General features: G+C 40.2%; 2 protein-coding genes across 12 annotated transcripts; both read left to right on the top strand.

The window, feature by feature from the left end:
• The first annotated feature begins 23,558 nt into the window (after window positions 1-23,558).
• PALM2AKAP2 (PALM2 and AKAP2 fusion) lies at window positions 23,559-236,202 on the top strand. Of its 11 annotated transcripts, none has more exons than XM_072154845.1 (12): window positions 23,598-23,868; window positions 65,695-65,775; window positions 73,878-74,008; window positions 112,262-112,376; window positions 113,628-113,649; window positions 116,434-116,538; window positions 124,031-124,732; window positions 144,808-144,869; window positions 209,611-211,960; window positions 218,967-219,113; window positions 223,352-223,390; window positions 229,702-229,787. In XM_072154845.1, the coding sequence occupies exons 1-11, from the start codon at window positions 23,824-23,826 to the stop codon at window positions 223,360-223,362; spliced, it is 3,771 nt and encodes a 1,256-aa protein (XP_072010946.1). In that variant the 5' UTR covers window positions 23,598-23,823; the 3' UTR covers window positions 223,363-223,390; window positions 229,702-229,787. The 11 variants fall into 11 exon arrangements, with proteins under 11 accessions (XP_072010974.1, XP_072010946.1, XP_072010949.1 ...); XM_072154829.1 differs by having other exon boundaries at window positions 23,601-23,868; window positions 218,967-219,145; window positions 229,702-236,202; XM_072154832.1 differs by having other exon boundaries at window positions 23,602-23,868; window positions 116,437-116,538; window positions 218,967-219,145; window positions 229,702-236,202.
• A 7,985-nt stretch (window positions 236,203-244,187) lies between these two features.
• LOC140089142 (solute carrier family 46 member 2-like) lies at window positions 244,188-251,792 on the top strand. The gene is made up of 4 exons (XM_072126541.1): window positions 244,188-245,541; window positions 246,410-246,493; window positions 247,941-248,097; window positions 251,399-251,792. The coding sequence occupies exons 1-4, from the start codon at window positions 244,515-244,517 to the stop codon at window positions 251,445-251,447; spliced, it is 1,317 nt and encodes a 438-aa protein (XP_071982642.1). The 5' UTR covers window positions 244,188-244,514; the 3' UTR covers window positions 251,448-251,792.
• Window positions 251,793-252,460: the final 668 nt, after the last annotated feature.

The raw sequence follows: 252,460 nt of genomic DNA, 5'->3' as shown, positions 1-252,460 counted from the left end.
AGCTTGTATAATGGTCCAGGTATTTTTGAGGGGATGGAATAAAAATAATTTAATAAAAAAAAATACTGCTGCTTGAACCAGACATAAGCTGCCATCATGTATATAAAGTACAAAGTCAGTTGGACTGCAGAGAAGCATTTTCCGAATAACAGACAAGGGGGATTACCCAGAATTGGTTAATGAAGAGATAAAGTTGCATGCAGGTATGAGTGTGATAGATACTTAATATTTAAAAACAAAAACTGCCAGGTCCATAAAGTGGTTGGCTAGGAATAACTATGCATGGTCTATCCTGAGGATATACTATGAATAGTTGAAGGGGTGGGACAAAAACCACCCCCACACAGATCACATGTTCAAAACCATGTAAACACATAAACAAGGGGCTGCAAGCTGTTGGTCCATGTCTCAGTAGTGCCAGCCCCATCACTGCAGCTCTGTTTGAAAGTTAGGTAACAGCTTCTAGCCAAAACAAGAATTTGGATCCAACTTCTTCTGGCTCCTGCATTTACATAGTACTAACCAACTGATCAGTCTGTGTGTGTGTGGATCGTAAGTAGGTCCTTTACCTATCAATTATTGATGTCCTATCCTAAAGTTAAGCAATCAGCAGTTATTCCTGGACATTATTTAAGGATTATCATAACTATAAATTATTATAAAACAAACTGCTCTGCAAAATGCCTGATCAACTAAATATATATCAACTAAACTAAATATATACAACATACTGAGGAATAAATAAGAAATATGGAGGGAGAGGTTGATGTACTGGTTTCTCCCTGGGGCAAACCCTGGGTGTCTGTAGGATGAGTCCCTGGGTAATGGATGGGGGTGCCCATGGTGGTAAGCAGCCATATCCAGGGATCAGACGGAGGCAACGTTGTACAAATCAACTTACAGTTCTTTATTGAACCTCAAACAGCAGGCAATGGCCCCGAAAATGATTAACATCAGATTCTGGTTACAGGAGTGGTCATGGAGAGTGGTAAGCAGGAATGATGCACCAGCCTGATAGTAGATGCAAGCTGGGATAGTTGAGGTGGAAGATGCAGCTCTGGGTTAGAGTCTCCTGACTCAGTTCCTGTGATTGGTATCCTTGGCAGCACTGAAGGTGTGCTGCACACACTGGGGGTCATTTACTAAGGACCCGAATCGCGTTTTTACGTCAGGTTACCCGAATTGTACCATTTTGCGCTGAATTTTTTGCCTGAATTGCCCCTGGATTGTGGCGCATCGACCCCGGCATGCACGCAACGGAAATCGGGGGGCATGGCCGTCGGAAAACCCATCGGATTCGGAGAAACCGCCATATTTTTTTCAAAAAATGTGTAGTTTGACACGCACTTACCTGCACCCACGATAGCTTGGTGAACTTCAATGAACTCCGACGGAATTCAGCGCAGCAGCGACACCTAGTGGACATCGGGGGGAACTACCTTAGTGAATCGCCGGAAGACCCGAATCCTCCACAGAGAACGCGCCGCTGGATCGCGAATGGATCGGGTAAGTAAATTTGCCCCACTGTCTCTCTTCACTCTGACTCTGGACCACGTGCTCCCACTGCACCGGGGTTTTATACTTCCCCTTTTCAGGTGGTAGCACCTCTCCAATCACACTCCAGCTGACAATACAGTCACATAATTGGATAATTATTGCACCAATTTAACTGTTGCCTACAGCTGCAATTACACTATATTCTCCCAGCATTATCCTTTGGATGATATGCACAGGCTCACCAGATAGATCCTGACATGGAGAGGGCACTATTCCCAACTACCACCTTGCCTGTACGATGGCAGGGGTGTTGCAAATACATGTGCAAGCAGTTTGCACTAGAAAAGAAGTGCAAAGTCTGACAGAAAACTGCAGCAGGATCTTTAGTAAATGTGGCCCACTGTCTACAAACTGTAGAGTAGTGGTGCACAACATATCCTAAAAATGGAATCATTGTTACAACACCTTGTATTAGAGACCCTTAGCATGTCAGCTGCATACTTTTACAACAGGCATTCGCAAGCTGCACCTATAAATAGATACAGAGGTTTGGCTTGATCCCATTTGAGACATAAGCATGTTACCATGTGAACCCAAATATGGATACTGAAGAAACGCTGTTCCTACACATTCTTATGCCATCTACTAAAGCAATAGGAAAAAAGTAGCTACTTTTAGATAACAAGATAATAGCATAAGAAAAGGCTCCTTGTAAATCATTGCACCAGTTAAGAAATCACAACAGCTCACATGTAAAATAAGCATGAAGCAGGGTAGCTTTGTTAGGCAACAAAATATGTCTCAAGGGGCTGCAAGGGGCTCCGGTTGTATCCCAGCTATTACAGGGGTTATGCATCTTATGTATATGCTCCACTATTTTCCCTTAGACTGAACTGGAGATTTGGCCTTGCTATTTGAAGGGGGCTAGTGGATCCCCATTCTTCAAATAGGTGTAGGTCCCAGAGGCCCAATGCTGTAAAAAGTAAGTATGAAACCTTAAGGGGAACCTGTCACCAAACTAACCCCCCAAGCCAACCAACAGTACTTTCTTCTGTAACATGTATGTCCTCTGGAGGGGACATATCTCTAGGTTGCTGCATGAATTAAAAATCATATTTTATTCTTTTATAGGATGCAGTCAAGCAACCCTGCCTCCTGCAGTAAGCCTTGCCTCCTAGATCTTCAGATAGTCGTAGGATGACGTCACAATTCTGGGACACCAGATGAATGGAGTGAGCAGAGCGGACTGACTGCAATAGGCGGGTTTACCTGACTGCAATAGGCGGGTTTACCTGACTGCAATAGGCGGGGTTACCTGACTGCCTGACTGCATCATACAAAAGAATAAAAGATGATTTTTCATTCATGGAAAATTAATGAAGTTTCAAACTGGAAATATACTAAAAAGACCACCAGGAAAGTATTACAGAAGAAGGTACTGTTAGTGGGCCTGTAATTTATGGTTTCTTTCTTCAATATTGCAACTTATGCATGATTAGTGAAGCATAATATACTTGCTTCAAAATTCTGATTTATTGGAATCAACCAGTTGAGATACATTGACTTGACATATAGAAAATTCACTAGATGCAAAATCAAGCATGTAGCAACTGAAAGCTCATGTTCATTTTGCTGTTCGTTGTCCTAGCTCAAATTAGTGTAAAATATATTATATAGCTTATTACATTGAACAAATATATTGAGAAAGAGTTTTCTATTAGTAGACATTATTAATCCTTTGTATGTGGATCACGTAGACTCAGAAAAAGATTATTTATAAAAATGGCTTTTTCATAAATCAGTTTATGATGAAAAGTACTGGCCATGTTCTCTACAAATGGCACACACATCCGTAAACTTTAAACCACCATTTGAGATCATTTTAAATAATGTGGTAGTGGTGGTGAGGGGAGTGTAGTCAGCATTTTACTAATATATTGTATTAACAAATTTAGCTTTGTGTGTAAAAAATGATGTTCCTTGTAGAAATCCATATTCCAGCCTGTATAATTTGTGTCTATGGAGGCTGACTATAAACTTGCATCTCCTCTCCCTGTGTTTGTTTACATAGCTTTGGGGAGGTTCGCCAATGGTGGGGGAATAGTGGGACTGCAATCACAGCCCTGGTCCAACAAAGGTGGGATCCAGCCAGGAAGAACTCAGGTCCCAGACCAGATCCCACATCTTAGTTTAGCAGTATACCAGAGGAGCTTTTAGTTCTCTGCTCTACACCCACATTGGCGGCATTGTGAGATGGAGAATCTGCTCAAGGCAGTTTCTAGATACTGGTACTTGTACAGGGTGAATCACAAAAAATGCCCTCACTCCACGGTCATTAAAATATGTACAATGCATCCTGATTTTAGCATAGACAGCCCGCCACCAAATTAAAAATATTAGAGACATGCATTTATGCATGGATTAAAGTGTATGCAGCACAATCCCACTAAGTTAGACATTGCTCCTCACAAATTAATTCTAACATATACTGTGCCCCCCTTTAATTAAAATATAAAGTGTTTTTTCAAATTAGAGGCGGTCCCCTAATTAAAGACACCCAACTTACAGACTTTCCCTGTTAAAGTTAAAGACGGACCACTCTGCCTACTGTGACTTCTGGTGAAGCTCTCTGGATGCTTTACTATAGTCCCAGGCTGCAATGATCAGCTGTAAGGTGTCTGTAATGAAGATTTATTGATAATCCTTGGTCCAACTAAAGCAAAAAATTTTGGAACTCCAATTGTCACTGGGGGAAAAAAATTTTTGTTTCGTTCTACAATTATAAAGTATACAGTTTCGACTTACATACAAATTCAACTTAACAACAAACCTATGGAACCTATCCTGTACGTAACCCCTGCCTGTATAATATTGTGCCTGAATTATTATAATATCCTTTTACATATATATTCATCAGAAGAAACCATAGTATATAAATACACCAACAGTCCCTATATACATATAAACAGTATACCAAATGATTTTATATACACTCACCGGCCACTTTATTAGGTACACCATGCTAGTAACGGGTTGGACCCCCTTTTGCCTTCAGAACTGCCTCAATTCTTTGTGGCATAGATTGAACAAGGTGCTGGAAGCATTCCTCAGAGATTTTGGTCCATATTGACATGATGACATCACACAGTTGCCGCAGATTTGTCGGCTGCACATCCATGATGCGAATCTCCCGTTCCACCACATCCCAAAGATGCTCTATTGGATTGAGGCCATTTTAGTACAGTGAACTCATTGTCATGTTCAAGAAACCAGTCTGAGATGATTCCAGCTTTATGACATGGCACATTATCCTGCTGAAAGTAGCCATCAGATGTCGGGTACATTGTGGTCATAAAGGGATGGACATGGTCAGCAACAATACTCAGGTAGGCTGTGGCATTGCAGCTATGCTCAATTGGTACCAAGGGGCCCAAAGAGTGCCAAGAAAATATTCCCCACACCATGATACCACCACCACCAGCCTGAACCGTTGATACAAGGCAGGATGGATCCATGCTTTCATGTTGTTGACGCCAAATTCTGACCCTACCATCCGAATGTCGCAGCAGAAATCGAGACTCGTCAAACCAGGCAACGTTTTTCCAATCTACTACTGTCCAATTTCGATGAGCTTGTGCAAACTGCAGCCACAGTTTCCTGTTCTTAGCTGAAGGGAGTGGCACCCGCTGTGGTCTTCTGCTGCTGTAGCCCATCTGCCTCAAATTTCGACGTACTGTGCGTTCAGAGATGCTCTTCTGCCTACCTTGGTTGTAACGGGTGGCGATTTGAGTCACTGTTGCCTTTCTATCAGCTCGAACCAGTCTGCCCATTCTCCTCTGGCATCAACAAGGCATTTCCGCCCACAGAACTGCCGCTCACTGGATGTTTTTTCTTTTTGGGACCATTCTCTGTAAACCCTAGAGATGGTTGTGCGTGAAAATCCCAGTAGATCAGCAGTTTCTGAAATACTCAGACCAGCCCTTCTGGCACCAACAACCATGCCTCGTTCAAAGGCACTCAAATCACCTTTCTTCCCCATACTGATGCTCGGTTTGAACTGCAGGAGATTGTCTTGACCATGTCTACATGCCTAAATGCACTGAGTTGCCGCCATGTGATTGGCTGATTAGAAATTAAGTGTTAACGAGCAGTTGGACAGGTGTACCTAATAAAGTGACCGGTGTGTATATATATATATATATATATATATACATATATACACATTATATATATATATATATATATATATATATATATATATTATATACATGTATATATATATATATATCCAGCACTCTTTCTCCAGTATATATATATATCCAGCACACTGCCCCCCAGTATATATTATCCAGCACACTGCCTTCAGTATATATGTAACCAGCACACTGCCTCACAGTATATATATATGCATCAAATGCACTGCCCCAAGTATATATGTATCTATCACACTGCCCCCAGTATATAGGTATCGAGCACACTGCTCCCCCCCCAATGGATAGGAAGCCAGCACACTCCTCCCTCCAGTATATATAGACGTCCATTACACTACGCTTAGTGTATAGATAGCCAGCACACTGCTCCTCTCAGTATACAAGCAGCTAGCACCCTGTCCTCCCCCACCATATAGGTAGCGAGCACACTGCTCTCATCTAGTAAATAGCTAGTCCCAGCACACTGCAGCCCCCATTATATAGGTAGCAAGCACATTGCTGCCCCCAATATATACATAGCGAAAGCACACTGCACCCTCCTGGTATAAAGGAGCTGTGCCATAGTGTGTGGGGGCAGAGCACATGTAGTTGGCTCTGCACGTACTATTGTTGAAGAAGAAGTGGGGCGCAGGGTAAAAATGTTGGCACCCCCGTTTCCTTGTTGTCGTGTGATGATGGTTCTCCTTGCGCCGATTGGTGTAAGGCCTATGGTTGGACACATCCTCACTGGTCACCTTCACCGAAGCTCATACATGCTCCAGAAAGGGACCATTAAAAAGAGGAGAAGAAATTAGGTGAGTATTGATTTTTTACTTTTGAGGAGAAAGGGGTGATTATATTAAACAAGGAGGGCACTTTATATTGGCTAATATGTGGGGGCAGCCTGTGATTTGGCTACTATGTGGGGGAGCACAGTGACTTGGCTACTATTTTGGAGAGCACAGTGTCTTGGCTACTATGAGGGAGGGCACTTTGACTTGGCCACTATTGGGGGGCTGTGACCCGGTTACTATGTGGGCGGTGGAGGGGAAATGTGATTTGGCTACTGTGGCCTGTATATATGTTGTAATTTTTGTTCTGATCTGGTATTTCCATAGTAAACTTGATTCCAGTGATGCTTCTATGTAGTTATCTGGGTTATCAGATCATTTAAAAAATCTAGACCATTGGGGAGGCCACAATTTCTTTACAGCCCAGGGTCTGTGCTAGTCTTAAACTTAAAATACTTTTATACCACATCACAAACATAAAGGGTCCACAAAATTTGCCATGCAGGAGCCTTGAAATTCCTTATAATGCCAAATGAGTTTGGCGTTTGAAAATAATGCTTGTAGTATACTATAGCTGGGGAGAAAGCAAAAAGTGTTACATTCTCTGCTCAGAGTTGTTTAAACAAACATAGAAGGGAAGAGAGGAAGTCCTGTTTTCAGCATGGTTCAACCTTGACAACAGAGAAGTAACACTGGTACTAAGGTGCACTTTGCAGCGTGTTTTTTTTATAAACTGAGCAGAATTTCTTAATGAAGTATCTTCAAAATTGGTCACAACAATACCCACGCACAATATTATAAATTATCCCAAATGACAGTTAATCTTTAAAGGGGTTATCCGGGTTTAAATTTTTTTTTTATGTCCGGGCTGGGGAAGGCTAGTTAAACATAATAAACATGAACTTACCTCCTCCGGCGCCGCCGATGTCCCGCGCCGCGGTCCCTTCGATCCGTGCCCCTGTTTGTTTACAGGGGCATGGAAGCCGCGCACAGGGAGCTTCCGGTCCACGATGTGGACGGCTCCTCTCATGCGTCCCTATCTCTCAGCGTTGTAAGCGCTGAGAGATGGTGCGCATGGGAGCTTCCGGCCGGCCGGAAGCTCCCTGTGCGCCGGTGTAATGAAACGCACAGAGAAGACGGGCCGCGGCGCGGGACATCGGCAGCACCGGAGGAGGTAAGTACATGTTTATTGTGTTTAACTAGCCCTCCCCAGCCCGGACATAAAAAATAATTTAAACCCGGATAACCCCTTTAATGGGTCTACCATAAAAATGCATGTTTCTTGATGCATGTTTCTGCTCCACATTTATTGTTGTTATTTAAACTAATGTGTAAACAAGTTTTGACTTGGATATACACATGAGCAGAATCTTTTATTAATTTTTTTATTAATTGCATAATTTTTATTATACAGCTTTTTAATTAGTCAAACAATACTGTATAAAACAATCAGAAAGTCACACAAGGTAGAGATTTGCTTCAACCTATTTTCACCCTGGGGAAAGTAAGGTAAACTTCTATACATTTTACCAGGACCTACAGTAACAACCTAGTCCAGTTCCACTGACAAGTTTCTTTTTTACACAAGGTGTAAAGGGGTACCACGGGTGGTCCCGCGACCCATATCGTGAGTCGCAGGCTCACACATGCCCCTCTCTCATCGCCAGCGCATCGCACGCACAACTTACCAGCCCTGGCTCCTGCTCCGTCCTCCTTGGCCGTGGGCACACGTGCGCCGGCTTCAAAAGATTTAAAGGACCAGCGCGCCACTAAATGGCACTGGACATTTTCAGGTGATCTTTGTGCCTATGCATGAGAGAAAGCTCCCCAGCAATATTCCTGCATTCCTGCTCCTGTTTTCATGTGTTCCTGTCTGTGCCTGCTCCTGAGTTCCCGTGTCTTGCGTTCCTGTATTCCTGCATTCCTGTGTTTCTGCGTTCCTCAATTCCTGCATTCCTGTGTTCTTGCGGTCCTGTGTTCCTGTGTCCCATGTGCCTGGACCTCCCATTGCTGACCCCGGATTGAACTTGACCTTGCATCTCTGCCGCCTGCCCTGACCCTGTGCCTGAACCTGACCACGAGATTGTCTCCTGCTAAGGTACCTTGACCATGACTGCCATTGAGGGCTAGTCCCACCTGTGGAACAACCTGGTGGTACCCCGCCGCAGCAAGACTATCCCACTTTGCAGCTGGCTCTGGTGAAGACCAAGTGTCATTTGGACTCCGTTCCCAGGTGTTGGCTAGTACCATCTCTGTGGTGGTCCAGAGGATCCACTCATCCCAAATCCTGACAAGGGGTACTCTCCACTTCATTGTTTATGAAACTTCCCCAGTATATGTCATACATGCTTGACAGAGGAAAGTGTACACTTGGCTATTTTCGTCACTGGAGTGGATTTGCAGCATTTGCATGAGGTTTGTATATATTTCATTGACTATGCTGCTAGGCTGCTAATGTAAATTTTTGTGGGTAAGCTAAACTGCAGCTATTCTGCAACATGTATAATGCTGCCTCATGCTAGCATGATTATTATTATTATTAGAGATTGGTGAATCGATTCTAATGATTCTAACTTCGGTTAGAATTTCAGGAAAAATTTGATTCGCCACGAAGCCAAAGTTTATGCTGATTCGCGGGAACAAAGTTTTTTTTTCCCCCTCATGTTTCTGCTAAATGGGCCGAGAACAACGTGTTACATGGGGCAGAGAACTCTAGGAAGGAGAAAGGAACACCCCCGATGACATCTGCAGACCTGTAGCCAATCAGCGACCGGCAGGCTTATGTGATGTCACACAGCCCTATAAAACCCAGCCATTTTCTATCTCAGCACTTCACACTTCATGTTGTAGTGTCCAGCTGCTGCTATTCTACTGTGCGATTCTTGCTGCAATCCCTCGCTCTTCTCTGAGGGGGTTCTATATACCCCAAATAGCAGTTCTATTCTAGTTCTATTCTAGTGACAAAATCGAATAGGAAGAAATCTGTTTGACTTTCATGCATCTGCAGTAGCGATTGGTGGACCAATCCCTGGTTGTTCTTTAAGGGGGATCTGTATACCCCAAATAGCAGTTCTATTTAGTGACAAAATCGAATAGAAAGAAATCTGTTTGACATTCATGCATCTGCAGTAGTGAGCTGTCAGTTGTGGGTTATCTGTATAACGCACATTTCCATACCTTTTGGGGGCTCTAGTTTACAGCCAGATTTACTTTTGAAATCCACATAGTTTATACAGTGATTTTCGCTGAAATTACACTGTCAGTTGTGGGGTATCTGTATAACGCACATTGCAATTCCTTTTGGGGGCTCTAGTTTACAGCCAGATTCACGTGTCAAATCCACGTAGTTTATACAATGATTTTCGCTGAAATTACACTGTCACTTGTGGGGTATCTGTATAACGCACATTGCAATACCTTTTGGGGGCTCTAGTTTACAGCCAGATTTACGTGTCAAATCCACATAGTTTATACAGTGATTTTCACTGAAATTACACTGTCAGTTGTGGGGTATCTGTATAACGCACATTGCAATACCTTTTGGGGGCTCTAGTTTACAGCCAGATTTACGTGTCAAATCCACGTAGTTTATAAATCACTATGTCAGAAAGGTGGCAGGTGGAGCAGGCAGAGGTGGCAGCACAGTAAGGGGATGTCGCAGCAGGGGTGACTCTGTGAGGCCAGAACTGCCGTTGTCATCTATTGGCAGTGTGTTGATCAACAACCCAAAGGTTGTTGAATGGTTGACTAGGTCATCCAATTCCTCAAATATAACATCTGACAACCCCAGCCAAGAGTCCGTAGGTTCCTCTGATACAACAATAAGGTGGCATGGCCCAGGAGCAGGTCAGTGGCCCTCACCTGTCCTCAACCAGGCTCTGTCCTGTTCCTTTCCCACAGCCAGAGAGCTACTAGGTGGTCTGGGCTCCGCGCCACTATTCAGCGAGGACGAAGTGTTTGAGGACAGTCAGCAGCTGCTTTGCAGTGAAGAGGTGGGGCAGACTTCCGCTGCTTCCTGCAGTAGGCAGGCTGTGCGACTGACACCGGTGAGGAGAGTAGCAGTGACCGGGAAACGCAAATCGACGATGATGTTGCCGATGGCACTTAGGAGCCGTGTGTATCAGGGGATTCATCATCGTCGGGCGAAGAGAGTGTCAGATTGCAGAGCAGGCAGCAAGTCGCTACTGTGGCTGTGAGTCAGCAGGGTGGCAGCAGTGCGAGGACGGGAGCCAAACGTCCACGGGGTACAAATCCCATATTCGCAGGCCCAAATAAGCAGTGGCACAGGGGCTCAGCGAGACAGCGGCGGTAGTAGTCGCTCAGTGCAGAGTGTTGGCGGTAAAATTACCACCTCAGCAGTGTGGCAGTTTTTTGTAAAGACACTAGAGGAGCCGAGCGTGGGTATATGTCGTATCTGCAGGCAGAAAGTGAAGCGTGGCCAGGGAGCTAACCTTGGCACCACGGCCCTGCGCCAGCACATGCAGCGTCACCATCCAATGGCCTGAGAGAAACGGGTGTCAGATGCGGTCCATCCTGCAGGCGCAGCAACAGCAGCTCCTGCTCCTCGCTACGCATGGCGCCAGCAGTCGTTGAGCGAGGCGATTACAAAAAGACAACTCTATGCGTCCAGCCATCCTAATGTGCAGAAGCTGACCGTGCTCTTGTCGAAGTTGTTGGTACTGCCGTCTCTCCCTTTCCAAGTCGTGGACTCTGCACCCTTCAGAGAACTAATGGCTTGTGCCGAACCGAGGTGGAGAGTTCCAAGCCGCAATTTTTTTTTTTTCCAAAAAGGCTGTGCCAGCCCTTCACCAATATGTACAGAAGGTGGGCCAGTCCTTGAGCTTATCTGTTTCTTCCAAGGTGCATGGCAGTGCAGACGTGTGGAGCTGTAATTATGGTCAGGGCCAGTATATGTCCTTTACAGCCCACTGGGTGAATGTGCTTCCCGCCCAGCCACACCAACAACTTCCACAAGAGATGGCGCTTTCTCCTCCACGTTGTCAAACTGCTGCTCCTCCTCCTTCTCCACCACCACCTCAGCCTCTACAAGTGCTGCTCCATCATACCACATGTGCAGGGCACAGTGGTGTCACGCAGTTCTACACCTGGTTTGCCTGGGCGAACAAAGTCACACAGGGGAGGAACTGTTCCGCGTCATGCAAGAAGAAATCAATGTGTGACTTTCTCCGTGACAACTAAAAATCGGAACCATGGTGACAGACAATGGGAGGAACATGGGGTCCGCGCTGGACAGAGGAGGGATGGTCCATGCGCCCTGCATGATGCACATGTTCAATCTGGTAGTCAACAAGTTCCTGAAGTCTTACACCCATCTGCAAGACATTCTATAAATGGCCAGGACACTGTGCACGCACTTCAGCCATTCTTACAAAGCCAAGCACACCCTCCTCGAGTTGCAGCGCCAGAACGGCCTACCCCAACATAGTCTGATATGTGATGTTTCCCCTTTTGGAATTCCAGCCTCCATATGTTAGACCGCCTGTATGAACAGAGAAAAGCCATTAATGATTTTTTGATGATGCAAGTGGACCGTAGTACTCCCCTGTGTAACTTTGATGTCAGCCACTGGCAGCTCATGCGTGACACCTGCCGATTGCTCAGGCCTTTTGAAGAGGCCACGTTAATTGTCAGTCACCAGGACTGCGGGATGAAAAACGTCATTCCACTGCTTCATGTCCTGGAACTCACGTTGCAAAATCTGTCTGGTCAGGGCACTGGAGAAGTGGAGACTACATCTCATGGCCGCATGAGTCCGGTGGGGGTTGAACTGGAGGAGGAGGACATTGGAGCACAAGCAGAGTCTGGTGCAATTTGTGGTTTTTCTACTCAGGTGACAGGAGAGGAGGAGCAGGAGCCGGAGGAGGTAGAAGACGAGGCAGATGACCCAGAAGCACCGTGGCAGTATACTGTGGATATGGAGACCGGGAGTCCCTCAGAGTCACTTGCGCAGATGGCCCGCAGCATGCTGCTTTGCCTAACTAGTGACAGCCGAATAGTCAACATCTAGCATAGGGATGACTTTTGCCTCTCCACCCTCTTGGACCCTCGCTACTGGTCCAAAGTGGGTGACTTTTTTCCTGCTGCTGAGAGGAAGGAACAACTGGCATACTATAGAGAAATACTGAGCACACAGTTGGCCGCTGCCTATGTGCGCCATTGTCCATCCTCTGTCAGGTCTGACTGGGGGGATTCCTGGCAGTCATTGCTCACGTACTACTACCACGGCTGCTGTGGGGATAGGAGCAGTAGCAGTTCCATCAACAGTCGCTTAAGTCTGGATTCATTAATGAGCAATTTCCTTCACCCGCCTAGTGAGGAGGGTAGCAGCCACCAGCAGCAGCAGGACATGAAGCAGACTCTGCACCAGCAGGTGGTGGCCTACTTGGACAGCACTTTACCACCTGAGGTAGAGGATCCCATGGACTACTGGGCAGCCAAACTTGATGCGTGGCCTCAACTTGCAGAGTTTGCAGTAGAGAAGTTGTCGGCCAGTAGTGTGGCATCAGAGCGGGTGTTCAGTGCGGCGGGGGCCATCGTTACCCCCAGGAGAACCCGTAATGTGGAGAGACTGAACTTTGTCAAGATGAATCAGGCTTGGATCGGCCAGGATTTCAACTCACCAATGCCTAATGCATCAGATTAGATCAGCCATGACGCCTCCTCCAAACGATGAGAAATGAGTTGCGGTTCTAACTACCTGCCTCAGCTACTATTCTGATGCTGCCACCCGCCTGATAACACACATCTACTGCTAGTTGCACCATCTGCCTCCTACCATCTTTACCAGGGACTGGAATTGTCCACCTCCTTCACACTATATCATTGTGCCACTCTGCGAGCTCCTGCTGCTGCTGCTTCTAATGCCGCCTTAACACTATATCATTGTGCCACTCTGCGTGCTCCTGCTGCTGCTGCTACTGATGCTGCCTTCACACTATATGATTGTGCCACTCTGCAGGCTCCTGCTGCTGCTGCTTCTGATGCCGCCTTCACACTATATGATTGTGCCACTCTGCGGGCACCTGCTGCTGCTGCTTCTGATGCCACCTTCACACTATATGATTGTGCCACTCTGTGGGCTCCCGCTGCTTCTGATGCTACCAACACACTATATCATTGTGCCACTCTGCCGCTCTTGCTGCTGCTGCTTCTGATGCCGCCTTCACACTATATGATTGTGCCACTCTGCGGGCACCTGCTGCTGCTGCTACTGATGCCACCTTCACACTATGTCATTGTGCCACTCTGCGGGCTTCTGTTGCTGCTGCTGCTTCTGATGCCACCAAAACACTATATGATTGTGCCACTCTGCGGGCACCTGCTGCTTCTGATGCCGCCTTCACACTATATGATTGTGCCACTCTGCGGGCTCCTGCTGCTGCTTCTGATGCCACCAACACGCTATATCATTGTGCCACTCTGCCGCTCTTGCTGCTTCTGATGCCACCTTCACACTATATCATTGTGCCACTCTGCGGGCTCCTGCTGCTTCTGATGCCACCAACACACTATATCATTGTGCCACTCTGTGGGCTCCTCCTACTGCTGCTGCTTCTGATGCCACCTTCACACTATATCATTGCGCCACTCTGCGGGCTGCTGCTGCTTCTGATACCGCCTTCACACTATATCATTGTGCCACTCTGCGGGCTCCTGCTCCTGCTGCTTCTGATGCCACCTTCACACTATATCATTGTGCCACTCTGCGGGCTCCTGCTGCTTCTGATGCCACCAACACACTATATAATTGTGCCACTCTGTGGGCTCCTCCTGCTGCTGATGCTACTGATGCCACCTTCACACTACACATTGTGCCACTCTGTGGGCTCCTGCTGCTGCTTCTGATGCCACCTTCACACTATATGATTTTGCCACTCTGCAGGCTCCTGCTGCTGCTGCTTCTGATGCCGCCTTCACACTATATCATGGTGCCACTCTGCGGGCTCCTGTTGCTGCTGCTTCTGATGCCACCAACACACTATATCATTGTGCCACTCTGCCACTCTTGCTTATTCTGATGCCACCTTCACACTATATCATTGTGCCACTCTGCAGGCTCCTGCTGCTTCTGATGCCACCAACACACTATATCATTGTGCCACTCTGTGGGCTCCTCCTGCTCCTACTGCTACTGAGGCCACCTTCACACTATATCATTGTGCCACTCAGCGGGCTCCTGCTGCTGCTACTGATGCCACCAATGCACTATATCATTGTGCCACTCTGCAGGCTCCTGCTGCTTCTGATGCCACCTTCACACTATATCATTGTGCCACTCTGCAGGCTCCTGCTGCTTCTGATGCCACATTCACACTATATCATTGTGCCCCTCTGCAGGCTCCAGCTGCTTCTAATGCCACCTTCACACTATATCATTGTGCCGCTCTGCAGGCACCTGCTGCTTCTGATGCCACCTTCACACTAAATCATTGTGCCACTCTGTGGCTTTCCCTGCTGCTGCCACCATGTTGCTGCCACCTGTGTACTCCTGCTGCTGCTTCTTCTGTCGCCACCTCCACACTCTTATCATTGTGCCACTTTGTGGCCTCCTGTTGCTCTTGCTGCTGCTGATGCCACCTCCACACTATATAATTGTGCCACTCTGTGGCTTTCCCTGTTACTGCCACCATGTTGCTGCCACCTGTGGGATCCTGCTGCTGATGCCACCTCCACACTAAATCATTGTGCCACTCTTTGGCTATCCCTGTTGCTGCCACCATGTTGCTGCCACCTGTTTGGTTTTCCCCTTCATCTGTCAGAAGGATGAAAATCAGGATTGATAGCCAAAAGCAGGAGTGGATACAGAACACAGAGGACATGCAAGTATCCCATTTGCTGCTCATCTCTATTCTGGATCAACTCCTGTTTGTTTTTGGCTTTAGTAATACTGATGGATTATTGAATCCGATTGAAAGAGGACACTGACGCGTGAAAAGAAGGGCAAAATGATCAGTGATGTCAATGCAAAATTACTGCCGACATCCTCTGAACTCTTTTGGGGGGCTTTCCACATGTATCCGTGTTTAACAGAACAGGTTCTGTCATAAATCTATGGAATCATCTGATGTCAGTGTAAAAAGAGTGCACTCTTTGATGTTATAGTGGGATCTTTCGAGCTGGCACAGACATTACCTTGTCAGGCTGCACATGGTGCACATGGAAGTGAAGAGTGAAGCGATTCTAAGAGCCGCGGCTGTCACGTGCGTGTCATACTAAAACACAGCATTGTTTGAAGACCAAACCACGCTCCCTATGCATATTTAAGCATGGCACAACGTTCTACAACACCCTACAGGCTCTCTGCAGCCAGAAAATGCCTGTTTTTTAACGTGATTCGTTTTGATTCGATTCGGGTCGAATCTAATTTTTTCGAAAGATTCAGCGAATCGGGACAAAACGAATTTTAACAAATTCGCCCATCTCTAATTATTATATTATATGTGTAATTGTAGTATGTAATAACTGCCATGACTTCAGACTACAGAATGTTGTAAGAGGAAAATGCTGCCCCATTATTTTAAAAGATTATGTAATGGAGTTAACAAAATTACATTCTTTTGAAAGCTGGTTAAGCTCTGACACTCTTTAAAAAAATTGGCAAAAAACACCAATGGCTGGAAATTCCTGGCACAATGACGTACATTGCAGAGAATTGACACATTTCTTTGCAAGAGACAATTGGGTGTATTCAGAAAGGGAAGTTGGGTCCATTTAAAGATGCATGCATTTTGATGTAGATGTGGTTTTTATGGGTGAAACTATATTAACCCCTTAAGGACGCAGCCATTTTGTAGCTTAAGGTTCAGTCCCATGTTAGATGCCTTGGTCGCGCTGAACGGGGCATTTAACAGGTTATGCACCTGCAATCGGAGCACACTCCAAGCGCGGGTGTTACACTGGGGTGCCGGCTATATGTCACAGCCGGCACCACATGTTTGCCGATGCCGGTTTGGCTCCGATCCAGAGCTGAGCCGGCATCATCTCAGCGGCGGATATATCCACCGCTGAGCGGGAAGGGGTTAAAACTGCATTGTTTTTCGTGATTATGTAAATAAATTATATGGCTGTGCATACAAGGGGCAAGATATAAATGGGTTGTATGAATTCTACCCACAGGCTTAAACTTAAATTTGAAGCTCATAGTGGCATCTGCTATCTGTTTTAAAGGAAACCTACCACTTGAAGTGGTAGGTTTCCGATGGCAATACCGGGCGTTATCGCGGTTTAAAACACTTTTTAAACTTTATAGCCGGCGCAGACAGGTACGCGCTCGGCGCTTACCATGCGCGCGGCTCTCATTCACTTCCTATGTAGCCGCGCGCACGGTAAGCGCCGAGCGCGTACCTGCCTGCGCCGGCTATAAAGTTCAACAAGTGTTTTAAACCGCGATACCGCGGTTTAAAACACTAACTAAAATAAGCTCCGGCACCAGCTCACCCTGAGCTGGTGCCCGGTATTGCCATCGGAAACCTGCCACTACAAGTGGTAGGTTTCCTTTAAGGCCAAAAGCACACAGTGTCCGACATTTTTTAAAGTGCCAGTTTTTTGGTTGACTTTGCACATTCTTTTTTGGTGCAAACTGCTTGCACATGCATTTATAAAGTCTCTTTATATACCCTTCTATATCTGAACACAAAATTCTGCACTGAAAGCGGTGTTTGATGCACAGTGGGACTGGGTGACTTGTTTATCACGCAATGTTCAACAGAATTGTGTTGCATGCCCTATGTTAAGGGTGCACCAAAAAAAGGGACGGAGCTTTGCAGGAAGCGCCAGATTCATGACGAATGTGCACCACCATTCACAGCCACAGTTTGTGAGTCAGGGACTTTTACCACAACTCATGTCAAGTGCCAAGGTCTTCTACAACTCCACATTTACTTTTCATAATTAAAGTAGCATAGTGGTTATGTTTTGACAAAAAAATGTCAAAATCTGTAATGTTAGTTTAAGCAGTGGAATCCTTGTTTATATGCCCCATTAGGACATCGTTGGGGAGGGTGCATGTAAAAATAAGGGATGTTGGGCTGTACTACAGTACTGTACTGTACTACATTTTGTGGTATTTCAGCGGTCCAAAGGTCTCTTCTCATGGGGTAGAAATGGATTGGACATTCCTTTTTTGTTGTGAAACGTCAAATAAAAATCAGATACTCAACCAGTATGCAGGGAAAAAGAGTGAGGGGCTGAAAGCAGAGCATCTACAGAGAAACAGCTGCAATAAGGTAATGAACATATATTTGAAAAATGTTAGTTTTCAGGTATTGCAGCTATGGGAAAAACTTTATAAATTTTATAATTATGCTTCAAAAAGGTTATCCGGGGACAAGAGTTCCCAGGTGTAACAACCAGCGCTATACTCACTCCTACTGTTGTAGTCATTCACATGACACCATAGCTAGGACCCATATTAACCCTTTAGGTACTTAGGGCTCTAAATGTCTTTGATTTATAGAAAAAACAAACAGGAACTCCAAGATTTCACTGGTGTTCACTTTACTCAGAGAAGTACCACTATTAGATGAAGCAAGCAGTCTGAGAGTAACTGCAGACTAAGGAGTCCACATGTCTGCTTAGTCACTAACCATTGCCAGTCTCCTCTGTGCTGAACCATCTGTATGAGTGAGCTACTGATGCCAAGGTACTATGGTGACACCACATAGGAGGAGCGACAACAGTGGAAGATTCCAGGAAGCATATGCCTGGTTTGTGTGACAGCAGCAGAGGGATGGGAGGCATTAAGGCATCGCTCTAGTCACTGTGAGCCAGACAAATGAGGGAGACACTCTATGGAGACTCAGCATTCCATCCATAGCTACTGTAGCTGAATGGAAGAAGTGCAAACCCTGATTACTCTCTCCTCAGACAGGCTGTAGTACCACATCTAGGGTTATAGCTGGGGATGCCCATCATTTGGCCATGCGTATAATACATGCACAGGTCACACAGATAGTCACTTTGGCTGATAGAGGGGTTACCCTAATGGGATACATCAATAGAATCTTATGTGGTGTCCGGTTGGGGTTATCATAAGTATGCAATCCCTGAAAAACGGTATGTTTTCCCTTTTGTGCAATGAATATAGTGCTGGAGTATAATTGCAGAACCATAAAAATATCACAATTATGCGTCACTGTGCAGATTAGGTGATCTTCTGCAGATCCTATTACTTTGTGTCTTGAAATCATGTCATAGCATCAATAATGCAGGCCAAAAAAGTGCAAACAAAAAGTCACACAATTACAGTCTTGTAGAAACATGATACGTCAGAAAATGCTAACAGAATGGGTCATTGTTTCTGTCAGAGCTGTGCCATGACAGCCATCAAAGACATGTGCTCAGACCTCAGCCATTGCAGATCTGCTTGTATGTAAACAACTTTATTGTAAAAAAAAATATGTCGAAGCTGTATTAGTATTCCTAGTACTCACGAGCTACCCTTAAACAACAACTTTTTAATACCTATTGGTGGGAATCTAATATTAATTTTAATAAGGATAATAAAATAGTATGAAAATTGTAGTTAGCAACACAAGGAGGATTTACTTTTAAACTCTGATCCATATATGGTACCTTTTAATTTCAGCAAACCCAAAACAGTTTAATGTAAATTGCGAAACCAAAGCTACTCCTTCCTTATGGGAAAAGGGAAGGTGAGAAAGGCCAAGCAGGATATCATGAATCAGTCAAACTCTCCATTTGCAAATCATTTTGAGTTTCATGTTCGTCATTTCATAGAGGGAGTTCTGTACAGCCTCAAGTGGAGCAATAATAATGATATGACTTTTGAGTTTCAAGTCGTGGTTCTTGGAAAAAGGATCATCCTTAGGCCCCACACACACAGGCCATGTAGGGTGGGTTTAAAAATGCACCAAAAACAGACCAAGAGCTGACCAAGAACTCACCATGTGACAGCACTAAAGTGTATTTTTGCTACGTATAGTTACATCACACGCCGGGTGCGGGTATTGGAAAGAACTCATGGACTGAGCCCTCTCCATACCTGGTGAGTGCTTGCTGCATATTGCAGCAAACACCCAGCGGTAACACTCGTGATTGGTGCTAGCATGGGCTTTGATTCATTGGGGAGCGATAATCTGTTTCCATAATAACCTCAGATCTTTGTAAGACCTGAGGCTGTATGATTTCTGGGCACTTTTTACAATGTGCCAGTGAGTAAATGAGTAGTAAAATCCCCATATACTGCCATACTCTACCGTTAACTGCTTTTAAAAATGACATTTTGGGGGGCTAAAAGGAGATTTTCTTGTAGATTAACACTTTCACAGTCTTATGTTCATAAATACCGTGAAACGCCTGTAGGGTAAAACCTTCCACTTTATCCCTTGATGTATTCCTTGAGGGGTGTAGTTTCCAAAATGGGGTCACTTTTGGGGGTTCATCACTGTTACAGAACTCCAGGAGCTATTCAAATATGACACGACATGCCCCTACAGCTATTTACAACCACATATGGGGTATTGCCATATTCAGAAGAAATTGTGTGATAAATTTTGGGGTGCTTTTCTACCATTAACTGCTTTTAAAAATGACATTTTGGGGACTAAAACTAGATTTTCTTGAAAAAATTGTACATTTTCATTTTCACAGTCTTATGTTAATAAATTCTGTGAAACACCTTTAGGGTCAAACCATCCACTATACCCCTTAATATATTCCTTGAGGGGTGTAGTTTCCAAAATGGGTCATTTCTACTGTTCTGACACCTAAGGGGATCTACAAAAATAACATGGCACCTGAATACTTTTTCATAAAATGCTGCTCTTCAAAAGCCCAGTGACCCTCCTTCTGTTTTGTGCCCTGCCATGTGCCCAAAAACCAGGTCACATCTACATGTGGGATATTTTCTTACTCAGGAGAAATCATATAACATAATTTAGGATGCATTTACTCTTTTACTCTCTTTAAATTTAATTTTTTTTTAACTAATCAAACCTGTTATAGAAAAAAATAATTTTTAAACTTTACTTCTTCTTTATTTGTATTTCTGTGAGATGCTTAAAGGGTTAACAGACATCCATAAACCTGCTTTGAGTAGTTGGAGAGGTGCAATTTATAAATGGGGTTAATTATGGGGGTTTCTAATGTATATGCCTTTAAAAAAACACTTAGATATGTACTGGTCCCAAAAAAACTTGGTTTTGGAAACTTTCTCTTATTTTGGAAAATTGCTGTTATTTTTAAGCCTTCTCAAATCCTAAAAAAGTAAATGAACTCTTTCAAAATGATGTAAACATAAATTAGACATATGGTAAATGTTGGATATAAACTTTTTTTGTGAAGTAAAATGATTTATCTGAAAAGCAAAAAATTTCAAACTATGAAAATTGAAAATTTTTCAATATTTTTACCAAATGTTTTTTTTTTTAACAAAAACTACAATATACACTCACCGGCCACTTTATTAGGTACACCTGTCCAACTGCTCGTTAACACTTAATTTCTAATCAGCCAATCACATGGTGCCAACTCAGTGCATTTAGGCATGTAGACATGGTCAAGACAATCTCCTGCAGTTCAAACCGAGCATCAGTATGGGGAAGAAAGGTGATTTGAGTGGCTTTGAATGTGTCATGGTTGTTGGTGCCAGAATGGCTGGTCTGAGTATTTCAGAAACTGCTGATCTACTGGGATTTTCACGCACAACCATCTCTAGGGTTTACAGAGAATGGTCCGAAAAAGAAAAAACATCCAGTGAGCAGCAGTTCTGTGGGCAGAAATGCCTTGTTGATGCCAGAGGTCAGAGGAGAATGGGCTGACTGGTTCGAGCTGATAGAAAGGCAACAGTGACTCAAATCGCCACCTGTTACAACCAAGGTAGGCAGAAGAGCATCTCTGAACGCACGTCGAACTTTGAGGCAGATGGGCTACAGCAGCAGAAGACCACACCGGGTACCACTCATTTCAGCTAAGAACAGGAAACTGAGGCTACAATTTGCACAAGCTCATCAAAATTGGACAGTAGAAGATTGGAAAAACATTGCCTGGTCTGATGAGTCTCGATTTCTGCTGCAACATTCGGATGGTAGGGTCAGAATTTGGCATCAACAACATGAAAGCATGGATCCATCCTGCCTTGTATCAACAGTATAGGCTGGTGGTGGTGGTGTCATGGTGTGGGGAATATTTTCTTGGCACTCTTTGGGCCCCTTGGTACCAATTGAGCATCGTTGCAACGCCACAGCCTACCTGAGTATTGTTGCTGACCATGTCCATCCCTTTATGACCACAATGTACCCAACATCTGATGGCTACTTTCAGCAGGATAATGCGCCATGTCATAAAGCTGGAATCATCTCAGACTGGTTTCTTGAACATGACAATGAGTTCACTGTACTCAAATGGCCTCCACAGTCACCAGATCTCAATCCAATAGAGCATCTTTGGGATGTGGTGGAACGGGAGATTCGCATCATGGATGTGCAGCCGACAAATCTGTGACAACTGTGTGATGCCATCATGTCAATATGGACAAAATCTCTGAGGAATGCTTCCAGCACCTTGTTGAATCAATGGCACGAAGAATTGAGGCAGTTCTGAAGGCAAAAGGGGGTCCAACCCGTTACTAGCATGGTGTACCTAATAAAGTGGCCGGTGAGTGTATATTGGCAGATATACAACACTAACATGATGTACAATATGTCACAGGAAAATAATCACCTAGATAAGTTGAAGTGTTCCAATTTTATAACCATATAAACTGTCACATGTCACATTTGAAAAATGGGGTCCAGTAGGGGTTAATAGAGAATAGTGGTATTTATATTGACAAGATTTTGAGACTATTTGTCACAAGAGATACTAGTGAATGGTAAGTATGACCCTGGAAGAGTGGCTTCTTGCAATTATTAACGTCAATAGCCCATGTTTCAGGAATTGCAACAGTAGCACACTTCCTCAGCTCCAGAGGTCGCCAGTATTAGGCTCACAGTGACTTCATTCCTCCAGGGGCATGGCGAAGGGGTAGCCGTGTGCGCCCACATATGCCAAGTTGCTCCTTGGCTGGAGACGGTTGTCCTCAAATTTAGATTTGAAATTGAGACAGATTCTCTACCATTTCTTGATGTAGTGATAAGGAAAGGTCCTATGGAACTGTGGAAACCAGAATGCTGGATGGCTAGGAGCAGATATTTATTGGGAGGGAGGACATCAACTGTCAAGCCCTAACACCCCATAGTTGGCTCACACACTTATAAAGGCAGTCTCAAGACTGCATCAGATAAATGTCCCCCACACAGCCCTGACATGTATTTGTTCGTCACCAAAATGAGGGGAAGAAGCACTGGGTCCGACTTGGTGTACCAAATGAACAAATCCGTAGTTACACACTTGTAGAGGGGAGATGGAGTACTATTCTACAGTGTGGCTGGTGAGCCATGTTGATTCCCAGTGTTGTAATCAGCTGACCAGCTTGTCCTTTCTTTTCAAAATAGACAACAATATGGGGCATATTTATCAGGACCTCTGCACACCACCAGTGGCGCAGAGGCCCTGAAATAATCACAAATGCTAGCTTATTGCTAGCATTACAGTCCCCACGCCTGCGCACTCGCTGCTGCCGCCGACTTTTCATACGTGAAAAGTTGCCGGCTGCGTTTTTTTCTACGCCAGCGTATGATAAATATCCCCCTATGAGTCTATGCTTGAATGTTTTTTTTACATGGTTTTCCCTATCCACGAATCATCTAAGTGTACAACCTGTGTACATCGTTTTTATAGAGTCCCTATCCTGCGCCACTGCATTAACCCCTCGTGCCACAATCTACCATCCCAGTGATAATAATAGCACAATATGTGTGTGACTAAAACAACGACGCTGTGCAATAATGGTTAAATGCCTCACATAGTCACTCATTTCTGTGCAAATCTAATATACGTTTAACTGAGATGTCTGTACGTCCTTCTAAGGTGGCAGAAGGTACCAGCAGAGTTAATACTCCAGGATGAAGGGAGGAGGGAGAGATGGAGGATGTGTGCTCCACTCCAGTATGAAAGTTTCCAGCAGAGTCAGAATCCTGGACAAAGACAGAAAACCTCTCCGGCAGGATAAGTAGTGAGATGCCAGGCTACCAGTGCCCTGGCATGCTAGGAGGTAGTGTGCAGAACACGTGCCGGGGGCGGAGACGTACAAGTACTGCAGTGGATGCTTCCAGTGAGGCTTGTGTGACAGCAGCAGCAGAGGGATGGGAGGCAGCAAGGCACCGCTCCAGTCACTGTGAACCAGACCAGTGAGGGAGACACTCTACGGAGTACGCGAGCAGATACAGGCTCCTTTTTACTAAATCTTGTAACGTTACCTAAGGATGGCGGAGGCAGAGCTGCACAGGGAGCGCCTGCAAGCTATAGCAGTAAGTATGTACGTGTGCTGGAGTCTTGTGTCAGGGGGTTTCCTCTCAGGAGACCGAGCATTCCTACATAGTAACGGTTGCTGAATGGAGGCAGCACAGTCCCCACTGGCGACAGGCTGCGGTACCTCATCTCCTGTGATAGCTGATATAATGTATGCAATTGAGCTGCTTTTCCGGATTCAGAATAGGCTGCCACATACGCACATCTCCCCCTTCATATTTGGAGGTGGCACACATGGCACTAGAAAAGTTTACTATATGTATAATGGCATGCCTCTCAGTAAGGAGGGATTAGTCTGATGAATGTGCTCCATATTGTGGAAAAAAGATTGAACTGCCTTTCTGGATAGCACTGATTGGGTCTATATGTGTAAACGCTGCCACATGTAAAGATTATTTCTTACTCTGGATAGTGAGGCAAAAATAACTCCTGCATTTTTGGCTAATTTTAGCAGTATACTAGCACTATCAGACCTGGTGGTATGCTTGTGTTAGAGGGGTCGGAGCCTGGATGATAGAGGGGTTCCCTGAATGGTGTACATCAATATAATCTTATAGGGTATGTAGTTGGGATTATCATAAATATGCAATCCCTGACAAATTACATGTTACCCCTGTTGTGTGTTGCGGTATAACTGCAGTCAAAACTTTGCAACAATGTTATTCAGTGTGTTCAATGTGTATTTGTTGACTGATTCTCTTATTGTTACAATGTACATGCTTTTAATAGGTTTACATGTGTCACTGTGCAGGTTAGGAGGCGCAGATCCTATTACTTTGTGTCTTGAAATCAAGTCATAGCATCAATAATGCAGGCCAAAAAAGTGCAAACAAAAAGTCACACAATTACAGTCTTGTAGAAACGTGATACGTCAGAAAATGCTAACAGAATGGGTCATTGTTTCTGTCAGAGCTGTGCCATGACAGCCATCAAAGACATGTGCTCAGACATTTCAGCTCTTACAAACTTTTTTTTCAGTATATAAATCAGTTTGTTGCATATCTTGACACTGTATTTGTAATCTAATTTGTAAAGGGGCAAAGTGTGTTTAAAAGAATAGAGAATTGGAATGTTCCACTGTGGAATTGCCATCTGTAATGGATACTTGTTTGGTTCTACAATATAATAATAATATTTATTTATATAGTGCAATCAAATTCTGTATCGCTTTACAGATTCTGGGTAACATATACAAATAAAATAAAACATAACAGAGTGAAAACACTCATATGAAACAATAGGAATGAGGGCCTGCTCACAAGAGCTTACAGTCTATGAGACAATGGGGCACATTTACTTACCCGTCCCGTTGCGTCCGCCGATCCGGAACGTCCGCCGCGGATTCGGAGCTGCTGCGATTCACTAAGATCCCCGCGTCCAATTTCCTGCATGTGTCACTTCCCCGCTCAGGTCCGCCGGAGTTCACCATCTTCTTCCTGGTGCATGTAAGTGCGACACAATTTTGAAAGTTAAATTCCTTGGTTTGTTCGAATCAGCCAGATTGTCCGACGGCTACACCCCTGATTTGTGTCCGCTCGCGTGCGACAAAAACCCCTGCGATTAAGGGCAAATCAGAAATGCGTCCGATCGACCCTTAATAAATATGCCCCAATGTCTACTCTCTTTAATATCTTCCATATCTACATGTAGTGTGGACATAACTTATGGGATAGGGGCATTGGCAGTTTAAGCCAAAAATACATCACATGTATTTTACAGAGAGATCAGTCTTATATGTGGGGGGTTTCTTTACGATGTTTGGCTGGGATTTCAACATACTTTTTCTTTTGTTCTTCATAAGTTTTACTAAGGCATTCCCCATACTCAACATTTAGAATGCATGCATGGTTGTCTATGAAAGTGCACATGTGTGTAAGGGGGATTAAGATAGTCCTAAAGAGGTTTTTCCACCTCAAGGGGCTGTCCCCAATCCACAGGTTAGGGGACAACTTCCCTATCAATGAGGGTTGAACAGAAGGGAACTCCTACAGCAATTAGGAGAACAGGGATCCCATTATTATTAATGGATGGGGAGGCAGGCCGAACATGCCTTGCCACTCCATTATGTTCTATTGGAGCAGCCAGAAGAAGCTGAGCTCTGTGGTTGGGACAACCTCTTTACTGTACAAATAAAAAGTTCAGCAGGGGCAAAAAGGTGTGTCATGTTCTGGTGTGTCACAGTAGTGTAATAGTAGTAGTATAGAATTGGGGAAAACAATTGATTGAAAGTGATTTATGTATGTATAGTGGTTAGCATTTTTTGTGGTGCACGAGGGTGTGCTTCATTTATCAATTGTGACATTACAAATGCTGGATCATAAATTGGGGCAAATGCCCACCTCCTCCTCCAATGCTTTCAGAAAACAGACATTTTCAATACTTGTGTGACTTATTGGGTGACATTTTGGTAAAATGTTGTGCAGATCCTTTAAATGCCTTGAATGTTGTCTTATTATGGGTTGGTTTTTACTGTGTACCACATTTTTTAAGAAGCATGCAACCTTCTGCTATATTTGTCACAGATTCCAAGCCAGCACTTAAAGGGATAAATGTGACTCCAAAAGCACAAGTAGTGATAAATCATCCTAAATGACGTGTAATAAGTACATTGAAAGTAATCGCATTTTAATGTGCGCAGCCTCAGTAAATCATGTATCTAACCAGGGGGTTTACCTTCTATTCACTTTTTGGGCAGGTTAAACGTTTTCCTGCACCTGTATGGCTATAGGGGTCACATGGCTGTCTTATGTACCTAGAGGCAAGGCTGTTTATCAGTACTCATGTTCCGAAAAGCACGTATTACCTGTAAATTATTGTATTTCTTTCATTGTGGGTGTAGTTGCCGATCACGCTCCAGCAGGGGTTATACGCTTTTTTTTATTAAAAAAAGATTAGAGTTTTTTTTCCTGCAATGATTTATTTTTTACTTTTGCTTAATCCTGTATTGTGTACTGTTAAAAGGCTCCGCTTTCACAGCATATTAGATGCAGATGTAGATTTTATTTCACCCACGCCTTATAATTTCTTTAGAGCTCCATTGACACAGTGGGGGACAATGCAGAGGCATTGCTATGGTAACAAATTATAGGTTTGCTTGCCTTTTCTAACCCTTACTAAGACAGATGGACTCTGGTTGGTTGCCATGGGCAACGCTTATTCTTTGCCCTTGACCACCAAATGTCTCCAATATCATGTGTATGAAGAATCTACTATCGACTATCATACCAGTTATTACACTACATATTGCTACTTATAGGGTAAATGATTGCCACAAACTCCTGTGCATGAACCCATGATTAGATGTTATCTAGATTAGATTAGATGTTTAAATGTATGCACTCCAGCCTAGTGGTCCCACCTATCTGAGCACTGGGGAAAGGGGGTCAGGGCCGCTAGCGCTACAGGGGAGGGAGTGCATAAATTAAAATACAAGTCTCCCTGAGGCGCTCAGGTAATGTAGCCTGAGCACCCCAGGGTGATTTGCATAACTTTTATAACTCTATATTTCTGTATATCCGCAATCGGGGCATATAGAGTTATAATAAAAGAAGTCCTGTGGAATGATTTACCCCAGGAACTTCTTGTTCGGACACATCTACTATCAGTAAACTGATGTTAGATGTCCTTTAAAGCTTCGTCCCCATCCTCCTGGCATTTAACTGCTCACAAATGGTTGTGAGATGGCAGCACTGGTTGTCAATTATACCACCGCCTTCCTCAGTACTCTCCAGCTATTTGTTGTAGCGGAATCTTGGAATCTTTTTAAATTTATTTGCCTCTATACAAACTACAGTCAAACCCTTTGTGCTCATATCCTGCAGTGATCTTCCCTACCTCTTAATCATCAGCGAAATGCATGTAATGAAGATGTGGAGGATATATGGATGCATATATACCTGTAGGATCAGGATACAGTTTAGCTTCAACTGTTCAGAAAGTTGTTATATTTTAGTTGCAAAGATATAAATTGCCTTTTAGTGAATTAGTTTAATTGTTTATGAATTAAAACTACATTTAAAGGGGTTGGCCACTTTAATGTAAATTTCACCTATGGCTTGGGGGCAGGCTGATGGTCAAATGTCCTACTTACCTTCATTTCGAATTCTACATTGTTGTCCCAATCCTTCCTTGCTGTACTTCGGTCCATGTTCCGTCTTCTTTCTTCTCTCTTCTCCTGGCTATCCGTGGCACCTCACTCCTTGGAAGAGCACGTGATCCTCCTTCCTAACTGTCGTTCACGGACCTGCTATGTAGCCGTCCGCTGCCTGTGTCTCATTGATGAGGACGTCAGGCTGTGATGCGCTTCCTCTCTGTGATGTGCGTCACAAATTTCCTTTACAATGGAATATGGTATATCATACAATCCTAGCACCCCTAGATTGGGGCACAATCAAAAATTCACATTCAATAACCAAAACTTTAATAATAATTTGACAGAAGAAACATTTTATTTCAGAAGAAAAGTTTAATAAAATCTTGTTGTGTGAAGAACATAGTAAATAACATTTTAAAGTTAGAAAGAGTTGTAATATGCCTCGCTATTTAGGAAACTTTCTGAGATCTTTAGTTATACATCCTGTAGACTGACTTAGTTCTACTGTATCCTGTTTTACTTCAAATGTTCCATTAGCACAAGTATGGTAGAAAGCCAGAACTATAAAAATTGTTAGGGGAGAGTCTGCTTGGCTTATAGAAATATATACCAGTATTCATGTGAGTGTATAGGGTTCAAAGCCACAATTCTGGATGTGTTCCTGTTCCGTAGTTAAAATGCCACGGACTTACATAAATGGATATCAATTTATGTCTCAGTTTCTATGAGCTATAAACATTTAAATGTGCGACAGTCTATATTGGATTCCATGCTGCATTTTATATTTAACTAGGATGTTTATTTCACCCAGTATTTTGTGCACATTAGGGAAAATACTTTTTTACTCTGTCTGGTCTGGTCAATTAAATTTGGGGTTTAATAATCAGACTTCATGTGCAATCGGTTGTTTCAACATAAAGCACCCTATTCATTTCTAGTGGCTCATACCCATGGCTGTGTATCCCACAGCCCTGTCCATGAGCTGAGTGCCCAAGCCACAAATGATAGAGTAGTTCATATTCCTTCCCATGTATATGGCTTTGGCAGCCTTTTTCCATTGCCATTGGCCCATGAGCGTCTCTCATCTGCCCGTGACAGTTGGGCTGCTAACAATGCTCTTAGGGATTTAATTTTTGCCTTGATTTCAATATACGATAGTCATTTGAACCAACATAAAGTAATTTCAATAAGTTTATGTCATCTATGTTGGAACTTTTAGGATATTCCCATATAGGAAATTCTCACAGCAGAGACTTGATGCAATGTACAGGATTAACACTGTGTGTGGTCTCCTACACATGAAAGTTGATTTTGTCTGTGTGTAAACCATTAATACAACAGACAAATGTATTTATATGGGCTCACGTATACTACATGTGTACTGTTTGCAGCCTGACAGAGGATGTGTTTGTGTATAGGTAGAGTAACAGACCTGTACATGATGTAAAAAATACTTACCCTTTTTGCAAAAAGCCAAGGCATGATCTGCAGAACCACATTTCTGAGACATCAGCGTGGAACATTTAGTACATGGATGTACTATTAATAAATAAGAAAACATAGATCGGAGTTTTGTAGATAACTCTGCTGCAGGAGGATACATGTGCTGTATTAACCATTGTTATAGAGAAGAATGTTGAGTTCAGCACTAGGAGAGATTTCAATGTTCACTGGTATAAGTTTCAACCACAAAAAGGATTTCATGCTTGAGTCTAGAAGGGATGTATGTATTCTTCTGATAATTTAGTGAAGGAATGGAAGATAATTAGAAAAATATTTTAATACAACATTTTATGTAATGTTGTAAATTATACAGTGTAAATTTCTTCAGGCAACCACACAAACTTGAAATGGAATATATTTTGTCAGTATTTACTTATGATAAGTTTATTATGTACAGTAACTGTGATTTGCCTGATTAAATCAAGTCCATAAGTGTATAGCCTGCCATCCCCCTTTAGTATATAGCCAGCCATCCCCCTGTAGTATATAGCTAGCCCCCTTTAGTATATAGACAGCCAGCCCCCTTTAGTATATATCCAGCCCCCTGTAGTATATAGCCAGCCAGCCCCCTGTAGTACATAGCCAGCGCCCTGTGGTATATAGCCATCCCCCTTTAGTATATAGCCAGTCCCCTGTAGTATATGGCCAGCCCCCTGTAATATATGGCCAGCCATTCCCCTTTAGTATATAGCCAGCCCCTATAGTATATAGCCAGCCACCCCCCTTTAGTATATAGCCAGTATAGCCAGTCATCCCCCTTTAAAATATAACCAGCCACCCCCTTTAGTAAATAGCCAGGCAATCCTCTTTAGCATATAATCAGCCAGCCCCCTATAGCATATAGTCAGCCAGCCAGCCTCTTTTAGTATATAGCCACCATTCCCCTTTAGTACATAGCCAGCCAGACCCCTTTACTTCATAGCCAGCCAGCCCCCTTTAGTACATAACCAGCCAGTCCCTTTTAGTACATAGCCAGCCAGCCCACAGTTTGCAAAGCACAAAAAAAAAAAATAAGCTAAGTACTCACCTTTCCGAGGCCCCGGACAGGTCCTATTCTTGATTCAGCTCCAGCTCAGTACGGGGCCACTATACATGGCCCAGCGGGCGCACGTTATGATGTCAGTGGCAGCTGACGTCATACATGTGCGCCCCCTGTGTATGGACCTGCCGCTGCTGACGGAGGAAGAGAGGAATTGCAGGGGGCACCGGAAAGGGGAGTTTTGAATTTATTTTTTTTACTCAAATATAACCTGAGTTTGAGTTTATCAGCACATTTTGGTGCTGAAAAACAACACTTATACTCAAGTATATACAGTATTAAAATCATCTTCCCTCACTCAGTTTTAGCTCTGCAATGTTACTCATTCTTGAAGCATTATTGTCTTGTCACTGGCAAGTTGTGAAGGGAATGTGGGTGAATGCTTATTTTCAGTGTCCACAAATTATGATGTGTTTTTGTGGTTTGAACTATGACTTGATCCCTTCAATAAAATAACATGCCTTTTTTCTGGGGTGGTTTAGAGAACTTTTCTCGAAAATTGTTGTTTTCTTGCATCACAAATATGGTTGACATCTACATGTCCCTTGCAATCTAAGTCATATAAATGTGTAACTTCTAAAGGTTTTTAGGTTTCTTGTGGCCTCTTTAACTATTGTCCTTCTTGTACAGATCTGTAATAGCTTTTATGGAAAATAAGCTCTAGTCAGGTCCAATGGCAGCAAAGATTATTTCCTCAGAGACAAGTGGTCAATACTCATACAGGCTATGCAATTCCAATGTGTTTTTTCTCTCTTCACAAATGTTGCCACTCGTGAAACAAAATTGCTTCACCCAGTAGCTAAGGTCATGGGTAAAACAGGCCTTCAAAAAAAAAACAAAAGCAGAAATGCCAAACTTCAAGCCAGACTTACCTTTTTATGTTTTTTTATGGAGATATTCCTACCAATAATAATATTTATAATAGTAGTTCTTCGTTAATAATGAGAGGGATTTACATCACATTATATTGTTTTGTTTTCTCTTTGGTATGTACAAGAAATGTTTTCTGTAGAGAAGTAAGAAGTGCCAAAAAGCCTTTTGATTCAATGTAATTACACAAAGAAGCATTAAAAAACCCAGGGGAAAGCTCGATTTGTTGGCACCCTTCATCACTTCACTGTATGACATATGTCGTAGAGAAAATAAATATCTCTAGTGTTGAAGTCCTCCAAGTGTATATATATACCGTATATTCCGGCGTATAAGACGACCTGGTGTATAAGACGACCCCCCTACTTTCCTGTTTAAAATATAGAGTTTAAGATATATTCGCCGTATAAGACTACCCCTTTTCCAACGCATACAGTAGTATACAGCACAGCCCCCAGTAGTATACAGCACAGCCCCCAGTAGTATACAGCACAGCCCCCAGTAGTATACAGCATTGCCCCCAGTAGTATACAGCACTGCCCCCAGTAGTATACAGCACTGCCCCCAGTAGTATACAGCACTGCCCCCCGTAGTATACAGCACAGCCTCCAGTAGTATACAGCACAGCCCCCAGTAGTATACAGCACAGCCCCCAGTAGTATACAGCACAGCCCCCAGTAGTATACAGCACTGCCCCCAGTAGTATACAGCACTGCCCCCAGTAGTATACAGCACAGCCCCCAGTAGTATACAGCACAGCCCCCAGTAGTATACAGCACTGCCCCCAGTAGTATACAGCACTGCCCCCAGTAGTATACAGCCCAGCCCAGCATTAAAAAAAAAAAAAAAAAACTTATATACTCACCCCGATGCTCCCCCGATGTCCGCGCCGTCTTCTTTCTTCTGCCGGGCGCCGCCATTGATCTTCCCCGGCAGGCGCCTAGTATGACGCGCCGCTGCTGACGTCATACTAGGCGCCGACCCGGGGGAAGGACATGGCGGCGCCCAGCAGAAGACGGCGCGGAAGACTGAAGACAGCACAGCGCGGACATCGGGGCCAACGGAGGGTGAGTATGCACCCCGATGCCTTTTTGAGGCTGCCGGCAGCTTTTTGAGGCTGCCGGCAGCTTTTTGAGGCTGCCGGCAGCCATCGCTGTGCAAACACCCGCGATTGGTGCTAGCACCGATCGCGGGTGTTACCGGTAAGCCTTTGCTGCAATATGCAGCAAAGACTTACCGGCTATGGAGAGGGCTCAGCCCGTGAGCCCTCTCCATGCACCGGGACCCGCCGTATAAGACGATTACCGGCGTATAAGACGACCCCAGAGAAGACAGAAGATTTTTCTGTCTTCAAAAGTCGTCTTATACGCCGGTATATACGGTATATATAATTTGTGTTTATTTTATTTATATATATATAGCACCAGTGATATTGTATTGGGGGTTCAGTTTGCATATCATCCTCTGCTTGAAATTTTGAAATGTGGTTTAGTTGTGATTTACCATACTGACTGCGGTGGCTGCTAAGCCTTTCTATAACTCTAGGAATCCCTGTTATGCAGTTCAGTTGATGTGATGACCTCATATTATCTTAATTTTTTTTTTTACACAGACTTACCACATAGTGTTAGCTGTCATTCTGGAGCCACAGAATCACAGACAGATTAGCAGCACTAGGGCCAGACATCTTAACACTCCAAGGGACATCTGTGTTCTACACACTGGTGGTATCTGATTCCAGGGCTGCCGCACTCCGCACATGCTTCAATTCTGTGTCTCTGTACATGATTTTCTAAGCAACTGTGGACTTAATTTTGTGTAGTTAAAGTGTAATAAAGTACATAATATAAATATAAATGTAATATAGTACTATATTTGACGTCGTATGAAAACTCATAGGCAAAAGCTAGATTATTTTATTTGGGCACATTTCACATTTGCTGTGAAAGAATTTACATTTAATCTGTCTAATATCTATCTTGAAAAGGTTTTACAGCAGGTTTTAGTCATATATTACAAACCACTGTATGTTTTGGTTGTCTGCAGCCAGGACCTGTGAAAATGCTGCCTGACAGCCTGTAGAACAAAAGAGGGGTTCTGACTGTGAGGTGAGGGGGGAGAGGGATATATAGCTTTGAAGGGGGGGTAACTAAATGAGGGGAGAAGGAGAACATAAGAGGGGCTCACTTAATGAAAGTGGGGGACATGAGCGGGGCTCACTGAATTAAGAGGAGAACACGGGGGGCATGAGGAGGGGAAAAAAACATGAGGGGCGGTAACTGAATAAATAGATGGAGAACTTGAGGGGGGCTAAGTGAGTTAGTTGTACCTGTGACTCAATATTTAAATAATTCTCCCATATGGTGAACATTGTAGCAGAAACAAAAGTCTGATTCTCCACTTTTTCACCTTTTTGCCACTAATTTACTAATGGATAAAAAGTGATTATAATGTTGTGTATAGTCCCCAGAATGGTAGGAATAAAAAATGTCAGACCTAAGAATAAAGGTGTTATCTGGACAGTGCAAAAGCAAGAATGTGTTTTTTGTGAATACTATTGCATGTTTCTCCAGCTTCCCAGTAAATGCAATTGAATATTAAATGGTGCCATTAGAGAACACAACTTGTCCTGCAGATAACATGCCTCATATAGCTCTAGAAATTGCAAAATAAAAATGTTATGGTCGTTGAAAGTTGAGGAATAAAAAACACAAAGAACACTTAAATTGTGGTCAATTGTATCCCAAATGAATGGAGGGGAAGGACGGGCATGAGTGTTATCGCTCCATTCACTGTCTATGGCACTGATGGAGATAGCCTAGTCCAGTGTTGAACTATCTCTCCCTGCACCATAGAGAAAAATAAACCAGCAGGATTTTGAATACTAGATGATTTAATACAGAAAATTAAACTTTACATTGTGGCATAAGTAAAATTTTAGCACATGAGTTTCTATGACAGCAATTGCCCAAGTAGTATTCTATAAGAGGCAAGCAGGAGAAGAACCATGGTAAACCATGACAAAATCTTAAATCATGGCATTACAAAGAATCTTCTAACATGCTCAGTACTCATTTGTTCTTCAATAAGGTTTTGGAAGCTAACACAATGTAAATGTGTAGTACTTGGGAAGGCTGTAATTCTTTCATTCATGAAAGAAACTTTATGAAAATCAGAACTCATCCAACATATGCCTCCACCTTCCTCAGTATTTCCAGCCAGACCAATGTTCATTGGTATATATTGGTATACTAGCATGTGTTACTGCTGTAAATAACAATTCAACTGAAGCTGGGAAAAAGCAAACAATAATGTTTTATCGTCTCAGTAGATGTCACCACTGAATAATGTAAGTATATAATCATTATAAGTGTTGGCATTTATTGCTGCTTTTTCTCCTTTTTTATACAGTCAGTAGAAGTCTGACCTGACTAGCTATTGACTTGTTTTCAAGAAGCTTGTGTGATGACCTGAGCTTGTATACAGGCCACAGATGGAAACCTCCTGATCCTTCACTAGTACAGCCAGGAAATGTTGGGGCTGATACAATGCACAGCCAGCAAGCTGATGTGTTTACACAGATGCCTTTCATTTTAAACCCTCTGATGTATGCCAGCTTTATTTATCATCTCTTGGATGGAGCACTCAAAAGGGTGGAGTAACAGTCTGGTCTGAGTAAGTCTAAATATAGACATAGCTGCCATTTCCCAGACAATGCCAGGGATTTAACTGGGAGGAGCTGGAAGAAACCTAGCTGATGATAGCGCTCAAGTTACTTGTATGTGTACTGTTGCAGCTGGCATCTCTATTTATTTACATGTGATTAGATGGACTTGTTGCACATTATAATTATTTATCATTGTATATTTATAATCGTAAATATGTTTTATTACCTTTAGGTTTTAACTAAACAGCAGCATGAAACAGCAGTAAAAATCAGTTACACAAATATTTTTCTCATTGAGTGTGTAGCCTACTGGCCAGCACAATTATGTCTTAATTCTAGAAACAATCGTGCCCAAAAAATCCCAGGGCAAAGCTGCATTGCAATGGTTTAAAATCAATGAGTATGCACAGTATTTTTTTTTAATAAAATCCCAAACTCTACACTGCAACTGTTTATAAATTCACTACAAAGCAAAGGATGAAATCAGGGCCAACCACATAGATATTGTGCCTAAACACCACATTGAAAGCCAACCGCTTTTGTAGCTTTTAAAAACTTTTTATAGTGAGCTATTAACATAAAACGACTGTAAGCTACAATCATACAGAGTTTTAGACATTGCTAAGCTAGCTTCACAAATTACAGAAGGCTTCAACAATAATAATATTAACTTAATATTAACTATATCAGACGCTGAGCACAGTGAATTAGCGCTCAGTTTCCGATATATCGGCTTTTGGTAGGGTGACGAGTGTAAGGGGCGGGTGGAATGCAAGGCGACACCCACCCGCTGACATCACATGACCAATTTGATTGGTCAGTCAATTTGAAACTGGCCAGTCAATGCAGAGTTGCTGATCTCAGTCATGATAGAATGGGGCTCATTTACTAAGGGTCCGCATAGCGCATTTTCGCCAGGTTTCCGACGATTTCCGTTTTGCGCCGCAGCTAACAGGGGTTTTTGGCGCACGCAATTGGATTTTGGTGCATTGGCGCCGGCTTGCATGCAGCACAAATCGGGGGGGCGGCCGTCAGTCAACCCGACGGATTCGGACTACGCGCGGGATTTAACATTTCGAATTGTGTCGCAAGACACTCACTTACAAGCAACGGGAAGAAGAAGGTGAACTCTGGTGGACCTCGGCGTGGAAGCGGCGGATGCAGAAACTTGGGTGCACGAGCTACGTGAATCACACCGGACTTCATCTTCGCCAGACCATCCAAATCAGGGATCGCGACAGGACCAGGTAAGTAAATTTGCCCCAATGTGTCATGACTGATCTATGTCATGACATATCGTGTCATGACTGATCTATGTCATAACAGATCATGCCATGACATATCATGTCATGACATATGTAAGTCAGAACAGATCTGCCACCCTCCAATGCCACCATTCTGCATTTGGTGGTCTTGAAGAGATACATGTGATCTTTCCTGTAGGTACTGTTCAGCCTCCCAATTGCAACAGGTACTGTTCAGTCACTATTGCAACCTCCCAATTGTCCGTTTTTACCTTGAGTTATTCCCAGCACCATCCATTTCTCCTTGCGTTATGCCCCCTATTGTCCGTTTCTCTTCCCCCCAAGCACACTTGTAAGTGCGTTGTGATAGTAGAAGTAGGAGCAGTGCACTCTGTGTGTGGTGATGGTAGTAGTGCACGCCATGTGTGGAGAATGTACTAGTGCACGCGTGTTTGGAGGAGGTAGCGGTGCACGCAATTTGAGAACTTGCTACTTAAACTATAAACCTTCTAAAATTTGTAAAAAAAAAATAAGCAAACGTAAATAAAAATTATGAAAGTAAAAAGAAAATAAATGGCAAAAGTTTTAACCCAAAAAATATTAGTGGAATGACTTTTTGTCATAAAAATACAACATTTGAAAGCTAGAAAATTGTAATTTTTCAATTTTTTTTAAAAATGTAGAATTTTTACCCCCAAAAAAACCTGACCAACAGCAAAATTATTGTCACGGGTGGTCCGTGACAATATCCTGGACCTTGATCTCCTGCAGAGATTCCTACGGCCAAAGAAGAGGGGGAGGCCAAAGGGGGGTACTGTCACAGGTGCTCACCTGTGCCCCTTCCTCCTCACTAGCAAAGCGCCCTCGCCGTTTACCTGTACCCGCTCCATTGGCTGGGCACGCGCATTCCCGGCTCCTAGGGCGTGCACACGCCGGATACATAAGATTTATACGGCCAGCATACGATCCATACGTTAATTGGAGCACTGGATAGGGTCTAACTTTTGTTCATGGGAAAACCCCTTTAAGGGTTCCTATTGGGACACTATAGCAGGAATGTTAGTGGGGCAGTGTGACTGAAATGTGAGGCGGGGCAGGGGACAGTGTGATATCCTGCTAAATTCTGTAATTATGTTTTCTGTGCTAAGCTAGCCAAATGCATTTTTCGAAATAAGCCCTATAAATCATTTACATTTACTATGGGGTTAAAGTGAACTTGTTACTAGGAATGTCATTTTTAGCTGGTCACTGGTTACAATAACCTGTGCTGATTATAAAAATGCATTTGTCAACATTCTGAATCATTTCAGTGCTTTATAAAACTTTATTTTACATTACCTGGCTCCCTGTCAGCAGCATGTGGTGAGTGCTGGGGAAGGGTGGGGCAGTTGCAGCCTGTGTGAGCCTGTGTCTCAGTCTCATCATGTATTCTTCCTCTCCTCCACACAATCCCCATCCTCAACTGCCTGCTCAATGCACATGACAGGAAGTGTGGAGGGGCAGAGGGAGCGATAAGTGTTGAGATTAGAAGACTGAGACAAAGGCACACAGGCTGCTGCAGCTGAAAACGTAGCTGAAAAAAAAGTAGTGATAGCAAAGCAGAAACAAGTTTCTAATAGCACAAACTTTTGTAACTTCTGTAGTGTGCAATTTTATGATGAAGATGAATCTATACATAGAGCATAAACTTGCTGTAGCTCAATGCAGTCTGGATTATAGTGTACACCCTCAGATCCCTGAAGAATTTTTCCCTAAAATCTCTTCACCAATAGAATTCTGTTGCTCTATGTAAGACATGATAATGACCATTCTTCTTCTCTGCCCTTCTAGCTGTTTAGTATGTATATACAGTTAGTCCCCAAAGGAAGGACACCCAACTTGCAGACAACTTCTAGTTACAGACAGACCTCTCTGCACACTGGATTCTGTTAAAGGAAACCTACCACTTGTAGTGGCAGGTTTCTGATGAAAATACCGGGCACCAGCTCAGGGTGAGCTGGTGCCGGAGCTTATTTTCGTTAGTGTTTTAAACCGCGGTATCGCGGTTTAAAACACTTTTTAAACTTTATAGCCGGCGCAGGCAGGTACGCGCTCGGCGCTTACCATGCGCGCGGCTCTCATTCACTTCCTATGTACTTTGACAAAGTACTGCATGGGGCAGGTAATACTTATTATTATGTAATTTTGGAATACCTAAAGGGAAGTATATAATGAAACTAAGAAGTGAACATTTTGTGCTTACTAGAGACTGTAATCTAACATAAAGGTTCACTTTCATTTAAAGGAAACCTACCATTTTGAAATGGTGGTATCACGAGACTTTGGCAAGTAGACCGCCGAAGTCTTGCCGCCATCATCACGAGACTTCGGCGATAGTAGGCGCGGCCGCCATGTGAGCCGGCAATGTGCATGCTCTTAGGCTCCTGAGGGCTCGACGTCACCGGCTCTCAGGAGCGAAGAAGGGAGGGTGGGGGGAGGCGGGGATGGCTCTCTGCATACCTGGTCCACAGGAGAACCTGACTCCTCTGTTCCAATACAGTGCTTGTGTTCCATTGCCAATTTCTGCTGCTCCTGTTTGGCTGTGGTCAAATTATTTGCTGTTCTATGCGGAAACCTCTACACATAAAGCATGCCCATTCTTAGAACAGTCAGTGACATCCTGTGTGCTCAGTGAGGCCAGTGATTGGTTGTTGCAGTGACTTGCCCTTGAGTAGGAACATTGTCTAGCCCATGCCAAAAAGGAGCTGCACCAAGCCACTCATCATTTGACAACAACCGAATGACTCACTGACACATATATACAAAATTATATTTATAAATTGTGTTATATTTACTATACATTTATTATTTATCAAAATTTATAATGAAAAATAAATGAAAAGGAATGTATAATTTATGTGAACCCCCAGAATAAATTTTTACGTCTATACTAAAGCTTAGTGTAATAGTTGGTTGGAACTAGGTAAAGAATCCTTTCTTTTATTGCTCAGAGAGGTTTTCTGTTATCAAGTCTGACAAAAGCCTTTCATATTTCCATAGCAACACATAATATTTGCTTTGTCCCCGTCAGTGACATCTGCATACCTTGGTGATAGTGTACAGGCCTAAGTTGATTTACTTTAAATCAGAAATACAAAGAGAAAATAGGATATTGTAATACAAGTGTTATTGGTAATAAACACAGAATACAAGCACTTCATTTCAGGTATAAACCTCTTACTCAAGTTAGGCCTGAAATATGCACATAACATATGACGATGCATAATTTTCAGCTTACTGTAGCCTTCTTTGCTACGTAATTCATTTAAATTTACTATACTATACAGATGTGCTGTAGCCTGAATGTATAGCTTTGTTACATCTTACAGACACCTATGACTCAATAGTGCTATATTTTGCACAGCCAATGCTTTTCGGGGATCGTGCCGGGGATTGTGTCGCATGCAATCATTTTGTGTTGGCTTTCACGCGACACAATTAGGGGGGCGGGGCGGGGCGTCAGACGATCTGACGGATTCAGACTAAGCGCAGGATTTAACATTTAAATTTGTGTTGTAAGCCATGCACTTACATGCACCAGGTAAAGAAGGAGATCGGACAGTCCGGTCCGGCAGGGACCGGGGAAAGTCAATGTGAGCCAGTGTGTGGTCATTTATACCCGGTTACCGCACGTCTTTGGATTTAGGGGCCAAGCACATTTGTGTGTTTTAGCCTTAAGGCCTAGTTCATGCACAACAAAAATAAAATATGGAAGGTGAATGGTAAGTCTTCAGTTCACATTCCATTGCCATTAGAATTCAATTTAAGGAGGAGTAGCTTTCATCACATTTCTATTATTTTATAATCCAAAAAATTATCGGGCTGCTGTGGAAAAATAAGTCCAGATTTCCTTGTTAAATGCACATTGTAAACAATTATAAAGCTTCAAGCATTAGAGGGATATGGAGATATTAGTGCAGTAACAGCTGCCTGAATGAGCTGCATAAACATTGACCTGAAATTATAATGTGATGGTGTGTTATTAGCCATTGTATTAATGGAACAGTCCAGCCAAAGCTTATTCATTCAATTATACCGTGTGCTGGGCCTGAATAGTGGATGATGATTCCAGGTTCTAGAACGGTTTTAGGAATTTCCTTTGCTGCACTGATTAGAAGCAATGACCTCAAAATAACACTGTCAACAGTGCACTGCCTTTCGCACTTTTCCTAAAAGAGATATACATTATTACCCCCATATAACAACAGTTTTTTACATAGATTTCTCCAGAATTTTCATTAGTAAATGCCTCGGTGTACTAGAAAAATAACGCTAGGGCGACATGCACACAACCAAATTTTCAGGTGGCATGCTAGCTGTACTGCAAATACACTCACCGGCCACTTTATTAGGTACACCATGCTAGTAACGGGTTGGACCCCCTTTTGCCTCAATTCTTCCTGGCATAGATTCAACAAGGTGCTGGAAGCATTCCTCAGAGATTTTGGTCCATATTGACATGATGGCATCACACAGTTGCCGCAGATTTTTTGGCTGCACATCCATGATGCGAATCTCCCGTTCCACCACATCCCAAAGATGCTCTATTGGATTGAGATCTGGTGACTGTGGAGGCCATTTGAGTACAGTGAACTCATTGTCATGTTCAAGAAACCAGTCTGAGATGATTCCAGCTTTATGACATGGCGCATTATCCTGCTGAAAGTAGCCATCAGATGTTGGGTACATTGTGGTCATAAAGGGATGGACATGGTCAGCAACAATACTCAGGTAGGCTGTGGGGTTGCAACGATGCTCAATTGGTACCAAGGGGCCCAAAGAGTGCCAAGAAAATATTCCCCACACCATGACACCACCACCACCAGCCTGAACCGTTGATACAAGGCAGGATGGATCCATGCTTTCATGTTGTTGATGCCAAATTCTGACCCTACCATCCAAATGTCGCAGCAGAAATCAAGACTCATCAGACCAGGCAACGTTTTTCCAATCTTCTACTGTCCAATTTCGATGAGCTTGTGTAAATTGTAGCCTCAGTTTCCTGTTTTTAGCTGAAAGGAGTGGCACCCGGTGTGGTCTTCTGCTGCTGTAGCCCATCTGCCTCAAAGTTCGACGTACTGTGCATTCAGAGATGCTCTTCTGCCTACCTTGGTTGTAACGGGTGGCGATTTGAGTCACTGTTGCCTTTCTATCAGCTCGAACCAGTCTGCCCATTCTCCTCTGACCTCTGGCATCAACAAGGCATTTCCGCCCACAGAACTGCCGCTCACTGGATGTTTTTTCTTTTTCGGACCATTCTCTGTAAACCCTAGAGATGGTTGTGCGTGAAAATCCCAGTAGATCAGAAGTTTCTGAAATACTCAGACCAGCCCTTCTGGCACCAACAACCATGCCACGTTCAAAGGCACTCAAATCACCTTTCTTCCCCATACTGATGCTCGGTTTGAACTGCAGGAGATTGTCTTGACCATGTCTACATGCCTAAATGCACTGAGTTGCCGCCATGTGATTGGCTGATTAGAAATTAAGTGTGAACGAGCAGTTGGACAGGTGTACCTAATAAAGTGGCCGGTAAGTGTATGTTCACAGGTAGCACATAGCCCCATTATTTTAAATGGAGAATAGGGTCATTAATTTGATTCACTGCATGTCCGCCTGAACCGTAATTTGGCCTGGTAGCCTTGCCGCAAAATATATTACATGCAGCCGCTCGTCTTTCAGTGGAGACAGGGATGGGGTGTGGAATTTTCATTCCCCCTCCTTTTCCACTTAGCCATGTACTATCCAGAGGATGTAGTCTCGGTGAGCACGCGGCCGTGTGCATAAAGCCCAGCCAAACTTACCTGGAGTCCAAAGGAGCTGCTCATCCTTGCCCAGGTAAGAAGTGTTACAAGACTGAGATGGGCCACTCGTGAACCACTGCACAAAGTTCAGTAATACAGATATTTTAGAATACATATGTTAAATTGTGGTATCCAACTTCAGTCAATTGAACTTAGTGCAGATCCTACAGTCTTTAACATAATGGGGCAAATATACTAACCCGGTCACTGGAGTTCACAGAAAGTGCATTTGTCTGTCTATAATGCTGTGTGTGGCGATTCACTAAGATTGTGCGCCTGAAATCATGAATGTGTAACTTCCCCACTCAGGTCCGAAAGAGTTCACCATCTTTTTTGTGGTGCATTTTAAAATGGGGCTTGCAACACAATTTAAATGTTAAATACGACACTCTGTCCGAATCAGTCGGACCGTCTGATGACTTGTCCCCTAATTTGTGTAGCATGAAAGCCAGCGCACCTGCACCACAAAAAGGGTGGCATGCACCACAATCCCAGCACACACACTTCTTAAATGCCTGTGCAAGCTGTTTTAGCCCTGAAAAAAAGGTGCACAGTCTGACAAAAGTGCACACTGCGACCCTTAGTAAATGAGGCCCACAGTATTTCCTTTACCACACAGTTTGACCCCCATGAAGACATGAATGCAGCAGGAAGGATTATTCCCAATCTATTATTATTTATTGTTATTTTTTCTATCTGTTTTGGTTGTTATTGTTACACTCTTTATTTCAGCTGTCTTGTAGGGTTAACATAATTTAACTTGGGAAAAGACTTTATGGTTCAGGGATTTTTTAATGAATTTCAGTACGTAGTGGTTTAAGGGCCATAACTTTGTTATTTTGGTGCATTACCTTGTAGCCTTATCTTATACACAATGTTACAATGTTACTTTATTGATACCCTGGAGGAATAGGCATACAGATATAGTTACATGCAGTTACAAACATTTTACACAGTTATTTAAAGAAAAATAACGAAACTGTAACGTAAAAATGTAATTGTTTATATTACGTGTTCAATGTAACGTGTGTTCATTTCGTGTTCAATTTAACTACAGGACACAATGATGACCAATGACTCTTCACATTATTGTCTATCCCAGTAAATAAGTCAATGATCTTACCATAATACTTTTTAGTTACAAAAAACAGATGTCCTTTTCTTGATGCGTGGGTGAAGTACTTTGGAATTTGAAATACATTCACTTACTGTTGATAGACTAATTTAAAGGGCTATTTTAAAATCTGATCTGTATAGGACAGGAACTCTACGTAAGAAGCCAACATGGATATCATGACCTGCATTCAAAAGTTCACATGTATAAATACATTGAATTAAGCTGCAAAGATTAAACAGAAGCCAAGGAGATTGATATATCACTTCCTGAGTCTCGTCCTAATGTGCACATTCATTTTCATGGAATTTAGCCACAACAGATTCACTTCATTATTACCATCAAAAAGATGTTGTCCAGACTAAGTAGTAGACACAAGCGCCTAAATGTTGCCATCAAATATAGGTTGTCAAAAATAATCAAAAGTCTTTTTATTCAGCCAGTATTTTTAATGATTGTGCATTAAAGCTATAGTGGGCATGGAAAGTATTTAGAATGCTTTAAATTTTTCACTCTTTGTTTCATTGCAGCCAATAGATCAACATTTTTTTTTTGCTTATTAATGTACACTCTGCACTGCATCTAGACAGAAAAAAAAGAAATGTAGATATTTTTTGTTAATTTATTAAACAAGAAAAACTGAAATATCATATGGTCATTAGTAGTCCGACCCTTTGCTGTGACACTCATATTTAACTCACATGCTGCCCATTTCCTTCTGATCCTCATTGAGATGGTTATACTCCTTCACTGGAGTCCAGATTTGTTTAAAGAAAAGGCCCACACGTGTCTATATAAGACCTTACAGCTCACAGTGCATGTCAGAGCACATGAGAATCATGAGGTCTAAGGAACTTCCCAAGGAGCTTAGAGAACAAATTATGGCAAGCCACAGATCTGGCCAAGGTTACAAAAGAAGGATTTTGGGATGACCACAACTCTTCCTACCTGTCCGTCCAGTCAAACTATGCAATCATGGGAGAAGAGCTTTGGTGAAGGGAGAGGTAAAGTTGTACCCCAAGATCACTATGGATGAGCTACAGATGGAAGAAAGTTCAACTATCACTGCAGCCCTTCATCAGTCAGGGCTTTATGGCAGAGTGTGCCAATGGAGGCTTCTCTTCAGTGCAAGACTTATGAAAGCTCACGTACAGTTGCAAAAAACACATGAAAGACTGATGAGATGAAGATTGAAATTTTTGGTGTTAATTCTAAGCAGTATATGTGGAGAAAACCAGGGACTGCTGATCAACTATTAAAAACAATCCAAACAGTAAAACATGGTGGTGGCAGCATCATGCTAGGAGGGCATTTTTCAACTGCAGGGACAGGACGAGTGGTTGCAATCGAAGGAAAGATGAATACAGCCAAGTACAAAGATATCCTGGATGAAAACCTCTTCCAGAGTGCTCTGGACCTCAGACTGGGCTGAAGTTTCACCTTCCAACAAGACAACACAGCTAAAATAACAAAGCACAACTTCAGAACAACTCTGTGACCATTCTTTTGTTTTCTATAATTGCTTTATTGACACATGAATGAAACAGAACAACATCATAAAACAAGGAACATTAGTTGAACATTAGTTGAGGTACATGAGAAATAACAACGTACATCATAATAATGTAATCATTCGCCATTCGTGGAGAATTCTGCATAAAAGCGACAACCTTAAAACTCCCTTCCCAACTTATACATATAACAATAACCATCCTGGCCGAGTGGTATCATGGGAGCAATACAGTTAAAGTAAAAGTAGCAACTAGGGTTAGGCAACACAGTACTAAGCCGTGTTTCCCCTGTAAATTGAGATATCCCTCCTTTCAGCAATATGCTGGGTTGTAAAGCAAGAGTGTCCGTTACTCAGTTACCATTATATTGTATCAATTTATAAGTATTATAGTACCCTCATTGAAAAGGGATGAGAGACTCTCTGAGACTACAGTTCTGTGACCATTCTTGACTGGTCCAGCCAGAGTCCTGACCTAAACCAATTGTAACCCTTCTGGATAGACTTTAAAATGGCTGATCACTAATGTTCACCCTCCAACCTGAGGGAACTGGGGAGGATCTTCACGGAAGAATGACAGAGCATCCCCACATTCTGGTGTTAAAGACTTGCATCATTCCCAAGTAGACTCAATGCTGTACTAGCTCTTGTTTAATAAATTAGCAAAAAATTTCAGTTTTTTTCTGTCAGAATGTGGTGCAGAGTATACATTATTGAGCAAAAAATAAAGAACGTTTTTGATCTTACCAACTGACTACATTTCAGGCTTCAAACATAATCATATAAAATTGTAATTTTTGTGAAAGAATCAACAACAAGTGGGACACAAATGTGAAGCGGTACAAAATGTATTGGATATTTTAAATTGTTGTAAAAAATATTAAACTGAAAAATGGGCTGTGCAATGTTATTCAGCCCCTTTACTTTCATTGCAGTAAACTCACTCCTGAAGTTCAGTGAGGATCTCTGAATGATCCAATGTTGTCCTAAATGACTGATGATAAATATAATCCACCCGTGTGTAATCAGGTCTCCGTATATATACATCGTGTCAGGGTTCTGCATCATGAAGACCAATGACCACTCCAGGCAGGTCCGTGATAATGTTGTGGAGAAGTTTAAAGCTGGATTTGGATACAAAAAGATTTCATAAACTTTAAACATCCCAAGGAGCACTGTGCAAGTGATCATATTGAAATGGAAGGAGTATCAGACTACTGAAAATCTACCAAGACCCGGCCTTCATTCCAAACTTTTATCTCAAAGACTGAGAAGACTTATCAGAGATGCAGCTAAGAGGCCCATGATCACTCTGGATGAACTGCAGAGATCTACATTTTAGGTGGGAGAGTCTATCCATAGGACACCAATCAATCGTACACTGCACAAATCTGGTCTTTGTGGAAGAGTGGCAAGAAGAGCATTTCTCATGGAAATCCATAAAAAATTGTGTTTATAGTTTGCCAAAAACCACCTGGGAGACACCAAACATGTAGAAGAAGGTACTCTGGTTAGATGAAACCAAAATTAAATATTCATGAGCACTGTTAAAATGAAAGCTGAGCTGTAATGGGTTGCCATGGGCAACTAAGAACATTCATACTTGTAGACACCTCGATAAATCTGCCCAAATGATCCCAAACTTAATAGAATGGTTCACAAATAAACATATCCAGGTGTTAGAATGGCCAAGTCAAAGTCCAGACCTGAATCCAATCGAGAATCTGTAAAGAGCTGAAAACTTCTGATCACAAACGCTCTCCATCCAACCTCACTATCCAACCTCACTGAGCTCAAGCTGTTTTCCAAGGAAGAATGGGCAAGAATTTCAGTCTCTCGACTGCACAACTGATAGAGACATACCCAAGCGACTTGCAGTTGTAATCACAGCAAAAGGTGGGGCTACAAAGGATTAATTTAATAATATAATATTATTATAATATAATAATAATAATAATATTGCAAGGCCCACTTTTCAGTTTATACAAAAGTTTAAAATTTCCAATAAATTTCATTCCACTTCACAATTTTGTTCCACTTTTTGATTCTTTACCAAAAATGTCTCTGACGCATTAAGGGGCAGTTTTACTCCTAGAAAATACGCTGATGTGTAAAAATCAACATCTCAAACCTCTCTTTCTGGGCTGCAGCCTCTTCATGTCACTGCTGTAGCTCCTGACCAGATAGGTTATGTGATCCCAGTTACTCCATATAGGCTCCGGTCACATGAATGTAGTGTGTGTTTGCTTTAACTGTACTATGGTTGGAGTTAACCCCCCCCCCCCCTCATTGCATAATGCCCATCCGCACTCGCACTGTATAATGCCTATCCCCCAACACTGTATATTGTAGTCCCGGTACGGCGGGCACAAGTTCATCCGAATGCAGCCCTATACTGAATATTTTCCTACACAACAGTATATCAATGTGCTTAGCTCCTCCTGCTCTATAAAATTCTGCCTGCACTGACACTCTTCTCTTACTCCTCTTGCTCTATAACAAGCTGCTCCCAAAATGCACTGCATTTTTTATGTAAGCATTTAGATTCATGGGCTTATTATTATTACGAAGGTTATTCATAACTGAGTATTTAATATATTGTACTTGATTTTGTAATTCCTCACCATTTGTAAAAATAACTGCTTTCTACGCAGATAATGCAAGACTTAACACCAGTGTTATTGGTGTTATGGAGGAGAATGGAAAGAAAATAATAATGTTAAATGGAAGCTCCTCAGATTATTAGTTAGAATTGATTTGCATGTATGCTGTATTTTGCTCTCCTCCTCCAAGATGGAGAACTGCTTGCATCAAAACATCTTGAAGTGTCTGTTTTATTCAGTGTAAATGCTCCACTGCCCCCCTTTGGATTTTAAACCTTGCATATCCCAAAATGGAGCAGTTTTCTTAGTTTTTAGCAGAATTGGGTTATTGATACAGGTACTTCCCTGCTTTTACTCTGTAAATTACATGTCAATTATGCAGATTTTTTTTAACATGTGGATGACATATGTTTACATCTCTTTGTTGCATACATTCCTTGAAGTACCCTAAGTCTCCCCACGGTTTCAATGGAATGTCCTATAGGGAATTTTATCTTGAAGAGGGTCTTTCTTTAACACAGTTTCATATTTTCTCCAAGGTGTTGGTTTTAAAATATTAAAACCTACCCCAAATTTCTTACAACCTTCCAATTTGCCCACCACCATTAACACCTCTTAGATGCGCAAACATTTTATTGCAATAAAAGCCTCATCTCCTGACTCCATTTCCTCTTCTGAGATTTTTATATTATAACATTTTAAATTGATATCCTTTTCAGTTTTGCAGGATATGGGTGTTCCTTGTCACTCCTTTTACTGTAATGTTAAAAAAACTGGCACAGTTTTGAAGGATATTGCTTTTCAACCTACTAGAATAATGTAGGAACCTTTTGAATCAATCTTTCCCCATATCTGATTATTGAATTGTAAACCAAACGAACAGCATTTTATAATATTTTAACTTTTTTAGTATTTCCATTGTTTGGCAGTAGATATGTTTGTGCAGATTTAAATTCTTCATAACCCTCTTAACCCCTTAAGGACGCAGCCTGTTTGCAGGTTAAGGCTCGCAACTTTTTTTTGAAATTTGACCTGCGTCTCTTTATATGGTTATAACTTTTGAACACTGTTACTTATCAAAGCGATTCTGATATTGTTTTTTCCCCACATGTTGTACTTCATTTTAGTGGTAAATTTTGGCTGATACGTTTTGCGTTTATTTACAAAAAAAAGAAAAAAATGATGAATTTTTAGAAAAATTTGCCATTTTCGAAATTCAAAACCACCGCGTTTTCAGGCAGATAGATTTAACACCTAAATAACTTGCAGAATAACATTTCCCATTTGTCTACTTTACATTTTCATAATTTTTGAAATATTTGGATAATTTATTTTGACGTCACGCGGCCTACAAATCGAATAGCGATTTTCCGTATTTTCGGAATTGACTATTTTGGGGATAAATACTGTTTGAAATCAAATTTTACATATTTAGCAACAAAACCCCCTATATAACCAACCCATTTTCAAATCTGCACCCCTCAAACTATCAGAAACAGCATTTACAAAGATTGTTAACCCCTTGAGATCTTCATAGTAATTGAATCAAAATGGCGGTGAAATTTAGAATGGTCAAATTTTGTCGGTTATACGTTCATCTAGCCCTAAAATTTACACATTTCCAAAAGATAAAAAGAGAAAACTCACCATAAAATTTGTTCTACAATTTCTCCTGAGTGCAGCGACCCCCCACATGTGGACATTACTTGTGTTATGGGGGCTCAGCAAGGCGCAGAAGGGAAGGAGCACCCTGCAGCTGCCAGGATTTTAGTTTTCTGGTTGCCCCCTTTTGAAGGCTATAACATTTTCGCTTTTCCGTTATTTGGGCCATGTGACAGCATTTTTTTTGCGGGACGAGATGCTTTTTCCAGTGTTACCATTTTGGGGTTGGTATCACCTATTGTTGAAAATTTTGGAACTTTTTTTGAGGTCATGAGTAGAAAAGCATCAATTCTGTACTGGATTTTTTACTTTTTTTTTTTTTATCTTTATTGTCTTTATTGTTATCTTTATTCTATGGGTCGATACGATTACGGGGATACCAGACATGAATATTTTTTCCTATGTTTTACTAAATTTGCCAAATAAAACCCTAATGTGGGGAAAAATCTATCATTTTTGCATCGCCGTCTTCCAAGTGGCATAACATTGTTACGTTTTTGGCTACAGAGCTGGTTGATGGCTTGTTTTTTGCGGGACATGTTGTTCTTTGCAACAATATCATTCTGGAGTACATATGTTTTGTTGATCACTTTTTATTGCATTTTTAGTGGGATATAATAGGTAAAAATCATAATTTTTGGCGGGTTTTTAACTTTTTTTTTTACGGCGTTCATCATATGGGTTTAATAGTTATTTAGTTTTATTCTATGGATTGTTACGGACGCGATGATACTATATATGTGGGGTTTGTGTTATGATTTAGACTTTTTTGAGTGTTATATGTCTCTTTATATGTTTTGGGGCTTATGGGCATTTTTAGTGATTTATAAAGTAATTTTTTATTGAAAAACATTTTTTTTTAAATTTTTTACATGATCCACCATGGGATATGAACAAGCAATCATCTGATTGCTTGTTCTTGATAATACTCTGCAATACTAATGTATTGCAGGGTATTATCAGTGCCAGCCTATGCAGATGCATAGGCTGACACTTTGCCTTTAAGATGACGTCACAGACGCCATCTTAAAGGTAAACCCTCCAGACTTCTCTGGGGTCCCGATCGGACCCCAGAGGTGCCAAAACAGCAATCGGCCCCCCCGAAAACGGTGCGGGGGGGCCGATTGTGATGTAAAGACCCCCAGAAGGCATGTTAAATGCCGCGGTCGCGTTGACCGCGGCATTTAACGGGTTAAACACCCGCGATCGGAGCCCACTCCGACCGCGGGTGTTAGCCGGGGATGTCAACGGTAGATTACCGTTGAAATCCCGCGGCTAACGATGCCGGTTCGGCTGCTATACAGCGCTGAACCGGCATCGTCTCTGCGCAGTAGCTGTACTGCGCTGAGCGCTATTCGCGGGACTCAGCGCAGTACAGCTACGGCGCAGAGCGCTAAGGGGTTAAATAAATATTTCACTTTGTTTGTTGGACAGTTGTTTGTGTTATATGCTTCATTATTACTATAAAACCTAGAGAAGCAGCTTGTATAGTTTATGTACAGTCCACTGCTTACATACTGTATACAGGCGGTCCCCTACTTAAGAACACTCGACTTACATACGACCCCTAGTTACAAACGGAGCTCTGGATATTGGTAATGTAATGAAGCTTTAGTGTTAATCCTGACAACCCAACATTTTTAAAATCCAATTGTCACAGAGACCAAAAAGGTTCTGTCTGGGATTACAATGATAAAATATACAGTTCCGACTTGCATACAAATTCAATTTAAGAACAAACCTACAGATCCTATCTTGTATGTAACCTGGTGGCTGCCTGTACTTTATAGTTGTACAGTAGCCATGTGTATTTAATACTATTTACACTGAACTGCAGTGATAGATACAGACACATATTAACCTTCTATATGTAGCATAAAGAATTACTGGAGCCATATCCAGACATAATTATTTTGACCAGAAGATGACAAAATTCTGATGTTGAAATGTATTGTCTTATTCTTTACACAAAAACCAGAAGGACACATGGGGGGGATTTATTAACGCATTTGCACCGCAATTCTGGAGGTTTTGCGCCATAAACAGTGTCTAGAATGCCTTGCACCCTAGCTTTTAAGGTTTTAGACAGTTTTTTGGCAGTTTCCCACCTTGACTGATGGGTGTGACATCACAAGAAAGGGGTGTGGCTTGTGAGAAATGTCTGTGCACACTGTTTAGACAAACTAAAAGTTAGTCTAAAGTAGGAACCAACAGACAGTCTTATACTGATTCAAGGAAAGGCACATAAACTCAATAATTGAAGTTGGCAACATGGCGTCTGATGGGTACTTGTGAGACCTAGTTATGGTTTAATTTTTTCAGATTCCTTATGGTTGTGATAAGGTATTTACCTATGGTATTTACCTATGTATATCAGTGATATGTAATAATCATTTTGCATCTGGGTTTAGAGTCTAAGTATTCTTACTGATTATAGCCAGTGGTGACTAGAAACCATTTTTTGGTTGCCTTCTAAGTATTTGTCCGTTTAGTTGTTACCTGTTTTTAATGTTTCTTTTAATGGTGCTTTTTAATCAGATGTATTTATGTGATGAACTGTGTAAAAATTTTCTTGTAATAAAGATTTGATATATTCAGTTATTGAGTTTGTTATGTGCGCTCTTTTCATGGATGTTTAATTGGAGCAATTTACTTGCTAAGAGGTAATATGGCAGCAACAGAAATGGCATGTTTAAGGATGATTCAGGTAGCCTGTAGAGTATTACCATTGGATGTGAGAATTTTGATGCTGTAATGCTTTTACATGTAAGCATGGCATTCCTTCCCAGAACATTGAGGTACTTGGCAAGTTTCCTCAGATATGAAAATCTACTGGGTCATTCGGAATTCCTCCACATCATAACAGTGCGTTATTGAATTTCATTCTGTCTGGGGCACTGGCTTAGGTGAATGCAGTGCAGCTGGAATCCAGCTGTGTTTAATTTGAAACAGAAAAACAGGGCCCCTTTGTCTCCATTACCACTAGCCATTGCTCCGGTGAAATTGTAGTCTGCTTGTGCAAAGGGACTGTCTGTCTGGAGCACGTTACCCATTAATAGGGTATTTACTTTTACAGTCATTAAACAGTACAAGGGACAAATGAACCTCTTTTAAATGAACGGAGAATGTGGCCATTTTTGGAAATAATGATTTGATGACATAATTTCTGCAGCAGCTTGTAAGCTGCACGGGGTACTCATAGAAAATCACTTCCTCCGTCATATGAAAAACAGACAAAGGGAAATGGCTTCACAGAATGCGCTCCGCTAGGTTTTTGTGCTTTTCTTAATAATTTCTCCAGACCTATTCTCTAAAGGACTGAAAATGTCTACATCAAAAGTCACCACAAAAGACAGAAAGCAAAAATAATCACAAAACTATGACAATTTTGCATATTTCACAGGGTAACTTTGGGCTGTGCTCACATGAAGTGTTTAAATTGCTATTTGAAATGCATTCAAGCCCATTGGGAGTAACATATATGAAATGACACCTGAAATCCTTTGGTATGTAGCAATACATGTTTTGTTTTGATACTTATTGAATGTAAGTGTTGGGGTCTAAACACATTTGCATTTGGGGAGAAGTTATTCCCGATGCACCCTTAGACAGGCAGTCAGAATATCTGATTTATTGCTCCTGGTTGTATGATCAACCTGGTGCGCAGAATAGTCACATTGTAAAACACTTCTCTTTCATAGTAGATTTGTGTCAGGCATAGATACATAACAGATTTCTTCAGTGGGGTAGATCTACTAAAGATTCCATTTAATTAATTTATTGAAATGTAATCGGTATACCTAAATGTCATATGACAAAGAGTGACAGTAAAGTAATAATTTGCAAGCTGATTTTTGAAGAACCCTAATGAAAAATAAAAAAGCCAACATGGGATGTATTCTCTTCTGCATTGCAAAGGTTCAATTCTACAACATGAATTAGTAGGGATAATTTACTTACTGCAGATTCTAAATCGGCATAGGAAATCAGTTTTTTTCTGTTAGGATGGGGAAAGGATCTATGTATATTCATTGCAGGTAAACTAACCAACAGTGATTATGGTCCATTTGTACCCAGTCTTTGACAGGTTTGATTGGCTACACTTGATCTGACACATTGAAAGATGGCAGAGTGACATTACCCACAATTGCCTTCTGTATCTACTAGATAGGGTTTACATTACATTACCTTTCAGAAGGCAGTCCACCCTTTTCAGTTTTGTGTGTGATTGACTGATCAGAGCCTTCCTAATCTCTCATGTCTACACTCATTTCACAGCTGCTTCTTATTGGTAGGGCTAAAAATACAAATGAAGGCATTTGAGAAATAACTCAGAATACAAGGCCACTTAAATGTCACTGTGTTTGTACAGGAATTAGTGGTGGGTGGATGATATCCTTGAAGAGGAAGATAATTTTAATATAATCCATGGAACCTGGTATCAGAAGGAAAGTTCCATGCATCTACATTCTTTCCATTGTCTACTTTGTTAACATTGAGAATGAAATTATACATTTCCAATAATACAATCGATTTTTTAGAGTAAGGACATACATTCAGGTTTTATTTTTTTAGTTTAGGAAGCAAAACACAGGATTGGACTAAAAATAGAAAGAGTAAGGATAAAATTAAACATGTGCATGCCTTGAACATGACCTAAGGAGCAGGGCTTCTGATGCAGATGCCTACCTTTAAGGTTTTTTGGCTTGTTTGGCTTTTTTTTCTAGTTTTCTCTTCCTGGCTTCAGTGATTAATGCCCTACTGAACCACTTTTTTCAATGGGCTTTTTGGTTCTGAAATGACCGCTGATCACTGGCATCAGTGAAAAATCACTAATGTGAAAAAAAGTCCACCAATAAGGAAATCTACCATCAAAATCAAGCATGATAAACCAGATACAGGCACTGTGGCTTACTCATAGATCCAGGCACTGTGGCTGTGGTAATCTTCTTATATTTCTTATACATGGCCTCCTTCCTTTTAAAATTATGCTAGGGCTAACCCTGCCCCTTTGTGATCTGGATTTACAGACTGTTACACTGCTTCACCCTTCCCCTGCTTCCTCAGCACTGAGATTACAGCAGGAAGTGCTTACTGCACAAGAGCTGAGGAAGCAGGGAGAGTGAGACAGTGTAACAGCCTGTAAAGTCAGATCACAGAGGGGCTAGGATCTTTCTGCCTCAGGAAAACATTTTTTAAAAGAAACTGTTTAATTCTAGGAAAAGAATCTAAGCCATGAAGGATGTATTTTTTCAGAACATTGCATTAAATGCTTTAAAAGTGCTATTGTCCATTGCGGAGGGGGGGGGGGGTGTCGATTGCGGGGATGCCATACATGAATATTTTTTCTTACTTTTTACTATATTTGTCAGATAAAACCCTAATGTGGGTAAAATCTATCAATTTTACATTGTCGTCTTCCAAGAGGAAAATCATTTTTTAATTTTTGGGCTATGGAGCTGGTTGATGGCTTGTTTTTTCCGGGACATGTTGTACTTTGCAACAGTCACATTCTGGAGTACATATGTTTTTTGATAATTTTTTAATTGCATTTTTTGTGGGATTGAATAGGTAAAAATCATAATTATTGGTGGGTTTTTAACAGTTTTTATTTAATTATTTTTTTTTATTCTACGGGTTGTTAACGGACGCGGTGATACTATATATGTGGGGTTTGTGTTATGATTTAGACTTTTTTGGGGGTTATATGTCTTTTTATATGTTATGGAGCTTATGGGCATTTTTATTGATTTATTATTTTATTTTCTATTGAATAACATTTTTTTTTTACTTTTTTGCTATTTCCTTCATGGGACATGAACAAGCAATCATCGGATTGCTTGTTCATGATAATACTCTTCAATACTGATGTATTGCAGGGTATTAGCAGTGGCAGCCTATGCACATGCATAGGCTGACACTGTGCCTTTAAGATGACGTCAGACGCCATCTTTCAGGCAGTGCCAACAGGCAGCTCTGGGGTCCTGAACGGACCTCAGGGCTGCCACAGCAATGACCGGTGCCCCCCGAAAACGGCATGGGGGGGTGATCATGGGGGAAAGACCCCACCCTCAAAGGCAGGTTAAATGCCGCGGTCGCACTGACCGCGGCATTTAATTGGTTAAACACCCGCGATCGGAGCCCACTCCGACTGCTGGTGTTATATAGGGGTGTCGGCTATTAGTTACAACCGGCACCCCATGTATCCCAAAGCCGGTTGGCTATATATCGGGCGCTGAGCGCTAAGTCACTGCACTCAGCATCCAATTTATTGGACACAGAGCGAGTAGGGGTTAACATAGGGCGTGCAACACAATTTACAAGTTAAATGTGGTGCTTGGTCTGAATCAGTCGGACCAACGGCATGCCCCCTAATTTGTGTTGCATGGAAACCAGCGCAGCTGCACCACAAAAGGGTCAGACACTTCTTAAATATCTGTGCACCATTTTAGCCTGGCATAGACTGACAGATATTAGTCTCCTCCAATTCCATTACTTTGGAAAGAAAAGGACAAGCAGCACAAAGTAGGCATCGTTCTGTTTGTTTTCAAAGGGGGAATCACATATAATAATTTGGTAAAATCACTATAGCTTTACAGTTACACTTTAAGGGTTTAATCCTAACCTCACTTTGCATTCTACCCTACCACAACAGTAAAGCAATATTTATAGGATGCAGAAATTTCATCTGATTGAGGCGTGCAGTTATCCATGGTCATGCTGCTTTAACCCATTTATATGTATGGAAAAATTTTTTGTAAATAGAATCTTAGAGTATCCAGTGAAATACTTTCCTCTTTACAAATTTACAAATTGTCTACATATTGCACTGTTACCTTTTCTTGCTCAAGGGTTAATGTTATTTATTGCTCCTAAAGGAACAATATTATTGAAGTTACATTGTTTTCTATGGCAGTCGGTCAGGTTCAGCACATTTACATTGTTTAGTCTATTCCATACTGTGTGCCTTTTCCTTAGGCCTGTAATTTCCTATGGTTAAACACATTCTTCTTGTACACCGCATGCCTAACTTGAGTTGTGAGAAAGATTGCTAAGTTCTTTTTCAAGATAAATAGTATTTCATCCTCTTGTTAAAGCAGGGGTGCACAACTTTTATAAGTCTGAGGGCCACATTGTCATACTGTTCAACTTCAAGGGGTTGCAATAATAACCAAAACCCTAGATTTGACAAAGAACAGCACAAATGACACTCCAGACACCAAAAACACATTTGTACAATAAATTGACCCCGGAGCCGACTACAAATACATTGCACAAACCAGATATTGGAAGCCTATAATACATGAGGCCCCCAGAGCAGTCTATAATGCTGGAAATCCCCAGAGAGACCAATAGACCTATAACACTGGAGAAGCCTGTAGCAGAAGGTATAATACTGGAGGCCCCCAGAGCAGACATATAATAGTAGAGAGACTCAGAGGAGACGTATAATACTGTAAATCCCCGCATCAGACCTAAAATAGTGGGGAACCCCAGAGCATACGTATAATAGTGGAGACCCCTGGAACAGACATACAATATTGGGGACCCCAGAGCACATGTCTAATACTAGTGACTCTCAGAGCAAACATACAATGGTGGAGACCCCTGGAACAGACATATAATCCTGGATACCCCCAGAGCAAACCTGTAATACTGTAAACCCCTGGAACAGACCTATAACAGTGGACACCTCCAGAGCAGACCTTTAGTAGTGAAGATCCCCACAGTAGACAGCTGCAATGGCTTCTTAAGCTGGCTGTATGTGCCGGTGTTAGGACCCAGGGCAGTGCAGTACAGAACAGAATAGCTGACATGCATTCACTGCTCGAGTCTACTCTTGCTCCAAGGGACGCAGGTTGTGCATCCCTGTGTTAAAGTGAATATAGTCCTGGATTTGGGATTTATTTTATTTATTAAGTATCATATTAAATACGCTTTTAAAATTGATTGATTTCCGTCATGATAAATCATTTAATGATATTAACATTATGAGATATTTTTATCCAATCCAGCAGGCAGCTTCTCTGTATGTGCTTCATACAGCTCCATACTGTTTGTGAGCCACAACTGTGTTGCGGTTGCCTTTTGTCTGACACATTTTAATACTGTGCAGCTAAAGGGGCATCATGGTATTGTGTGTTGCTAGTTTACGACACATTACCCAGGGTAGATTAACTAAGAACAATGCACACTGTGTGCAGTTTGCCTGTTTAGTCTTCATGAATCTGGCGCCCCCTACACTGCTATGACGGAGTGCACCAAATTTTTTTGGTCCACCTTTAACATGGGGCATGCAACACGTTTCTGTTTGACTTTGCATGATAAATGTGACACATGAGAATTTTGTGTTGCATCGGGTATAATGCAGCATACGCCACAATTGCGTTCCAAGTGCCAGAACTCTCAGACACTTCTTAAATACATGTGCAAGCAGTTTTCACTGAAAGTGTACATGCTTTAGTAAATGTGGACCAATTTGTTGCAACTTGCATAAAGAAAGTGCAAACAAAAACTATGAACTTTGCACCAGTTTTTATGTATCTGGAACAGTGTCCTTAATCTCAAAATGGAGCTTATATAGGATGCTTTTATGATTCACAACATTTTATAGGCTTTCTTAAGTAAGCAGAGCTATCTCAAAGACAGCTGAAATGGGATACTACAACTCCCATGAGCCCTCAGTTCTCAGTAATAACTCCTCCCTCTCATGCTCTGCTTTTAGTGATCTCTGGGATGGATCTGAAAGATTGTCCTGCTTTGTTACCACATTAATGACATTAATTAGCGCCTGCACAGTCGCGCTGTGAAACCAGAGTGCTACACCCCAGCTTCACTGTGCATGCACTGTGGGTATGTTGCTTGCACAATGAAGATGAGGTGTACTGCTCTGCATTGAATTACTGAACAGGTGCAGGTGTTCTATAAATGTTTTTTTTTTCTATAGCGGGCACAGAGGGCCTATCTAAAATGCTATTTGGGACATTAAACCACCTGTAGGTGGTTTAGTGTCCCAAATCACCCTGACAGGTCCTATCTGCCAATTGGCATGCATGCTTTCTTTTACAAACAGGGCTACACCTGACTAGTGTTTGCTGGTATTGCTGCTTAGCTGTAGAAGGTAGCTGAGCTGCAATACCATGTATTATTCATTTAGGGAAGGCAGCAGATATGTTTGTCAAATCTGAAGCAACCCACCAACAAATTTTAAAACAATTCACCAACCCAACATACAGTGCTGCGTAAAAGGGACTCCCTGAATTCTTGCAACATAGTCCCTTTTAAATGCATGTCTCCTGCCTCTCAGCCTCCTAACATGCAGTCTCTTGTAAATGCACCCCTCCTGTCCCACCAGCCTTATGCTGCAGTGCCATGTAACTACATCTCTCCAGCCCCATGTACATACACCCCTCTTGTGTATACAGCCCCTATAAATGACAACACTTTTGTCCATTCCTTCTACACATTCAGTCCTGTTCTGCCACACACCTTCACTTCTGACTCCTGCCTCACACACCTTTACTTCTCTCCTATATGCACTGACCTGTCTGTACAGATATATAACAGAGCTGGTAAATGTAACTTAGTTGTGTTATCTCATGATGATGCTCAGATGTTCATGGTGACTGCATGGATTGTACCACACAGACTCTCCACAGAGGGGAGCAGAGGTGGGATCTGAATGGCTTTCACCAGGGGTGGATCAAGACTGCCATGGGCCCTGGGCTGTGTGAGTATTATAGCCCCTACAAGACTGGAATGAGGCTTGGACCCTACATATGGTACTAGTATCGAGCCTTTTGGGGAATGATACGTGCCTTCTGCCTGCTTTCATTCAGGGGGTTCAGGATCTTTGGAGATACTTGAAAGTTTCTGAAATGGCTCTTGTGTACATATGTATTATGAGCAGGAACATCTGTACAGGGATTTTATAGATGAAGGTTATTCTCAGTATGAAATTTGGTGGTGGTGGTGGTGGGGGGGGTTGGATGGCCACGGTATGGATGCACTGTAACTATATTGACAAATGTCAGGACATTGTTACTATATTTGTATACTGTTGGGGTGAAGCAAGACAGTTGCTGGCGCTGTGACTATTTTGGCTGCTGTGTGGTAGCACTTTTACTTTTTTGACTAAAGTGGTAGCACTGTCACTATATTGACTACAGTATATTGCAACTGTTACTATATTGGCTACTGTGTTCTAGGGGAACAACATAACAGTATTACATTTTTTGATAAGAATGTAGGGGAGTTAAGGATGAAATGAGGAATTACATTTTTTGTTGCTAAATCTGAAGGGACAAGTCATGACTGAAACAGTAGAAAAGGAAAATGAAAACTCCAATCATGTGTGAGTTGCCAAATTAAAGTGCTGGTATTACCAATGTCCTCACAATTTCCATTTAATATTTGTACACTGAGTGTGGAACAGTTTGTATGTACTTAGCTGGGTTTTGGTGCTGTATTTTTTCTATTGATCTCGGTTCTGGTACTGTTTTTGGTACTGAGATTGGTTCTGGTCTGTAAATATGTATAATCTTAGTGTTGGTGCTGTATTTACTGTATACTAGGTTTGGTTCGGGCACTGTATTTGTATATAGAACTTGCTTCTGCTGCTGTTTTTATGGTATGATTTTGGCTCTGGTATTTAACTTGGTTCTGGTGTTGTATGTGTTCTACCTTCTGGATCTATGCAGTTAAGAAAAGAGTTTTGTATTTATGGGACGTTAAAGGGGCGTTTATTCAAAGCTAGATAAATGTTTATATTAAATTGTAGGCTAGTTTAAAAAGGTTAATAGAATTGTTTGAGAAACATTATGATTGATTTAAATATATTGTTCTAAAGTGCATTTTAAATATTGTAATTATTTATTATAGTAGGTATATGTCACGGGTGCTCCCGCGATCCCTGTCTCGGATCGTGGGCGCATCCATGCTCCCCCGTGTGCCCCCGCTGCAGCCCGGTCTCCTCACTCATCTCTCTCGGCTCCTGCGCTTCCCCAGACTGCCGTGCCCGCGTCCCCGCCTCCTAGGGTGCGCGCGGCTCCTGACGTAAATTCAAAGGGCCAGCGCACTGCTAATTGGTGCACTGGCTGAACACATCACCTTTAAGAATCCTGCCTCTTCCTGTGTCCCCTGCCGGATCTTTGTGCCTCATAGCCTTAGAGAAAGCTTCCAAGCGAGTATTCCTGCGTTCCTGTGTATTCCTGCGTTCCTGTGTGTTCCCGCTCCTGAGTCCTGTGTTGCCGTGTTACCCGAGTTCCTTGGTGTTGCTGTGTTCCGTGTGCCTGTGTTCCCGTTCCCACCTGCCTGGACCTCCTGTTGCTGACCCGGACTTGGACTTGACGTTGCATCTCTGCTGTCTGCCCTGACCCTGTACCTGGACCTTACTACGAGATTGTCATCCGTTAAGGTACCTCGACCTCGGTTGCCACTGAGGGCTAGACGCACCTGGGAACGACCTGGTGGTATCCTGCCACAGCAAGTCCAACCCGCTTTGCGGTGGGCTCTGGTGAAATCTCCCGCGGTGGTCCAGAGGATCCACTGATCCTAACAGTATAATGTTCCTTATGCCGAGCTACAGATTTCTTTTGTAGGGAGCCTGTTGTTAAACATTTGAATCCCACCCCTAGAGAGCATATACTCCAATTATAATCTTAAAACTTTAAAAAGATACAAAGTGAAGTATTGACAAAATGTTCCCCAATCAGACAGAGATGGTACTGTAGTTTCTAGCTGCCCATGTGATACAGTATTAAGAAAATATTAGAGGAATAACAGACAGCAACTAAAATCTAGTCAAGATGCCATTTGAAATTAAAATTTCTGATATCTATCTATCTTGCAGAAAGCAGGCAGCACTCCAGTATTTATAGTAGAACAAAGTGGCTTTATTCACCCAGGCAGCTGCATTTTGGCTGATCCATCTATCTATATATCACTCTTTATTGGAGAAAAGGGACTAAGTCCTAACTTCGAAAAACAGCCCCTTATAATAATAATTCTCCACCACATTTGTAGCTGTGGTTACAATTACATATATGTTAGGACGCTTCTGGTGTTACATCTGCAATGTTTTTAATGTGGTCGACAACTGCATATTTATCATTTATATAGAAAATTTAGCATTGCTGTTTTCTATATTGAGATTAGCACTCCTCCATTTACATAATTCCATACAACATAATAATGCTTTGCTTTTACAGGAAGTGGAGAAACAATCATAGCTTTCACATTATTTTTATCAAAAGCATCACTATTCTTGCCTTTCTTCTATTTAAAGCTGTCTCGCCACTAGTATTTGCCAAGTAGCTTGGTGTTATCATTAGGACCTTTGATCAGTGTTTTGGAAGCGTATCCAAGTATATTTTCAGCACTTACTTTCGGTGGTCTATTTATTACAGCAGTGGTTAGGCCCTACATTTCAAGTTTTTTTTTTACACAGATTTAACAAAGTAATATAATCATTTCTCCATATTTACTCTGATCCATGTTGATACGTTAGCATTACCTAGAACAGTGATGGCCAACCTATGACACGCGTGTCAGTGCTGACACGCATAGCCATTTTCAGTGACACGCGGCTGTCGGAGAGTTAAGTTTCATCCTCGGCTCCTACACGGCCAGGTGCAGTAGCCGGGAGGCTGAGAGATTGTCCAGCACTTTGTAATAAATAGATGATGTGGAAAATCCCCATATACTGCCATACTGTAGTATGGAAGTACATGGTGGGATCAATCACACAACCTAGGATTAAAGTACCCTAGAAGTTAAATAATTATACATATGTTATTTAAACTATAAATATCACAAAATTATGGGTTTTTTTGTCAAGGTGACACACCACCCAAGTTATGCTTGGCTTTTTGGCGAATTTTGACACACCAAGCTCAAAAGGTTGCCCATCACTGACCTAGAAGTTTCTGTTGATGTTGATTGAAAATCTATGCTATGGCTTTTTAAATCTACCATAGTTATATGTAAATTAAGAGTTGGTACCCATAGAGTTCATTAAAACATGTAATTCATTTTGGTGCAGACCAACTACTAGATGGTGCAAAGTAAGACTGGACAGTGTTATCAAAACAGTGATAAATCTGGTGCAGCAGAAGACTAGTCTTGTCTAACTAACTAGGTGAACCCTGTGACACATTGAGGCACATTTACTAAGACCATTGCAAACTGCACTATGTGCAATTTGCCTGTGCATAATGCTGGATGAATCTGGTGCCCCCTGCACCGCCCCAATAGAGTGCACCTTTAACATAGGGCGTGCAACACACTTCTGTCGGACTTTGCATATTAACCCCTTCCCGACATTTGACGTAATAGTACTGCATGGCGGGAGGTGCGTTCCCGCAAAATGCAGTACTATTACGTCAAGCTTCTGGCCCCGGCTCCTGAACGGATCCGGGGCCAGAAGCTGCGGGTGTCGGCTATATATTATAGCCGACACCCACCTCTAACACCCACGATCTGAGATTTCTCCGTTCGCGGGGGTTAACCCTGACCGCAGCGTTTTAGGGGCATTTCACAAGAAGCGGACACCCCCTACCCCGCTGCGCTTACCGGGGGGGTCCGCTGCTCTGATCGCGGCCCCGGGACTGCCAGTGCCCAGGGCTGCGCGATCCTCCTCCGTGAGCCGGGTCCGTGCCTTCTGGCAGTGTGTTACATTACACAGTGTAATACATCTGTATTACACTGTGTAAGGTGAAGAATAGCTTGAACAAGCGATCAAGCTTACCTGTAAAAGTGATAAAAAACTGTTAAAAACATTTAATAAAAACATTTTTAAATAAAAAGAATTAATTAAATAAAGTTAAAGTCCCCTAAACACAAATATTCCCTATACACATGCAAAAAAGTGAAAACAACACAAAATCGACAAAAAAACCACATATTTGGTATTGCCGTGTCCGTAAAAATTCGTACAATAACTCAGAAACATCATTGGGCCTGCTCGGTGAACTCTGTAAAAACAAAACCCGAAAAACTCTCAAAAAATGGAAATTTTTCATAAAATCTATTCACAAAAATGTTCTAAAATGTGATCAACAAAAGTTATGTGCGCCAAAATGGTACCAATTAAAAAATAAGCCCTAAACTAGCTCTGTCAACAAAAACATATTAAAGTTACGTCTCCGAAAAGATGGCGATGCAAAAACAAATGAGATTTCCTCTATATTAGTTTTTTTCCAGTAAAATTGTAAAAATAAATGAAAAACTATATAAATGAGATGTCACCGTAATCGTAGTGACCTATAGAATAAAGATAATATAGTATAGTGTACGGTGTACGACCCCCAAAAAATACGAAAAGAAAGTAAACCAAAATTGATAATTTTCTTTTCACCCATACATTCAAGAGTTAATAAAATCTCATCAATAAGCTGATGACCCACTAAAATGAAGTATTTGTAAAGTGCATCTCATGTCATAAAAAATAAGCCCTTATATGTCCAAATTGCCAAAAAAATAAAGATTGTATAGCCAATAAAAAGTGACAATGCATAATCTGCATTGAATGGTGCAGCTTCCCTTCCCTGGTGTGTGCCCATGTATATTGTTATACACGGGAGGGATTGGGTACCAAATTTTGTGGAGCGTTTTGATATTTTATCCACTGAGAATTTGTACATTTTTTGAAAAACACATTAATTTAGGCAAAAAAAATGTACTTTCAAAATTGTATCCAATTTTGTTTTAACCCCTGTAAAACAATTAAAGGGTTAACAAACTTCATAAAAGTTGTTTTAAAGAGTATGCATAAAAAACCATGTCCACATAAATTAGACATTCGGTGACTGTTAGTTATTAAGTTTTTTTGCTGTTATGATTGTGTGGAAAAAGTAGAACATTTTGAAGTTCGAAAATCGAGAATTTTTCCAAATTTTCACCAAATATCGGATTTTCTCATAAATAAATGCAAAACTTACCACCAAAATTTTTCAACTAACATGAAGTACAATGTGTCACAAGGTTAAATCTGGTGCACCATCCGACTGAGCACCGGAACGCCCCCTAATTTGTGTTGCATGAAACATAGTGCACCTGCACAACAGAAGGGCCGCGTGCGACCAATTTGTGGTGCAGACACTTCTTAAATAGCTGTGCAAGCAGTTTATACTAGAAAGAACGTGCCAAGTCCAACAGCAAACTGGCGCACAGCACTTAGTGCCTCATTGATGCTATTCCCTCATTGAGGTTTTCTCACTTCAGGATGATACAGGAATGTGGCTAGTATGATCAACATTGAGTCGGGAAGTAAGAGTTCTCCTTACGGAGACTTAAGTTCAACTTACAGCCACTGGGGGATTCTGTAAAATATCCAAATATGTTTTCCAGGATATTGAAAGCATTGACTGTTTACAAAGTAGCCAAAAGAGGCAATATTTTTCTTATGCTTGTTACATTATGTCTTGATCAATCCTACAATTTTGATATCCTGAGGCATCAATATGTAATTTTAAGTGTTTTTAATGCCAGTTCACATCAGCAAATTATTTCTGTTTTGCTGATCTATTCTTGGAGAGCTTTACTGTGTTTTACTGAAGCTGAGCGGAAGGTCTTCCGTTCAATTTTCTTTCCCCATGGGGTTACATGTACAGAAGGCTCCCTTGTGTCATGTTTTCCTTGATTAGTACAGCAAAAATGATGTGGGCTGTAGTGGTATTTTTAATGTTATAAATAACAGATGATGAAATGTCAATAATGTTCATGTGAACTTAGCCTTAGTAAGGTGCACTTAATTCCATCTCTTATTTATGGTGAGTGACTACTGTAGGTAATGTAACACCAGGAAATGGACATCCTTTTACGGCACCCAACCTTACTGGGACTAGAAGGCTACTGGGCACCTCATGAAAGGAGAAATATGTAATCAGCTGAATGGCTGATACCAATGGCATTAAACTTACCTGTTGTATGTATTGCTATGCTGCTACACTGACCATGTTTTTGGAACCCATAGGAAATAACATGACCACTATCCCGATTTATCTCTGTCTCCATCCAAGCTCAGTTGAAGAGATGCAGGTGGGCAGATCTTTTGGGGGTCATACCTTTTATCTAGCAAGACATACTAAATGTGGAGTAAAGCATATGGAGCAAGGAAACCTGTTGTAGAAGGATCCAAAATTGTTATTTCTTTATCACTGCATGCTGCCACATCTGAATTGATCATTACTGTAAACATTTTTATAGTTGAAGAAAAAAGGTAAATGACCTCTGGAGACTATCTGCACATCAGCAGTTTGAAAACACAAATTCTTTTTATATCAACAAAATTATTTTTATATCCATATATTTATGTTATTATGTTTTCATAATGTTGTCATTGTGGTTGCTTAAATGCATCTTTAAAAAGGAACAAAAACACTTTTTTATTGTATCAAGGACTTAAAAGATGTTTGTGTGATCAAAGAAATATTCTTTTATCAGAGTGAGGGACATGAAATATGAATGTCCCTTTAAATTGGGAGTGTAGCAGCTATCACTGAGAGGGAGCTGGTGGCTTCCTTTCTATGTCAGTGCATATCAGTTAGTCCTCTTCATAGCATGTTATATCCCTCAGCACTCAGGAAGAGCAGAGCTAGCACATGCTAGCAGCTGGTGGTAGGCAACCAGAGCTGCACAATCTCTCATCTCTGTCTTTTCTTTCCTTCTCTTCCAAAGGAAAAAAGAAAACGCCAGGCTGCAATTGAGGACAAAAGACAACAGCTTGAAGACCAAATTCTGCAACTGCAGCACCTAAAGGTAAGAGCTGACAGCATAAATGAGGCACTTTCCACATACCATCCATGCTATACATGAAGCAAACATGTGTTTCTCGAATGCAGCATTCTACACAAGCCTCACAATGGAGGGAAGGAGGCTCCTGCCTTAGGAGGATTGCAAATGATTTAACATGAACACTGTCATATGTGTGAGCCATCGATCTGGCATCAAAAGAAACGCTATTTAGGAGGGATCCGAAATATAAACATGATGTAAGATATCCGGGTCTTCATTTTAGTGATGTGTGGGTGTACAGTGTACATTTACTATAATAATAATCTTTATTTATGTAGCACCATCATATTCCTCAGCGCTTGTGAACACTATCAATTTCAGGAGATAATTTAACCACATATATAACTATAACTTTTCCATGGCCTGGGCATCTAAATGTATGGGTGTTACCATAAGACATGATATCGTTACTATAGACTACAAAGTGAGCATCACATTATCCAGGAGGACCAGGATGCAGAATAATGGAGATATGAAAAATGCTTTCATCTAGAAGCAAGGGTGGGTGGAACATCTGTTTTACTGGTGGCCTTTGGGTAGAGCAAAAAGGGGAATACACACACCAGTAGCTTTAATGTTATAGCAATTTATGGATATTTGCTTTAAATAAGTATAGGTGGGGCCTATTGCAATAAATGTACCTGATGGCAGTGACAGTAACCTAGGTGTGACAAAAACCATGGGCTCATCTTAAATTCCCACTAGTTTAAGAATGTAGAAATCTCTATACCACTTCACCTTGAGTCTGTGTTTTGCTACAACCAGTAGCAAATACAGCAGTATAAAGCATGGAGAAGAGGCAGAACAGCTGAATCCCATACGATGTGCTCAGACTGACTCAGGATTTATTTTCATTGTGGCTAAACTGCTTTAACTGATCATAGTTGTGTCAAAATACAGTTAAAAGCAGCCGAACAGCCAACTCTGCAAGCAACAAAAAGGATACATGTATTTAACCCCATAGCGCAATAAGACGTACCCTTACGTCTTACTGCGCATGGGGGAGTATGAAGAGGGCTCACAGGCTGAGCCCTCTTCATACTCACCGGGCGTTTGCTTCATAATGAAGCAAACGCCCGTCGCTAACACCCGCGATCGGTGCTTGCACCGATCGCGGGTGTTAACCCTTTGATTGCCGCCGGCAAAGCTGCCGGCGGCATTAAAGAGCCGGCGGCGCGTGGGCGCCGCCATCTTGGCTCCGATCGTCACTCCCCGTGACGTCACCGGGGAGCGGCGATCCGTTGCCATGACAGCCTGGGATCACACAAAGATCCCAGGCTGTCATGATCGGGGCTATCTATTATAATGTGCGATCTGCACATTATAATAGATGGTATGCAAAATCCCCATATACTGCCATACTGTAGTATGGCAGTATATGGTAGGATCAATCAGACAACCTAGGGTTAAAGTACCCTAGGGAGTCTGTAAAATAGTAAAAAAAATAAATAAAAAAAAGTAAAAAAAAAAAAATTATATTAAAAAAACATAAAAATTCAAATCACCCCCCTTTCCCTAGAACTGATATAAATATAAATAAACAGTAAAAATCATAAACACAATAGGTATCGCCGTGTCCGAAAATGCCCGATCTATCAAAATATAATAACCGTTTTTCACTGCGTTAAACCCCGTAGCGGAAAATAGCGCCCGAAGTCGCAAATGGCATTTTTTTGCCATTTTGAAAAATAGAAAAAATTCTATAAAAAGTGATCAAAATGTCGAACAGTCCTAAAAATGGAAGCATTGAAAACATCATCAGAAGTCGCAAAAAATGACACCACCCACAGCTCCATACACCAAAGTATGAAAAAGTTATTAGCGCAAGAACACTGCAAAATGAAGAATTTTTTTTCTGTACAGGAGGTTTTAATTTTTGTAAATGTATGAAAACATTATAAAACCTATACAAATTTGGTATCCCCGTGTTCGTATTGACCCAATGAATGAAATAGACATGTCATTTGGGGTGCACAGTGAAAGCTGTAAAAACCAAGCCCACAAGAAATGGCGCAAATGTGTTTTTTCATCATTTTCACTGCATTTAGAATTTTTTTCCCGCTTCCCAGTGCACGGCATGGAATATTTAATACCATCACTACGAAGTGCAATTTGTTACGCAGAAAATAAGCCATCACACAGTTCTGTACATGGAAAAATAAAAAAGTTATAGATTTTTGAAGGTGGGGAGTGAAAAATAAAAACGCAAAAACGAAAAAGGGCCTGGTCCTTAAGGGGTTAACAATGATAATACTTGTCTGTTATTTAAGATCTAAAATAAATAATTAAAGATCCAAAATAAATAAAAGTCCAGCTTTATGCACTATTTAAACGAAAATATCTTCAAAACTTAAAAAAAATACTTAAAACTAAGATTTCAGAAATCTGTGATTGGTGCACATTGTATAGAGATTACAGGGATAACAATACAGTGCTGTCACCATACAGGAATAAATCACACAGGGATGTCACAAAACATGATAATGTCCCATATACAATGTCATTACAATACAGGAATGATGTAGCCAGTGATGCCAGCATACAGAGAAAATGCCCACAGTAAAGGGATAAAGTACAAAGCATAGTCTTGTCACAGCAATGCATACTATTGTGATATCACAGTACAGGGATAATGTACAATAAACAGTTAGACACAATATGGGAAAAATGGAGACAGTGATCTCCCAGTAATGGGATGTTCTACAATTTATACAAACCTTTTACTACAGAGATAATGTATAATGGGGAAAATTAACCATGCTCTCTGTGCCAGAATTCATAAGTAATTTGTGCCAGAAATGCTTTGCGCCACATATATTAAGGGTTTAACTTAGTTTTTAGGCACATTTCAACTAGTATGTAAAGGGGCATAAGCTGGGGAAATGGGGCATGGTAATAATAATAAATCTTTATATAGCAAAATCATATTCTTCAGCACTTTTGAGATCATGGGTTATATATACAAATAAGACAACTTATTATAACATAGTCAGTTGAAACAATAGAAATGAGGGCCCAGTTCAGAACAGAACAGAGTTTTAGCAAACGTCAGTGCGCCAAAAAATTCAGGGCAAATGTGAGCTGAGAAAATCTCAGTGAATTAGACCAACTAATTAAAGGATTTGACTTAAAGGGTTTGACCACTTTCAATAAATCTCATTAGACATGTATATGTACCTGTGTCTTTGCCTCGTGAGAGAGCTTAAGCCTCTCCATGTTCTCCCCATGCTGCCCTCTGCATGTATACACAACTTCCTGTTTCTCACTCCTTCAGTCTGTCCTTATGGCAGCCTCCAGTGTGTTTTTTTTTCTCTCAGTCTGTCTCAATGACAGGGAGATTGGAGGGGGGAGGAGGATGATCCATAATCTCCTGCTGCAGGTCCCTCCTATTTATCAGTGTTCAGTTGAGTTGTTGAATGTCAGCTCTCTTGTCTGTAAATAGATTTTTTTCTCTATAATATAACTATCTATATATTATAACTCATATAGCTATCTGAGAGCTCAAGACCTACAGGGCCCTAAATGCAAACAAGTTTTGTTTTGGGGCATGTGCTAGCCGTTGTTTCACTGTCTACCACACATCCCCATGTATTTCGGCAGGCCTGTGTATGAGCTGACTGCCAGAGTTGCATAATGTAACCATTGCATAATGGCTCAGAAACATTAAGAATACTGCAAAAACACTGACTACTAAAACGGACTGGACAGCAGTGGTTTGTGAACAGATAAAGCAAATATTTGTGTACAGGTAGCCTGACTGCAATTGGTGCTAACAGCATTAGACTGCACAGATACCAACTCCCTTGATAAGGGGGAATTGTAACACCAAATTATCAATTTATTGAAAATATTCTTAGCGAATGGCACAGCATAAAGAAGGGAAATTTAATGGTTGGCTTTATGGAGATGACGGAGATGTATAACTGCAATTTTGTCTACACAATCTATTGCCCTGTAAATGTAGGAAAAGTTCACAGATTACCATATATACTCCAGTATAAGCCTAGTTTTTCAGTACAAAAAATGTGCTTAAAAAATCAAACTCGGGTTATACTCAAGTAAAAAAAACAAAGGTTTTACCAGGTTTTTGTGGTAAAATTAGAGGCCTCGGCTTATACTTGGGTCGGCTTATACTCGAGTATGGTATGTGCTTGGTAATTAGTTACTAATGAAATAGCATATAACTTTAAAATAGCCTGCCCTTCCCACCATGTGTGTATGAATGGGATGTGGCCACTGATCTAAAATCAATTTAACAAAAATCTCTGGAGACCAAAGTAAAACAGTGTAATCCATATATCGATCGCAAAATGCTACAACACACCAGGAGCCTAACACTATCGCCATCACCAAAGAAGTGCATAAAAATGAGAAACTGTTCCAAAGATTGGCATTAGAAATAGAATGTAAATACACATAAACGCATGTACATATAGTCCATCTCAAAAAGGAGAACAAAAAATAGGAAAGTACCATGTAGGTGTAAAACATGTGCTGACTTATTATGTACAGAGCTCGATGTTCTCTCCATCCTGCAGGTCGTGCCAGATTCAGCACATGTCAATGGGGTTGGATCAATTAGAATAACTCTTGAACTTGCTTCAGGAACTGGTCCACGCTCTGGCCATTACGGTCCACTCCAACCCCCCAATGTGATGAGGAGGAGGCATGAGTGGGGAAAAAGTCATAATTCATGGCCTTATGCCTTCATAGTGTGAAAAATATATATAACAAAGATGGAAGCAAGAAATCAGTAAAAGTTGGAATTTTTTTTTCCATTTTATTCACTACCATGGGTATGTTGGTTTTACTGAACAAAAAAGTCCTGTGTGACCTTCTCTTCTGGGATTTTGATGGAATCTGCAATATACACAGCCTGAGCTCACAAATTTTAATATAATATAAATTTTCCTTTCCAAACAGCAAAAGGTTAACAGTCAAAGCTGAATTCCTGTGTAGTGTTGCCATGGTAACTTACATTCACTCTTTTGTTTTCAAGCTTAAACGGCTGTAATTAAGACAGTAAACAGAAAAATTCTAAAATAGTTGTCACAAATGCTACACTTTAAGGGGGAATATATTGTGAATTTTACTTTCTAGATAACACAATCTGTGTCTTAAAATACCAATTTTGCATTGAAGAAAACATTCAGAAATATAGGTATAAAAAATAGCAAAACCACTGTTTTTATGATGCAAGTGCCCCTCTTCCCACCAGTTGTTTTAGCAGTGCTCCTCCTGAATAGTTGCAGCAGTATCCCTAATCAGAGGAGGTAGATGTAGTAGATCCCCAGAGTAGGTTATCTCAGCAAATGAGAGCTATGTATTTCTTCTCTTTTTATTTTTCTACAATTTTACTGACTTTGGAATTTTTTCCCACTTGCCAGTACACAGAATGATATATATATATTTTTTCCTTTATTAATATTTTCTCAATAAAAATATACAATAAACAGTCACATACAAACGATGAAATCATATACAATTGAGATCACCACCACATATATATCAATGTTTATGGTCCCCAATTACCCTACCCCGCTCCCTTTCCACCCCAGCCCAACTACACCCCTAGAGAGAGATGATGGAATGACAACATTATGGGGAAGGGGTGGAGGATAATATTCTATACTTTACAACTTCTTTTTTTTCTTTTCTTTTTTTCTTTTCCCTTTTTTTAATGTACACAAAAAGGTATTACAAATTACAAACAATCAAATATACATTCTTAAATCAATTAAATAAAAAAGCCATAATACACTAATACACATAGTTACAGCATAGAAATTTCCCCCCCAAGTCCCCACCCCACACCCCCTTTGATTACATTACTGGTTTTAATTTGTCCAAACCCTACGAAAATGACATTCCCACCTTACATACCACATATCCAAACCCAGGACAAAAGAAAAAAAATTAATTTAAAATTTTCCTCCTCTTTTCCATCCTCTGCTCCCCCTCGCCTCCCGTACTGCCCATGACTACCTCTATTTCAAAACTACCCCATAAGCATTTTCTCTTCTGGTGAGAAAAACAGCTCAATCCATTATTTTCTATATTTATAATTATATTTCCCCCCAGAACTGCTTCTACTATTCTCAAAGCCTTCGGCCAAGATTGTCTTATTCGTGATATGTTTCCAGAATGCTACTGAAGGAGGGATCGGGGAAATCCAATTTTTTATAGTGCAAAACCTTGCCAAAAATAACAATTTTTTGACTATGTAATTCCCTTTTTCCCGGCCAAAATACCCTTCCCAAATGTATTTCTTCTCTTTACCTCTTAACAATATGTGGCACACTACTATGTCATTGTGTTGTTAATGATGCATTACACATGGTGTAATAGAGCAGTATTTCACAATATTCTCCAATACTGATATACTGCAGTCAACTGATTGAGCAATGAGACCATGAAGCATTTAGACAACCTTAGGGAAGTTTTAATAAAAACAAGGGAAGAAAAGTAAATATTCGACTCACATCCCATTTTGTTAGAACGCATCTATAAATAAAGAAAGACAAATGCAACATCCCCCACTGGGGCTTAACCTTTTCTTGTGGCCTGGAGGCAGCCGGGGCCCAGAATACTGCAGTGGCTGGCTAGTGCAGCCTTCAACACGCTATGGTCACGGTGCTTGGTATTGGGACCGGAGGACGGGCCCACAGCCTGGCAGGTCTTCAGCAGGTGGTGTGTGAAAGAAATATGGAGGAAGAGGCTGAGGCAATGGTTTCTCCCTGGGGCAACCACTGAGGTGTATTTAGGATGAATCCCCGGGTGATGGATGGGTAGCCTGTGATGGGGATACAGCTTGATCCAAGGATTATACTGAGGCAGTGTTGTGAAAATCAACATTCAACTTTAAACAGCAGGCAACAGCCAAATGGTAGCAGCAGATTCAGCAAGCTGGTGAGCTGGTGGGAGATAGCTGGTCCGCAGATGGTGGATCTCAGCTCTGGGGCTTAAGTCTCTTGACTTGCCCTTATGTGTTAGGCAACTTGCCTTGACACTTCTGCTTCCTGGTATTCAGACACTGGCTCCTGCAGCTCAGCAGGACCTGCACTCTCCTCTGGTTGCTTTGCTGATATGTGCTCCAAGATGGAATCTCTCACTCTCCTGCACAGACTGAGTCTGCAGACTGCATACTCCCTTGGTCAGGTGGTAGCACTTTCCAATCAGCTTGCTTTATAATACCACAAGAAATATCATTGGACAATAACATATGGCATTCTTAACTCTTGTCTTACCAGGCAGTGGCTACAGCTGGAATTACAAAGTTCTCCAGTACTTAGATACCTCCTAGAGAGGTGATCAGTCTCCCTAACAGCTCCTAACATGGAGGGGACACTATTCTCAACTACCGCCTTGCCTACGCGTTGGCAGGGGTGTTGCACAAACATATTCTGAAAAGACCCAATCTATTAAAATATACAAAATGGACCATAGCGTGAACACTGTAACAGAAACCACCCTGAAATATTAGAATAATTAAAAAGTTGTAAATTTGCCCAAATGGTATCATTAAAAAATTACCCACATACGCAAGTATAATAATGTTATGGGTGTTATAATATGAAGATACTGATAATTTTTTTCCAAAGTTTTATCAAAGGTATTAAGATAAATCAACAACTATATAAATGTGTCATATCTTTGATACTGAAAGATCACAGATTTGGATCACACAGGAAGTACATTTTGTCCCACAGAAAACAAGACCTCATATGGCTTTGTTAACAGAAAGTAAAAAAGTTATGGCTTTTGTAATGTCGGGTAAGTTTTAACTGGATTGAGTTGTCCATTTTGTATCCTATTTAACTGATCTGTTTGTACTCCCCATACAACCCTCTACCATGTACTCCTCTACCATGGACAGACTCTTATACTCAATTTGTAAGTTAATAAACAGCAATATACACTAGTGAGAGTACACTTACAGAGCGTACATAGGACATTTTTTGCAACTACCAGAGACTATGCAGAGCCACACAAATGTGACTCTTCTTTTACTACTGTTTCTAATTTTTTTTTTATGGTCAATATCTAACGTGCCATCCTTGTTACAGTCTAAATCTGTCAGAGAGAAATGGCTTATGCAAGGAGCACCGGCTGGCTCAGTGGAAGAGGAAGAGGCTAGAAAGAGACAATGTGAGGAGGATGAAAAGAAATTAAAGTTACTTGAAGAAAATGTCCAAAGGCAAGTGATGCAATTTATTAGTTGTTTTAATAATCTCTTCCTGTGTTAACATGTCATTAAATGTGAATTTTTTTTTTATTATTGACTTTATTTACTAAAAAATATTAAAAATGTATGCTTTATCTGATTGAGTCTGAGTTACAAAGAAAGGCAGATGATGACCATCTATGTTCGTGCTGTAATATAATGCTATATTAAAATTAGCAACAGTCAGATCTTCAGTTGACAATTTGGGTGCCTGCCATTTAAAAAAATGGCATGTTCATCACCCAAATGGCCTCTGCCACTGTTGCGGCAGACAGAGCAAGCATCCCCTGTATGAATCAGAGCATGCATGCTTCTGTCATCAGCATAACAGACAGAAGATCCTGCACCTGAGCCTTTGGAGCATCCTCATGCTGCGACTTTTCTGGAAGACATTTCTCAGTTTTCTGCAGTTGGCAGATGCTTCACATCATTGCCACTGATAGAAAAATAAAATGAAGGGGAGCAAGAAATGGGGCAATAAAGCTGATGTTACAGTATCATTGGTGATATTGTCCTTTACATGGTGGCCTTTGCACAATTACTATGATGCCAATCACTGGAGAGAGGCAATATTAATCACTGCATTACATTAATATTAATTACTGGCAAAGAACACTGTAAACTTCAGAAGACCTTATAGGCATAAATTGGGACAATGTTCTCAAAGACAAAAGCTACCCCCAAAAAAGGGACTTTTTCACAAATATTCTAAAAAAGGCCTGTAAGAAACACATACCATATGGGAAAAAGAGGAACAAGAAAAAGCCAACTGGTCTTGTAAGGAGAGCAATAGGCGAGAAGGATAAGTCATTTAAGGTGCTAAAACAGGAGGGAAGCAATGAGGCAGTTAAAGGCCGCAAAAATAGAGACTGAGAGAAAAATTGCCAGGGAGAGCAAAAATAATCCCAAATTACTTTTTAAGTATATAATGATAAGCAACTAAAAACCAAGAGTGTGGGCCCTCTGAGGAATAACATGGGGGTCATGGTGGAAGGAGATGAGGAAAGGGCCAATCTACTGAATGTCGCCTTCTCGACTGTCTTTACCCAGGGAAATCCCCTGATGGAAGACACGATGAGGAATGATGTAAATTCTCTTTGGAATGTCGACAGTTTAACACAGGGAAAGGTTCAGCGGGATGTATCACTGGTCAGACCACACATGGAATATTGTGTACAGTTTTGGGCACCAGTGTATAAAAAGGATATAGGAGAGCTGGAACGGGTGCAGAGGAGAGCAACCAAGATTATTAGGGGATTGTGGGGACTAGAATATAATGACAGATTGGGATTATTCAGTTTAAAAAAAAGACGACTGAGGGGAGACCTCATTACAATGTACAAATACCTGAACGGACAGTACAAGGATCTCTCCAAAGATCTTTTTATACCTAGGTCTATGACCGGGATAGAGGAGAGGTGATTCTACCATCGATCAGACCACACATGGAATATTGGGGCACACTTAATTACCTGTCATTTTGACGCCGCCGATCCGGAATGTGTGACAAGGATTTGCGTCTGCTTCGATTCACTAAGATTGTGCTTCCAATTTCATGCATGTGTCGCTTCCCCCGCTGATGTCCACCGGAGTTCACCTTCTTCTTCAGTGCATGTGAGTGCTGATCTTACGACACAATTTGCTTTTTAAATTCCGCAAAATGGAAAAAAATCGCGAAACCCAATGGAAATGCGACTTTCGGACCCTTAGTAAATGTGCCCCATTGTGTACAGTTTTGGGCAACAGTGTATAAAAATGATATAGTAGAGCTGGAATGGGTGCAGAGGAGAGCAATCAAAATTATTAGGGGATTGGGGGGACTAGAATATAATAACAGATTACAAAATTTGGGATTATTCAGTTTAAACTAAATATCACAGGTTATGGGGAAAACACATTTGCTTAAAGGTTGGACTTGATGGACTTTTTTTTTCCAGACGTATACTATGTGATACTGTATGTGTTAATATTAATTACTGTTTTGCAGTAATATTATTTTTCTGATTTCTATGTTATACTCATCATGCAGTTAGTCTAACTGGCCAAAATGGTTGCTAACTAACATTAACCATATGTCTGCTTTATGATGACATAATTTTTTATATGATAATTTATTTTATTAGGCCGTTATGAGGCTTACATTTCGAACAACGAAAGTAAATTTCAAATGCAATATTTTTAGGGGACAATTCATCTTTGTGAGGGTTTTAGGTTGCAGTTTTTGCACTCAATCTCTCAGGGCGCGTTCACACGTTCCGCTAGCGCCGCTTTCATAACGCGCCGCTAGCGCACAGGGGGCGGAGTTTGGGGCGATCGCATATGCATTTCCAGAGAAACGCATGCGATCGGGTTATTAATCGCATGCGTTTCCCGGGAAACGCATATTCAATCGGCCCAAGCCCAGTCCACTGTGCGCTAGCATCACGTTATAAACGCGATGATAGCGGAACGTGTGAACGCGCCCTAAAAGGTTCACCATCACTGTCCTATAGTGACCTCAGTAGTGATGTGTTATTTGTGAACAGGTCACTGCTGAGGTTGCAGCAGTGACCTGAGCACAAATAAACATCATTGCCACTGCAAAAGGCTGAGAGGGGGGGGAATCTGAAAAGTGATAAACTTACATTTTTGTTATGAATCATATCCCACGTACTTTACTATGTTTTCAGGGTACTCAGATAACAAGACATGTTGACGTCACTTCTCTTTGAGGGTGCGGTCACACGTTGCCTTTACCACATGCGTTTAAAAACGCATTGGAACAGCTGAAGAGTGATTTACCTAACTAAACAGCTGTTAACACTTGTGTTTACAAAATGTAAATGTTACCGCTTGTGTTAACATTGTGTCAACAAATGCTATGTTAACACACGCGTTAATGGTAGCGAATTGTAAACACATGTGTTAACAGCTGTTTAATTAGGCAAATCACTCTTCAGCTATTCCAATGCGTTTTTAAAAGCATGCGGTAAACGCAACGTGTGACCGCACCCTTAAAGTCCTTTTCTCATGATTCCAGAGGAGCAAGAGCAGGATTTTACCCCTACCCAATTTTGACATCACCCTTCAAATAGTAGAAATCATGTGTTCTGTGTGGTACACAGATGTTGCTCCTTTTAATGGTAAATATAAAAAATAAAAACCTAAATTAATGAGCATTCAATTGATTAAAATTCTTTTTTATTTTTTTGCAACACAGTTTCTTTATGTACAGTTACTAAATTACATATAACGTCAATGTACTGAACTGCATTTTAATGTGGCAGTGAACAGATGAACAGATTGTTGCCAATTCTGTCAAAATAAGTTCACCTGACTTGTGAATATGGATGACCCTCAATTCCTCCAATAGCAGGTGTTTAGGGAAATAACAGCTGTTCAAGTTAGGTCTCAGCATGTAAGATTCTTTTTATCTCAACCTAGATAAGCCATCACCTAATGTATTAGGCAGTGACTTGCATCATCCTCTTTACGGAGAACACATCATACTTGGGCAAGTAAAGAAGTCCTTAAGAACCTCACTAAACTGACATGTGTACAGGGTCTTATAATTATGTTTTTTGTATAGTTATTCAAAATGGGGACAAAGTCTCCTTACTGAAGTTCTGTAAAAGTCGGTGGACTTTAAAGTGTTCTGCCATTAACCGCTTCCCGCCAAAGCCCTTTTTCGTTTCTGCGTTCTCATTTTTCACTCCCCACCTTCAAAAAACTTTTTTATTTTTCCATGTAAATAGCAGTGTGAAGGATTGTTTTCTGTGTAACAATTGCATAGTGACAGTACTTAATATTACTCCTGAGGAAGTCACATTGGTGATGAAACATGTGGGGTCTGTCTCCCCGCACCCTACCTTTTACCATTGCTTGATGCAGCCTTGATATCTACCATGGTTGGCCATTCCACTTCATTTTCTCCTGTTCATCAGGTTAATTTTTTCTTATTGGTTTGATAGATAACATTCATTATTATTTTTGGGGCCTGTGCAATATTTTGTCTCACGTGATTGATGATATATTACCCATATGTGGGTTTATTAATTATGCTCATTTAGGTGGGGTGTAGGGGAGTATCTCTGAAACCCTACTTCGTACTCATAGGTGTCCAGATGTGATGTAACTTTGGTTTACGTCCTTTTAAGTGTTTTTATTTTTGGTGTGTGTAATGTTTGATATAATAAAGATTTTGTTTGTACTTATGTTTGGCCGTTTGATGCATCTTCTTGTTCTCAATATGGTTATAGATTCATCTATTCATGCATGACTGCTTTATTGATGAGGTGCCCACCTCTTTCCAATTGTTTTGCAAGCACTGTATATTCTATGAAATGTAATGGAAAGCGGGAAAAAATCTCAAATGCAGTGAAAATGGTGAAAAGCGCATTTGCACTGTATTTTTGTGGGCTTGGATTTTACGGCTTTTACTATGTGCCCCAATTGACATGTCTACTTAATTCTTTGAGTCGGTGCATTTACAAATATTAAAACCTCCTGTACAAAAAAAAAAAAAAATCTTCATTTTGTCATCTTCTGGGGCTAATAACTTTTTTATATTATGCTACCATTTTTAGGACTTTTTGATAACTTTTTTATTGAATTTTTATATTTTTCAAAATGACCAAAAATGTGGCTATTTTCTGTTACAGGGTTAAATGCCGGAAATAACCGTTATTATATTTTGATAGATTGGACATTTTGGGATGCGATACCTAACATGTTTATGATTTTCACTGTTTCTTTATATTTATATCAGTTCTAAGGAAAGTGGGTTGATTAGAATTTTTAGTTTTTTTTTTTTTTAAAGTGAAACTTTTTTTTTTTTACTATTTTTCAGACCCACTAGGGTACTTTAACTCTAGGTTGTCTGATTGATCCTAACATTTACTGCCATACTACTGCATGGCAGTATATGGGGATTTTCCTCATCATTCATTACGATGTGCATATATATTCTGGTGATTTTGCGCCTAAAACACTGTTTAAAATCCTTGTGCCACATTTATCAAGGCTTTTAGACCTGTTTTAGCCATTTTACGACTTGTCCGACTGAGGGGGCGTGACCTTTGGCAAAGGGGACGTAGCCTTTTTGCATGTTCCGTGCGCCAAAAAATTGTGGCACAGAGTTTAGACCACTTTAAAATAGGTCTAAACTGGAAACCGACCGTCTTATCCTGCACCAGATTAATTAACACAGTGATAAATCTGGCACAGAAAATAACTAGGGTTTTTCTCCACTAAACTGACGGAACCTGGGACACATTGAGATATCCCCCCAATGAGCGGAAAGTGATCGCTGCTCATCCATAAGAAAATTAGTGGCCTGTCTGTTTAATTTTTGTATTGAAATTAGCGTCTGATTTAGCAGTGCACGATTTGTTGAGCCACGGTAACAGAGCACAATAGAAGTCTATGGGCATTGTGTGCATGAGGCCCCAACTGAGATTTAAGGTATCTTAGACTTTATTTTTTTGTTATTTACCAAGTGGTCAACTATAGATTGTCTTCACTATAGACATCTGCAACATCAACATCTGCACATACGGTATGCTATAGGTATGTTCAGATGCAGTAAGTTTTCTATAGAATTATACAGTGCAGTATGAGAAAAATCCTTCAGAGAAATTAACCTGTTCGCGATCGCCGCCGTGTATTCACGGCGGAGGTCGGGTCGCGCTGCATGGAGAGGGCTCTCGGGCTGAGCCCTCTCCATAGCCGGTAAGTCTTTGCTGCATATTGCAGCAAAGGCTTACAGGTAACACCCGCGATCGGTGCTAGCTTTGCCGGTAGCCTCAAAATGATAGCGGCGCCTGGGCACCGCCATCTTACCTGGGATCGCCGCTCCCTGTGATGTCATCGGGGAGCGGCGATCCATCTCCATGGTAGCCTCGGGTCTTCCGAAGACCCGAGGCTATTTCGTTTTAACCCCTTCATTAGAATGTGCTGATAGCACATTGTAATGAATGAGGAGGAAAATCCCCATATACTGCCATACTGTAGTATGGCAGTATATGATAGGATCGATCAGACAACCTAGGGTTAAAGTACCCTAGGGAGTATGAAAGATAGTAAAAATAAAAAAAAGTAAAAAAAAAAAAATTATAATAAAAAAACCTAAAATTTCAAATCACCCCCCTTTCCCTAGAACTGACATAAATATAAATAAACAGTAAAAATCATAAACACATTAGGTATCGACGCGTCCGAAAAGGCCCGATCTATCAAAATATATTAACAGTTTTTCAATGCGTTTAACCCCGTAACAGAAAATCGCGCCCAAAGTCAAAAATGGCACTTTTTTGCCATTTTGAAAAATATAAAAAAATATATAAAAAGTGATCAAAAGGTTGTACAGTCCTAAAAATGATATCATTGAAAATATTATCAAATTTCGCAAAAAATGACACCACCCACAGCTCCGTACACCAAAGTATAAAAAAGTTATTAGCGCCAGAATTTGGCAAAATAAAAAAAAATATTTTTGTACAGGATGTTTTCATTTTTGTAAAGGTATGAAAACATTATAAAACCTATACAAATTTGGCATCCCCTTAATCGTACTGACCCAAAGAACAAAGTAGACATGTCATTTGGGGCGCTCAGTGAAATATCCAAGCCCACAAGAAAATGGCGCAAATGCATTTTTTCACCATTTTCACTGCATTTGGAATTTTTTTCCCACTTCCGAGTACATGGCATGGAATATTTAATACGATCACTATGAAGTGCAATTTGTTACTCAGAAAACAAGCCATCACACAGCTCTTTACGTGTAAAAATAAAAAAGTTATAGATTTTTGAAGGTGGGGAGTGAAAAATGGACATGAAAAAACAGGAAAGCGCCCTGTCCTTAACCAGTTAAAGGATGATCTAGAATTTTTTATCTGCTTATTTCTATTCAGAAAACCTATATTTGCACTGCAAATTTCTGTTACATGTGTAAAATGTTACAGTATAAAAGGTGAAATTAGTGAAAGATTGGCAGTAAGGAAATATTCTGCTGTATATGGACATACATTTATGTGTTTTCTTAAAATTCCCATCTTTACAATCCACTTCTGGTGCTCTCTGAATCTGGTCTCACAGATAAAGAACAGTTAAAGCATTTGTTTTTTTTGTGCCTTTTCAGTTTGGTATTTTTTTGCCACTTATTTCTATGAAATGAAGGAGTTACTAGGATTTGTATTTCCACTTGTATGGAAAAAAGCTGCCTACAGATCCAGAGCTGGAATTAATTACTGCCATCGGATGCTTGTGCTCACCATATGACTGTCTGCTACATTGTGAAGTGCATCAGTGAATATAACAGCCTGCCTACATTACACTGCCCACGCCAGCAAGCGCATTCTGCAAACAGTTTAATCTCTCACACAGCCTGCTACTCCTCATCGTATTCAGTAGTAACCTACTTCATCTGTCATATGTGAGATGAAAGGATATCTACCATGACAGAGAAGTATGATAAACTTATAGATCCAGGTACCATGACTGTATTGATCTTTTTATATGTGTTATCCATGGCATTTTTCTTTCTAAAATCAACTGTAAAATTATGCTAATGAGTCAGAAGGGTTCTCTGTGCTATAGCTGCATAGGCAGATTGTCTTATCCTCTCCCTGTTCCTACTGCAACTCCCCCTTCCCTATGACTCGTGTAATCTTGACAGCAGTCAGCATTGACTTGAGGGAGCAGAGGGGGGGGGGGGTGAAACAGTCTATTAGCCTGTTAAGCTACAGCATGGAGGGCTCTGGTAACACCCTCCAGAGCCCTTCTATCTCATTAGCATCATTTTCAGTGCTGATTTTAGAAGGAAGATGGCCATGGATGACAAAAAATATAAGTAGATTACCACAGCCACAGTACCTGGATCTATGAGTAAGTGTCCCTGGTTTATTATGCTTGATCTTGATGGCAGATTGCAAATACAGTGCTCATGTTTTTAGATGGATAGGCATACATTACACAATACCTATGCTATGTTTAGTATAAAAATCTAACACCTCAGTATGCTCCAAGTGCAGCTATAGCCCTGGAATAAAAATGTGCCACTGACAACACACGCAATGGTATGGTCCCATAGATCTCCAGTGCTGATACCTAACTCTGTCTGTACCTTTATATGGTCAAAACTGCTGCCAGATTCACTTTAAGTAGAGTGATATATTAAAAAAATATACATTAGCATATCTCCACCTACCTTGGCTAAAAAGGCTTCCTAGATTGTATTTCGTAATAGATCCTCATGGGAAGCTGAACTAACATCAATTTTGCTTTCTACCACCCACACAGAACTATAAAATATCAGGATAAATACTATCATGCGCTAGATTTCTAATATATACATAGTTATTAACTGTTTCTATTCATTACTGGTTTTTCAATTTTAATAATAAGTAACAAAATGTTAGGGCAGCAGCAGAGTTAAAGCAGATGCAAGAAATGGCATGACCTATGACCTATGCAAGGCAGTAAAATGAGGTTAGACCTTGTTACCAACTCATTAAAATGGAGAGCTAAAACAGCAGATGTGAGGAAATGACATGAGCCTAGCAACACAGCAGGTGGGCCTAGATATAGTTAGTATGTGTTGTTCTCCATAACTATAGTAGTATTAAGAATTAAGTACAGCCCAACAATTACGGAGAACATGATTGTTAATTGTAAAGTTACTAATAAAGCTTCATTCACACGTCAGATTCATTGTCAGATTTGTTGTACGTACAAATCTTTACGACAGTTGTATTTAGTTAGTTTGTAAACTGTCCTACAGACACATTAGGGGAGATTTATCAGATGTATCTTAGAGCAAAAGTGTTCTAGTTGCTAATGGCAACTAATCAGAGCTCAAAAGAAAAAGTGTTTTTGTGATGCACACTATCCCCTATAGGAGCTGCCAAACAGTCACAGATGGATTCCACATCTAGCAATTAGCAAAAATAAAACAGTCTGACCGGAGCTCCTTGTGTGTCCTTTTATATATCCTTTGATAAATCGACGATTTCACTCCTTTCCCAACTATGTTCCAAATTCTTCAGTACACTTCCACACAAACGGTATTTGGATGGGAATAGATTGCTATTCAGACAGTTTTAAGCTGCGTTTTCTTGCATCCTGTAGCCAAATAGTGTACAGCTACTATAGAAGAGATTAAGCAGCAGAAAGGGTACTATGTTCAAATATATGGAATTTATTTTATTAAAACATACTCACAAAATAGAATAAAATCATGCGCATATAAAATCCACCATGTGGACGCCAGACTCGCTAGTTCGCCCTACTAATCAGAGCTCAGTTTTCATTTTCCCAAAGCAGTTTTTAAATTGAAAGCTGAGCCCTGATTGGTTCCCATAAGCAACTGGAACATTTTTGCTCTAAGATACTTCTAATAAATCTCCCCCGTTATGCATATATAAGGGTACATTTACATGATAGGATTTGAATCGGATTTCCTATTGGCTTTCTAACACAGATTTTGACTGAAATGCACAATTTTTTTCAGCTGTGTTTGCCCGGATTCCGCCTGGAATATTGTGTTATGGAAGTTGTATAGCCAGTGTAAGGAAGTCTATTACTGTCACGGGTGGTCCCGCGATCCCCGTCACGGATCGCGGGCTCACCCGTGCCGTCGGTTCCCCGCCAGCGCACCGCAAGCGCTACTCACGGGTCCCGGCTCCTGCCCCTCCGGTGTCGGCTCCGTCCGCAGCTTCCTCGTCCCCTTCGGCTGTGCGCGCGCGTCCCCGACAGCTAGGGCGCGCGCGCGGCAAGTTCTGTAAATTTAAAGGGCCAGCGCGCCACTAATTGGCGCTGGCCTTTTCCCTTTAATTATTTAACCCTGCCTCTTCCTGTTACCCTTGCCGGATCTTTGTGCCTTGCGCCCTAGAGAAAGCTGTATTCTGATGCCTTGTGCTGTTCTTGAGATTTCCTGTTGTGACCCCAGTTCCGTTTCTGACTACGCTCCTTTGCCGCCTGTCCTGACCTGTTGCTACGACTCTGACTACGAACCTGTGCTGCCCGTCCTGACCTCCTGCCTGACCCCGACTACGAGATTGCCTGCCGATTCTGTACCTCGACCTTGGCTGCCACTGCGGACAAGTCACGCCTGTGGAACGACCTGGTGGTACCACGCCGCAGCAAGTCCAACCCGCTTTGCGGCGGGCTCTGGTGAAAACCGGGTGCCACTTAGACTCCGGTCCCAGGTAGTGGCTTGTGCCATCGTCCGCAGTGGTTCAGAGGATCCACAACCTCTAAGCCTGACAGTAAGATCCGGCCATGGATCCCGCTGAGGTGCCGCTTCCTACTCGGCCGACTCTGGCTGCCATCGTGGGTCAACAATCCCGAGAGATTGTCGCTCAACGCCAACAGCTGGAACAGGTTACCGCCATGCTGCAGCAGCTGCTGGCCACCCAGCAGCAACAACAGGTTCCTGAGGCCGCTCCAGTGGCTCCCGCTATCCCGGCTTCTCTTCCTGCTGCTGAACCGAGGCTACGGCTGTCTATGCCCGGGAAGTATGATGGTGATCCCAAGTCTTGCAGGGGCTTCATAACCCAGTGCTCCCTGCATTTTGAATTGATGCCGTCTCAATTCTCCACGGAACGATCCAAGGTGGCCTTCATCGTCAGCCTTCTCTCTGGTAAGGCCCTGGCCTGGGCTACTCCTCTCTGGGACAGAGACGACCCGGTCACAGACAATCTCACTGCATTTCTGGCGGAGTTCCGGTCCGTTTTTGAGGAACCTGCACGGGCCTCTTCTGCCGAGACTGCGCTGTTGAATCTCCGCCAGGGGGGCTCATCCGTGGGAGAATATGCGGTCCAGTTCCGTACCTTGGCCACGGAACTTTCCTGGAACGATGCGGCCCTGTCCGCAACCTTTAAGAAGGGACTTGCCCCTCATATTAAAGACGCTCTGGCCGCTCGGGATCTGCCGTCTACCCTGGGTGGTCTTATCACCTTAGCCACCCGGATTGATGTGCGATTTAGAGAACGTGCTGAGGAATTACGCCTAGAGCAACCGCAAGTTCGCCCACGACGATTTCCTCGCCTGGCTCCAGCTTTTCAAAGACCGCTCCAGCCCCCTGATGTACCACCCGTGGAGGAGCCTATGGAGGTGGACAGGCTCAGACTCTCTCCCCAGGAGCGTATCAGAAGGCGTCAGGGAAACCTCTGCTTCTACTGTGCCAGTCCTGGACACTTCCTGGGGTCTTGCCCAATCCGTCCCCAACCTTCGGGAAACGCCAGCACCTAGGGTTCTTGGGAGAAGCGTCCCTAGGTGTGAGCAAAGCTTCTCCACGTTTGATGATACCGGTGCTTCTCAGCGTGGGCACCGGCACCCAGATCCAGGTCTCTGCCTTCTTGGACTCAGGCTCCGCGGGGAACTTCGTGGATGCCGCCTTGGTCTCCCGGCATCACCTTCCTGTGGTCCGTCTTGAAAGGCCGTTGGTCATCTCCTCCGTCAGTGGACAAATCCTTTCTGACCCGGTCCACTACCGCACCAAGCCACTGTCTATGCAAGTCGGTGTGCTGCACAAGGAGAACCTGTCCTTTTATGTGCTTCCACGTTCCACATCCTCCATCCTTTTGGGTCTACCATGGTTGCAGTTCCACGCACCCGTTCTTGACTGGAAGACGGGGGAGATCCTTCGGTGGGGATCCGACTGCCAATCTCGTTGTGTGGATTTGCCTCGTCCAGTGCCAGTTCAGGTCTCTTCTGTGTCCCTTAAGGCCCTGGAGGGTCTTCCGGCATGTTATAAGGACTTTCGTGATGTCTTCTCAAAGAAGCAAGCTGAGACGTTGCCACCTCACCGTCCCTACGATTGTCCTGTGGATCTCTTGCCGGGCACTTCTCCCCCACGGGGTCGTGTGTATCCGCTTTCTGTACCAGAAACCTCAGCCATGTCGGATTATATCCGAGAAAATCTGCAGAGGGGATTTATACGCAAGTCTTCCTCCCCGGCTGGTGCAGGTTTTTTCTTTGTGACCAAAAAGGACGGGTCACTCCGACCATGCATAGACTATCGCGGTCTTAACAAAATCACGGTTAAGAACCGTTATCCGTTGCCATTGGTCACTGAGTTGTTTGACCGCCTTCGTGGAGCCAAGATCTTCTCCAAGTTGGATCTTCGTGGGGCTTACAACCTCATTCGTATCCGCCAAGGGGATGAATGGAAGACCGCTTTTAATACCCGAGATGGACACTTCGAATATCTGGTGATGCCGTTCGGACTCTGTAATGCACCAGCCGTCTTTCAGGAGTTCGTGAATGACATCTTTAGAGACTTGCTTTATGTCTGTGTGGTGGTCTATCTGGACGATATCCTCGTGTTTTCTCCGGACCTTGAGACCCACCAAGTCCAAGTACGGCAAGTACTCAGTCGATTAAGGACCAATCGTCTCTATGCCAAGCTGGAAAAGTGTCTGTTCCATCAGCAGAGTATTCCATTTCTCGGCTATGTCATCTCGGACAAAGGCCTTCGTATGGATCCTGCCAAGCTGTCGGCGGTTCTTCAGTGGCCTCGCCCAGTGGGACTGCGCGCTATACAGCGATTTCTGGGCTTTGCGAATTATTACCGCCAGTTCATTCCACGTTTTTCCTCTCTGGTGTCTCCTATTGTGGCACTTACCAAGAAGGGTGCCAATCCCCGACTCTGGCCTTCGGCAGCTGAGGAGGCCTTTAAGAACTTAAAATCTTTGTTTGCCTCGGCTCCAGTCCTGGTGCGTCCCGACGTTGAAAAGCCTTTTCATCTGGAAGTGGATGCCTCCTCTGTAGGGGCCGGAGCAGTGCTCACGCAGAAGGGTCCCAAAGGCCGCACAGTCACCTGTGGATTCTTCTCCAAGTCTTTTTCCTCCGCGGAGAGGAATTACGGGATAGGAGATCGAGAATTATTGGCGATCAAGCTTGCCCTAGAAGAGTGGCGTTATCTCCTGGAGGGAGCTCGGTTTCCGGTCAACATCTACACAGACCACAAAAACCTCCTCTATCTCCAGACTGCTCAGCGACTCAACCCACGCCAAGCTCGTTGGTCACTCTTCTTCGCCCGGTTCGATTTTCTCATTCATTTTCGTCCGGCCGAGAAGAACATCAAGGCAGACGCCCTTTCTCGTGCTTCGGATGTCGTTGGGGAAGAACCGGTTCCTCGTCATGTTATCTCTCCTGACCGACTTGTACTGGCCGCGCCAGTGGATCTTCGTCTATTACCTCCTGGCAAGACATACGTACGACCTGCGCTACGGAGGAGAATTCTGTCTTGGGGTCATTGCTCCCGTGTGGCTGGGCATCCTGGGGTGCAGCGTTCTATCGCCCTCATTACCCGATTCTACTGGTGGCCAGACCTGGCCAGAGATGTCCGGGAGTTTGTGGGTGCCTGTACTTCCTGTGCCCGGAATAAGCCTTCACGTCTTAAGCCTGCTGGTCTTCTTCTGCCGTTGCCAATACCCAGCTGTCCATGGACTCATATTGCTATGGATTTCATCACGGATCTACCATCTTCTTCAGGCAATACTGTCATCTGGGTGGTGACTGACCGGTTCTCTAAGATGGCCCATTTTATCCCTCTACCAGGTTTGCCAGCTGCTCCATGTCTTGCCGAACAGTTCTTTCACCACATCTTCCGACTCCATGGACTTCCACGACACATAGTCTCTGACCGTGGAGTACAGTTTGTCTCGAAATTTTGGCGTTCTCTCTGTAACCAACTACAGGTGAAGTTGGACTTCTCTTCTGCCTATCATCCCCAGTCGAACGGGCAGGTGGAGAGAGTTAACCAGACTTTGGGCTGCTATCTACGCCACTTTGTTTCTGCCCGTCAGGACGATTGGTCCCAATTGTTGCCTTGGGCGGAGTTCTCCTATAACTCCTTGGACTCTGCATCAGCGGGTTCTGCTCCATTTTTTGTCAACTATGGACTCCATCCTCGCCCGCCTCTACCTCTACCCGTGGCTTCTGATGTTCCGGCAGTTGAGGAGTTGGTACAGGACTTAAAAACCATCTGGGAGCAGACCCGCCTTTCCTTATTACAGGCTTCAACGCAAACTAAGATTCAAGCCGATAAAAGACGCAGACCTTCCCCCGTCTTCTCTCCTGGTGACAAGGTTTGGCTGTCCTCCAAATACGTCCGGCTTAAAATTCCTGGCTACAAGCTCGGTCCTCGTTTCCTGGGTCCCTTCGAGGTGATGCATCGCATCAATCCAGTCTCATATAAGCTGCGCCTTCCTCCTACCATGCGCATCCCGAACTCCTTCCATGTATCCCTGCTCAAGCCTGTCATCTTGAACCGCTTCTCCCGACAGCTGTCTCCTCCTGCTCCAGTGGCCGACTCCTCTGACATCTATGAGGTAAAGGAGATCCTTGATGCTAAGACTGTAAGAGGTAAGCGGTTCTTCTTGGTTGACTGGAAGGGGTTCGGGCCTGAGGAGAGATCTTGGGAGCCCGAGGACAATATCCTGGACCAGGATCTCCTGCAGAGATTCCTCCAGCCCAGAAAGAGGGGGAGGCCGAAGGGGGGGGGTACTGTCACGGGTGGTCCCGCGATCCCCGTCACGGATCGCGGGCTCACCCGTGCCGTCGGTTCCCCGCCAGCGCACCGCAAGCGCTACTCACGGGTCCCGGCTCCTGCCCCTCCGGTGTCGGCTCCGTCCGCAGCTTCCTCGTCCCCTTCGGCTGTGCGCGCGCGTCCCCGACAGCTAGGGCGCGCGCGCGGCAAGTTCTGTAAATTTAAAGGGCCAGCGCGCCACTAATTGGCGCTGGCCTTTTCCCTTTAATTATTTAACCCTGCCTCTTCCTGTTACCCTTGCCGGATCTTTGTGCCTTGCGCCCTAGAGAAAGCTGTATTCTGATGCCTTGTGCTGTTCTTGAGATTTCCTGTTGTGACCCCAGTTCCGTTTCTGACTACGCTCCTTTGCCGCCTGTCCTGACCTGTTGCTACGACTCTGACTACGAACCTGTGCTGCCCGTCCTGACCTCCTGCCTGACCCCGACTACGAGATTGCCTGCCGATTCTGTACCTCGACCTTGGCTGCCACTGCGGACAAGTCACGCCTGTGGAACGACCTGGTGGTACCACGCCGCAGCAAGTCCAACCCGCTTTGCGGCGGGCTCTGGTGAAAACCGGGTGCCACTTAGACTCCGGTCCCAGGTAGTGGCTTGTGCCATCGTCCGCAGTGGTTCAGAGGATCCACAACCTCTAAGCCTGACAATTACTAGCACTTGCAGTGAGTATTGCTACTATATCCTCAGTCAAAAGCATCAACAAGGTCTACAGTCTAGTCTGAGCTATATGGCTGCAAACTAGGCCTGTGTGTTGACCATGTTTTCCTGTAAAAATACTGAACACTGGCTTATGAAGTCATGTCATTATTACTCAGCAATACATTTCAAATATGGGCCACAATTGTAGTGCAGCCATGGTCGACCATATTAACTTGTTGATATTGAAGTGTATTGACCTGTATTCATGTCATTAACGACCTAAGGTAAGGCAGGAACTACAGTTGCAGCTCTCATAGAGATGAATTAGAAAAGCACCTGCACTTATTCAACCTGGCTGATATACAACAGACTGAGCTGTCTCCTTCCTGCTCCATCAAGAGTGTACTAGCTCAACAGTAATTGGTGGACATGCTAGGTGTTGCACCCCTACTGATAAACTGCTGATGGCCTATCCTAGATAAGGTGACTAGGAAACCCTTTTAACACATAGTTTAGATATTTACTTTACATATTAAAGAAAATCTACCACTTGCTAGACAGCATTTTAAACCTGACATTATTTAAGATTGCTGTAGGTATGCTAAAGCAGGATCATTTCTTGTTTGGGTATAAAACAAGACACTTTTAAAATTATTCTAATGAGGCCTGGGTGCATCTATTCATATGACACAAAGTGCTTGACGCTGTCCTATTTACTTAATCATACACGCCTCCAGCGTGCATTTAAAAATATGTCCTGCCCTCCCATTCCCATTCCCATTCCTTCTCTGGTTTAAAATGCTGTCTTCCAAGTGGTTCCTAAATTTCCTATAGAATTACTTCTGAAATAATCCCATTGTTTACATTTTGCTATGTTTTCTTAGTTATTTTCTTTTAATTAAAAATAGAGAAACATTTTTTTATCAAAATATCTTTTCACTCCCTTTAGGAGTTGAGCTCTTGTGAGTAACTGAATTAAAAACTTAGGCTTGCTTTGGTTTGGCATGGTGGTCCAGCATGATATCATCTCCATTAATGTTGCCCTTACTGGGAGGATTTTCCCTGACTGCAGATAATAACAGCTTATGTCTAATTAAAACTGATCTCATAATCCTGCTTCTGTTAACATCTGAGCTGCTGGTGGCACACTACTGGGTTATATTTATTATAATTTATTATAATGTTCTATTTTATTTAGGTATTGACACAATCGGTCTGATCTGGTTTAGCACATATCCGGTCTAGTTTGCTTTCTAAGCAGGAACAATGTAGCATACAATTTTATGAGTTTTTGCCAAGTTTCACATACATTATTAACATGAATAGAAATGTATGTTTCCTGGGGGCTGCTTCAAAGAGTACCGGTCATTATGACAGGCGTCTCTCAGTGATATCATCAGTGTGATGTACTAATGGAGCTCTGCTAGTAAATGTAATTTAATCCACTGAACAGCTTTCCAAAGAGCTAAATGAAGGTGGAGGGGGAAGCAAAAAAGAAAAAAAAAACAATCCACTAAACAGAAAATGCATACACACATGCAAACTATTTCAGCACCAGCCACACTGCACTCTCACACAGCCAAACCAGTTCCCTTTGCTGTACTAAGGAAACCCAACCAGGTGAAAACAGTGCTGTCTACAGTTGGGAGTCTGTTCCTTCTGGAATAGATATACTGGTTTGGCTTTAATCCCACTTCATGTCAGGCCTCTTGTAGGTCATGCTTGATATGAAGGGGGCTGCCTTACAAGGTCGCTAAAAGAGGTGTGGTTTTCCTTATCCCATCCTGGAAAACTTTGCATATTTTCCCACAATAGTGTTAAATGACATGCCCAGAAATAGGCACAGCACCGAGTTATGTGCTGGAGAATATAGCTTTTTCTGTTTATGCTTTTTAATAACCGTGTCCCTTTGTACCTCTTATTCCATAACAACATTGTACAGACAAGTTCATTTGTTTACACAATTAATAAATCGCATCCTGGAGCCCCTAAAATTCTTTCCTTTAAAAACTATTTTTGCTATTACACAGGAGATCACCTCTAACACCTTATACCTTAGGTTTATCATTTTACTGTATAGATATATTTTTTTCTATTCAGTCTACTGGGACACATTACCAATGGTGTGGCCACCTTTACAATTAGTATTCTAAAGTAAGGATTTTATAGAAGAGTTATGAGCCATATTTCTCTTGGTAAATAGCAATCCTCGAAAATATTTCTTAGGAATGTGTATTGTTTTTTATTCTCTTATCCTTGAAGGTATGTCTAACTCTATGTATGGATAATAACTATTGACAAGGGAAAATTGACAACTTGTTTTCTACTTATTCCTAAATTTCTCAGAGGTAAAACTCAAAGATTGAACCTTGTGCAGATTTTTTAGGATATGAGTTTAGATCAGTCAGATCTCCAGATACCTTACTTAGCCAGGGATTCCTTGATACAATTTTGTCTTTCTGCAGCTGCCACTAAAGGGAGTTTGTTAGTAGTGTAGCCATGGAGAGCAGAAGAAGAGTGAAGAAATCAGGCGATACCTTTTTGAGGCTAACTGAGTATATTTGATGGTGAGCTTTCGAGAATACTAGTTCTCTTCATCAGACATGATGTAACTAAAGGGTGTTTGGCAGCTTTCTACTTAAAGTTTTTAGGATTGTGGTTAATATATGTCTATTAAGTAAATTCTTAACAGACAAATATTATGTAAGATATGTGCCCATTCAGAGATATAAACAATATAAATTAATTTATATTAAGTTTTAAAATAACGGGACAGAATTTTGTGCTGATGCAAATGCACAAAATTCTTACATGCAAAAATAAGCCAGTACAGTGTACCAGATAATCACAGCAGTTTTTGGTAAACATGTCTAAGCTCATAAGTTTATTTCACAGTGTCGACTGACTTTAGGAACTATCCCCCATTGGGTCTGGAATGCACAGCTGAGGATAGGACTGCTTCAGCTTTGAAGTGAGTGACAGACACAACATGACCAATATTTTGTATGTTGTGCTGTAGCAGTGCCATCTACATACAGATGTTTTGTTCACCTATTTATGGGTTGTACCGTATAAGATATCAGTGCCACTCATATCATCTGCCTCTAAAACTTCAGCCTGGCACCATGCAATAGATGGGTTATCCAGAAATATGTAAAAAAAAATGAAAACTGTTATGCTACAATAGAAATTGCTTAACAAAATTCTACCAAAACCTTTGAATCTGTTGAAGCTATTGACATTCTGATTGTTTTGACTAAATATTCAGTTTCAGTCTCAAAGTACAGTTGCCCTATTCATTACCTACCTTATGTCATATATATCCAACTGCAGACCATTTTTTTGGCTGAAGTATAGTACCAGTTAACCCATGGATCTTTATGATCATGATTATTATTAGCAGACCATTTTGTAGTCTCACAAAACCAAACAACTTTAGGGTTTGCAGAAAAAATGATTGCACCCATGATCTCCTCATATTAGCAAAAGACACCTTACAAAATCCTCTAAGGCCCTCAACTTGTAAGCTATCTTTTCCTAATATGAGGAGATGAACATTCCAAATGATAAAGTATAAAGTATGTGCTGCCTGATACAGATATTGCATTGTGGTCCAGCAGCTTAAAGGGGTATTCCGGGAATGTGAACTTCTGAAAAATCCATAATATACTTGCAATTATAAATAAATGAATACAACAAAGCTCGGTGTCATGAATCACAAAATGTAGCTTTAATAGTTTGCTTTTATGATTCGCAAAATGTTATGGACTTCTAAAGTAGGCAGACTTCATATGGCCACCATCTATAACTACAACTCCAGTTATCCTTCAGTTCTCAGTAACCCCTCCTTCCTCTCAATCTCTGCTCCCAGTGATGATGAAACAGACTGTCCTGCTCTGTTACCATAGTAATGATGTGTGCAACTGCCATCACTGCACATTACCTCACTGAAAACGTTCTCACCTCAGCACTGGCCAAACTGGATGCAGTGTAAGCAACCGACCACAGTGAGGATTGCATGACCTGGTGCAGGACATGTGATGTGACCATTTGACCAGCGGCCATCTTCTGTCCTGTGTCTCCTCCACAGGGACAAAGTCAATGGATTGATTAAAGGACCAGTAGTATTTTAATTCTCACTCATAGTCCACAGCATTTTCTGCTAAGGGAAGCACAGTTTTAAATAACAGCTGATTACATATTAGCTTATATTTTAATTACCCATTTGATTATTCCTGGAACACCCCTTAAAAATTAGGTATCTGTGTAAAATCTCCATTATTTTCATTTTTTCCCCTTTCAAATTCATACAGCACCTTTGTCTACAGAAAATCTTAAAGGGGTATTCGGGGAATATGAACGTCTGATACAAAAACCTATGATGCTATAAATAAATGAATATTACAAAACTCAATGTCATAAGTCACCAAATGGAGCTTAAATAGTTTAATTTTATGATTTACTAAATTTATGGTTTCTCTAAAGTATGCAGTGTTATCACCAATATGGCTGCCACTTAAAACTACAAGTCCCAAGATCCTTTAGTTCTCAATAACTCCTCCTACCTCTTATGCTCTGCTCCCAGTGATGATCTAACAGACTTTTTTGCTCTGTTACCATAGTAATGATGTGTGTTACAGCCATCGCGGCACATCACCACAACACAGGCCTTACTGGATTCACTGCAACCAACCGACTACAGAAAAATATAGTGGTGATCACATGACCTGCCCAGGCAGGTGCAGGACATGTGATGTGGACATGTGACCATCGGGCACAGAAAATCAATTAAAGGGCCATTAGCATTTTAATTCTTCATTGTAGTCTATGTCAACAGCATTTTTCTGCTTAGGGGAGCAACATCTTAAATAACGACTTAAATATTGGCTTTTATTTTAAGGACCCATTTGTATATGAATTATGTTTGTTCCTGGAATACACCTTTAAAAATTTCTAAGATAAAGCCATAGACAGTAGATTTTGAAGAACTTCCATGTACAGGATTTGAAAAAACGGCTGCTTTCTTCCAGAAAATGTGCCACTTCTATGGTTTATGCTGATAATTGCAGCTCAGCTGCATAGAAAGGAATGGGCCTGAATTAAGGACCTTAAAGGGGTTGGCCACTTTTGAATAAATCTCTTCCATTAGACATATCTCTGCTTGTATATGTACCTGTTACTTTGCCTCTTGTGAGAGCCTCAGCCTTTCTCTGTTCTCCCTATGATGCACTCTACATACACACAAAACTTCATGTTTCTTACTCCTTCAGTCCTTCTGACATACACAAGGAGATGGGAGGGGGGGTCAGGATAATCTCCTGCAGGTCCCTCCTATTTATCATTGTGTAAACATCCTACAGAGTGCACATAGCACTAAAGGAAGCATCAGGGATGGTGAATCAATTGGTGAACATTCAGAAATTATTATTAATACTAAGCACATGGTCAATTTATGTTAAAGAGTGGCTAACCCCTTTAAGGTGCAGCACTGTTCTTGGAAGAAAGGGGCCATGATTTTAGTTTGTGCCGTGTCTCAAATTTGTCAAGGATTTTAGACATTATTTAAAACACTTTTAAAACAAAAGGGTCATGATCTCTGTGGAGAGAATTGTGTGCACCAAAATTTATGAAGATTCACCAACATTTCTCTGAGTTAAAGTAAGCGTAGTAACAGGAGGTGCAAAGTTAAACTTTCAAGTCTTATACTACACCAGATTTCTTATCCAGTAGCAAACACTTCGGGTGCAGTAAAAGACTGTCCATCTTTGTTTTACTATTATACACTTTTGATAAATCCATTCCAGATGTGTTGATTGTCTGGCTGTGTTTAAGCCTGTAATGAAAAGGTTAATTTGAATAATTTTTTCCCAGGACTTATTAATTAGCAGACCTTTGGGTGCATATTTTCCAGCGTGGAAGCTGGATTTTGTGACACTGTGCTATTCATGTGCTGATGATGTCATCACTGAACTGTGCCCTATTACGCCTGCAGTCCATTTTCAGGATTGGTTGCTTAGGTTTTCATTGAATGTCAAGCACTTAGCACAAAATATGATTCATACATTTATTTGTATATTTTTTGGACAAATTTTATAGATTGCCTGGGAAATCCACTTTTTTAGTGCTTTTTATTCTACTCCTTTTCCAGAGCAGAATGTGGGCTCAAATTCTTCTGTAGATTTAAGATAAAAATCACATAGAATAGAATTTTTTTTTATATACAGGCGGTCCCCTACTTAAGAACACTCGACTTACATACGACCCCTAGTTACAAACGGAGCTCTGGATATTGGCAATTTACTGTACTTTAGCCCTAGGCTACAATAATCAGCTGTAACAGTTATCAGAGGTGTCTGTAATAAAGCTTTAGTGTTAATCCTGGTTCTTATGACAATCCAACATTTTTAAAATCCAATTGTCACAGAGACCAATAAAGTTCTGGCTGGGATTACAATGATAAAATATACAGTTCCGACTTACATACAAACTCATCTTAAGAACAAATCTACAGACCCTATCTTGTATGTAACCCGGGGACTGCCTGTATTATATGACTATGTGTTTGAGACCTAAGATGTCTCCATTGTCTACACCAATGTTCACTTTAGTGTCTCCTGTACAATGATAGTTGCAGATTACCATTTGCTTCTGCTATAGGAAGGGGTACTGAGCTTCATTCATTCTCTGTACAACAAGGGAAGGATGTATGAGTATCTTTGATGCAACACCTATGTGCTTAGTGCAGTGTAATATGTCCACAAACATGGACTGAGATCAATACAAATAACTAAATAATGCAATATTTAGTGACATTGATGGATTTACACCCATTAAAAAACTGCAGTTAATACTGTGGCCACCAGGTGTCCTGCAACACTAAGAATCTGCGTGTTCAGCATGCTCACAGAGGCATTGTACATTGTAACTTATAATGCTTGTTCATGTTCATTATCACCCAGTCTATGTGGTTACAAGCTCTGTGTTACTATGAGCTTATTGCTTATTCACTTGTTTTACTTCTTCTGGTGTGTGATAGAATTGTGGCTATAATCACTGTTTAGCCCCAGCCGATGGGTAATGGTACATATATAAAGGGCAAGTACACATGATATTTTGGTTTTTTTTTTTTTTTTTTTTTTTTTATAAACCACTGGTTTTGGCATTTGCAAACCACAACAAAAGCTAGACATTGTGTCCTCTCCCTCAAATGAAATCTTAGCGTTAATGTAAACTACTTGGACTACACAAAATGATGAGTGATATTTTTCATTCAATTGGGAAGATTCCTGAAATGAAAGGAGGAAGTGGTAAAATAATTCCTCCTACAATCCTTTTTCTTGATGAGAAACAACTCAGACATCTAAGACTAATCCCACATATCGTTAATTCCCCATGAAACAAACACAGATTTAGCATGTCCTTTTATAGTATGCCTGCTCTGTCTTACTAACACAACCTCCTTCACTAATGTCTTTACAGATACATTGGAAAAAGCACTGTGTCCACACAAAAGGACTTACAGCACATACTGTACACCACAAGATGTAAAAAAAACCTTTCAGCTGTTTGGGAAAAAAAATCAGGAATGTCCAAAGGGAGTTTTTGCCATTCCTTAGACTCCCCCTAACATTTTATGCAGTGATGATCTGAACAGCTGAAACCAGATCTTTATTTCAGTTTATTACTTCTAGAGTGGTAAAAAGCCACAGAACAGGACCACCAGGAGTGGCCTCTATGGATCCCTTGAAGAATTTATTTATATTGTCATATGATAATATTACATGTGATGCTTGAATTGTGATTGCACAGCGCAGTTTTTGTGGTTTTCCTTTATAACCAAAGGGCTAAGCATACGGACATCATAGAGTCGCTCTCATGTTTCAGATTCCTTTCTATATGCTGATGCAGAATGGTTTGGCAAGCTAATGTGTATATATACAGGCGGTCCCCTACTTAAGAACACCCAACTTACAGACAACCCCTAGTTACAAACGGACCTTTTAAATTCAACTTAAGAACAAACCTACAGAACCTACCTTGTACGTAACTGTCATAATTAGAAATCCCTTATGAATCATTTTCAAATCTGCACACCTCAATCTATTAGAATTTTTACAAAGCTTGTTAGCCCTTTGAGAGCTTCATAGTATCTAAAACAAACTTGAGGTCAAATTTAGAATGCTATTTAGATACTATTTTGGGGTGACTACACCCTATTGATTCATTAACTTTTTTTATGGGGGCGATAGGAAAAACATCAATTGTGTATTTGATTTTTAGTGTTCAGGAATAGCCTAATAGACATGTTACCTTTATTCTATGGGTCACTACGATTTTGGCGATGCTATAGTTTTATACTTTTTCTTACCTTTAACAATTTTGCAGAATAATGTGGGGAAAAATCTATAGTTTTTGCATCCCCGTTTTAGTTTACGTAGCTGATTTCGGGCTCATTTTTTGGTGGGATATTCTCTACCATTCTGGAGTAGACGTGTTTTATTTTATCCCTTTTAATTACATTTTCTGTGGGACAAAAACTTAAAATCATCAATTTTTGGTGTTTTTTCATTGTGCGGGTTTTAGTAATGATACTGTTTTATTGTACAAGTTGTTAAATATGCAGCAATATTATATGTGTAGGGTTTATTATATGTGTATGGTGATTTTTCCATTATACAGTATGTAACTTTAAAAATTTAATGTAGGCTTTTGGGTATTTTTATTCATTTATTGTTTTATTTTTATTTAAAAACTCACTCTCACCGCAGATGTTACACTGGGATGTCAGCTGTTACTTACAATGGGTACAGAAAGTATTCAGACCCCTTTAAATGTTTCACTCTTTTTTTGATTTTACCAATTGACTGCAATGAAACAAAGAGTGAAAATTTTAAAGGCATCTGAATACTTTCCGTACCCACTGTATGTGCTTAGCCATGAATATAGCCATCATGGAGCGAGAAGGGGTTAAAAGAATTTTATAACGAAAACATAGTTAATTATTCTCTGTGGGCGCAAAGGACATACTCAAATAAAAATTTCTCTATAAAAAAAAATAAGCAGACACCTGGACTGAGGAGGAACCTAGTACGAGTTCAAAACAGGCGCTCTTTTGTTTTATAAAGAATTTTATATATTCTTTATGTCCTATGGTGCCCATAGGCAACCCCTAACTATGTTTTAGTAATAAAACTCTTTTAACTGACCCGCACCTGGAAATGATTACTTTTTTCGAGCTGAGAGTCCTCCTAGTGATAACGGTGGTGGATTTTAACATTTTAATCTACAACAGGGGTGTCAAATACCGGATTTAGCCTGCCGCAATTGTGGTATTAGGCTCAATTCTGGCTTCCTGTCCCTGTGATGTGCTCGATGGGAGAGAGGGGTTTGGGGGATGAGTGGCACTGTGGCTGCTGGGGAAGGGGGGGGGGAGATGTGGGGCACTGTGGCTGCTGGGGGGAGGTGTGGGGCACTGTGGCAGTTGGGGGTAACTGTGGGGCACTGTGGTTGCTGGGGGTAGGTGTGGGACACTGTGGCTACTGCTGGGTGGGTAGGTGAGGGGAACCATGGCTGCTGGAGGGGGAGAGGTGTGGGGAACTGTGACAGTTTTTTTTGGGGGGGGCACTGTGACTGCTTGGTGGGGCCTTCTGGCTGTTGTGGGACTCTGGCTATTGGTTGCTGTGGGGACACATCCTGGCCATGTCAATGTCTGAGGCTGCATTCACACGTGGCTATTGTGTTGTGGTTGCTTTTTATAACACACAGGCTCTTCCTGCAATCGCCTATTGATATAAGGTTGTGTTTGCATCGTGTTTAGTAAATGCAGGAGGAGTCTGTGTGTTTTGAGATGCAACGCAACAAAATCACCATGTGTGAACGCAGCATCAGTTTTTTGCTATCTAATAATATGCTCAGCTTCGTGGTTGCCCTCATAGGGCTGTTTATAATGGTAATTCTTTATAAATTACAATTATACAGTAATAAAATGACATTTGGCTCCTTTAAGGCAAACACAAGGCTGATATGGCCCCTGCTTCTTCAACAAATGGGTGACAAAATACAGTGCTTTCTATAAAGTCAGGTTTTATTTATCACCAAATTTTCAACAGCCACTCCCTGTGATGCCTTTTTACCCCACACTTTCCAAAACACACTTATTAAACACCATAAATGGGAGCCATTGTCTGCAAACAATCACAGCTCAACTTTTAATTAATATGAGCTCTGAGCTCATTCTTTAATCTGTAACTACATTACCTGAATCTGACTGTTTTTATACAGATTGGTTTCAACTGTTTTCCAGCACTTATAATATATAATATACAAAACGTGACATGATACTCAATATAGAGAGATCCATCATTATCTAGAATCATCTACTATTTAAGCCAGTATTTTCTTCTGTATGTTTTTCATCACATGATGGAAATCAAGATCCATTTTCCTTTAAAGTGTGGAATGCAGTAGAAAGACTCCCTCGGGAATGCCTTTCCAATTCCTAAGTCTTGCTTGGCAGAAGTCAGAGTGACAGATGAAAAGGGCAGAGCTTGAGTGCCCAGATTCTGACAATGTAGCCACACACTGGTGGATATTACCTCAAACAATAACAGGAAACCAACGAGGGTGGATACTAGAAGACCAACACATCCCACAATGCATGAAGCTTCCTGCTTAGGTTGACTTTCCCAGAGTCACTTAATCTAACCTTGAATCTGTCCCTCAGGAATGCCACATCCCTGTACTTCTGACTGAGCACAGCAACTCTCCATATTTTCTTGTATTTCACAGTTACAACAACACCCTAGTGATAGTCTACACAGTTTATTACTCTGCATGCATTCACATTTCACAAGGCTTGCTGTAAATATCTCTTTTGTTACACATACGACTATGTTTGTTCAAATGCAGATTTTATTATCTGATTCATACTTTAGAAAGTAGCATCGCTAACTGAATCCTCTTTGCAGCCTGATGTAGGATCTGATGTAGGATCTTTTTATGGTCTCCTTTTCCTAAAAGAGATGTTTAAGAAATACGCTTCTAGGACATCTACCATCAGGATGAAGGATTCTAGACCAAGCACACTGACATACTGATGTGTGCCTCCTCTGGGCAGGATACGCTTTTCTCTTACCTTCTTAAGCACAGGTATTTTAAAAAAAAAAATGGTTTAAGCCTGGAGACCCTCAGGTCCTTTTGCATAATTTTTAAAACCTTTTATTCATAAAAAAGCTTAAGAAGCTAAGAGAAGAGCGGATCCTGCCTAAGGGGGAACACACCTGCATGTAAGTGTGCTTGGTTTACAATCCTTTATGCCGGTGGTAGATGTCCCTTAATGTTACCCTGTCCCCATAGAGAATAGTGTACACATTGCCAAAGAGTTTTTATAGTAAAACTGGCTTTTTCAGAAAAATTTAGATCAAAGTTTTCATCATAAGTTAGATCATACTTTTCTGTGTTCAGAGCTGTGTCCCTAGTCCCATGGGAGTGGGCAGTGAGGAGTGGATTCTTCCAAACCCATGAGAAACCGCTCCATCATGCATCAATTTCAAATTAAATAAAACCTCCCATGTCCCCCATATCTATCCCCCCACCCACCCCCGTCATACACGTCTGCCTCACTGACCACGCCCATGGGACAAGGGACACTGCTATGCATGCAGAAAGTAAACTTTGATCCAACTATCTGTTTTTTGGGAAAAAGACAGTTTTACTATAAAAACTGTTTGGCAATGTATACACTATTCTCTATTGGGAGAAAAATGGCTCCTGATGACAGCTTCCCTTTTCTAAGAACAGGGGAACATATAAAACTAGTACAAGGCCATATCCTGCATCAGGGTGCAAAGTGGATTTAATCAGTGACGCTGCTTTATAAGGTATTAATCAATATGATGGCTTTTTTTGTACTTTCTTTTTATGTTACTACAACTTTAATTTATATAATAACTTTGTTTTCTGTAGTCAAATAACATCATGAAATTAGTCAGTATTGACCTATTAACTCCCAGACATTAAATCATGACTGACAAAGTAAGCTAATCATATCACGTGTCTGTCACATACTTAAAATGTTTTTTTATCACTTCTTGGTCCCTACATGCTTTATCATAGTGTGGTTATTGGTTAGCTATGTGTAATACATTTAGGCCTCACACAGGTTATTTTGTCTTGCAAGTTTGTTAACAATGTTTGTTAACAAAGAGTTAATACAATTTTCACATCAGGTCAACAAGTATTAAACAGCTCCAAAGAAGGTGGGGTGGGACATGCCTGGGACATAAGTATCAATGGTCAAGGTCCAACAAGGCCAGTGAGTCACTTGTTCTATGTAAGTGTTCTACTACTGTTTGTCTGTAGCAGGGGAGGTGAGCATCAACACTTTGGGCCCAGCCAGCCATGTCTGGAATGAGGGGGCTCAAGAAGGGTAAGTACAGTTAATTCTTTTCCCCACATGATTGAATAAAGGGACAGCAAAGGTAGAGACTGCAGTATGGCTAATCGCTAATCGCAGTCAATATCGCAGGAAATTGTAAAGCCACTTTCTGCTGTGGGTGGGGAGGGTATTGCTGAGTGTGGTTACCCACACCACAATCATCTTATTCAGCCTTAACCTGATTTTTTCATAGGATTGAAATGAGTGTTTCTATGGCTGTCAATTGACACTCTTTAATAAAAGAGTGTTAGGCTATAATAAAAGAGCTGTATATTCACATTAAACTACAATACAGTTTTATGGCAGTACAGTGCGTGAAAGATCAGATCCCAAGTGTTCAAATACCTTAGCGGACTTAGTGAATATAGTGAATAAAAAAAAATGAAAATGAGATAATTAATAAAACAGTAAATATGGTGGGTGTTAATGGGAGGGCATATCCGGTACTCTGCCTCCATAGGGGGATGAGGCAGGGATGCCCTCTCTATCCCCTGTTGTTTGCTATTGTTTTGGACCCTTATGCCTCTGTCATAAATCTAGTACTCAGATAAGGGTTTTTTTGAGGTCGCAAGGTAGATAATATTCTTCTGTACACTACTGATCTGCTTCTTTGTTGAAGAACACATGGTTTAGTCAATAATTTGTTTGATTGAGCTGTATGGCAAATTTTCAGGTCTAAAAATAAATTTGTCTAAATTTTCATGTATTATGGTGGATGTAGTAGAGGGAATTGAATACTGTCTGCGGCAGCTACCACTGGTTGATAGTTTTAAATATTAAATATATTATATATGATTTTGTTGTTTTTGTATTGAAATCTTCAAAAATGAAAAAAGTTAAAAAAAATCACCTCTCTTTCCATAGGATGTAAATAAAGATACCTAAACAAATAAAACTATAAACATGTCAGGAATTGCAGCATCCCAAAGTCCCAATCTAACAAAAAATAATAACTGTTATTTCCTGCCAAACACAAAATAGTGGCCAAATGTCCAAATTACCACTTTTCGTCTATTTTTTTAAATAAAAAGTTGTACACAGCTTTGTAATTAAAAGTTATGGATATCTAAAGACGGGGGTGAAAAATGGAAATGCAAAAAATTTAAATGGCCATGTGTCATAAATAGATGATAAAAGTGGCTCTCACTTCTGGGACCCACACCTTTCGTGGGAACAGGGGTTTGCTACCCCACTTCACACAGTAGGTTGAAAAAGAGAGTATACTGCCCATGTGTAGTCAATTTACATTCAACTCTATAGGACCACCATCAATATCAAGGCTATATACTGGTTAGTCTCAAAGAGGTAAATGCAGCCGGACTGCGGGAAGAAAGAAGGTCAGCAGACCTCCAATCCTGAGATAGCGGCGGTTTCCAAAGTTAGGACCCACATCTATTACCTATTTATGACACATCTTTTGGATATGTCATAATAGTGTAGATGGAAAAACGTCTTTATGTAGGATTGTGACTGAAAGATTTCACATCAGAATAAGAAGTGAACTTACATGGTTCTCATGCTGGCAAATAGAGAAAGGAAAGCAAAGGGTCTGTTATAACATAATAGTTTCCATCCAGCTTTCTGTTTCCTTTATCATGCCCACCCTGTATGGAGACTCCCTATGTAGATTACAAAGTTGTCATCCTTAATTACATCATTGATTGCTTCCTCTGGGAAACAGCTCAACCCACTTATCATTACAAGGCTTTGACTAATGTGACAATTTGGTACTTAATGGGAATCAAAGTTATCATACATTGAAGGAAAAACCATGCAGGGTAAACTAAACAAACTTCTTACTAGAGAAAGAAAATGACTAATGATCCTGCTGAACAATAGATCATGTGATTCATTCTCTAAATACATTATCAGTAAGGAATATTATAGAATAAATACTTGCTGGACTGTTTAATCTTTTAAATGGCTGCTGTTTTTGGTTAAAAGGCCTTAAGAAGTATAATTAATGACCCAAATGCACCAAAAATATCAAATATATCAATAAATCAAAGCTGTTTACAATGTAAACAGGCCAATTTACTACAGGGGAACCCCAATGACTCTGATCAAAGAACAGAAGCCAAAAACCTCAGAATTATTGCCCATTACCATGGCAATGGTGCTCAAGAAGCAAAACAGATATTATAGAAACATTGGCATATACTCTGTATGGATATTGATATAAATGATATTGTCAAAAACCCAAGTACATGGATTGAAAAGAAGGTTAAAGGTTGCTATCGAAGTGATGGATGCATGCATGCCATTGCCCACATCGTCAAACAGACAAAACGTTAAGTAATGTCACAGGAAAATCCTTTGCCATCAGGGACTACATCAGTTGTAAAAGTTGTGGCGTAACTTATAAGGCCATGTGCAAATGAAGAAATATAGGGAGCTTTGGAGAAGTATTGGGGTGACATCACCTACAATAGAAACAAACCCCTCTCGAAACATGTTGTCACTCACCATAGGGGGTGACAGTTCATGTTTGAAAGACATGGAGATTGACCTTATATCATACCCAGAACTATGGGGGAATTGAGATAAAATTATCCTCTAATGGGAGACAAGGTGGATTTAAACCCTCAATACCATTTTTCCAAATGATCTGAATGACCAGTTGCACTTTACCCCTTTTCTATAAGCCCCCTTTTATGCTCTATATTTGATGCTGCAGTATGGTGAATTAATGCCCATAACTGTCACATGGATACATTCTTTACATTGCAGTTGAGAGTTGGGTTTCGGTAACTGTACACACAGCATGTACAATACAACATAATGCTCCTCTGATAAAATATCTGTTTGACCTCATTCTAACTTTATAGGCACTAAGCGAGAAAGATAAGTGCCTGTACAAATACATTAAATGGAGTGATATTTTTGTGTAGTTACGTAAGGTATATAGTGTTAACATCTGGAGTCTGAATTGTGACTGACACGTGATATATGAAAAGAGATTGATGCTTTTATTTAGATCAATATGAGTTACATGGAACTAGAACTAACTGTGCCTTGCCGGATGTATATAATAGCCAACATAGGGTGCAAGATTGTAAGTGGATGACCAGCACCTACAGTTAGAACCATTGGTGCCTGCATTTATCTGTCTTTTGAACCTGCACAGCATAGAAATGGTCGTTTAGAGCCTGCACACAGGCGGGTCCCTAGCGTCTCTTTGGAAACGCTTCTATAGTGCATAGCCCAAGCGCGCATGCACACTCACATGGCAAGCCATCAATGAGGACACTATGTGGGTGGTCTAACAGCACCTCACTGCATGGAGACAGGTACCACTGAGACTGTTACTACTTCTGTTTCCCTCATCTTTTGGCAGCACCAGTAATCCCTCTGAAGTGTTTTGGGGGGCCTACACAGTTCAGGGTCATGGTAGTCATGGTACTGCCCTTGTAAGGGTGGGAGACATATGGAACACTGAAACACCCATAGTCCAAATCCACGCCCATCTATCTGCATATTCTTCTGAATCACAGTAAGACTAAACAGTCTCCTTTGTTAGCATTCATCCGGTAAGATCAGTATGATTATAATCTAAAGTTTTAGCTGTAAATATTTCTGCACAGCGTACCGGGTGTTACCGGGCCCAGACACTTTTATCACCTAGACAATTTTTATGATGATTTTTTTAGCAAAATTATTAAAACTTAATGGGGGTCATTTACTAAGGGCCCGATTTGCATTTTCCCGACGTGCTACCCGAATATTTCCAATTTGCACCGATTTCCCCTGAATTGCCCCGGGATTTTGGCGCACGCGACCGGATTGTGGCGCATCGGGGGGCATGGCCAAACGAAAACCCGACGGATTCAGAAAAAACGCCGTATTTAAAAAAAAAAATCTGTCGCGGAGCTTGCATTTACCTTCACTCAGCCTGGCTCGGTGTATTCCAGTGCGTTCTGGGGTACTTCAGCGCAGCAGCGCCACGTGGTGGACGTTGGAGGAACTACCTTAATGAATCCCGGCCGGACCCGAATCCACAGCAGAGAACGCGCCGCTGGATCGCGAATGGACCAGGTAAGTAAATCTGCCCCATTAACTTTATGTACCACTCTAGAGGTCTATTTGCTTTGCCTGTTGGATATTTTGAGTGAGCTATATATCATAACTTTGGACCTTTTTAAGCTATTTCAGTTTCTTCACAGAAAAACCAGTTGCGTGTTAGGTGGTTTTTTCAGAAAGCAAAAAATAGAAAGCAGAACACCACAAGGACTATTTGGCTAGTTACCATATATGGCAGCAGGATCTGAGCTCAGTTGTATAATTCTTGTCATGATTCCAAACAAAATTCAGCCTGAAAAAAGGAAATCGTTGAATCGTCTCCTACACGTGCCAAAATATAATTCTGATATAAGAAAACAAGGTATTCTTGTTTGAATAAAAAGGAAGTTCATTTCATGGTAAATTCAACAACTTACAGTACTGTGTCAAAACAAAGCTTTTTAACTTATATAGCATTATCAGGAAATTGTGAATATTATGTATTCTCTCATTTAAAAGAGCCCTCAACCTATTAATGAGCAGTCCATTTTTTTGCATTTTCATTTATTGCCCATAACTTTTTTATTTTCCCATATAAGGATCTGGATGAGAGCTTGTTTTCTGCGTAACAAATTGCACTTCATAGTGATGGTATTTAATATTCCATGCCGTGTACTTGGAAGCAATAAAAAAATTTGAAATCTAGCGAAATTGGTGAAAAATCGTATTTGCACTATTTTCATGTGGGCTTGGATTTTACAGCTCTCACTGAGCACCCCAAATTTATTTTTTGGTTCAGTGCGATCACTGGGATCCCAAACTTTAGCGCTAATAACTTTTTCATACTTCAGTGTGGGGAACTGTGGGTGGTGTCCTTTTTTTTGCAAATTTTGATGATGTTTTCAACGCTACAATTTTCAGGAATGTACAGCCTTTTGATCGCTTCTTATTGAATTTTTTAGATTTTGCAAAATGGCAAAAAAAAGTGGCGTATTCGACTTTGGGGCGCTATTTTCCGTAAAAAGGTTAACCGTTGGGAATAACCGTTATTATATTTTGATAGATCGGACATTTTGGGACACAGTGATATCTAACTTTTTTTGCGAATTTTACAATTTTTTGACGTGTATGGAGAGGGCTTGGTCCGTGAACCCTCTGCATATACCCTTTCACATCCAGTTGACATAATTTTATGTTGACTGGTTGTGAAAGGGATGGTAAAACAGAATTTGGTCTTCTGACTGTATTTTTGTCAATAGCTGTAATCTATAACTAAGAGCACAAAACCAGAAAAAATTAATTGTAAAAAAAAAAGTTTTTTTCTTTGATGTTACCCATATCACATCTTAAGCTACAAATTATATTCAAATTCCAGTCAAGATCTAAAACATACCGTACATTAAATTTGGGTCAAAATAATCTGGCAACTGACCTTAGATTGGTCATAAGAAATTTATTATGGGTCATTCAGTCAATATTTCTTTTTCTCTTCTACACCTTCTTATTGTCCTGTTCTTGCATGCATTAGGAGCAAAGAACTAAAATGCCCCAGAAGTGTATGACTGTTTGTCTGCAAATTAATCTGAATGGCTCAGGGGGCTTTACTGGAGCCCCTCAGGGTTCCGGCATCACCCCCCTGCAGCCCTTCTAACTGCCCATTGCCTCTCCTGGGCCTCCCCTCCAGATAACATCAGCCGGCTCTTGATGCAGACGGCAGTAAAGGGGGTTCAGGAGGCAGAGGGTGGGCTAGAAGGGCTGCGAGGGGCATGATACCCCTGGATTCATTCAGCCTAATTTACATACAGGATAAAAGTATTTTTCAAAAGGAACCAGCTTCCGATTATTGATAATAACCTCAACAAAGTACTGGTGGTGATGTTAAAGGAAACCTACCACTGCCCGCATGATGAAATCATGCGAGCAGACCACCCGGTAGGCTACTTTTTTTTTCCAACTTACATTTTTATTTTTCAAAAAAAGGAAAAGGAGTTACAAACAATTATGCTCAAGCAATAAAACATAGTCTTACCAGATTGGTATAAGCATATACCGCACATTAGTACATAAAATAATAGTTAGGTCACGCAGGACCTCACGTAGGCGGTGTAACAATCGAACAAAATAGGCAACTGTACATGGCTAAGTAGATAGCAGGTGAGTAAGGAGCAAAGTCCAATTCTTATGGGAAAAAAAAAATAAAGTCTTTCATTCGAACTCAATCTCTCTTGTTACATTACTTTATGCAAGATGAATATAAAAAAAAGAAATAAAAAGGGACCAAAGGTCCAACCTATAAACATATTAAATGTCAACACAAAACAGAACATATCATATCCATGGATCACATTCCTAAATGGGGAATCTAATAGTTAAAACATAGGTAGGTTGTCTCCGACAGTATCCCAAGGGGACCAGATTTTGAGGAACTTGTCTGAATTTTCATGCAGCGAGGCAGTCATATGTTCTAGTGTTCGTATATGCCTAATGCGGGAATAGAGATCCAACATTGAAGGTGGTGCAGAACGTCTCCAGTGCAACGAGATCAGGGTCTTTGCAGCACACAAAATATGGAGGAGCAGTTTTGACTGCAATTTACCCAGCTCCGGGGGAGGAAGCCCTAACAAAAACACGATTGGATCTCTGCCCAAACTTATCTCTAGCACCCTTTCTATTACTAATCGCACCTTCTCCCAAAAAGGTTGGATAGCCCCACATTCCCAAAAGATGTGATATAGGGTGGCCTCTGGAGCTTTACACCTCCAACAGATATCCGGGATGTTTGGATCCATTTTGTGTAGAAGCGCCGGGGTATGGTACCAATGCATCACAATTTTATACTGGTTTTCTTTGTATATAGTGGATAAAGAACCTTTCGGGGCCCTATCCCATATCTTTTTCCAATCCAATATCGAAAGTGTCCTACCCAGCCAGTCTTCCCATTTAGTCATGTACCCATGTTTATCAGAATCTGGATAGGTCTGGGCCATGAGCAAGACATATAAATCTGAAATAAGTCCTCTAGACGCCGAACCCCTGAGACAGATCCGCTCAAATTCCGTAAGATCCGGTATCATGGGAGATTGTAGTATAGACATACAGTATTGGTAGATCTGTGGGTACGTACTTGCGGCGGGGGCGAACTGATCAGATGCACTACTGAGATCTGATAGTTTAAGGAGGTTCTTGGTAGTTGGATGTGTCAGGTCCTTAATCTGAAAAATTTTCATCGGCCTCCAAAAACTCACAAAGTCAGGTTTGAGACTTTGGGGTAATCCTGGTGTATATAGAAACGGGGTGAGAGGTGACTTCAAAGTAGCGAGAGAATATCGCATGCGACATCTTCTCCAGACCTCTCTGGTAAACGCTATGGGACCTAATAGGGAGTGTGTAGGAATTTCCAATGGTGGCCCCCATATCAATGCTGCGGGATGAGCGGGAGCTAACCAGAGCTTCTCAATTTCTGTCCACTTGTTGAAGGCCTCCAATGAAGTCCAGGATACTATGTGTCTTAGATGAGTAGCATAGTAATACACCGCTATATCGGGTAGTCCCAGACCCCCTCGTGATTTAGGTGCTGTTAAGACTGTTTTTGAAATCCTATGTCTCTTGGAGTTCCATGTAAAATCCAAGAACAGTGATTGAATTTGCCTCAGAGTGCTAACTGGGACCCTCACTGGAAGCGTTTCAAAAAGATATAAAAATCTGGGGAGTATTGACATTTTTATAGCCGCTATTTTACCTAGCATAGAGAGGTTTAGAGTACGCCAGCTTTGTAACTGCCTCCTCACATCCTGAATTAAGGAGGGGAAGTTTTCTTTGTATAGCGAGTTATATGATGCGGTAAGTTTTATCCCCAGGTATTTTATGGAGGTCAAGTTCCAAGTATAGTGAAAGTTGTCCTCCAAAGAGCTTAACAATGTGGGAGATAAATGTACTGGCAATGCTTCCGACTTAGTCTGGTTAATTTTGTATCCATAGATGTTACTATATTCCTCAAGTTCAGTGTTCAGGTTCGGGAGTGATATGAGGGGGTCAGTGATAGTGAGAAGCACATCATCCGCAAACAGAGCTATTTTGAACTGTTTGTCCCGCACCTCGATACCCTTAATGTCTGGGTTGTTTCTGATGCGTGCTGCCAAGGGCTCAACGCTTAAAACATATAATAAAGGGGATAGAGGGCAGCCTTGACGGGTACCATTATTAATTGTCAAAGATTTTGAGTGGGCATGTGGTAGTCTAATTTGCGCTGTAGGGGAAGAATAGAGATTGGACAAGGCATTCAGAAATGGTCCGCGGAAACCAAAGTGTGTTAATGTCCGGAACATATAATGCCAATTTAATCGGTCAAATGCTTTTTCAGCATCTAGACTCAACACCAAGGCTTCTGACTTGGTTTTCTGCACCAGATCTATCAGATCAATGGTACGTCGAGTGTTATCGCCTGCCTGTCTATACCGGACAAACCCCACTTGGTCCTTATGTATCAGGTGCGGGAGCCATTCACTTAATCTGTTAGCCAAAAGCTTAGTAAAGATCTTAAGATCTGTATTTAACAAACTAATGGGCCTGTAGCTAGAGCATTCTGAGGGGTCTTTTCCCTGCTTAGGGATAACTGTAATATGCGACGTCAACATTGTTTGGGGGATCGCCTCGCCTTTAAGAAATTTGTTGAATAGTTCCACCATGTGAGGCAGAAGAAGTGGCAGAAAAGTTTTGTAATAGAGGTACGTAAATCCGTCCGCGCCTGGGGCCTTATTTCCCGGCAATTCTCCTACCACTTCCTCTATCTCCTCCGGCGTCACCACTCCGTTTAGTTGGGTCAGGGCCTCTGTAGTTAGACGGGGTAGAGAACACTGAGAGAGATATTGGTCTAGTTTTATTCGCCGTTCAGGGGATGCAGAGGGGAGAGTAGATGGCAATGAATAGAGGTTAGAGTAATAAGAATGAAAAAGCTCAGCAATCTTAGCGGGATGATAGTGTAGGGTTCCGTCCCTATCCTTAATATGATAGGGTGTCTGGTTAACCATCTTATTTCGCAACTGGCGAGCCAGCATCGTGTGTGCTTTATTCCCAAATTCGTAGAACCTACGTTTGGAGAATATGAGCATACGCTCGACATCTAACAAGTCTAGCTCTCTTATTCTCGATCGGAGCACTAAGATTTTCCTAAGTAGAGAATGTGTGGGGTGAGATGTGTACTCCTGCTCCGCTTGGCCTAATTGCTGTTTGAACTTAGAATAATTCAAAAGTCTGTCTCTCTTTAATTTGGAAGCTAATGATATTGCCTCTCCTCTAAAGACCGTCTTATGTGCTTCCCATAGAATCGGGACCGAAGGTGCTGTTGGGGTGTTCTCTTTAAAATAATTAACCAAGACTGTCCGCAAAGTTTCCCTAGAAGGCACTGATGTTAAAAGTGCATCATTTAGCCGCCAATGCGTTGTTTTAGAGAGGGCATCCTCTAATTGCATATCTATGACAACCGGGGCGTGATCAGACCATGTAATGTGGCCTATGGTTGCCAAATGCATGGCTTTTAGGGCAGGGTAATTACCAAAAAAATAATCAATCCTGGAATGAGTTCTATGGGGCTGGGAATAGAAGGTGTATTCTTTGGCAGTAGGGTTATTTACCCGCCATAGGTCGTACAGGGAATGCTTACGAATTAATTGACGGAAGCGTATTGCGAGTGATTTCACACTCTGCGGTGTGGGACGTGCAGGAAGGGTCAGGCGATCCGCAGTGTCTGAAAAAATAGCATTGAAATCACCCCCTAGCAAAAGTACTTCATTCTGGGTCGAGTATAATTTGGAGAGAACCTTAGTGAGGAAAGGCATCTGGCGATTATTGGGGGCATAAACATTGCATAAGGTTACATTGACATCATATATAGTACCCCTAAGAATAATGAAGCGACCTTGGGGGTCAACCTCACTATCTATTATTTGGATGGGACAATGGCTGGATATTCCGGTAGGCTACTTAATGCTGATGCCGGCACATAGTTTTGTTAGGCTCGGCAAACTTTACTTTAGCTAAAAAAACTATTTTCTTACATATTTAAATGAGCCCTCCGGTGCTACCCTGCGCCATCTTCGGGCTGGCGGTGGCTTCCGATGTTTAATTATTCCTCCTTCAGGTGCCAAGAGCCGTGACGTCACCAAGCTCTCGGCACCTATCGCCGGCTGGCTGTGCGAGACTTAGTGTCTGCGCATGCGCAATAGGTGCTGAGAGCTTGGTGACGTCACGGCTCTCGGCACCTGAAGGAGGAATAATTAAACATCGGAAGCCACCGCCAGCCCGAAGATGGCGCAGGGTAGCACCGGAGGGCTCATTTAAATATGTAAGAAAATAGTTTTTTTAGCTAAAGTAAAGTTTGCAGAGCCTAACAAAACTATGTGCCGGCATCAGCATTAAGTAGCCTACCGTGTGGTCTGCTCGCATGATTTCAGGTGGTAGATTTTCCTTAACAAATTGTCTATTCCATTCTCATTAATTATAGAATATTGTTTTAAATACTTGTCTATCTACTTTGCCAGCAAAGAGCGATTTCTTTGGTAGTTTTCCTCTTTATAATCGCCTAGATATATCATATTCATTTATTATTATATTGTGTCTTACAGATTGGAACAGGACATTGAGCAACTAGAAAGTGAAGAATCTCTAATATCTGCCAAAGAACAAATACTGAGAGAGAAACTAAAAGAAACTGAAATTTCATTTGTAGATTTGCAAAAGGTAAGGGAAATAACCAAAAACATACTGGTAGGTTGATTAGATTGTGAGCCCCATTGGGGACAGGGACCGATTTGGCAAGCTTTGTGTAGCGCTGCATAATCTGTGTGCGCTATAGAAATAAAGTAATTATTATTATTTCATATGGACAATTATGTTACTTCATGGATTAAATGCTTTTTTGGTTTTTTTTTCAAGAAGTTATCTTGAAAGTATAGATGTAAACTTTCTATTTTCAATTACCAAAAACATCAAATAGACATTTATGCTAGATAAACATAACGTTAGAACCTTAAACAGCATAATTATTTTGTCTGCATGCTTCTCTGCATGCTTTTTATACATTGTAGAAAGTCTGGATAACCCTCTATGCATATTTAAAATGGTACTACATCTTTAAACTTCTCTGTTTTTGTTGGAGTCATGAATGAACAATTATCATACATTTCGTAATCGATTCCTACAGATCACTTTGGCGTATAGTAGTATAATTTCCCTTAATTATACTTGTGCATAGGGGATAACAATCTCATGAGTAGGGGTTCCAACAGTTCTGATCACAAGAATGGGCCTCGCAGTTCACATGAATGAGGGTCTTATTCTCATGAAATGATGAAGCAGCAGGTTGAGCATGCATCATGACTCTCCCTTCAGTGTTTATGAGCACTGGAAATTACTGAGTACAGCATTCAGTTATAAACATTGGGGCACAATTACTTACAAAGTCACTCGAGTTCACTAAAAGTGCATTGTGTAAAATGCTGCATGTGGCGATTCACTAAGATTGTGCAGAAATCATGAATGTGACCACGGCATGCACCCTAGTTCGTGTTACATGGAAGCCAACGCAGCTGCACCACAAAAGGGTCGAGTGCGACACAATAGCTTCTGCGACACAAAACACTTCTGAAATACCTGTGCAAGCCGTTTTAGTCATGATTTTCCCACTGTGGCTACTTATCCCATGTGTACAGGGGTGCAGTTTCACAAGTGACTCTAGTTGTCCCCATCTATGAAACAGTAGTGTGCATTCTCTGCCACTGTTCCATTTTCTTTGGAGACTTCCAAGCTGTCACTCTGGCAATCCAAACAAAGTGAATGGTAGGCTGAAAAAGAATATGCACTAATGTTCCAATAACATTGGGCACAGGGGCTCCTATTGATTGGGAAAAATGTCATCAATAAAACTTTTTTATTGAAAGAAATTTGAACATTTGTAATACATTCTAAATTATATTTTTTCTTTTCTTATAGAGCTTGTCAAATCAGGAAAAAGGTAAGATTTATAAATTTTAAATTTGCAATTTTCCTATTGTTTGGTTAAAGATAAACATATTTAGACCTTAGGCTGGGTGCGTACGAATGTGTTCAGCCTGTGAAAATGGACCCATATGTTGGTCCAATCACATTTAACGAACACATTGCAATGGACGGAAGTTCAGTCAGCAGACAGGGAGTCCTTGCATCATATTTCTGTATGATGCTAGGACCCCTGTGTTTAGTCTGTGGAATCAGAACAATATACAGGTCCATTTCCACTAGTTGAACACGTTCCTCTGTAGCCACCTAACTTTCCACATTTGTAAAACAACTCATGGTGCACTATTTTTTAATCAATTTCCTGTATTTATCTAACAAATCCAGGTATTTAGACTCAAGTTAGTTGGATTTGCCATATGCGACTTTTTAAAAAGTCACAGAAAATTGTGCAAATGTTCACCTGGTCTCAGATGGCGAACTTGGCAGGAAGAAGCCGGACAACCAAATTTGTGACGGTTTTAAGCAAATAATTTGCGACTTTTATAATACAATCTTGCATCATCCACTCCAGGCAGCAATCGTAGATTAACAGGCACAGGTGCAATTTAAAGGAAATCTACCATCAGAATCAAGCAGATAAACCATGGACACTTAGGCCCCTTCCACACTTGCGTTGCAGATCACGTTAGAGTCTGATCAGGGTGCAATCAGGGTGAGATCAGGTTTCGGTCAGTGAAAAACTGACATTTTTCATCAGAGTTCAATCAGTTTTCAGTCAGAGTTTGTTCAGTGTCTCAGTTTTTCTTGCGCGTTTTCAATGCATTTTCATTGTAATTGCGATGTGTTTTTCACACGCAGATAACGTGAATGCTGAAATGGACTCAGGACTGAGCTCTATCTTTTCTATGGCAATTGATGCGTGAAAAACGCATTGCACTTGCATTGGACTTGCATGTGTCTCAGAGTGCAATGCGTTTTTGATGCATCTCCATAGACTTGTATAGTCCGTTTTTCATGCGTGTGACTTGCCAAAGTAGAGCATGCTGAGATTTAAAAGCGCGTTAAAAAAACAGTCCTGTGTGCGTGAAAAAAAATGCAAGTCTCAAAAAGACCATTGATTACCATGGGTCAGAGTGCAATGCAAGTTCTGCACGTCAAAAGCATGCACAGAACACGCGCATATAAAAAGCCAGTGTAAAAGGGGCCTTACTCATAGATCTATTCATTGTGAGGGCGCATTCACACGATGCGTTGCGTCGCGTTGTGCGTTGCGTTTTTGACACATTCCACTGGCTTCAGCCTTAACTACATGATAAGGTTACATTGCGTTTTAACAGATGCAGTGGAAACGCAAAGTAACCTTAGCATGTAATCAAAGCTGAAGCCAGTGGAATGCGTCAAAAACGCAACGCACAACAAGACGCAATGCATCATGTGAATGATCCCTGAATGTGGTAATCTTCTTATATTTGTTATCTATGGCCTCCTTCTTTCTAAAATCACGAGGGGCTCTGGTGGGTGTTTTCATAGCCCCTCACTACTGCAGATTCACAGGCTGTGCAGATGAGCAGAACAGGTTTCACCCTCCCATTGCTTTCTTTACAAGTTGATTTTAGAAGGTAGGAGCCCATGGATAACAAATATAAAAAGATTACCATAGTGCCTGGATCTATGCCTAAGTGTCCCTGGACACAACAAAAAAAACCCCATCTAATATAAGGTAGACTAAGAAGCAAAACACAAAAGGAACTAGGCTGACGGAAAAACTAGGAAGACAAAGATAAATCCCCCTTAGTATTTTGCTTTGCATTCAATGAAGCAACAGTAACCGACCGATCTGTCCTTTTTACAGTTAAATGAAAAAATAATTACTTAGCAATCACAGTAACAACAACAGTAATAAACGCTGCAAGGATAAATATGCACAGAAATTATCAAACAAAATACTTAAAATCTGCATTTAGCAATTTTCCTGATCACTCAAGGGATCTAAAGCAGAATGTGATTATGTTCTGCTATTTTTAGCAGTAATCCAATTTAAAATGAATCTCCTAAGTATATGTGTATATGTTTTCAATGCATTTAATATATCTACATTCTAACAGATTAGTAGTAGACATTTGTGTCTAGAAGCCTTGAGGTTCCTTATAAACAGGATTCTTTTGAACAGAAATAAAAAGGGATTATTTGTCATATTATTGTATGGTATACCATTTATTAAAGTGTTTGCACTAAAAAGTGCACCTAGAGGCATGGTAGTGCTTAGACGGACCGTTCAAACCTCACATAGTCCTACATGCAAATATAAAAAAGTTATGGATTTATAAAGGTGGGCAGTGAAAAATGGCAATGCAAAAACAAAAAAAGGGCCTGGTCGTTAAGGGGTTAATACAAATTTGGTTATTGTGTACTCTCTTTATGAAGGTAACGTTGGTTTGCTTACTTTTTTATTTGTTTTTCCCTACTCTGCATCGCATATCTTGTACTATTAGATACTATTTGATTTTTTTTTTATTGAATCACAGTTCAGGATTCTTTTATACATCCAGAAATTCTCCAAAACTTTATAAACCATTGCAAAGTTTGAGGGACCTGGATGTGTTCCCTCCTGCCTCAGCTAGTCTATTGAACTCCAATCACAAGGCAATGAATGTGCACTTTGTGTGCTGTGATCCAGCTGTTCAGTAGAATGCTCTGATGTCCATTGTGCTGGATGATAAGTTAACTCTCTGCTGCTGTCGAAGCACAGCTCCGGGCTCCACAATGCTGCTAACCTAACCTTGTTTGCTCTCTCTTCAAGCAGATGCAGTAAACTATATCTACTCCCAGATCCCTGACATCACAAACCTATACTCACATCAATCAGAAATATCTCACGTTTGTGACGGAACCACACGGACACCTGGTAAGTATATTAACCTCTATGGGAATAAACACTTTAAATGACAATAGGAAATTGAATATCAAGGAATTTTATCTTATTGATTCCATTAATAGGTTGAACATTGAGATTTTTAATGTCTCTTATGCCCATAAAAAGCATAATACTTCATAATGCATGAAAAGTTATACATTCTGCTTTAAACTTTTGACAGTGTCTTTCACATTCACCCAAGACAAAAAATATTGCAGGATTAATAGGATGATATTTTTAATCAATCAAACTTTGCAGTGTGGATTTAAGAGAAAAATGGATATTGGCAGCTGCTGCTGCAGGGGTTTCACTATGATATATAAATATTCACACAATCATTTTTGTGTGTGACTTGCAACATCAATGTATAACCATCATATTAAGGTCAGTAAAAACCATCGACAAGAAGTGTCTGAAACACGTAATGGATTTGGCACACAGCACTACCTACTAGTTCCTACTAGTACAAAAATCTGACGAACTAACAAAAAAAGTAATGTTCAATTTATGGGATGAAATATGCAATATGAATGCTTCTTTCCAACAAAAAGAGTGTATTGAAGGTTTTGGCGAATTTTTAAAAAAAAATAATTTAAGCCAGCACTGTCAAAACAAATTATTACATGGTTTAAAATTTTTAAAAAGAAAGGATGGCTGTTCTCTATTTGAATTTCCCATTTAGTTATCTGCGTTCTCATTCATCTGCCAGATTATTGCCTACAAGCTATCTTTAACCTACACGTCATGTTTTTTTAGTTTATTTTTCCCTCTCCACCTTCAAAAATCTATAACTTTTTTCATTGTTTTTTTTTCCGTATACAGAGCTGTGTGAGGGCATTTTTTCTGTGAAACAAATTTTACTTCTCAGTGACATTATTTTTTATTCCATGCCGTGTACTGGGAAGCTGGAAAAAAATTCTAAATGTGGTGAAATTGGCAAAAAAACTAATTTGCGCCACTTTCTTGTGGGCTCAGTTTTTATGACTTTCACTGTGTGCTCCAAATAATACATTCTTCGGTTCGGTGATACCAAATTTATATTGTTTTATTGTGTTTTAATACATTTGCACAAATTAAAATAATGTGTACAAAAAAAATAGTTACGCCATCTTCTGAAACTAATAACTTTTTCATACATCAGTGTACAGAGCTGTGCATGATGTTAATTTTTGTGAGATGAGTTTATGTTTTCAATACTACCAGTTAGAAGACCTGTGCGACCTTTTGATCACTTTTTATTACATTTTCGGACATTTGGGAGCTATTTTTCGCTGTGGGATTTATCACTGTGAATAACTGTTTTTATATTTTGATAGATCAGGCATTTCGGTACGCGGCAATACCAAACATGTTTGTGATTTTTATTGTTTATTTCATTTTATATCAGTTCTAGGGAATAGGGGGGATTTGAATTTTTAGTTTTTTTTTTTTACGAACTGTAACGAATCTCCAGAAGACAAACAGCACTGGTCTGACCGGAGGTTGTCATGGCAACCAATCGGTGCTCCCCGATGACTTCACTGGGATCTGCGATCTCTACAATAATGTCTCAACAAAGAGAATAATACTCGCGATCGGTGGCAAGTATTAGTGGTGGGTACCCCTGAGGAAGCCACATTGTGGCGGAACGCATCTGGATCCTACCCCATCGGGACCTGGGGATATCTATTTTCTTACTCTATCTATGGACTTTATTTAATCCATTTGTTGCTGTTTATATAATGTGAGGCACTGACCATATATTGAAAGTTTATTTACTGCACTAAGATCAGGCCACTTTATACACATTAATTTAACTACAGCCAGCGTTTTCACTTTACTGATACATACCCAGTCCGGGTCGAATAGATACCATAGGGCGTAGGCAGTGTTTGCATGGTATATTACCCTAGTTATCATGCATATTGATGTGCACATGAAGACCGAGGCTTTCATGGTGACAGATCGCCGCCTCCCGATGATGTCACAGGGAGCTACAATCGTCACCAAGATGGCGGTGCATGGGCCGCTTTTTTTTTTCTAAGCCGCCAGCAGCTTTGCCTGCAGTGTTTGCAGGTTAACATCCGCGATCGGGTTGTTACCGGTAAGCCTTTGCTGCAATATGCTGCAAACACTTACCGGCTATGGAGAGGGCTCAGCCCGTGAGCACTCGACGCGTGATGACTATCACGTCACATGTCTGGAAGGGGTTAAACTTATATAAAGTTTGAAATGATTCAGAATGCTGAGAAATGCATTTTTAAAATCAGCATAGCATACACTTTTGGAAACTGTCACCAGCTAAAAATGAAAATCCTGGTGAAAGGTTCATTTATAGGGGTTGTCCACCTTCAGCAAATAATGGATATATTTTTGTTATACAATTCTCCAATATTTTCTGTATCAATTACTCGTGGTTCTCTAAATCTTTGTTTGCTGACATTTTACAGGAAGCTTCTTTGTTTACTCACTGTGGATAAAATCCTGGTCCATGGTCATGTGATGTCACACAGATGCACACAGAGAGTATTTAGAGCTGTGTGTTATAACAAGCCGTACTCCTGTGTAACATCACATGACCATGGATAATTTTTTTATCCACAGGAAGTAAACACTGAAACTTTCTACGGAATGACAACAAGCAGAGATCTAGGAAACAGTGAGTTGTAATGTTTCATTAAACAAATAAAATTGTATAACAATTCATTTTACAAACAGTATCATTTTTTTGCTAAAAGTGGACAACCTCTTTATGGAAAACAGCTTCTCTGTCAGTTTTTAACTAATTTGTTTCCTGAAATAGTAACTGCTTCTGAAATGCTCTTCAACTCTATACACAGCAGATAAAAAAGGGGGCTAAAAATGAACTCCTAAAAATATTTATCCTTGATAATTCTGCTCTAGTGTAATCAGAAAATTTACCTTCTTATCTATGACCTGTCAATGTGGTCAGATAAGCTGATTTAGACATACTGCTGAATGCTGGAAGGAAGGCAGAAAAAAAGGAGTGATATCAAATATCAAATTTTTCTTTAATCAAGATTATTACAAAGTTTATCTATCATCTGCACTATTGATTTATACAGTTTGGTTAAACATTTATCAACTGCTTTTATGATGCATGTTTTGTTAAAATACATTAAACATAAACTTAAACATACATCAAAAATACTTAAAAATACATTAAACATAAACTTAAGAGACACACCAACATGCAATTTAAACAACAGACGCAATCTATACTGTAATGATTTAGCAAATATTTTCTCCTTTTCTCCAAATCGCCTTTCTGTTTCTATCTGTGAAATCAAACAACATCACTTTCTGTTTCAGTTTTGATGGGCACAGAAAATGCTTTAGATAATGAGTAGCTTTTGCAGTGCCATAAGACTTTAAAGTTTGTTTTAATTTTTCCTCAAGAAATCAGTAGTCCTGTACTTCCAGTGAGTACTTGAAGAGATTCTGTTTTGGGGATCATGTGACTTGTGGTCTTCATTTTCAGCAGAGCCCAGCTATGCAGTCTTGAGTGTGAGCTTGCAGTGCTTACATACCTTTGGCAAAAAAGAGCTTAGTTTATGCGCTGCTCCAAAATAAAAGCATCTTACATTGTTGGGCCCTAAAGTCAGATGATAGCCGTATGACATAAGAATTTGAACTGTCCCTGTCTTGATCAGTCAAATTCCTCCATGAAGAGCAAAAGATTTGCGAAGTGCAAAGTTTTTTCGTAACAGGAAAGAGGTGATTAAGAGGGTTTGTCTTTTATGTTGCTGGTCCTATTGTTAAAACATGCAACCCACCATTCTCACTATGCTAAGATCCGATGTTTCTTCTGTGTAAATGTTCACGAAGTATTGAATGTAAATGATTTCATTTTTCCGGTGTGAAGGATGTCCGATACACACCTTTGCTGTATTGAATACAGTGAAGACTGTTAGTGAATACACAGAACAGGTAGTGTCTATACCTAGAGATAACGTCAAAAATGCCTGGAGAGGGGGACTCGAGGAAACCCCGAGCTACCCCGTAAAGATAGGGAACACAAGGAGAAGCGCAACCTCGTGTGATACAGTATGACCACTAAAATATGTGTACAAGGATGTCAGTAGACTCTCACCTGGTGACCGACTTAACAAGGCATGTCACAAATGTAGATTGGAGCAGCCGGTCCTGAGAGACCACGCTTCACTGTGCAGGACTAGGATCCCGGAGGCGTATAAACCGTAGAGCTAGATGGGTCCTGAGGGATAACAGAATTGTGGACCGGCGCTTTCTTCGTATTAGTTCACACAACAAAGTGTGTTAACCAGAAAGGTTTCTTTATTGATAAAAAATTATTGCGACGCGTTTCTGTTCCGCACCGGAGCTTTCGTCAGGCATAACATAAAAGGTAGTGACAGAGCTTTAAATACATTACCATAATACCGGGACCCCGGAAGTGACGTGATTATAGTCACGTGATGGAGGTCAGGGTTCAGGTCCATTACAAATGTAAAAGAATTTTCATCATAATAAAATAATAATAAACAGTCCGCAATATAATGTCGAATGGCTGAAGCGCTAAAGGTTATTAAAATGAGAAATACGCTATCTCAGAGGTATAGAGCACAAAGATCCAGCAAGGATCGAAGTAAGGGGCGGGCTACTTACCAGGTCATACAGTGGGAGCACCAATTAGCGGCGCACGGCCCATTTAAATATCGCAGAGCCAGCGCACATACACTAGGAGGCGGAGAGCTGTGGCCAGGCAAACATACGTCTGTGTGAAACAAGTGACCAGGCACATGTCTAATTTAACACAAGGAAAATCCACCTAAGACAAATTGGACTAAGAAACAAGATAAATAAGGAATTAGACTGAAAGGAAACTAGAAAGAGAATACAGGCAGTCCCCGGGTAACATACAAGATCGGGTCTGTAGGTTTGTTCTTAAGTTGAATTTGTATGTAAGTCGGAACTGTATGTTTTATCATTGTAATCCCAGCCAGAACTTTTTTGGTCTCTGTGCCAATTGAATTTTAAAAATGTTGGGTTGTCATAAGAATAAGGATTAACACTAAAGCTTCATTACAGACTCCTGTGATTGTATTGTAGCCTAGGACTAAAGTACAATAAATTACCAATATCCAGAGGTCCGTTTGTAACTAGGGGTCGTATGTAAGTCGAGTGTTCTTAAGTAGGGGACCGCCTGTACATAAATCTCCCCCATGGTTCTTAGAAAAATAGCAACACAAAATTTTACAATTTCTGCAAAAAAGGATTTGTAAAAGTCATAACACATAAAAAACTACATATTTGGTATCAAAATAATCATAGCTACATGTAGAATAAATATAAAGGGTTATTAAATGTGCATGGTGAATTTTACAAAATTTAAAACAAAATATATGGTTGGTATTGCAGTATTTTGTCTATCCTCCTACAGAAAGGGTTAATAAAAGTTATTTAAGAAGATTTATGTGCTACAAATATGAAGTTATTCAAAAACAGAACTGTTCATGCAAAAAACAACCGTGGTCATAAAGGTGAAAATTAGGCTCAGCATCAATGGGTTACATGTTACACTTGTATGGTTTTATATAATAGTATAATATATATAACATTATGGTATTGGACACACTTTGTGCAGTAATTTATTTGATACAGGTGTCACAGGGTATAAGAATTGGTGTATCTCTGATATATATATATCATATATTGCAATGAAAGTTGTAAGAAGTGATGCCTAGTAGATGCAGGTAACGGGGAAACATCATATGAATTCCTTTCAGTGGCTGCAATCTGTGGTGATATAAGAAATCTCTTTCCTGTTCATAGTTCATATGGGAAATAATTGTCCCTCTCCATGTGTACCGCTCATGAAGTACATTTTATTTTTAATTTCTATAGCCTCCCAGGCTTGGTTCATTTTCTGACCTCAAATTCTTGGTCTGACTTTTGGTTATCTCCATATAATGTTTATATTTGTGCTTTTGCTCCAGACAATAGATGTCAGATACTTTTATCATCACGATGTGTCTTTTCTCCAAAATGTCTGTCTTTTAAAAACCTAAACACTCAGAATGCATTAAGGGTTAGTGAACTGAACTGAAACCCCTCTCAGTATGAATGAAGCCTGTGACAATATAAGCCACTTAAGTCATATTTGCTCTGTCCTTTCCTTTATAAGATCCCTTGTAACAAACAGCCAGTTCCCTCTTCCAAGCATACACATGCCAAGCATAGTATAAAAAGAAAGAATGCCATAACTTTAAGCAAGGCCAATACCAAGGCTTACAAGTAATCAATATGTTACATTTTCTCTTGTAAAATGTTCACATCTTTTAATTAAGGCAAGTCAGCTATTGATAATTTAGAAAAGCTTCAAGGATTTACATCAAGAGAGCTAGATAGTTAAAGATGGTAGACATATCAACACAAAAATTATGATCAGTTATTGGTAGAAAAAAATAGCACAAACGATAAATTAATAAAACATAAATTGAAATAGATTATTAAAATTATTTAAGAATAATATTTGTTATTTTTTAAAGTTTAAGCACCAAGGGCAATTCTTATAACTGATTTTTCAAGTCAGCACTTAGAATTGGCTTAACTACTGTGACAATAAAGGATCAGGGATGTTATCATTCTACCTGAACAATCTTATTGTGTGTTCACATGTTCACTTATTCAGATGCAGTTTTGGAAGCAAAAATCAGATGTGGATGGTAATGCGTGCAAACTTATCGTGTAGAATAGTTACTTTTCCTCCTTATTTTAAATCCACTCCTGGTTTGCACATCAAAAAATGCATCTGAAAAAGCGACCATGTGAACGCACCCTGAGAAGTCAACACACAACGATATGAATACAATACTGCAAATACAATTTTCTGCTGTCAGTCTTTCTATTTTTCTAAGAAGTGTTTTTTTTCACAGCCTTGTCACTATTACTAACATCACTGAATAGAAATATCATTTATAACAACACCAACAGATTTTCTATGATTATTGACAGACTGTAAGGAAAGAGTAAGTTGCCACATTTGTGTAGAGGGTTGTATCATGAAAACCAGTTATTATCCCAAGAGGAGTCAACACCAGATAAATGAAAAATTCCCATCATTTTATGTTAAACCAAGAAATGAATTGAAGCTTAGGATTCTATGTAAATGGCTGAGTGAAGCACCCATTGCTATGGTATGGTCATAATTCTGCATTCGGCCAACAATTGCATGTCTCAAAATTCTGCAGTGTTGCATGTCATGTGGCAATATCACATTGCTTCCCATTTCCTATAAATGTAAGAAGTCAAAGTTATGTTATTTTTCTATCAATGTGTCTGTCTAATGTGTGCTCACATATAATAATATTAGGTTGAACTACCTACTTGTCAAGTAGACTTTTAACATATTGTGCTTTCTTTGTAAAGATGTTGCACACACATTACAGTGTATGTTTGCCTATTAACCATTCACTTGCTTTATGTGTTGTAACATACACCTCCTTTCTTGTTTCTGTTTAAGCATTGTACGCCATGGAAATAAATGTGGAAAAAGACAGAAAGACAGGAGAGACCAAGATTCTCTCTACAGCTGCAATTGACCCAGAGATGGTTCAACAGAGAGGAGTAAAGGTCTATGATGATGGTAACAAAGTAGTGTATGAGCTCCACCATTCAGGTGCTGTGGTAGAAAATGGCATCCATAGCCTAAGTACAAGGGATGTAGATGAACTTATACATAAATCTACACAATCAAAGATAGTAGCAGGGCAAAGCACTTTACCTGAGAGAACTCTGATCCCTGAAGGAATCACTAGTAACTTGAAGGAGCAATTACATTTTAAAGAAGCAAAATTAGAAATGGTGCACAAGTCAAGCAAAGGGCTTCCCTTAAAACCTGGACAGCAGCAAGTGAGAAGTAGTGGAAGCAATGTGGCTGATGCCACATTAGAACAACCAGTGACTATGATCTTCATGGGCTACCAGAACATTGATGATGAGGAAGAGACTAAAAAAGTATTAGGCTATGATGACACTATGAAAGCTGAGCTTGTGCTCATTGATGAAGATGATGAGAAGTCATTGCGAGAGAAGACAGTTACTGATATCTCCACTATGGATGGCAATGCTGCTGAACTGGTCTCAGGCAAGCTTCTCACTGAGACCACAGAACCCTCCTCTCCGGATGGTAAAGAGGAGAGTCTAGTCACAGAACCAATAACAGGTACAGATAAGAAAGCACGCTGCAAATGCTGTGTAGTAATGTGATTATGCCTCTCTTTTTATTCTAAACAGCACAGACACTGCCAACTGTGTATCACGTACCTTTGTGTAAGCTGTACTATAATGTGAACTGGGATTGCAAACCTACAGTGCATTGCAGAAGTTTAGTTTTTTTTCACACACACACACACACTTAAATATATGGCATATTTGAAGAAACAACCTTGTTGACTAAGCTTATTGGCACCAAGGGAAACAGAGTAATTTTATCAAGCCTGTTTTATGAAAAATATTAAACTACTGAATAGCTTTAAAGTTATATTATGCCAAATACAGTGACACATGATGTACATGAAAATGTTGTAGAGGTTGATACACTTGGCTTAAAGTAAAAGTCCATCTCTGCAACAAATGATTATTACCATTATTATTCTCTCCATGTCATTGGTTGTTTTCTGTTTCCGCTTCCAGTGCAGACCGATGTGTCTCACTTATTACTGGCAACAAACAAATCCTTTGTTTCCGAATCCTTCAGTCATTTTTAAGTTCATTCCATTTATCCCCCTTGTACTGTATGTGGGTTGGCAAAAATATGAGGAAAGTCAAAAGACAATACCAAACTGTAGGATCAGACTACAAGCATTCGTAATCATAGTGGGCAGAAAAATGGCAAATAATCCAGAATAATAATAATAATCCCATAGTGCTTTATTGCAGATGCTTCTGTGCACTTTAGCAATAACAGTGCTGCAAAGGTGAACCTAAACTTAAATTCTATGACTTTACAGAATTGTTCAGGTATGGAACACAAGTTGCCTTCCATTTCCCCTAATTGTACAAATGAAGACCTATAGTACACAAACTAATATGACAAACTGTGTGACTGTCAGGGCCATACAATTAAAAATACAATTTTTAACATGAAATTAGAATTTTCTTCAAAGATGACCTGTCCCCACCCCCACTAACTTTGCATTATCAAAAAGGTGCCACTCCAAAGATGATGTTGTAGTTTATCCTGATAAGTGCCAATAGTTTAAACACCCAGCACTCTAATCTGAACTTCTGTTGTTAAGAGGGCATTCCTAGACTAAAGAAGAATAACTAAGAATGCCCACCTGATAGTAGAACCCCTAATTAACATATTGTATGCAAGAATTAACAGGAAGGGACTAAATAATCATTATAAGAATCTGGGTTTGATGTAGGTGGTGAAAGGTCCTCCTTAAGCAGTTACTGTTTAGTTTTTACATAATTTAATTTTCCTATTTATAATTTCCTATTTATAATTTGCTTAATGCGATATGAGAAGTAGTAGTTTGAACCAGAATAAGGTATAGTACAGATTTTCACAGTTGCCATGTGATTATTTGGCCTTTTTTGAGCATCATAATTCCATGTTTTTCAGTTGTGTCTATGATGATGTAGTTTCTCCATACAATGACATTTGATTATTTCTACATACAGCAGATAAATATAAATTTTTGTATTTTTTAGTATGCATGCTAATATATCACATGAAATTAAACACATGGTGCTCACAGAAGTGTCTTTATAGTTTCTGGATATAAATGAGATCTAAAGCAAAACTTCATTTTCTGGTGGTAAATTAAGAAAGCATTGATATACTTGAAGTTAGCAATAGTTCTAAGACTCATGCCCATTAATGTGAATAATATTATACATTATCTTATTATAGATTTTAGTGAACACAAGTCTTAATAAATCACAACTGTTATGTATTGGAGTTATTTTAGTACATACGCTGAAATTCCACTTGAAAATTTGACAAATTAATGCCAAATCACAAGTGTTTTTTTGTGATAAAGCACAATTTTCTCTTCAGTAAGTGTGGAATGCATTGTTTTTATTAGATTTTTTTATATATTTGCCCTCATATTGATCTTGTTACTTTTTGTCTCTATCACAGGCATTTAGTCTCTGTGTTTTTGTAATGTTCCACAAGTTCTAGTTTTCCATGATGTAATTTACTATTCCATTGCATAAGAAACACTCCGACAAGAATAGACCACTAGTGCATTTTCTTCCCTCAACTCCACCATTCAGCACAGTAGATCGCTAGGAAATAGTAGACGCACAAAATAGTGTAGTATGTTCTTGAAATAAGAATTTATTTTAAAAGTTATACTCACAAAAGTAGTATTAAAATGTGCATATAAAATGATCAGTGGGACGCCAGTTTCACATGCTCGCCCGACCCTGGGTTTCACCAACTTCAGCTTCTTCCAGGGCGTCTGAATAGTGTTTTTTTATCTCTATTTTTTATCTCTATTTTTTGTGCTTATTTTGGGATTTTTCTGGATCAGTCCCTGACCATCTGAGGCTCTCTATATGTGAAGTGTGCTACACATTATTCGATATTTTATAGTCACACAAAATAGCTGGTAACAACCACAAATATCAGATTTTGGTATTTGGAGACATAAATAGCTTGCTCTCCTCAAGGACTCCAGGACCGCAATTACAGGCAAGGGGCGTTCTGATGTTGGGTGGAACAGCTTGATACCAGCCTCCATGACTGTACAACCATTTTGAATCTCACTACAAAGTTGATATTCTGGATGATACTGGATACCGCTATTTAACCCAATAACAGGAACAGGACCCGGAAGTTGTTAATTTGCTTAATTGGGGATTGGTAGTGGTTAAATTGGTAAGTTAAGTGAGAGATTTCCTTAAAGTTAAAGTTTAATTTTAATGGTCATAAGGTCAGTACATTACAACTAAGTCTTTAGAAATCTTTCATCCAGAATTTGCATAGACCTACAAAAAAGGTAACTTCAGGAAACGCTTCCAGCATTGGTGACCATTTGTGAATTGATAAATGTGAATTGTTTTCTTGGTGGTCCTTGAGGGAGTAGTTTTTATATAGTTGTGTTTTACGGTTTACAGTGTAGGAGAGTATAAGGCTTATTTATTTTACCACACTGCAGTACACTAGAATAAATGACTGACACTTACAAAACTGATGTAAGGTGTTGGCAATGTCCACACAACTTGCAAATTGTTGGACCACATTTCCAGTCATGGTAGGTGTTGATACATATATTTTAACAGTAAAGTTTCATTAAAAAAAAACCTGTGAACTGTCAGCAAAGGTGGTATCAACAACCTTGAAAGAAATCCCTGTTACCATTTTACTGCTTTACCTATCACTGTTTGATCAAACACATCTAAGACCTGCCTCATTTACATGGAAAACATCTTTCAGAATCTCACCCAGAAGGAGAATACCAATGAATTATTTAACATGCCTTTAATATTCCTGCAGGTTGCTCATAGCAGAACAGTCAAAACAACTGTTTATGCTGTATTTTGTATCTGAATAGGAAATCCATACTGGTGGAGTTTAGAAACTCATACACAATATGTATGTATTTAAAGAAATTAAATATCTATATATTTATGTATTTATTTATTTATGTATTTACTTTGTATCTTTTTACTTGTTATGTTGTCATTTGTATAATGAATAGATATACAATTTCCCAATACACTTTCTGTATCAGTTCCTCCTCATTGTTTTCTAGATCTCTGCTTGCTGTCATTCTATAGGAATCTTCATTGTTTATTTCCAGTGGATAGAAATCTGACCATGGTCACACAGGTGCACGGCTCGTTATATCACACAGCTCTGATTACTCTCTGCGACACTATCTGTGCACCTGTGTGACCATGGTCCGATTTTTGTCCACTGGAAGTAAAAAAATAAGTTTTCAACAGAATGACAGCAACCTGAGATCTAGAAAACAATGAGGAATTGATACAGAAAGTATAGTGGAAAAATGTATAACTTTTTATTATACAAACAACAACATTAATTAGCCAAATCATGTTTGCAGCTAATTCAAACAGAGGACCCTACAACGTAACCAGTAACTTAGATTGATTATAAATGCATTTATGTTATGGGGATAGTAAAGCTTTAAACTCTAAAAAGAGAACATTGCTAACTAACTGTTTTCTTCATATGAACAAACAATAAGCCATTGAATGGAGAATTAAGCATTCTTAGCCTATGCTGTCACAGCTGGCATTGAGTTAGGAAACCCCAAGTAAATGTAAATTAGTCATAGGATTTGGCACCACCCTGATTTGTTTATTTGGCTCTTCTGTTTGTTTCAAGTGAACAAAAGTGCCCTTTCTCATTTTAGAAAAACTTTGTAAGGAACTAATGTAACATTAATGCCAAATCCAACCTTCCTATCAAATGCTACTTGTAGCTTTATTTTTAGAATGTATTTCTAGTTCACCTCTTCGGCTGATAATTTTACCTCTGTCACACACTTTTACATGTTAATGCTTATTTTAACAGGGAGACGGGTATGACCTGTTACCAGATCCTTCTCTGTCATTATGTTATGTGTAAGGCCAGCATTACTGAAGAGTTATGTGGCTATTATCATGTTAACGGGATCCTCTAAAGTTGGTGATGTACATAAGCTTAATACCTTTGATTTCAGAAGGACAATTGGAGGGTAGTCAAATATACATAAAAATACATGAATTTCCTAAAACTGTTATACCCCAACCCACATAACTGTGACTGCACACAGTAGGGGGATTATATGGATACAAATTCTGTTATTCTATGTCCACCTAGAGAAGCACCACGCTAACAACTATTGATAGCATTTTAAATGGAAAGTACGTCTGTGGTTTTAATAAAATCCTTTTTCTATAGGAGTTACCCTATAATCTAATCACAAATATCTCCCATGACGCACAAATATAGTCAGGACTGTTTCTCACTGCTTTCAAGTCAAGTAATGAACACTGGTTGACAGCTCTACCACATTAGAGGGAGATTTAGCTGGTAGCACAGTATGTCTAATATTACTCCTTAAATAATGTCCCATAACAGTAAATCTAGGGTTCCCAAATACTTGATTCTCACTGATATAACACTGGCATCAATCAAGACAATAAATGATCCATATACAGCAGCCATAGTGATCAATTATGTTTTATTTTTTGCCATAAAAGCGGATTATCAGGGCGTGCAGCACAGATTTATTATGTATGAGTTTCAAAATCTGCAACAAATACAACATATCTTTATTAAACATTTTATTATGGTGAAAATAGTAGATAAAGTTTTTAGTTCTGAAAATATTTTGATATAGCCTGTATGATTTAGGCATATTTTTCTATTTTGTTATATGATGTGATTACACTTAATTTATCTTTTATCATTTGTTACTGAATGAACTGTTTTTCAGCATTTTTAGGTATGATAGTTCTCTTTTCTTTTCAAGTCTAAACAGATATATATATATATAGTTTACTAACACCTATGTGTGGATGATATGTGGTACGTGTTTGCATATTAGATTTTTACTGTTTCAATTAGAGGAAATAATTATTACAACCTATTTTATACTATATACTCAAGCATTGTTTATTTTCCTGTATCTTTCAATGCTTTTTCTGTTTTTCCAAATTCTGTACAAGCACAACATTCTCTTTGAAGCCTCACTGCCCTAAAACTGACATGAAAGTGTATTATTCAAGGGAGAAGAGCATATGTTCAAATCAGGATACATTGGGGCAAATGTACCTTTGTTTTGGCTTGACTTTTTTTTTATTTGTGACTTTTTTTGTGCCTACCACAACCCCTCTATAAAGTTTGCCAATTTCCAGTTTCCTGCAGTGATCCTGAAGTCATCATCTTATGCCACATTTTAGAGATGCAACTTTTTGCAAAAAGTAGCAAAATCACTAAAGACCTTAACTTAAATGTATTAAAGAAGGTCTAAGACGCTTTTGACCAGCAGAAATAAAAGGCTAGGGGCTCAAAGCCTAAATAAAGGTACATGTGCCCCATTGATTGATACAGATTTTTCAGGTAATAAAAAAGGCATGAAATGTGCTAAAGTGAATGTATGAGTCCATACTGAATGATTACACAGGTGTAGCTTGATGTTGAAATCTTAAAACCTTTAGTTTAGGATGTAGGATCGGTACAATAATGAAAAATTATGTCAGGAAAGTTGGTAGAGTCACCATTAAATTAAAATGTGATGAATATTCAGATAGCCCTTTAAATCTATCTTTCACAATATATTTACAGTAAAATGAAAATGAAATATATTAAAAGGAATCCATGACCATGATTTCCCTACTCCAAACTAACTGCTATGTTATGTAGGGCTATGCCCACACCTGTCACCCATATTGTATATGTTATATTTCTAAAGTTAACTTTGTCATGGGAGAATGAGACAAGAGATGTGACAATACTATTCTTCTCTCACCCCTATTTACTTGAATATGGCTATGAAGAGTGGAAAGGAATCTTATTATTTAGAAGTAAGCTGGTATATGCATCTTATTGTGCATCATTGCTTGTAAATAAACTAGCATGCTTTGTGCCTTATTATTCAGATATTGTATATTAATATGTAGAACCGATCACAATGGCACTTTTAAACAAAAATCACACTTTGTCCTTAATTCATTGCCATAGAATGCCTTTTTTACTCACTGCCTGTTTATCCTAATCCCTTCTGCATAAATTTACTAGAGATGGTTTATTGAAATACTTCTTAAACTGATTGTTAAAAATAACTTCAAAACTAAAAAAAATGACTTCAAAAATAAATTCATGAACAAGTATTTCTGAGTTATCTCATGCTTCTGGATCAGTGCAAAATTTTGGTAAGCGAAAATCTCCCAATTCATGCCAATGGTTATCTTTAGGGGCTTCTGATATTAGGCCTATCTCAGGTTGTTCTAATCTCCCTTCCCTCCAGGGAATGTCCCTCTACAAGGTAAAAGGTCCACTGTGCCTTCTATCTCAGAATGTCCCTAAACTGGGGCTTGTTTTCATATTTTTTAAGGACTATTATGTTTTACACAGATGCCTCTTATTCACTCAGTGCTTGCTGACTTTCATTATTTAGCATGTGCCTTTGCACCTATCTAGTAATGAACGCAAATAACACAATTTTAGTCAATGCAAAAAACTATGTAGTTATTCTTCTTTTTACTCAAGTCAACACATTACAGAACATAGGGGGGAATTCATTAAGACTAGTGTTTTTAATGGCAGTTCTGTGACAGTCTCCATCTTCTTTCGGAAGCAAACTACTCCAGTTTGGATCTGTAGACAAGATTTGAACTAGCAGAGTTTTTTTATTATAGTCTCTGCCTGTTTTACAGGAGGAGTGCGGGTCATAAAAACAGAAAAAAAGTGGCAGGACAGGGAGATTCATATGATTTCTCCAACAGAAAACTGGCAGAGAAGACATTAATTTCCCCCATAGAGCGTTAATTCTCTTATGCATAAACTATATAGTTTCCCATATACGTGATAAATAGATATTGATACAATTGAATAGTAACATAAAATAACACTGGGTGTAATATCCGTGACAACACATACCGTATTTTCCGGACTATAAGGCGCACTTAAAAGCCTTGGATTTCCTTGGAAATCCAAAGTGCGCCCTATAGTCCGGTGCGCCCTATGTATGGCACAGGGCAGCGGACCATACTTACATAGGTCCCCGCTACCGGAGACCGGAGACAGCAGATCTCCAGCGGGAACTGCAGACCACGCGGCACGAACAACTTCTGCCGCGTGGTCTGCAGTTCCCGCTGGAGATCTGCTGTCTCCGGTAGCGGGGACCTATGTAAGTATGGTCCGCTGCCCTCCTCCACCTCCCCCTCACCTTCCCCACTCACCTTCCCCGCGTCGCCACGTCTCGTCGGGTCTCGTCTTTGGGTCGCGTCGCGTCTCTTCTCGTCGGGTCTCCGCTCCGCCCCCGGACCTCCGACACGCCCCCGGACCCTGCGCCTTATAGTCCGATGCGCCTTATATATGGAATTATTACATATATAAGGCGCATCGGACTAATGCGCCTTATATTCCTGTGCGCCTAATGGCCCGGAAAATACGGTAATATAAGTCATATCTAACTTTAATTCATCATCTGGTATCGCACTGACATGTTAACTGAATAAGTTGAGAACTTTCCTTCCCTGCCAATGGTTATACATACCAACTTTCCTGGTTAAATTGGCCAAACTCCCATACCCAGCTGAATTCTACAGCAACCACTAAACTTCTATTATTTTCAAGGTGACATGGGCACTTTATGTTAAGGTCCTTATAAAGGAACTACCCTTCAAAAGCGGGTATGGGACTGACCGTCAAAATTTGTGGTTTATCAGGACCTCCCATCAATTTTGTCAGGTATGCCTAAGTTTACAATGTTGTGCCCGGATCATCTTAAATGAAAGCGTATGTGGTCTAATTGTGAGTTGTAAGTCTCCATCACATGAGAATCCATTTAGAAATCCAGCAGGTTTAGATGTCTGGTAATTGCATTGTCTCATTTGCCCAAACTTTCAGGTCACAACACGAACACATTCACTGTCATAAGCTGGAATGCATCTCTATGATCTATGCCTGATCAACTTGTCACATCTACAGTTCTATGAATATTCCCTCATTACTTCTATTGATATGTCACATAATCATAATTATAATATTTTATGAGCTAAACAATGCTCATGACCCATTTAGGTGCCAGAGATGAAACAAAGCAATGATGGCTAAACCAGAGAGGTGAAGTGCAAATAAGTAGGGGAGGATTTGTAAATGGAAGTGGTAAGCAATAAAGCTTAGATCTGTAAATACAGTACAGGACAGACAGAAGAGTTGTACACTATATGTCATACAACTTTATACATAATGAAAAAGGTTATGATAAGATGCCAATTACTGTATAATCTTACAGTTTACACATTTTTACATTGGAGTGTAATAACCCTATGTTTTTACAGCACAATTACCCGTCAAAGAGTGAGATATACCAAAAAGACATGAAACTATTGAGGGCTATTGCATTCTATGCAGCACACAGATGAGCTTACACTATAGATGTAAACCTCCTAGAACCTCTATAAAAAGAGAGCTACGATGTGCTGGTTTTTTATGAGGCCAAAGACAATGTTGTGTGTTTTATCACTGCTGTGTAGTGATTGTACATCATGGATGAGAACTATGTACTGAGACATTTAATCTGTGTGTGACTACATGTATGTACACTAGTGAAGTGCTATCCTGTTATTTTACATACTGGACCTGCTGGATTATCTTATAATATCTGATGTCATTTGTACTATAAAGTCATTTGGAAATGTAATGTTAAATTCACATGTAAAAAGAAAAAACACTGCCAACAGCACACTGTGCTGTAATTGTGGCTTATCTATTTTCTCTGTATAGTATTATTATAGGAAATAAACTTGCTTTTCACTGCTATTGTCTCTTTTCTGCTTTTCTTCTCTTTACTACGCACTCCATAACTGCCATGAATGAACTTCCAGGTCTACTCTTTTCTCATGACTATGCACCCTGGTACTAACACTATGTATAAGTGAATGATCACTATCTTTCTTCTGCGAGCACACTTATTATTTTGTAGGTTTTCTACTTGTAACAGGTTACGAAACAGACCTAGTCGTAGGGCTTCAGGAAAAAAATGTGAACAAAAAGAAGCCAGAGATACATTATAATATTATTACAGTTCAGAACACCTAAAATAGTAAAGTGTTATTTATCTTTAAAGGGGTTCACACAAAGCACATGGCATGCACACAAAGGCTGTACTGTGATAAATTTCGGTTACTGGTTGTCAATGCAGGAAGTATTTTTTCCCCCTATTCTGCTCAAATGTAGAAATCACTATATGGACAATATCTTTGGACATATGTCCAAAATTTTGTCTATTGCCACAACTGTGAACACAGAGAACATTTCCTTTTAAAGTGTTTGTTCTCAAAAATTCTCCTTCCCCAACTAAATAAAACTGTTGTCTCATATAGTACTGAATGTACAATGTACATAATTTAGGGATTACGCACCACCACCACCATAATTGTACTCCAGCGCAGCCGGCCGCATGATATATCAGGAGGGCGGGGCAGAGATCAGATTTTCGTAAGGTGTTAGTAGCTAGTCTGAGCCCTTTCTGTAGCCCTTAAAGTTTATTAACACCTATGTCTTAAGTTGATAAAAAAAGCATGAGTTTAACTAATACAGCAGTTTATTGGCTGAAATTTTAATAAGGAATCAACAAACTGTGTAACAGTTGCTGGTTCATGAATTATCTTTAGGTCCAGCCATGAAATAAATCAATAATGCTGAATTAAACATTCACCAGCAACTGATATTTACAGAAACAATGGTGTATCAGTCTGTAGAGTAACCTGTTATCAAGTGATAAAGGATTACATAGATGGGGGGAGAAATCAGTGGAGATTACAGTAAAGAGAGTGATGTTCGCTTTGCCCTTTAAAGCCCTTTAATTTGAACCACCCATTCATATCTCCAGGACTTCTCCTGAGATGCACCAATTCCCTGGAAAGTCCTACCTCGAAATATTGAACTAATAATCAAATACCAAAGTTTTAAGCATGCCTTAAGACAATTCTTTCAAGCAGATGTAATCTTGCAGCAATGGAGGAAGTTTCAGCACACAGTGGGAAGTGCTCCTGTGCAGTGTAACAGCCTGTGAAACTACAGCACAGAGGAGCTAGGGTAGCCATTCTGACTCATTAGCATAATTATACATGTTGATTTTAGAAGGAAGGAGGCCATTTTGATGGTAGATTTCCTTTAGGAGTAGAACACATGAATGAAGAGTTTCCTTGCTTAGATGAATGTTTCTTAGAAGTTGATTTTAGAATGAAGGAGTTCATGGATAACAAATGTAAGAAGATTACCACAGTCACAATTCCTGGATCTGTGTACAGCTATGTATAATTTGTGGCCTTAAGGATTAATTGCATGAGTCTTAGATAAAAGTGCAGATATTTAAAAAGAAGAATCCAACAAGAGTATTAGTGGAAGTCTATGACCCACATTTATTAAAGTGTGTACGTAAGAAGTTTGCACCAGTTTTGTGACACAGCTGCACTGTGTCCAAGTAAGAAAAATGTGCACCAAAAGGAGCATATCGGTGCACAGTTGGATCATTTGAAACAATTCTGTCCGACATGTGCCACAATTGTGCAGAATGCGTTCAGGGGGCGCACGATTCATTAAGAATGTGTGACAAATTTCATGAATCTGTCACACACTGTAAAGTACATAGGCAAACTGTAGTATCTTGCTCTGCGTGCTCACACATGCACAACTTCTCAAAAGTGTGAAAACTCAAGGCTATGCATATGCAAAACTGGTGCAGAAACTTAAATACATACATGTGCAAGAGGTTTGAATGTTCTTTTCCATACAAACTCAGACAGAAAACTGGCGCAAACACTTTAATAACTATGGGCCATTTGAGACCCCCCAGGAAAATAAAGGTGCACATTTCCTGTTAACGGTCTGGATAACTGTCCACAATTGAAAATCTACGCTGTAAATTTATTGTCACAGCCCTTTTTCCATTAGGCACACAAAAAGCTATGAAATAAAAGAGGCAGGAGTGTTCTTGTACACAGAAATACAGAGAAAGGAGTAGTGGGAACATAGGACATGAATGAGAATGTACTCTTATTAAGACTGCTGGTGTTTGTTATGATTCTAATAAGAGATCTGTGATCACATTGCTAGAGATTTGGAAGGCAGGTCTGTTTGCACTTCATAGAAAAGGATGGTAAAGTAAATCGCATGACTTTAATATTGCTGGCACCAGCACTTATATTATCTAAATAAGAAGCAACTCTTCACGTTAGAAGAACAAGTGGAGAAAGAGTAAAAGATAATGGACATATCTGCAGATAATATCATCATACTAAACCCCTGGAAATATCCGCTTTTCTGAAGGACTCAACTAATAAATAGTTTGTCAGCTTGTGATCCTTAAATATCATTTAAATGTCATTTCCTTCAGAAAATGTTTTCAGTATCTGCTCAGAAAACAATTGGAAAGACATTTAAACAGGACCAGATGTTAATCGTGACCTTTCTTTCCATGTGGAATATCAACATATATTTCATGGCTAGAGATATAAAAAGAAGCTACAACAAAAGGAGTAGGCTTGCCAACAGAGCTGCAGGATACATTAAGTATGTAATCTTTTTTAGTATTGTTTAGGTCTACTCAGGGTCATAATACAAGTGCACAAGTTAGTATTAGACCTATACCGATAGATATAACTCTTGGCCCCCTCATACACACATATGCCTGGATATGTATATGTGAACTATAGCTAGCATGTCTGATCTGAACTCCATGCACTTATTTGCAACTCCCACAGCCCTTTAGTGAATGGGACATGATGTACTTGAACATTCCCATTTTTGTGATCACTGCGGAATGGTGTATTTAGTGTCATAAATGACACATTTCATTTAAGCATAAAATGTGTTGCTTTTTTCCTTAATTTTTTCTTTCAGAAAATTCAGCTTAGCTATCAAAAATGATAGCTTCTGCAAACCAGTTGAATATCTCACTGTTGAATATATCAAAATAGATTAAAAAAAATATATATATTTCATGCTTATCCCTCCAAGCAAATGATGTGTGTACAGATTGCTTTATCAACATGGTAAAAAAATATACTTGATCAAAATTGGTAGGAATATTAGATATTCTGTTTTCCCTCAGCTTAGCTCACATTGGGTGTAAAAAATATGCATGCCTTTATAAAAGGAGTATTCTCCCATTTGATATTTATGACATATCCACAGGACATTAATATATTCAAAAGAAGAAAGAAGTATGCTGTAAGACCCAAATTCAAAATATAAACAAATTTATTTGTACCATGGTACACCGCAACACAAAAACACATATAAAAACAATTAAAAAGTGTGAAAAACACACAAACACAATGCAGCAGGAAGACCTAGCATATGGTGATGCTGGTCCTCCTGACAGCCACCAGCTCCCCCTACTCTCAGCGACCTCTCCTAACTATGTGTATGTCATAACAGTATAAACTGAAAAAATGATGGCAATACATAAAACCAAGATAGCAAAACCCAAACAAACAAATGTATGAAGGTATAGAGTACTCAATTGATAATAGAGCCAAATCGCTATTATGAAAGTAAATTATATGAAAAAGTGCTCATAGGTCAATGAGGGTATCTACCTGTCATGTAAAGGATCCAAACCAAGGAGAGGTAAGGGGAAGCTGGGGCACAAAGCCCCACGCGTATCGCCAACCAACTGGCTTCCTCAGGGGTGTGTGTTTTTCACACTTTTTAATTGTTTTTATATGTGTTTTTGTGTTGCGGTGTACCATGGTACAAATAAATTTGTTTATATTTTGAATTTGGGTCTTACAGCATACTTCTTTCTTCTTTTGAATATATTATTGGTTTGTTTGTGTATGACTTTGACCCTGACCATATACATTTTAGGAGTGCTAGTCCCGCCCCTTTTGTTTCTCGGATATCCACAGGACATAAATACATGACAAATATTCCTCGTCCAGGCTGCACATAAAGTTGGAATGGCATGCACTGCTACTCTCCATTCAGGTAAATGGAGTGGTAATCACTATTGGTTGTTCAAGCTTTAAATGCACCTATCTGTGTCCATAGTTGTGCAGAAGTTTAGCATTTGGTTTCATATTCCAGGATAAAGTAAGCCAATCTTGGATTTTTTGAAGCCTATTGATATCAGCAAGTCATTGCTATGACAGCTTCATGGCAAAATAAAGGAATTATATGTCAGACCCTCTGCCCTGATTTTGTGGAATATCCTTCAATACATATCTAAATTATAGGTAATGGGAAGTATATGTGTATATAAACTTGTAGCAATGTTATAAATGTATAATTTAGCTTTTGTTATACTCACAAGGACAAAAAGTTGTGAATCTACTTAATGTTTCGACAGAGTTGGAAAGTCTGGTGTATTTTTCATAGGTGTTATGTGACAATGGTTTACTTTGTGTAGTGAATTCTAGCCATAATCATATACAATTGCCATTGGTTAATCCCATCAGAAAGTCCTTAGACCTATCTCTGTTTATGTGCCCTATTAGGGCAAATCATAAGAACGCCATACAGAAGGGCACCATGCTCAAGACAACTAAGTCTTCTACTTAGGGCTTTCAGTGTCTCTGGCGGACTTTCAGATCCACCATGTCATTTCACATGGCTTTCAGATTTAGACCTCATTTACATGGCCGTGTGCTTTCCTGGACTAGACTTGCAAGCACACAGCCAGTTAGTAAAGGGAGGGGGAGTGAGCCCGCCTCACCCTTCCCCTCTCCATTGAAAGCTGAGCTGCTCGGCTCGGTCACGGTGGGGTGTTAAACTGTGTGCTCACCACACCATAACATGGGTGCCATAGATGTCCGTCTGGCTCCCTTATGGTTGTGTGAATAGGGCCTAACAGGTTTCACCATAATGAGAAAAGACCATTAACCATAGCTGGTGATGTATGAGATATTCTGTGTATAGAGTGGAAAGGGGGCTGCCTTAAAGGTAGTCAAGAGGCAATGTTTTTCTTATCCCACTATGGAAAACATATTTGCATATTTACCAGATATTTGCATAGTTAGAGATTCAATGGCTGAACATCTCCACTACCGTTGGCCTGTAGAGTTGGCCATAAATGTCAAAAATTCCATAAGGAGTTGTCATACACCCTGGACCATATTACATTTATACAGAGATGCAAAACATAGAAATCTTGTTGTAACATCTTTTTTTTACTAATGGGCTTTCAAGACTCATATTCATTAAAAAGTCACAGGGAGATCTCCAACAGGCTCTGCATTACAAGATGACTAAAGACTATTCCTTATTTAGAAGTGTTCCACAATAGTGTTTGGGGTATGTGGTAAGATGTACGGGGGTGAGATTTCTATGGAGGGAGCAATAGCTCATGCATATGCACATATAACATTTCTTACCAGAACTGTGTCAGTGTACACTCATTTCCTGGCCCACCTTTTATTTGTGCTGTTCTCCGGTCTCAGAGCCCTTATTTTAAGAGTTCAAATGAAAATGAAAGCATCAGCACAATGTCACAAAGGATGGAAACCAGAGCACATGGAAAGCATCTGTCCACAAATGCTGACTTGACTTTTCATGCTGCTGATGAGTCTATGGCACTTAGCCGGGTATCCAAGCTTTTATTTACATTTTAAAGACACATCTATGGTAAATAATTGTCATTACACTTAAAGGAAACCTACCATTTCAAATGGTAGGGGTAAGCTGTAAATACTGCGCACCAGCTCAGGGTGAGCTGGTGCCGGTGCTTACTTTCATTAGTGTTATTAACTGCTGTATCGCGGTTTTAACACTTTTTAAAGTTTATAGCAGAAGCTGCTTCGGCACTGCGTGCGCACGCCTACATAGGGAATGCCGGAGACGTCGCGCGCATGGTCGCGCGCATGGTCGCGCGCAGCGCCGAAGCAGCTTCTGCTATAAACTTTAAAAAGTGTTAAAACCACGATACAGCCGTTAATAACACTAATGAAAGTAAGCACCGGCACCAGCGCACCCTGAGCTGGTGCTCGGTATTTACAGCTTACCCCTACCATTTGAACTGGTAGGTTTCATTTAAGTGCCAATAGTTTTTGTAGGTTTAGAGTTGTAAGCGATTGGAGATGCGATTACTATTGGTTCTTCAAGCTTCAAAGCCACCTATCCATGTTTTCCATTGTACATTTTTGCATTTGCGTTTAAATAACAGGATAAATGAAGCCCATCTTGGATATTTTCTAATCCTATTGATACCAGCAAGTCACCTCTATGACAATGTGATGGCAAAGTAAAGGAATTATATGCTAGACCCTGTGCCCTGCTTTTATGGGATATCCTCCATTACAAGTCTAAATTATAGGTAATGGGTAGTAGATATGTATTTAAACTTGTATAAATGTTATAAATGTATAAATTAGCTTTTTTTAATACTCACAAAGAGGACACCATTCACAGTAAAAAAAACAATCACACAGTAAAATGCTAGTCAAATATTCTTGAATTCATAGACAACATTTAGTGTGGCCCTTTAGGTGATACGGTAATCACATGTCGATTAAGGAAAGGGGTCATTATATGGCTGGAAACACTGGGGCAGATTTACTTACCCGGTCCATTCGCGATCCAGCGGCGCGTTCTCTGCGCTGGATTCGGGTCCGGCCGGGAATTATTAAGGTAGTTCCTCCGATGCTGCGCTGAAGAGCATCGGAACGCACTGGAATACACCGAGCCGGGCTGAGTGAAGGTAAGTGCAATTTTCGCAACACATTTTTTTTTTTAAATGCGGCGGGTTTTCGTTTGGCCACGCCCCCCGATTTCTGTCGCGTGCATGCCAGCGCCGATGCACCACAATCCGATCGCGTGCGCCAAAATCCTGAGGCAATTCAGGGGAAATCGGCGCAAATCGGAAATGTTCGGGAAAACGCGAATCGGGCCCTTAGTAAATGACCCCCACTATTGGCTTGTGTACATCAAAGTGTGTATAGACTTCACATTGCGGATGGGATGGCACTTAAATAATTCTGAACTTGTAACAACATAGTTTTATAGTAACCAATATTTTCTGAGCCAGGCTATATTTCACAAATTTACATTTACATTTATCCAAACCAACATGGTATTATATATTAGGGGACTCTAGTTAAGTGCTGAAATATTTTACACACAATTCACAACTTGAAACTAACTAATGGGAAGTTGAGATATTGTTACAACTTTTGAAGATTTGTATGAGTAATGTGAAATTATATATGTAAAATACATTTAAGTGTAATCAATCAGTTAATGTACAGTATTAGTAGAGGATGTGGAATGGCTGCGGAATTTACACAGCTGTAATGAAGGCAAAGCTTGCAGCAAAAAAGTGACATCTTGCAGATTCTAAATCGATTTTTTATGATGCATATGGGACATGGATAAATACCATTCACTGCACTGCTACTGTATCAAACAGCAAATTTTCCACATCATGTGCAAATAGTATATAAATACTGGATGATCAAATTATTGCTTTGAGGAGAAAGACTAACTTTAATATCTAAAGGTTTTGCTAAATATCTAAAGTATCTAAATATTCAGCTTAATTTGTGAATAAACAGGCTGCATTTTCTCCCTTTATAGTAACAGCTGTTACTGTATCTCTCTGTTAACCCGTTAGAAACCTGCAGCAACGTCTAAAAAGAAGAGTTAAGATCCATATTCCAACCTATATAATGGGGCACAATTACTAAGGGTCAGAACGCCGCATTTTCGTCGGGCTTCATGATTTTTTTAGTTTTGCGCTGAATTGCCCCTGGATTTTTGCCGCATCGGCGCCGGCTTGCATGTGACACAAATCGGGGCGGCATGGACATCGGACAACCCGACTGATTCGGACAAACTGTGAAATTTAAAAAGCAAATTGTGACGCAAGATCAGCACTCACATGCACCGGGAAGAAGAAGGTGAACTCCGGTGGACCTCAGCGGGGAAGCGACAGATGCAGGAAATTGGACGCACGATCTTAGTGAATCGCAGCAGACCCGAATCCTCGTCGGACAACACACCTCTGGGATCGCGACGGGACCGGTAAGTAAATGTGCCCCAATGTGTTTAATGAAGGCTGCACACAGACTTAGATCTGTATCTGTATTTATTTGTATAGTTCTGAACAGTGAAAATTAACCCTTTCTGCTCTCTGCCTGGTTATAGTATTCTAAGAGCACTACTTTATAACTGAAGATCTTATCAGTCCCTGCTCAGCCAGTCTTTCCTTATCAAGCTGTAAGTAAAATTAAGATACTTCATGGACTACTAATGTTATACAGAGAGCAGAAGTGGTTAAAACTCACTGCCCAGAGCTGAGTAAACAAACACAGAGACAGTAGAAATAAACCCAAAGTCTGGCTGGAAAATGTATCTTCCTTGCCAACAGAGAAATGTTACAAGGGGGCACACTGCAGTTCTTTGCATATGCAGAATTACATATTTACTATGCAGAATTGCTTAATAAAGTATATAAGAAAAATGTTCACAACATTCCCCCAATACAATACTAAAAGTTATGTAAAACAACAGCTACTCTTTAAACCTTTATAGAGACCCTCTCACCAGATATTGCCCTATTAGGATTCTATTAGGATTCTATCACCTTCAAGTAGAGTATAAAAAGGTCATGTGACTTTACCGATAAAAAAGTAATGTGAAAATCAACGGAGAAGAATGATGATTTGTCTGATGAGTCAAGTTTAGTGGCTGCAGGGGGAGTGTCACTCTAGACGCCCATATCTTTGGAGCTATACCAAGTATATTCTAGTACCTAGAAACATGCTTTTGATGTCATATTAAAGATAAGAATCTCAGCATTTAGGACGGATCTACCGAACCAGAGACCCAGGCAGTTAAATTTAAAATTCAAACTACAGATCCAAAAATTCAATTCTAAACTTTTTTAAAACTAAGTTTTATTGCTAATTCTGTACTATTTTTCGAGGTACTATAGAAACAAAGATAGTGTCATCTGAATTGACACTGCCCCTGCAGCCTCAAAACTTGACTCGAACTCAGTTAAATATAAGACAAATACAATGTTTATTCAAAGAGATTATGAATAATGGGAGCTGAAATTAGGAGAATTGAAATTTGCTCAAGAAGAAAATTCGAGGAAGCACCAAACTGCCCACTGTAACATTGCTTTCAAGAGATCCCTCCATATTTCCTTTAACGGGATTTGCCCAAAGAAAGTTCTCAAATTTTAAACCGTTAGTGATGTTTACACAATAAAGATCATTTTTAAACCCCTTACTTTACAATTTTACTCAGTTTTATTGCTATTTTAGTTCCTATAACTCAGTGATGATCAGTGTAAAATTCCAGAGTGTGGGCGGGGATTGTCTAAACAGACACATTGGGCCTTAATTACTAAGGGTCCAGCGGCCACATTTCCGTTGGATTTTCAAACTTTTTGGGGATCGCGCCATCAGGACAGGGATTAAGAAGGGGATTGTTGCGCTTGCGATGGGATTTTGGCACATCGGCGCCGGCTTTCATGCGCCAGAAATTAAGGGGGCAGCCCGTCGGATCCCTCTCGTGCTATGAGATGCTATGTCCCGACAATGTGTTTAGATTATCAGGGTTCAAGGTTTATCTACACTTGTATTTAGCTTCTGAACATTCTACTAGCATCTGACACAGAAAAAGAGAGATGAGAGAGTCATAAGTAGGATATAAAACACAATCACATACTCAGCTCTGCTCCCTCACCTAATAAATAAAACACAGTGAGCTCTGCTATAAAGACCATATTTGTCTGTACAATACTGCTTGCTGGCAGGAAGCTGTGTCGAAGTTAATCTTGTAATGCGGGGGGGGGGGGCATCAGGAGGTATAGAGCACTGCAGTGTGCAGACAAGATAAGCTTTTCACAAGAAGAATCGGACAGATGATTTACATTTGTATCCATGGACAACCAAAAAACACCTGTTCTGACAGAGACACGTTGGAATTATATCTGTGAATTAGAGAATGTCTTATTTTGTTATGCAGAGGATATCCTGGGAATACCGCTTTAAAGGAGTTTTGCCATTTTGTATTCTGAGGACTCAGTATAAATTGTAGACTTCATTCTGGATTACTACATGGGAACCATGTTTGCTTGGGGCTTTGCCTTGACAAATTTTAAGAAGGGGATGTCCAAAGTTTTGCACCTCCCATTAGGCCAGCAAATTCTTTACTTCTAAGTCATTATGTTTATGTCTTCATGTTCACTTGTTGACTATACAACAGTTAGGATCCTATTAATCATGACTACTATTAATCCATCTACTGTATTCACTGTGTAAATGAAGATGAAACATTGTTATAGAAACTGGACATCCCTGTACTTTTATTAACTGTCTAAGGCTCAAATCACACTTGCGTTCGGCAGGTTCCATTCCACTTTTCTTATTTATAGCTGACAAGAGAGCATGGCAGTGCAGCAGAGTAATGGAAAGTAATGGTTCATACATTGAAGTCTATAGGAAATGGAAGGTAAATGGAAGTACTTCTGTTTTTAGTTTCTGTTAGAATCTACTTACGTATAGATTGTTATGGAAAGTCCTGACTCTGGACCTTTTGCGTAATTGTAGATTTGGTGGTTCACAATATTTTTATTAATCCCATAGAAATAAAGAAGAACGAGCTTGAAGAATGTGAAGAAAAAGAAGAGAGCAACTTGCAAATGACGGTAAGTCAAGGTTGCAATACATTTATCCGTCACCATGTAGAATATAGTTATTATTCATTTCTATGAATACTGTAAAGGTTTTCGTGTTGATGACTGTTTCTTAGTGTCTTATTGATGATTGTCATTAGATCTGATAGGGTCTATTACCATTCACCAAAACCAATGAACGTATTTCAGGATCTGTGACACGTTTATAATGAATACCAAAAGAAAAACCCAATACTAGGTAACTATTCCTACTATCGATGCAAGAACATATAGTACCAATGAAGATATATAGGACCACAGTATACTCTAACCAGTAATACTCATAACCACTTTCAAATTTTAATATGTAATGCAGACTTTATTAATCAATATGGCCATCCAAAAAACATTAAAAACATAGAATAAAATCCACAAAAACAAGAGCGTGGCGATAGTCAGCAATAACCAAATACATAACGAACATTTACCAAATGCACATGAATAGGTAAAGATACAGTGTACTCAATTTTGGTTGTAATCCAGCACATTACCCACCCGGGTGTTGCATAATACCAAAATTGCCAGCCTGTAGGTAATGACCACCGCCACAGCACCCCGACGCACGTTTCGCCGTCGCTTCCTCCAGGGGGTGTGACACGTTTATAGACACCATATTTTCGTAAGATTAAGATCTCTTCTGATTTTACTTTTCACTTTTAAGTGACACATTCATATTTTTTACAGTATTGGCCACTGGGTTTTCATGTTGACTTTATCTAACAATTTCACAAGTCTTCTGTGTACATCAAGGTAGTAAGAAGACAGTCGCTGACAAGGTCTCTCCATTTCTAACAGCCAAAATCAGAAGAAATTATGTGACGATATCAAAGTGTAAACAAATGAAAGAGTTTTGATCAGGGGTCCCCAAACTTTTTACATAGGGGTCCGTTCATTGTTCCTCTCAGACCATTGGAGGGCCGGATAAATAGCAGTACATGTGACCGCATCTGTAATACACTGTCCCCCCCTCAATTAATTGTTTAATATACTGCACCCCCTTGTGAACTATTTTATATATTGGCCCAATGAATTAATGAATTGGGTCAATTAATTATTAATATACTGGGACCCCTCTCCATTAATTATTGAATATGCTGCCCCCCTATAAATTACTAGACTGTCCCTCATAATTAATTATTACCTATGCCCTCCCCACACCATTAATTATTTCCTATGCTGCCCCTCACCATTAATTATTTCCTATGCTGCCCCTCCACCATTAGTTATTTTATATGCTCCCCCCACCATTAGTTATTTTATATGCCCCTCCAGCACCATCAGTTATTTTATATGTCCCCCCACCATTAGTTATTTTATATGTCCCCCCCCCCGCACCATTAGTTATTTTATATGTCCCCCACCATTAGGTATTTTATATGATGCTTCCATAATGAATAGTTTCATATATTAGGGTCCCCCGGCCGGCACAATGTTTTTACTGCTGTTTAAAAAAGTTAAAAAATCCTATACTCACCTCTGGCTCCCGTGTCTTCTTTATTCTTGCGGCTGCCGGACAGGAAAAGGTGCATGCAGGTTCAAAGAGCGATGTGCGCCGGGGTGGTTTTCCGGCCACATCGCTCCACCTGCAATAATAGTGCTTGAGCGGTCGTTTCCTGCAGCATTGAGTACCATATTATGACGGGCAGGAGCTTCCTGTCCGGACGGACGGAGGCCCCTGCCCGACTGCCGGAGGCCGCACCCGGATGCGACGGGGGCCGCAGAGAAATGGTCCGCTGGCCGCATGTGGCCCGCGGGCCGTTGTTTGGGGACCTCTGGTTTTGATACATGTGGGTCATTTATTTCTCTACTGTTAGGGAACCTATGGTGAGGGTATCATCAGCACTGGATATCTTGTATCCCACATATGTACTGTATTTTGGCCCAAAATTAACAAATTTCAGAAGCTAAACTTTGAAGCAATGGGATGCACTAACCCCTTTACAGATCCTGTTTAATTCAATGTAACGCATATTAAAGTATTAGCTGAATGCAATGCCATTCTAGAAATTAACTTGGAGGAGCTTCCTGTTTGGACCTTACCTTAAAAATCCCTACCCCTATAAACTATGCAAATAAATAATACATCTGTGAAATTCTTAAAATAAAATTGATGAGTGTGGTCATTATAAAAGATTTGTTCCAATATTTTGGGGAAAAAAAGCATGAAAGTAAGCTTTCAGCTTATTATTAAAGGGGTTTTCCCACGAAATTAGTCAGGCCCTATCAACAAGATAGGGCCTAACTTGCTGATCTTTGGGGGTCTCAGTGATGAGACACCCACAGATCACGAGAACAGGGGTCTGATGTACCCCAGTCGGACCCCTTCTCACTCCCCAAGGTGAGTGGTACTCGGCAATCTCCATCAGCTCCATATATGAATTGGGCAGCCCAGACATGCGTGGCAGTCTTCTCCATCCATCTCTGTGGGCATCGAGGAGTCCAACGGGAGGTAACCCAGATCCCATCAGACCCCTCATTCTAGTGATCTGTGGGGGTCTCATCACTGTGACCCCCACCAATCAGCAAGAAAGGCCCATAGCCCTATCTTGTTTTGTGGGAAAAACCCCTTTAAGGGATTTCACTCTGGAAACCAAAGATCTACAACTGGAATGTGTACACTTTATACATTTTTAGTAGTGGCCTTCACTTGTTGCATAACAAGGTTCATGGCTCTCTTTAGGATCCAAGTATGATGCGATATGTAGACATAAACATAATATTATGAGGAACTCGGTATTTGTCAATATCGATAGTATATTAAAGAAGAACTCTCACAATAACTTATAAATAATAAACTGCATATCTCCTTGTGCAACCTGTCTGTTTTGGGCCAAGGCACTATTTCTTGTTTTATTTCACCCTTATATTTTTTAATTTTTAGCTGTCATAGCTATATGAGGGCTTGCTTCTTTGCGGGTTATAGCCCTATGTTGGAAAAATTGACTCTGCACTGAAAACGCTCTGCCATTTTATTTATGACATGGTCATCCATTCATTTATACTGGATAGGAACTGTGTGAAAGAAAGTAGAGTATTAGCTTTGGGTTGTTGTCTCAGGAGTCAGACCTTTGAAATAAGATTATTGCTAGAGTTGTTTTCTTCAGAAAAGATAATCCTTTATACCATATTCTCGAGTATAAGCTGACCCGAGTATAAGCCGAGACCCCTAATTTTACCACCAAAAACTGGGAAAACCTATTGACTCGAGTATAAGCCGAGGGTGGGAAATGCATTGGTCACAGCCCCCCCCCCAGTATATAGCCAGCAAGCCCCCAGTAGTATATAGCCAGCAAGCCCCCAATAGTATATAGCCTGCCTGCCCCCTGTAATATACAGCCAGCTTGCCCCCTGTAGTATACAGCCAGCCCACCCCATGTAGTATACAACCAGCCTGCCCCCTGTAGTATACAGCCAGCCAGCCCCCTGTAGTATACAGCCAGCCAGACCCCTGTAGTATACAGCCAGCCCCCTGTAGTATACAGCCAGCCTGCCCGCTGTAGTATACAGCCACGCATATAGAGTATATATACACACATACAGTATATACAGTCACCATACACCGTATACACATACAGCATATACACATCACAGATACAGCATATATACTTCACGAATATGTTATATACATATTGCTAGAGTTGTTTTCTTCAGAAAAGATAATCCTTTATACAATATTCTCGAGTATAAGCTGACCCGAGTATATGCCGAGACCCCTAATTTTACCACCAAAAACTGGGAAAACCTATTGACTCGAGTATAAGCCGAGGGTGGGAAATGCATTGGTCACAGCCCCCCCCCAGTATATAGCCAGCAAGCCCCCAGTAGTATATAGCCAGCAAGCCCCCAATAGTTTATAGCCTGCCTGCCCCCTGTAATATACAGCAAGCTTGCCCCCTGTAGTATACAGCCAGCCCACCCCATGTAGTATACAACCAGCCTGCCCCCTGTAGTATACAGCCAGCCAGCCCCCTGTAGTATACAGCCAGCCAGACCCCTGTAGTATACAGCCAGCCCCCTGTAGTATACAGCCAGCCTGCCCCCTGTAGTATACAGCCACGCATATAGAGTATATATACACACATACAGTCACCATACACCGTATACACATACAGCATATACACATCACAGATACAGCATATATACTTCACGAATATGTTATATACATATTATGCTGTACAATGTGCTGCATAATATGTATATAATGGTTCACATCCTCCCCTCTTTAGTGTGTCAGGTCGGATGATCGGGCCCCCTGACACTGCGGACCCCATAGCTTTTGGCTTCTACCACTGTAATTACTCCCCTGCTTGCTACATTTGGTAATGTAGAAGATTGAGGTTAGTGATGACATGACATACACTAACTTCCTGGTGATCCTGGTGATTTTTATTTCTACCCAATCTGAGGAGGTAAAACTACAGTAGGCGGGACAGAGCAGTAGTCCAAACCAATCATATGCTGGGAGGTCTCAAGCTCCTTTACATACGTTATCTAAATGGTAGACTGAGATCACAGCCCAACAATATATATCATTTTTTCAGGTCATGGCTGGATGGTTGCTTTAAACTACAAGGGGTGGAGTTCTTTTAAAAGTACTGAATAAGATGCAAGACAAGAGGTTAAGATCATGCAACAAAGCAGTAGGCTGAATATTACCAGCCCATGTTTTGTTCTTTCCTCTTAAATAGTTGTCTGGGAAATAATAGCTGCACAATGCAGCAATGCTTCCTCTGGCAAGCCTCCTGTAATGTGAGCAGCCCTGGATCTCTTCCCACTGTGTACATCCACTCCTTCTACTTTGATAGCATTGGAATGAGTGTGAAACCTCCAGCCAGCCCATTCATTTATTTATTAGTCAGTAAGAGCGGTAGGGAAGCTAGTCAAGGGACAGGGAAGCTCAATGTCATAGCAGTCACGGTGCAGCTGCATATGCCCACACACTGTCCAGAGCAACATCCACACCCACTGACGATGAGCTGCAACTAAATAACTCTGGCTGGAGGAGTTGCAACAACATTAAGTGGAGGGCTGCCCGCTGCTACTGCTCTAGTTCTTGACTTATTTTCCCACCACTGAGCAGGATATCCTTGAGAGACGCAGAGGGATACAGAACAGATATTTGGTGCCGGCATAAACGTCAAGGACCAAGGTACAGTACTTTTAGCAGAATGCAGTACTAATCCTGCAGCATCTGCAGCTTCTTGTACCGAAACTAGACTGCTGAGGTCAGGGTGGTTTGGGATGCAATGACACTGGAGGACACTGGGGATGGGGTACTAAACATTACACATTAAATTTATGGTTTTATACTTGTATTTAGGACAATTTGTTCAAAAACATTTAACCCTTCAGGAAGTGATTCAGGGGGTATAAAATCTGTGTGAAACTTATTTCAAGTTTCTTTTAGGGACATAATGAGTGCAATGTCTAATTTGAATCCTATGAAAATAGTGGAGACAAAATGATTTCTTAAGGTTTCTTTACGTTTCTTTATTGGTGTGGATTTTGTTTGTTCTCACAGTAAGTGTGCTTGTACAGTCGTCACATCATTGCCGGTTGCAGGGTCCTTTAGTGTCATGTCATGGACACTCGGTAGAGGATGCTATAATGATCCCCTGTCTCCGAGAGAAATATATGTTCGCCTTGCAAGTCTACAGAGGGTGATTGAAGGACGTATTTTTAGAAACTGCATAGTTATTGCAGCATCAGCTGAGACAGAGTCAGTAATCCATTCTTGTATTAGTGTCTTACACATGACAACACATGGGCTTCTTAATTTAATGATGTGAGTGCGTCTGGGATAGGAAGACATTAACCTTTCAGCTACTGGAAATCATTTGGCTTAGTTATATTGCTTGAAAGGAGATATACTTTGATGATACTGAAATAAATTATTGGATCAAGACTTCCCAGGAACTTAAAAAAACAGAACTGCCTTTACAGTCTTCTCAGCATATAACACCTTTAGAAAAGCATACTTGTTTGGTGTAGGGTTAACAGATGACTAGTTTTATTGACTTTCCATAGAAGTTATAGGCTTACCCAGGACAAATATAATGAAATTTGTCTTAAGATAAATCTTGTCACAACATGATTAGGTCTCAAAATGCTCAAGTTTTGTCCTTCCGTGACTGAAATACATTTAATCCATAATGATGTCAGCTCAAAACCCTGTTAGGGTCTGTGCAGAAGCTTAGTTCATGACTCACTGGTGATATCATCTTCATACCCTGCATACCAGTACTGCCCAACATATGCCCACAACTTCTCCAAACATTATACCAAGGCTAGACTTCTCGCCTATCTAATTCTTTTTTACTATCATTGATGTCCACTCCAAGAAATATTTATAAGGCTACAGTCACACTGCCGTATGGGGAGCGTATATATACGGCCTACATATATACGGCCGATATATGTTCCCCATAGACGGCAATAGAGCTGTATGGTGCCGCACACATGTGGCACCGTACCGCTCCGTAGCCCATAGAAAGATAGGACATGTCCTATATTCCTGTAGAGAGGGGCGGGGGTGAGCGCCGCTCTCCCCATCCTCCTCTCTCCGACACTGCCGTGTGCCCGCTGTGCTATGGTATGGGTGGGCAACGGCAGTGTAAATGTAGCCTAACAAGAGCGAAAAAGGCTTTGTCCATACTCAGCCCAAAATAGAGAATTCCTCATCTTAACTTATTCCACTCAACTTAAAGAGAACCTGTCATCAGAAATTGGCCTAATAAACAGTATATTGTGGATCAGTGGATCAGTTTCTAGATCATGTTTCTCTCATGCCTCAGTGTAATGGCATCATCTAGAAAATCAACTTTTAAGTGAGTTGTAAGTTAGATGTATAACGTCATGGAGGCATAGAGCTTAACACTAAAGTCAAGCTCTCCATGCCTTATTTGAAAGTTGTTTTCCTAGATGATGCCACCTCATCAGGCCATGAAGGCAACATCACCTAGAAACTGCTCAGGTGCTTGACAACATACTGCTAGTGGTTTATTAGGCCAATTACTGATGACAGGTTCCCTTTTATGATTCAGCCACTTTTCAGATTAATTGACAGCTGGTGAACAATATAACTTAAAGTGATACCATTATTTGTCAGTAGGTTCATGCCCTGCTACGTTGATTAAGTCTCTTATATCCAAGTAACATCAACTGACTAATCTTTTATAATATAATGCATGTTATTACCATATATATTAGTCAGAAGAGAGAGCTTATTACTGGTTAAGGTGGAGCCACCACATTCACATATTACAGTTATGGCATATTATGTTACTCGTTTCTTGCAGCAGCCACTACTGGGAAAAAATATGGCAGGAAGAGGCCTACTCAGACAATAACAACTGGTAAAAGAAGAGAAGTTATTTCTCCGAGCTGACATCAACTGATCAGGTTTTACCACTCCACATGTCAGGACTTATTAGGAGCTGCTATTGAATTGAATTTATAAAAGCAGTTTAAGTGTTCCATATTGGATTTAAATCCAAATGCTTGAGATCCCGAACAAGCACCACAGGTTTTGCTTCTGCTACAAAGTATATATTAGTAAGGATACATTCACACGACCGTTGATGTGCCCACCGTACAGTAGCATGGCGGCCACACCTCCGCGCCTGGGAGAGGAGGAGGGGTTGAGCGCTGCTCACCACTGCCCCTCTCCATAGAAATATATTGGGCCCGGCGCCGTATTACAGGGAAAGATAGGACATGTCCTATCTTTCTCCCCACTACGGAATGGGCCATGCCCTCTGTCGTATATACGTCCCCCATACGGGCGTGTGAATGTAGCCCAATAAGTAGTTACATACTTAAATTTACATACATCAGTGCTGATTACCTACATAGTCACAACAATATATTAACATGAAGCCATGTTTATCCACAATTTATTATAGGGATTACACAATATTACACAAATGTCGCTGCTTTCTTCTAGAAAAAGTGGCACATGTGTCCATGGGTTTTCTGAGCCTAAACGGCAATACCACTCATAGCCTGTGGATAAGAGTGGTGCTGTTTGTGGATTAAAACATGCATGTTTTTCTTCAGGATCTAGGTCCAGAGATCTCGGGGTGGAGCACTGGCAAAGACATAGGTGTAGGCCTTGTCTTTTGATATACGTTTCTCTGATTGATTTTACTTCTGAACAGTAGTTTCCTTGGTAATTTGAATATAGCTTTCATTTTTTTGTGGACTGCTAGTTTGGTTGTTAGGAGCAATAGTGACAAATTGTTATTAAAATATTATTAATACGTTAGGCCTAATGAAATAAACAGGAAATGGGACAGATGTTATATTAGAAAATTCTTGGAATATTTGAAGATTTATTATTGCACCATCAATCAATACACAAACATTTTTTTAGAAAGATTTTGTGTGTTCTTTTTTGTATGAAGATAGAATGCTAAAACTAATCCCATGGCAGTACTGTCAGCTTGACGATTTTTAGAGGAAATAGCCTTTTTTCTGGAAAAATTTTCCCAGGCTAAGTTTTTGTATAGTGGGAACCAACGAGACAATTAACATTATTCTCAAATCTTCTGTTAATGAAATACAGAAGTTTTCTTGTGAAATCCTGCATATCTTTTCTGCTGTTGGACCCAAAAATTTACTAATCGACATAATAAATTTAGATTTAGATTTCCTTATTTGCCAGTTAAGCATTTTTTAAGATCTTGACTGGACAGCTTAAATGGTTTCCGAGACAAAATATTGACTTTCTTGCTTTCTCATAGGTTTTCAATAACAGATTAGTTGTACTCACAGTCTTTGCTTGTATATGTGTGTCCTTCAGCAGCTGATGAGTGGCCAAGTGCCAAGTGTCCCTCGCCCAAAGATCCAATGGCCCACATTTATCAAAAACAGTGAAGACTGCATGATGTATAGTTTGCCTGTGTGGTGTGCAGGGTGCACCAGATTCAGGATTTGTGGTGCAGAATCCTCATTATTTTGGCACCCCCTGCACTGCTCTGGAAGTGTGCACCATTTTTTTGGTGCACTTTGTTCATGCAAAAAAATTGTAGAGCAGACACTATTGTGGTACACGTCATACAGAATTGTGACTCACGGTCCGATTAAGCACTAACACCTCCCTTTAGTTGCACATTTTCTCTGTCTTGTCGGACAAAGTGCAGCCATGGCACAAAACTGGCGTAGACACTTTATACATACATGGGCAAGCAGTTTGCACATTCTTTCTAGTGCAAAGTCATACAGAAAAGTGGTGCAAACACTTTAATAAATAAGTGTGCAATGTGGGACCCCTTATCTTGTTTTTAGTGGGAAACATTGATTCACAGTCATCGTTATTAGTGGTATGACTCCATCAGCTTTTGATTTTATAGTAGTCATCATTGTTTGTACTCTGAGAATAGTGTAATGTATGATTCTTGTTTGAGAGTCGGTAGAACTAATCCTACCCAGGATCCTTTGTACTTTATTGTATTTGAAGTGTAACTTCAGCCCAGCTTTCTACACAGATGTAAACACTTTATGGAATATCCTTTTCCTGAGAAGCATAATTAGATTCTTCCCATTTAGAAGAAATAATTCATTCCCAACCGATAAAATCATATCCTGTGGCAGACACACATGAAACAGAGGTTGTTACAATAAGTCCCTAAACTAACACATTCCAGGGAGTAGCTGCACAAAGTATTTGTCGGAGCACATGGCAGGCTATCTGTCAAGGTTCCAACTTTAGGAGGAAATTCCACCCTCCAACTTCCCAGCAAAACACCAACACTCATCTGTAACATCACTTAGGAATTCTCACCGCTTGGATAGTCTATACAGACATCTGCTCCTACTCCTACTGTGTGGTTCTGGGAGGTCTCTTCTCATTACCTAAAGCAAAAATCTAGCTAAAACCTAATGTCACAGATGGAGAGTTCGAGTAAGATGGACTTTAGAGTTCCTGAACCTCTTCAGTACTGTTCAGACACAGAATTGATACCTGAGCTCCAAAAATGTTTTCAAGCACTGAACCTGAAAAGTTCAAGCTGGTTTACTGATCATGTCTCATAGTTGGGCAGTCTCATGTCTTTAGATAAGCCTACAACAAGGGCTGATCAACTAAAATAGTATCTCCGTAATAACCCACTAAATTCCAACCGTGGAAATCTTCACCATCCTGCAATCTACAATGAAATAGGATTGTGGTGGATTAAACATCAAACGAGCATTTAAGTAACAGTGTATCACGTGGGGAAACATTTATCAATGTATCTACTAGAACATTTTTACTGATTTCCTTCAGTGTTTATAGTCTAATAGTCCAGCAAATCCTATAATCATGTGATGCTAGATTGATTTCTTTTTACAACTATTATTATTATTATTATTATTAAAAAAGGAGCAATATTCTTTTTTGTCTTTATTAGTTTTTCATATAAAGTAAAAGAAACATACATGTTTTACATACATAATGCATGGGATTCAAGTTACAAGTGGAACAAGTAGTTATGAAATCAGAAAGCATTATGTGTACATTTTACAGTGTTACAATAATAGCATAGAGTTATAGAGGCATATTTATCAGGGCCTCTGCTCCACGTCAGTGGCCCTGAAATAATCGCAAATGCCAGCTTATTGCTAGCACTTGGGAGTATTTTGCCCTCTCCACCACCTTCACATGTGAAAAGTCGGCGGCTGCGTTTTTTTCTACGCCAGGCCCTACCTGGCGTAGAATAAATGCTGCCCTGCCGCCTTCCCCGATACATCAAGAGGCAAAAGCCTCTTGATGTGTGCCTTTGCGAAAATGCAGCGGAGAGGCAATCATGTGCTGGTGCAAGAGCTATGATAAATATGCCCCATAGCATATAAGTTATAGACTGAGGTAGTAAATGACAAATGAGGCACATTATGAAGTGATTGGGGCAGCACGGTGTCTCAGTGGTTTGCACTACCGCCTTGTTGTGCTGTGGGTCATGCTTTCAAGTCCCATCCTGGTCAAGATCTGCAAAGAGTTTGTATGTTCTTTCCATATTTGGAGGTTTCCTCCCACACTCCAAAACATAATGGTAGGTTGATTAGATTGTCAGCCCCATGGTCACATGGACTGATTTGTCAATCTCTGTGTTGCTCTGAATTATCTGTATGTGTTATATAAATAAAATCATTATTAATAAGTATACAAGTAGGACAAGCATTTATGATCAGATAGAGTCTAGGATTGAGTATTGAGCATCTCCCAAGATCTGGGGAGGAAACAGGGATATGATAGTGGCTAATTAATTACTAAATTATAAGAGCTGGAAAGCCATAGATCCCATTTAGTCCTAAAGGACTGACCTTTGTTTACATCTTTTCATATCAGCAATTTTAGTTTACTCCATTTATAATTTTAGGGATTTTATCAGATTGGCAGTTCCTAGCTATTTAAGATCTAGCAGCCTGAAGCATATTCAAAAATATAGTTCTCTGGAACATGGACTTTTTTCAACACTTATAGCTAGCAGGGCCAGAGGGGCATTTAATTTAGCGGAAAGCCACACACTTTAGATTGTAACGTGCCCACTGTCCTCCATAAGTCTCGAATTGGAGCACAGTCTCACCAAATGTGTTTTAATGTTTCTGGTTCTCCGCATCTCCAACATTGGTTTGATAAGTTATAATATCTCAACAATTTGTCAGGCGATAGATACCATCTGTATAGTTGTTATCTATGAGCTTCCAGATGATTAATGCATCTAGAGGCCAAAAACATGGCTGAGTGAGCTGAAAGCCATTGAACTTTAGGAAATTGCTGACCCAGGTCCTCTTCCTACCTAGTTTTATATTTTTGTAATTTATTTGGCTATTAATCAATTAAAAGTCTATAAGAAAAGGGTATGCCTTAGATTGTGATACATTTTAATGGTCCCTTCATCAGGCATGGTATAACAGTCTTTCTGAAGTGATACACATCTCAAATCATGCCTGATAAAGGGACCACAGCCGTCCCGAAAGCTTGCTTGTAACATCTTATATATCTCTTAGCCATTAAAAGGTATCACAATCTCAAGAAGGGGACTTTATTTGACCAAAAGCAACAGGAATTTCTTCAACTGGCTAACACGGTACAAAACTCTTTTTCTTATGTTAGAATTATTCACGAAATACAAACAGCTTTAATTCCTGACTTAAAGGGGTATTTCCACAAAGACATGTTTCTTATATGTACTCAAGATAACAAACTAACACATCCCCTAATTCACAGTTATTAACTAAACTACAGCATTTCACAGATATAAGTCCAATCTGTCTCTATCAGTCCTGCTGTACACAATTTCAGTTGCCCTTAGTCACAACCCTGTAACTTCTGACTGTAAGGTCCAGCAGCCATCTTGGATTTTGCAGCACTTGCTGAGTTTCTGTGTCTCTCTGCTATGTGCATGTAGCCATGCCCCCTGTCCCCCTCAGAGACACTCACTAATTCACTTCCTGGAGATTGTGAAGAGAGAGAGGGGCTGCAAACTACAAGGAGATAAGTGATCCGTGGGAAGCGGAGGAAAGTACATATCTGTGAGATGTAGCAGGGCCGATAGTGTGTAATAGGCATCTCATGGATCTCATGCATCTCTGATCACGTCTCATCTCTCCTTCTACGTGTCAGTGTGTTAGTACAATGTCAGAAGCTAGATGAAAGTGTATGTACAACTGTACCCTGATATTCTCATCACATTGATACCCCACATAACTAAATGGATTATAATGTGTCTGCTTAGAGAGTCCCTGCCCACATTTTGGGATTTTGCACTGATCAGCCTAGGGAGTGATAATAGCAATAAAACTGAGTAACATTGTAAAGTAAGGGGTAAAAATGATGTTTATTGTGTTAACGTCACTAGAAGATTGAGATGTGAGAATTTTCTTTAGTTTGAAAACCCCTTTAAGCTATGGATAGATGTGGCACTGTTTTGGAAAAAAAGATGATTATGTCTAAATCCAAACTCCAAATCCACTAAAAGATACAGGGGCAGATTTATCAAGCTGTCTGAAAGTCAGAATATTTCTAGTTGCCCATGGCAACCAATCACAGCTCCCCTTTAAAATATTCATGAGCACTGGTAAAATGAAAGCTGAGCTGTGATTGGTTGCCATGGGCAACTAGAAATATTCTGACTTTCAGACAGCTTGATAAATCTGCCCCACAGTGTTTTGTATGTATCCAATCTAACTATCTCTCAGTTAGTTTGCACTACATAAATACCAGGTACCAGTGTTTGTACTTTTGTCAGATTGCAGTCTATATATGTAAAAAGAGCATGTTTCTAATTAGACCGAAGTTGAGGCTAAGGATGGAAGTGAAGGCAAGTGAGGGATATTCTATTTTCACTTGTAGTTGTGTTCTTGGTTGTAATAAATTTCTGTAAAAATGAACTTTGGGTTCCCCAAAAAGGAAATGACCATCTTAATTAGTAATTGCTTTGTAGTTTCCTATTTAGCTTTGCAGGTTTGTGCTGGAAAGCTGCCACTTCCACTATTAAACAAAAAGGAAACAAACGTAGTTAAACTGTAATTACCCTAGATGATCCCAAGAGGATTAAATTGCAAAACATGTCCCTTCAGAAACATAAATGCAGATATTTACACAAATTGAAAAGGAATTAGTGTAAATGAGATTGTTGGGGGTCCTAAAATGTAAGACTGTATAGGGACTGTAGTTACATTATCTCATTATCTAATAGTTAGTGGATGGCAGTCATCCTAATCCTATCCTGTTGTTTGAGCTGTTTATCTTACCAGGCTGCAATGTCTAATTTTATCTACGTATGTCCCCATGATTTCTTTCTGTAGAATATGGTTCTACTATATGAATGAAGATCACTATTATTATTAGTTAAACACCCAAACTCACCTTCAGAAAAAAATGAAAAACCCAATTGAGACTCAATTTGCCATAAGGTTATAAAATTCTTCCTGTACTCAACTAATGATCAGACAGATCACTGGGTTAACATTCAACCTTATTACCAGCACCCCTATGTGTTGTGGTTTGAAAGGGAGATTTATAACCCTTTTTAAAGCTCACAAGAATCTCCATTATTATCAAATCTTATGGGTACATGTGCCATAATTGTATAGAATGGATAGTAAAGTAATGGTTCCGAGTTGTGAGCTATTTTATTTTAGAAATGAATAGAGCAGGTGATAATAGTAAACTGTGTAATATACTTAATTAAAGGACATTTACCACCAGGATGAATGACTGTATGCAAATGAGCCTGAGTGGCTCCAGGCTCCATAGCTGTTAACGGAGTTTAGAGCCCATCGGTCTCATTTGCATAAAATCCTTCATCCTGGTAGTAGATGTCCTTTAAAATAGCTTTTCTGATACATTTTCTCCCTCTTTGCCTTGTAGTGAGCATCTAAAAGGTCCTTCCATTTCAGACACAAAAGAAGGTTATGGAAAGATTTACTCTTTCCATACCCAACACTGATTAAACAATCCAGGGACTGATTGTAAAGGGTTAAGTCATCAAACCTACACACAAACTGAAAGAAAGGCAGGGGAAAAGAAAGACAGATAAACATATTTCTTTAAAAAAGTATATTTCAAACTTTACTGCACTACTTATATTACTGTACTACTGATTAATGAAATTTTCTTAAGAGTTCAGTTAAACTTTTAAACACAAACAGTATTCCTGTGGTATTTGATGAGTCCAGGGAACATATAGTTTATTGTATGGAATTTTTTAAGGACTTTTAACATATTTTATAAAGATATTATACGGCTCCGGACTATTGAATTTAGGTTTGGTAATCTGTTTCCAAAACGTATGTAAAAGACCTGCAGTGAGAACAATTGCTGAATCACTATTGTAGATGGGAACCATTATTGCAGATGATAGGAGAATATACCTAAATATAGCATAGTCTAATGTGGTACTAATAAAGTGTATCTTCAGTATGATACAGTATTTTTCTGGCATCAAATTTGGGTACTTTTATTTTTGGAGAGAAATCCATATTATGTAAATTGTGTTCAGGTATCAGACCTGGTACAGGATGTATTAGCACTTCAGTACAGAAACAACATCTAATGTAAAGAATATGCCTCTTTACTAAAAGACATGTTTTTAGTTTAGTGAACATGATAATGAATTTCAACTACCCTATAATAATATAGGTAGATTGCCTAATAAACTCCCCAGTTTATATCTATATACTGTAGATGCATTAAATGACTGAGATGACATGTAAGTATAATGTCTAGCCAACCAGAATCCTTCCTCTCTGGGCCTTCTCAATCACATTAAGCACAAGCACATTGTAGCAGTTTTCTGTAGGCAGAGCAGAAACCCATAGAAAATAGTGACTTTTTTCTGGCAGCACTGTCCTCATGCTACATGGATTAAGCAGTAAGTTCCCTAAAACTATTTAACAGTAGCATAATAGAGATTAAACGTTTTATTGGCCCTTGAAGAAGCAGATATGGCAAACAAGAATAAAAAGCTCTTGCTTCATTTGGTTAATATTAACTAGTAGCAAATTGAATCAACTTTAACCTTAACATATAGGTCTGACTGTCCACCCTGTAGACATATTCATTACTCCTATGGTAAGTAATCTCTGTGCTCTAATTCAGTGCGGCACTACCCCTCACTGCCAGTTACTGTTTGTATAAAGAGAGGGTCTAAAAATAACAAAGAGCATATACTTACCGCTATCTGCCACAATCTGAATGAGTGTGGTGGCTCCTGTAACTGCTGTTGCCATGCTGGACCAGAGAACCAGGGAAGGTAAGTATATGCCCCAGAAAAGCCCCATCCCAGCTACCCCTTTAACCTCCTAACCTTATTTCATCATGGAGCTATTAATGCTGTATGAAGAGGGCTTAGGGGCTCACAGAAAGTAGAACCCAGGTGGGGCTGTATTTATGTACATGCCAAATCAGTACCTATTATTATTATCACGGTTATCATGGTGGGGGTTTTTCTAGCACCCTGATATTGAAGATTTTGTGAGCATGTCTTAGATCATAGTAAAAAGAGAAAATAAAAGCTCATTAATATTTATCACCCCAATGGTTTAAGTAGCCTAAGGGATCTGAAATTATAGTATAAAATATTTTTTAAAAGTTTATCAAAATAAATAAAGAAACATTCAAATCATGCCCCTTACTCTAGAGCACATATTAAAATGACATCGAAGCATCCCAAAACATCCCATCTATTGCTATATAAAAACATTTATAGGCCGAACAGAAAATATTGCTTAAATGTCCAAATTGCTCCTTTTTACCAGTTTTCCTCCAATTAAATGTGAATAAAAAGCAAATAAAAGGTTTTCAAAAAGGTATGAATGAAAACTTCAGTATACAAAGCTGTTTAAGGCGTCATTGTTTGCGGGATTGAATGAAGTATTAAAAAGTTACAGGTGTCAAAATGTGCCGACACATGGCTTTTTTTATACAAGGTTTTTGAACATTTTAAAAGAATTAAGACGTAACAAAACTATTTAAATTTGGTAACTCTTAAATTGTACTTATTCAAAGAATAAAGGAGTGGTGTCTTCTGGACAACTGCACAATCGTGTTCCACCACATTTGGAATTTTTTTTCCCAGTACATGGAACAGAATACAAAATGGTGCCACTAGAAAATACAATTTAAAAAAAGCCTTTATGTAGCTTTGTAAACATAACAATCAAAATAGTTAAATAGATATGTCTGATGAATGATTCACCAGTTTAGGACAGACGCTAAACAGAATAAACTTATTTCTGGCCAATATAAATGAAAATTATGGCTGCTAGTGATAGAGTGCAGTGGTGTCTTCCGCTTTGTCCAAAGTGTAAAAAACATTGTCTGGAGTCAATAGTGAGAAGCTTAACAGATGTGGATTGTCATTCAAGGCTGAGGTAAGACAGAACGGTGTTGAAAAAAGATGCAGGCAGATTGTGAAGGAGATAAGTTTAAGTAAGTTCCTCATACCGACATTGAATTGAGAGGGGCAATAAACTAAAAATATAACATTTGTTGTATGTGTAGCTTATGAGATTCCTAAATCTGAATGGGAATGTATTTTCTTACTGGACTTCCCATAGTACATTGTGGCTAGCATCTTGTCCTGTCAATGCCAATTTTGAAATGGCATAACCTGGCATTATGTCTTATTTTAGTATGTAATCTATTTATGTAAGTTCTGGGAATGAAACTTTACTTCTCATGTGTAAATTTCAAAAAATTGCAGAATTTCCCTCTTCACTGCAAGTTAAGCAGCTGTAGATAAATTCCCCACCAAAAATTCCCATCTTCAATCCAGTTGTCCCCAGTTTCAATAAACTCAATGATGACTTAGAACAACAGCAGAAACAATGCAATGCTGAAAACTGTTCACTTCAACTATACCCTTTACCAAGCTACAAGGAATATCTCCTGTACTTGTTTTTAGGGGTTTTAAAGGGGTTGGCTACTCTTTTACATAGATTGCATAATTACCTTTGATAAGTCGGTTAAATCTATACCACCTTCTTTACTGTCCTTTTGTTAAATACAAAATATTTCTCCGTGCTTTTACTACCTCAGTAATAATCCCTGAATGCTCACCAACTGATTCATCATCCATGATGCTTCCTTTAGTGCTGTGTGCACTCTGCAGAGACATGTAAACAAAAATACTACACTGATAAATAGTAGGGACCTGCAACAGGAGATGATGACTCATCCTGCTGCCCCCCTTCCACTTCCCTGTGTATGTCAGTGAGAGGGCGTGAGAGAAAAAAACACACTGGAGGAAGCACATATGAAAATTCGCAGGGCATAGTGAGTGAGCAGGCATGGGGACAGCAACACCACGCACCGGCCCACTCCCTCCATAAATATGTATATACTCACTGTTAGGCAGTCTTCCTATACCGGCACCCAGAAGCTGTTGACCACATGGGTGAAGTAGACATTAGGAAGTAGATGAAGCAGTCCCACAGTTCTGCCAACTCAGGTGTGTACTGCGGAAGAAGATATGGACTGTTACAACATATTATGCTGTACAATGTGCATTGTGTATAACGGTGTATCCCTGCAATTCTTTAGTGTAGCAGATCAGGTGACCATGCACATATTTCTATTCACTGGAAGTAAACAATTAAGCTTTCCATGGTCTTACTGCAAGCAGAGATCTAGAAAGCTGTGAGAAATTAATAGAAAATATTAGGAAATTGTATGATGTTTCATTATACAAACAATATCAATTATTTCCTGAAACTGCACAACCCCCAATGATTGCCAATGATAGCTGGTAGAGTTAGCTCAGTAATTCCAGTCTAACTTGGAATAGAAACAGACATCCATTTTTACAGGGCCTGAGAAAACCACTTGAACCTTCAGAAAGATTGAATCTTTCTTTGAGTGAACTTAGAATTTCTGAGCACCATAAAACCAGTCCCAAATGGGGCTTGGTCAAATCTAGATCAGTGCGATTTGTCCTTATCATTCAGTGAATTACAGAGAAGAAACCCGTTCATCAGCAGTTGTATAGAGGTATAATTATTCTATAACACTTGGCAGCATACTGGTGATCTACTCATGACTACTTGATTTCTACTAACGACTGTAAGATTGGACTTAAATTAAAGCATGACATTGTTGTAATGAAGTACACATATTTTTCCATATTGTCAAAGTGTTTATTTGGTCAGTTTGTCAAAATTATTTAATGTTTATACAAATTATAGAGAAATTAGTGGCCTGCTACAATCTAAACTTCATAGCAAATACATTCCTTCTATCAACTGGTTTCAAACATGCTATAGCTGGTGAATTTCAGTTTTTGTTAAGAAAAAAATTCCAATATGAATCTTTTTAAAAATGTATTTATAAACAGGCACATTTATTATCTTTATATGGGTTTGCCACAGTATTATATACAGCTTGTCAGGATATCTTTAAAAGTATAGGCCAAGTGATTGAGACTATTATAAGCTACAGAAGGGTCTTCTACTGGACTTCTGTGGTCCTGTTCTGGTAGCAGCTCATTATTATTCAAGAACAAGGACCCAGGAAGAATACTCATACACACTTGTGGAATTGTCGAACACTGTAGCCACCGATTCGTCTCTTTCCCTCTTAAAGTATGTCTCCACCTTGAAATTCCTTGTCTTTTCCACCTCTTCAAGCTTTAAAATGAGAGGAACTATGTGTTATATACAAATGTCCATGTCTTTTGTTTCATACAGTGTTACATCTAAACACTGCACATGATACTTCCTTCCTTACTAAAAGGGTGAGAATTGTTTCTTAAGCTACAGCGGAGCCGTCAGATGCTTTAAGTCACCTGTCTCCAGTTCACAAGAATACGTCAGTATGAACCCATCAGCAGGCAGGAATGAGCAAGTGAATGTTTATGTCTACTACATTTTCAGTTGGATGCTTATACATGCTTTGATCAGTGAACTCATCAGGAAAGTGACTTGAATAGGTGGATCCAAGTGACCAACAGGCCACGTTTCAATCAGTCAAAACCGGTCATCATAAGAACTATAAAACTAATGTTTTTCATGAAATCACATAATTTACTTATAATGTCTAATATCTGCATGTTGAGTGCAGTTAAGCATTCTGTGCAAGAATTTATGTACTTTAGATTAATGAAGTATTTCAATCTAAGATGTTTAAAGGGCATCTACCACCGGGATGAAAGACTGTATGCAAATGAGCCTGGGGGACTCCAGCCTGCATTGACACCTATGGATCCTGGAGCCCCTCAGGCTCATTTGCATACAGTCTTTCATCAAAGTTAAATGGCACATCCTAAAAGGACATCTACCACCAGGATGAAGGGCTGTAAGCAAATGAGCCTGGGGGACTCCAGCCTGCATTGGCACCTATGGATCCTGGAGCCCCTCAGGCTCATTTGCATACAGTCATTCATCCTGGTGGTAGATGTCCTTTTAGGATGTGCCATTTAACTTTGATAAGTCGGTTAAATCTATACCACCTTCTTTACTGTCCTTTTGTTAAATACAAAATATTTCTCTGTTGTGGTATATGGTATTTCCAGAGGAAGATAATGGTGGACTGCTTTCAACATTTCCTTTCTGAATTGTTTAGTGCTTTGGATTGCAGAGAAACTTACTATAACATGTTTCGGCACCCCTTTTATTAAAATCCCTGTATAAGAGAACTACATTATCAAAAATAATGATATAAAGAAAATATCATAACATAAGGACATGTCTATTTCTTCAGTCTTCTGTACAGTATAGTGCGCTAAGTACATAGAATACAATGCAGATTTGCTATGTACTGTGCTGTTAGTACCTACTGTCATAGTTTTGACTCTCGGCACTATACACTATATTATTTCCCTGTTTTATACTTTTCAGTTTCAAGGCTGTTCAAATATTTTTAAAGGTTTCTATTAGTTGTAATTGGATACTTCACTCTTTACTTTCTTTGTTCCCACCAGAGAGTGACGTACAGCCATTGATCATTATTGTGCTAACTGTGAATAATTATATATAATGTAAATGTAATACATTTCATTCTTACTTAAAAGGTAAAATGACACTGATTTATTTGACCGCACCCCTGATCATTTTTAAGGATGAAACAAGCAGGTAATCATACAAAGGTTATAGGCAGGTCAGGACTGTACTGGGATTCCATTTTCCTGTAGGCTGCCCAATGATATAGGAGCTAGCCATCTGTTTCTCTCCATTAGCCTGCAGCCTTCTTCAAATATTTCCTTTTTCATTGCTTTTCATAAGTTTTAGTTATGCAATTTCATGTTATTTTTGTTGATAATTTGACTGGCTCTTCAATACCTTTCACTCCTTACTAACACCACAGGTGCAGCCAACTGTCACTGGCCTTGGGGCTGATATTGGCTTGGCCAATTGGCCACCAACTTTAAAGATAAAATAGACTGTATTTAGCAGGAAGTCTCCCAATCCAGTAACTCCATTAATCCCCTTCCCTCAAGTACCTCACCCTGTTTGCCCTTTTTCTTTGAGCCAGTCTGTTAGGGTTGGGTAACACAGAAGACAGGGGATAGTGTGCCCTGAGTTTTCCACAACCTCTGTCCCTTCCTATATTCCCCCCACGCTAAACCGTGGGGCGACTACTTGAAGACTCAGAATACATTAGATAAGTGTGGGAAGGGAAACACGAACAGACTGACAAGCATAAAACACAAAAGAGTGGTAAACCAGCCGGAGTCACAACGAGAGAGTACGTCAAGAACAAAATCAGTAAGCAAAGAGTCAATGTCAAAAAACTAGCCGAGGTCACAACAATTCAGACACAGAGCAAGTCAACCTAATGCAGAGAGCGAGTGATGAAAGGGATTTCAAACACTGGCACAGGTGACTAGTGAAGCTGCAATTTATGCAGCCAGAACCCCACCTCCAAAACCTGATAGGAGCTGGACAACTTCTGGGAATTAACCCCTCATGGTGCAGAATAACCAAGCACAATAGCAGGCCCCATGCAGAGGTACCACAAGTCTCAGCAGTTCAGAACACAACTCCTAGACAGCGCGAGGCTGAGCAGCCGCTGCCCGGGACACACACCATAGAGACCGCTGGACAAGAGGTGGAGTTTGCGTGGATACGCGCCGGAGGTCAGAGAACGATGCTAGCACCACCAGAAGAACCAGAAGTCCCAGCATTCTCCCCAGCAAACCTGACACAGTCACAGAGGAAGAAGTGGTCAGGCTCTTTTCCTCTGCTTGCCCCATTACCTGCTTCAGAGACCCCATCCTCTCACATCTCGTACAGTCTCTCTCTCCAACAGTCACTTCTCAGCTCAATAAAGTTTTCAACCTCTCTCTTCTGTTGTCATTCCCTCTTCTTTCAAGCATGCGGTTGTTACCCCATTACTAAAGAAACCTTTCCTGGACCCATCCAGTGCTGTTAACTACCGACCAGTCTCTAATCCCTTTCATCTCCATATTCCTGGAATGCCCGGTCTATTCTCGACTAACCCGCTATCTCTCTGCTAACTCCCTCCTTTACCCCCTACAATCTGGTTTGGCACAATATATTCTACTGAAACTGCTCTTTCTAAACTCTTGAATGATCTCCTCACTGCTAAATCTAAAAGTGACTATTCTCTGGGGCAGTTTGCCTGTATAGTGTGCAGAGTTTCTGGTGCGCATTCTGCACTGCCCCAACAGAGTGAACACTTTTTTTGGTGCACCTTTAACATGGGGCATGCAACATACTTCTATCAGACTTGATAAATGTGGCGCATGATAAATGTGCCGCACGGTCCAACTGAGCACAGGAACTTCCATTTCAGTGCAGTATAGTGCAGCTGCGACACAAATGTGTCCTGTCTCGGACACTTCTCAAATACATGTGCAAGCAGTTTGCACTGAAAAAGAATGTGCAAAGTCCAACAGAAAACTGGCACAGGGTCTTTTGTAAATCTGGCCCACTGCACTCTCTTTATTTTTTTCCTATCTCTTGATCGCATTTTGTGTCTCCTTTTCCGGACCTCTCTCTTCTACTGTTCCTCTCACTGTCAGGGTTCCTCAGGGCTCAGTCCTAGGTCCTCTTCTCTTTTCCCTCTATACTGCATTTATATACTTCTTCATGTAACATCACCTCTGCCTTACCATAGAACACCAGTGACTTCATCTAAAACTTCTTGTCTTTCCACCATCTACTAACCTCTGCATTTTTGTCTGCGATAACGCCATAATCTTGAGGTAGCAGACCCGGCGTCTCAGGGGTTGTGGTGGACTATATGGTGCACCATATGCTCTTGTCACATGCATCTCAAAAACATCTTTAGAATCTGCCCATTTCTTACAATTGAGACCTCTAAAATACTGATTGTTTCTCAGATTCAACCTCGACTAGACTACTGTAACTCCCTACTACTAGTCTTCCATTCACTAAACTATTTCCTCTACAAACTATTCATAATACAGAAGCCAGACTCTTGCTCAGACCAAACGCTACATTGATGCTTCCAGTCTGTGCCAGTCACTGCACTGGTTGCCCATCTCCATCTTAATACAGTTTAAAATTCTCATCCACAAGGTTATGCACAATCCTGCACCTCCCTACCTCTCTTCTCTCATTTCGGTCTTGCCCAACTTGTGCTGTTCGATCTGCCAGTGATCTCAGATTATTCTCTTCCTTGATCCGAACCTCGCTCTCCTGTCTTCAGGAATTCTCTCGAGCTGCACCAATTCTCTGGAATGACCTAACATTGACTATCAGACTAATACTCAACCTCTAAAGCTTTGAATGCAGTTTTAAAACTCATCTCCTTTAAGAGTCTATTACATTCCCTAACTGCCTGAAACTTCAACTCTCTTTTTGCTAAACCACGCTGTGTACTCCTCCCATCTGTTTTCTGGTAAATACCACATACCAAGTTACAGGCTTCCCTGCAGTTCCATTGACCTTGGTCTCTGTATACACGATGATGATTGGTTCAAGCGGCAGCATTTTTATTTATTAATTTATTATTTTGTTCCTTAATAAAGAAGGGCTGGACCATTATATACACTTTTATGCCTCTTGTGTCACCCTCTTCACTGTCATAGACTGTAAACTCTTGCAAGCAGGGCCCTCACTCCTATTGTTCCATATGACTATGTTTTTACTCTGTATTACCTTATTTTATTTGTATATGTCCCCCAAGATTTGTACAGCACTACGCAATATTATGGTGCTATATGAAGATTATTATATTATTACTACTACTATATCTCGGATCTTTGGATGACATTGTTAATAAGTAAATGGACAAAGGTTTTTTATGTTGTCTATGCCCTTGAGTTCTATCCTTGTTTAAACCAAACTGAACTGCTTCCTTGTTACACCTAGTGGAACTTTACAGGTGTGTGCTGCGTATTGTGCTATCTCACAGAGCTCTTCTATAACCGGTCCAGCTAGTTGTTCAGTAATGTCAATGTGAACACCATATATTCATACTTTGTCTAATACTGGTAGATTTTCATTAACAACATAGCTTTGTGAGTGAGTAAAGCACCATGATTGCTACGTGGATACTTTGCTTTCTGCTTAAGGTAGGGACGGATTGTCTTTTGTTTTAAAGTCAGTATTCAGGATATTGTTGGATTCCACTATTCTATCATTCTAGGGGTGGTAATATATAGGCTAGTTACTAACCATTCTCTATGTTGTACATGTTTTACTACTTTAATTAAAAAAATCACAGTAAATTATACTTAACTGCAGAATAAACTTAATCTCATTTTTACCGCTAATTAATATTAAATACAGCATATATATATACAACATATGTATGAGTTTTAGATACACATCAGCCATTGGTATACAGTACCATAAAATCAGCTAAACATCTCTAACCCATTGAAGAATGGCCTCCACAAGAAAGTATCCTGAGGTAGCTTGCACCAAGAAGCAGCAGATCCTTTACGATCTGTACGTTGGGGCCTCCAAGTATCAGATTTGTTTTTTCAGCACATTCCTCAAATGCTCAATTGGATAAATATCTTGGGAATGTGTAGACCAAATTAACACTATGTCATGTACCTCAAATCATCTCTAAAAAATGTATGCAGAGCAGCAAGGGTCACTGTCATTAAAAATACATTTACCATTAAAGGGGTATTCCCACGAAGAGAAGTTTCTTAAATATACTCAGGATAATAAAATAACACATTCTCTAATTCAATATTATTAACAAAAATACAGCATTTCACAGAAATAAGTCCAAACTGTCTCTCTCAATCCTGACGTACAAATTTCAGTTGCCCTGGTTTCCGACCCTGAATCTTCTGACTTTAAGGTCAGCAGATATCATGCTGTGGAGCTGAGATCTTCCCTGTTCTCTGCTTCCTGCAGAGGTCCCTCCCCTTTGATTCCAGGATGAGCCTACACTGATACACATAGACACTCAGTTCCTGACGGCAAACAGCACACCACAGCGTGAGGAAAGCTACAGGCAGATAATTTCTTTATCCGGGGGAAGGGGAGGGATGCTCATTAGATCTGATAGTGTTTTGTGGTAGAGAAGAGATGTAGCAGGGCTAAGAATGTCATTGTGTGTAATATGCATCTCATGGATCTCAATAATCTCTGATTGCTCTCATCTCTCTTTTTATGTCAAATACTAGTACAATATTCAGAAGGTAAATAAAAGTGTATATAAACCTTGTACACTGATAATCTGACCACATTGTCAGCACACTGTATCTCACACAGCACTACAGGAATCATAATGTGTCTGCTTAGAGAGTTCGCGCCCATACTCTGGAATCTTACTCTGACCATCACTAAGTTATTGGAGCTAAAAGAGTAAAATTTTAAAGTAAGGGGTTAAAATGAGGTTTATTGTGTTAACATCACTAGGGGATTATAATTTGAGAATTTTCTTTCATGGGCAAACAAGGTTTAGGTAGGAGGTACATTTCGTTATAATATCTACATAGACACAAATAGCACCAGAATATTGTCCAAAGCATTACACTGGGGCACATTTACTAATAACAGTAACGTGTACTATGTGCAGTTTGCCCGTGTATAGTGCAGATTCAGGATTACTGGCGCCCTTTCTTTATGAATCGCCCCCTGGCTGACAGAGTCAACCACTTTTTTGGTGCTTTTTTTAACATAGGGTGTTGCATAATAAATGTGGCGCACGGTCGGACTGAGCACCGGAACGGCCCCTTGAGTGCAGAAATTTGTGTCGTTTGAAGGACAGTACAGCCGCGACACAAAACTTAATAAATGTGCCCCACTGCCTCTGCAGGTTTGTTTTTTTCCATAGTACCCCTGGAAAGCATCACACATTTATACAGACATCCACGTGATGTAAAAGATTACATGACTCATCACATTAGGCCTCCTTCTTACAGTATGCTGTGGTCCAGTTCTGAGGTGCCCATTATAGATATTTTTGGTAGGTAGAATAGCTTTTGCTGGGAGGCAGACAAAGTTATTCTAGCTGACGTTGCCAAACACTTACTACAGTTAACCAAATAAGGACGTAAACTAAAATAGCCATGAAATATGGACTAGAATGAGTGGGCAGCAGTTGGAAGGCTTTGATGTATTACGTGCCTGGACCCAAGTGCTCTCTGCAGGTATTATTGTGTGTCTGCAGACAGTAGAGTTTGTTTTGTTTTTTTGCTTTAGATACACAAAGTATCTTTTCCTCTCTGGCACGCTTACAGTTTGCTAAGCAAAACAATATAATGGTAGAGGCCATTTCCTTCTCTTCCACAATATCTAATGCTGCACCTTATTTATCTTGTTGTAGACTGAAAATGTATTCTTGGACTGACTTTACTACTGCAGATCCTCAATAATATTTGAAATGTCCTTTTGAGATTTCCATCCTTTTTGTGAAATCATACCCATTAACCTACACAAAGAAATTGGCTCAGCAAGTCATATTTAAATGTCTTGAAAAGAGTCACTTTTAGAGGCTGGCAAAGGGGGGTTGTTACTTAAGATGTCAATATCTTGGATTCAATAGTACCTAGAAGAATGCATTTGGTTTTGTATTGAAGAGAAGAATCCCATCCTCAAATTGCATAATTTTGTGACATGGGGCAAGACCAGAGAAAGACTCTGTTAACGCCTTATCACCGATGCTTGTTTTAAGCTTAATGACTAGACTTTATTTTTAGAATCGGAAATGTCATAATTGGTTATAACTTTGGAACATTTTAACATATCCAGGTGATTTTCAGACTTTGGGGCAGATTTACTTACGCAGTCCGTTCGCGATCCAGCGACGCGTTCTCTGCGGTGGATTCGGGTCCGGCCGGGATTCACTAAGGTAGTTCCTCCGCCGTCCACCAGGTGGCGCTACTGCGCTGAAAAGCATCGTTTCGCACTGAAATTCACCGGGCCGGACCAAGTGCAGTTAAGCACGTCCCAAGCTACACATTTTTTGTTTTAAATGCGGCGGTTTTACCGAATCCGTCGGGTTTTCGCTCGGCCACGCCCCCGATTTCCGTCACGTGCTTGCCAGCGCCGATGCGCCAAAATCCGATCGCGTGCGCCAAAATCCCGGGGCAATACAGGGAAAATAGGCGCAAATCGGAAATATTCGGGTAACACGTCGGGAAAACGCGAATCGGGCCCTTAGTAAATGACCCCCATTGTGTACTTAATGTTAGTTGTAAAATATATGTGATAAGTTTTGCGTTTCATTCTGAAAAAAAATGAAAACAACATTTCTGGAATGTCTGCAATGTATGTTGACATAAAACATTTTTATGCGTCCTCTCATATTTCTAGGAGGTTATGAGGCTTAGAACTTTAGGTGCGATTTTTATCATTTGCATGAAAATCGCAAGACTCACATTTTGAGGGACAACTCAGCTCTCAAGTGACTTTGAAAGGCCTAAATAATAGTGACACCACATAAATTACCCCACTATAGAAACTACACTCAATATATGTATAATAACTTCTATCATGTCTATTAACCCTTGAAGTGTTTCACAGAGGTTGAAACAAAATGGAAGGGTGATTTGGAAACTTAAAATTCTGCAGGAGGCAGAACCCAGCAAAGAGAGAACACAGCAGCCTCAGGGCACCCAACGGACCCCAGAGCTGCAGTAGGATGGATCGAAGCTCCAAGGGAAATAAACTTGCATTCCACTGTAATTCTTGACCGTGGCATGTAAGAGATTAAAAACCAGATCTAGGATAACACAGCCCGCCCCAGCAGTAGCAGGTTGCAATGCCCTGCAATATTCTTCTGAAGCACTGACATAGAAAGGCCTGCACGTGAGGACAGCAAACTTCAGATTTCATATATGTGTGTGATTTTATCGGAGATGATCTTTTTTAGAATATCTTGATATGTAGAACCTTAGAATTCAGAGAATTTCTTTACTTCAACTGTAATTAGCATTATCTATATACAGCCCCCAGCATTAACTATATACAGTCCCCCACGATTAACTATATACAGCCCTCCCAGCATTGACTATATAAAGCCCCCCCAGCATTAACTATATACAGTCCCCCACCATTAACTATATACAGCCCTCCCAGCATTGACTATATAAACCCCCCAACATTGACTATATACAGACCCCCAGCAATCATATATACAGCCTCCCCAGTTATACCTATATACACTCCCACAGCATTAACTATATACAGATCCCAGTATTCACGATACACATACCCAGTAATCAATATATACAGCCCCCTAGCAATAACTATATAAAACTCCCAGTATTCACTTTATACAGACCCCTAAGAATAACTATATACGGATCACAATATTCACTACATATAGAGCCAGTAATCACTATATACATCCCCTAACAATAACTATATATAGCCCGCTAACAATAACTATATACAGCCCCCTAGCAATAACTATATACAGCTCCCCAGCATTAACTATATACAGCCTCCCCAGTAACACCTATATACAACCCCCAGCATTAACTATATACAGTCCCCCAGCATTAACTTTTTACAGCCCCCCCAGCATCAACTATATACAGCCTCCAGCTTTAACTATAAGCAGTCCCGCAGCATTTACTATATACAGCTCCACAGTAGTAACTATATACTTCCCCCAGCATAAACTATATACAGCCGCTCAGCATTAACTATATACAGTCCCACAGCATTAACTAAATACCAGTCCCACAGCTGAACTATATAGACCCACACAGCATTATATATATATATATATATATATATATATATATATATACAGCCCCCAGCATTAACTATATACAGTCCCCCAGAATTAACTATATACAGTCCCCCACCATTAACTATATACAGCCCTCCCAGCATTGACTATATAAACCCCTCAACATTGACTATATACAGTCCCCCAGCATTGACTATATACAATCCCCCAGCATTAACTATATACAACCCCCTCCCAGCATTAACTGTATACAGTCCCCCAGCATTAACTATATACAGTCCCCCAGCATTAACTATATACAGCCCCCAACTTTAACTACATACAGTCCCCCAGCATTAACTATATACAGTTCCCCAGCATTACCTACACACAGATCACCAGCATTAACTACAACAGCCCCCCCCCAGCATTAACATTATACAGCCCCCCTAGCATTTACTATATACAGCCTCCCCAGTTATACCTATATGCAGCCCCCCAGCATTAACTATGTACAGCATCCCCAGTAATACCTATATACAGCTCCACAGTATAAACTATATACAGTTCCCCAGCATTAACTATATACAGCCCCCCAGTAATACCTATATACAGCCTCCCAGCATCAACTATACACAGCCCCCCAGCATTAACTATATACAGCCCCCAGCATTAACTATATACAGCCTCCCCAGTAATACCTATATACAGCTCCCCACAGCATCAACTATACACAGCCCCAGCATTAACTATATTTGGCTCCCCAGCATTAACTATATACAGACCCCCCCCCAGTAATACCTATATACAGCTTCCCCACAGGATTAGCTATAAACAGCCACCAAGCATTAAAGCGGTTTTCCCAAGAAAGATAAGTCTCACATTTCAATCCCCTAGGGATGTTAACACAATAAAGATCATTTTAACACTTTACTTTACAATTTGACTCAGTTTTATTGCTGTTTTAGCTTCTATATATCCCTCTGTTGCTCAATGCAAAATCCCAGGGCGTGGTCGGGGACTCTCTAAGCAGACACATTACTGTATTACCCTAGTTCTGTAGGGTGACAATGTGGTTTTATTATCAGGGTACAAGGTGTATATGCACTTTCATCTGACACACTGACACATACAAGGAGAGATGAGACAGATCGGAGATGCATGAGATGATTACACAGAGGCTGATAGACCATTTCACTGTTACACTGTCAGCTCTGAAACATCTCAGAGACAAGTGCCTGCCTCCCCCTTCCCCCGGTCACTTATCTCTCTTTGCTCATGATCTCCTGGCAGGAAGTGATCAGTAAGTGTCTCTGAGCTCCATGGAGGAGACGTGGCTACAGCCACACATCATCTGCATGATCTTTTCTAGGGGCAACTGAAATTGTGTACAGTGGGACTGATAGAGACAGGTTTGTGAAATGCTGCATTTTTGATAATAACAGTGAATTAGAGAATGTGTTATTTGTTATCCTGAGTATACATAACAAAATTGTCTTTAGCTATATACAGCCCCCCCCAGCATTAACTAAATACAGCCCCCCAGCATTAACTATATACAGCCCACCAGCTTTAACTATACATCCAGCCCTGACTACACAATAATACCTGAAAAGAACATTTTACATATTAGATATCAACCAATAATAAAAAGCAGCAGATCATTGTGTATCTCTTCTGACTAGTTTATATTCTGAAGCCTCATTAATGCACACCTTTTTTCTTTTGAGAATCTCACAAAATGACATTAAAAGTATGTCAACGACTCTCAAGTGAGAATATCCAGGACACGTCTATCAAGGACATTTTTTAAACAAACAGGAAAGTTCTGTTGGTTTCAGAGCTTCCCTTATACCTGTGACTTTTTAAGATAGTGTGAACACATTCTTTTAATCATAATAAATGTTACCCCTTCACTATTCTATTATCATCACCGAGCAATTCTGGAGCTCTTCCCAAGTGTATAGCACTTGTACAGTGATGTATCCTTCAAATCAAAACCACAGTGCATACTCTGTCTGCATTAACACTTTGATCTTCTGTTCTTAAGGCTGCTACTGTTTGTCATTTGTTAGAACCTTAGTGATAATGAGTAGTAAAAAACCTATGTTCATGGTCTTTAACATAGTAACAATGTTAGGTATCATTAAGTCATTGTATTCATGAATTTTCCTAGTCTTATAATTGAATTCCCAGACTCATTTAGACTGAGCATTCAGAGCCCAGCCTACATTTCAGTAAATTCATGTGCATTCCAGGAGCAACACCCATATATCTACTACATATAAAAGCTTATAGATAGCATGGGCCCAAGTCAGGATAAATTTTAGTGTCTTTATTGGAGCAAAACTCCCAGGAAATGGCACACAGTAAGTACTGAAAATATTACTATGTATAAGATATTTTTGTCCACCATGTTAAATGAAAGTAGTGAAGTACAGGACACTGAGATTTGCCAATCTGGCTTTGTCCATCATTTGGACAACTTACCCAGAAAGCAGGGACAATCATTGTTCCCTACAGAATTGTTGAAAAAACAATAATAAATTAAAAACTCTTCCAAGTAACTTAAAGGATTTTTTCCATGAACACCACAAGATAGGGTCTAACTTGCTGATCAGTGGGGGTCTCAGTGATGAGACCCCCACAGATCATGAAAACTAGGGGTCCTTCGGACCCCTCATCCCTCCGACAGATTAATGGAGCAGACGGCCGCGCACGACCGTTCTGCTCCATTAATCTCTATGGAGCTCACGGAGATTGGTGAGCATGGCCAGGGGCGCAACCACTATGGGGCCCACAGTGTTAGGGGGCCCCAGCATCCGACCTGCCACACTAAAGAGTGGAGGATGTGCATCATTATATCCATATCATGCTGTACTTTGTATATCATAAAATGTATATAACATATATGTGATGTATATATGCTGCATCTTTGATGTGTATATGTTATGTGTATACGGTGTATGGCATCTGCATGTACTGTATGTGTGTATATATGCTGTGTGTATATGTCACTGTATGTGTGTGTGTATGCTCTAGATAAGAATATGTGCATAAGTATACAAATGTGTGTTTGTAACTTGCATGTGTGAGTGTACAAATATGTATATTTTTCAAGTGGGAAGGGGGGCCCCATACCAAAGCCGAAGCCTGCTATGTGGCCCTGCCACTCCTAGTTACGTCACTGAGTATGGTGCTTGCAATTCCCGTCAGCTATATAGAGATTAATGGCACAGAACGGTCATGCACGGCCGTCTGCTCCATTACGCTGACGGAGTGGCGAGGGGTCCGGCGGAGGTACGTGGGACCCCATCGGACCCCTTGTTTTCGTGATTTGTGGTTGTCTCATCACAGAACCACAGCTATCCCCTATTGCTACAGTCTGTTTTAAAGTAAACAATTGGAAACACAAGTTGACTGGAGGAGGGCATGTTATTGGGTAGATAATTGACTGAAAACTGATTTACAAAAATATATTTTCTTTCTGCTTATATAAATAAATCTGATTATTCTACTGAAATGGTTTGAAGCATTAAATAGATATAAAATCTTGGCACTAAGTATGCCTTTATATTGCATAATGCCCAAAATGGGTGGAATAAGGTAGCAAGCCAGGATATATAGTAGTGGCCAGGCTATGAACTTTTGGAGATTAGGCTCTAAACCCATTCACAGTGCTGCTATGTTTGTAATAATGGCACCAGAAATCACTACTGTTCCAGTAATGCCCCCTGCTTTCCCCTCCACACATTCATTACAATAAAATCCCAAGCTATTTGCTGTATCATGTCTTTAATCTCAGCCAGCATTCTTGGGAATGTTAAGGAACTAAATCCTGAGTAAATCTGTAAGTCACATGTTATAGTAAGGGATTTATCCCATGCCAAAAATGGCAAAAATATTAGTTATTTTTATAAGCTATAGAGTTTAATAGTCCTTTGATCTAGGATTATAACATGTGTGATTTGTGTTTTTCATTTTTTACATTTTGTAATATTTTACCTAAAGTAAAACTTTGCATCATCCATAGTTTAAAGCTGTATATTGAATTGGTTGGATTGAGCGTTATGGGTTCGAAATGTTGGAATTTTCTACCACATATTAATTTTATTTAATTAGAAAGTAACAAGGGTTAAATTCATGTGTACAACAGGTATTTGTCAATTTCTATAAAATAGTTATAGAGCAAAGACCCACTAATAAAAACGTAAAACCTTTCCCTTCTAAGAGCAACCAAGAGCCACAGAAAAGGCCATCAAAATCTATCTTGTTCACCGTCACTAATAATCATTATTTTTTCCAGACCTTGTCATGTAAAGGGCTCAAGGTCAACTTCATCATGTTAAACTGTTAGTGATGTTTTCAGTGGGAGAAGTGCACAGGGAATCTTGACTCCTTTCAATGTATGAACCTGCCCTCTATGACCTCAAGCATTCCTTCCAAGGAATGTTGGTTTAAACGCTGCCACTTGTATACAGCTGCTAGTAAAATATATCCCTTGGTTACTTCCCACACTTGTTAGCGAAAAGGGAGCTATTGTACAATGTCACCAGCTATTAAGCAAGATAGGCAGTAATTTTCCCCTGTGTCGGGGGCAGTGGTGAACAAGCTTTCAAACAAAACATACACTCATCAACAACCTTTATTGAGCACTAAACCAATCAGATTTCAGTCAAACAAATATTATCATAGTGATAAGGAATATTTGTTTTACATCCATTATGATGCTGTCAGGCTCCAGAGGTAGTACACCCACTGAACCACTCCGAGCGATGCCGTAAGCCGACACCTGGGACTGGAGTCTAAGTGGCACCGAGTTTTCTCTAGAGCCCGCAGCAGGTCGCTCCACAGGCGTGCTATTGCTCGCGGTGGTGGCCAAGGCGAAGTACAGAATTGTAGACCAGAAACGTGGTCGTGGACAGGTAGGAGGTTAGGACAAGCAGCACAGTATCAGAGTCAGGGACATAGCAGAAGGTCAGGACAGCCGGGCAACAGAGGCACAGGAGGGCAAATGGGTGCGCCTGCGACCCGGGACATGGTTCACAGGGGCACCCGTGACAGATGCCATTATTTTCAGAAATTCCATGGATAGCCTTCTCCTCGTAGTAACATCCAATAACTCTATTGGAGGAAGTGAAGTGCATGCATATTTGGCATTGATGTCTGATAACACTGAAATCAGCGCCAACTGTGCCCAGATTATTTAGGTCTCTTTTTTTGTTTTTTTTAAAGAGTATCTTTTTGGTTTGTTTTGGTCAATACATGTATTCCCCATAAAATAATAACCTTGATAATCTTTTCTTATATGTTGTGCATTTTCTTATACTACTTATAAGAAAAACTACTTATAAGTAAAACTTATACTACTACTAATTTATTAGTAATTCACCAACAAAGTGTTAAAAGTTGGGGTGGGATACATCCCAAACTGGTAACACCCGCTTGGATAATTACTCATAAGTTACTAGACAAATAACAATTCTGACATCCTTTCCTGTAGCATCCTCAGAAATGTCTATGAGGTCTCCTCATACCTCCTGTATACCTAAAGGGGGTTTTTTATTTCATGTCTATGAAAATTACCTGGGCCCATTGTAATGTCTACAATCATGCCATATCATATTAAAATGAAACTCACCCAGGCCTTGTTCAATGTCTATGATCATATAACATAATATCAGAGGTTAGGTATAGCCAGACTATGTGTATAACAATATTTTGCAGTATTTTTAATTTTATTTACACTAAAATATCCTATTTCTGGATTGTTGGGATAGATTTTTTAGATTTTCAGAATATAAACTCAAGGTAATATAGAAACTACAACCTATACCTAAACTAAAATAGTAAAAAATGATTGAGGATACAAGCCCTGAAATAATCACAATTACTGCTGCAATGCCAGAAATGATAATGATGTCTCTTTTTTTAAGCCACATCCACGCCAACTGGGCATGTAAAGGTGTGAAGTGAGGCTTTCCCGGTAGCTCAGTTTGCCCATATGGGGTGTTCCTACGCATGCGCACTAGCTATAGCCTGCACTGATTCAGGCCTGAATGCAGATTAAATTGCAATTCTACACAGGGCCAGTCGTAGAATTGTACGACGAGCACAGCTGCTCCCCACATACATCAGGAGGTCAGAATGGTGGAGGAAGTACCATGCATCGGCATATGATAAATAACCCCCATTGTATTTTTCCATTTTTACAATAGTTTTTATGCATATCTCAACTATGTTGTAAAACAAAGGGAAAAGGTCAAGAATATGTAATATTTGCCAAATTTATTACAGTTCTGCACCATTATTTGCAATAACATATTGGTATGATTGCATGGCAACCAGGAGGCCATTTTGATAATTTCCCTGCAATTTGTGCCAGTTTTGGAATGTTGTGAACTAAGCAGCCATGATTTCATTGACTAGAGTATAGACAATCCAGTTTGTAAATGTAGCCTGTCATTATTGGAATTACTAGTTTACTTAGCTAAACTGTATAAACATCCTGGGGGAGACTTATCATACACCACCGCTCATGTATGTTAATGCCACGCCCAGACAAAACTATGCCAGGTCTGTTCACTGATGTTTAAAATTTGTGCAGGCATAGGGCAGTAACGCCCCTTGCTTGACCACCCTTCTTGCGCCCCTCCACACCCTCTTCACACTTACATGGTGTGGAGGTAGTGTAGTTGCCGTAATAATCCCAATTTCTTGCAGTGCACAAGAAATTGGGATTATATCAGCACTTCTATGCCAAAAAAAGGCTTAGAGGCACTGATAAATCCCTACCACCACCACCACCATTTCTAACTGCTTTTATTGGGTGAAGTCATTCAAGATCATTAAGGGACTGACTTATGTAAGTGATTTATTAATTCCTCTAGGGGAAGAAGATGTAAAAGGCACAAATATTGCCCCCTGTGTTTTGGCTTCATCTGTCTTAATAGATAGATATTATTTACAAGCAAAGCATCTCTCTTAAAGCAGCAAATCAATAACTGCAGAAATAGGATTTGGACTGCAATAACCACAGATATACCAACGTAGCAATACTATGCTTTCTTCAGGCCAGAAACATGGTGAACTTTATAAAGCCATTTATCAGTGAAATCCATTACTAACACTGATGACCCTCATGGATTTTATTAGCATTTGTTAGCAGTGTCAACAGAAACTCGTCAGTAAACAATACTAACAATGGTGACATAGGTGTCTGCTGCCTTACATCTAATTATAAAGCTATAGGTTTTGCTAATGTACTTTGAACCTAGTTTGAGAACAGTTGTTCACACATTGGTACTTTGAGAATCCATTACTCCTTATTGCTCAGTTTGCACCGCTTAGGCTTAATTCACATGCTGCACCATAACGCTCCGTGCAGCCATTGCCGGCCTATGGGGAACGTATATACAGCGGGCGTATATACATCCCCCAATGGTTGTGTGAATGGGGCCTTATACTGATGATCTCAGTATGTTTGGATGATAATGTTTAATTTACTAAGCTTGTCCCCACCATTATAACCATTCAGTTCAATGGTTTCAAACATGTACAATGTGTTCATTTATAAAACCACACAAGAAAGACATGATCAACCTTTCTCATTCTGCCCCCTCTATGTACAATGATGTTTTTCTAATTAATTGCTAAAAATTTAACCGAACTTTAAACTTGACAAAACTCCACACAACCACTTACTTCAGTATATAAACATGTGAAATAAAAGAATTGCTCACAGAACTGCTTGAAACCATTATGAGAAATAGTTATCCCTAAAAGGATTTTTTTTTTACAATGCGCTATATAAGAGGGTAATAGAATATATCACTTTCATTGTTTGGACAGTATAGTATTCCATATGGTATTAAAATGACTCATATGGACAGTCAGCCACTTAGGGACACAGTGGTCTTTGTCTCAGTAATGGTGTTGGAATGAATGATGTAATCAATAACACTCAGGAAATCATGGAATTCTGAATTCCCTACTCCTCATTACTTTAATGCAGCTCCAACCATCAATGTTACAATGGGCTAGACTATATCCCTAGGGGTGTCAAATACAACCTGTACCGTCCTCAATACATACATTCATTATTTTTGCTCCTCGTTGTTGTTTTTTGTTGGCCAATTTTAGTGATGATTTTCAATGTGATGTTATATTAAGCGCACATCCCAATTGTATTTGGCGCACTATGTGCAAACCACATTCAAGAAAGGATTTAGAAGTTGGTAGATTTGCTTTTTGTTGGTCTAATTTTGCGGCAAAAAAGTGTTGGGAAACTAGAAATAGACAAGTCATTTTGTAATATTACAGGTAGATAGTTAACTTATGCTACACTTATACAATTAAGGAAATATATTTATTACAATGTGTATGCTGGTATTCTGGGAAAAGGTAGGCGGGGGAGGGGTAGTACATTAATCAGCTAGACAAAATGCTGAAGCGTCTGGTGTTGCCAGGGTTATGACATTCCTGTATTAAAGGACCTGCTTTGGAATGTAGTGACAGCCAGTGCTATAGGCCTAACTGCCTGAAAGCATATACCAACAGAGTTAGGGTTAACATCACTTTTTATGCTAAAACACCATTAGGAATAAAACTCTGCAATGGACACTTTCTATTGGTAAAAGTTAATTGTATTGAAATGTACAGATTATTTAATGAAAAAATCTAGCTATGTTTATAGAAAGTTTATGTAATAAGTTTAATAACTGCAAAGTAAATTGCTTTTATTTATTTTTTTCCTATTGCTATTTGTCTATGTGTTTAGCTTTCTATCTATTTCATGTCTACATCTGTACATCAAATACTGTACATCTTTCATGGCACTTATGGCATGGATTTGATAATTACTTGAGCATCAGGAAACAAAGACCTAGGCATTAGCACTACCTGCCATTGTGAGAATTAGAGCCTGTAGGAGAGGCGGGCAGGTTCAAGGGGTTATGGTAATTGAGTTTGATCTAAGCTCCTCCTGAGAGAAAGCTCCTTATGCTGCATTACTTTCACAGTCTGACTTTAGCTTCAGTGCATATGGAAGTTTTGTTCCCGTAGGCTGTAAAATTCTCTGCAGCCTTACTGGAGGTCATCACTGTTGCCATTGGATGTGTTGAAATAGCTGTATCCATGGGATGTTGATCTGCAACTTATAACCCTGACGAGTGCTTGGGACTGGGATCTGCCTGTGTCTTCCACTATTATTGAACCTAGCAAACAATGTTCAGGTACACAGCACCTTGGCAAGTCCTCTGCCTCACAATGGATCAAGGAGTGCGGGTAAGATATCCTGTTTCTGTTCTATATTTTGCTCTTTATATAGGTAGATAAAAATGCAGGTTAGATGCTATATAGTAACCCAGTCACGAGACAAAGTGAAAGGTGATAATCCCACTAATTGCCTGTGTCATCAGACTGTCCAAAGCCAGCTCAGGGTGACCATTAAGCTCCGCCAACCCAAATCTGTCTTCACTAATGTTCAGCTATTTAACTCATTTTCTGCAAGTGGATAAAACATATGTGTCTTCAGCAATTGGAGGCTTTTGTAGCAAAAATTTAGATCCATGACCAAACAGATTACATTAGATTTTCACATTAATGTTTCCTTCATTTTCGACTCTGCACTACAGGAACTTTTATTTCGTAACTTATAAAATTTTAAGCATTTCACTAATACTTTTTAGCACATTTTTTGTACACATAAAAACAGGTGATTGCTATAACTTTGACTGATAGGTTTTGGATCCTAACTCAAAAGCTTAGAAGTGGTTTAGGGACTGCAGACCTGTTCCCAGGTTTACTTTAAAGGTAATATCTCTGCAATTTTGACTATACAAAGCTGCAGTGTACGGTGGCATCTCTGACGATCTGTCTAATCATACCTATGTAAATGTTATTAGCATGCAAATATATTCTAAGGATTGTAGCTGGATATGGGGCCCTCTGGTGCACTGATCTGCATGATCTCTTTAATGTACTGCTGCATAGCCCCTCCCCCTAAGTAACTGCTGTATCAAAGTGAAGCTTGATACAGCTGTGACTCATAGTAAAGGGAGTTCTCTAATCCTGTTCAACAAAGTACTCATAGTCCGACTACATCCTGGATTAAAAATGCGTTTTTCACAGTACTGGGGCTACTAAAACCACACACTAATGAGTCGTTACAGAGATGTCCATGGCTACTACCTATTTCCCCTATTTTCTATTACACTGTTCATATTATATAATTTATTCCCTGCAAGGCTGCATAGTATTGTAAGTTAAAGGAAGCATGTTCTCACTCTCTCTCTCACTAAGGCTGGGACCCAGGTGTAGTATATGTTCAACTGGAGAGGTGGAAGGGTGAACGCTGCTCACATCTCCACTCTCCATAGGGAGGCTTTCAGCTGGGCCATACTTCCGGCTAAAAATAGAGCATGCTTTATTTGGATCTTTTATCCGGCGATGGCACAGTATTGTGACACACGTGTGTGCTCACCGTACCGTGCTGTGCACAAAGCACTTATATGGTGTCCGTATGCTAGCTGACATTCTTCAGTGAGCATATGGCCCCCATGTAAAAGGGGGCTAATTCTGACATCACTAGCTTTCAATAGAGATAGAAGGGGTTTAGATAGTAGGAGTTGGGTCTCCGCCCAACAGCTCAGAGAAAACTGATTATTACAAATAGAGTTGCCACCTGTTTCCACCTGACCGGCCAGTTTTTATACAGATAAGCCAGTGGGCAACTACTGGATTGTGGTTGGTATTTACTGTAACTGGCAGTGATTGAGCCCCATAGCAGACCTTTGGATATTAAAAAATATGTACATATGTCCAACACGCACATGTTAACACAATCACAATCATTTATATACGCATACAAACATATATTATATTTTTTTATATTAAATTTATACACACGTACAGTATATACCCATCATATATACACATGCAGATCAGATTTGCACAAATACTGTATAGTTCATATACATTATATGTACATGTATAGTATATACACATCATACTGTATAATTAGACATACAGGCCCAGATTTACACTGATTTATCATACAAATCGCACTTTCCCACCACTTTTGCTGGTTTGTACGACCCGCACACCACTATGGGCATATTGGGTCGTAGACTGGATGGGAGTGGCAGGGGCTGGCTGTTGCGTGGAGCTTCTTAGTGAATATCAGCTCAGGACTGCTGTCGGGGGGAATTTTAAGACTGGCGTACTCAATAATTCCCCCCACACACAGTATATACACACCATATGCATACATACTGTACATACAGTATACAGGCAGCATATACACACATACAGTGTATATGCATAAAGGTATATGCATTTACATATGTTTTAATTATACTCCCCTCCAGGAAAACAGCACTCAGCCTCAGACATGGGCAGCTTCTCCACTTGGCATGAATATGATTAGGGCACTCTTGTGTCCGGTGTTGGTTAATGCCTTTTTCACTAATATGGAGTGTGTAAGTCACGACACTTGTTTACCCTCTCCAACCCTTCCCATCTATGTAATTAAGCCCTATATTAAGTCACTCAGTTGTAAAACTGAAGCCTATTGATGGCAATCCAGCTAAATAAGGTCTAGTGGTTCCTATGTGGTACCTTTTAAAGTAAAAGCACTTGGGGTAGAGTACTGTATGTCTTTTATCCCACTGACACAGATGTCAGCCACGATTAGATTGGGTCTTCTTAGTGGAAAAACATGCAGTGCTGGTGAAGCATTCCTTTCCTTGCATGCCTTATGAATGTATGTGTTTATGCTGGGCTCTGTGGCTACTAGCACATGGACACAGAGGCAGCTCTGTTCTTAGATATGAAGAGGAATGAATGAAAATAAGCCAGGAACCTCTGTTATGAAGACAGATTGAATTCCTCAATAACAGGACTTTTCTAGTTATCGTTTGTCACACACTGTACATGTTATATCATATCATATCATATGCAAAATTAAAATGCTGCAGTGTCACTTTATGTTTATTTATGTGAATTATGTTCCTTCTTTTTCAAATAAATCCCTACACTTTGTACAGGTTATGATTCCTGCAAACTCATTGGGGCAGATTTATCAGGGCTTGTATGCCAGTTTTCTGATAAAAGCACTAGGGGCGTAACTAGGAGACGCAGGACAGACTTCGGATTGGGCCCCCTACCCCCTCAGGAAGTATTTATACATTTCCCAGCCTCTATCCCAGTATCTACTGACCACATGGCGGAAGTAAACTGCAGTAATTACTGATGAGAGATCCCTAGTTCTGTTGTTCTGCAGTACTCTCCACTCCCCCGACATTTCTAATCATGCTACTTTGGAAGATGTGCACTGTTATATAGATATTATTTATATAATGGTGCGCATCCTCCATTCTTTAGTTTGTGGGCCCCATAGTAGCTGCTATAGCTGCTACCACCGTAGTTACTCCCCTGAATAGCACAATTCTATTACAATTGTACGCTACTGGCTGCTCGATACATCAGGAGGCCAGTGCCTGGAGCGGCAGGGTTTCAGCGGCATGGGTTTTCCCCCCATTTAAACTTATAAACCTATAAAAAATCACCTTCAAAGTCAGAAGTAAATGAGCCAAAAAGATAACTTTTTACCTAAGATGAGTCAGTTTGGAGCGAGAGCATCACTTTAGTTGTCGTGATCTGTAGTGATAAAACCATGGTTCTGGAGTCATAGTAAATTTGGGATTACAATCTGTCAAAATGCATCATTATTGTGGCTCATATATAAAACCTGAGATACAGACAATTAAAAACATATGGTAGTTGGTAATGTGAGCAGCAGACACAGATCCAACTCCCAGCTACTGTATGTCCCAGTGCTGGAATGCCAGATGCATGGAGTGAGATGAGCAGACAGACTGCAGGAGGTGGGGTTACCTGACTGCAGGAGGTGGGGTTACCTGACTGCCTGGGTACATCATACAAAAAGTTAAAAGATGATTTTGCATTAAGGTGGGACATATATATTACAGAATAAGGTACTGTTACTGGGCTTGAGGGGGTTAGTGTTGTGACAGGTTCCCTTTAACTTCCAGTATCTCCATATCTATAGCTCACAGAACCACTATAATAGGTTTTGAAAGAAGAGTATATTTACCGCCCCCCCCCCCCCCCTCCGGATGTATATTTTTAAGCTTTCCCATAAACTCTAATACGTGAATTGTAGAGGAAAAATAAAGCATGCGGCATTCGAACAAGGATGTGAAAAAAGACATGTGAATAGCACAATAAATTATTATAAGCATCGTATTATGCACCTCAGCACATGGATGTAATACAGACTGTAAATACACTTGTCTGGAACAAGGCTGTTACTGAATATTTTCTGTATTTAAAAGATTGCTCAGATATCACTTACCGGTATTCTGGAAAATCTATATATCTTGACGTCTTTGGTGATGTTGGCACAGCATTTCCTCCCAAAGTAATTTACTGGAAGAAACACGCAATATAACAGACTATGTGTCACAATGGATAACTCCTTGTCTCCTACCTAACAAGTCCCCAAACCCTATTGATTAGGGACTTCTGGTTGAAAATCCCTTCATCTACTGCACAGTAAATATGACCAGACACAACAGAGGGATAAACAACAGATAACAGACGGACCAGCAAGGTCAGACAGAACCAGGTCTAATTCAAGATGGAGGCTAAGCACAGAATCAAAAAGGAAGATAAAGGTCAAATAACATAGCCGAGTTCAGACACACAGTATAGCAAAATAAATAGCAAGCAGAAATAGTCAGGAGACTAGTAAAACCAGCAAAGTATAATAGAACTGGGCAGATATATAAAGGCATTTCTGGACACTGCCCTCATGAGCTGACTGGATTGTCCGTCCATCATTTAACAGGTCGCAGATCATACAGAACTTTAAAATGACAGCACCCGGCTTCCACAAGGAAAAAACTTTATAAGACAGTTATCGATCAAGGTTTCTAGAAGACAGCGCTGGGTATAGCTAAAACGCAGAGCACTGAAGCAAGCAAGCATAAGAGAGTTTTGATACTTGCCTATTGTCATGTTATAGATTTCTGTTGATTTCTGTCTTCATTGATCTTACCGGGTTAGGCTACCTGCACATAACATAATTTTTTATACGGGATGTAAGGTGTCAGTATTTGCGTTCAGCATGCAATCAGTATCTTATTCATATGGACGGATACACATTCTGTGTCATCCATATGCCATCCATTTTTGTGGAATGAAAGAATGAATGAAAGAAGGCTGGTCGATGATGTAATGGGCAAAATGTAGGCTTTGGGTTACTTGATAATTTCTAGTAACAGAACGCAAAAACGGACTGCACATTACTGAGTTCAGTATGTTTCCTATAGATTTCAATTCATTTCAATAGGACTGGACCTGATGAGAACACGTCCAGGAGTAGGACACGTCTCAAACTTATGATGCGTCCAAGGGCAAAATAAAGAGGGAGTAGTAAATACATACAGTGGGTGTGAGATCATTCACTCATTCAACAGCCATGAGGACATATGTCAAATCTCAACAAAACGTTTGATATATACGTCCTGAAAATCATGTTCAGTGCAGGTAGCCTAATTCAGACAGTCATCTTGCTGTAACCCTGTAAGTTACAATGTAAGCGTCATTCATTGTGCTCCTAGAATGATTGGTTGGGTTTCCTTCCACCGTCTATAGATGTACTTAAAATCTGGGCATTACAACAGAAGAGTCATCTAATCACAGTCCCTATGATTGAAAATACATATAATTTATTTACAGGGTTACAATTTTACTGTATATGATGGGGGGGCAGACCCTTGGTAACTGAAAAAGATAACTATCCCTTTGTTTAAAACATTCTTTTTATGTTCATTTCTAAGAACAGAGTTAACTATTATTAGAAATAAATACATCAGCAGAGTTTACTGCTGAATAGTATATGTAAAGAAACAGAGATACTTTAAATGTTGCTGTTCCTAAACTATGCTTGGCTGAAGGTGTAGTGTAGCCCTCTCCTTAAACTGGTCATATGTATTAGGCCTTATTCACATGTCTGTGTTTCAGTGATTTGCTGACGATTATACAATGTCCTACACAATGCTGTTTATACATGTGGGTGATTTTGGAGCTGTTAGACCCATTTAGGTAATGTTGTGAGCATCTAATAAAAGAGATGGTGTTTAAATTACATGAACTAGAAATCCAACACTAAGGCCTTATTAACAATAGTGTATTTTAGTTATTACTTTCCATAAATATTTGTGAACCGAACCAAGTGTAGAACCAGCCCGGTTTAGGCTTCCAAATTCTGATGCAAAATACTGACCAAACTACAAATGTATATGAGGTCTTCTATAGACATTTAATTCTAAAATTTGAAATGATTGTTTAAAAACAAAATATGACTTCCTAAGTATAGGTTAGAGGACATTTGTTATTCCATGTTAAAATGCTTTTGGGCCCCGGACAGTGGCAGACACATTAGCTCATTCAAGCCCAGAATAATTGCATTTTTGTGCACATTTCCTGATGGTCTGGACGTCTGTTGAAGAGCATTTATTGAGGGTTTTATAAGACAGTTGTGGGAACTAGTGGTAGTTGTGTATTTTGGTTAGATTTTGTTCCGTTGTGTTGTTATTCTTCATTATTTTGCTTGGATGGAAAAAGATAACCCCAGGGTGAGACTTTAAAAAGATTTTATACTTCAAGCTAAAAGAGGTTTTGCATTAGGTTAATTTTAGCTGGGATGAAACTTCAGAAATATAGTGAATGTCTTCTTGCACAGAAGATGGACATTTATGGACATTTAAAGTGCCATTAAATTGATTAAAACATTTACCGGTATTTGTCTATAGATTAGACTTTACCAATATTGAAAATAACTATTGCTGCTTAAATTTATTTATCACTTATCATTCATACAGTTACTGAATACAAAGTAGTGAAAAGAGATAATTCATGACCTCTTTCTGGATCCAGTTCTGGCTTTGGATAAAAAAAAAACTACAGGATGTATCATCTATATCACATGAGCTGATTTCTCTGTATTAGTAACATATAAGTAGGCAGAATCAGACAACTCCATACAGACCCGGACTGGCCCAATAGCGAACAGGAGAATCCAACAGTGGACCCTTGACTTTGTTTGAGTGGTACAAAACATAGTATCATTACTGTATTTCATTCAGTATATTTATTCAATTTAATTATTTATATTTCATTCAGAAGTTCAAATTACAGAATCTACAACTCCCCTGGTTTGTTTTTATGTTCTGTAGATGCATTGGATGGCTAAGATGATATCTGAGCCCAGTTGCCCACATTTATTAGATGGTCTGTGACAGTAGTCTGGCGTAGATTGCACGTAAATACATTTATGCAGTTTTTGTGCCATTTTTGCGGCTGTACTATGTCCGCACTATGACACAAAACTCTGCACCTACAGGGATGTTCCTGTGCGTATTCGCACCGTGCACAACATTTATGTAGTCAAGCCCGTGCAGGGTGAGACAAATTAATGAAGTTGTGCTCCGTTTTTCATTGATCCAGTGCACCCTGCACACTATTCATAAATGTGGGCCAGTGTCTAGCCAACCATTGTCTTGCTTCTCCATCATGCTTTGGGACCCAGTCACATTGCAGTATATTTTTACTGCTTGAGACCTGCTGCTTTGTGGGCATGTATTCAATGGTCACAGATCTAAGAGGGTCTCAGTTCTGTGGTTTACTAATAGGGCTCCCAATATCATAACAGGGCAAGGCAAGTGCTAGGAAGCAGTTCTTTACTGAAGAAAATCAGCTATGTTCTAGGAACTTGCAAATGGGTGTCGGGTAATACATGGATTCTCAACATCCTAGTCAGGGGTTGTTGCAGCTCAGCTCTGATGCAGTTTTTGGTAGCTGATCTTTAATGGTAGCTGATGCATTTCATAGAAGCTGATCTGGAATGGTAGCTGATGCATTTCATGGTAGCTGATGCAGTTCATGGTAGCTGATCTGGAATGGCAGCTGATGCATTTCATGGTAGCTGATGCATTTCATGGTAGCTGATGCATTTCACGGTAGCTGATGCATTTCATGGTAGCTGATCTGGAATGGTAGCTGATGCAGTTCATGGTAGCTGATGCATTTCATGGTAGCTGATGCATTTCATGGTAGCTGATGCATTTCATGGTAGCTGATCTGGAATGGTAGCTGATGCATTTCATGGTAGCGTATCTGGAATGGAAGCTGATGCAGTTCATGGTAGCGTATCTGGAATGGAAGCTGATGCAGTTCATGGTAGCGTATCTGGAATGGAAGCTGATGCAGTTCATGGTAGCTTATCTGGAATGGAAGCTGATGCAGTTCATGGTAACTTATCTGGAATGGAGGCTGATGCATTTCATGGTAGCTGATGCAGTTCATGGTACCTGATGCAGTTCATGGTACCTGATGCATTTCATGGTAGCTGATCTGGAATGGAAGCTGATGCATTTCATGGTAGCTGATGCAGTTCATGGTAGCTGATCTGGTGCAGTTCATGGTAGCTGATCTGGTGCAGTTCATGGTAGCTGATCTGGTGCAGTTCATGGTAGCTGATCTGGAATGCAAGCTGATGCATTTCATGGTAGCTTATCTGGAATGGTAGCTGATGCAGTTCATGGTAGCTGATCTGGAATGGTAGCTGATGCATTTCATGGTAGCTGATGCATTTCATGGTAGCTGATCTGGAATGGTAGCTGATGCATTTCATGGTAGCTTATCTGGAATGGAAGCTGATGCAGTTCATGGTAGCATATCTGGAATGGTAGCTGATGCATTTCATGGTAGCTTATCTGGAATGGTAGCTGATGCATTTCATGGTAGCTTATCTGGAATGGAAGCTGATGCATTTCATGGTAGCTTATCTGGAATGGTAGCTGATGCAGTTCATGGTAGCTGATCTGGAATGGTAGCTGATGCATTTCATGGTAGCTGATGCATTTCATGGTAGCTGATCTGGAATGGTAGCTGATGCATTTCATGGTAGCTTATCTGGAATGGAAGCTGATGCATTTCATGGTAGCATATCTGGAATGGTAGCTGATGCATTTCATGGTAGCTTATCTGGAATGGTAGCTGATGCATTTCATGGTAGCTTATCTGGAATGGTAGCTGATGCATTTCATGGTAGCTGATGCATTTCATGGTAGCTGATCTGGAATGGTAGCTGATGCATTTCATGGTAGCTTATCTGGAATGGAAGCTGATGCATTTCATGGTAGCATATCTGGAATGGTAGCTGATGCATTTCATGGTAGCTTATCTGGAATGGTAGCTGATGCATTTCATGGTAGCTTATCTGGAATGGTAGCTGATGCAGTTCATGGTAGCTGATCTGGAATGGTAGCTGATGCATTTCATGGTAGCTTATCTGGAATGGTAGCTGATGCAGTTCATGGTAGCTGATCTGGAATGGTAGCTGATGCATTTCATGGTAGCTGATGCATTTCATGGTAGCTGATCTGGAATGGTAGCTGATGCATTTCATGGTAGCGTATCTGGAATGGAAGCTGATGCAGTTCATGGTAGCGTATCTGGAATGGAAGCTGATGCAGTTCATGGTAGCTTATCTGGAATGGAGGCTGATGCATTTCATGGTAGCTGATGCAGTTCATGGTACCTGATGCAGTTCATGGTACCTGATGCATTTCATGGTACCTGATGCATTTCATGGTAGCTGATCTGGTGCAGTTCATGGTAGCTGATCTGGTGCAGTTCATGGTAGCTGATCTGGAATGCAAGCTGATGCATTTCATGGTAGCTGATGCAGTTCATGGTAGCTGATCTGGTGCAGTTCATGGTAGCTGATCTGGTGCAGTTCATGGTAGCTGATCTGGAATGCAAGCTGGTGCATTTCATGGTAGCTGATACAGTTAGTTGGAAGCTGATCTGGAATTGTAGCTGCCTGATAGCATCAGGCTTCTTACATTTGCCAGTTTCAGCATCTGCAGCTCTAAAAAGGCAAGGTTAAATATAATAAAAATACATTTGAGAACAATTTTTCCACATGTAGAAAAACTTCCCAACCAACATCCAAGGTACAACTACTAGTTTTTAGCTGTGCAAGTAGCAGTTGGTTATATTCAATGATACTGCCTTATGCTAACAAAAAGGGGCCAGTTAACATTGTAAGCTTGCTTGTGACCTTGAGAATGCAGATGGCACTTATCAATTTGCTGTGAGAATGTAATAGTACTCTCACAAGCCACAATTCCACGAAATCAGAAGATGGCAGGTTGCCAGACTTCATGCTTTATTGCTGTAGAAAATTCATGTTTATGAATGCAGGGAAATGATTGCACTCATAACATTATTTTATAGAGCATTTTTAGTATTTATAATGACATGATGGTAATATATGATTTGTGTGTGTGTACAATATAATAGCCCTGTATTTTACTCTGAAGTGAACTGGGTGGCTACCACTGAGAGCAGCCGTTATAATCTTCACAGTAGTTAAATGTGTCTTCTAAGACACTGAATGGCTTATTATATAATGAACCAAGCTGTTAATTCTTTCATCTGCCAATACCCACTTATTCAGTATACAGTACAGTTATGAAAAAGCTATGAATCTGGCTTGCCAAGTACTCACAGGATGATTGACAGCTTTCTCTATGTCCTAGATTGTAAAAGTTGCTCACTTTGTGTGGGAAGGACTCTTATTGTCTCTCCTAGGAGTCCTGTCAGAATATACACCTATATATAACATATGTCAGCTCTTCTGGCTTCATAATATACTCCTTTAATATTAGGGAGTGGCTGGAATACACATAGTGATTTATCATTTTGGATCCTTAAAACTTTTAAGATTTTTTGTAATATAACCCTTATGTGCTTTTACTCTTTTTCCTCTCCATCTTTAGTTTGGTGACCATTATCTATGCTGGCCTAGGCACCTGCTTCCTCTGTATGGTAAATCCTGCTCTATTCAGTGTGTCAGGCACTGGAAGCAGTAATATAGAATTTAGTGTCACATGCTTGTTCATATAGTGAAACACATGCTTCATATTTAAGCATTAACCTATTTCAAAGTGACTTTCATGTATTTAAGTAGCCGTTTAACTACTAGATGTCAGTAAATACCAGCAGCTCTGTCTCTTTGCTTGACTGACATAGAAATCTTTGTAGCTGAATATTTGTGTGCATAACTGCTTTAAAGTCCAGAACGAATGCATCCCTTTTTCATCTTCATAGCCTGAATAATCATGTTTGTGGCTTTAAAGGGGTTGCCTCAAGTAGACTTCAACCAGACAGCAACCAGGGAAGTGCATAATTTTATATATATACACTCACCGGCCACTTTATTAGGTACACCTGTCCAACTGCTCGTTAACACTTATTTTCTAATCAGCCAATCACATGGCGGCAACTCAGTGCATTTAGGCATGTAGACATGGTCAAGACAATCTCCTGCAGTTCAAACCGAGCATCAGTATGGGGAAGAAAGGTGATTTGAGTGCCTTTAAATGTGGCATGGTTGTTGGTGCCAGAAGGGCTGGTCTGAGTATTTCAGAAACTGCTGATCTACTGGGATTTTCACGCACAACCATCTCTAGGGTTTACAAAGAATGGTCCGAAAATGGTCGATTTCTGCTGCGACATTCGGATGGTAGGGTCAGAATTTGGCGTCAACAACATGAAAGCATGGATCCATCCTGCCTTGTATCAACGGTTCAGGCTGGTGGTGGTGGTGTCATGGTGTGGGGAATATTTTCTTGGCACTCTTTGGGCCCCTTGGTACCAATTGAGCATCGTTGCAACGCCACAGCCTACCTGAGTATTGTTGCTGACCATGTCCATCCCTTTATGACCACAATATACCCAACATCTGATGGCTACTTTCAGCAGGATAACGCGCCATGTCATAAAGCTGGAATCATCTCAGACTGGTTTCTTGAACATGACAATGAGTTCACTGTACTCAAATGGCCTCCACAGTCACCAGATCTCAATCCAATAGAGCATCTTTAGGATGTGGTGGAATGGGAGATTCGCATCATGGATGTGCAGCCGACAAATCTGCGGCAACTGTGTGATGCCATCATGTCAATATGGACTAAAATCTCTGAGGAATGCTTCCAGCACCTTGTTGAATCTATGCCACAAAGAATTGAGGCAGTTCTGAAGGCAAAAGGGGGTCCAACCCGTTACTAGCATGGTGTACCTAATAAAGTGGCCGGTGAGTGTATATTTATCAGTAACGAAGAAATGGCCTTATATTTATAGCATGAACAAAAGTTCCCACATAATGCGAAGCTGTAATACTACTCTACCTGTGTTATAGGGTTCTAATAATTGTAGTGTGAATCACGCATATAATAATCACTTCCATTTTGGGCCTTCATACCATTACAATTATGAGTTTGTATTACTATACAGTACCCACTTTAGAGTACTGAACTCGGGAGCTGCCCTGCTAGTTCCAAGCAATTGCAAAGTCCCAAGACAGGAAATGTGTTTATCAGATAAAGAATTTGTTGTTGCATTCTTGTTGCATAGTCTATTTCTTACAGTTATTAGAACTAATATATTTGAAAAAAAGGACTCGCCTCCCTTCACATATGTCCATGTCATCTCTTATATGTACAAGGAATCCCCAAAAGTATTCTAATATTTGTTTAATAGTTTATATGATGGATATTTTTGATTGTATATATATATATTTTTTACATTTCAGTTCATCAGTGAATGGGATCTACTGGGATCCTTATAACATCAAGCAGTTAAAAATACAACTTGGTGTATGTTAGTACCTCTCAAGTAATTATAGACCTTTTTGATCATATGGCTGATGAAGTGTGGAAACAAGATGTAGTATTACTGTATCATGTCTTTGGGTATTGTGCAGAAAGAAACAGACAGATCAGAAGTGGGTAAAGAAACTCTTCCATATTGTCTGGAATCAATGACTGTTCTTCTAGCCAAGTTTCTGAAGCCTGTGCGCATAAATGTGTGAATAAATGGTTAACTGGGCTCCCTGCCATTTTGTCTGTATACAGTACCTGAGCAGTGAACAAGATGTGCTAGAAATGCAGGTATCTAGATGGAGTATCTGTGTAGTCTGGATTGACAAATGTTATTGTATTCGGGAATGCCAAGTTCCAGGTAAACAGAGGTGTGGCCGATTTGTTTTCTTAAAGCTTCATTGTGTATGTCTGTAGGTCCTTTGGCACAGAGATGATGTACTAGTGATCATGGTATAGGTAGCACTAATGAAGTTTCACTCAGATTGGTTTCTCAGGAAGGAATAGAAATCTAAGCGCTCTGTCTTTTATTCTTTTGTGTTGTAACCTTTTAAAGCATCAAGTAAATGAATCTTTAAGCTGCTCAAAGACAATAGACAACTGGTGGGTAACTCTAATCCACCAAATCACTGGAAAGGGGACAATTCATCATGACATCTCCTCATCATGACATCTCAAAAACCTAAGGGCTGCACTTACATTGCACTGATATTACAGCGGGGTGAGGGGAAGCATGTAGTTATAACTTTGGACATGGGATTAGTGCCTTTCTGGACATTTTCCTGGAAAATTGTCTATTTTTAAAATCATAAATTAAGGTAAATAAATTAAGGTATACCATTTGCATTCATGGTATACAACTAAACAGTAGCTACCAGACACATTTAGGGCATTTATCATTAGCTTTCTGACAGTTTTTTGTTGGTTTGTCTTTTTGTTGCTGCACCATGTGTGGCTTATTTATTATTTGTTGGTGTCTCTTTCCTGGCACATTTTTTGGCGCAAATCTTTGGTGCATAATTAGACTTACCAAAAGCTAGTCTATCTCATCTAGTTCTATTTCACCTTCATATATGTGGAGTCTTTTCAGACACTGTTTATTTATTAAACCCTTGTGCCACAATCTAAAATCCCAGACTTATAAAACCACACAAATAATGAACAGCTACCATTATGTAGAAACCCTCACCAAAGGGTATAGGGAAGACCAGTGAAAAGCTTCCAATAGACATTTGATTTTTACATCTAGAATCTCTGACAATCAGTCTATTTCACATCTTCAGGAGGAACTGCACAGGTTAGCTTTACTTGGCCGTTTAATATTTTGCCTTAAATAAGTACCAACAAATCTAGCAGCCACTCATCTGTTCTCATCTTAAGAAATATAAAATCTTTCTATGAAAACAATAAACATGCAGTCCCCAGGTTACATACAAGATAGGTTCTTCAGGTCTGTACTTAAGTTGAATTAGTTGAATTTACATGTAAGTCAGAAAAGGTATATTATTATTATTATTATTATTATTATTATAATTGTAACTCCAGGCAAAAATAAATGTTGTCCCTGTGACAATCAGATTTAAATAATCTTATGCTGTAATGGAAAAAAGGTTTAACAATAAAACATTATTACAGACACTTTAGAGGTGATAATTGCAGCCAGAGGTCACTGTGGGCAGCTTTCTCTGTAACTAGGGGTCGTCTGTAAGTGCCCTTAAATCAGGGACAATCAATCTGTATCTTAAATTTATGACATTCAAATGTATTGAATGTATGCGTATCAGCTCAGTAAAAGGTATTTCTTGTCACTTGGTTAGTTGTAAGAAATGATCTAGCGGCTGCAATCATTTTATAGGTAAAAACAGTTTCACTCCTGATAGATGGAAGCAGTTAGGTAACCACAGTCTGCATCCTTCCTAACTTTACAATCACAATAGAATATTCTGTTGAACTTCCTTTCCTCCCCTTCTGGCTCTGGGACATATATTTTAGACTGTGCCTAAGTTCACATCTGTCAATGAAATTTGCAGAGAAATCCCCAATCCTCCCTTAGCCTGCTATAGGAGTGGGTATAATACAGACAGGCGCTGTCACACTAAATGCTTGTGTATGTAAAGCAGAGGCCTGGATTTCCTTTGCCTTCCCCGCCCCTCATACACACTGTTTTTTTTAGTAGTTTTAGAAGGGTCTCATTGTATAAACTGACTTGAAGGCAGGGCTGCCCTCTTTTTGTATATCCCAGCCCCCATTCCTGTGACATCATTCCTTGCAAGAAAGCAGGGATGGAATTTTGATTTGGAAGTCTAGAGACGAGGCTTTTGTGGGAGACGAGGATTGGGGCTGCAGGGAAAGTGGATATATTCCAGGATCTGGGGTAAGGATCACTTCTCTGCCACTTATCTGTGTTCACTCTTTACTTTATACATAAAAGAGGAAAGAATTTTTCTACCATGTGTCTGAAGAGGAGTTCTTTAATAACCGTACAGTAGCTGAGGGTGGGTGTGCTTTTGTTAGCTTACTCAGTATGTCCCAGAAGATGACAAATGTAGAAATGAAGAGTGCTTGCTCTTTCTAAGCTCTATACTTTCTATACATTGATTACTATACAACATTGTTGCTTTTATCTCATGTTTGACATTAACGTCCTAAGAGTCTGTTTAGTTAAGGTTTCGTTGTAATCTATAGGAAATCATCTGATGACCCACAAGGAACTGATTTACGTAAATTTTGTTCAATTTCAAGATAGAGAAAGTGAAAATGAGCCTTGTGTGGCGGTTATATCCTCCGTACTCTGGGCAGACATCAGTCTGAGGCTTAGTAACACTTACATCACTTCATAGTAAGCGGTTACTGTGAAACAGCAGCTGACTGCTATCACTGGTACACTGATACAGACATATCAGGATGGGCCAGGTCTATAAAAAGAGATTAACTACTGGAAAGAGTTGTTACTGTAAATGAGGGGCCTTAATCCAACAAATGTATCAATATTACTTTGTTACAGCCAATGAGCTGCTTTTAATATACTCTGATGCTTTTGATCATTTGCTGTATATTTATAGAGCAGATCCTGGGTGTGTGGCTTATACAGATTTAGCTGTACTGAATGTGTCATTTTACAATGAGACTACAATATTTGCACATCATCATAACAAACATATGATGCAGTATGATGCATAATGGCATTGATATCACATTGCTCCAGCAAGAGAGTCTGCCAAATAAGTATTTAACTCTTGTGTATCTCACATAAACTTACATGGTTTGTGTGACTGGATACTTGTGTATTTTCCTTACGGTACCTCTTTTCTTAGAATTTGTGCAGCCCATTGGGTGGAATCACCATTAAAGCCAACTTTTTGCCATGGAAATTAAATTTTCTCTTTAGATCCCTCTTTGTTTGGTTCACATGTTGCAGTATTAACTGTTCTTCCTTAAAAGATGCATGTATTAATAGGATGTATAGCATGTTAATATCTAATAGTTTCAGCAGGGTTTTTATAATGGACCGAGACTACTAAAGTCAATCACATCCATGGCCAATTTAGACTAAAAGGTCCAGAAACGGAGGCTTATTGGTGATTATAATAATAATGAAAGTTGAGGACAAAATGGAGTTAACTTTCTCCCTACAAATTACTGCTTATTTCAATGCAAGGTCCCTATTCTACGTGTGGTCTGGCTTTCACAACTCATTAAAAAGCAATTAAGAATAAACTAGGCTGATGTAAAGTCCCAAGTCAGAGAATGTTAATGACTCCATAATGACTTGTGTGTATAGGAATGTATGATATGCAGCAAATACAGTGCACTTTTCACAAAGGGACCTATAGTACACTATAACATGATCATAAGTAAGAGCTATAGATCAAGGTATATTTTGTTTACTTACAGGGACCATTGTTATCATTATAAAAGGAAGAGTACAAAGCATGACTGTGTTGTTGTCACATTTCAAAGCAGTTAACCCTTTCACGACCCGCGACGTAATAGCACGTCACGGGTCGGCCGCGGGTGCATGGAGAGGGCTCACGCGCTGAGCCCTCTCCATAGCCGGTAAGTCTTTGTTTTCACCTCCATCGCCGCCGGCAATGCTGCCGGCGGCTTCAAAAGGATGGCGGCGCGTGGGCGCCGCCATCTTTTCGAGGATCGCCGCTCCCCGTGACGTCACCGGGGAGCGGCGATCCGTCGCCATGGTAACCTCGGGTCTCACGAAGACCCGAGGCTACTTCGGGTTAACCCATGCATTACAATGTGCTATCAGCACATTGTAATGTATGAGTAGTAAAATCCCCATATACTGCCATACTGTAGTATGGCAGTATATGATAGGATCGTGCAGACAACCTAGGGTTAAAGTACCCTAGGGAGTCTGAAAAGTACTAAAAATAAAAATAAAAAAAAGTAAAAAAAAAAATAATTATAATAAAAAACCCTAAAAACTCAAATCACCCCCCTTTCCCTAGAACTGATATAAATATAAATAAACAGTAAAAATCATAAACACATTAGGTATCGCCGCGTCCGAAAATGCCCGATCTATCAAAATATGATAACGTTTTTTCACTGCGTTTAATCCCGTAACGGAAAATCGCGCCCAAAGTCGAAAATGGCACTTTTTTTGTCATTTAAAAAAATTAAAAAATTCTATAAAAAGTGATCACAAGGTCGAACAGTCCTAAAATTGATAACATTGTTAACGTCATCAAAATCCGCAAAAAACGACACCACCCACAGCTCAGTACACCAAAGTATAAAAAAGTTATTAGCGCCAGAAGATGGCAAAATCCCCCCAAAAATTTTTGTACAGGAGGTTTTAATTTTTTTAAATGTATGAAAACATTATAAAACCTATATAAATTTGGTATCCCCGTAATCGCACAGACCCAAAGAATAAAGTAGACATGTCATTTGGGGCGCACAGTGAAATCCGTAAGATCCAAGCCCACAAGAAGACGGCACAAATGCGTTTTTTTACCAATTTCACTGCATTTGGAATTTTTTTCCCGCTTCCTAGTACACGGCATGGAATATTCAATACCATCTCTATGAAGTGCAATTTGTTACGCAGAAAATAAGCCATAACACAGCTCTGTACATGGAAAAATAAAAAAGTTATGGATTTTTGATCATGGGGAGTAGAAAATGAAAATGAAAAATCAAAAAAGGGCCAGGTCCTGAAAGGGTTAAAAGGAAATCAAAATCCATCAATATAAACCAGGGACACTTACTCATAGATCCAGGCACTTTGACAGTGGTTGTCCTCTTATATTTGCTATTCATGGCCTCCTACTTTCTAAAATCAACTTTTAAAATGATGCTAAGGAGCCGGAAGGGCTTTGGGGGTGGTTATCAGAGCCCCTCAGTGTTGCAGCTTCACAAGCTGGTACACCGTGTAGGAACACTTTCCCACTCCCACTGTGTGCTAAAATCACTGCTGCTATGAGATTACATCAGGCAGAGGGAGGGGGAACTGCTGTGAGAGAGGATGAGATGTGCTCCTGCACAGTGTAATAGCCTGTGAAGAGCATGGAGGTATTCTGGCTCATTAGCAAAATCTGAAAGTTGATTTTAGAAGGAAGAAGGAATGGATAACAAATATAACACCATTACCACAGTCACAGTGTCCCTAGTTTTCCATGCTTGATTTTGATTGTTGATTTCCTTTGAGCAACAATTAACTTTTTCATTGTGACTTGTCTGCAGAATGATACATAATATTACTAACTAATAATGGCTACTTCCCTAACTTCTTCTTATTGTGTATTTGGCAAAGAATTTTTGTATAGAAATTGAACTTTGGAACACTCTGGGACCCTAACCATTCTCTAAATTGAGCCACCTATTCCCTACTGACAGCCAAGTCTAAAATATAAGCTATGGTCTAGTAATGGAAACAGTCACATTGTCGGAGCAAGGCTGTTTCAGTGTTATAGAATTTAGCGTAGAACATGAATCAAGGATGTTTTCTTAACTTGTGAAATGCAGTAACTGCATAACTCCCTGTTTTACACTGTTGACACCTATTTTCTTCAGTGGGAGCTCGGCTGTTTCCGTTTCCTGACCACTGCTGTCTGTCTCTACATGACAGCAGGAGTGGTGAGAACTCAGAGGCAGGGTCTGTGGGGTTCATTTTAGAAATGGTTGTGAATCCAGCATCTGCCAGAAATGTACAGCATTTCCAGTGGACATTATACAAATGTCTTTAGTAGTAACACTCAATTAAATACACCATACACTGAGCATAGCGCAATGTATAGAGAGGTGCTCTGCAGGTTTCCAGCTACTGCTACACTGCTTGACTTGATCAGGATTTAAGCTATTAAAGCAGCATACATAGATTTCTTTTTTATCTCTATTTTACTAATGTGAAATTATTATATACACCTAACAAGTTACTATGTTTCTAATTTTTGTAATAAGGAAAAGCAAGAACTTACATAAAAATATGGTTTTTGAAGAGAGGAAAAAGAGAGATCTCCCCTTGAAATCTACTAGGTGTTGAGTTTACTGGTATAATATACTAATATAGCAATGGACCATAAAGTAGCCAACAGCAGTACAACTGACTGGCCATGATGACTGGACTTGATGGACAAGTGTCTTTTTTCAAAGCTGTGTGTTATAATGATCCGTGCACCTGTGTGACCATGGTCAGATTTCTATCCACTGGAAATAAATAATGAAGCTTGCTATAGATGGACAGCAAGCAAAAATCTAGAAAAGCATGATGAATTGATACTGAAGTATATTGGAAAATTGTATACATTTCCATAATACCCTTTAATAATGTGTCTCAGGTTCTGCCAGTCTCCAGCTGGAAAACACTGTCTTTTGCTGTCCCAGATTTATGACTTTGAGAATGAATTCTGGTGCAGTATAAGTCTGTTGGTTTCTAGTTTAGACTTACTTTTAGTTGGTCTTATCTGTGCGCCAGAATTTTTTGCAAGCCACGCCCCTTTCATACAATGCTAAGCCCATATTCCCAAAGTTTCACCCCTTAGTTGAAACCCCCAATGTGCTTACCTCAGTGTCTATTTTCTTAAAATGGGACCTCTGCTATGCTTGATAGGATTTGCAGTATGATATTTGTCAGAAATTCCCTTAGGATATTAAGGCAAATTGTATTCCCTGTATTCTCAGTGGTATATGGACATCTGGACATTGCCTTGAGTGTGCCTCATGCCATCTTTCAGAAAATAACCCTCCCCCAACTATGGTTTTGAGAGAAAAGGAACCAGAGAGGCTGCTATAAAATATTTAGATTGTGTATCCTTGTCTACAGATATATTTGCTGCAGGTCATTTATATTATATTGTAGGCTGTAAACTTTCATATTGGAGTTTATATACTTTACAGGGAAAGTTCCCAGAGTGTATCTTCTCTAGTTTGACAAAAAGCCATTACTTAAATTAAAGACCAGTGTGCTGTTGCCACGGACAATAGTTATCCAATGTGTTTTCCAAAAAATTTGTCCACCAGTTTGATTCATTTAGGTGGTCAGAGTGTGATTACACATCTTCCCTGCAGCGGTAACTTCATAAGAATGACTTAAACCACCTTATGGACCGGTGGTTTAGTGTTTGAAATCGCCTTTTAGCAAGTCTCTCTGAGCACGCTAATAAAATCAAAGCCGTTATAATAATTATAATCTTTATTTATATAGAGCCATTATGTTCCGCAGCGCTTTACAAATCATAGAGGACATATACAAATAAAATAAGATATTACAGGGTACAAACAGTCATATGGAACAATGGGAGTGAGGGCCCTACTCACAGGAGCTTATAGTCTATGAGGATGAAGGGGGTGGCACAAGAGGTATAAGAGCTTGTTTATACATATGTTGTTACAGTACTTCCAGCACCTGCACAGTCCCATAATGAAGCCAGCGCACAACAACGCATTTTCACTGCGGATGTGCCGTACTTAAGGAACTTGTGCAATGAAGCCAGGGTCTACTGCTCTAGCTACATTGAAGAACTGTGCAGATGCGGGGAGCACCAGGGAGGGGTCCTATGCACCTCATCAGACTCATCTCTGGCTAAGTATAAAGCTTTGTAAATTTTGATAGCGCCCACGAAGGGACATGGTGAAGGATGATTTGGGAAACTAAATATAAGGATCTGTGGGTGATTTAGTGCCCCAAATCACTGTTACAGGTTCCCTACAAAGCCACTTTAATATGAATTGCCAAAAATAGTTTGTCTGCAAGAAATGCTTTGACTACAGCAATGTGGACTACTGTGTAAATGTTTAGCGCTGTTTTGAAGGCGCTTGTTGTATAAACCATAGTTCGGACTGTTTTCCCCTCTCACATCCGCATGATGCTTCGTCTTTCTATAAAGCAATTAGCAGACACCAGATATTCTGTATGCATACACAACAATTGAGGGATCACTCATCACTCTGACAATGTCAGCTGAACCCATTTTCTATTCTGGGAAGAGGGAATATTCATCTGTAGCTAAACAAAGCCTGCACAATAACCCAGTAGACAGCTAGAAAATATAAATAATACATTGAATGCTTAAAAAGCTAAATTACAATATTTTAAAGCCAACCCTTGCATATTTCGAATATTTAGAATATAAGGGACTGAGACTATGTGAAAGTCCCAATAATTAGTGAAGAATTAAGGGATTTTTCACATTGGCATTCCGTGGTTCAGTGATTTCTACAGATGCCTCACAATGCATGTTTTCTCGTTGGTTTGTATTTTCACTGATCCATTGTCCGTGGAAAGAAATTATGAAACATGTCCTATTTTTTTTGCGGATCCCCAAAGGCAATAGAAGTCTATGGATCTGAAAAGAAAACTAATGAAACATCCGTTTTTTTAACTGATGAGGCTGAAAGATCAGGTATATTATTTTCAAAGCAATGTTAAATCTCCGAACACAGAGACAAAACGGAATAAAAACAGAAACACAATAGAGACAAAACACACCGAATGCGCAACTGAAGCTGAACATCAACACCAATGTGAAAAAGCCCCAAAGGGAACTTGTTAGGTGATTTTCCCCTTAACCGAACCCTATGGGGCTCATTTACTAAGGGTCGCGGTGCACATTTTAGTTGGACTGTGCACCTTTTTGGGGCTAAAACGGCTTTAGTAAGTTTGTGCGCTAGAATTGTGGTGCATGCAACCCTTTTTGTGGCACACCTGTGCTGGCTTCCATGTGACTGAGCGCGATATTTAACTTTTAAGCCCCCTTTCCTAAGATGTGCCTTACTAAACTTTCTTTTGCTAAAAATTCATAAGCTTATAAGCTTTTAAAACATTATATTTGCATATACATATTTCCCTTAACTAGTCAAAAGGGAGAGGAGATGACTCACTTAGTAATAGAGTAATCATCATAAGTCACATGCCATTCAGCTGGCATTCCCAGAGGGAATCAGGCTGACATCAGTAATAGAAATAACCATCACAAAATTCACAGAACATGGTGGCTGTTTTACTAGATTTAGTTGTTCCCTAAAAAAACCCAAGCATAAGCCGACCTGAATATAAGTCGAGGCCCCTAATTTTACCACCAAAAACTGGGAAAACCTATTGTCTCGAGTATAAGCCGAGGGTGGGAAATGAATTGGTTACAGCCCCCCCCCGTATACAGCCAGCAAGCCTCCAGTAGTATATAGCCATCCAGCTCCCAGTAGTAGAAAGCCAGCCTACCACCTGTAGTATAAGGCCAGCCTGCCCACTGTAGTATACAGTCAGCCTGCACCCTGTAGTAGATAACCAGCCAGTCCCCTGTAGTATATAGCCAGCCAGCCCCCTGTAGTATACAGCTAGACTGCCCCCTGTAATATACAGCCAGCCACCTGTAGTATACAGCCAGCTCCCTATAGTATACAGCCTGCCAGCCCCTAGTAGTATACATCCAACTCCCTATAGTATACAGCCTGCCAGCCCCCAGTAGTATACAGCCAGCCTTCCCTCTGTAGTATACAGCCAGCCTGCCCCCTGTAGTATACAGCCAGCCTGCCCCCTGTAGTATACAGGCTGCCAGCCCCCAGTAATATACAGGCTGCCAGCCCCCAGTAATATACAGCCAGCCTGCCCCCTGTAATATACAGCCAGCCAGCCCCCAGTAGAATATAGCCAGCCAGCTCCCAGTAGTATGTAGCCAGTCAACCCCCTGTATTATACAGCCAGCCTGCCCCCTGTAGTATACAGCCAGCCTGCAACCTATAGTAGATAATCAGCCAGTCCCCTGTAGTATACAGCACGCCTGTCGCCTGTAGTATACAGCCAGCCTGTATAATAGAAGCGCTGTAAAAGCGTCGTACTCACAAGTGGCGCCACAATTTTGCGCCCCAAAAATAGTCGTGAGTTTTGGAAAAGCATCAAAATTGTGGGACCAACACTTTATAAATAAGGAGCAAGAGAAAAAAAAAATCTGCCAGTTTTCTTTTTTAAAAGGTGATAATAAATGGCCCCATGTCTATTAGGTCCATTATTCTCTGCTGATTGGCTTTTCATGTATTTCTAGCAGCCCTTGCTCAGTTTTTCTGACAATGTTTTCTAAATCCCCTGCATAGTCAAGGTAAAGGAAAACCTGTCATCAGATTATGGATTCCTAAACATAAACATAGGAATATGCAGCTGGACCTTGGAACCCCACACCTGTTATGCTCAGTCCATCCATTGCTCAGTTTCTGAGATATATTTCTTTTAAACCACTATAGACAAGTCTGGGAGACCTCATTATTGGCAGTTCTTAATTGCAACAGTTAATGGTATTAAAACTATTTAATTGGTGGATGCGACTGAACTTCCTTGGTATAAAGCCCGATGCCCCAGAGGTCTAAGGACATTTTGCTGGTTCGAGTATCCTTTACTTGGTGACAGCTTATTTTTGTTGCTTTCAGTTACCTCTAGAGGACTTTGCTAAATTTGAATCAACAGTATCTAATAAGCTGTTTGTCAATATGTTGTATCATACTACTCCATGTCTGCATAGGAGCAACTTTCACAGCCCTAAATACCCTCAAAATGCACTAAACAGTTTACCTGCTTGCCAAATATGAATATATTATGATTACAAGAAAAGATCCAGAATTTTGACGTGTTTCTTGTATCCCTTTTTCACTTTCTATTAGGTCCCTTTGCATGAAATCTTACATAGCATGTTTCCTGAGCACTGAGAATAAGATCCATCAGTTGTCAAATCTTATAATATATTTAGTTTAAAGGTAGATTAAGCTTAGAAACATAATAGAAAGTGCCAAGTAGTTTCTTGATATGACATCTGGCAGCAGACGAAACAAAACAGACCCTGTGAAGTGACTTCTAATATCTCTTTCATATGAGAGGTCATAGGTTGCTGTCTGGGGACAGCTAAGGCATGTAAAGAATCTACAAGCATCCTGTCCTCTGAATGTTTACTTAACATCAATCAATCCAAAGCCATTAGAATAATTGACATTTCTGGCTTATGCGGTGGGTACAGAAAGTATTCAGACCCCTTTTAATTTTTAATTGCAGCCAATTGGTAAGATCAAAACAGTCTTTTTTTTGCTCAAACACTCTGCAGCCCATCTTGACAGAAAAAAGACAGAAATGTAGATATTTCGTTATTAAACAAGAAAAACTGAAATATCACATGATCATAAGAATTCAGACCCTTTGCTCAGTATTGAGTAGAAGCAACTTTTGAGCTAGTACAGCCATGAGTCTTCTTGGGAATGATGCAACAAGTTTTTCACACCTGGATTTGGGGATCCTCTGCCACTCTTCCTTCCAGATTCTCTCCAGCTCCCTCAGGTTGGATGGTGAATGTTGCTGGTAACCATTTTCACATCTCTCCAGAGATGCGCATTTGGGTTTAGGTCAGGGTTCTGGCTGGGACAGTCAAGAATGGTCACAGAGTTGTTCTGAAGCCACTGCTTTGTTATTTTAGCTGTGGGCTTAGGGTCATTGGGGCACATTTACTTACCAGTCCTGCGCATTCCCCGATCCGGAGTGTCCGACAAGAAGATACTCTGCCGCGATCCACTTACCTCTTGCGCCCGATATCCTGCATATGTCGTTCCCCGCTCAGGTCCGCCAGAGTTCACCATCTTCCTCCCGGTGTATGTAAGTGCATGGCTTGCGACACAATTTTAAAGTTAAATCCCGCGCTCTGTCCGAATCCGGTCCAACGGCCCGCCCCCTGATTTCTGTCTCATGAAAACTGGTGCCGATGCGCGAAAAAAATAATCGCGTGCAACACAATCCCCTTCTAAATCACTGTCCCGATCCCTGAAAAGTCGGAAAACCAGACGGAAATGCGGCTGCTGGACCCTTCGTAAACAAGCCCCATTGTGTTGTTGGAAGGTGAACATTCGGCGCAATCAGAGGCCCAGAGCGCTCTGGAAGAGGTTTTCATCCAGGATATCTCTGTACTTGGCCACAATTGCAACCAGTCGTTCCGTCCCTTCAGGTGAAAAACACCCCCATAGTATGATGCTGCCACCACCATGTTTCACTGTTGGGATTGTATTTGGCAGGTGATGAGCAGGGCCTGGTTTTCTCTAGATATACCGCTTGGAATTAACACCAAAACGTTCAATTTTAATCTCATCAGACCAGAGAATCTGGAAGTCCTTCATAATTTTTTTTTTTAACTGTCTGAAGGCTTTCATATGTTGTGCACTAAGGAGAGACTTCTGTTGGCATACTTTACCATAAAGCCCCGACAGGTGGGGGGCTGCAGTGACTTTAGTTGACTTTGTGGAACTTTCTCCCATCGTCCTACTGCATCTCTGGAGTTCAACCACAGTGATATTGGAGTTCTTCTTTACCTCTCTCACAAAGGCTCTTTTCCCATGATAGCTTAGTTTGGTTGGATGGCCAGGTCGACGAAGGGTTTTGGTCATTCTAAACCTCTTCCATTTAAGGATTCTGGAGGCCATCATCTGTGCCTTGCCACAATTCTGTCTCTGAGCTCTCAGCTCTGACATACACTGTGAGCTGTGAGGACTTATATTGACAGATGTGTGCCTAATTAATCACAGCTGGTCTCCAATGAAGGAATAGAACCAAGGAGGATCAAAAGGGAATGGACAGCATGTGAGTTCAATATGAGTGTCACAGCAAAGGGTCTGAATCCTTATGACCATGTGATATTTCAGTTTTTCTTGTTTAATAAATTAGCAAAAATATCTACTTTTCTGTTTGTTTTCTGTCAAGATGGGTGCAGAGTGTGCATTAATGAGCAAAAAAGAACTTTTTTTGATCTTACCAATTGGCTGCAATGAAACAAAGAGTGAAAAATTTAAAGGGGTCTGAATACTTTCTGTACCCACTGTACATATGTGTAATAAACCCTATATGCTTCATGGCTTCATGGTTTAATCATTTGTAACTAATTATAATCTTCATTTCTTTAGCTTTAATTTGGACTCCTATAAGCTTTGATATACCAATATTGATTATTAATGCATTTTAGTTATCTTTATTCATGAAGTACCAGAACAACAATTGGAGGAGCAACAAGCAAATGAAAGAGGTTGAGGGAGATAAGGCTTGTTCTAACAATGTGTGAATATAAGCAAAGCTCCATGAACCATTCGCCTTACCAATATCCCTAAATATTTATGTATCCAGTATAATTTGTAATCCAAAAAGCACAGCAACTTATGGATAGACAAGTTGAGAGCCTCTGTCACAGATTCCATCATGTATAAAGGGAAGGATAATTCTGCTTTCTATACTCATTCTCCACATGCGATATAAGTTAATGGGGGTAGTTCATACATCGCCAGCTATCTGTAATGAGACAATGGGTAAGATTTATCAAGTGTCTGAAAGTCAGAATATTTCTAGTTGCTCATGGCAACCAATCACAGCTCAGCTTTCATTTTATCAATGCTCATGAATATTTTAAAGGGGAGCTGTGATTGGTTGCCATGGGCAACTAGAAATATTCTGACTTTCAGACAGCTTGATAAATCTGCCCCAATGACTTAGACCACAATGCAGATATGGAAGCTTCACCATGTAGAGATCTGTTAATGTTGGGACCAGTTTTAATTTGAGCGGTGCAATCAGTTCCTTAAAATGAGTGCAGCACAGGTAGAGTATTATAAAGATTCTAATGGCAAGGTGTAATAATAGTGGTGAGAAGTGCTCAGATGTATTAGCAGATGAACATGAGAGTGTAGATTGTATCACCATGCAACATTGTCGAGGGCTTTACAGTAGTAAAATAAGAAATGTAACAAATGTAATGAATGGGGGACATTAGTCAAAGTCAGGGACAGTATTATAATCAAAATTTTGACATAATCACGACAGTCATGAGGATTGAAGCTAAAAGTTGTCTTCGCAATAAATTATTTCTTATGTGAGAGAATTATTTTTGTATTTCTTATAGCTTATTTGGTTTTTATTTTCTCTTGGTTGTAGAGACCACAGATTCCAGAGGATGAAATTAAGCTGAAGAAGGATAAAGACCAAACCAGTGCCAATTATTCCAAACCTATTGACATCATCCTAACCAGCAGTGAAACAATGGAATTGGAGGTCCAGGCCTCTGAACCTAAAGGAGTTGTGTTAGTTAATCCAGATGTATTAGACAATCAAAATGTATTCCTGTCCACACCAACAAACCAGAATGGACTGAAAGACAGACATGAATCATTAGACAGTGATGTTGCAAAAGAGATAAGATATTTAGACGAAGTCCTTGAAGCCAACTGTTGTGATGCTGCAACAGATAACCCTTTTAATGGATCCCTTTCCCCAGCCGAATCTACCGCTTCGACTACTACTATAACTGTTGATGGCTCAGGTCCTTGTGTCAGTGTTACAAATGATTGTTCCACCTCTGAAATAGACATAATAGCAGTGGACCGTAAGCCCCTGCCACTTGTGGAGTTAAGCGACTCAATGGAAAACATGGAACCAATTAAAATTAATGGTTATTCTAAAGGAGAAATGAAAGATGATCACAGTGATGCACTTACATACCCAACAAGCCCAAATTCTTCCAACAGTTCACGAAGGTCATCTAGGGATGGTGATAATCTACCAAAAATTATTAAAAAAGAGGCAAAGTTTGAGCTGCGAACATTTCATGAGGAAAAAAAACCATCAAAATTATTTGAAGACCTCAATGAGAAGGAGCATTACAGAGTTAAGAAAGTGAGACCTTCTGAGGAAGTTATTGAACTGGAAAAGGAAAGACTTGAGCTGATCAAAAGTCAGGCTGTAAAAAAGAATCCAAGCATTGCAACCAAGTGGTGGAACCCACCCCAAGAAAAAACGATTGAGGAACAACTAGATACTGAAAATCTGGAATCACATCTGAAATACATAGAGAGGAAACAAAAACAACAGCAAGGAATTTCCCAACCAGCTTTTAAAAGCAATCCTCCAACATTTGTAACCGCAGAGACTCCTGCTGTCAACAAGGAAGACATTGTTACTGAGCAAATAGACTTCTCAGCTGCAAGAAAACAGTTTTTGAATATGGAAAATACAAACCAGACCAATATTAAGGGACCACCAAAGAGATCAGTCGCATCAAACCTTTTTTCAGTCAAGCCATTCTATAAAGTAAATGAAACCAATAAACCTCAATCTTCTGTCATAGTGACTAGTCCACCAAGTCCATGTGTTGAAATGGTCAGACCAGATGACATTTCATTGGTTAAAGTAGAAAATGTGGATTGCTTTTCTGAGAATCAGTCAGCGGAGCAGTCTAGAAAAATATCAACAGAAGACCCACATTTTGAAAGTGCCATGGCAACATTTACAGTAGTAAAAGATGATGACATTGATATTTCAGAACGCTTTGTAAAATCTGTGACTGTATCTTCTCTGCCAGAGGAGCTGGACTCCGGTTTAGATGATTTGTCTGTTAAATCTCAGGACACTACAGTCATGGAAACACTGTCAAATGATTTTAGTATGGACAACATCAGTGACAGTGGTGCTTCAAATGAAACTATTAATACCCTACATGACCATTCACTGGGAGAATTTTCACAACCCCAAACACCCTTTAAGGGCACTCCTTCTGATTACTCAGTGGAAGGGGTCTCCAAGTCATTTAGCGATCAAGGTTTTTATTCTCCATCCTCCATGTTGAATGATTCTGTTCTTTCGGAAGATCAATTAGAGTACCAAGCTGGTGTTTTCGTACATAATGTAATCCAGAAGGCACTCGCTGAAAAAGCAGGATTGGCAGACTATGGAAAACAAGAAGATTTAACAGAAGAAATTGATGAAACCAAAGAGAAGCCAGAAGAACAAAAAGTGATAGTAAGTGATACTATGAGACCACTAAACCCAGAGCTGAAGGATGACACTTTATTTGAGCCACCTCAGGTTTCGTCACCAGTGCAAGAGACCAGAGGAGTAACAGTGACACCAAAGATTCCAGAGCAACTTGAAACCCAGAAAGCTAAAGCTCTTGAACCTTTATCTATTCCATCTGTAATGGATGAAGATCCTATCGAAGAAAATCAGCAAGAAAGTTACTTCAGCAAATACTCCCAAGCTGCTGAACTAAGAAGCACAGCTTCCATCCTGGCAACACAGGAACCTGAGATAACAGTTGGACCTTTTAAATTAAGATCGAAGAAACAAAAAACACTCTCTATGATTGAAGAGGAGATAAGAGCGGCACAAGAAAGAGAACAGGAATTAAAGAAGCAGAGACAGAGACAAAGCTTGCAAGGTCCACCAAGTCCATCAGGCAGAAATGCACCTGTAGCGTCAACACGAACTGCTTACTACAAAACAGCACCAGGTAAGCATTATGGTAACCATGCAAATATCTCTATCATTCCAAACCTATGAAGTGTTTGAAGTCAATTTTGCTGCAGACTGCATTGACTTAAAGATGCACTTGATAAATCAGGTGCATCTTAAAGACTTTCTTGAAATATTCTTCTACTTCTTAAAACCCCTTTTACTGGACTGAGATTGAGACCATTTTGCAAGTAGTGTAAGCAATACTCTATGTTTTCACAGCTATATACAAAATAAATTGTGTACTATTATAGATTACATTATAAGTGTTATTCACTATGGCTCCTTTATAAATAACACCTATAGGATATTTATGCAAAATTGTGGAGGTTATAGTGTGGCCGGCACATATGATCGCTTGTCTTTTCCCCCAGTACATGATTATCTAATATATAAAGCTGAATGTATGTGTGTGTATGTATGTATATCTGCTAAAGGAATCTGTACTGTTGCGTTTACAATCACCAAATTTTGCACAGTTGTTGCCTGTGATTCAGGGTACGTCTTAGGCTACGTTTTGAGCTGAAATTTTCACCCCATGCTTTCCTAAATTAGCACTGTCTGATGCTGCTGCTTCTCATTCATATGAGCTCTGAGCTTTGATTGATAACTATAGGCGATGAGCATAAGATGCTTATGTGTGAGGTAAGATGGATACAGACAGGCAGAAGGTGGATGGGCACATAGACACTCCTCACCAGCGAATTCACCAGCGGTTAGATCCTGATGCAGGTTATAGTGCAATTCTATGGCATGCATGGCCTGGAGTAGAATTGATCCAGCGCTTGATAATAACACCCTCAATGTTTTTAGGGGATGTCATTAGATGCATATAGCCAGGTTATGTGGATTCTGTTCGGGAAACACAATGAAAAAATGCTTATATAATGATAACACTAAGGTTTCCTTCATTTGACTTTTGTAGATGCTTTACTTAAAGCTTAACCATTATTTGACATCATTTTTAATACGGTTGGGGTGAGGTTAATATTTTTCTAATATTCTACTTAGCTGCAGAGTTCACCCTTAGTATCAGCTTTTGTATCTCTGCAGAAATCCATATTCCAAACTGGATAATGTGTGTCTTAAAAGTTGGCTTAAAGTGAAAGAGAAAGTTTTCTAACAATTCTGTTAGAAAATAATATTCATATAATATTATAGCCATGGAGATATGAGATAGGATTAAAATTGATTGCTCAGAGCTGCGTAAACAAACACAGGAAGAGCAGAAAAAACCTTAGTCATGCTTTAAAATGTATCGTCCTTATCAACAGCGAGATAAAAATCTGTTACTAAGGTGTACTTTACAGTTTGTTTTTTATAAGCTATGCAGAATGTTTTAGTCAAATTTTCAACTACTCTCCCACAATATTTATAAATGGTATCTCAAATGACAGTTACTCTACAATATTTTGTTCCAATAGAGTTACAGTAGGTAACTAACCTATTTGCAAAGTAGATGGACCAGACAGTATTGTCATTAATATGTTTTATATGGACTGCTTCTTTGAACCAAATAAGCCAAATATGCATGACAGAGGCTTTACTAGAAATGATTGGGCCCCATAGCAGTAACAATAGGATGCCCCCTCATACTGTTACTGTATGTTGCTACCATGGTGTATTGACATTTATATAGTACCCTAACCTAGGCCCGTATAATTCTCCTTTTATGGGTCCCTACATATTTAAACGGCCCCTCTCTATTGTTCCTCCCTTTCTGTAGCCCTAGCTTTTCTTCGTATAGCATATTTTCTGCCTCCCTTTCTGTACCCCCCTCTTTATACCACCCCCTTTAAGTAGTTAAGTTTTGCCTTATTTTGTATACCCCTTGTCCATTTTCCCACTCCATTTATATTTTAAAATTTTACTGCAAAACTTAATAATGCTCTACTTTTCTATGGCCCTTCAACAGATAATGCACTTTTATTCTGTAGCCTTTCATACTTATAATGTCCCTTATCTGCTCACTCCACAACACTTAAAATGCTCCCCCTTCTTAAAAAAACACCACCAATCCTGTTATTTGCTCAAATTTTGCAACACATGTACAATCTTCTAAGAGTACTTGTTTATTGTGGTATCATGGGTAACAACTAGACTGAATCACTAGGAAGGTGGTAGTCAATGCGGCGCACACTGGTAGTGAATGGAATCCGGAGTATTTTTCATAAGAAACTTTTTATTTGTAGCTCAACAACACAACGCGTTTCAGAATCTCAAAGGATTCCTTTTTCAAGTGGGAACAAGCTAAAAATCATGTACATATATACACACATTAAGAGGCATATCTAAAAGTGACGACATCAAGAGATGGAAAGTATTGACATATACCAAGTACGAATATTAGCACTGCACATAACTGTATAGTGAAGGTGATTACAATGGATACATAAATAAATGGATAAAATAAAAATAGATTTATGTATGAGAATAAATAAATATAAATATGAATACATGAATGTAAAAATAGATGAGGCTAAAAGTATTAATTTGAATACGTGGAGTAATAGTTATAGTTGGATTAACAAATGATCAATAAGAGAGGTAAGTAAATAAATGCATAAACAGATAAATATATAAATAGATGAATTCATTCAACAATAAATAAATACATACAAACATCACTCAATGATAGTTATTAGATATTAGATATAACGCCATGGGGCACCAAAATATCAAGGAGCAATAAGACGCAGTGACTAGAGGAGAATATGTAATAATTAAAAAGCAGAGATGGGGAAAGATTTCCTTGCGGAGGGTTCATACCTTAGGTGCTGTCAGACTTGCCAGAGCTGTCACTAAATGCTTCTTTAAAGAGAACCTGTCACCCAATATTTCGGCACTAGGAGCTGCTCACTAAAGTAAACTTGATTTGAAATATTGAGGCAGCATTTACAAGCAGACCAGCCACATCTGTAACTACCAGTCAGAGTTGAGAGTATGGAGTTTCTAGTGTTCAGGGGGGTTTTCACCCATAGTTTACTGGGGGCTGAGCTGTTTTTCAGAGTCCATGCTCTCCTGTAGATGATAGCTGGTTTCTTTGGGATGTGTTTTGAAAGGAACTTGCCAATGTTTGCAAAGGATCTCTTGAATCTGGCGTTTTTTAGCTTGTTCACACTTGAAAAAGAAATCCATAGAGATTCTGAAATGTGTTGTATTGTTGAGCTACAAATAAAAAGTTTCTTATGAAGATTAGTTCGGATTCCATTCACTACCATACGGTACCCCCTTCATGCTTTCCACTACTGCTGTGCCTGGTACTAGCACAATTCTATTAGGTTAGCCTCTTTCTTATCACCTCATCAGTCTCTAGATATCACTGCGAAATACTACTCTATGAGCGCTTTCTTGTCTCTCCTTGTCACCTTTTCTATACATAATAATTAGATTGAAAAGGTATGATCACCATGACATTTTTTGCTACTGTAACTTAATAAAGTGCATGGTTTTCTCATGGAGGCAGATGGATCAGCCCCAACTGTGGGCTGAATGCAATAAATTGATTCCTTTAGAAGTTGGTGAATGATATTTTCATAGGCACGTTATTAAAAAGTTTAACAACTTCACAGAGAACTAAAGAGAGAAATCGAATTGATTTACTTGATTAATGGTCATACATTTCCATTCCTAAGGGAGATGCTTTGCTTTGCGGAGCTGTAAGCAGTTTGTGGGTTTCCATCTGATAATATTCTTCACTAAAGCAAGAATATCTATGCAATACAGCATTTGATGTATGGTGACTAGTCCAGTTGCCTTCCCTCCATCTAAATTGGGGGGGGGGACTTCAAGAGAAGTAAAATGATAACACTGGGAATCCACCCAGTGCATTGAATTCCAAATGAATCAATAAAAAGTCAACTCAGTATGCTGTCAGGTTATCTAAAATCATATTATTAAAGAATCTACATCATATAGAGGTACAATATGGGATTGTAGATTTATATAAGTGCAGTAGTACAGATCTAAACAGTACAGATCTATAATACTAATGGCAGATTGCTTGTACAATTAACCAAGCTATAATTGTGTACAGTGTATATGCTAATATTTCCCAGGCAAGTCTTGAACGTCCTGTATTTTATATCATCTTCTGGCTGGGTCGATGCCATCTGTTGAAAATTGCAAAGCAATTAGCTCACTAGGAAAGAGGGCACAAAACAAATGCATGTTATGTACATAAGTATTGTCAGCTAAATCTGTTCTCAATAGAGGCTTTTCTACAAAGCTCTAGTGGATAAGCCCACATTGAACTGATGTGAAGGGGGAAAAACAGCCATCAACAAAATGTGGAGCCAGTCTTTTAGTGCCAAGTATGTTCTCCATGAGTGCGGTTAATCTAGGATTATTGTTCATTAATACTGGCGGCTTTACAATTGCAAGGAATACCTTGACCACATTCAATAATAACCAGCTTTAATATATGAATGACTGTTCATTTTATAAGCAGTGTTTAGGAACCAAACTATAAAGGGTAAGACCCCTTATCCCAAAAGAAAAGAAGGTAGAGGTATCACCCAGCAAAGAGCACAAAGTATAAGTACACCATTTACCCCAACTTTCCGTTTGTGGAAAGGGGGACTAATGTTGCCATGTTCACAAGACGCTGTGCACAGTTTTAAAATTCTAAACCATGGCGTTACCTTCTTCCTAAACCCACAGCTAGTGTGCCCTCGCTGAATAATACGCCCCTTAATGGCCCCACACTGTATCATGGCTTCCTTTATATAGATCCCTTTTTCTGTAGTTCTTGTCCTTCAATGTCCCCTTTTTTGTAATATCACCATTTTCTGCAGCCTCCCTCAACTTTTAATGCCCCCTGTGGGTCCTCCACTTCCTTTCTTTTTACTACAAAATAAAACATTTATAAACATATATTTACAGGCAGTCCCTGGGTTGCATACACAATTCTGAAGGTTTGTTCTTAGATTGAATTTGTATGCAAATTGTAAATGTAACTCCACACATTTTTTGTCTCTCTGACAATAAAATTTTCTAAAGTTTGGGGACAAGGATCAACTATAATGCTAAGCTGATGAGTAGAGTAGTATCTGTTCTAAATACATTACTTCCTTTACAAGCCCCATCAGCTTTCAAACTACAGTAAACTGATGCAAAACATCAAAGTAAAAGCACATGTTACGTTTTTGTTGATGATCTTTTGATTCTTCAGAATTTTTCCACCCATTTCTGTTTTCAAAAATTTGTGATTTTAGGGCACCCGCACACATAGGGGGATATTTATCATACGCTGGCGCTCGTGATAGCCCCGCCACTGCAAATTCGCAGCCTGATACATCAAGAGGCTTCTGCCTTGCGTTTATCCTACGCCAGGCAGAAAAAAACGCTGCCGGCGACTTTTCACGTATGAAAACTCGCCGGCAGCAGCAAGTGCGCAGCTCGCGAATTTTCACGTATGAAAACTCGCCGGCAGCAGCAAGTACGCAGGCGCGGGGACAGTAACGGCCCGCGCCGGCCCACTCCCGGCCGGCCGCGCCCCCCCCTTCACGAGGTCCTGATAAATATCCCCCATAGTATATGACCTTTAGATTTGCAGTGCTGTAAATCTGAAGCTTTATACAGAAGCAGTGTAGTGTATGGTATCTTAGAAAATCTGCATTAAAAACCAGTTGTGGAAAACTCCTCCCGTTGCGGATTTATGATCCACAACAATTAATTTGCTACAGATCGTGGTGCTATGTAAAGATCGAACTCTGCTCCCTGATATGTTTTCAGCTTTTTCTGATGCGTGCAGAATGGCTGCGGGTTTGCCCCTGGAGTTAATTCCACAGCCTTTATGCTATGTGTGCAGATATAACCAGCACAAGGCTGTGCAGCCCTTTTTAGAGGGCGTGTGCATCCGCTACTCAGGCTGAGCGTACTATAGGAAGTAGCTGTTTCTATATTAATAGGGTGACACCGTGTGGCCATGTATTATCTGTGCACCAGAGAAATACTTTAATTTAGCAGCTATCGGTAATTAAAGAAAACAAAACACAATAAAGCAATATTTTCTCTATGAAATAACGACTGTACAGTATTTCTATTGCAGCTACAGCACTTTACATTCAGGACACTGGATTTTATTTGTCTAAGTGGGGAATGTGTATTCATGACCTAGTTAAATGGACACCACTAAGCAAAGATTACATTGCAGGGTGGCCATGCATTGGTTTACAGGTTTATGACTTTGTTGCTCCAAATTAAACATTTAGTTTGCTATACTATCCCTCAAATTGGTCCTCAGTGTCCTCATCGCTTATGTCTTCCACACTTTTCAATGACAATCCTGTAAAATATAACTATTTTTATTCTGCATACTTCAAACTTAATACTGATACTACTAGGCTGGATGAAGGTATGCACGAAACAGTAGCCACATTTATCAAAACTAGTGCAGATTCATAAATTGTGGTGCACGTTCTTCATTAATCTGGTGACCCTCTGGAAGTGAGTGCCATTTTTTGGGGGGCACTTTGTTCATGTTGCAGATTTGTGGCACAGACAGAAATGTGGCGCACATCAGTAAACAAACTCCGACTAAGCAGTAACACGTCCCTTTAGGTGCACATTTTTCGGACACAATGCAGCTGTGATACAAAACTGCCGCAGACACTTTATAAATACATGTGAAAGCAGTTTGCACATTCTTTCTAGTGCAAAGTCAGACAGAAAACTGGTGAAAATGCTTTAATAATTGTGGGCCTGTATATAGCATTTAATGAATGGAGATGGAAATTGAAACTCTTCCACTGATACTTACCCGTAAAATGCTACAGCAGATAAAGCATTTCTAACATCTCAGTAACATGCGATCACTGTCCCAACTGCCCATATCATCAATAAAGTAATCAAATTATTCTACATCATTTGTTTTTGTTTTTTTGGGAGATTGATTTATTTTTTTTTAATGCCATGTACTACAATAACTGTACCATTAATAATATAATATCTGATGAGCATGTCAATAATAATTAATTCTTTCCCTTCTTTCATCTTACCAGGCAAGATAGAGAAAGTAAAATCCCCATCTTCACCAAGAGCAGAAAACTTCCCTGTAGAGAATGATCTGCAGCTAGAAGATCCTACTGGACCCCAACGACCTAAAAATCTCATGCAAACACTGATGGATGATTTTGAGAGCCATAAAAGTAAGAGACGTGACCGAACGGATGATTCTAGTGTAAGTTTTCATCATCTTTATGCTTTTATGTATCTTTCCTTTAATGTATTAAGTGGATGTCTGTAATCAACTCTATAGAGTTCTTTATCTTTACCGCTGTATGCAATAGTCTGTTCTGATATCTGGTAACTTTCATTCTTTTTTGCAGTATACTAATGTGCTGTCTAGCTAATAGGGATACTTTTTTGCCTTTGAATGTAATGTAACCCTGGGTACATTACATTACACAGTATAGTGGATATTTTGGGATCCATCCATGTGTACCAATGGTACACTAATATCTATAAGTATTTACCTGTACTGTGTGATCCATTCATCTACTGCCTATGTGGATTGATGTGTGCATAAGGTCATTGGTGAAACTGGAGTGTTCTGGCCGCTTATGCACACTTTTAGGCTACATTCACACGATGTATGCCCGCCGTACCGTAGTACGGCGGGCATACATCGGCGCTGCAGAGAGGAGCGGGGGATGAGCGCTGCTCACCCCCTCACCTCTCCATAGGAAGATACAGCGCACAGCGCCGTATCACGGGAAAAGATAGATGATAAGATCAGTGGGGTTCCGGTCCTGGACACTCCACTGAACAGCCTTCCCAAGCCAAAATAGATTGTATGGTAGCTCTCATTCTGCGCACTATCTACCAGATTTATCAATACAGGCGGTCCCCTACTTAAGAACACTCGACTTACATACGACCCCTAGTTACAAACGGCCTCTGGATATTGGTAATTTATTGTACTTTAGTCCTAGGCTACAATAAACAGCTGTAACAGTTATCACAGGTGTCTGTAATGAAGCTTTATTGTTAATAGTGATTCTTATGACAACCCAACATTTTTAAAATCCAATTGTCACAGAGACCAAAAAAGTTATGGCTGCGATTATAATGATAAAATATACAGTTACCACTTACAAACAAACTCGACTTAAGAACAAACCTACAGACCCTATCTTGTATGTAACCTGGGGACAGCCTGTAGTGAGGCAAACCCTGAGTGCAGGGTGCAACAGATTATTGAATACTTTGCACCATGCACTGTGCACTAACATACAGAGTGTGACACAATTTTGTCGAGCTGCTGTATTAAATGTGTCGCAAACTCTGACTTAGCACTTACACGTACTTTAGGTGCAAATTTTTTTTCTGTCAGACAGAGGGCATTCGTAACACTAAACTGGTGCAAACGCTTCTTTAATACATGTGCAAGCTCCAAAGATGTTCTTTCTAGTGCAAAGCCAGACAATAAACTGGCGCAGCCAGAATAATAGTTCTGTCCACAAATGTATTGATGTATTAATAGCAGAAACCAACAGATTATAACACTATGCCTGCCACCACCACTAGGGGGAGGTTAGTCCATTGGAAATTACAAAGCTACCACTGAACCAATAGAGCTGTAAAGCCAGTATTTCAGCCACCCGCCCATGGGCTCCATGGTTGCTGCATGGTCCGGCCAGTATCCTGGGTTAAGATTACTCTTCTCTTCTCCAAATACATCATTCATGTTTCTTTCCTGTCTTCCCTGTTTCAGTTCATGTTACCAAACTTTCTTCTGTACAGTTACCAAGCCTTGTTGGCTCCCCTCTCATTGATGCTAGAATGTTGTCTGTGCTAACGTCACTTTCAAGCACTCTGGTGGATACTTGTTTTTGCTTGTTACTGGACCTACTCAGCTATCTATACATTTTATGTGTCTTTCCTCTCACCCTAAGGAGAGCTGCAGTGCAGTTAACTTTCATCACCAACATTTCACACCAAAAAGCCCTAAAAAATACCACGGAAAAAATAATCGTATCTATGTACAATCGATACAACATTAAAGCTGTCAGTTTTCTCCAAGGACATCTACCATCAGATCAGCTGATGGTAGATGATTACAACTCACCTCCACCTCCTGTCCCCGTTTGCACTGATCTTCTTTTGTTATTACTTGCAGTGGCTGCATTTGGCAGAAATTTAAAAGGGTATTCCCATGGAGCCAAGTTTCTTAAATGTACTCAGGATAACAAAAACAAAAATACAGCATTTTACAGTTTTAAGTCCAACCTGTCTTTATCAGTCATGGTGTGCACAATATCATTTGCCCCTAGACACGACCCTGTAACTTCTGACTTAGGGACAGCCGCCATCTTGGATTTCTGTTTGACGGCCGTGGAGCTGAGATTTCTGTTTATCTCTGCTCTCTGCACTCTAGCCTTGCCCCCTGTAGTCCAGGACGGAGCTCTCTCTGATACACAGAATCTGAATTCCTGCCAGCTGCAGGCGGAGGAAAACTACAAGCTACAAACAGATAAGTTATTTATCGGGGGAGGTAGGCACAGCAGATGTAGTGTGTTGTGCAGGGATGTAGGAGAGCTGACATTGTGTGAAATATACATCTCATGGATCTCATCATCTCGGATCTTTCTAATCTCTTAAATACTTGTACAATGTTCAGAAGGTAAATAAAAGTATATATAAACCTGTACCCTGATAATATAACCACATTGTCAGCTCATAGAACTAAATGGAAATGGGGCAGATTTACTTACCCGGTCCTGTTGCGCGGTGCGTTGTCCGACGAGGATTCGGGTCTGCCGCGATTCACTAAGCTCATATTGCCCGAGTTCCTGCATCCGTCGGTTCCGTGCCGAGGTCCGCCAGAGTTCACCTTCTTATTCCTGGTGCTTCTAAGTGCGTGTCTTGCAACACAATTCTAAATGTTAAATCTTGCGCATTGTCCAAGCCCCCCGATTTTTGCCACGTACAAGCCGGCGCCAATGCGCCAAAATCCGATTGCGCGCGCCAAAGTCCCGGGGCCATTCGTCCCAAATCGGAAATTGTTGGGAAACCCGATGAAAATGCGTCCGACAGACCCTTAGTAAATTAGCCCCAGTGTGTCAGCTTAGAGAGGCCCCACCCACACCCTGGAATTTAACACTAACCATCACGAAGTGATAGGAGCTATAACAGCAATAAAACTGAGTAAAATTGTGAAGTAAGCGGTTAAAAATGATTTTTATTCTGTTAACATCACTAGGGGATTGAAATTTGACAATTTTCTTTCATGGGAAAACCCCTTTAACTTTATAAAATATGCAAATGAGGAAATCATGCTCTGTAGTGCACCACTGTGCTCGGCCGCTATATAATTTATTTATGCCCCTGGTGCTACTACTTGGTCCGCCTACATAGTTTACAGAGAACCAGTGACGTGACCAGGTCTCTCTGCAAAACTCACTCACGCGCGAGAACAACATTGACAGCGATGTGCGGTGCGATGCTCAAGATTTGCAGACAGAGAGAGACCTGGTGGTGTCACTGGTCCTCTGTACTCTATGTAGGTGAAGCAAGTAGGGCCGGAGGCATAAATAAGTTATACAGCGGCGGAGCATATTTTATAAAGTAAAATTTCTCCTAAATGCGGCCATTGCAAGTTCTAATAAAAGAAGTGCACCTGGGGACATGGAGGTGAGAAGTAATCATCTACTATCAGATTGTATGGTACTATCAGATCTGATGGTACATGTCCTTTAAATAATTTTTCTATTGCTTTTATAGTCCCAACAGAGGTTGTGACCTAGGTTACCATTGGTTACACTCAGTATTGGATTATAATACAGGTGGTTTGGGGAGCAATCCGGGGCACAGGCCTTTTAAGAGACCCATGACTACCTAAACCGTGCGCCAAATTATATACTGAGAAGGACTTTTACCACTGAAATCCTCCTACATTTCTGCTTTCAATACACATGTCTGCAAGAGCCATTTCAGGACCTTTGAAGGTCCTCCAAAGGTCCCGAAACAGCAGATTGAAAGCAGACAGAAAGGACACATCCTCCATTCCCCAAGAAGCTTGTTTCTAGTAACATATGTAGGAACTGGATTCCAGGCTTGAAGGGGTTATAATATTCATACAGCCCCGGGCCCATGGCAGTCTTTAACTGCCCTATATGGTGGCACACATAGATTTGCCATGTACATGAGTTTTGAAATATAGATTATTATTTCCACCTTTACTTGGGGGAATATCTGCCTCTAGGATAGGTTGTTCTTAATATTCATGCACTAAAAAAGTAACACACTGGATATTACACTACCCCAAAACTGTCAATTGACGTACTTAGCAGTTGTCTATACCATCCGCATGCTGCTTTTACTGTATGTCTTGTCTGTCACTGTGTAGTGTACTAATTTTCTTCTTTTCCTTCTTTCTCGCCAGTACACCTGTAAATTACTGTCTTACAGAGTTACTACTGAGGTACCTGTGACCTAACTGTTGCATGCATATTCTTCATTGCATGGCTCCCTTGTCATTATATACTGTGATCTGCCTTGTGTCATTTACTCATTCTGTGTAAAAACTGTGTATAAATACGCTCACAAATATATATATATATATATATATATATATATACATACTAGCTTCAATCAAATTGTAATCCAACATCTCAGTTTCACCCACAAGGGGTTCATTCAGTGGGTCCAAGCTGTAACCCAATCCCGGAATCCAAAAGTCCAACAGTACCCAGCCAGTTAAAAAGTCTAGAAGTTTCCTAGTAATTTACCTTAATCGGTGTGCCATCTCTCAGAATAATACCCCAGAAAAATCTGCTGTTACACGACTTGGACAACTTTTATATTTTACCAGCATTAGATAAGTTGCGGTGACTATTGATTTAGTGTCCCAAATCTCTCTAAAATTATATATTTTGGCCACAATAAAAACAAACCATTGGGCCTCATGCACAAGATCGTGTGTGCATTGTGGGCTTTGTGCCGTTGTTTGCTGCTTGTATTATATCATAGTGTGACATTCAATTCAGACGTTCATGTGCATCAGGCCTTATACTTGAAAGGGTATTCTCATCTGCACATTCACATTCTGTTTCATTAATCTGATATATATATATATATATATATATATATATATGTATGTATGTATATATATAACAGAAGGAGAGGGGTGAGGGCGGCACAGTAAAGCAATCGGATTAAGATCCAGGTGGGTGCAAACTCTATGGGCCCGACTCAAGGCTCACAGCAGATCCAAAGAAGACAACGGGAGAGCAGCACTCCGTGGTGATCAGTATTTATTCATGCTACAGTGGTAGCATTGTACTACCACTGGTGCATGAATAAATACTGATCACCACGGAGTGCTGCTCTCCCGTTGTCTTCTATGTATATATATATATAAAAGAAGGAGAGTCTGAAGCAGCACAGGCAGGCGAGGGTGCAGCAGCCGTAGGACCCTTGGCTGGGGTCCGTCAAGATATTTGTAGGAAAGAGGCAGCACTCCAAAGTACGTGGAAAAGGGTGAAGCTTTTATTCCATGTGCAACGTTTCGGCGTTGTGGCACGCCTTTTTCAAGCATGAAGTGCAATGTGCATGTCCAAACATTTAAGGACCAAGCAGGTAGCTGATTGGTCAAGGTACATAGTGACAATAAATATGATACACAATAAAAATCAATACATTTATAAAAAAGATACATTGGGTATTGATATAAGCAATAGTAAATGTAACAGTGATATCTTTTTTTGTGCAAACAAGCGTGTAAACAAACATAGTATAAAGTGCTAAAATACAGTCCGCCCACCGGTATCTCGACCCCGCCCACGTCTCCTCCTCTTCATTCATGTGTAATCGGTGGCTCGTCTCCATCCACCTGTTTTTGGGCGCCAACCGGAAGTGACATCATCTGCGAACCGGAAGTGACGTCATCTGTGAACCGGAAGTGATGTCGGTTAGGAGCGAGCATGTGCTCTAGGCATGGAGAAGTTGCGGCGGCCATTTTAGGTCAGGGCAGACCTATTCCAAAGAGCATCAAAGTGCAAATAGATGCATAGAGATGTGTATAAATCAAAAAACAAAATTGTATGGATCTTGGCGGTACCTATGGTGAGTGATAGTGGTTACTGCTCACTCTATGGACTACCTGCCCGTCGGGGGCGGAGCTGATCAGAATGACCAGCCCGTTTCCTTTCAGGAATTCGGTAGTGGTACCAAGGTCCAAAGTTGCATATATTGGGAAATCCCACCTCAATGCGAAAAAAAATTTTTTGTGAAGAAATATTTTTTTGGTGGATGGAGCGAGTGGACCGGTAATCAGATGGAGACGTGGAAGAGAGATCGTCAGTCGGATGGGGGTGGTAGTGTAGGGACGTATCTAACGTAAAAGAAGAAAAAAAGAAAAACACATTAGATTGGACATAAGGGTATCTCCCAGTGTTGGTCTACATCTATGATTATGAGAAATAAAGACATACAGTATACAGTTGATACGAAACCATATAAGAACAGATTATAGCTCAAATGACACTGGTAAGGTTATATTCTATGTTAAGACCATGTGGTTGTAAAGTGTTGAGTCGGTGAATCCACATCAGTTCGCGTTTTCTCAATAATAGACTTCTATCCCCACCTCTTCTCAAGGGGGGAATGTGGTCAATGAGTGTGAAACGAAGTTGGGAGTCAAGGTGTCCAGCCTCACAAAAGTGTCGGCTGACGGGTAAGTCGCGTTTTCCCTTTCTGATAGTATACTTATGGTGTGTTATTCTCACCTTGAACTCATTGGTCGTTTCCCCGATGTACTTTAAACCACAAGGGCAGCTCAGCATGTATATGACAAACTCGCTATTGCATGTCAAATAGTGACGTATTTTGTAGATACGTCCAGAGTGGGAAAAAGTTTCCCCTTTTATCATAAGAGAGCAGTTTATGCAAGACCTGCAAGGAAAACTGCCCGTGCGGACATTACCCAATAGCCCCCTTTGAACCGGGGTTCTTAGTGGTCCAATGTCGGATTTGACAATGCGGTCTCCGATGTTTCTGGCGCGGCGGTAAGATATTAGTGGGGGGTTTCTATATTCGGGGACACCGGATGGTTCTCTGGATAGTATCCCCCAGTGTTTTTTTATGATCGATGTGACCCGATCACTTTTGTCTGTGAATGTCGAGATAAATGAAATTCTATTGGGACCTGGCGTTTTATTTTTGGGTAGTAAAAGGTCCTCTCTATCATGGTTCCCGGCCAGAGTCATGTTTTTGTGGATGATTTTTTTGGGGTACCCCCTCTGTAGGAACTTATCAGTCATTTTCTTGGCATTGTTTATGTATTTTTCTTCCGTATTGGAAATTCTCTTAATCCTGAGGAACTGGCTCAGGGGTAAGGAATTCATCATCGGGCGTGGATGGGCACTGTCATAGCGGAGTAAAGTGTTTTTGTCCGTTGGTTTGATGAAAAGATCAGTAGACAGTGTGGCTATTGGGGGTAATGTCCGCACGGGCAGTTTTCCTTGCAGGTCTTGCATAAACTGCTCTCTTATGATAAAAGGGGAAACTTTTTCCCACTCTGGACGTATCTACAAAATACATCACTATTTGACATGCAATAGCGAGTTTGTCATATACATGCTGAGCTGCCCTTGTGGTTTAAAGTACATCGGGGAAACGACCAATGAGTTCAAGGTGAGAATAACACACCATAAGTATACTATCAGAAAGGGAAAACGCGACTTACCCGTCAGCCGACACTTTTGTGAGGCTGGACACCTTGACTCCCAACTTCGTTTCACACTCATTGACCACATTCCCCCCTTGAGAAGAGGTGGGGATAGAAGTCTATTATTGAGAAAACGCGAACTGATGTGGATTCACCGACTCAACACTTTACAACCACATGGTCTTAACATAGAATATAACCTTACCAGTGTCATTTGAGCTATAATCTGTTCTTATATGGTTTCGTATCAACTGTATACTGTATGTCTTTATTTCTCATAATCATAGATGTAGACCAACACTGGGAGATACCCTTATGTCCAATCTAATGTGTTTTTCTTTTTTTCTTCTTTTACGTTAGATACGTCCCTACACTACCACCCCCATCCGACTGACGATCTCTCTTCCACGTCTCCATCTGATTACCGGTCCACTCGCTCCATCCACCAAAAAAATATTTCTTCACAAAAAATTTTTTTTCGCATTGAGGTGGGATTTCCCAATATATGCAACTTTGGACCTTGGTACCACTACCGAATTCCTGAAAGGAAACGGGCTGGTCATTCTGATCAGCTCCGCCCCCGACGGGCAGGTAGTCCATAGAGTGAGCAGTAACCACTATCACTCACCATAGGTACCGCCAAGATCCATACAATTTTGTTTTTTGATTTATACACATCTCTATGCATCTATTTGCACTTTGATGCTCTTTGGAATAGGTCTGCCCTGACCTAAAATGGCCGCCGCAACTTCTCCATGCCTAGAGCACATGCTCGCTCCTAACCGACATCACTTCCGGTTCACAGATGACGTCACTTCCGGTTCACAGATGATGTCACTTCCGGTTGGCGCCCAAAAACAGGTGGATGGAGACGAGCCACCGATTACACATGAATGAAGAGGAGGAGACGTGGGCGGGGTCGAGATACCGGTGGGCGGACTGTATTTTAGCACTTTATACTATGTTTGTTTACACGCTTGTTTGCACAAAAAAAGATATCACTGTTACATTTACTATTGCTTATATCAATACCCAATGTATCTTTTTTATAAATGTATTGATTTTTATTGTGTATCATATTTATTGTCACTATGTACCTTGACCAATCAGCTACCTGCTTGGTCCTTAAATGTTTGGACATGCACATTGCACTTCATGCTTGAAAAAGGCGTGCCACAACGCCGAAACGTTGCACATGGAATAAAAGCTTCACCCTTTTCCACGTACTTTGGAGTGCTGCCTCTTTCCTACAAATATATATATATATATGTATATATGTGTATATATATATATATATATATATATACACACATATATTTCTTCAACTGGATGTTATTAAAAAATTTTTACCTGTACGTGGATAATTTTCTCATAAATGTAGAGATATGGTCTCTTAGAAACTACACTGACACCTTGGATACGGCCACCTCTGCTGGAGTGATTGCACAAAGAAACAAAAGGTCTTTGTATATGAAATGTCCGGAAGTTACTGGATGTCCTACAGCCGTCCTGTGGTAATGATTGCTAAAGCCAAGTGGTTGGACTCAATAAGACTCAAGACTCAATATCGCATGTCTGGCCATTGCTGCCAAAATGTGAGGTGGTCGTATCTTGTTTCTGAGGGACACCATGGCTACATTTATGAGAAATTATCTTCACACAAGAACATTTTTTAATAACAACCAATTGAAGAAATGTTCACATATAGCAAATGAAATAATTTAAATGTAAATTTAACTTGGGAAAGAGCTCTCTGCACCTGCACTGTCATCCGGTGAAGCTGGAGTAGTAGAATGAAGCCAAGGTGTACTACTCCGACTTTATTGAATCACTGCGCAGTTGCCAACTATCAAATCAAGAGAAAACAGATTTAGTTACAATGGCGTATATAATATTAAAGGGAAAAGGGCCGCATTCACAAGTCTGCTCTGGTGCCCGGCTTCTCCTAGGTACTCCCCTGGCGATGCTTACAGATTGAGCATCATAGAAAGAGGTGTTCTGGCATCACTTACAAAGAGTTTTATACCATGTTGAAAACATTATCATAAAGTCACAAAAGTCAATACAACATGCATTGATGTTTGTTTTTGGCTAAAAGTTGCAATCTATAACATCCTACACATATTTATTAATGTATACGTATTAAATTCAGCCTACTCCTGATGAATGATGGCACCTGATGATATGAATTATATCCTCAACATAGTCGCAAGACTTCTAGTCTCCCACTGGCATGGGCGCAATGGGGATGTGGCAATAGCATAAATTAATTCTTAAGCCCTTTCCTCCATATCTACACGGGCTATTCTTTATAAGTATATACAGTAGAATAAAAATAAGTCTACCTATCATAGCTCTCCATATATCTAAGTTCCACCTAATCTCAAAACCTTTATATACGCAAAGTTCATATTGATACCACATTTACATTTACTTTACCAAAGCTGTTCTAAATTTACTTCCTATGTTCTGCTCTTAGTGAGAATTTCAATGAATAACAACACTTCTAATAAGTTACGATTATTGATTAGTAGTGTTCTAACTTTTCTAAGAGATCAAGATGGCTGACTTAAGTCAACATGGCTACTTCTTCCTAGGCCATATTCTCCTACACCACACATATACGTTCATATTAGCAAAAAATAGCACTACCTCTCATGTTTCACCTTTTAGCACCACTGCATACAACATTACCACCATTCTAACGCTGACCACAATCGGTGCTGCATAGTTCCAGAATAGATGGCAGTGCACTTGTAGCTGATGGATGGAGATTTTACTGCTGTGACTCATGGTTCCCCCTCCTCTCTGCTTTGAGCTTCTATGTAATCTTTTATATAATTCTGTCATGTTGCTTCCAAGATGGAATACAGCAGAGATTTTAGAGTAAGAATCAGATTAAGAAGTAAGAAGAGAGTAAGTAGACAAGGAAGCACTTTGCTCTAATAATATATTACAATGTTGTTTGTAGAAACATTATTGACCCTTTAAATATCATTTTGTTCTAGTAAATATCCATCCCTGATAAAGTACATTAAATTAACAGTGTTTCTTTTCCAATCTAGGTCCTTGAGGCAGTAAGAGTAAGTCGCAGAAAGAGTGCATTGGCACTACGTTGGGAAGCAGGGATATATGCCAACCGTGAAGAGGATGAATAGGAACTTTTTTATGGAAAATATTGAAACCAAAAATGAATGATGTAACCATATATTTATTGAAAAATAGGCAGCCTTTGCAATCCATTTAGAGATATTGAAGACCACATTTATGAGAAAGACTGAAAAAACGCTTGAACGGATGCACACTTGCAGCATTGTAAAGTTTGGACTCTCAGGAAATGGACTTGGATTACTGGCACTAGAAAAGTTAACTGAGGTGACACATTTGGGCTCAGCAAGAATAATGCGCCAAGCCAAACATACCCTGCAATTGCTTTCTATATAAATACAGCTTGAAACGCTTTATACCCTCCTCTTACCACAGCATGTTGGGAGCGCCATAACCCTAATGATGGATTGTCTCTTTTGTGGATCTGCTGCTCGGCATATTCATGTACATACAGGCTACATGAAACCAAGTTTGTTCCGCTCAGTTACAAAGTATTATTTATCTGTGGCTTTCTGCACTACATGGGTATGGGAGGTCGCAACAATTAACATTTTAATATATATCTGCAAAAATATGACATAATTAGATTACACTATTCAGGCAGTATTTGTATGTGGGTGGACAACAACGCTGGTAAGTATCTACAAAAGTGCAACAACAAATGTTAAAGCACAACATTATCACAAACTGTGTGCACATTCACATTTGTGGCTCTCAGGGAGGAAAGGGGGTACATCTTTATTAGTTTTATTTTTTTCAAATATGTATAGCTTTAAGCAAAGGCACATCCTGTCACCCTGCCGCTTCGTATACCATAATATATATTTTTATTTTGTCACACTCGCATTTAGACATGAGGACAAAGCTCCACATTTTATTGGACAATTACTGATCAAATAAGAAGCGGCATTGTATTAACCAAGCTTATCATTGAAACCCACAGTCAACTAGTGTTTTGCTTAACTCTTAGCAGCCATGCAACACAGCAAAAGATTGTCAATTTAGGAAAAACATTTCATTGAGTTGTTTTTTTTCACACATTTTGCCACTTGGATGATATTGAGGATGCAATATGTGATAAATGTGTTTTATTGAAATAAGACAGAATGAGGCACATTTTATAAGCTTCATTTCATGTATCTACGAATAAAACCAACCAAACAGTTGCTGGAGAATGAGTTTTTCTCATATAATGAATAGTGATTATACGTGGCCATACGTGGCATCAATTGTCCCATTCCAGTGTTTCTTTACTAATCACCCAAAACACTAGTGCGCTTTATTAAAAGATTTTTTTACAAATCACAATGAGACAGAATTACTTGTGTACAGGCCTTACACCATATTTATTATTTTTTTAAACATGCCTAGGAAAAAGGTGTCATGTCTAAAAATGTGTCAACTTGCATCAAAACTGCACCAAAATATGGCCACAAAACACTGGTGCAACGTGTGTCCATCACATACCCTGGACAGAATTAACAATGAGGCATCTTATTAACTGACTTCAAGCTGAGATCTTATAAACCATGTGGAAATAATTCAGAAAATAGACTGGGAATTCTATCTCTGTATAGTATTTGTCAATTATACAAAAAATGTATATTTTCTTAAAAAAGGAATCTCCCTTTAAAATTGGATATGACTGGGAGCATGACCCTGGCATTGTAATTTGTGAAATTTAAAATTCTATTTTAAAAAATCCTTATAAATTCACATAAATATTAAAGCAAATCTACCATCAAAATCAAGCATGATAAACCAGGGGCACTTACTCATAGATCCAGGCACTGTGACTGTGGTAATCTTCTTATATTTTTTTATCCATGGCCTCCTTCCTTCTAAAATGAAATTGAAAAATTATGCTAATAAGCTAGAAGGGCTACCGTGGTGGTTCTGAGAGCCCCTCCATGCTGCAGAAGCACTTCCCCCACCCACAGTGTGCTGAAACTTCCTGTGCTGCAGTGAGATTATATCAGAGGGAAGGGGAGTACCAATCAGGAGCAGAGGTGGATATGGAGACCGTCTTACAGCCTGTGAATATGCAGTATGGAGGGGCTCAATAAAGAGTTGATTTTAGAGGAACGGAGGTTATGGATAACAAATATAAGAAGATTACTGTAGTCACAGTGCTTGGATCTATGAGCAAGTGCCCCTGCTTTATCATGTTTGATGGTAGATATCTTTTAAGAGAACATGTAGTGTCAAAGGAAAGATCAGGTAATCTGGACAAAGAAATCCCATACATGCTGCAGAAATCCAATAGCAAATGGGACTGGACAAACCAACATTGTTCCCATCATTCAAGGGCCTCTACCCTCTAACATGGTTCTATTACTTCTGGTTGATGGTTTCTTGTGCAGGTTCGTTTTAAGTGTGAAGTTGTTCATTAGGCAGTGCTAAGTGGGGATATATGTAAAAATACACAGACGGAACATAGATCAACACAAATATTAGGTAATACATGTGTTCTAAAATGGAAAGGAGCAGGGAAATTAAAAAATGTTCATAATGTGATGAAATATTTGAATCTATTATTAGCAGCTCTGTGCATATACCAGGGTATGGCCTCTTTCACACTTGCTTTACAGATGACGTCAATGCATGAAAAACTGATGTTTTAGCCTGTATTTTTGGTCATTTTTTGCTAGGAGTCATTAGCGTTTTTGCGTTTTTCATGCATGTGTTTAATGCGTTTTTAATGCATGTTCTGTGCGTTTTTCATGCGCATGTTTCAAATCACATGATTCTTTAATTGGTACCCACGTGCCACTTCATGGCTTTTTTTTCCCCACACCTAGCAACCCATCCATTTAAAACGCATTGCACTTGCACGTGTGAAATGCAAAAGTAGAGCATGCTGCCATTTTGTAAAAATGCAAATAAGAACAAGCCCATTGAAAACAATGGGAGAAAGTGCAATGTGAGTTTGGAAAGTCAACAGTACACGCAGAACTCACGTGTGAAAAACGCAAGTGTGAAAGGGGCCTAAGAGATTCTGCTTTGCTCTTGAATAGTGTATCTATAGTCTGGTTGGGAGTTGAGACCCCAAATCACATTTATAAGCTTCATTAGTTGACCCTTTAGCATCTTAATAAATGTTGAATACCATTAAAAGAGTGGATGGCTGCACAATATTCCTGCTTATCAAGTTATTCAGAATATGGAAGTGTATCTTCCTATCAATTTGTCAGTAGGGAAGGAATATGGAAGTGCCATGAATTCCTCGAGGGCATCTGTCATCTAGACAGTGTGGTGGTAGCTGTGGCTTATTTCTGGAGTGTTTATTATTTGCTGCCAATGATCTCTTAAGAAACAGGTCACATCGCTGAAGTGTATATTGACCAGATAGGATGGACATACACTTCAAATATTGTTCTGTAATTCAGTATTTGGGATTACCCAACAAATGTATTTGTATTTGCACAAGCCACGTATTGAAAGATTTAGAAATGATCATATTTATCTTGTGTTTTATAACCACCTAGATATTTAGACATTCTTGTTATATCTGTCATTTATTGCAATATGGTAGTTATAATATTTTTGGTGTGTAAGCTGTTTCTTATGCAGCTGTAGTATTTATATTTATTTCTCTACAAATAATGTGCCCACGTGGAATACATTAACATATATAAAGGTAGCACAGGAGTAAGATGACAAACTATTAACATGATACCTACCGAATTGCCTCATTTGTAATTTTATATTTACGATGGCATATTCATAAACCATATAAGAAAATAAAGGGGTTCTCCTGTGCTGTCATGGAAATTGAAGAATAATATATAAATCAAGTTATACTCACAATACTTATTTATCATCGCCCACTTTCCAACACTTTCCAGTACCATACTGTTATTGTTTTCCCAAACTCCAGTGATTTTGTTTTTAAATTATTCTATGAGCCTCTGTCTCAGATTCTTCTAGGTTTATTTTCACTTTGCCTATAGAATTCTTCTTGTAGTATACTGTAAGAATCATTCAACCCTTTGTTACATTAAAGCCTCATGCACGCAACCATATGGTCTTTTCTGTTCTGTATATATATGGCTGTATTCTGGCCGTAAATACTGGACGTAATGCAACAGTATGGCAATGTATTGCACCGTATCCGTACTGCACTATATAAAATACGGTGGGCTGGCATATGATGGATGGCTGACTATTGGCTAGCTGACAGAATGCACCTCCCACTGGTTCTGGATACTGCTGGTATATATGGCAGCATATGGTGCACAGCCGTATGCAGCACATATTTAGCCTGTATTTTATACATTCCTATTGACTTCTATGGCCGTCAATGGAAATACGGTGGAAAATAGGACATGCTCTATATTTTTATACAGCTCGCTTACGGTGGACAATACGGCCATGTACATGGATGGCTGTATTGTCCATTGGAATGCATGGGTCTTTATTCTGGCCGTATGTACGCCCATTTTTATACGGTTGTGTGCATGGGGCTTTAAAAAAAAAATAGAAAAAAAAATGATTAGCCCTTATTCCCTTTTCAACAAAGCTTTGGTACTCACACATTTATAATGGCTAGAATCATTGATTTAAAACAACTTGGATAGTGATTGCTGTTAAGAAATGAAATTAAAAAAAAAGAATTGCTGTCTTTTCTGATCACATCACCTAAAAAACAATTTTAAAATGAATGCATATAACCTAAATGGTATTAATAAAAGAACTACAACTCATTCCACAAAACAAACAAGCCCCTACACAGCTCCGTCATCGGAAAATAAATAAGGGTTCCCAAAAAAATGTAGCATCACTAAAACAAATGATTTTTGGCCAAATAAGTTTAAAACTTTGGTAAGAATACCCGGGATCATACTAACTTTAAGAAGAAAACCTATACTTCTTTTTAACTCATATTCAAGTTATTGCACATAATACATAAAACATCAACCAAAAACATTTTTTAAAACTTTATGGCCTTAAAACATTCTTAGCTACCTTTTATTTGTCAGCTTCTTTGAAGCAAAAATCTTGAATGGGTTGTGGCCTGTATTGTAGGCCCATATCACCTACAGAAAAACGCATCGTTACAAGCTACTTTCCAACATCCTTTCATGCAGTGAATAGTTACAGTTTCCTATATCAAGCAACTATACATTATACATAGCATTTCTCAGAACACAAATCTCTAGAAATGCTTAAAGGGAACCTGTCGCCTCATTTTCACATAAACAGCTTGTGACAGGTTTCTATAGAGCCCTATAAACTAACTGACACCCTTCTTTTAGCTAGACATTGTTTCCCTTGCATCCACATAAATCAACTTTATCTTATATTACCTGGAATCAGAGAAGGCTTCGTCTTCTGGGCCGGCCCTTCCCATATATTCTTCCCTATGCCTCTTCTCAGAATCTTATGAAACCAGAGTGATATCATCACAGGTCCTTTAGCCTCCTAACATTGGCAAACTGTACACCATGCATACATCTGATCACATGAAATCACAGCAATCTCAATGGACTTCTACTCCTCCTCATCTTCCATGGATTTCTACTTTTCCCCATACTCCATGGAGGCTGCTGTAATTTCACATGACCAGATACATACATGGTAGATATTTCCGGCAAACTATGATAATAATCTGACATATCCATTTATTTCATATGCCAAATTTATAGGAAGCAGCAAATCTAAGTCATAGAAATGTCTTTACTATTCGCAGACACAGCATGTTTATAGGAGGCTTTACCTGTTTTAAGGATTCATCATCACATATGAAGAATTCCTATAAAAACTTGGGCAGCAGGTTGGCAGTGTGGTCCATATGTCTTAATAAAAAATATAAACTAGCATGTAATAGGTCTGAATATACTGTACTGCAAACATTGCATTAATCATTATGTAAGACTGCATATATGCAAATGCATATACAATACACTTAAATTCATATAGTATGGTGTGGCTTGCAATGATGTATTCTCTTACACCGCCCTCTGGTCTTAGATTCAGTAGCATCAACCCATTACACCAACATTTCAATATATTTCCCACATTACAAGCATATTTTGAGCTTTGGATATTGTTGTTTTGATGGAATGAATTTAATACATATAGAAATTGAAACTAAAAAGTGGATCAAATCTGCAGAAATAATAGTTACTGGTTGTAGCTTACACATTTTGGCCAATAGCATTATATTTTAGAGAAAAAGGGCACATATTTTGAAAATGTATTGGATTGCAAATGAGATTTATTACAGAGCAATTTGCAGCAAGCTGCTGATACTGCTTTATATATATTTTCTTTTTTTACTGCGTGATATAAAAATGAAATAGTGGCTGTGTTTTAATGGCAGACAAATCATTCATATTGTATTTGGCTTTATATATGTATGTTAACCACTGACACGGTATCCCGCTATTGTTTATAGTGTTTGTGAAGTATATGAGTATATAATTATTTTCTCATTAAAACTCAAACTGGAGGTATGTTGTTTCCTTTGCATCACTTCTAAAAGCAAAGAATAAGAGTAAAAAATCTGCTAGATTTATGCACTTTATGAAAGTTAAAGGGAATCCCTCATCAGTTTTGGCCATGATAAACTGCAGACAGTTCAAGGTATAAGGCCTGTTAAGCTGCATAACCATACTTTTGTGTGTGTATAGTAAGTAGTGTGAAAAGTGAAATTTTAATCCAGGTTTACAGCTATTACAAGTGCTCTGGGCAGCTCTGTCAACCTGAATAGCTTTCAGCTCTTTGCAATTAACTGGTCAACAGCCCCTGTCCTCTGCTAAGTGACTGTCCTGATACAGCTCCTCCTTGTAGCAGAGGGAAGGGGATGTGAAGCAGAACATTGTAGAGAGCAGAAATCTCTTCAGGCTGGAAGATCCACACAGAGCTCTTGAAAAAGCTGCAAAGCTTCACTTTTCACTGTGCTGTTACTACTAACATCATACACAAAGGTATGGTTATACAGATCTATAGGGATGCTACCTAACACTGTCTGCAGCTTTGTATGATCAAGACCGTTGAAAGATTTCCTTGAATATTAGACTTAAAGCGGAGTCATCAGTCATGACATGTTTTAATAAAGAAATATTGTTGTCCCAAAGGTAATTCCTATTGCAACATCCCTCACCGGGGTCTAGCCTTTTCTTGGGGCCTGGAGGCAGCCAGGGCCCAGAATACTGGAGTGCCTGGCTAGTGCAGCCTAGAGAACACTGTTGTCACGGTGCTTGGTATGGGAATCGGAGGGCTTTCCTACAGCCTGGCAGGTCTCCAGCAGATGGTGTATGCAAGAAATAAGGAGGGAGAGGCTGGTTTAGTGGTTTCTCCCTGGGGCAATCCCTGAGTGTCTGTAGGATGAGTCCCTGGGTACTGGATGAGGAAGCCCGTGATGGTAAGTAGCCGTATCCAGGTATCAGATGGAGGCAACATTGTGCAAATGAACTTATAGTTCTTTATTGAACCTCAAACACCAGGAAACGGCCAAACACGATTAACATCGAATTCTGGTTACTGGAGTGGTCATGGAGAGTGGTCCACAGGAATGGTGCACCAGCCTGATAGCAGATGCAGGGTGGGATAGTTGAGGTGGAGCTATGTCCAAATTGTGGAAGATGCAGCTCTGGATTAGTGTCCCTTGACACTACTGGGTCAGATTTACTTACCCGGTCCCGTCACGATCCCGTGGTGTGTTATCCAACGAAGATTCGGATCCAGCGCGATTCACTAAGATCGTGCGTTCGAGTTCCGGCTGCTGTGCCGAGTTCCTCCGGAGTTTACCTGCTTCTTCCTGGTGCATGTGAGTGCTGATCTTGCGACACATTTCATATTTTGAAGTCGTGGTTTGTCCGAATCCGTCGGGTTGTCCGACGTCCCTGCCTGCGATTTCTGTCGCGTTCAAGCCGGCACTGATGCGCCACAATCTGATTGCGTGCGCCAAAAACCCGGGGCAATTCCGGGCAAAAGAGAACTATTCGGGAAACCTGATGAAAGTGCGGCGTTCTGACCCTTAGTAAATGAGCCCCACTGTCTCTCTCTGCAGTCTGCCGTCTCTCTCTGTCTCTGCAGTCAGACTCCAAGATGGAGTCTCTCACTCTGACTATGAGGTAAGAACACAGACTATGTGCTCCCCCAGGTGGTAGCACCTCTCCAATTACACTCAAGCTTACAATACAGCCACATAATTGGATAATTACTTGCACCCATTTAACTGTTGCCTTTCTTTTGCAATTTACCTAAGTTCTCCTAGCATTATCCTCATGTTGAGTTGAGCAGGCTCACCACTTAATGCTATGCTAAAACAAATTCTTTGTTTCAAATGAACATAGATGGCTTGCTCACCCATACTTGGTTGAAACCTTCTGAATCAAGTTTCTGCTCATGTATTTATGATTTGTTTGCCGCAATCTTGTGTCACAGCTGCATTGCGCCCACCGCAAGACAAAACTCTGCACCCACATTCCAGTGCTGATTTTCACCGGTTGCCACATTTATGTCAAAATACAACATAATTGTGGCATACATATACCAAAAAACAACTGGTGCCGCTCTTCAATAATCTGAAACACTCTGCACCATGTGCAGTTTGCCTCACTGAGTATAAATCTGGGCCACTGTCTTTAAAAACGGTGATATAGGGGAGGCTTTTTCCAATCACTATGAATCTCTTTACAACCTGCCCCCCATGCTCATGTCTGCTTCGAGTGTTAGGCATGCGTTTACTCAACTTTTTGAGTAAATCTGGACCCCTTCGTCACCCACCGGATGCCACCGAAACTATGAAAGCTGCTTTTTCGATCGAGGAAGTAGAGGCCACCATTAAATCTCTTCCAAACTTCTGTACTCCTGGGCTTCTGTACTGTTCTTTTCCCTCAACTCCTAGATGCCTTTAATGCCACATTCCAGGTAAGTCCCTTCCCCCCATCCTTATTTCAAGCATATGTCATTGTCATAGCCAAAGATGGTAAGCATATGATGGCCAAAATATGTGCACAGTAATAAAGCCAATATCCCTGACACTGGTGGATTATCTCACCTCCCTTAACATTTATAACGGTGCCAGGCAAGGCTGTTACCTTTCCCCCTCTTTGAATGGAACATTTATTGGCCTCCATTCATGTTAACACTGATATCTGGAAGGTCTGGATTGGTACTTCCTGAAGGTCTCTTCCTACTCTGCTCCAGACCTTCCAGACTTATAGTACCTTTAGCAACTATAAAATTAACAAAAATAAGAGTGTCTCACCTTCCCTCTGTTTTTTCAGCACTTGTGAAATTCCTTCTAACTAGGTAATTGGACATATGGTCAGCCAATGGTTAACTTGCCAGAAAAGAATTTTTGCAAACACCAGTGCAAAGCAAGTAATTGGGGGAAAGCACTGTCACATGCTGCAAAGAGGGGAACAAAAATAACGATCGCCAAGGGGTCTAGTGTCTTACCTCAGAGAAAGTCTATGGAGGTTTCTGAACATTTTGATGGTTTAGAGTGGTATTATTATGATGAAGGTTTCTGTCAGAACTTGTCTGTCGATCTGTCTGAGTGTTGGGGATCAAGGATGTCAACCTTTTGCTAAATTTGATTCTCCCCTTTACAAAGACCTCAGACAACAGGTACAATCTTTCTGTCTGCAGTAAATATACCTTTTTTGCCTCCACCGGAAGTCAAAGTAGTTGGCCTGCCACTTTTGTGCTGGGGGTTAATTCCCCTTCTACCCCATCTGCAAAGGATATATTGGGGGTAGGGTTTAATTTCAGTAGGGTTTCAGACCTGCTGATTGATGTTTTTCATGATGGTTTCGATGTTCCTAGTTTTATGGTCCAGGTTGTTCTATTAAGAATTTTAGGCAAATGAATACTTTTCCCAATACTGTGTAAAAAGAAGTGTAAAAGAAGTACAATTTGGAATGGTTGCAGCTTTTTTGTGCACTTCAGTGTATTTAGTGTCCCAGGTGTCCGTGCGATCCATGTCATGGATTGCGGGCACACCCGCGCTCCTCTCTGTGGCGGCGTGTCTGCCCCGGACCCGGACTTACCTCCCCCACCTCCTGGCTCTGCTACGGTTTCGGTTAGGCTGCATTCCTGCTTCCTTCCCACGCTAGGGTGCGCAGGCGACCCCCGCAGGATTTGAAGGGCCAGCGTCCTCCCCATTGGCGCTGGTCACTTCTGGGTTTTCTATATAAACGGGCGGCTCCCTTCACTCCCTGACAGATCTTCAAGTCTTCTCACTGAAGTGAAAGCCTCCTGTGTGTATCCCGTGGTTCCGTGCCAGTGTATCCCGTTGTTGCGTCCCTGTGTATCCTGTGGTCCGTATCCTGTGGTCCGTTCCCGTGTTCCTGTACACCTGCCATCCTGTGCTCCTGCGCTCCAGCGTACCAGCGTTACCAGTGTTCCTCTGTGTTCCTGCTGTCTTGTCAGACTCTGAGTGTTTCCTGCGTTTGCTACCTTGTCTGCCACCGCGGATCTCATACCAACCCCCGTGGTGGTCCAGAGGGTCCACAGACTCTTCCCACAGAGACTCTGACAGTTCTCCCCTCGCAAACTGTGACATTTATAAAAATATGCAAATGAGCTCTTCAGGCTCATTTGAGTTTATAAAAGCCGGGGCATAAAAAAACTAAAAAAATAGCAGATCCTTCCTGAGGGGGCACACACCAGTATGTCAATGTTCAATGTTTTTCTTATGAATATCTTTTCAAATCTTCTTTGAATATTTTTCATAACACACATAACTTTATTTTACCTCCATGAGTAGAGTTCTGTAATGGGATAATTTGTTCACTTTTCATACAAAATGTTTTGCAAGTTTTGACAGTGACAAAAATGTGATTGAGACATTTATACATTTCTAATTGTAATTGTTATCCAACAGACAATGCCACAACAGTTATAGTCCTCCAGATGGACTTTAACCCTTTCAATAATTACATATTTAAAATTTGCCAATAATTGACTACAAAATGTGAAAAAACAAGATTTTTTGTCATTTTTCCAATTAGAGTGTTTTTAAAAAGTAGTAACTTTTACCAAACTATGTTATAAATATGTACAGCATTATTCCATCACCTTTTCCCAGGTTCAGCTACAGATGCAGAGGATGCATGTACTTCTGAAATATGTAACTTTAAAAAAAACAAAGCTAAATTTGTTATGATGTAAAGCTTTTCCAGAGATATCGTCATTTAAAGAAGTGCATAGCAGAACGTCAGAAATTGACCTGGTTTTCGGTACTGAATGGGTTAAATTCACAGGGTGGTTACCCACAATAACAGAACAGTCTTTAGGAGAACATAGAGGAAGTGTCATTTCGGGGTCATGTTAACCTTCGCACTTCTCATCAGTGTTAAAGATCAGAAAAACTTCCTTTATTTGGTCACTATGGCCACCAAGGGGGTTTACAGAATTGATGGAAAACACCTTTAAGTTTGTAGGAAATATGAAAGATATTTAAACAGAGACTAAAACTGTATGTTAAGGTCAGTAACAGCACACTACCCAATGAACAAAAGCAGCACATAAATCAATAGTACAAGTGAATATAAGAAGGAAAATATAACAGATCTCTAGCTGAAAAGCAGAACATGAAACTCTGGTCAGCTGGAAAATAAATCAGTCACACTTGTTATAGGTCCAGGAAAGACTGTTATGGGAGGAGGACATAACATTATAGAGAAAGAAACAAACAAAAACTAGGTCCACATCTTCTACAATACAAAGTAAAACATAAGATTATAAAAGATTTTGTAAAAGTTATGGAACTCCTCAAGTACCGTATATATACTCAAGAATAAGCTGAGTTTTTCATCACAAAAAATAGGCTGGAAAACCTCACCTCGGCTTATACTCGAGTCAAAAAACAAACAATCATCACCTTCCGATGCCCCTCCGGCAGGTCCTCTTCTATACAGCGATGCTCCGGCATCGGCTCCGTGTCCCCGCGCTGTTCGTCGCATGGATCGTGTTGTCAGACACTCACTAATTTTAAATTTTTAATTAATATGCCTTTTTTATGTCTTTATTTTTTAGGGGGGATCCCACGTAATTTTTTTTCCAACCAATTGAAACTAAAATTACGTGGTATCCCCCAAGATATAAAGGGATCCCACAGGTTTTTTTCCCCAACCAATCAAAACAAAAATGACATGGGTTTAGCCCCATTTTCTACCAGCCAATTATCAACAGAAAGTGACTGACATTACTGTGGTTGAATAGGTGCAACTGCAATAGTAATCAGAGCAAATGGCGAGTGTGAAAGTGAACGTGTATACATGACGGCAGTGACAGTAGAGAGTGGCGCAACTGCTATAGTAATCAGAGCAAATGGCGAGTGTGAAAGTGAACGTGTATACATGACGGCAGTGATAGTAGAGAGTGGCGCAACTGCAATAGTAATCAGAGCAAATGGCGAGTGTGAAAGTGAACGTTTGTAGATGACGGCAGTGATAGTAGAGAGTGGCGCAACTGCAAAAGTAATCAGAGCAAATGGTGAGAGTCAGAGTGAACTTGTGAATATGACGGCAGTGATAGTAGAGAGTGGCGCAACTGCAATAGTAATCAGAGCAAATGGCGAGAGTCAAAGTGAACGTTTGTACATGACGGCAGTGATAGTAGAGAGTGGCGCAACTGCAATAGTAATCAGAGCAAATGGCGAGAGTCAAAGTGAACGTTTGTACATGACGGCAGTGATAGTAGAGAGTGGCGCAGCTGCAAAGGTAATCATAGCAAATGGTGAGAGTCAGAGTGAACTTGTGTATATGACGGCAGTGATAGTAGAGAGTGGCACAACTACAATAGTAATCAGAGCAAATGGCGAGAGTCAGAGTGAAGTTGTGTATATGACGGCAGTGATAGTAGAGAGTGGCGCAACTGCAATAGTAATCATAGCAAATGCCGAGTGTGAAAGTGAACGTGTGTACATGACGGCAGTGACAGTAGAGAGTGGCGCAACTGCAATAGTAATCATAGCAAATGCCGAGTGTGAAAGTGAACGTGTGTACATGACGGCTGTGATAGTAGAGAGTGGCGCAACTGCAATAATAATCAGACCAAATGGCGAGTGTGAAAATGGACGTATGTACATGATGGCAGTGATAGTAGAGAGTGGCGCAACTGCAATAGTAATCAGAGCAAATAGCAAGAGTCAGAGTGAACATGTGTACATGACGGCAGTGATAGTAGAGAGTGGCGCAACTGCAATAGTAATCAGAGCAAATGGCGAGAGGCAAAGTGAACGTTTGTAGATGACGGCAGTGATAGTAGAGAGTGCCGCAACTACAATAGTAATCAGAGCAAATGGCGAGTGTGAAAGTGAACGTGTGTACATTACGGCAGTGATAGTAGAGAGTGGCGCAACTACAATAGTAATCAGAGCAAATGGTGAGTGTGAAAGTGAACGTTTGTAGATGACGGCAGTGATAGTAGAGAGTGCCGCAACTACAATAGTAATCAGAGCAAATGGCGAGTGTGAAAGTGAACGTGTGTACATTACGGCAGTGATAGTAGAGAGTGGCGCAACTACAATAGTAATCAGAGCAAATGGTGAGTGTGAAAGTGAACGTTTGTAGATGACGGCAGTGATAGTAGAGAGTGCCGCAACTACAATAGTAATCAGAGCAAATGGCAAGTGTGAAAGTGAATGTTTATAGATGACGACAGTGATAGTAGAGAGTGGCGCAACTGCAATAGTAATCAGAGCAAATGGCGAGTGTGAAAGTGAACGTTTGTAGATGACGACAGTGATAGTAGAGAGTGGCGCAACTACAATAGTAATCAGAGCAAATGGCGAGAGTCAGAGTGAACGTGTGTACATGACGGCAGTGATAGTAGAGAGTGCCGCAACTACAATAGTAATCAGAGCAAATGGTGAGTGTGAAAATGGACGTATATACATGATGGCAGTGATAGTAGAGAGTGGCGCAACTGCAATAGTAATCAGAGCAAATGGCGAGAGGCAAAGTGAACGTGTGTACATGACGGCAGTGATAGTAGAGAGTGCCGCAACTACAATAGTAATCAGAGCAAATGGTGACTGTGAAAATGGACGTATGTACATGATGGCAGTGATAGTAAAGAGTGGCGCAACTACAATAGTAATCAGAGCAAATGGCGAGAGTCAGAGTGAACGTGTGTACATGATGGCAGTGATAGTAGAGAGTGGCGCAAGTTCAAAGCTTTTACTCTTTATAATAGTATTTAATATAATATAATAATATGTATGTGTGTGTGTATATATAACCATCTATATATTATCATCAATAAATGTTTTCATACAACTTGCAATCTCCAGCATTCACTTTTTTAAAAGCTTTTAGAGCTGTCTTCCCTGCAGAAGATACTGCCGGTAACTTCTCTGGTTGGTACCACCATTGACCATGTAATTCATGAATTATTTGCATATAATACAGCACTCTTATTATCTGTGTCTTGCAGGGTTATACTGTCAGCTTCCTCAGTCTCAGCCGGCCATTCCTGTATTGTTATCACTGACCCGTCAAGTGCAAACACAGTTTGGCTCCGCCTACAGTGTGTGAGTAGCTCAGCTAGCATGAGGAAGTATCTGCTTCTAGTTTTTCATTATTATTCTAAGCCACTTACTTAGGACATGCCAATAATCAGGAAATCTACACTATTCATTTTACCCAGAGACTACAGCATTTCCTATGAGAGAGACCAAGAATAACATATATCCAAGATTTGGAGTTGTCAAGTACGCCTCATACTGATCATCCAGCAAAGTGAAGCTACTGAAAGACTTCTCTTCATTATTTAAAAGACTGATACTGGCACATAGAGTCCAACCATGATACATGTAAGAACCTGGATTGAGCCTGTTGTTGCTGCAGCCCAGATGGCCAGCTCCTTCTATGACACAGCGCTGCTTTTTGTGGTAAAAAATCACTATAACCAATCAATCAGATTTTTTAACACATCTGACAGCGACTTACTACAGAAATCCATATCGAACTTCTATATCATCCACAACTTCATCCTGGGATTAGCACCTTTGCTTTGCGCTTATGTTTTAGCTAAAATTGGTGACCGCCAGAGGAGAAAGGTCACTATATGTGTGCCACTATTTGGGTACCTGCTATCACGGAGCCTTTTATTGCCGGTCATCTTTTTGAACTGGCCAATTGAGGTGATGTATGGATCTGCTGTTTTGAATGGATTGACAGGATGGTTCACAACATACTGGGCTGGTGTTATGGCCTTGGCTTCTGAAGGTTCCTCAGAACAGAACCGCTCTGTGAAGCTCATCATCATTGAGCTGGTGTATGGAATAGCTGGTTTTATTGGTAGTTTGCTCTCTGGACATATATTTGTGAGTGTGAAAATTGCAAGCCACCAAGGTATAACCCTGGTAATGTGCAGTTTAATACTTTATTTCTTCTGTTTAGTGTATGTTATGTTTGTATTAAAAGTGCCCCAGCATGGAAACTTAGTAGACCAAGCACATGCCTCTTCTGCAGAACCTTCTGAAAGTTCACGTCTACTAGGAGAATTACCATCAAGTTCTACATCTATGACACCATCTCCATGCTTTATAATTCTTCTTTTTGCTAGTGCCATATTGTACAATATTGCTGTTCATGGATTGACAGATGTAATTTCTTTGTTTTTGCTAAACAAACCACTTAACTTCAGCCCTGAATACATTGGTTATGCTAATGCAGCTGGCTACATGATTTTTATAACCAGCTTTTTAGCCGTCTTCATTTTATCCAGATGGTTTAAGGATGTGACTCTGATTCTCATTGGCATAGTATCCTATTCTGCTGGAGTATTCATCATGGCATTTGTACACTGGACATTCTTATATTTTATAGGTAAGTTAAAATGTTATTACAGCTAACACCACCTTAAGGGCACTTTTCTTCTTGTATGATGGAGTTTATTAACAGAATTGCTCCTTAAAAATAGGAAGACTGAATAAATATAATACAAATGTATTAGAAACAGCTCACCCTTTAAACATCCCATGGCTCCAATCATTTGATTGAAATCAGGGGCTGCAGAAGAATGCTGCAATAATCATGGGAGCTTCAAATAACTACTTTTATAATTATACTAATGAACCTGAAGGACTCCTCAGTGCTGCAGATTCAAATGCTGTTACAATGAGCAGAGCAGGTCTTCCCTCCCCTTGCATTTCCTACTGCCACTTGAGTACACATGCAGAGAGAGGAGGGAGAGAGCAGGGGGTTGGGTGAGACATGTTCTGTCCATTCAGGCTCATTAGCTCCTTCATTTAGAAGGAAGGAGACCATGGATAAATAATATAAGAATATTACCACAGTCACAGTGCATGTATCCATGAGTAAGTGTCCCTGGTTTATTATTCTTGAATTTGATGGTAGATTTTCTTTCAATTCTTGGTAATTTTCGCTCTGAAAATATCTATCCATGTTAGGTTCTACCATGCATATTGCATGCATGTATTTTTAATGCACACATAATTAAAAAGTTAATTTTTAAAAGGAACTTGTCATCAGATTTTTACTATTAACAGGTGAAAAATCCTAATGATAGGTTCCCACAGCATTATACTAGCTCTTGTCCATATTGTTTTTAGCTAAAACATGGATATTTCCTATACTCAGTGAAGCAAAGTGTAATAACAACAGCTGAAAGTTTTGGTGTTGTTTGTGCTTGCTTTCAGTTTGTAATATTTGTCCTTTTTCAATTGTTTTGAAGCTCGTGGAGTAATGATGTTTGCTCTGATACCACTTCCAACTATAAGATCTGTCTTGTCTAAACATATAAAAGGATCCTCTTACGGTAAGTGCAAAATGAATTATGCCCTTTCCCGCTGATGCCCTTTTTCGTTTCCGTTTTTTGATTCCCTTCTATAACCCCTTACCGACCTGTGACATATTAGTAAGCCACTTATTAGGCTGCTTATTACAGCAAACACCCACCGGTAACATCCGCGAATGGTGCTAACACCGATCGCTGGTGTTAACCCCTCAGCCTTCGTGGGTCCCGCCATATTGGCTTCAATAGTCATTCCCCGTGACAAGTGGTGACAGTCACCATGACATCCTCAGATCAAACATAGACTGCCTTGTTTTAGCCCATTTATTATAATGTGAGATATGTACAAGAAGTGAAATAATTCTGTTGCATGGCAATATATGGTGGGATCAATGAGACAACCTAGGCTTAAAGTAGTAAAGAAAAAAACTGTTAAAAATACATAAATAAATAAAAATTCAAATAAACAGTAAAAATCATAAACACGTTAGGTATTGACGCGTCTCAAATTTTCAAATCATTCAAAATATAATATTGGTTATTCCCAGAGTTACTCCATAATGTCCAAAATATCCAAAATGCTACTTTTTCAACATTTTGCATTAAATATTTCATAAAAGTGATCAAAAGGGTGTACAGTCATCAAAATAGTAGCAATGGAAATAACAGCTCATCTTGCAAAAAATGACATGTCACACAGCTCCATGCTGTTAAAGGAAACCTACCACTTGAAGTGGCAGGTATAAGAGGGAACTACCGAGCACCAGCTCAGGTTGAGCTGGTGCCGGAGCTTATTTTTGGTAGTGTTTTAAACCGCAGTATCGCGGTTTAAAACACTTTTTAAACTTTATGGCCGAAGCAGATTCGGCGCAGGGAGGTACGCGCTCGGCACTTACCATGCTCGCGACCGTGCACGCGGCTACATAGGAAGTGAAGGAGAGCATGGTGCGCCGAGCGCGTACCTCCCTGCGCCGCAGCAGCTTCGGCCATAAAGTTTAAAAAGTGTTTTAAACCGCGATACTGCGGTTTAAAACACTAACAAAAATAAGCTCCGGCACCAGCTCACCCTGAGCTGGTGCTCGGTAGTTCCCTCTTATACCTGCCACTTCAAGTGGTAGGTTTCCTTTAAAGTTATTAGTGCTAGAAGAAGACAAAATTTAAAAAAATTTGTACAGGATGTTTAGTTTTTCTAAATGTATAAAAACAAAATTAAACCTATATAAATTTAGTATCCCTGTAATCGTACCGACCCAAAGAATGAAGATATGTCATTTAGGGCGCCTTAAAAAACAAGCCCATAGGAAAAGAAAGTTCAATTTCTTATGCATAAAACAAGCCCCCACACAGCACTTTACATGAAAAAATAAAAAAGTTACAGAGTTTTGAAGGTGTGGAGTGATAAATGGAAAAGCAAAAACTAAAAATGGGGTTAAGTGGTTAACTGCATTTTTTCATTGTTGTTTTTTTTCAGGTAAAGTCTTTATTGTTCTACAGCTCTCATTAGCCATTACAGGAGTTGTGGTATCAGTTGTATTCAATAAGATTTACCAAGCCACTCTAGATACATTCAACGGAACCTGTTTTATTATATCCGGGATCATAGCAATTGTGAGCCTCATTCCTATCAGGTATGTGATACATGCTTGAAACTAGTTTCCCATAAACACTGTATTTTCACTATAACCGGTTCTGCTATCCCCTTGATACACTTTCAAACACTTTTGTCATGGTAACCACGATAAGAATAGAATAAATACAATAGAAAATTGTATACGCTTTCACCACCGTATCGTTAAATAGTTCTGTTGCCTTCAGGATGAAGGAGTTGTGGAACCTCGTGGTGCGGCAACGCACCTGGCGGTAACGATGACCAGTGTCACTCCATTGCTGCAGTAGTGTGTCGTGTAGTGGGTGGGTGCCATTTTTTCGCAATGGTGTCAAATTTCCTAAGGCATCTGGTTTGCCAGACTTCCTGTAGCGGATGCAACGTCTCCCCAATAGTGCTCTGGGCTCTTCAGATAACCTTGTTGAAGCGGTTCTTTTCTCTACTGTTTAAGCCTCCTCCCCAACAGACAACTGCGTAGAACAATTTGCCTGCCGTCATCATTTCGTAAAATATTTTTAATATTAGGGCAGAGATTTTGAATGACCTCAGCTTTCTCAACTAGCGCAATCTGTCACATAACCTGTCGATATTGGTCCTCCATTCAAGCCTTTCATTAATGTGCACCCCCAGGTACTTGTAGGTGTTGACCTGATCTATTTCTCGCCCATTGATCCTAATTGGTACTGTATCCGTTTTGTTCCTCTTTAGATCGATGACCATCTCCTTTTTTTTTTTTACATTGATCACCAGATTGTTGCTTTCACTCCACTCAAACAATGGTCGGAATGAAATGTGGATAGGTTTCTCATTCAGGAGTGGTTTTCTCTATAATAAATATCACTCAGCAGTGTGGGGCCATTGAGACCACGGAAACCCTACACTGTGGTGGGATGTAATAACCTGAATAACTGTAAATAACCAGGGAGGATGAAGGTTAAGATTCCATGTCCACCATTTGGTGTGATGCAGCACTGCCCAGCAATAAACTGGCGGGGAAGAAACTAGAGAGGTATCTCAAAATACTGTGTTACACCAAGGAGCTTGGCACAAGATCCACCCTAAGACGCCAAATCCATCCTTGCTCTCATTACAAAGAAATAAAAAAAAAGACCTGAAAATCATTTCCTATATACGATATGTTTGAAACATGTATTCTCCGTACTTATGTTTTTTAGGACATTATGCCAGTTTATGCCATAAAGGTTGTCTAATATTTGCTTTCACACCCTTTTTTTCCCCCGGCTTTGCATACATGAGCACTCCTACGCGTCGTGCATGTTCATTCTTATGAGTATAGATCATGCCCCAGGCCAAACATGCACGCCCTGATGACCGCGGGTACTGCCAGGGTTACCGATGCGATCAGCAGCAAGAAGGCCGCTGTATCAAAAAGCCTGGCACCTGCAGAATTTCTCCTTTTCTCAATTTTTCTCCATATGCCTTCATTTATTCAATAAAAAATCTAAAATAGACAAAACAATTTGTAACTACGCAGATTAAAATGTGCAATTATTTTGCCTATATAGTAAATATAAAAAATGTAAAAAAACAATGCCAAAAATGTTGTTTCGATCTCTGACCAATAAATAGTGAATAAATATTGGTTATTATTATGTCAAATGTATTCTAAAAAGTGTGCTTTTAAAAAATACAACTCATTCTGAAAAAAAACAAGCTGTCATATGCCTGTGGATATCCTTGGATGTGTGCTAGCTGTTAATTCAACACCCAGCACATTTTGTTTTAACCCCTTCCCGCCGCAGCCCTTTTTCGTTTTTGCGTTTTCATTTTTCACTCCCCACATTCAAAAATCTGTAACTTTTTTATTTTTCCATCTACAGAGCTGTGTGACGGCTTATTTTCTGTGTAACAAATTACACTTCAAAATGGTTGCATTTAATATTCCATGCCGTGTACTGGGAAGCGGGAAAAAAATTCCAAATGCAGTGAAATTGGTAAAAAAACGCATTTGTGCCGTATTCTTGTGGACTTGGATTTTACGGATTTCACTGTGCACCCCAAATGACATGTCTACTTTATTCTTTGGGTCGGTACGATTACGGGGACAACAAATTTATATAGGTTTTATAATGTTTTCATACATTTAAAAAAAGTTAAATCTTCTGGCGCTAATAACTTTTTCATACTTTGGTGTATGGATCTGTGGGTGGTGCCATTTTTTGCGGATTTTGATGACATTTACAATGTTATCATTTTTAGGACTGTTCGACCTTTTGATCACTTTTTTAAAAAAGTGCCATTTTCGACTTTAGGCACGATTTTCCGTTACGTTGTTAAACACAGTGAAAAAACATTATCATATTAGTCTTCGTGAGACCCAAACTACCATGGTGATGGATCGCCGCTCTCCGATGACGTCACGGGGAGTGAGGATCCTCAGATCCTCAGATGTGCCGCCATCTTTTTGAAGCCACCGGCAGCTTTGCCGGCAACGATCAGCAATAAAACACCCGCGATCGGTGCCAGCAATATGCAGCAAAGACTTACCAGCTATGGAGAGGACTCGGCCCGCGAGCCCTCTATTCCCGCCTACATCTGTGGCTTGTGCAGTCCCTATTCTCCTTTATGACCCATTTATTAGTGGTAAACGCCAGTAAAAAATGTGATTTTCCACCTGGTATCCATGGTGTGGAAACTCCAACACAACAAATATGTGCCTCTTTCATTTTTCTGGCACTGGAAAGTGTCGGAAAGTAGATCACGGTTGTATGCATGAGGCCTTATTGTGCATCCACAGATGACGTTCGCATTGCGTTTACAAGCCCAATGCAAATGCCCGAGGTGAGATTCAGCCTGATCACATCTGCATTTCTAGTGAAGCACCCCGTGTTCTGTATTGTGTACATACAAAACACGGGGTGCTTGTTGTCGATCCCATGTGTTTCACTGGAAAAGCAGACGTTATTTGGTCAAGACACGCCCCCAGGTGTTTCCATTGCATTTGTAAACGCAATGCGAATACCACATGTAAACAAATCCTGAGAGTAAATAGTCAGTATCAGCGATTATCAGAGATTAGCACTGGACAGATTTTTTTATCTAGTAAACTGATCACTGACTGATGGTCTCTACCATGCAAAAATCTGCTGCTTTGAAAAGCTTCCCAGCCAAGGCTGAAACACAAGAAGCCACTTTTTGGGAGGAATTGCTGTCTATAAGATTGCTGTTGGTAACAACTCCAGTTTGTGGCTTAACTAGTAAACATAGAGTATCCCTCTAAATTATTTCTCTCTTTACCGTTGAGTTGTGAATTGTCTAATTGTTACTAAATGTAAGTAATTATATCTATCTTTTTATTTTAGTGTTTCTGCATATAAATATTCAATGTTCCATGCCCTCAGGAGAGACTGACCAGAATACATCAAAGCATATCAATAATATAAGCTTTTATCTGAATTTGATTTGTTCTTTTTTCCATGTTTTATAAAGTGCTATAATAAACCTGTACATACAAGAATGGATGTAAGAAATTGTTGCGTCTTTTTATTCCAGCCTTGTAACTGGAAAAACCTGAATAAAAAATAAATATGTTGGAAGCTTTATTATTAGATATGGGATGGGCCTTTGGATGATTGTATTCTTAGATATTTGAATTCTTTGGTGGTTTACAAAGTCTTATATTCAGAGCATTTTAAGTTTGCTGCTACAGTTATACATTGAGTTATAAATTGCAGTTAGACAGGGCAGAAGATAAACGATCATGGTGGTAATTATAACAAGGTACATGAGGCTAGTGCCTAGGGCAGTGGTGACAAACCTATGGCACGGGTGCCAGAGGTGGCACTCTGAGCCCTCTCTGTGGGCACCCAGGCCATCACCCAGCACAAAGGTCACCATTCAGGACTCCTCCTCCTGCAGTCACAGGGAGCCCAGAACGTGCCATGTTCAGCACTATTTTAAAGTGACTTGAAGTACAGGAGGTGTGGGCAACGCTGGATTATCATTGAAGCCCCATCTTAGGGCCTATGATTCATCCTTTTAGAGGGAAGCTACAATAATAATCAGCATTGCTCCATCTTTGTACTGTATTGGCGTCTTCAGGATGCCAATACGTTCGAATCTGTGACAGTGCTGGGAGCAATAAGTTACTTTAAATTGGCATTTGGCACTTTGTGAAAAATATGTCGCTTTTGGTTGTAGTCTCAGTCTCTAAAAGGTTTGCCATCACTGGCCTAGGGCGTCCAGAAGGAAGGGGGCGTTGTTTTACGGGAATGCCATATTTTATAGACTTGCTGCAGCCCACTGTCCAACTGCAGAAGGGAAGGGGTGGAGCAGGCAGGCTGTATGTGAAACAGTGGTGAGGCAGAGCAGGACAGGATAACTGTATATCTGCTGGGTAAGTGGCTATGTAATCATGTAATATG

The sequence above is a fragment of the Engystomops pustulosus genome, chromosome 1 (genome assembly GCF_040894005.1).
Source record: "Engystomops pustulosus chromosome 1, aEngPut4.maternal, whole genome shotgun sequence".
NCBI lineage: Eukaryota > Metazoa > Chordata > Amphibia > Anura > Leptodactylidae > Engystomops > Engystomops pustulosus.
The sequence above is the reverse complement of the archived record's forward strand: the minus strand, read 5'-3'. Positions and strand labels throughout refer to the sequence as shown.

Excerpts from the sequence above, each read along its gene's own strand:
- PALM2AKAP2 (XM_072154829.1), top strand. The coding sequence starts at position 23,824 with ATGGCGGAGGCAGAGCTGCACAGGGAGCGCCTGCAAGCTATAGCA. Across the intron at positions 65,776-73,877 it reads TGCAACTGCAGCACCTAAAG|TCTAAATCTGTCAGAGAGAA; the intron begins GTAAGAGCTGAC and ends TCCTTGTTACAG. Across the intron at positions 74,009-112,261 it reads CTTGAAGAAAATGTCCAAAG|ATTGGAACAGGACATTGAGC; the intron begins GCAAGTGATGCA and ends TGTGTCTTACAG.
- LOC140089142 (XM_072126541.1), top strand. The coding sequence starts at position 244,515 with ATGATACATGTAAGAACCTGGATTGAGCCTGTTGTTGCTGCAGCCCAG. Across the intron at positions 245,542-246,409 it reads GACATTCTTATATTTTATAG|CTCGTGGAGTAATGATGTTT; the intron begins GTAAGTTAAAAT and ends ATTGTTTTGAAG. Across the intron at positions 246,494-247,940 it reads TATAAAAGGATCCTCTTACG|GTAAAGTCTTTATTGTTCTA; the intron begins GTAAGTGCAAAA and ends GTTTTTTTTCAG.